Source organism: Paramisgurnus dabryanus, chromosome 13 (assembly GCF_030506205.2).
Source record: "Paramisgurnus dabryanus chromosome 13, PD_genome_1.1, whole genome shotgun sequence".
Lineage (NCBI taxonomy): Eukaryota > Metazoa > Chordata > Actinopteri > Cypriniformes > Cobitidae > Paramisgurnus > Paramisgurnus dabryanus.
This window is the reverse complement of record NC_133349.1, coordinates 24,820,198-25,108,555: the sequence shown is the minus strand read 5'-3', so window position 1 is coordinate 25,108,555 and position 288,358 is coordinate 24,820,198. Positions and strand designations below refer to the sequence as shown.

General features: G+C 39.3%; 9 protein-coding genes and 1 long non-coding RNA gene across 12 annotated transcripts; 2 read left to right on the top strand and 8 right to left on the bottom strand.

Moving 5' to 3' along the window:
• Nucleotides 1-99,781: 99,781 nt before the first annotated feature.
• LOC135751864 (zymogen granule membrane protein 16-like) lies at nt 99,782-102,019 on the bottom strand. Its single transcript, XM_065270150.1, has 3 exons — nt 101,927-102,019; nt 100,605-100,731; nt 99,782-100,124 (listed from the first exon to the last, which is right to left on the bottom strand). The coding sequence occupies exons 1-3, from the start codon at nt 101,979-101,981 to the stop codon at nt 99,782-99,784; spliced, it is 525 nt and encodes a 174-aa protein (XP_065126222.1). The 5' UTR covers nt 101,982-102,019.
• A 1,322-nt stretch (nt 102,020-103,341) lies between these two features.
• Nucleotides 103,342-107,168, bottom strand: LOC135751847 (zymogen granule membrane protein 16-like). Its single transcript, XM_073811723.1, has 4 exons — nt 107,023-107,168; nt 106,507-106,597; nt 104,395-104,521; nt 103,342-104,200 (listed from the first exon to the last, which is right to left on the bottom strand). Exons 2-4 carry the CDS (start codon nt 106,559-106,561, stop codon nt 103,858-103,860), a joined length of 525 nt encoding a protein of 174 aa, XP_073667824.1. The 5' UTR covers nt 106,562-106,597; nt 107,023-107,168; the 3' UTR covers nt 103,342-103,857.
• A 307-nt stretch (nt 107,169-107,475) lies between these two features.
• On the bottom strand, nt 107,476-108,509 carry LOC135728303 (zymogen granule membrane protein 16-like). The gene is made up of 3 exons (XM_065246483.2): nt 108,430-108,509; nt 108,021-108,147; nt 107,476-107,886 (listed from the first exon to the last, which is right to left on the bottom strand). Exons 1-3 carry the CDS (start codon nt 108,482-108,484, stop codon nt 107,562-107,564), a joined length of 507 nt encoding a protein of 168 aa, XP_065102555.2. The 5' UTR covers nt 108,485-108,509; the 3' UTR covers nt 107,476-107,561.
• A 4,173-nt stretch (nt 108,510-112,682) lies between these two features.
• LOC135751863 (zymogen granule membrane protein 16-like) lies at nt 112,683-113,812 on the bottom strand. Its single transcript, XM_065270149.2, has 4 exons — nt 113,746-113,812; nt 113,598-113,654; nt 113,187-113,313; nt 112,683-113,013 (listed from the first exon to the last, which is right to left on the bottom strand). Exons 1-4 carry the CDS (start codon nt 113,810-113,812, stop codon nt 112,797-112,799), a joined length of 468 nt encoding a protein of 155 aa, XP_065126221.1. The 3' UTR covers nt 112,683-112,796.
• A 2,714-nt stretch (nt 113,813-116,526) lies between these two features.
• Nucleotides 116,527-133,079, bottom strand: LOC135751861 (angiopoietin-1-like). Its single transcript, XM_065270147.2, has 9 exons — nt 132,568-133,079; nt 126,606-126,761; nt 126,368-126,489; nt 126,019-126,251; nt 125,126-125,253; nt 122,097-122,198; nt 120,809-120,975; nt 119,123-119,253; nt 116,527-118,865 (listed from the first exon to the last, which is right to left on the bottom strand). The coding sequence occupies exons 1-9, from the start codon at nt 132,853-132,855 to the stop codon at nt 118,705-118,707; spliced, it is 1,488 nt and encodes a 495-aa protein (XP_065126219.1). The 5' UTR covers nt 132,856-133,079; the 3' UTR covers nt 116,527-118,704.
• Nucleotides 133,080-152,054: 18,975 nt separating this feature from the next.
• On the bottom strand, nt 152,055-225,749 carry LOC135751826 (carboxypeptidase Q-like). 2 transcript variants are annotated; one of them, XM_065270095.1, is made up of 8 exons: nt 225,657-225,749; nt 224,379-224,832; nt 224,097-224,304; nt 221,219-221,426; nt 167,860-167,971; nt 164,526-164,617; nt 161,034-161,235; nt 152,055-154,479 (listed from the first exon to the last, which is right to left on the bottom strand). In XM_065270095.1, the coding sequence occupies exons 2-8, from the start codon at nt 224,830-224,832 to the stop codon at nt 154,319-154,321; spliced, it is 1,437 nt and encodes a 478-aa protein (XP_065126167.1). In that variant the 5' UTR covers nt 225,657-225,749; the 3' UTR covers nt 152,055-154,318. The 2 variants fall into 2 exon arrangements, with proteins under 2 accessions (XP_065126167.1, XP_065126166.2); XM_065270094.2 differs by lacking the exon at nt 225,657-225,749 and adding an exon at nt 224,916-224,973.
• A 1,874-nt stretch (nt 225,750-227,623) lies between these two features.
• LOC135728103 (syndecan-2-B-like) lies at nt 227,624-269,684 on the bottom strand. Its single transcript, XM_065246186.2, has 5 exons — nt 269,356-269,684; nt 234,117-234,228; nt 231,022-231,203; nt 230,588-230,720; nt 227,624-229,357 (listed from the first exon to the last, which is right to left on the bottom strand). The coding sequence occupies exons 1-5, from the start codon at nt 269,413-269,415 to the stop codon at nt 229,194-229,196; spliced, it is 651 nt and encodes a 216-aa protein (XP_065102258.2). The 5' UTR covers nt 269,416-269,684; the 3' UTR covers nt 227,624-229,193.
• A 65-nt stretch (nt 269,685-269,749) lies between these two features.
• On the top strand, nt 269,750-271,539 carry LOC135728104 (uncharacterized). The gene is made up of 3 exons (XR_010525402.2): nt 269,750-269,801; nt 271,306-271,351; nt 271,468-271,539. It is a non-coding gene; the product is annotated as an uncharacterized lncRNA (long non-coding RNA).
• mrs2 (magnesium transporter MRS2) lies at nt 270,762-277,261 on the bottom strand. Of its 2 annotated transcripts, XR_012334793.1 has the most exons (12): nt 276,674-277,261; nt 276,519-276,592; nt 276,353-276,389; nt 276,130-276,242; nt 275,591-275,764; nt 274,538-274,668; nt 273,109-273,225; nt 272,818-272,970; nt 272,549-272,666; nt 272,354-272,467; nt 272,050-272,222; nt 270,762-271,675 (listed from the first exon to the last, which is right to left on the bottom strand). XR_012334793.1 is itself a non-coding variant. In XM_065246185.2 (11 exons), the coding sequence occupies exons 1-11, from the start codon at nt 276,840-276,842 to the stop codon at nt 272,151-272,153; spliced, it is 1,272 nt and encodes a 423-aa protein (XP_065102257.2). In that variant the 5' UTR covers nt 276,843-277,261; the 3' UTR covers nt 271,725-272,150. The 2 variants fall into 2 exon arrangements, 1 of the variants encoding a protein (XP_065102257.2); XM_065246185.2 differs by lacking the exon at nt 270,762-271,675 and having other exon boundaries at nt 271,725-272,222.
• Nucleotides 277,262-277,902: 641 nt separating this feature from the next.
• On the top strand, nt 277,903-287,163 carry LOC135751823 (lipid scramblase CLPTM1L-like). The gene is made up of 17 exons (XM_065270090.2): nt 277,903-278,473; nt 278,572-278,666; nt 278,904-279,081; nt 281,985-282,106; nt 282,237-282,324; nt 282,407-282,524; nt 282,608-282,702; nt 282,792-282,876; nt 282,961-283,064; nt 283,190-283,234; nt 283,334-283,384; nt 283,678-283,760; nt 284,789-284,823; nt 284,942-284,997; nt 285,103-285,147; nt 285,378-285,493; nt 285,897-287,163. The coding sequence occupies exons 1-17, from the start codon at nt 278,273-278,275 to the stop codon at nt 285,979-285,981; spliced, it is 1,602 nt and encodes a 533-aa protein (XP_065126162.1). The 5' UTR covers nt 277,903-278,272; the 3' UTR covers nt 285,982-287,163.
• The last annotated feature ends 1,195 nt before the right edge of the window (nt 287,164-288,358 follow it).

Below are 288,358 nucleotides of genomic sequence, written 5' to 3'. Positions count from 1 at the left end.
AGAATCAAGCTATTTGACTTTTTGATTAAAATTTTGTATTATTATTATTAATAAATATTTACAGTTATTTAAGTTATAATTATAATAAAAAGCAAAAATGCATATAAAATGCCATTTTCGTGTAAAATGACAAACTTCCGGTTTAAGACCCGCCCACTTCCGATTCCATCCAAATACAAATACACATACAAATAATTTTGAGACTGTTACAGATACAAATACAGATACAAATACTGACTCCGCTGCACACCCCTAGTGATTACTAAAAGCCATCCTATTTGTTTATAATCATAGTGATAAAGTTAGGTGTATTATTACTTGTGATTCTGGCAAGATGTTACTACATGCACCGCAATCTTTCCTATCCACTTGTCTGAGGTAAATGCTTCTCCCAGCAGAGCCAGTCGGCATCGTGCGTTCGTGTTTTTGGGGGCGTGGCTTTAGAAGAAACACAGAATGGAGGGGTGGAGTGAATGGAAATCATTAGCTGTGTTTAAAACATGAGAAGTCGTGCAGAGGTCTACAGACACTCAAGTTTTATACTCTCTTTTTCAGAGTACTTACATTTTACTTATGTATTGGTTTATAAAGACAGTTTAAACAAATTTGGAAAAAAGTGTTTTAGACTTTTTTAGACTTAAAGCGACACCATGTAGTTTTAATAATTGAAATTATTTTTTATTAAAACTTTTAAAAATCGTTTTCTTTCATTCATAGAAGTAAAAATAGCAGTCTTTTAATTATTGTAAATGTATGGACAGCCTACATGATCAGTGTAATCTCAAAAAATAATTAACAAATATGCAAGAAAAGGTTTTGTAAAATACTTTATTTGTAACAAACAGGATATAAAGAATTTACAAACGTGTGGAGAGCCGAAACGTTTCAGCAATCAGACAGCGCCGTGAGGGTTTTAAAAAGCATTACTTAAAAAAATTTCTCATCTGAACATATCCACAGGTACAAAGCCATCCTATACAATAAATCTTTGATATAGATTTGCATTTGTATAAAACAAAACATTTAATTAATTACCAGGCTACAGGTGAAGCAGCTCTTTTAGTCTCTAACATCTCGTAATTGGTCCTCATTTATGTCCAAGAGTCTCAATAATAATCTTTTATATTTTAATCCTTAATTTTTTTATATTTAAAAAAAATTAACGTTTGTGTGCTGCTGCGCATCCATGTGTTTCATTAGCAAACGCCCGTTGTGGTCTCGTTTATAGGTGCATATTACTAACGTGCTCATTAAATAACAAAAACAATATTGCGCCATTGACTTTAGACCAGGTTTTAGTTGGTCAATGGTGAAGTCTATTTTAGTAACACGCTAACAATGCGCCTGAACACACCTCATTTTTAGACCAGAACGCCCATGTTCGCAAAATTGGGCCAGATGATAATAATAATAATAATAATAATAATAACTTTATTTTTATATAGCGCCTTTAAAGTAGCTTCTCAAGGCACTTTACATACAGGCAATTAATACAACACACACAAAATAAAGCAAGTAATACACACATACATATAAGTACACACAAAATAAAACAGTTAAAAAAGGCAACCCTAAAAAAAAGAGTTTTAAAAGGGATTTAAAAGTACTAAAGTTCTGTGCATCTCTGAAGTGAGGAGGGAGTGAATTCCAAAGTCTTGGTGCATACGATGAAAAAGCCCTATCCCCTACTGAAAGCAGACGTGTCTGTGGGACTACCAATAGACCTGCTTGTGAGGAGCGTAAGAGACGCTTGGGTGTGTATACAGATAAAAGACAGATACTGGGGGTAAGACCATGCAGTATGTAAGCATGAGGACATAATCTACTCGGAACCTGACTGGAAGCCAGTGCAAGGACTTGAGAATTAGTGTCATGTGTTCATTTTGCCTGGCTCCAGTCAGGATCCTAGCAGCTGAATTTTGTACACATTGCAGTTTATTAAGTGTAGTTTTAGGAACCGCAGCCAGAAGTGCATTGCAATAATCAATGAGGAAAACACAAAAGTATTAATAAGCCTTTCACTCACAGAATGTGATAACATATGGCGAAGTTTAGCAAAATTTCTGAGAGGAAAAAATGAGTTCATTACAGTATACCGAATGTGAGGGTCAAATGACAGATAAATCAAGGATGACTCCTGGATTTTTTAATGCAGATGCATTTGCTAATTAAACAACGTGGCATTTAACCTGAAAACTAAAATTGCGGCCAGCTGAAACTAGTAAAAGACACTTGTTGCATTGCGCCAGGTGTATGATAGGGCCCAGAGATGCATTTCACAGTTTTTCAAAACTTCATAGAGGACAGAAAAATGTCTGTCACTCTCTAAAATAAGACACTGACTTGAACTACACAGTGCACCTTAATTCCACACTTCATGCTAGGAATTTTTGCCGTATGGTTTCCCGCAACAGGTGTTTGTTTACTTGAATGTCATGTTTTTAATTGCACATGTACATTTCGGTAAAGATTTACAGAGAAGACAAACAAAACAAAACAACTAAAAAAATGTTGATGTGTTGACAAGTGACAGCAATAAAGTTAGCCTGAATGTTTGTGTTTGTTTTGATGTACGTGAATAAATAATGCCATCAGAGGGTGTGATGATTTTAGTTATCTATTGGTTTGGTATTAGAGGCAGCTTATAGAGTCTCAGTCATGCCTCACCCTGATCACATAGCACAAAAAAAGTTTCAAAGATTTTTAAAACAATTACTGCATTTAGCAACACAGCTGGATAACTTACAGATATGCATGTTATTATTGGGGTTTAACCCCAGCAAGCAATAGTTGACATTTCACTGTCTAGGTTAACTATAGATCCGATATAGTCTGTTTACAAGTATTCTAGCTAAAATAAATGTGAATTTTTACCGAAATAACTTGTGAAATGTGTGATATTGCATCAGGTAAGGAAAGTCAACAGTGATTACAATGTGTGTGTTTTTATTTATTTATTCATTTTATTTCATTTATCTTTTTGGCTATGGTTAGGTGTCTACCCTGCTGGAAAAAAACAGCATACCACAAGACCACCATATGTTGTGTTTTGGTGCTGGTTTGCTAGTGAACACCAGCTAAACCAGCACCAAACCAGCATTAGCACCAGCTAAACCAGCACCAAACCAGCATTAGCACCAGCATCCCATGCTGGTCATACCAGCAAGACCAGCATATGTTGTGTTTTGGTGCTGGTATGCTGGTGCCCACCAGCTAAACCAGCATAATTCCCATGCTGGTCCATGCTGGTTTGATGCTGTTTTTTTTCAGCAGGGTATTGAATTTTCACTGATAAAGTTTGCCTTGTTTTAAGCCAGGACTTTTTTTGCTGGGGCACCATCTTCACCACCTTGCAGTCTGAGTGCCTACTGAATGTTTTGTCAGTCAGACAGCTCTATTTATTTCCTTTGAGTTGGTCATGATTTGAGTTTTGTTTGTCGTAGTTGATTTACCCAGCTCGCGGTTACCTGTAGTTTTGTTTCTCACTGCCCAGGTTAAACTTGTCATAAGTCCACCAGCTCGCATCTAAGAGCGTACTGCTTCTGACTGGTTAACTTCTACACAAACTCGTTTCCCAGCCAGTGTTCCCCGGACAGACTTCCAAAGCCCTGAAATACACATTCACAAACACACACATTAAATGTTTTAAATAACAATACTGTATATGCACAGCCTGCAACACAGTTATAGGCACACATGCAGGAAGAAAGCTTTCACCCAGTCTTCAGATGCAAAACCCATTAAGTGCATCTGACATGCTTTCTTGTAAATTATATATATATATTTATCAGGCTCTTATGTTTAGGCTTGGTAATACCAATGAAAATGTTATTAGTTAGTAATTGAAATGCCTTATTTTCACAAATGTCACTTTAGTCATTTCGCTGGTATTTGATACAAGTCTTTCACTGCAAAAAGTCCTGGTACTGAAGGGCCTCTGTCCAGCAAAGTTTAGCTCCAACCCTAATCAAACACCTGAAATATCTAATCAAAGGCTGCAGGATAACTTGGAAATTACATTTAGGTGTACATGACCAGGAATGCCCACCTCTGCTCCAAGTTCATGCAAGCTTTTTTGGCAAAAACCTCTACTAAGAAACTGAACAACACATTAGGGGGCACTGTGATCCATGTGACTGCCATATACAGGTTGTATTCAGGTCCAAGTACTGACAAGAGACCCAAGTTTTAATGATCCACTGATCCATGGTTGTTCATCCAATTCATCTTATGTGCACTTAGTGGACTTTACTGAAAAATCAATGTGGCGTTTAGCACAATGTGATCACCACCAGAGGGAGCCATCCCCGAGTTCTAATGCTCATTTCGGACTTCATTTCCCATGATTCCACACACCGGGACTGATTACTTTCCACCTGCATCCAATCATGAACCCTTTGTATATTCCACTTGGACTTTGATTCACTGCGAAGTCTTGATTTGCCACAGCTGTCATCTCTGAGCCTTTTCCTGTCTGTTCATATTCCCGGTTTGTGACTTTGATCTGTTTATTGACTATTACGATTGTTTGCTGCCTGCCCTGATTTACTGCCTGTTATATGACTATGAGTTTGCCTGTCCCTTGCATTGTGTTTGTTAGTGTATGTCACGCCCAGGGGCTGGCTGCTAATGGCTAAACCCACGCCCCTTCTCAAACTCCACCTCGAGGAGGTCCCCAAAGCCAGCCCAATGACCAGACAACAACGAGGACAGGTAAGTATAAAATAATTCTTTATTTATTAAATATTTAAAATGTGCTAGGGATTGGGGAAAGGGGAATTAAAACTAAAGTCTAGCTCCGCCCTCCAGGTGGGGGCCACGGCCCAGTGAGCAACCGGGGGGGGACGTTGAAGAACAGGCTCCTGCCTGGTTCCTTCTACCCGTGGCGCCCTCCTCTTCACTACTGGAGGCAGAATAAAGTACAATGAGTGTTGGTATTGATTCCTCCTGTCTGCGTACCTGTATGGCGCTTCGCGGCACTTCACCGCTTGGACTCGCACAACTCTTTGTCGTTGGCTCACTCTCCTTTCCTCTCTCTCCACAGGCAGTGACTGGGACACAAAGGACACGATTAATCTGACTGGATGGCTCTCACCTCTTCGCTGGCTACAGCTCTTGGTAAGTGCAGTTTCTCTCACAGCTCGTTCTCTTAATGCTCCTCTTGTTCTCTCTCTCCACAGGCGGCGACTGGGACACAAGGACACAATTAATCTGACTTGGATAGCTCTCACCTCGTCGCTGGCTACAGCTCTTGGTAAGTGCAGGTTCTCTCACAGCTCGTGCTCTTAATGCTCACTCTTGTTCTCTCTCTCCACAGGCCGCGACTGGGACACAAGGACACAATTAATCTGACTTGGATAGCTCTCACCTCTTCGCTGGCTACAGCTCTTGGTAAGTGCAGGTTCTCTCACAGCTCGTGCTCTTAATGCTCACTCTTGTTCTCTCTCTCCACAGGCAGCGGCTGGGACACAAGGACACAATTAATCTGACTTGGATAGCTCTCACCTCTTTCCGGGCGTAACATACTGTAAGTACGTGGTTTCAACAGTGGCTCCACTCAGGTCAATGTACACAGCACACTCTTCGTCTCTGTTGACCAAACAGGCTTAACAGGTTAGTATACTTTTACAGGGTGGCGGACTTACGACAGCTGGTTTCCACAGTGTGTCAAATAAGCAATAGTTCCCGTTGGACGCTGGGGACAGACCCTGTCGGCGAGCTCGTTGGTCTGCAGAGGGGCGGGACCGTCACACCGTCTACCGGGTCGAGCGCTGCCCTTTCCTCGCTACCCGTCGGGCGATCGAACACTGGACGGGGCGCCCCTTTGTAGAGACCTCGGGGCGGTGGACCTCTTTCGCCTCTAGCTCTGCGACAATGGAAATCACACCGGTAAGGTAGCAATGTTATTGGCCCGAAGTCATACTCACACACTACTAACTCTGCAGTTCCCTTTCAGTCGGTCACTACGACGTCACGTCGTGACCGACGAATTGGGAACTCGCTTAGAGAGACCAATCTGCTTCGAATACTACTAAAACGCCAATGAACTTGGCATTGAGATATTTGCATAATGCTGGCGCCGCCCCGCCAGGTGCGTATATAAGCAGCAGGTGCAAATAGGGAAATTAGCTTTTATTCGCTTCGAAAGCCTGCAGTATCTGCTACTGAGAAGCTACTCTACTCTGTTGGGATCTGATTGCTGAAGTTGGTTGTACTAGCAGTACCACAGCGGACGCTTCGCTTATTCCACGGCTCTACATCTGTTTGTTGTTTTTGAGTTTAGTGTGTGCGTTGCCTTCCTGTGCGCTCATCAACTAAGCATCTGAGTGAATTTCCCTAAAAGAGTGATACGAGAGAGCTTTGTGCCTTGTTAAAGCCAGCCACTCTCTCGTATATCCGGACATCAGCGTCCTTTTCAGGATGGCTTTTCGTCCGTGCGATCTTGGGTGTGGCAAATACATGGGTCCGAAGGACGGTCACGAGCGTTGTCTTTCGTGTTTGGGCGTCGAGCACGCAGAGGCAGCGTTCGCTGGGGGTAAGTGTTCTCACTGCGAGAGCATGTCCCTTGTGGATTTGCGGAGACGGTTGTCTTTCCTCCGGGAAAAGCGCAACCCTCGTCATGCGAGTGCTGAACGCCGCCACGGTGCGGCTGTAAAGCTCTCTAAGGACGACCTCCGCATCACTGTGCTGAGCCGGTCGGGGGATTCGTCCTCATGCTCTCAGCCTCCTCATCCACAGCCGGTTGATGTGCCTATGGAGACTTCAGCGTCGTGTTCTACGATGTCTCTAGAATCCATTGTGCCTCCCTCCGGGTCCACCGACGCCGCAGCATCCGAGGGTGGGCCTCCTCCCCCTGACGTGGACCCCGACGCCCTTCCTCCCTCTGGTCGGGGTTGGGACGCCGGAGTTCGATCCAGAGATGGTGGCCGTGCTCGCTCGAGCGGCGGAGACCGTAGGGTTAGAGTGGGTTCCCCCCCCTCAGCCCGAGCCGTCCCGCCTGGATGATTGGTTCTTTGGAGCTGCCCGGGTGTCACAACCCTCTCCACCGGTGCCTTTCTTCCCCGAGGTGCACGAGGAGCTGACTAGAACCTGGAAGTCGCCGTTTTCCATGAGATTACGGCCGTTTCAGCCCTCCCCCCTCACCTCCCTCACCAGCGGAGCCGCTAAGGGTTACACGGGGATCCCTCCCGTGGAGCGTGCTGTCGCGATGCAACTGTGTCCGGCTCACGCTCCCTCTTGGAAGGACCGCCCAACCCTCCCCTCTCGTGCCTGCAGACAGTCCTCCGGTTTAACGGGCGCTGCCCACCAGGCATGTGGAGAGGCGGCTTCAGCCCTGCACGCAATGGCGTTGCTGCAGGTTCATCAAGCGAAGGCCTTGAGGGATCTGCACGAGGGAGGACACGACTCGCCTGTCCTTACGGAGCTCCGGGCTGCCACTGATCTGGCTCTTCGCGCTACGAAGGTGACAGCGCAGGCGATTGGTCGTGCCATGTCCACGATGGTGGTCCAGGAACGCCACTTATGGCTATGTCTGGCGGACATGTCAGATGCGGAGAAGAACAAGTTCTTAGACGCTCCCTTGTCCCAGGCTGGTCTCTTCGGTGAGTCGGTGGAGTCTTTTGCCCAGCAGTTCTCCGCCGCCCAGAAGCAGACGGAGGCGATCGCTCAGATCATGCCCGGCGCAAGCGACCTGCATCTCGCCCTCCAGCGCCGGCGGCCCCGTCTGCTCCTCGCCGAGGGCGCCCTGCGGCGGCTGCCTCCACCCCCCCCACTAGAACATCTTCCAGGCCACGGAGGGGGAACAGCCGTCGGCAGCCCGCCCCGCCCGCCCCACCCGCTTCCCGTGGTAAACGGAAATCGAAGCGGCCCTGAGACGGGCGACCTGGATTCGAATGGGATCACTCTACGGGAGACGGTGATGGCATCGCTCCCTCCACCGGTAGAGGGCCGGGTGGAGAATCTTTGGTTTCGTTTTGTTCTGTTCCGCCGGCTTCTCAGCCGGCACCCACAAAACCACAAAAGGAGTGCATTCCTATTCCTTCTCCAGGTCTCCAGAGGATCGAGAGAGATGTGAGCGGGCATTTACGTGCTCTTCCTCCCTCTCCTCTATCGCCAGCGGGTGTCCTGAGGAGTTCCAGCTCTCTGCTGAGGAGACGGGACCACCAGCACCCTCCTTGGAGTCTGTGCTCTCCGCTGAGGAGACCAGACGACCGTCACCCTCAGCGGGCTCAGGTCAGTGTCACACACACATACTGTAGATGCTTATGCTGTCACAGCAGACGCACCGGCAGTCCCACCTGTCTCGCTTCGCTGCCCCACCGCGGGTACTTCGGTAGTGTCGTTAATTCTCCTCGTACGGTGCCTGGGTGCTTGGCTTCAGTTCCCAGCCCGTTTCGTTGGGTTTTACGCACAATCCGCCTCGGTTACAAGATCCGGCACACCCCAAAATTCTCGGGCTTTGGTTTCACTGTGGTGAAAGCGCCCGATGCACATGTACTGCGTGCAAAGGTCGATGTCCTGTTGGCGAAGGATGTATCGAGCCGGTCCCTCTTACCGAGATGATATGATGATAGGGTTTTTCCAGCCTTTATCTCATAGTACCCAAAATACGCGGCGGGTTACGATCGATTTGATTTACGCACCGGCTCTACAAAGGTGTTCTTTTGGACGATAACGCCGAGGCTCGTATTTCAATATTCAGATCGTTTGCAGCCTTAGACCTGTAAGACGTGTACTTTATGTGTCCATCTCCCCTCGCTTTAGACCGTTTTTCGCTCTGCGTCGTGGGGTGGGCATATTAATACTAAGTACATCATTCGAGCTGTCTCTCTCTCTCCGTGTCTCCATGTGCTAGTCACGGCTTTAAAATATCAGAGAGAGGGTTGTTCGCATTCTGCTTTTATGTACGTCGACTTATAATAGCCCGTTCTTGGCAGACGTGCGCGAACACAGAGTTAATGCTTCGGCATCTCGCTCGTTTATGTCTTCAGGTCGACTGGGAAAGAGTACTTTGCCCCGTGCAGAGGATCCTTTTTCTCAGTATGGAAACTAGACTCGATCGACTAAATGGCGTGTTTTACAAGAGCGCGCAACCAGTCAGTTCTGACTTGCCTCGGTTTAATTCGAGGGAAGTACGCGGTCCCTCTGAAACAATTTCAGAAGCTCCTGGACTTATGACAGCATGCTGCGGCTGTGACACCGCCCGAGCTGCTTCATATGAGACCGCTTCAGCGTTGGCTTACGATCGAGTCTCGAGGAGAGCGTGGCGCACCGGCATACACCGTGTAAACATTACACCTGCGTGTCATTCCAACTTCCCCGTGGTAGACCCGGCATTTCCGATAGACAATGCGCCCCTGAAAGGTCTCCTGGCATTCTGTAGCATGTATGCCCTTAGCACGGGATGATCGCCACGTATGACGGGCTTGCAGTCTCAGGGGTGTGCATAGCACCCCAACTGCCGCGAGCGGTGCGCTGTATATCTGGGACTTGTACGCTCCGCTGTGCAGATGCGAGGGAAGGATGTATTAGCCGACACCGACAACATTGCGACTGTTGCGTTATTTACCGTTAAGGCGGTTTTGCGCTCTCGTCACCTGTCGCATCTCGCTCGTCATCTCCTCCTTTGGAGTCAGAAGCATCTGAGGTCCCTTCGTGCCATTCACATTCCGGGCTCGCTCAATACAGCAGCGGACGCGCTTCTCGAGCTGCGCGCCCCGGCGAATGGCGACTCCACCCCCAGACGGTCCAGCTAATTTGGAAGAAGTTCGGTCGTGCGCAGACAGACCTGTTTGCGTCGCCGGACGATACCCACTGTCGCCTATTTTATTCACTAACCGAGGGCAGCCTCGGCGTGGACGCATTGGCACACAGCTGGCCTCGGGGGATGCGCAAATACGCATTCCTTCCAGTGAGCTTAATCGCACAGACACTGTGCAAAGTCAGGCAGGACGAGGAGAGCCTTTTATTAATCGTCCGTACTGGACGACTGGGAATTGGTTTTTCATAGTTAATGCTCCTCGCGACAGCCCTCCCTGGCGGATTCCCCTGAGGAAGGACTTTCTTTCTTAGGAAGGGGCACATTGGCACTCGCGCCCCGACCCGTGGGATCTCCATGTATGGTCGTTGAGCGCGCGCAAGGTTTAGGTGATTTATCACAAACGGTATCTAACACCATCGACGCGGTTCGAGCACCGTCCACAAGACGGGCTTACGCGCTTAATGAAACCTTTTTCGTCACCTGGTGCTCTTTGCAACGCGAGGACCCCAGAGAATGCCCCATTAACATTGTGCTTTATATCTTCAACATAGGTTAGATGGTAGGCTGTCCCTTCGCCATTAAAGTTGATATCGCCGCTATTTCTGCTCGTCACTCACTCACTTATCAACGGCAGATCAGGTGGCCAGCATGATTTGGTTATTACACTATAAGAGGCGCTCGCAGGCTAAACCCCTCGCGCCCTCCTTCTATTCCTCCTTGGGACCTGTCCATGGTGCTGAAAGCCCTTCAGGCCCCCCCGTTCGAGCCTTTGCAGTCTGCGAGTCTGAAGCTTTTATCAATGAAAGCTCTGACCCTGCTAGCTTTGGCCTCAGTGAAGAGAGTAGGGGATTTATATGCATTCTCTGTTGACGATTCGTGCCTTCAGTTTGGTCCTGCTGCCTCGAGTGTAACATTGAGGCCCAGACCAGGCTACGTGCCCAAAGTTCCCACCACTCCTTTCAGAGATCAGGTGGTGAGCTTGCAAGCGCTGCCCCCGGAGGAGGCAGACCCAACCATGGCTTTGTTGTGCCCCGTACGCGCACTGCGATTCTACGTGGTCCGCACGCAAAGCCTCAGGACCTCAGACCAGCTCTTTGTTTGTTATGGTGGCCAGCAGAAAGGGAAAGCTGTCACTAAGCAGAGGATGTCTCATTGGATAGTTGATACTATCGCCCTGGCTTATAATCTTCAGGGTATTCCTTGCCCCTTTAATTTGAGAGCGCACTCCACACGGAGTGTTGCCTCATCTTGGGCTCTCGCTCGTGGTTCCTCGCTAACAGACATCTGCAGAGCTGCTGGTTGGGCGACACCTAATACGTTCATTAAATTCTACAGTGTTCGTATCGAGCCTGTATCCTCTCGTGTTCTTTCCTCACCAGGGGGAGCACGGAGAACAGTCTCGCAGGTCGGCTTGCAGCCTCCAACTGATGCTTCATAACTGTGTCAGTATAGAAGGCCTTCAGAACAAAAATGCGTAATGGTTTGAATTGTTCTTCCTCCGCTGCCTTGGCAGCCTTTGTTGCGGAGCATTGGCTGTCAGCCTTTCACTAGCTGTATCCTCGCGAACCTACGTGTCTGGCTCGGGCTCCACATTGTGTCCCACCGGGTTCCATTGTGAGTATTTTTCCGTGGGGTTAATCCTACTAGCCCACGTTTCCCTTAGCAGAGCACTGCTTTGCTTTCACAGCCACGGCTGTCTTATTTCCTCAACTACGGTTGACTTTCGCCCACCATTAGCCCTTAAGACGGGTGGTGGCTTCCGCAGCGTTCCTATCCCGCTCAGGTAGGGCGCTTCCCAGTCGCTGGCACTTCTGTGGGATTAAAGGAACATCTAGTGCCCGGCCTTCTGCCTTAAAACCTACCTCCTCCTCCTTAAGTGGAACCGGAGGGCTTTTACGCAGTCACTGGAAGAGGTCAGCCCCTAGTGGCGTTTTGATAGGGATTCCCAATTCGTCGGTCACGACGTGACGTCGTAGTGACCGACTGAAAGGGAACGTCTCGGTTACGGATGTAACCCTCGTTCCCTGAAGGAGGGAACGGAGACGTCACGTCCCGTCGCCACAGGTGCTGCCACCTGCTGTTACGGCCGGTCACACTTTTCGGCTTTCTCAGCGAATAAGAAGCTAATTTCCCTATTTGCACCTGCTGCTTATATACGCACCTGGCGGGGCGGCGCCAGCATTATGCAAATATCTCAATGCCAAGTTCATTGGCGTTTTAGTAGTATTCGAAGCAGATTGGTCTCTCTAAGCGAGTTCCCAATTCGTCGGTCACGACGTGACGTCTCCGTTCCCTCCTTCAGGGAACGAGGGTTACATCCGTAACCGAGACGTTCTTCACCACCACTCTATAAAGTCCACCAAATGTCCAGATGGAAAGTCACGCCAGGATACCACACCGTTGTTTGAAACTGAAACACACTCACAGCATTAATATCTACAGGTTTCTCTAGGGCTGCTTGCCTCTTCGTCTTTCCTCGACGAAGTGAGAGAAGGCGGGGGTACGTCTGACAAGACACACAGCAATTTCACTGCAGTACACGGCAATACACAGCACCACTTCAACGTGCAAGTTTCTACATCAAAAGACTCACCCACCACACTCGGTGCACACAAAGGACGCCCGTCTTCCTCTTCTTCGCTCTGGGCGACTACGGCGATGGATAACACGGCCTAGTGTTTGTTTCGTCACTGTAGCTGCTTCATAAAAAGAATCCTTCGGCTCACCCACCACGCTGTCTCAGGGGTAGGGCCGCCCTCCTTCTCCTGGAGGTACTCAGAAAATGCATAAGTCAAAGATACACAATTCGTTCCAATGGAATAGGTTTTTGTTACTCACGGCTGCTGCACTTCCTTCGTCCCACGTTTCTCTACGTTAATCCACGCTGCAAACACTCCAGATGCACTGGCAGGGCGGTTTTCAGTCGCCAACCGGTATGCCACACTTCCGGTAAAACACACTTTTCCACAGGTGTATACTCACAGCAATACGTTTTTTCCTCCTTTGTTTCTCTCTCTAGATGTTGGCATTCGTTCGTTCTTCAACCTATAAGGTTTTCGGTATCTCCATCAACATACATCAATAGCACAAGAGGAGAGAGAGAGCAAATATAGCGATCGATCAGCGTATCAGGCGAGCACAACTCAGCACTTCAATACACACCAACACCACCCCAAACTGTGATTTAAACTGCTCTTAAGTATTCCTCTGGGTGCTGCCGTCTTCCAATCACCCGGCACTCCTCTTAACAACGCACAGCTGTGCTTCGTTTGGCTGATTACAGCCCTCGCGATGCTACCGGATGTCCGGTGTTTCCTCTTCCCGGTCTGGGCGGAAACATCCGGGCAGAACCAAACTTTCCCAACTTTTGGTTCCGCCCAAAAAGATCGTCACCTTGTGACATCCTCCCCCGCCAATGCATTCTAGTCCCTGGAATGCCTCGGAGTCGTCCACTCACCGTAACGGGCAGGGGGACGGCCTCGGTTCTCCCGTTGGGAGCGTCTCACGGGCGAGTCGGGTTCGGCTGGCTCGGGTGCTAACTCTGGTTGCCTCTGGGCGGCCGGGGGTTCAGCTGGCTCGGGTGCTAACTCTGGTTGCCTCTGGGCGGCCGGGGGTTCAGCTGGCTCGGGTGCTAACTCTGGTTGCCTCTGGGCGGCCGGGGGTTCAGCTGGCTCGGGTGCTAACTCTGGTTGCCTCTGGGCGGCCGGGGGTAGCGCCACCACAGGTCGGCCCGGTACCACAGCCCATCCTTACATCCAGGGGGCCGCCGGCACTGGCTCCGTAAGCATCTCCTTTGTGGCCTCGGGACAGTTTGGACAGGGGCGAAGCATGTTCCGATGTACCACACGTTCGGGGCTTGTATAAAGAAAAACATTTAATTAATTACCAGGCTACAGGTGAAGCAGCTCTTTTAGTCTCTAACATCTCGTAATTGGTCCTCATTTATGTCCAAGACTCTCAATAATAATCTTTTATATTTTAATCCTTAATTTTTTATATTTAAAAAAAATTAACGTTTGTGTGCTGCTGCGCATCCATGTGTTTCATTAGCAAACGCCCGTTGTGGTCTCGTTTATAGGTGCATATTACTAACGTGCTCATTAAATAACAAAAACAATATTGCGCCATTGACTTTAGACCAGGTTTTAGTTGGTCAATGGTGAAGTCTATTTTAGTAACACGCTAACAATGCGCCTGAACACACCTCATTTTTAGACCAGAACGCCCATGTTCGCAAAATTGGGCCAGATGATAATAATAATAATAATAATAATAATAACTTTATTTTTATATAGCGCCTTTAAAGTAGCTTCTCAAGGCACTTTACATACAGGCAATTAATACAACACACACAAAATAAAGCAAGTAATACACACATACATATAAGTACACACAAAATAAAACAGTTAAAAAAGGCAACCCTAAAAAAAAGAGTTTTAAAAGGGATTTAAAAGTACTAAAGTTCTGTGCATCTCTGAAGTGAGGAGGGAGTGAATTCCAAAGTCTTGGTGCATACGATGAAAAAGCCCTATCCCCTACTGAAAGCAGACGTGTCTGTGGGACTACCAATAGACCTGCTTGTGAGGAGCGTAAGAGACGCTTGGGTGTGTATACAGATAAAAGACAGATACTGGGGGTAAGACCATGCAGTATGTAAGCATGAGGACATAATCTACTCGGAACCTGACTGGAAGCCAGTGCAAGGACTTGAGAATTAGTGTCATGTGTTCATTTTGCCTGGCTCCAGTCAGGATCCTAGCAGCTGAATTTTGTACACATTGCAGTTTATTAAGTGTAGTTTTAGGAACCGCAGCCAGAAGTGCATTGCAATAATCAATGAGGAAAACACAAAAGTATTAATAAGCCTTTCAGTCACAGAATGTGATAACATATGGCGAAGTTTAGCAAAATTTCTGAGAGGAAAAAATGAGTTCATTACAGTATACCGAATGTGAGGGTCAAATGACAGATAAATCAAGGATGACTCCTGGATTTTTTAATGCAGATGCATTTGCTAATTAAACAACGTGGCATTTAACGTGAAAACTAAAATTGCGGCCAGCTGAAACTAGTAAAAGACACTTGTTGCATTGCGCCGCAGGTGTATGATAGGGCCCAGAGATGCATTTCACAGTTTTTCAAAACTTCATAGAGGACAGAAAAATGTCTGTCACTCTCTAAAATAAGACACTGACTTGAACTACACAGTGCACCTTAATTCCACACTTCATGCTAGGAATTTTTGCCGTATGGTTTCCCGCAACAGGTGTTTGTTTACTTGAATGTCATGTTTTTAATTGCACATGTACATTTCGGTAAAGATTTACAGAGAAGACAAACAAAACAAAACAACTAAAAAAATGTTGATGTGTTGACAAGTGACAGCAATAAAGTTAGCCTGAATGTTTGTGTTTGTTTTGATGTACGTGAATAAATAATGCCATCAGAGGGTGTGATGATTTTAGTTATCTATTGGTTTGGTATTAGAGGCAGCTTATAGAGTCTCAGTCATGCCTCACCCTGATCACATAGCACAAAAAAAGTTTCAAAGATTTTTAAAACAATTACTGCATTTAGCAACACAGCTGGATAACTTACAGATATGCATGTTATTATTGGGGTTTAACCCCAGCAAGCAATAGTTGACATTTCACTGTCTAGGTTAACTATAGATCCGATATAGTCTGTTTACAAGTATTCTAGCTAAAATAAATGTGAATTTTTACCGAAATAACTTGTGAAATGTGTGATATTGCATCAGGTAAGGAAAGTCAACAGTGATTACAATGTGTGTGTTTTTATTTATTTATTCATTTTATTTCATTTATCTTTTTGGGTATGGTTAGGTGTCTACCCAGCTGAAAAAAACAGCATACCACAAGACCACCATATGTTGTGTTTTGGTGCTGGTTTGCTAGTGAACACCAGCTAAACCAGCACCAAACCAGCATTAGCACCAGCTAAACCAGCACCAAACCAGCATTAGCACCAGCATCCCATGCTGGTCATACCAGCAAGACCAGCATATGTTGTGTTTTGGTGCTGGTATGCTGGTGCCCACCAGCTAAACCAGCATCAAACAAGCATAATTCCCATGCTGGTCCATGCTGGTTTGATGCTGTTTTTTTTTCAGCAGGGTATTGAATTTTCACTGACAAAGTTTGCCTTGTTTTAAGCCAGGACTTTTTTTGCTGGGGCACCATCTTCACCACCTTGGAGTCTGAGTGCCTACTGAATGTTTTGTCAGTCAGACAGCTCTATTTATTTCCTTTGAGTTGGTCATGATTTGAGTTTTGTTTGTCGTAGTTGATTTACCCAGCTCGCGGTTACCTGTAGTTTTGTTTCTCACTGCCCAGGTTAAACTTGTCATAAGTCCACCAGCTCGCATCTAAGAGTGTACTGCTTCTGACTGGTTAACTTCTACACAAACTCGTTTCCCAGCCAGTGTTCCCCGGACAGACTTCCAAAGCCCTGAAATACACATTCACAAACACACACATTAAATGTTTTAAATAACAATACTGTATATGCACAGCCTGCAACACAGTTATAGGCACACATGCAGGAAGAAAGCTTTCACCCAGTCTTCAGATGCAAAACCCATTAAGTGCATCTGACATGCTTTCTTGTAAATTATATATATATATTTATCAGGCTCTTATGTTTAGGCTTGGTAATACCAATGAAAATGTTATTAGTTAGTAATTGAAATGCCTTATTTTCACAAATGTCACTTTAGTCATTTCGCTGGTATTTGATACAAGTCTTTCACTGCAAAAGGTCCTGGTACTGAAGGGGCTCTGTCCTGCAAAGTTTAGCTCCAACCCTAATCAAACACCTGAAATATCTAATCAAAGGCTGCAGGATAACTTGGAAATTACATTTAGGTGTACAGGACCAGGAATGCCCACCTCTGCTCCAAGTTCATGCAAGCTTTTTTGGCAAAAACCTCTACTAAGAAACTGAACAACACATTAGGGGGCACTGTGATCCATGTGACTGCCATATACAGGTTGTATTCAGGTCCAAGTACTGACAAGAGACCCAAGTTTTAATGATCCACTGATCCATGGTTGTTCATCCAATTCATCTTATGTGCACTTAGTGGACTTTACTGAAAAATCAATGTGGCGTTTAGCACAATGTGATCACCACCAGAGGGAGCCATCCCCCGAGTTCTAATGCTCATTTCGGACTTCATTTCCCATGATTCCACACACCGGGACTGATTACTTTCCACCTGCATCCAATCATGAACCCTTTGTATACTCCACTTGGACTTTGATTCACTGCGAAGTCTTGATTTGCCACAGCTGTCATCTCTGAGCCTTTTCCTGTCTGTTCATATTCCCGGTTTGTGACTTTGATCTGTTTATTGACTATTACGATTGTTTGCTGCCTGCCCTGATTTAATGCCCGTTATATGACTATGAGTTTGCCTGTCCCTTGCATTGTGTTTGTTAGTGTATGTCACGCCCAGGGGCTGGCTGCTAATGGCTAAACCCACGCCCCTTCTCAAACTCCACCTCGAGGAGGTCCCCAAAGCCAGCCCAATGACCAGACAACAACGAGGACAGGTAAGTATAAAATAATTCTTTATTTATTAAATATTTAAAATGTGCTAGGGATTGGGGAAAGGGGAATTAAAACTAAAGTCTAGCTCCGCCCTCCAGGGGGGGGCCACGGCCCAGTGAGCGACCGGGGGGGACATCGAAGAACAGGCTCCTGCCTGGTTCCTTCTACCCGTGGCGCCCTCCTCTTCACTCCTGGAGGCAGAATAAAGTACAATGAGTGTTGGTATTGATTCCTCCTGTCTGCGTACCTGTATGGCGCTTCGCGGCACTTCACCGCTTGGACTCGCACAACTCTTTGTCGTCGGCTCACTCTCCTTTCCTCTCTCTCCACAGGCAGTGACTGGGACACAAGGACACAATTAATCTGACTTGGATAGCTCTCACCTCTTCGCTGGCTACAGCTCTTGGTAAGTGCAGGTTCTCTCACAGCTCGTGCTCTTAATGCTCCTCTTGTTCTCTCTCTCCACAGGCGGCGACTGGGACACAAGGACACAATTATTCTGACTTGGATAGCTCTCACCTCTTCGCTGGCTACAGCTCTTGGTAAGTGCAGGTTCTCTTACAGCTCGTGCTCTTAATGCTCACTCTTGTTCTCTCTCTCCACCTGCGGCGACTGGGACACAAGGACACAATTAATCTGACTTGGATAGCTCTCACCTCTTCGCTGGCTACAGCTCTTGGTAAGTGCAGGTTCTCTCACAGCTCGTGCTCTTAATGCTCACTCTTGTTCTCTCTCTCCACAGGCAGCGGCTGGGACACAAGGACACAATTAATCTGACTTGGATAGCTCTCACCTCTTTCCGGGCGTAACGTACTGTAAGTACGTGGTTTCAACAGTGGCTCCTCTCAGGTCAATGTACACAGCACACTCTTCGTCTCTGTTGACCAAACAGGCTTAACAGGTTAGTATACTTTTACAGGGTGGCGGACTAACGACAGCTGGTTTCCACAGTGTGTCAAATAAGCAATAGTTCCCGTTGGACGCCGGGGACAGACCCTGTCGGCGAGCTCGTTGGTCTGCAGAGGGGCGGGACCGTCACACCGTCTACCGGGTCGAGCGCTGCCCTTTCCTCGCTACCCGTCGGGCGATCGAACACTGGACAGGGGTGCCCCTTTGTAAAGACCTCGGGGCGGTGGACCTCTTTCACCTCTAGCTCTGCGACAATGGAAATCACACCGGTAAGGTAGCAATGTTATTGGCCGAAGTCATACTCACACACTACTAACTCTGCAGTTCTTCACCACCACTCTATAAAGTCCACCAAATGTCCAGATGGAAAGTCACGCCAGGATACCACACCGTTGTTTGAAACTGAAACACACTCACAGCATTAATATCTACAGGTTTCTCTAGGGCCGCTTGCCTCTTCGTCTTTCCACGACGAAGTGAGAGAAGGCGGGGGTACGTCTGACAAGACACACAGCAATTTCACTGCAGTACACGGCAATACACAGCACCACTTCAACGTGCAAGTTTCTACATCAAAAGACTCACCCACCACACTCGGTGCACACAAAGGACGCCCGTCATCCTCTTCTTCGCTCTGGGCGAATACGGTGATGGATAACACGGCCTAGTGTTTGTTTCGTCGCTGTAGCTGCTTCATAAAAAGAATCCTTCGGCTCTCCCACCACGCTGTCTCAGGGGTAGGGCCGCCCTCCTTCTCCTGGAGGTACTCAGAAAATGCACAAGTCAAAGATACACAATTCGTTCCAATGGAATAGGTTTTTGTAACTCACGGCTGCTGCACTTCCTTCGTCCCACGTTTCTCTACGTTAATCCACGCTGCAAACACTCCAGATGCACTGGCAGGGCGGTTTTCAGTCGCCAACCGGTATGCCACACTTCCGGTAAAACACACTTTTCCACAGATGTATACTCACAGCAATACGTTTCTTCCTCCTTTGTTTCTCTCTCTAGATGTTGGCATTCGTTCGTTCTTCAGCCTATAAGGTTTTCGGTATCTCCATCAACATACATCAATAGCACAAGAGGAGAGAGAGAGCAAATATAGCGATCGATCAGCGTATCAGGCGAGCACAACTCAGCACTTCAATACACACCAACACCACCCCAAACTGTGATTTAAACTGCTCTTAAGTATTCCTCTGGGTGCTGCCGTCTTCCAATCACCCGGCGCTCCTCTTAACAACGCACAGCTGTGCTTCGTTTGGCTGATTACAGCCCTCGCGATGCTACCGGATGTCCGGTGTTTCCTATTCCCGGTCTGGGCGGAAACATCCGGGCGGAACCACACTTTCCCAACTTTTGGTTCCGCCCAAAAAGATTGTCACCTTGTGACATGTATAACCTGTTCTGTTTATATTGAGAGACAATAAAGACTACAAATGGGTCCTCAGCCTCACGGTACATCATTACACACAGACTCTGCCAACATTGTGGTATTTCTAAATGGCCTGAGGCCCGGATTTGACGCAAAAGTAGTTTGTGAATATATAGTTTAATATATGCCGAGAGCATTTGGTCAATATCATTATCACATTTTTGGCAGAGGTGTCGGTTTATTTATTACTTAACTTTATAATTTAGGGAATACTAATTTTGGTATAATCAGCCAAAACTCTTTGTAACAATTAAGACTTTGTAATAGGATTTGTTTTGCAACAACTGCACTTTATCATGGAGATATTGTCAATGAATAGTGAGAATAGGCCTGGCAATAAAACAGGAAAATCATGTCCTCTTTATAAGTCAGACTGAGATGGCAGCTATGTGATGCTTTCTCTGTGCCAGGACAATCTTCAACTCTGTAGTCACTTCTGGGAGCTATGCTAGACTTTGATCAGCACTGCTAAATCTGCCAATCATCTCTCTTCCCACTAGGGCTGTCGCGGTGAAGGAATTTCCTTTGCGGTGATATTGTGTGGCTCACCAGCGCAGTATGCGGTTTTACTGCCTTCATTTACTAAAATAAAAAATTTTTTTTAACCCAGAACAATGAGATCAACTAATGTAGAAGAAGGGTAGGCTACATGTATTTCCCCTTATGAATAAAAAGACTAACACAAGCTATACTACAGCTAAATATATTTTTGAGGAAACAAAAACAAATTGAAGAACATCATTTAGGCTTGTTAAGCGCAAATTAACAGAGCATCGGTCAATACAGAACACAGCAGCATTTTTATTTTATTTAAATTAGCCAGTATTTGTGCACCTGTAAATGTACAAAACGAATGCAAAACAGAAGGCAATGCATAATAATTTAGGGCATTATTAATAATTAGTAGATAAATTAACGTGTGTATATATAAAGTATGAACGTATCATTATTTTGGCTAAATTAAGCTGGAGAGGTCACACAGATTTGTCATACATTCAGAACAAGCTTATATGCTATCTATAATAACTTACATTATATGTGTCTTCCTTTGTCAAAAATATTTAGAAATATATGCGAGTAAAAAAGTAAAAAAGTGGAAACGTTTAGCTCACGCGGAGCAAAGGAAAAGACGTTAATAAAACAGACTCTCCATGTATGGAGGATGTGATTAAACAGTCAAGTCGGCAGATGATCATCAGTGTTTAAAATGTTTCACGTTGTACTGTTGATGAAAAACTTGCATATCTAAATGTCTAGGTGAAAGTCAAGTGTGCAGTCAATTCACAAAGCAACCGCAGCGTTATATTGGCTGCATCCACGGAGCGGACGCTGCAGATGCACAAAGAATAAACCTATGAAGGTATTTTTTTATGAGGTTTTAATGCTGGTAAGCAACCAGTTATATTTTGGCGTTATTTGGGTTGATCAGTTATATTAAAGTACTTTTAATCTTTAAAACTGCATCTAGAGGCAGACGACGCCACAGTTATTCTGTCATCTCAGTTTTACTTTTTCACACATTCACTGTATGATTTAATGAAATATGAAGTATTACATTTTAAGTGAAAAAAAATTGGCCTACTCTCTTAACTCTTGAGAATCTATTTGGCCTTTATTATACATGTACAGGTACTGTATGACGTGAAAAACAAGGCGGCATATAGTTTCATGAATGTAACATGAAAAGCGCGGTTGTTGCGGTTGTTTTTTTCCATGCGGTTTAGGGATGGGCGGATCGATCCTAAAGTATCGATATTTCCGATCCTGCCTTTGTATCAAAAGGATCGATTCTCAAGTACAAGTATCGATTCTATTTGTTTTTTAACAAGTGATTTGAGAATTTTTAGTAGGCTAATAGACGCTGTTTTGTATATAAATAGACTTAAATCGTTATGTCAGTGGGAACTTTCTTCTTCCTCTTACTGCATTTGCTCATTCTGCTGTATCACGCGTTCGTTCGTTCGCTCATACAGTCCCATCTCCTTTTGCTGTATTACAGCGTGTGTTCATTCACTCAGTCACTACCATCACACTCAGTCGGCGCAGGCAGGTTTAAAAAAGGGTTTAAGTGCATTGTTGCATTCAGTTAATAATGATGAAGCCTCGTGTGACATTTGTCAACAAAAATACGCCACTGTGGTAATGCCACAAATATGACAAAGCATCTAAAAGCAAAATAACTGTTACAGAGCACTTTTGCAATGCAGCCTCAGTCATCCCTGGTTTGATTTGTCAGTGCATTTTAGTAACTTTTATCAGGGTCTTGTTTTATTTTTAAAAGCAGTAGACTTTATCAGTCAAAGAAAAAACAGGCTCAAGAGGAAAATGTACAGTACCATAATTGTGGATATCTTTGGAGAGGATTCCCCGGCTTTTATTGGTTTGGTCGGTGCGGAAAGTGGCGGTTCCGACATGCAAGAAACCTTTGTCTCTCCAGAAATAGCTGTCAATCACTCAATCGATAGTGTGAATTGTGAAGGTGTGTAGCCCATATTAGAATGGCCTAAAATAAGGATTTTAGTAGTTGTCAGATAACAATAGGCCTTTGATAGATTATCTGATTATCCATTCACTCCACAAAGTTCTCACGAACACAGCAGCGGTGCACCACTGGTGAAACGGATGAGGAGGCTGGATAATCTGCAGCAGACACTTCTTGAGAAGGAAATTGTTAGAGTGGAGACTGAAACAAAAAAATTACAGACCGAGCAGGAAAAGTTAGAACTTGAAAAACAAAAAATATTGTTAGAAATACAGTTGCTTCAACAACAGATAAACAGTTCATCTTCACCTATTTCTGAAGAGGATGGGCGGTCTTTTGTATTTCTGTAAATAAGCCTTATGGCAAATTGTGTACAATGAATCAATGACAATTATATGTAAATAAAAGAAGTTTATTATAGCCCCCTAGTGGGCCTTCTTTGTGGCTTATTTTTATGGTTTACAACCTGCAGATTATTGCAGAATTATTTTTAACATTTATAAAGCATTAATTATAGGTGTACGGACTAGTCGTCCACCGACATCTTCCTGCCCTGCATGGTCCAAAGGGTCGACACCTTCCTCCGGCACCGGCTAATGGTGTTGCCTAGGGAGAGGGATCATCTTGGTGACACAGATGTTGTGGAGGACAGTGCACGCTGCTATTACGGTGCAGACTCGCTCAGGGTGCATCAGCATTTCTCCATGAAGACAATAAAACCTAGAAGAAATAGTCAATGATTACTGTAAAACCTAAATGTGTCATTTATTTTACTATTAATAAATTAGCAAAACTTGGCCACTAAATATTTAATATTCTTTTTTTTTTTCTTTTTTTTTTTGACGATCGGCATTGACGATCGGCATATTCATAGTGAACGCGCATATAGAGAAAAATTCACATAATCAGAGAATAGCCTTTGTCTTTTTGTTTGTAATTATTTAGTTTAAAAACATTTCAAGCTTTGTGTATTTGATGTATTTCTCATATCTGTGTGAGGCATACACTGATTTTCGTTAAGTTAGGATGAAATGCTCTCTTAACATCCATTGCAAGTGACAGCGTGGGCGCCTCCTATTGTCTGCTATATTTGCTTCTAATTTATTAAATACAGGCAATTGATTGATGAAAAATGTATTAAAATTAAGATATAACATTTTAACAAATATAAAGCAACTGCTAGCCCCACAGCAGGAGTGCTAGCCCCACTCCTGGAGACAATTAATGGGAATTGGCGACACAGATGTTTAAAAGTGAACTGAAATCAGATTGAAGAAAGTAAATATGACAAGTGCGATTATAAGTATTGATAACACACACACATTTAATTTTGCTCTTTATAACACGTTATATCTGTCACAGGTCGGGGCGGGCCACAGACTGTAACACGCCGCGCCCCTTCCTAGTTTCCACCTCGAGGAGGTCCCAAAGCCACCCCAATGACCAGACAGACAGAGTATACTTTTAATTTAAAATGAAACTTTATTAAATATTTAAAAGGATGGGGGAAAGGGGAAAGGGTAAATTAAAACGGGCTTCTTCTTCTAGCCTCCAGGAATTGTTTCGGTGTGGAGCGAGGGGACAGGACTCCTTTCCAAGGGCTTCCTTATATCCGTGGCGCCCTCCGCTTCTCCTGGAGGCAGAATAGGAAAAACACAATTAATGGTTTGGTCCAGTAATTTCGCTACCTGTCACTGGCGACTGTAGGGGTCGATGGGGGTATACCCAACCCTCCAATGTTCAATCTGTGTCTGATGCTTTCTTCTCTCTCTCGCCCCTTTAGAGTCTCTGTGATGGATTCCGCTGGACACTTCCCGGCCGGTAAGGACAAGTCAGTGGGGGAGGGTCCCCTTCAATACACGGAGGTAAGTATTTCACAAGTAACTGGTCATTAGCTTTTCTTCCCCAGGGTCCTTCCTTCCTCAAGGTTGTGCCGTAAGCAGAGGTAAGTAATTCACAAGACTGGGACTTCTCGTTCTTCCTCAGGGTCGTGCTGAAAGCGAGGGTAAGTTATACACCACAGAGGTAAGTTATACACAAGGGTTATCTCACCCAACGCTTGCTCTGGGCAGTGGACTTTCAAGGCGACAGCCTTACACAGCGTACCTTCAATATACGGCCTCTGGAAAACAAAGGTAGTTCACAGTCTACCTGGGGCTCCTTAGATATCAAGGGGACGTCGGGTCTAGCCGTGCGGAGCCGAACGCTTGCCTAGCTCCCCCCTCCTTTAAGGTTCCAGGGGAACTGAACTGGGGCGAACTCTTGAAGAGGCTCCGCACACACGATGACTATTACACACAGATGTTTATGACAATGACCCTCGGCCCGGACGATAAACACAAATAGTGTACTCACACTGATCCACAGGTACGTTTCACCACTGCCCTCTCTCGGAGTCAGAAAGGGTCTGTCACTGGCATAGAGGAAATCCTAGTTGCAACTGCCTTCCCTTATGTTCTTCTGGCCTCAACGTGTTGTTATCTCCTCACGATTTCGCTGGACTCAAAGCGGCTTCTGTCACCACAGGCACAGCACCACACTGCAAGTTTTAGTGTCACCCACAGCATTACGCACACACTTTACGTGAATTAAGGACTCGGCCAATTCGTCCCGGGTCTCTCGTGTGGCTGGTTGGGCGTTGTTTTCAGCAGAAGGGAAAACCACTTAGATTTAGACGTCGGACCCCCTGTTTACTCTTAGTTATGTTCTCAGCTCACCCACACTTCTCTCCCCAGTGGGGCCAAAATTCTGAGTGTTAGACTCACAACATAGGTAAGGTAATATACCCTCTTTAATGTTACTCAATACGGTGCATTCAAACTACTCACATGTGATGGTGACGCTTTACAGGGTTGGTTTCCCCGCTTGTGCTCTCAATGTTACTCCCCGGCTCGCCCACGCTTCTCTCTACAGTGGGGCCGTAGCTATTCAATAAACTCACAACACACGTCAGGTAACTCTTTCTTCTTAATACTTTGTATTGTAAACTGAACTGTTACTCACACTTCGCTGATAACACTCTGCCGGTCTTTCCTTCCTTTTACAGCTTCTCCTTCGCCATCGATTTCCGTAGATGCTAGCTCTGGTGAGTAATCCTCAAAGCACCCTCACATGACAACACATACGTATTTTTTTAATATTAGTATTACTCCTGTACTCAGCCCAGTAACGCAGATCATCGATATTCCTTTCACCCAGTCAACTTCAACCTCTGTTTCTTCTAATAGGACCGCAGCCAGGCTTCCGCTTTCTTTCCCCAAGGGATCGGTTCGACCAAACACACACAGTTCAACACAGGCAGAGAAAAGCACACTTCCGTGGTGCTCCTTTAATGTCCACAACTCCTCCCTTTCGCCTCTTTCGGCTACCGCACTCTTTCCATTCGCTTTAAGCAGTCCCCGGATCAACGGCGCCCTCCGGCTTCTCCAAGGAAGGAGCGTGTGGTTTGGTCCGCCCTAGGCGTGAAGGAGCTCACCCCCGAAATCAACTCTCTCTTCCTGTGTTTCTCTGGACCTTTTTATGTGGCTCATCTTCAATCCCTCCTCCAATCATGGGTTGCCACATTAATTCGCCACACCTGTTGCTCGTGCACCTGTAATTTGTGTTGTCAGGGAGACCAGGAAGTAAAAAGGTGTTTTAAAAATCGGCTCCGGCGGAAACCGGAGTGTCTACTCTTGAATCCCAAAAAAACTGTATGTTTAATGTTTTCGAAGCGACAGACTGAAATTACTCGTTCGAAAGTTTTTTTAAATCAAGAAGAACTACAGTTGGTAAATGAATTCAAATACCTTGGTATTGTTTTAGATTCTACACTGTCTTTTAAAAATCATATCAAAAGTCTCTCAAAAACTGTTAAATTTAATCTTTTTAACTTTAGATACATTAGACCGTCTTTGTCAAATGAAACAGCCAGAATGTTTCTCCATGCTATGATCCTGTCCCATATGGAATACGGCTTTACCAACTGGTCACTTACAAACGCCACAACGCTTAAACCAATGGAGTCATTATTTAATCGAGCTATAAAAATTTTAGACAGAAAACCATTGTCATATCATCACTGCTTGAGTTTGCAGAAACACAATTTTTTAAATTTTGCAAATTTTACAAAGTTCAAATATGCCTGTGTTATCTATAAGATCTTAAATGGACTTGCTCCACCCCCACTAAGCGAATATATTAAATTGAAAAAAATGGGTGGAGGAACATATGTAACCAGGGCTGCTATAAGAGGAGATTGTATTGTGCCTTATAGACGCACAACATTTGGACAATATGCACTATCAATCAAAGGATCAGAGATCTGGAACACGCTACCTGTTGATGTAAGAGAATGTCCGACCTATATTAGTTTTAAGAGCAATTTGAAGCTATGGCTAAATACAAATCAAATTTGTGAACACTGAGTGATTAGAGGAATATATTTATTTATTTATATAGAATAGCAATTCAATTCATGTGTATGTCTATGTATTCTATATCATGAGTCTGTCTATGAGGTTAGAGAGTATGTTTTGTTAATTGTGGTATTTCGTGGTATTTCGTGTTGTTAGTGTAAACAGGAGTTTGTGTTGTGTTCGTTCATTTTTGTGACGTCTGATTTATGTTAACTGATTCCCTCATTATTGTGATGTCTGACTTATGTTAATTCATAGTTAAATGTTTTGTTTTGTCTCATTAAGCATTGTTGGTGACCTGGTAAGGGACTACAGATGTAAAATAGCCTGGGGGCTAATTCTGGCATATTCATATGGCTGAAAAGCTATTATGTTTCTTAATATGTATTGTCCCTTTTAAATAAATAAAAAAAAAAAAAAAAAAAAAAAAAAAAAAACCATCTTCAGGCGGAACCTTTCTCCGCCACTTTTGGTTCCGCCCTACAATAGTCACCCTGTGACATCCCCCCCTGCCAGTGGTGGTGTCTACATTTTTGTAGTGAGTATACTGTGATTTTTCCCTCTCACCCTTATGCTCACTCATCCTAGCGTGACACCTCATAAGCACCGCCACACTCACAGATGCATACAGTAAAGATATTCATGTAACTTAGAGCATTCTGAAAGTGTACTCATAAACACATAAACTGAATGTGTTATCAACATGTCAGTTTATTATAAGAAAAAAAAGACTTTAACAGCCAATGGGTTTACAGCTGGGGAAACTGGACTGATTTTTAGACTGGTTTAGGGTTAATCAACATCTAACTCAGGAACAAAAGTTACTTAACTGTTAATTAAAATTAAATAAACTGTTTACAATCTTCAATCCGTGGCAAACACATGCATTGAAGGAGAAAAATTGACATGAATTTCCTCACAGAAGTTTAAGATCATATACATCTTGTCAAGATGATCTTGAACACATATATATAAATGAACACAGAGAAGGAAAGTTTAACACTGTCTTTGCTTCGAAGCACAAGCAAACATGCAGAGGAACTGAAGGCAGCTAAAAACCATCAGGATATTATCACGGGCTTATTTTATTGCATTTGGAGCCTTACCTCCAGATAAAGTAATAAACTGGACTGATGATTTAAATGTTGTACTCACATGTGCGTTGTAAGCTCTATGGATTTTATGTTGCAGCACTGCTTCACTCGTTCACTTCTACACATGGTTTTGTTTACAGTGTCGCGTGAGCAGCTACACTGCAGGTTCGACTTCATTTGGCACTAAGCAGACCTCTTGGTGATGTCAAAGTACCGCGAGAGCGATTCAAAGCAGATTTCTCCATGTGATATCTGGAGTCGCTCTCGCTGTGCTTTGCTGTCACTCGCCTGTGGCGCCACACCAGTCTGCTCCCCAGTCACTTTCGCGGCACTATAGTAATTTGATTTCATAGAAATTCATACGCCGATCGGATCGCGCAGTTCGGCAGGAAGTATATAGCCTAATATGTATTTCAACCCGCTAAAGTGCCAAGTGTAGCATGCTAATGGACAGTGCTTCACATCTATATTATGACTAAAAGTTTAAAAATGTCACAAAACCATGCTGTTACGCATCCTCGCGCTATTTTTAGTGCACTGTTAAAAAAATCTGTAGAAATTACAATGTTATTGCAGCTGGGTTGCCGGTAATTTACCGTAGATTTACATTTATGTTATTTACTGGCAAGAGTTTGTTCAAAGATAAATAAAATTTAAATATTAACAAGTCTTTATCTTTACAGAATAAAACTATACAATAACAGTCTCATGCAAAGCATTCTGGGAACCAGAAATCATCATCAACCTTTTTCTGTTTTTTGCTTCAGATTTTGTTTCCCAGAATGTTTTGCTTGATGCTGTTTTTTAGTTTTACTCTGTAAAGACAAAGACTTGTAATAGTTTAATGTTCATTTAACTTTGAACAAAATATTGCCAGTAAAAAACATAAATTTAAATCTACGGTAAATTACCGGCAACCCAGCTGCAATTTCTACAGAATTTTTTTACAGTGTGGGTATACGGAAATCCTTGACCATTTCTAGTGGGTATACGGCGTATACCTGCGTATCACGTAGACTACACCACTGCCCCCTGCCAAACCGTTCTAGTCCCGAGAACGGTCTTCGGGGCGACAGGTAAAAATAGGGTGGGGGCTTTTTTTTAAAAAACGTGGTAGGCCATTGGGGGACCTTGGTCGCTCAACTCGAGGTGGAATCCTGCCGACTACGCCAAAATCTGTCACAGGTCGGGGCGGGGCCACAGACTGTAACACGCCGCGCCCCTTCCTAGTTTCCACCTCGAGGAGGTCCCAAAGCCACCCCAATGACCAGACAGACAGAGTATACTTTTAATTTAAAATGAAACTTTATTAAATATTTAAAAGGATGGGGGAAAGGGGAAAGGGTAAATTAAAATGGGCTTCTTCTTCTAGCCTCCAGGAATGGTTTCAGTGTGGAGACGGGCGTGGCATCAAGAGGCCTTGGTGTGGAGATAGTGAAGTCGGTGGTGGACCCAGACCTTTGCGTGAGTAGAGATTCGAGTGCTGATGTATATGGAAGGAAAGCCCAGTGTGTGTAGAAGTGTAGCGTGTAGTAACCTGTCTGTCACGGAGCCTCTTCAAAGGTGCTCCCCTGTCCAGATCTCTGGAGCTACACGTACGGAGAGGAGAGGGCAGCGTTCGGCTCGACGGTGGCAGTATCCCACTCCCGCGTTGGTGACAGAGGCCTTGGAGGTAAAAACCATAAGTAACCATCTCACAACGGGAGGTCTGTGAGTAGATCCATCCACTGCACACACACCGTAGGCTACCAAAAGTTCCATATAAGTACGAGTTAGATACCTGAGAAATACCTACCGGGCCCGTTGCCAGCAGCCAACCTGTAAGAGAAAGACAGTTAAAGGTGCCGTGTGATCTTGTGTTACAGCCCGAGCCCTCCAAAGGAGGAAGACTACTAACCAGTCACCTGTAAAAGTACTCACTGTATCCACTGCTACCAGCCCACCTGTAAGAGAGAGAAAGTCACAGTTAAAGGTGCCATGTGATTTTGTGTTACAGCCCCGAGCCCTCTAAAGGAGGAAGACTACTAACCAGTTACCTGTAAAAGTACTCACCGTATCCACTGCTACCAGCCCACCTGTAAGAGAGAGAAAGTCACAGTTAAAGGTGCCATGTGATTTTGTGTTACAGCCCCGAGCCCTCTAAAGGAGGAAGACTGCGAACCAGTTACCTGTAAAAGTACTCATCGTATCCACTGCTACCAGCCCGCCTGTAAGAGAGAGAAAGTCACAGTTTAAGGTGCCGTGTGATCTTGTGTTACAGCCCCAAGCCCTCTAAAGGAGGAAGACTGCAAACCAGTTACCTGTAAAAGTACTCACCGTATCCACTGCTACTAGCCCACCTGCAAGTAAGAGAGAAAGTCACAGTTAAAGGTACCGTGTGATCTTGTGTTACAGCCCCAAGCCCTCGAAAGGAGGCAGCACGGCAATGGCGGCAGGTAAACGCAGCACGGCAGGTACTGCTGTCTTACCTCTCCTAAATCATACTGGGAAACCGCCAGGATATTATAAAATGCGACATGAAATCTGGGTGCCTCGGAGATTTAAAGATTTTGTTAAAATCAATACGCCTTTTCTTCATATTACTTTCGTGATGCAATTGTTTCTCTTGATGGGCACACACATATCGGGGAGTTTGTGTTCTGCTTCTAAACGTGCACAATTGGACTCACCTGGTGAATTTGCTGTTGGCATGCCGGTGGACTCGTGGAGCCAGTACATCCTATACTCAAGAGTTTTGGATGACGGTCGAGCGAGGCGCGTGCAAAGTGAGATGCATGGACACTCTACAACTGTGTCAACAAAGCCGGGACCAGCCATCGTGCTTTGCGCTATATTTCTTTTGTGCGGGGACTTACATTCAAATCCTGGACCGAGGGTTTCGGATATCTGTCAATCAGCTGACCCTGGCATCTCAAGATCGGCGAAGTGTGCGGCTTTAACCGGAGAAGAAACTCAAGGTAATATTCTTCCAACAAACATCAGGCCTGATAGTAATACTGCCCAAATGGCAATAACATCGTTCCTGCACAGATCTTCAACAATTACCACGCAAACTGTATCTTCCATCAAACAGCAGCAGATGAAACTGTTCCAGACTGTAAATCATGCGAGTGTGCTGTGGGACGCAAAAACGAAACCGAAAGGTATGTTTGGTGGACATCTGAACATCCGGAGCATTATTTCAAAGTCTGAACAACTTGAACATTTACTGACGGATTCAAATTTTGATTATTTATGCCTCACAGAGACTTGGTTAAACTCGACAACTCTGCTATCTATTTTTAATATTCCTGGATACAATGTATATAGACGAGATAGAAAAAAAGGGAAAGGGGGCGGAGTTCTGATATATGTGAAAGATAGTATTCAAAGTCAGCAAATAGTCCTCCCGGAAAATAATTTGGAATGTGTGGGGGTAAAACTAACACTATCACCCCAAATGAGCTTTGTTGTTTTTGCAGTTTATCGCCCTCCTACTGCCACAAATGAATTTTATGATTACTTAAATGTCATACTTAAACAATATGGGAAAATGGAAGTTATCCTTATGGGAGATTTTAACTTGAACTGGCAAGATAAAATGCGTAGGCAAAAGCTTAAAGATATTGCACAAACTTTTCAAATGACGCAGATTATTAACAAGCCCACCAGAGTAACAAAATCTTCCCAAACACTTTTAGACTTAATTTTTACAAACAAACCCGATAGAATTAAAAAGACCTATAACCTTATTACTGGGTTATCAGATCATAATCTCACGTTGGTCTCTAGAAAATTATCAAAAACACGTTTTAAAAATTTGAATTCTGTAAAGGGAAAATCAATGCCATTTATTGCTCCAAAGGACATCGCCTTTATTGAAAACGATATAAAGCAAATAAACTGGCATGACACCATTGGCAGTTTGCCTTGTGAGCCAGCTTGCGCTGAATTAATATCAACCATTAAAGGCATTATATTAAAGTATACCAAGGAAAGGGGCAAGAAAACAAAAAATATATATAACTTACCCTGGTTAAATACAAATCTTTGGGAATTAATGAAAAAAAGGGATGCTTCTCTGAAAAAGTTTTTAAAATCAAAATTAAATACTGATCATCTGATTTTTAAAAGCTTAAGAAATAAAGTTACACAACAACTTAGAAAGGCTAGGGCTAATTTTTTTCTTAATGTTATTAGTGAGGCAAAAGGAAATTCAAGAAATTTATGGAAGAGTATTGATAAATTACTGGGGAGGGAAAAATCAGCAAATAAACATTTAAAACTCAAGATGGATGGTTGTATCCAGGAAAATGATCAGATTATTGGGGAATGTTTTAATGATTATTTTATAAATTCGGTGCGAGAACTGAGTTTAAGTAAACCAATTACTCGATGTACACAACCCTTAACCTGTAATGATTCTTCTTTTTTAAAGTTTTTCTTAGTTAACACAGGAAAAGTTGAACATGCAATTTTATCACTATCAAATAGTAAAGCTAAAGATATATATGGTTGTGATACAGCTTTTTTAAAACAATACAAGACATCTATTATGATGCCTTTAACGATGATAATAAACAAGTCTTTCAGTGAAAATGTTTTTCCTAGTGTGCTTAAGCCTGCCATAGTCACCCCAGTGTATAAATCTGGGGATACTCAAGTAGTTTCTAATTACCGACCCATTAGTATTCTTCCAGCTGTATCAAAGGTTGTTGAAAAAATTGTTGTAGAACAATTAACAGCATATTTGGACTCTAAGTCCCTTCTCCATCTGATGCAATTTGGCTTCAGAAAAAAAACATTCTACTGAAACTGCATGTTGTTATTTCATCGAGGAGATTAAATCTAGCCTAGATCAAGGAGGAGTGGTGGGAGCAGTCTTCTTAGATTTACGCAAGGCCTTTCATACGGTTAATCACGATGTACTAATACATAAATTGGCCAAATATGATATCTCTTTTAATGTTCAAAAATTTATAAAATCTTATTTGTTAGATCGAGAACAAAGTGTTCAAATAAATAGCAAATTGTCTACGTCTCTTGTTTCTACTGTTGGCGTTCCACAGGGGTCGATTCTGGGGCCATTGTTGTTTTGCTTATATATCAATGATTTGCCTTTGGTTTGCAAGGGTGTAAGTATTGTTATGTATGCTGATGGCACGGTATTATATACCCATGGTAGAAATGCAACAGACATAGCGAAAAAGCTATCAAGCGTTATGAGCAAGGTCAGTAATTGGTTACAGGATTCATGTCTTGCGTTAAATATTGAAAAAAACTGTAACTATGTTTTTTACAAACCGGTCTACACTTAAGACTTATCCAGAAGTTTTAGTAAATGGCCAATGTATTAAAGATGTAGATAGATTTAAATATTTAGGGGTAACTCTGAATCCAACACTTAGTTTTAAAGGACATGTTAAAAAATTATGTAATAAATTAAAATTTAATTTAGTAAATTTTAGATACATTAGAAACTCTCTTACCACTGAAGCATCTTGTATTTATTTAAATGCAATGATTATTCATCACCTTACGTACTGTATTACATCATGGTCTCAGGCATGCAAATTAGTTTTAAAACCATTAGAATCTGTGTTTAAAAACTGTCTCAAGGTCCATGATAAGAAAACGCTTAGGTTACTCACGTAACCCCGGTTCCCTGAAATAACGGGAACGAAGCATTGTGCAGTTAGCTGACGCTATGGGGGAAACTCCTGTTTACTCCGTGACTGACACTGCATGAAAAGTGGGATTTTCGTCCCCGTAAGTGCCTGTAGGCTCCTGAAAATCTCCCGAATTTTCGGCAGCTTTCCTCAATTTACCAGCAGCGAGCTTCGCGTTTGTCTGTGTCACAAATTGTCATAAACGAACCATGACGTAGGTGGAGAGCCCCGCGCGGGTGCGATGCCTCTAATTAGCATATGAATAGCAGCGAAACCTCTGCCGGCCAGTTAGAGCGTCTCTGGCCTAATTAGCATGTGAATAGCAGCAAAACTAGAGTAATGGCCCACTTGAATGTAATCACTCAGTATTGGCTGAAGCCACAACTTTTAAACAAGTAAAATCCCCCGTGAATGGTTGGCAGATGACTTCAAGCCAATCACAAGGGATTTTTCTTGTTTAAAAGTAGTGGCTTCAGCCAATACCGAGTGAGTAAATTCAAGTCGGGCCGTTACTCTAAAGAGGGGGGTTATTGGGCACCCTGGCTCATTATAAATGTAAACCCCAATAATAATAATAATAATAAATAATTTATGTTATCATTTTTTATATATTAATGTCATTGTGCTATGTACTACATTATTCACAACATCAAGGAATATAAGAGAAAACAAAGAGGTTTATTTATAAACACACAGCTGTTTATTCAAAGAAAGAGCTTTATAAACACACAACTAGGTACAAAGCAGCATAATGTCTCTTATATTGTACTCCAAACACGTCAAAAAGTGCCTAAGATGTTCGGGAAAGATCCCTAAAAATCTTTTTCAAAGTGTTGAAAAAAAACCTCAAAAACGTTGTAAAAAAGTCACTTTTTCACGCGTATATGGTGAGTTGCCCGGTACTTTGGTATCGCCTCTAATCTGGATTGCAGCGTGGGCACAGAGCTCGGAGAGTTCCAGGCTGCGAGAGGGCGGTGGCCGCACAATCCATCCAGACACCCCGCCAACAATGCCGTATTCCTCATCAGATATGAGATCTATGGTGGCGCACTTCCAAATGTCCATCTCATCCTCAGCCAACACACTTCGTCTCGCTTCCAGCAACTGTAATACAATCAATAAGGACAATAAGTGACCTGAAAAATACTCACATTGACAAAAAACTGATCTAATATAATAAATCTTACCATTTTTCTTCTGGATCGACTCCGAGCTAAACTTTTCGCATTTTCCGCCTGCGATGCGAGTTCAGGTTGTTTGTATCTGAAACTCCGGCGTACCGACTCATAATACGTCTTACGGGCAGCTGGAAAACAATTAAATGAGACTGGTATTAATAAAAAGAGTCACGGTACAATTAAACAAGAAATGAGGAAAAACATTAGAAGTTATACTTACAAACAATGTCGTCATTCTCAGCAGTAAATCTGGACTTGCTGAAATAGCCCCAAGCAAATCGGAGGTCACGGCTTCGTTATGAGGCGACGTTAGTCTGTGAAAACAAAATGTGTGGGTTTAAGCTCGGATCTATTAACGTATCTATTTCCTTATACAAGAATAAAAACATTCTTTAAATTAGGGGTGGGCCGATACGATATTTGGTATCGATATTAGTCCGATATTTGCGAAAATGGCCGGATCGAATATCGAAGAGGGCGGGGAGTACAATCCGATCCAATACCAACACAAACCTTGTCATGGCAACTTGGGGTAAAGCGCGACTTGCTGAGCAACATGAATTTGCACAAAGTTGCACTTTAAATTGTCCAAAGTTACACCTTAACATTTTGAATTGTTTTGCTGACTAACTAAAAATGTTGCCTTTAGTCTGTTTGAAACAATTAAATAAAAATGAAGCAGCAGTATTGCACAATGTTTCATTGAGTCTTGAATTAATTTGTTGCACAGTAAAATGTTTGAGTTTTGTAGCACTGTTCAAGCTTTTTGTACGGCTAACAAATGTGTTATTTTGCTTAATTGATTAAAATGGCGATAGAGATGGTATTGGATCGGTATCGGTATCGACAGATACTCAAAGTTGTGGTATCGAGATCGGTATCAGACATGAAAAAGTGGTATCGGCCCAGCCCTACTTTAAATCGTAACGTTACCTTTGCTCTGGTTCATAGCGCCTGCAGTGTGCCTCAGAGACGCCGTACAGCCTCCTGTAAATTACAAGACAAAAAACACCTCTTAGTTATAAAACACACAGCTTGGGCTACTTCAAAAAATATGCTTATACATAAAATTATTCTTACCGCAATCTTGGGATTGTGCACCCGTCTGCTCTTCTTGGAGAGTTACAAACACCAAACCAAACGTCTGTTACGCTTGTCGACACTGCTGTGTGAGCCGTGACCATGACCTCGCACATGATTGGACGAAGGCGAGAAGCCTGTCGGGCTCCTCCAATCACATGCGAGGTTATTGATATAAGGAAAATCTTGTGAGACGTGTGCGCATGCGTATGATATAAACAACAAACGCGATGTGCCGGAAGCTCTGTGTGAAATCAACACAGTGTGCTGTCAGTTGAAAGATGTATGTCCCAAGACTGAAGAAACGACCTCGGCGCTTCTGTAAACATTGCAACACTGAAGTGTGTCATACACAGTATTTTGACCACAGAAAGCGCTATTTAAAAAATGGAGTTTGGGAGAAAAAAATCCAAAAGGGCTACGTCAGATAACGTACAGAGCCTGCTGCTACCCAGTCATGAATCCGCTGTGAGTGATGTCCCGTCATGTGTAAAGACCCGGAAGATAACTTTACTGGAGTTAGAGAGATTGGTGAAAGTGAAATGCACCCCGAGGACCCAGAAAAATAAGTATTTGAAGAAACGCACCCAGCGAATTTCAGTTCAGACAACGGTGAGCATAAATACATATTTTTTTTATATAAGCTTGGCTTGCTTTACGTATGTTATCATTTTAAACAATACTAAAACATATCAACAAGTAAAGTAAAATAAAATCAACAAGTTAAACAAAAACGTTGGAGTTAAATGTGGTTGATTATCACTGTTGTTGTTATTTTAATAGTAAATTATAATTGAATAGGAATATCGCGTTATAATGCATAACGTTATCTTCTGTTTGTTGTTTTTCAGACGAAACAGCAGATGACCAAAGCATTCGTCTTTTCCTGGACATCTCCTGTTGTGTGGTAAGCATGAAATTACATTTGGATATACTAGTATAAAGTTCAATACATGCTAATCCAGAGCTGAAATGGGAAAACCTAACAATTTTCACCCACATGATTGTTTTCCACTCTTAAATTTCTGTTAGTTAACTAATGAAAGCAACTAAAGTATAAACACACTTTATAAAGTATTAAAAAATCCTAAAATGAAGTTGAAGTGGATGAAGTTCCCACAAAGTACTTAACTGGTTCATTGCACTAAAGCTAGCTGTTTGAGATGCACATGATCTTTTTCAACTACAGTTTTCAAATCTTTTCATACTCAAATGGCCCTATTGATGAGAAATGAACATATTAATTATGTTCTTTTTAAATCTCAAATGACCATATTAATGATGGGCTTTTCAATCTCAAATGGCCACATTCATGATAGACTTTTCAATCTCAAATGGCCACATTTATGATGGACTTTTCAATCTCAAATGGCCACATTCATGATGGACTTTTCAATCTCAAATGGCCATATTAACGGTGGGCTTTTCCATCTCTAATGGTCTAATGGTGGTGCTGAGTATGTGCATTGCATGTGTTTTAAATATGTCCTTTAAAATTTCATAGGATGACTATGTGGATGAAGAGGGGGAAATCCTTGCTGAGGAGCAGAGTGAACCCTATCCTCACATACAAGATGGGGAGGAGCATGGAAGTGATCAGGCCAGAAGTGAAAAACCAGAACACTTGTTAATGAAACTTTTGGGCATGATGAAATTGACTGGTATCCTCCGTGACGACTTCTTACAGTATGTGGGTTGTCCAAAATGTATGACAGTGTACATGCTTACTGAAACCTATAAGCTCAGACGGGATGGTACAAAGGTTTGCAGGACTTGTGGTCACATCCCATTCTATAATCACCCACAGCAGAGGTCTGCATTAAGGAAGAAATGTGGCTCTGCCTTGCTAAGCAAGACTACATATTTGAGCAGTGAAGAGTATGTCCATCCAATAAGTTCTTACTGATACAAGAGTGTTGTGCAGTCTCTGGGAGGACTTGTTAAAAGACTTGGATTTGAAGAGAAATTAGATGAAAGGCGAAAGCGGGAAATGCCAAAGGGTGTGTTAGGAGATGTATATGATGGACAAGTATGGCAGGATTATTAGTATGTGAATTCAATAACTGTAGTCATGCCACTATGCACAGTATTTGAGCTGTGATGTAATTGCACAAGTTTCCTTGCTTCATTCCCTTCCAGACAGACATTTTGTTGTTTGACATGTTGTTTCCATAGAATGCACAAATTGAGCCTGATTAAAACTCTGTTAAAACAATTAAAATTGCTGAAATAAATTGTTTTGTGTATCTTTTTTTTTACCTAACATTGGTTATTGCTAATGACATACAGAGATATTAATATATACTGTTAGCCTGGACAAACTGAATCTACTTAAAGGGATAGTTAAAAAAAATTAGGGAAAAATATTTTGAAAGTATTGTGATAAATGATGAAGAAAATATTTTTATAAATGATTGTCATTAAACTTAAAGATGATTTTGAATTACTCTGTCCAACATCTCCACTTAGTTAACTGAGTTGAAAGATTTTCTATTTTTAATTCATTTATAATTATAATTCTCTTAGTGTTATAAATGGTATTATAACACAAAACTCATGACTAAGTCAGTCATTGAATAAACTTGATTCTCCACTGAACACACACAAAACTGCGAAAAATACAATACAATGTGCTGTTTATGTCAATAAACACTGATCACATGAACGGTGACTTTCATTAACAAAAAAGGTAATTTATCATTTAAAACTAAACAACATGAATAATATTAGAGCATAAACCTCTATGACATTTTAACAAATATTTAAGTAGTTAAAGTTCTTATTAGTTCTTAATTCTGTAAAAAAGCTTAAATAATCATAATATTCAGGGACAAAGGATTATGGGTATAATATATTTTTAAGTATATGTCCAAAACTCAAAATATTAAGTAATGTTTACATCATTAAGACAATATCTGGGTTAACAGTGTAGCATACTTTGAAAATAATCAATTCAAGCTACAATTTAAGAGTTTGTAATTTGGCTATACTGATACCAGAGATTTTATTAAAATCAAAGTTTAAAACCTCTCAGAATGTCACCTGAGTAAAACTCCCCCAGCTGCTACCCTGATTTGCATTTGTATAGCTCACACCATGTTCATTTACATGTTAAAGCCTCCCCTAGAATTAGGGGAAGGGGGGACAACTTCAGAGCAAGACCCACGGCAACTTCTGACAACTTACGGCAGTTTTCGGTGTTGGCTGCAAATTGTCATGCGCAGTCGTATACTTGGAGTTTCACAACAATCTACAGTGCCACATTCTGACGAAAATTCCACTTTTCATGCAGTGTGAAGCCTATTGGTTAACGTCTGTACAAAGTACAGACCAATGACGTTTGAACCCGCGCGCGGGAGGAACACGTCCTTATATAACGCGGTTCAATCGTCAGGAGCTCATTATTATTCGACTGAACCGCGCAGCCGAATAACACTCGCTGCGTAGACGTTTGTAGCACGGCAAGAGACGCAATGCTTCATTCCCGTTATTTCAGGGAACCGGAGTTACGTGAGTAACCTAAGCGTTCCCTTTCAATACGGTTCACTTCGCATTGCGTCAGTTAGCTGACACTATGGGGGAACGTAATCCCATCACGCCGTGCATACACAACGTACTGAAGTGCCTTACCGGAGAGACACTGCGTGTGGCCCTATACCCGGCATATTCACAGCTTTAAAAGCAAATGTGTAAGCACCATATAAATTGTTGACGCGCACACGGTGGGGTTTTAAATGCACCGGGGGAACATAACATAGCACAAGACGGCGAGGTACCGAGCGCGCCGCGGCTGTGCGAGATAAGTAAATTCAGAGTCACGTTGGTGAGCTCGCTGAGCGCACCGTGGTGTACACATAAAACCGAGAGAACCTGCGCTCGTAGGGCAGGGACGTCTAAGCTGTACAATCTGACAACGTAGATGGCGAAGACCAGCCGGCCGCGTAGCAGATATCAAATATAGATATAGATACCCCTGTAGACCAAGTTCATGAAGAAGCCAAACTCGCACAGAGTGGGCTCTATATAGGACATAGCTCATAGAGGGGCGTGAGCCAGTGCGATGGTTTCAACGATCCATCTAAATAACCACTGTTAGCAACAGACATACGTAGTGAGTGATCTGCGAAGCTCACGAACGGCCGATCTGACTATAATATGCGGCAGAACGGTTCGTAGCGTGGGATTATACAGATACCACAATAGTGTGAACCCAGGTGCACCCTCGAGCGCATCGGGATACATATAGGTAGTATTATAGTGCACAGATCGGTGAGCTTTCCAACCGCCGTAAATGTGTATTGACTATAAATTGCACGGGCACAGGTGAACACTTGAATACATCGTGAATGCATATAGATGAATCAGAGTGTTATAATGCACAGGCCGGCAAGATTCTCGAGCGCGCCGTCATGTGTTCTGATAATAAATTGTGCGCACACGGGTGAACTCTTCAGTGCACCGTGAATGCGTATAGATAAATCAGTGCACAGAACGCGCCGTGAATGTGTACAGATATGATTGATGAACGTACCCAACGCACCGTGAACGTACACAGATGAACAACAATGTTTGTGTCACAAAGCATAACACAGCTGTGTATACAGGTGAGCTTTTCCAAGCGCATCTTATTGTATACCAAAATGTTATAGCGTGTACATGTGAGCTTCTCTAAGCGCACAGTGGACGCATATAATTAAAAACCATATCGTGCATACAGGTGAGCTAATGGGCGCACCTTTAATGCAACAAACCTCAGTAGTGCGCGAAGCAGGGATGTCGAAGCTGTAAACTGACAACGTGGACGGCGGGGACCAGCCGGCCGTGTCACAATTGTCAAATGAGAAACCTCTAAGACCATGCCCATGCTCTAAGACAAGTGAGCATAATTGTCACGGGAGGTGATAACGTCAACGATCCATAAATAGCCTGTATTGACAGGTGCTCTAGTGAGTGATCTGTGACGCAGATGAACAGCTGATCGTCTGATGTACGTCAGACGTATGTGTCATACAGGACCTTGGACAGTTCCAGAGCGCTGTGCCTCGGGCACCGTCCGCATCTGAGAAATGACAGGCTTATGAATAAAGTGAATGGCCAGCCGTAAAAGCATGGTTCGCTGTTACCGCCGCTGTCCGCATCTGAGAGATGACAGGCTTGTGAATTAAATGAATGGTCGGTCGTAAAAGCGTGGTTCGCTGTTATCACGGCCACATAGATATAGGTAGGGGAGAGAGCCGCCGTGCCTCTGTAGTGAGGAGAAAAGTGTTCCACCCACGATTCGCGGGGGGTTTAGACTTTCAAATGTCACTAGACAGAATGGATCAGACTTTGCATAAGGACGCCTCGTGAAAGGGGTCCTAGCAGCTTGTGTCAATGTGTCATAAGGCACGTAATGTAGGTCGTGTCCCACGGATGCCATCTCCGCACGTCCATCGTAATGGGTTAATATTGGTAGTTTAAGCATGAGATGCGTATCACTCTGATTGAACATAGCTTATAAAGCGATGCAATGAGTTTATAAAGGAGATGACTCGTCAGCTTGTTCAGGGGGCGAGATCTCAGTCTGGTTCGGTAAATAATGAAACCACCGTAGATTGCCCGACCGCATTATCACAATAACACGGTCGAGAGTGCTGCAGTGCTAAATCATCCTCTTAATGTACCGTATTCACAGTACAAGGTGATTTATATGAGACAAACGGCGTTCCACGCGCCGAAGGCTGATTGCCGTCATAAAGCGTGTTCAACCCACAGCAGATGCTGGGCTAGCTCGTAATGACAGTACTTCATGCAGCCGTGTGTAACTTAAGCAAGCTTCCCGGCCGTCAGCTCGGGGCGGGACCTTTGCTTAGTCAAACTGAAGTGGACTTATGAACAGAATGCCACGATATTCAGCTTTCTGAGGCTCGTTAGAGGGGTACGTGTGCCCGTCTTAAACGAGATACCGCGCGCGTCTGACTGTGCGCGCGCTTTAAGCTTTGAAACTCATTGTGGCGGGTAGCAAGCTCACTTGAGGTTGATATTACCCTTAATATCTCCGAGTATTGGAGCGGAGGTGTGAGCGTCTTCGGATCCGCTAATATAAATCAGCTATATGGCCGAAAAACGTCATAAACCGCTTGGCTGTAAGCCTTTGAGTGGCCGTCCGGAGAGGGTGCGATTCAAACGCTTGGAGCCATGCAAAAGTCTGAGGCTGTCGTCTCTCTAGGAAGTGAGAATAACAGCCGTAAGACCGTGCTCGTTTGCGCTATCAGCATCGTAGCGGAGAAACTGAGGTGGGCTGCGAGCGAATTTGGCAGAAAGGTGTTAGAGACACTGTACAGTCGTGGGGTGTCAATACACAGTATATGGCCAAACCGGGGTTTTTTCGGCAAGCTTCGATAGAATTATGGACAGCAGGCCGTGTGTGTGTATTACTGATTGCTTGTCAGTAAGGCGATAAAGTGTTTAGAGACACCGTACAACCGTGGGTGTCAATACACAGTATAGTAAGCACGAAAATTACTCTTTTAGAGGAATTAAATACCGTTCGCCACTATAGTGAGGTCGCATAACCGACAGTATTACACAGTATGCTTGGATAAACAGCACACAGAAAACATTTCAGGGCAGTCCAGCCTAGGCGCGACATAACCCCTTTTCTCCCAGACAGTTTCGTTCTCTGTTGATGCAGCTGTGCTGCGGAGACCAGAGCTCAGCCGTTCAGGCGCACAAGCCTCAGTAGTGACGGTGACCGAACGGCTCACGGAGCAGAGCAGTATGTCTAGGTGGTTTAATGTCAGACTGAACCCATCGCAGAGAGGAAGTCTGCCGTGAGGCCCGCGGTTTTGCTGTTTATTAAAAGGGCAGAAAAACAGGGTATATAAGAATGTACCAATATTCAGCGCACTGATATAGGACGGGACTGAATAAAGGGAGGTATTCGGGCCTCAGTATATTATAAACAAATTCGTTCTGCCTCTGATTCCGTCTAAACCAGAGAGAAATGACCGGGCAGACGAACAGTAAGCTATCCGAAGTGAGACAGGCTCAGGCCAGTAAAGCTCTATAATAAGTGTTTTAGCGCTCCAATAGAGGCGTGTCCGCCTATCGAGCAGACGAATGAGATCGTGCCGCTCCAGGAGGGGAGGGGCATGAAGCTCTCTTATAATGAGTGTTCTTGGTGCTCCAATAGCGGCGAATCCGCCCTATCGAGCAGAAGAATGAGATCGCGCCACTCCAAGAGGGGAGGGGCATGAAGCTCTGTAATCGTTGAACACTAGACAGCTGCATTTAGAGGCAGCGAGCCGTAATACCGCGTGCTAACTAAGCCGATCAGAGACCTCACCACTGTGGGGAAAGGAGCGAGGGACTCCGCGAGCGTGGAGCACGAGTGGCTGTGCTATGACAGAGAACATGGGCAGACCGCCCGTGTTTGCTGGTCGTATGCATCCAGTTCTACGGTTCCCCGCTTGTTCATCTCAACAAGAGAGGAACGGCAGAGGGGAGCAGCAACACAAACAGAACAGCCATGCGTCGTATGAACGGTATCACCCGATGCACTCGGGGGATTAATATATGTGCCAGAGATCTCGCCACTGAATGTAAGAGGAGCGAAGGGACTCTGTAAGCATGAACGGTTGCGGTGTGACAGAACACAGGGGGGGGTTAGTCCGTGTGTGCTTGTCTATGCATCCATCTAGTCTCATGGCTCGCCGTGTGTTCATCCCGGCGAGAGAGGAACAGCAGGGGGAGCACAAAACATGGATAAGACAACCAAAGCATAAGCGCGGTCCCGGCGTGGGAGGTGCCAGACCGGTAACGCGCTCGGAGGAAATTCATAGCAGAGAGGCTCACCGAGCCGCGGGTTCAAACGTCATTGGTCTGTACTTTGTACAGACGTTAACCAATAGGCTTCAGTCACGGAGTAAACAGGAGTTTCCCCCATAGCGTCAGCTAACTGACGCAATGCGAAGTGAACCGTATTGAAAGGGAACTCGTTCTTATCATCATTGTCAAATACTTGCTAAATATGACATACTTAGCATGAATAATTTAATAAAACACTCAAATGTGACCTTGCTTCATAAAATCATATATGGTGGTACTGCTCCTCCTTGTAACACTTTGCTCTGAAAATTCAGTGCGAACAACTAGAAGTGTAACAAGAGGGGAGTGTAGCCTTCCAAAACGTAAAACCAAATTTGGGAGTTCCTCCTTCTCATGTGTGGCCACGAGACAGTGGAATACCTTTCCCACTGAATACATTTTATGTACAGATTCTCACACTTTTGAGAGTTGGCTGTTAAATGAACAAGTTTGTACACATCGATGATATGATTCATTTGTGTGGGAGTGTATGTATGTGTGTGTGTGTGTGGGGGGGGGGAGGGGGGTATGCGTGTGTAAGGAAATGAGTGTTTAAAGTTATATTGTATGTCATTATTACACGGCTCTCTGGAATGCTTGATTCTGATTGGTCAGTTGAGACATTTGCAGGTTCGTTCTTTTCAAATAATAACCGCTCCAAAATAATAACGCATAGCCGGACTACTTGCACGAGTAAAATCGCTCCGCGCCAATAAAGATCAATAAAGATTACTGTCTGTTTGGTGCCATCTTGTGACAAACACTCGACTTTATAAGGTATTACGATCATTTTATGCATCTGTGCAAAGTTTCGCGGAAGGATAAAAATGTTAATTTAAAACAAATATGCCAATAAAATGTTTAAAATTCATATTCATGTCCAGTTTTTTTTCTTATGTGGCAAGTAGCCGTGTAATAAGCGGGATAATGTAGAGGCAGCCGGTAGTTATTGGGAAATAAGCCCCTTCAGTGTGATACAAGACCCTCCGCTTCGCGTCGGGTCCTGATCACACTGTCGGGGCTTATTTCCCAATAACTACCGGCTGCCTCTACATTATCCCTTACTTATGCTTCAGATGTTACTAAACTGTGTTTTGTTGGAGGAGGAGATAGAAAGACAAAATTTTAGTAAATGGCTTCCATATTTCTGCTGTATTTTATTGTATTACAAAATTGTCTGTTTTAATAATAACTGTCATTATTTTATTTATTACTCTGTAAAAATATTATCCGTTATACCTGCCCAGGGACTACAGGTGAAAATTAGCAACTGTTGCTCCACCTGGCTTGAGACATGTTCTCTTGTTTTTTTAACAAGTTTAATGTTTCACGAGTTCACACTTACATATAATTAAAAGAGTAATTTTGAATGCGTGTTTGGCGTGCTGTCCGGGGAGGGCTTCGAGCTCGGACTTGGCCCGAACCCAGAGTACCCCCCAAAATGCTAGAGAGTATCGGACAGCCGCCTGGCTAAATACCCCCCAAGAAGTGCAGAGCTTGGCGGGCTGGCCTTCGAGGTGAGGCCTGGTTACTTGACCAGGAGGCCCCCTGAGAGCGGTCTGGGGACCATCGTACTGGGAGATCGCCTGAAAGAAAAAATAGGAAAGGTGAAACGTGGGAGAGACAATGACAATGAACATACTTTGTGGCTGCGTGGAACTTTCCACCCTTTCACAACTGCGTGGAGACTCTCCACCCTTTCACAACTGCGTGGAGACTCTTCACCCTTTCGCGAATGCGTGGAAACTTTCCACTCCTTCATGACTGCGTGGAGACTTTCCACTCCTTCACGACTGCGTGTAAACTTTCCACTCTTTCACGACTGCGTGTAAACTTTCCTCTCTTTCACGACTGCGTGGAGACTCTCCACTCTTTCACGACTGCGTGTAAACTTTCCACTCTTTCACAACTGCGTGTAAACTTTCCACTCTTTCACGACTGCGTGTAAACTTTCCACTCTTTCACAACTGCGTGGAGACTCTCCACTCTTTCACAACTGCGTGGAGACTCTCCACTCTTTCACAACTGCGTGGAGACTCTCCACTCTTTCACAACTGCGTGGAGACTCTCCACTCTTTCACAACTGCGTGGAAACTTTCCACTCTTTCACAACTGCGTGGAGACTCTCCACTCTTTCACGACTGCGTGGAAACTTTCCACTCTTTCACGACTGCGTGGAGACTCTCCACTCTTTCACGACTGCGTGGAAACTTTCCACTCTTTCACGACTGCGTGGAGACTCTCCACTCTTTCACAACTGCGTAGAGACTCTCCACTCTTTCACGACTGCGTGGAGACTCTCCACTCTTTCACGACTGCGTGGAGACTCTCCACTCTTTCACGACTGCGTGGAAACTTTCCACTCTTTCACGACTGCGTGGAGACTCTCCACTCTTTCACGACTGCGTGGAAACTTTCCACTCTTTCACAACTGCGTGGAAACTTTCCACTCTTTCACAACTGCGTGGAAACTTTCCACTCTTTCACAACTGCGTGGAAACTTTCCACTCTTTCACAACTGCGTGGAAACTTTCCACTCTTTCACAACTGCGTGGAAACTTTCCACTCTTTCACAACTGCGTGGAAACTTTCCACTCTTTCACAGCTGCGTGGAGACTCTCCACTCTTTCAGAGCTGCGTGGAGACTCTCCACTCTTTCAGAGCTGCATGGAGACTCTCCACTCTTTCACAACTGCGTGGAGACTCTCCACTTTCACGCTGCCCACTTTTTCACACTGCGTGGAGACTCTCCAACCCCTCACGACTGCGCAGAGACTCTCCGCTCCTTCACGACTGCGTGGAGACTCTCCACTCTTTCATGCTGCATGGAAACTCTCCACTTATTGCATGCTCACTGAGTGTAAACTTTCCCCTTCCTGGGGTGCTGAAAAACAGAAAAGAAAAAATTAGTGTTTGCCCAGGAGATTTCTCGCCGTGTCATCTGGGAGACCAATGCTCGCTAACCCTGCTAAAGCCCAGAGGGTTTTAGTCGATGAGGCTTTGGTGGGCTTTTTTGATATGAAAACGGTTGGTCCTGATGTAGCTTTGGAAAGCATCTGAGGACCATCTCCCGAGAGCTTGGATCTGCTGTTGGGAAAGGCCTTTTTTTGGGCTGCTGTAGTTGCAGCCCCTATGCGGAATGAGTGGCTTGAAAAGCGCTCTGTTGGGAAACCTGACTGCTGGAGGACAGATTTGAGGTGTTTCTGGAACCAAAAGAGTGTCACGGGTTTATTTGATTCGTCTATGAACAGAGGTTCTGCAGGAGATTTGGCTTGGGAGCTTCTCCATTGAAGATATGCCCGAACTGACTGGTATGGATGGATTGGCGACAGAAGGTTAAAAATATAGATAAAATGGCCTTTTTTGGTTTGGTCAGTTTTACTTTGTTTAATCAAAAAGGAGATTGCTTCTCCATCTAGTACTGATAAGTCTGAGATAGTGGGGTTGTTTCTTGGGTTGAATTTAGAAGTAATAGCAAGTTCTGAGCATCTAAGAAAGCCGAAAAAGGCTAGGATGAACATGGCGTCGAGTGTTCACGCGGTATTGAGAGGTTGGTAGCCTGTGCGGAGGGTACGAATGCATTTGTTGATGATGTCTAGTGTTATCGGTTGTCTGTTGTCGGGTCGGGTGGGCTGGGATCTTTGAATACCTTTAAGCAGGAGGGAGGTTTGAGAGTTATTTATCTCCTGCGAGGGAGCGCCGTAAATTAGTTTATGGAAAAACTGAATGCCGCTCAGGTAACCTTTAATGGATCCCACTTGGAGGCCTTTAATGGTATTAAGGTGGGAAATAAATGAGGTGATAGAAAGGAGAGAGAAATCGGGGAACGGCATGTTATAGGACAGGGGTCGGCAACAGGCGGCCCGCGGGCCAAAAGTGGCCCGCCAGGAATATTTTCTGGCCCGCTGGATTAATTTGAAGTCCGTTTTTTAATTTTTTTTTAATCAGACTTTTTTTATTTTACAATGCCAGTTTACAAAAATGCCCCGTGTATCATTCCTTCATTCGTTTTTTCAAATCAAAACCAAAAAGAAAATAAAGAAAAACGACTTGTTTTCTATTATTTATTTCCTGAACTAAAATCAAACGACTCGTTTTCTGAATGTGCGCTCAGATCAAAAATTTAAAAAAAGAATGAAAACGGGTTCGGACAAATTTTTATTGCACCTTAGCAGACATATACCAATGAAATAAATTTAAACAGATCAGGTAGCCTATTAACAGATTACATTTTAATAAGGGTTTTAATAAGGGTTTGAATAGCAACCATGCTTTCCTGTATGTCTCATTCGCTTAGTCCGACTTTTGAACTTTTTTCATTATTATTTATTCGCGTATAACACACTAATAAATAATAGCCTATGTCTGATAAAAAATATTTGCACTAAATGCTGCACAAAAATCTTCCTCTGGCCGTGGACAAGTTGCCACCGGCTGTCAGGAAATCGGACTCAGAGTCAAGTGCAAGTTAAATAGTTTATTTAGAAAAAGAGAACAGGAGAGCAAATCACTGGTAGATCCACACACGGCGTACACCCGTTGACTCACTCTGGTGGAAACACTACTGTGGGGATGGAGCACTCCCACAGTAGGAGAGAGTGAGTCGGTGCTGCACAATAATCCAGTACAGATCCAAGGAAAGAGAGAGAGCCACCCACGCGCACCGTCGAGAACGCCAGCACCGTCACCACAGGCAGAGATGGAAGATAGAAAGTCCAAGGTCTCAGACGGGTAATGCACTGTGTAATCCAGATGTAGAAGGACCACCCGGAACCCACTGGTCACCGCCTAAAAACGAAGCGAACCAGCGGTACCGAGAAACAACAGTCGTTAGAGTCAATATAATCCACAAAGGTGAAATGGGTGTACTCCACTCACGGGTGATGATGCAAACCGGAGAGAGAGGGAGACAGCTGGTATACCGCCTAGTAACGAAGCGAACCAGCTGTATCGAGAGACAAACAAGGTCAATATAATCCAACAAGCCACAAGCGAGCGGTCCGGGAGAAGACGAGTCCCCGAACGCCGATACCAAACCTGGGGTAACAGAGGAGAAGACAGAGAACGACTGACAAGACAAGGCAGGGCAGCAGGACTGTGATTAAACAATGAGCGCGCAACAAAGGACAGGACTAAGTGCAATATAAAGGAAAAGGTAAACGAGACACCACCGGTGAACAATTACCGAAACAAGGGGGAGGAGTTAGTGAACACACGAGGAACCGGCACCACAGGTAAACAACACACACACACACAGATCACACAGCCATCGATCACCCAGCAGTCATGACAGTAGCCCCCCCTCCACGACCGGCACCAGACGGACCGGGAGACTCACCCTGTCGCCGACGGAGGTCCTCGATCAGCCCAGGATCCAGCAAATCCCGACCCGGAACCCAGCTCCTCTCATCAGGACCGTATCCTTCCCAATCCACTAAATACTGAAATCCTCTGCCCCTGCGGCGGGAGTCTAGTAACCTCTTAACAGTATAGACAGGGGCACCATCCACTAGACGAGGGGCGGGGGGATTAGGGGCAGAGACAGGGGGGTTATAGTGAGCAAACATCACAGGTTTAACCTTGGATACATGAAAAACAGGGTGAACCCGACCAAGAGAAAGGGGTAACTTAAGCTTTATCGTCACCGGATTAATGACCTTAGAAATACTGTATGGCCCAATGAATCTCGGAGCCAGCTTACGAGAAGGCTCACGGAGAGACAGATCCTTGGTAGAAAGCCACACCTTTTGACCACAAACGTAACGGGGTGGAGGTCGCCGATGACTATCAGCTGCAGCTTTGGTTCGTCTGGAATTGGATAATAACAGTGTCTTAGCTCTCCTCCAGGTGCGTCTGCACCTGCGTACGAAAGCTAACGCAGACGGAACCGCTGCCTCGGGCTCCGTTGATGGAAACAGGGGAGGTTGATAACGATGGAAAGTTCAAACGGGGATAAATTGGTAGACGTAACAGGAAGAGAATTATGAGAATACTCAACCCACGGGAGCTGATCGCACCAGGAATTCGGATATTGTGACGACAGACAGCGGAGCGTTCTACCGAGATCCTGATTAGCCCGTTCGCATTGCCCATTGGTCTGCGGGTGATAACCAGAAGACAAGCTGGCCGTGGCGCCAATTTGTCTACAAAACTCCAGCCAAAAACGAGAGATGAACTGAGGACCCCTATCTGACACTACGTCTGTCGGAATACCATGTAACCGAAAGACGTGATTAATCAAAACCTGAGCCATCTCTTTTGCAGAAGGTAGCTTGGGCAGGGGAATGAAATGAACCGCCTTCGAAAAACGATCCACCACAGTTAGAACAACAGTGTTACCATTAGATGCCGGTAAGCCAGTGACAAAATCAAGGGCTATATGAGACCAGGGGCGGGAGGGCACGGGCAAAGATTTAAGCAGACCAGCGGGTGGTAAATTAGATGCTTTATTACGAGCACAAACCGAACAGGCTAGTACAAACTGTCTGACGTCAGTGGACATAGAAGGCCACCAAAAACGCTGACGGACGGCAGCCAACGTTCTCCGAATACCTGGATGGCCGACAAATTTGGACTCGTGACCCCACCGGATGACATCGGAACGTAACCGCTCAGGAACCCATAGGCGACCCGCTGGACACCCCTCCGGAACTTCCCCCTCCGGGCCGGCCTCTCTCACCCGCTGTTCGATTCCCCATACGAGGGCGCCGACCACCCTCCCCTCCGGGAGAATGTTCTCCGTCCTCTCCGAATCTGACTTTTCGAACAGACGGGAGAGAGCATCAGGTTTGGTATTTTTCGAGCCAGGCCGGTACGAGAGGGTGAAGTTGAAACGATCAAAGAAGAGTGCCCAACGAGCCTGCCTAGATGTTAGTCTTCTTGCCGAACGGATATATTCAAGATTTTTATGATCCGTCCAGACCAGAAAGGGCTCCGAGGTTCCCTCCAACCAGTGACGCCATTCACCCAAAGCGAGTCTAACCGCCAACAGCTCCCGATTCCCTATGTCGTAATTACGTTCTGCTGGGTTTAACCGGTGAGAGAAAAAAGCACACGGATGTACTTTCCCATCAATAGACGATCGCTGTGATAAAACAGCGCCTACCCCGACATCAGATGCATCCACTTCCACTATAAATTGTTTAGCCGGATCGAGAATAGAGAGGACAGGCGCAGAGATGAACCGGGATTTTAACACATCAAAGGCCTCCTGAGCCTCTCTATTCCAGCGGAAACATACATTAGGTGAAGTGAGAGCAGTAAGAGGCTTAGCGATCTGACCAAAATTTCTGATGAAACGCCGATTAAAATTGGCGAACCCCAGAAATCGCTGAAGCTCCTTCCGAGTGTCGGGTACTGGCCAATCGGCAACCGTCTTAACCTTAGCGGGATCGGGTCGAATCTCTCCCTCGGCAATGATAAAACCCAGAAACGAAACCGACTTCCTGTGGAACTCGCACTTCTCCGCCTTAACGAATAGCTGATTCTCTAATAGCCGTTGTAAAACCATGCGAACGTGCTGGGTGTGTATCTGCATGGAGGGAGAAAAGATGAGAATGTCATCGAGATACACAAAGACAAATCTGTTAATCATGTCACCCAGAACTTCATTGACCATGGTCTGGAAGACAGCTGGAGCGTTACAAAGACCGAACGGCAGAACGGAATATTCCCAGTGTCCTGAGGGTGTGTTAAAGGCTGTCTTCCACTCATCGCCCTCTCTAATACGTACCAAGTGATAAGCATTGCGCAGATCTAGCTTGGTAAATACGCGCGCTCCCTGTAATAACTCGAATGCTGATGACATTAATGGCAAGGGGTACTTATTCTTAACAGTAATGTCATTCAGCCCTCGATAATCAATGCACGGACGAAGAGACCCGTCATTCTTCTTTACAAAGAAAAATCCAGCACCAGCTGGAGACGAGGAGCGGCGAATGAGACCGGCTTTAAGAGCGTCATTAATGTATTTATCCATAGCCTCTCTTTCTGGTTTAGCTAGGGAAAATATACGACCCTTAGGCGGAGAAGTGTTGGGAAGTAGTTTGATCTCGCAATCATACGACCGATGAGGAGGCAGAGAAGTAGCCCGGGACTTACTGAAAACCTGATACAGATCCGAGTACTCCGCCGGGACTCCTGAGACATTGATAGCCGGAACCTGCGAGACAGAACAAGAGACAAGAGAAGGAGCAGGACCAAGACAAGAAACATAACACGAAGACTTCCAAGATAACATAACATTGTTCTGCCAATCAACGTGAGGATTATGTTTGGATAGCCAATCATGACCTAAAATTACTGGTGACTGTGAATCCTCTAAGATGTAAAATTCAATCTCCTCACGATGATTGCCAGAAACAAACAAACTCACAGGGGGTGTGCGGTGCGTGATCACAGCCATATGCTGACCCTTCAATGTCCAGGCAGACAAAGGAGAGGAGAGAGGAATGAGTGGAATACCCCAGGACTTGGCCAACCCAGCATCCAAAAGACACGCCTCCGCACCGGAATCCAGCAACGCCTGTGACGGGAAAGAGTTAATAATGACAGGTAGAGTGGTGCTGCTTACGGGAGATTTAAATGACGATGCGCCCACCGAGACTCCCAGGTTCATCGGCGGGCGTGAGCTTTTACCGGACAGGTGGCCGCCAGATGCCCCGGCTTGCCACAATACAAACAGAGGCCATTAGATAGCCGACGATTTCTCTCCCCAGCAGAGATCCGGAACTTGCCCAGCTGCATAGGCTCCTCGGAGGGCGTCTCTGAAGCGATCTCCCCTGGTTCCGACATCAGCTGGCGAAAGGAGCGACGCAGATCTCTCTGCCGATGGCGAGACTCGACCCTCAGAGCCAGATTGATGGCAGCTTCCAGGGACGTGGGTGGCTCCCTCAGTGCAATCTCGTCTTGAATACCCGGCGTGAGACCCTCGAGGAACTGTGCTCTTAATGCCGCGTCGTTCCAGTTGCAGCAAATAGCGAGCGTCTTAAATCGTATGGCAAAATCTGTCACAGAGTCATTACGTTGCCATAACCTCACCAACTCAGCCGCTGCCATGTCTCCCTTGAGTGAGCGGTCAAACAACTTTAACATCTCCTCCTCGAGAGCCTCAAATGAAAAAGTAAAAGGAGCTTTAGCCCCCCAGGCTGCCATACCCCAGTCTCTCGCCCTTCCAGTGAGTAATGTCAAAACATAGGCCACCTTGGAAGTGGATGAAGAAAATCGACGGGGCTGGAGCGCGAAGACGAGAGAGCACTGCTGTAGGAAGGATCTGCAGGTGTTGGGATCGCCGTTGTAGGTGGGGGGTGTAGCCGTGTGTGGCTCCCGTTCAAATGAAGCGGCTCCTCCGGATGAGGTTGGGGCTTCATGGTGAGGAGTCACTTGGTCCAAACGATTGCTGAGCTCTTTCAGTTGTTCAGACAGGATGCTGAAATCTCTGGCAGCAGCAGACAATAACGACGAATGTTGGTCGATGGCCGCCCCCTGCTGGTGAAGGGCGGTCTGCACCTCCAGACTTTCCAAACTTGCTGACTCCATTCTTGGCGCGCTCATCTGTCAGGAAATCGGACTCAGAGTCAAGTGCAAGTTAAATAGTTTATTTAGAAAAAGAGAACAGGAGAGCAAATCACTGGTAGATCCACACACGGCGTACACCCGTTGACTCACTCTGGTGGAAACACTACTGTGGGGATGGAGCACTCCCACAGTAGGAGAGAGTGAGTCGGTGCTGCACAATAATCCAGTACAGATCCAAGGAAAGAGAGAGAGCCACCCACGCGCACCGTCGAGAACGCCAGCACCGTCACCACAGGCAGAGATGGAAGATAGAAAGTCCAAGGTCTCAGACGGGTAATGCACTGTGTAATCCAGATGTAGAAGGACCACCCGGAACCCACTGGTCACCGCCTAAAAACGAAGCGAACCAGCGGTACCGAGAAACAACAGTCGTTAGAGTCAATATAATCCACAAAGGTGAAATGGGTGTACTCCACTCACGGGTGATGATGCAAACCGGAGAGAGAGGGAGACAGCTGGTATACCGCCTAGTAACGAAGCGAACCAGCTGTATCGAGAGACAAACAAGGTCAATATAATCCAACAAGCCACAAGCGAGCGGTCCGGGAGAAGACGAGTCCCCGAACGCCGATACCAAACCTGGGGTAACAGAGGAGAAGACAGAGAACGACTGACAAGACAAGGCAGGGCAGCAGGACTGTGATTAAACAATGAGCGCGCAACAAAGGACAGGACTAAGTGCAATATAAAGGAAAAGGTAAACGAGACACCACCGGTGAACAATTACCGAAACAAGGGGGCGGAGTTAGTGAACACACATGGAACCGGCACCACAGGTAAACAACACACACACACACACAGATCACACAGCCATCGATCACCCAGCAGTCATGACACCGGCTTGCAAGAATGTCCTGAAAAAAATGCGTATATGGGCCGCTCTTTCTCGTTCTCTTTCTCTACCAGCGCATCCGTGATCATAGCTGTCATTAGAGTTTGAGCATACTTCTAAAACACAATCGATCAAATAATTGCAGAGGTATAACTTCATGAATCATTTGCAAATTTACCTCGTAAATCATGTCACTGCGTCACGCATGAAGACGTTAAACTCCGTGACATCGCAAATTACTGAAAAGTAATTGCAGGCTTTTAGAAATACTCTTTTACTGCAGTAATATTTTAACTAATACTTTAACGTAAATGTCAAAGGAATCTACTGTTCTGTTCTGTTACTTGAACTTGGGTCTCGAGCCCGACCTAATTGGTTCGACCTGCCTTCGAGAACAGCAAGTCAAGTTCGTTTACCGTTAATTATTAAGACTAAATGGGCAGATAAATTCGTTAAAAAAATGAAAGTAATCCGCCAAAATATGGTTTTACATGTCTATTAAAATAAAGCCATTATTATTTTTTCCTAACGCATAGTTCTTTGATCTTTGCCTCCTTTCAAAACGTTATAAATTTGGCAAAGGAGGATTTTCGGCAATTAGTTTGAACAGCAATTCCGCAACAAACTATGGTTTCGGTTTATGTTGGTTAGAAATTTGAGTGAGAGGCTTTGTCCTATTTAATTTATTATTTATTAGGGATGTCCCGATCCGATCACGTGATCGGAAATCGGCCCCGATCACGTGGTTTCAGACTCGATCGGGATCGGACGTTACCTCCCGATCAGGACTCGGATACATATGCAGGGTTTAAAATCCATTAAGTTCTCGCTCTGCTCCGCGCCAGTGTACGCGCTGCGCTGGTGCGTGTGAACTGAAGAGAATAGGCTTGTTCGACTTCATCCGGCTGCCGGTTCTTGTGGTGCTGCATGACGTCAAAGTTCCGCGAGAACGATGTAAAAGGAAACTCCTCCGTATGATTTCGCGGATCACTCTCGCGGTAGTTTGACGTCACCAGGGTGTCGAGTGTTGCGGCGCCGCATGAAGTCGAACAAGCCTATTGACGTGCTTTCATTCATAGGCTTCACACACTCGTGCGTGCAAGGAACCCACGACAAAACCGCGTTTTTACCGCTCATATAAACGACGCGTTGATCGTTATTGTCAACATGTGCTCAGACGCAGCTCCGCGTCTCACTCAGAACCTCAAGAACGCGCATTCGCGCAGGATCATTTGACATTACTGTAGAGATGAGCGAGAGAGAGAGAAAGAGAGGTAAGAATGGTGCCCATGTCGAAAAAACTTAATAGAAGTCTAGAAACAAAGTATTAAAGTATGTATAGCCATGTCACTCATCTCATTACAAAATGTTAACTAGATAACTGGATACAACTGATTGTATAGTTTAATAAAATAATGTATTTTGATTATACAAATCAATTACGACCTAACTATAGTGATTGTTTAACTAACAGCTGACCAGCTTAGGGAATCTCTATGGCTAATTTATAAGATATATTGCTGAATCAGTATGTTGTTTTTCTTGTTAATTGAGTCTTTTTGGGTAGCCTATCTTATGCCTAGAATGAGTCAAGGAGGTTAAGTCTTATAACTTCATTCAAAGTTTGATCAATTGTGCATAATGACATGTGCACCAAATGCATATAGGGTGTCAGACTCATAGATTTGCATAATTTAAAGTTCAGGTTTTAGAGTTTGGGTCAACATGTGGCACAGCTTTAAAACTGAAACTTATAAAATCCTATCAGAGATACAAAATGTCATTGAAACACACCCAGTTGCTTTGCTGTCATCAGGATTAAACATGTTACCCCTCGAACCCTCCCTCCTAACAGAGCATCCCCACAAAACAAACCCCAATTTAACCCCTGAACATATATAGTATATATTCATTATTTTTTAACACATCTGTAGTTATGCGCTGGCACAGAGTTAGACTCTTTTGACTCCACACAGAAACAGCAATGTGTGCGGCATGACATAAGGAACATCCTGGACTGGTTCTGTTTTTTTGCTCTTCTTTATTCTTTTTTTTTAATGTATTATAGAAGTATCGGATCGGGACTCGGTATCGGCAGATACTCAAAATCAAATGACTCGGACTCGGACTCGAGGGCAAAAAAACCTGATCGGGACATCCCTATTATTTATATTTCATTATTTTTTCTGACATTTTTTCTCTGCTGACAATACAATGTTAAAATAATATTTATATTGGCACGAACACAATTTTTGTATAACATTTATAATTGTTATAGGCTACTTCATCTCTCTCTTTTCGTTAGAGACATTTGAATGTGAGATTCTGGAAACGAGATCTAACATTAAGTTTTGCGGACCCGTCAGGTCGGGAAATAAAGCGGGTGAACACAGAGTGTATTTTAAGCGGTTTACTGAATAGAACCTTGTCGGAGCTGGACAAAAAAACAGTCCAGCGGAGACCTCCTTAAATTTTAGGTGTGTATGTGTGTGTCTCGGATAAATATTAATAAAAAAGGAATACAGTTCAAAAGTCGGACTGTAAGTCTTTCATGAGAGCATAAATGCCTGTAATATGTTACCACTATAGTACTATTTAAAATTATTTCATTGATATATTATGCCTATAAAGGTGTAGCGATTCAGCGGGAGGAGGGGAATAAAGTTATTTGAAACACTATAAACCTCCGACTGTAATACTACGGGGATTCCCAAGGGGATTTTAGCTCAAAAGGGAATATTATGTATAACTAACTGTAATTATGTTGGCTTGAGAAAGCCAACATACTGTTGTTGCACTTAAACTTATTATTAGTGGTGCTTGCATTTATGCAAGGCATCACTATTACTATTCCTCAGGGATATTATTATTAGTGGTGCTTGCATTTATGCAAAGCATCACTATTATTATTGTCCCTGGATATTCTTCTTCTTCTTCTTCTTATATCTGGACAAAACTTCGGCGCGTAACTCGTCCCACACGGTTTGCCGTAGTCCCATGAAAGACGGCTCAAATCGACCGGATTATTGAGGAATGGTGTGCTATGACTTTTATAAGCGATCGGGTGCAGGATTTTCGAAAGGGGGGCGAAAAACCACCCGAAAATTCCCATTGACTTAACATTGGGCCCAACTTTGATGGGTCATAGCTCCGCTCGAGGATTTTGTAGAAACATGTGGGTTACAACATTTGAAGAGGGTGGTAGACTCTGTAAGAACATGCATCACAATGGGGTGTAAGTTGTACCCCTGGGGTGTAAGAGGCACCCGAAATTTCCCATTGACTTATAATGGGGCAGGGAACACGCCCATATAAGGGAATAACATCGTTCCAGATGGGATATCTTTGCTTTACAGTGTCGTAGAGATAAGTGGGTGGGCTCATTTTACTCAGGCATCCAATCAGTCTCTCAGGATCATCTCAGAGCTATTAAGCCACGCCCCTAGCAACCACTTTTGAGCACCCTAGCAACATCTCCCATAGACTGCCATTATAAAATGCCCAGATGGATATCTTTGCAGCACAGTGTCAAAGAGACATGGGGGTGGGCTCATTTTACTCAGGCATCCAATCAGTCTCTCAGGATCCTTACATAGGTATTAAGCCACGCCCCTAGCAACCACTTTTGAGCACCCTAGCAACATAAAATTCAAACAGTTATATCTCGGCATCAGAACATCGTAGAGAAACGGGGATTGGACCGTTTTACTTGTGACTGGGAGTGTAATAACTAGCCACATCATTGGCCACTCCCAGGCCACGCCCCTAGCAACCAAATATGAGCACCCTAGCAACGGAATAAACAAATCGATATATCTCCGCATCAGGAAATCGTAGAGACAAGGGGGTTGGACCGGTTTACTCGTGACTTGGAGGGTAATCACTAGTGGTTGCCAAGTGGTATTAAGGCACGCCCCTAGCAACCAAATATGAGCACCCTAGCAACGGAATAAACAAATCGCTATATCTCCGCATCAGAACATCGTAGAGACATGGGGTTTGGACCGTTTGACTCGTTTCTCGGAGGGTAATCACTAGTGGATGCCATTTTTCCCCTAGCAACCAAATACAGTACCCTAGCAACAGAGTAAACAAAGCCTTATATCTCCGCATCAGAACATCGTAGAGACACGGGGGTTGGACCGTTTGACTCATGACTCGGAGGGTAATCACTAGTGGATGCAATTTTTTTCCCTAGCAACCAAATACAGTACCCTAGCAACAGAGTAAACAAAGCCTTATATCTCCACATCAGAACATCGTAGAGACACGGGGGTTGGACCGTTTGACTCGTGACTCGGAGGGTAATCACTAGTGGATGCCATTTTTTTCCCTAGCAACCAAATACAGTACCCTAGCAACAGAGTAAACAAAGCCTTATATCTCCGCATCAGAACATCGTAGAGACACGGGGGTTGGACCGTTTGACTCATGACTCGGAGGGTAATCATTATGGGATGCCAAATTTTTCCCTAGCAACCAAATACAGTACCCTAGCAACCGGATAAACACAGCCTTATATCTCCACATCAGAACATCGTACAGACACGGGAGTTGGATCGTTTAACTGTTGGCTTGGAGTATAATCATATATGGTCCCCAGAATTTTGCCACGGCAAGCACCACTCACATTTTCTTCAGGAAATGTACCTATCTAGTTATATTTTATTCTTATGTCTGCACGTTTTTTCGGCGCGTAACTCGTCCCGCACGGTTTGCCGTAGTCCCATGAAAGCGGGCTCAAATCGACCGATTTATTGAGGAGAGGTGTGCTATGACTTTTATAAGGGATCGGGTTCAGGATTTCCGAAAGGGGGGCAAAAAATCACCCAAAAAATCCCATTGACTTAACATTGCGCCGAACTTTGACGGGTCATAGCTCCGCTCGAGGATTTTGTAGAAACATGTGGGTTATAACATTTGAAGAGGGTGGTAGACTCTGTAAGAACATGGATCACAATGGGGTGTAAGTTGTACCCCTGGGGTGTAAGAGGCGCCCGAAAATTCCCATTGACTTATAATGGGGCAGGAATCATGCCCATATAAGGGAATAAAACAGTTCCATATGGGATATCTTTGCTTTACAGTGTCGTAGAGATAAGTGGGTGGGCTCATTTCACTCGGGCATCCAATCAGTCTGTCAGGATCCTTACATAGGTATTAAGCCACGCCCCTAGCAACCACTTTTGAGCACCCTAGCAACATAAAATTCAAACAGTTATATCTCGCGATCCGAACATCGTAGAGACACGGGGGTTGGACCGTTTGACTCGTGACTCAGAGTGTAATCATTATGGGATGTCAATTTTTCCCTAGCAACCAAATACAGTACCCTAGCAACTGAGTAAACAAAGCCTTATATCTCCGCATCAGAACATCGTAGAGACACGGGGCTTGGACCGTTTGACTCGTGACTCAGAGTGTAATCATTATGGGATGCCAATTTTTTCCCTAGCAACCAAATACAGTACCCTAGCAACAGAGTAAACAAAACCTTATATCTCCGCATCAGAAAATCGTAGAGACACGGGGGTTGGACCGTTTGACTCGTGACTCGGAGTGTAATCATTATGGGATGCCAATTTTTTCCCTAGCAACCAAATACAGTACCCTAGCAACAGAGTAAACAAAGCCTTATATCTCCGCATCAGAACATCGTAGAGACACGGGGGTTGGACCGTTTGACTCGTGACTCGGAGTGTAATCATTATGGGATGCCAATTTTTTCCCTAGCAACCAAATACAGTACCCTAGCAACCGAATAAACAAAGCCTTATATCTCCGCATCAGAACAACGTAGAGACACGGGGGTTGGACCATTTTACTTGTGGCTTGGAGTATGATCATTATGGGATGCCAATTTTCTCCCTAGCAACGAAATACAGTACCCTAGCAACCAAATAAACAAAGCCTTATATCTCCGCATCAAAACAACGTAGAGACACGGGGGTTGGACCGTTTGACTCGTGACTCGGAGGGTAATCACTACTGGATGTCGTTTTTTCCCCTAGCAACCAAATACAGTACCCTAGCAACAGAATAAATAAAGCCTTATATCTCCGCATCAGAACATCGTAGAGACACGGGGGTTGGACCGTTTGACTCTTAACACGGAGGGTAATCACTAGTGGATGTCGTTTTTTCCCCTAGCAACCAAATACAGTACCCTAGCAACAGAGTAAACAAAGCCTTATATCTCTGCATCAGAACATCGTAGAGACAAGGGGGTTGGACCGTTTGACTCGTGACTCGGAGGCTAATCACTAGTGGATGCCGGTTTTTTCCCTAGCAACCAAATACAGTACCCTAGCAACAGAGTAAACAAAGCCTTATATCTCAGCATCAGAACATCGTAGAGATACGGGGTTTGGAACGTTTGACTCGTGACTCGGAGGGTAATCACTAGTGGATGCCAATTTTTTCCCCTAGCAACCAAATACAGTACCCTAGCAACAGAGTAAACAAAGCCTTATATCTCCGCATCAGAACATCGTAGAGACACGGGGGTTGGACCGTTTGACTTGTGACTTCCGACACTAACTCGTCCTAGGGTAATCACTAGTGGATGCCAAATTTTTCCCTAGCAACCAAATCAGTACCCATTCAACAGAGTAAACAAAGCCTTATATCTCTGCATCAGAACATTGTACAGACACGGGGGTTGGACCGTTTGACTCGTGACTCGGAGGGTAATCACTAGTGGATGGAAATTTTTTCCCTAGCAACCAAATACAGTACCCTAGCAACCGGATAAACACAGCCATATATCTCCGCATCAGAAAATCGTAGAGACACGGGAGTTGGATCGTTTTACTTTTGACTTGGAGTATAATCATATATGGTCCCCAGAATTTTGCCACGGCAAGCACCACTCACATTTTCTTCAGGAAATGTACCTATCTAGTTATTATTATTATTCTTTTTCTTCTGAGACTAAAATTTCTAACTCTAACTCGTCCTAGAGCTTTCAAGCTACAGCCATCAAACTTTGGACAGACTTTCGGTCTGATCTGACGAGGTGTGCTATATCTTTTCTAACTGATGGGACCTTCCAAATTCCTAAACGGGGCGCTGAAACACCCCAAAATTTCCATTGACTTAACATTGCGACAAACTTTGACGGGTCAAAGCTGCGAGTGAGAAACTTGTAGAAACTTGTGGCTTACCACATTTAAGGAGGCTGACAGGCTGTGTAAGAACATACTTCACAATGGGGTGTAAGCTGTACCCCTGGGGTGTAAGAGGCCCCCAAATTTTCCCATTGACTTATAATGGGGCAGGAAACATGCCCATAAAAGGGAAAAAAAGCGTCCCAGATGGAATATCTTCACTTTAGAGTGTCTTAGAGACATGGGGGTGGGCTCGTTTTACTCAAGCATCCAATCAGTCTCTTAGGATCACCCCAGAGATATTAAGCCACGCCCCTAGCAACAATTTTGGGTACCCTAGCAACATCTCCCATAGACTACCATTATAAAAAGCCCAGATGGATATCTTTGCACCAGAGTGTCATAGAGACATAGGGGTGGGCTCATTTTACTCAGGCATCCAATCAGTCTCTTAGGATTCTTATTGAGGTATTAAGCCACGCCCCTAGCAACAAAATATGAAGACCCTAGCAACATAATAAACAAAGCCTTATATCTCTGGATCTGAACATCGTAGAGACACCGGGGTTGGACCGTTTTTCTTGTGGCTTGAAGTGTAATCATTATGGGATGCCAATTTTTTCCCTAGTAACCAAACTTAGTACCCTAGCAACGGAATAAACAAAGCCTTATATCTCCGCTTCAGAACATCATAGAGACACGGGGGTTGGACCGTTTTACTTGTGGCTTGAAGTGTGATCATTATGGGATGCCAATTTTCTCCCTAGCAACCAAACTTAGTACCCTAGCAACGGAATAAACAAAGCCTTATATCTCCGCATCAGAACATTGTAGAGACACGGGGGTTGGACCGTTTAACTTGTGGCTTGAAGGGTGATCATTATGGGATGCCAATTTTCTCCCTAGCAACCAAACTTAGTACCCTAGCAACGCAATAAATGTTAGCTTCATGCTAGCTTCTTGCTAATCATGCTAGCTTCATGCTAGCTTCATGCTAATCATGCTAACATCATGCTAGCTTCATGCTAATCATGCTAACTTCATGCTAGCTTCATGCTAATCATGCTAACTTCATGCTAGCTTCATGCTAATCATTCTAACATCATGCTAGCTTCATGCTAATCATGCTAGCATCATGCTAGCTTCATGCTAATCATACTAGCATCATGCTAGCTTCATGCTAACTTCATGCTAATCATGCTAGCTTCATGCTAGCTTCATGCTAATCATGCTAGCTTCATGCTAGCTTCATGCTAATCATGCTAGCATCATGCTAGCTTCATGCTAATCATGCTAGCATCATGCTAGCTTCATGCTAATCATGCTAGCATCATGCTAGCTTCATGCTAATCATGCTAGCATCATGCTAGCTTCATGCTAATCATGCTAGCATCATGCTAGCTTCATGCAAATCATGCTAGCATCATGCTAGCTTCATGCTAATCATGCTAGCATCATGCTAGCTTCATGCTAATCATGCTAGCATCATGCTAGCTTCATGCTAATCATGCTATTATCATGCTAGCTTCATGCTAATCATGCTAGCATCATGCTAGCTTCATGCTAATCATGCTAACATCATGTTAGCATCATACTAGCTTCATGCTAATCATGCTAGCTTCATGTTAATCATGCTAGCATCATGCTAGCTTCATGCTAATCATGCTAGCATCATGCTAGCTTCATGCTTATCATGCTAGCTTCATGCTAGCTTCATGCTTATCATGCTAGCTTCATGCTAATCATGCTAGCATCAAGCTAGCTTCATTCTAATCATGCTAGCATCATGCTAGCTTCATGCTAATCATGCTAGCATCATGCTAGCTTCATGGTAAATCATGCTACCTTCATACTTAAACATACTAACAGCCAGATAGCCTACTAAACTAAACTTATGTCAAACCGTTTTAAACGTTCAGGCTACGCTTTCTCAAGCCAACATAAAGTTTGTCTTCAAACTTTACTATCTAGTTAATTATACAAGTTTATCAGGTTTTACCTGGCGTAGCAGAATTAATAATAACAATTAATTAATATGTTCGTCCACCGAAGACATATATCCATAATCGTATATTAACGTCTAAGAAATGTTAATTTCATGGCCTTTAAAATTAACCTTCTTACTGATATACAGTGCTACTCGCAGCGTGTAGCTGGATCAAAAGGCAGAAATAGTGACTTTAATTTCGTGAGCATTGAACACAGAAACAATTCAATTGTGAAAATGCAAATCCGGTTTTTTAACTACAAAACGAAGTACACACAACGACTAACTAAACATACACATATACAATAACATAAAACATAGATGAGAAAGAAAAGACTGAAAAGATAGAGAGAGAGTAAAAGATTGGCAAAAACACTATTGCTTAACATCTGCACAAACCATCGGAAAATCTCTAAGGATCGCCTTAATTTTCATAAGGGGTAAAGCTTAAACATCAGCGAGTAGAACAAGGTTAATACTTGCATTTGGCTCTTTGTGATGTAATACGAAGTTTCTGGTGCGCGCGGGTGTGAGCAGAGAGAGAGAGAGAGAGAGAGAGAATCCAGGTGTGCTCGTAAGTCCGTTTGGTTGTTCCGTATGGCGGAGTGTTCCGCGTAAATTGTCCGAACTCGAAGTGCAAAGTGCAAGCCAGGAAATTACTGTCCCGAAGAGTAGGACAGGGCTCAGAGAAAAGATGAGGAATCCGAGGGACTCTGGGTGAGTCTCAGCGAGTTTCCAAACTGCGCTGATGGGTTACCTGAGTAACCGAGCGACTGAGCGCTCCTGGGTGATTGAGCGATTGAGCGCTGAGCAACTGAGCAACGATGGCTTGGACGATAGGCCGTTTTGACCTTTCACGCGCCCAGCCCATTTTAGGTCAATGACCAATGTGCGAAGTGTTCGATCGCGCGGGAAACAAGCCTTTGTTCTTTCAGACATCACATTTGCGTAAATGCCAAATGATAAAAGTTTGTTTCCATAACTCTTCAAATCGATATTAAATGACATTGATGCGGCTTATGGTAAATTGATACATAGAAATGATTAGGAAATAAAGAGTGGATTAATTTGATACTAGACAAGACATGGGTTTAAGATCACGTTGAATAATAATTTCATACCTAAGATATGAATCATGCTACAGTGAACAAAATCTAACTAAAGTGTTAACACACAGTTACATCACACATACACGATCATGCAGTAAAGGGATATAAAATATATATACATTTAAACAGCTCATTGTGATCTTTAAATGTGGTTTCATCACAGACATATAGTCTGTGCCCCCTGCTGTGTCTCTGGCGGTCGTCATTCGATCGGCTCTGATGGAACTCCTTTGAACCTCCTTTTACGACGGCATTTGTTTTAATTGTCGCCCACTTTACAGCCTTGATAGGTGATAGAGGAGACAGGGTTATCTAATTATCACAATTTTAGGGCTGTTGAAATCCAGATGCCAAATGGCCTCAAAATGACTCCGAGCCATTTGCTACATATCCCCCCTTCATGGCCACCAGGGTCTTGAGAGACTTTGGTGGGCGATGGTTCAATAGGCTAAGGTTGGACAGGTCATTTGGTCTGGATGGCAGGTGTATCTTAATTTTCTGCAGCGCTTCTGCGTGCCTGCAGAGGGGTGATTTCGATGAGGTTGGGCTCTTGCTCGGCTTGTGTGTCTTGCTTCCCACGGTTCCGCTTGAAGGCTCGAGGGAGGGCAGCTGTGCACTTGTTCACTGTTTCCTGCATCCCGCTGACTCTTCGGTACAGGATGAAAGCGAGGCCAAGAGTAAGGGCATATCCTACTCCTGTGGAGAGGCACAGTACCGTGTCAGCGGCGTTCCAGGCTCGGACAACAGGGAGGCTGTGCATAGCTGGCATCCGAGCAAGTGCCTGGAGGGCAGTGTCGATGGGCGTGACATCAATTAGTTGGGTCCCCCCTTCTGCAATCCTCATCTCCAGTTCAGGGTCTAAAGTGAAGTTGTGGTCCCTGAAGAAAGTTGAAATTTCCAGTTCGGTGTGGTACTCCTCACTGGGAAGGTGATAGAGTGCGAGTTCATCGATGTGAAGAATCGCATCCTTTGGAACTTGAATCCACATCGTCTGGTTTGGTAGACTGATGCGGGTGGCTGTGTCGTGTTGGTCGTAGGTCAAAATGGCTGTGCTGGCTGGGGTAATGACCAGCCATCGGTCACCTACGATTTCTGCTTGGGTGTTAGTGACCTCGGCTCGTGGTTTAGCTGAGGCAGGACAACGAGAGTCAATCTTCATGGGCCGCAGCCCACAGATGCCGTCAGTGTTGTCCCGAAGGAAAGGTTTGCTGGGGCAGAGATAATGAATGTCTTTAGTGAGGCTGCACATGCGCAGGTTTGGTGCAAGGTACAGCTGTTCATTGCTGTCATGGTAAGCCACAACGTCGAGGGTGCGTATTCTGATGTGGGTGTTTCCCTGCCAGAAGCCAACATTGACAATGTCTTTGAGTCTGTAGATGTTGTGTGACTCAATGATTGGCAGGTTTATCAGAAAAGCAAGTTCGCCTTGTTCAGGGGCTATGCTTAAGGGAATTGCGCTACCTAGGGAGTAGGCCAGATGCGCCTGCAGAGTGTTTGTTGGCCCTGCAGTGGCAGAGGATAAAATGGTCTGTACCAGGCTTAGGGGTACCAGGTAGGGTGGAATTCTACCCATGGCTAGACTGTCCACAGAGGAGCTCACCTCGCGCAGCATGTCTGACATCAGAGCTGTGACCAGTTGAGAATAGGCATGATCCACCTGCAGTACTGAGAAAATCTGTTTTCAAAAGAGTTCACGGTTTGTTTCAGTGCGACACTGTGTGTGTTGAGAATTACGACAGTATCTTTTAAGGATTTTCCCATGGTTTGCAGTGATTTGCTCTGAGCTGTCAGTTGTTCTCTCAGTTGAGGTATTTCCTCCTGGATCTCATTCACATGTCGTCTCACCGTGGCTATGCTGACTGCATTGACACTGGTGACTCCAATGTTGAACAAAGTTCCGACTGCTGCGGTGGCTCCGAGTAGGGCCCCCAGGAACCGCTTGGGGCGCTTAGTTTGTCCGCTGAGATCTGCTTGTGTGACAGTCATCTTCTGAAGTTGGTACAGCATGTGTTTGATGTCGGCCTCTGCGTGAAACATAGCGTTCTGCGCCCATCGTTCTCCTGCCCAACTGGTTTCTGGTGCTGATGCTGTGTAGTGTGCTCTGTAGACATCACGGGGGTTGAGTCGGACATACACTTTTTGGCTATGTGTTCTGCAGTTCGTGATCAGGAGTCCAGGTTGCTCTTTTAGGACGATGCCTGAGGCTGGACCCGGCGACACGATTTCAGGTTGCGACCACCCCCCTTGTAGGCTGATGTACAGGACAGTGATCCACAGCAGCATCCTGGTGACAGAGAGAGAGAGAGAGAAAGAACAATAGGTGAGCGCTACAGGTCCTTGTTTGGTCAGGACAGCTCTCTTTCTTTTCATTAGCGGCTGTTCCCTAGGTGGCAGAGTTTTAGTGATGAGGCAGTGTGGAGGGAGTTTGGCCTGGTTAGTGTTAGTCCCCCCTTTATTGTCATGCCACAATGTTGAGTGTCTCTTGACTTGGTTCCGGTGGACCCCTCTGAAAATTGGTTCCTTCTGACTCCTGCCCATCTTGATCCGGTATGCAACGGGAGAGAGTTTGTCCACAATCTCATGAGGTCCTGTCCAGTGTGGCAGAAATTTCTTTGACAGCTGCTGGTGAGCTGTCTGAATTGGCGGGGCGAAACTGTAGTACCAGATCTTGGTCGTTTGAAAAGCGAAGGTCGTTCCCAGATGAAGTTCATCCAGATACTGGTGAGTGGTGTATGCTGTGGTCTGGGTGGTGTCATTGGGTGTTGGAAAGCATTCTACCAACTTTGTGAATTGGCAGATGACCGTGAGAAAGTGTTCGTTGCCCCTCGTTGACCTGGGTAATGGTCCAACCCAGTCTATCTGGAGGGCTGACAATGGGAAGTTGACACCTCTTTTTTGCAGTGGTGCCCATTGGTTTGGGTTAGCCGGATGGAACTGGCAGAAAACCAGACATCCCTTGATGTATTGTGCTACATCCTGCTGCATTTCAGGCCAGTATGCCACCTGTTTCAGTGTTTCATACATGGCTTTTGTGCGGTGGTGTCCAGCACATGCTGCGTCATGCGCATACATCAGTATGACCCCCCTATGGGCCTGAGGAACCATAAGCGCAGGTGTCGTGCGGTCATCAGGGACATACCCGAGGATGTTGTGTTTTATGCGCAGCAGGTGCCTGACATCGCCAAGGCGTTTGCGGGTTGGAGCAGCAGACAGGTCATAGTTTGTGATAGGGTAGGTGGAGGGGTCTGAGAGGTGGTTTAACATAGCTTGGGTAGCGATGTTAAAGGCTTGTAGTTTCTGATGATCTGCATCATCCTGCATGGCATCTGCATCTTTTAAATTCTGTTGAACTTGTGCGTCAAGTCCTGGGTATGGCTCTGAGTCTTTGGCTGGATGCAGAGTGCAGAGCAGTGAACTTTTGGAGTTTAGGTCTGAGACGAAGTTCCCGCGGCTGGCTGGGGGGTCGTCCATGACCTGTGTGACCTGGCAGTTTACCTCAGATGATCTGGCTGATTGAAAGGGTAAAGGTTCTCGCACTTGAGCCCAAATTTTTAACTGTTTAAAGTCCATTAAGGGTTCAAAGCGGTCTAGCAGGTCTTTGCCAATGAGGAGTGGGTATGAGTCCATTGGTGAGATGTACACAGGGTGTATGATGCTCATAGGACCGATTGTCAGGTGGATGGGAATCACCTGTTGCAGTTGAACTTCAGTCTGGCTGTAAGACTGCACATTCAGCATACACCTTTGGGGTTTAAGGGTCAAATTTTGGGCCTTAGCTCTGTTCTGGAGTCTGGTGAAAAGCTGGGATGACATCAGCGTTAGGTCAGCTCCGGTGTCGACGAGGGCTTCTAGTTCGACCTCATTTTCCAAGGTGATGGATAGATATAGCTTTTTGGCTTCTCCTCTTTCGATCAGGTTTCCCAGGAGGCTTGGTACTGGGGCTGTTGTATTAATAGGCAGGCAGTTAAGGCTGGTTTCCTGTGACTCTGTAGGGAAGGAGACAGTTAACACAGCACTCTCTGGTACTTGCAGGCTTTGGTTGGTTGGTGTCTGAGATATTGTTTGTACGCCAAAGTCTTTGGTTTGTGAAATGAATAAGGAGTCGGGTTTGTCTTCGTGGTCCTGCTTGTGGGGCCTCTTTTGGATTAACTCCTTCAATATTCTCAGAATCTCTGCTGATTCAGACGTGTCTGTGTCACTCTGTTTCTGGGGTAGTTCAGGCTTAACCTTGCTCTGTGTGTATCGATGTTGACTGTTACCAGTTTTTGATCTGCCAGGTGCAGGACGGTTACCTCTAGGTCGTCGGCCAGGTTCCCACGAGCCGCCACCCTTCTGGTTGTCTGATGAGTTTGGCCGGCTCCATGACCTCTCGGCGCGTCCCATTTGGTGCTTGGGACGAGCCCCTTCATGGCCGTACCATTCCTGGCTGGCTGTAAAGTCTCTTGACCCTCTGTTGAAAGGTCTTTCACTGTGGCGCGGTCGTGCACCCTCCAGTGGTAGTTCAGGGTACAGTTCAGAGACAGGGAGAATGACAGGGTTTTTAACAGTCTTTTCAGAGGCCGCTCTTTGTTTACCATAAGCTTTATGGGCCAAGTCCCGCAACTGCCTGGTTGTCATCGTGCGAGGGCAGGCCATAACCCCTAAGTGTTGGCTTACTGTGAAATGAAGATTTCGCAGGAAAAGGGTCCTGAAGTTAAAGTCCTCCTCCATTCCTGGCTCATTCCGTGAGCCAAAGTAAGCTCGCCTGAGTCTGTTGTAGTAGGCCTGTGGAGTTTCGTTTCTGCTCTGTTTGAGGTCCATTGCTGTAACTAGTCCTTGTTCTGACTCTGGATCCGAAAACTCTTCTATTAAAGCCTTTTGCAGCTGCTTGTAATCCATCTTGACGTTTTCTGGCTGCCGGTCAAGGAAACTCCTCACCTCACGACTGGAAGTAACCCGTAGCAGATACAGTTTGTCTCTTGTGGTTACATTTGGCAGTGTTTGCACATAAAAGTCAATGTCCTGCAGGTAAGAGTGGATATCATGGCCACCTGCAGGCTCTGGGGTAAATGTTGGGATATTTCTAGCCAGCTTGTCAAGGTCTTTGGGTGCCACGCCGGGCATGTCTGCAGGCGACCTCTGGAAATTTGTTTGTTCCCACCCCTCTGTGGTAGTGAGAGGTTCTGGGATGCTGGCTGATGTCTTTAACAGTGGGCTCCCGCCCCCCTTTTCAACAGAAAAGCTTTGGTGGGAGGGTTCAGGCTCACTGGTTGAATGAAAGGGAAAGGTTGCTATTTCCCTTACTTGTTCAGCTTGCAGTTTATACGCATAAATGAGTTCTCTTTGGGCAGAGTCAAGGTCGTCCCTTGCCTGGTCTCGTTGCTGAGCCAGAGCTCGACCTTCATCTCGAGCCGCTCGCAGGTGATTCTCACAGGCCTTCAGCTTGGCATCACGTTCCTTCAGTTCTACCTTTGCTCTGACCAGAAGATGTTCAGCCTGCTGGAGCTTTCCAGACAGCTCTTCTCTGGCTGTCTTTTCCTGTTGCTCCTTGTGCTCTGTGTCTGTGCGGAGTTTTGACAAGGCCTCTTGGAGTTGTCCAATCTCGTCCTTTAGCCTCCAGTGTTCCTCCTCCGTCGATGGGTGTTGATCCTCTAATCCCTGTGTCAGCTGATCTAGACGATTCTGCGCGTCCTCCTGATTCCTCCGTGCCTCTGCCGCTTGGAGCTGTAGAGCTGCTGCATCCTGTTCCAGTTGGGCGACGTTCCTTTCGCCCATTTTTAGCTGGATGATGAGGTTGTGAGCGATGGCACCTGTGATCTTGGCTATATCCTTGTGACTGCAGCTCCTCGTTGGGTCGTGGGCTATGAATTTGTCCAGGGTGCCGTCGAGTTGCTCTCTTTCCAAGTGTTGCAGTTCATTGGCGAGGTTGGGCAGGAGTTCAGATGTCACAGCGCTGAGCCGGGCCTCTAGCTGGTCCCAGTGGTTGACAGGGCTTGGTGATCTGGACATGTTGACACACTGATAGAAGAGAAAACACAAAGAGCCAATGCGAGTCCGCACAGTTCAACGAGCTACGGCAATAAAATATATATATATATACATATATGTGGGCTATGAGCTTATTATCAGGGCCTTTCTCCAGCGGCACAGATAATCAGTGTGGGGAAATAAGGGAAAAATTCTAGTAATTTGTCACTTTGTTAAAAACTACAGGTCGCCTTGGACATTTGGTTAATCGAGCGTATTACTAATGAATTCTCCTAATGGTTTGTGCAGTTTTGCTCTTTCAGCCCAAAATAAAGTGAATCAAAATAATTAAAATTAATTCATTATAATGATTAAAATAAAATAAAACAAAATAAAATAAAGAATGAGGAGGATAGGTTGCTGGAAATGAAATAGGAACGGAAAAGAGAGGAAAAATAAACAAATAAATAAAAAAAACAAATAAAATAATAATAATAAAAATAAAAATAAACTGAAAATGGGAATTGAGACAGCCAACAGACGAAGTCCTAAGGCTGGGAAAATGAAGCGGAAAGGAGGTGGAAAAAGGGGTTTCCTGTTTCAGCTTAGCAGGTTCTCTACCCTAGATTTAATGACAGGGCCTTACAGGGAGAGGGCACTATGGAGTCATGCGAGCTAGGGGAGTGGCTTAGCTAGATTGGTTGGGCTAGACCCAACCTGATAGGGATCTGGTGCCTCTAGTGGCTACAGAGGGGAGAAAAGTGCATCTCTTTTACACCAACACTCGTTGACTATTTAAGACAACCCAGGGTGGAACACAGAGACAAGGCGCTTCCCTGAGCACGCAGCCAAGAGTGCCGGGCCTTCTGCCCTCCCCACCTCGACCGCTCAACAGTCACGCCATTCACACCGCCGGGCCGCACTCAAAGGTGTCACCCACCAACTGGCACTGCCGCTAGGGCTTTTGTGTGTCAGCTGGCAAGGTTAGCGATTGGAGTGCCCGGTGGCAGAGGTTGCACTGTGTCTTGCTGCCTAAGGTGCTAAAAGGAGGGAGCTACCGCAGCACCCCGACTGTACACACTCGAGTCAGTTCAGCGGGACCGGTCTCTTGTAGAACTCACCGCTGGCGAAGTCCTGATTCATCTATCAAGTGTTAGCTTTAAAGAGATGCACAGGGGCTTATCCTATTGCACCAGTTAAAACATAAATGAATTCACTGAGAATGGGACTTAAGGGGCTGAATTCTATTCACAGTAAAGAATTGATTCAATTAAAATTTAAAATAAATCAAACTGCATTAAATTTAAATTTAAACTTAATTAAAATACAATCGCTACAATAGAAAAGAGAACAGGAAAGTAAGGAGCGAGAGAGAACAGCAAAAAATGAAATAAATTAAAAATTAAATAAAGAAATAACAAATTAATAAAGCCACAGCAATATTAATTATTATTTATCATTTAAGACCATAACCTTCAATATGTAGGAAATAAAACTACAAAGTAGTAGAATAACCTAGTTATTGAAGTAAGGTCAAAATTCCAAGTTTGACTCCTGTCATACACTTCCCAAAAGAGTTTATGAGAGGGCCAAACGAACTTTCCCCACCAGATGGCGATATTTCGCCCAACAAACAAAGAAAGCGGAAGTCAGGCGTAAAGTAAAGGAGAAGGAGAAGTGTTAGACACTCAAGACTGACATCTAGTGTTAGAACTAGGTAGTACGCTTTAAACTGACAAAGATTCGCTTCTATTCAACAATTACATCGGCGGCCGCTCCGTTGCTAAGACGACGGATGTAATTTGCTCATGTTTGCGCTGCCTATTTTAATTTTGGCTTAGTTACCGGGACACGCAATAAACAAAGAGTCCAACGTGCTTTATCGTACGTTGTGACTATAAATACTTGATCAAGTTTTCATCTCCTTAAAAAATTGAAGTCTTACCCTCGGTGCTTTCAATTTAAAAAAATCCATGTACGTGAATAAAATGGAAAAACAATAGACAGCTTCTCTAATTGCAAATCATTTCCTGGAGATTTAACAAAAAGGCCTTATCAGATGGGAGTACTCACTCGACCACCGCTTCGCTCTACATAAAGGAATTCTACTCTTTATTAGGCGGAATCAGACAGTAATGCAGCGTATCAAAGTGTTTTTAATACGGTTACCTTAAAGACTGCAGTTAGCTATACATAACAGGGGCGCGAGTCTGTTACGTCCTGAAAATGATACAGGAAAATACATTTTCATTCATACAAATAAAGAACGAAATCAGTTATAGCTGATAGTTCTTTTTCATTCACACAATGCAAAAACACATTTGATTTGTAACTGGTTTGCTCAGAAAATAATGTTTAAATCTGCCCGCATTCTCCACCATTAATATGTAGCGATTCAGCGGGAGGAGGGGAATAAAGTTATTTGAAACACTATAAACCTCCGACTGTAATACTACGGGGATTCCCAAGGGAATCTTAGATTTTAGCTCAAAAGGGAATATTATGTATAACTAACTGTAATTAATTATACAAGTTTATCAGGTTTTACCTGGCGTAGCAGAATTAATAATAACAATTAATTAATATGTTCGTCCACCGAAGACATATATCCATAATCGTATATTAACGTCTAAGAAATGTTAATTTCATGGCCTTTAAAATTAACCTTCTTACTGATATACAGTGCTACTCGCAGCGTGTAGCTGGATCAAAAGGCAGAAATAGTGACTTTAATTTCGTGAGCATTGAACACAGAAACAATTCAATTGTGAAAATGCAAAACTGATTTATTAACTACAAAACGAAGTACACACAACGACTAACTAAACATACACATATACAATAACATAAAACATAGATGAGAAAGAAAAGACTGAAAAGCTAGAGAGAGAGTAAAAGATTGGCAAAAACACTATTGCTTAACATCTGCACAAACCATCGGAAAATCTCTAAGGATCGCCTTAATTTTCATAAGGGGTAAAGCTTAAACATCAGCGAGTAGAACAAGGTTAATACTTGCATTTGGCTCTTTGTGATGTAATACGAAGTTTCTGGTGCGCGCGGGTGCGAGCAGAGAGAGAGAGAGAGAGAATCCAGGTGTGCTCGTAAGTCCGTTTGGTTCTTCCGTATGGCGGAGTGTTCCGCGTAAATTGTCCGAACTCGAAGTGCAAAGTGCAAGCCAGGAAATTACTGTCCCGAAGAGTAGGACAGGGCTCAGAGAAAAGATGAGGAATCCGAGGGACTCTGGGTGAGTCTCAGCGAGTTTCCAAACTGTGCTGACGGGTTACCTGAGTAACCGAGCGACTGAGCGCTCCTGGGTGATTGAGCGATTGAGCGCTGAGCAACTGAGCAACGATGGCTTGGACGATAGGCCGTTTTGACCTTTCACGCGCCCAGCCCATTTTAGGTCAATGACCAATGTGCGAAGTGTTCGATCGCGCGGGAAACAAGCCTTTGTTCTTTCAGACATCACATTTGCGTAAATGCCAAATGATAAAAGTTTGTTTCCATAACTCTTCAAATCGATATTAAATGACATTGATGCGGCTTATGGTAAATTGATACATAGAAATGATTAGGAAATAAAGAGTGGATTAATTTGATACTAGACAAGACATGGGTTTAAGATCACGTTGAATAATAATTTCATACCTAAGATATGAACCATGCTACAGTGAACAAAATCTAACTAAAGTGTTAACACACAGTTACATCACACATACACGATCATGCAGTAAAGGGATATAAAATATATATACACATTTAAACAGCTCATTGTGATCTTTAAATGTGGTTTCATCACAGACATATAGTCTGTGCCCCCTGCTGTGTCTCTGGCGGTCGTCATTCGATCGGCTCTGATGGAACTCCTTTGAACCTCCTTTTACGACGGCATTTGTTTTAATTGTCGCCCACTTTACAGCCTTGATAGGTGATAGAGGAGACAGGGTTATCTAATTATCACAATTTTAGGGCTGTTGAAATCCAGATGCCAAATGGCCTCAAAATGACTCCGAGCCATTTGCTACAAAGGTGTTAAATAAAAAAATTGTCTAATCCAGTAATTAATTTTTTGATCTGAGCACACAATCAGAAAACCGTGGTGGTTAATTTTTTCATTTTTGTTTTTAATTTGAAAAAACGATTGAACAAATGATTCACAGACTCATAACCATGCTTTTACATTTTTTTTATGCCGTCTTTTAAATAGGAAATAAAGACAATGTTTCTTGACAAAAGATCAGATAAATAAAAATAAGACGCAAGTGTGCCAACAGCAGTTGGCCCGCCATCTACTGGCTAAAAAAAATATTGGCCCGCGGCCAAAGTTACTTGCCGACCCCTGTTATAAGAGATGTGGAATGCTCTAAAGTTTCCTCCAAGCGGTCACGTAAGATTGGAGAGTCCTAGGAGACACTGCTCGGAGGATGGTGTCGAGCGATGCATCGAGGAGGGGTTTTAGCGGGTGGGTTATGGGAATATCGGTTGCGAATAATGAGGTACTTAAGTTGGGGATTTGTACGCCTCTGGAGCCAGCATCCTGAATTTCTGAGAGGATCAGAGCATGGATGTTTTTAGATACCGGTGGGGGTTCCATGGCAACTGCGTTGGACGCCACGGGCAACGGAGTAGCTGTGAAGAGAGAGTATGGTGATTTAGTTTGTGCAGAAGAGCTGGGAAGGGTATAATCCGGGGCTGCGAATGTCATCGGCAGCATCGTGCTTGAGTGACCTGTTGTGGTTTGAAAATGAAAGTTAGTTGGAAGGTGTGAAGGATAAAAGGATGAAGTGTGGGCTTGAGCTGCAAACGGAGGCAGGCCCGTGCCTGTTTGAGATGGTAAAGCTGCATGCCGCTGTATGTGAGCGGGGTTGTAACCTAATGGGTAGAGAGACTGTTGACATGGATTAGCCTGTGCTGCTAGCTGCAATAGCTTTGCGCTAGTGTCTGTAGTGACAGGAGCTGAAGGCCACTGAAAAAGAAAAGGGTTATGAGGGTTATGAAACTGAGCTGCTAAAGTGAGGACACTGGGCCCGACCATTTGCGGCGCTGCGGCGGCAGAGGCAATAGCGGAGGGCTGGGTCTTGTCAAGAGGTGGAAAAGGACCTGTCATGGTGAAAACTGTGGTGTGGCCTAGACTCGCTGGAGCCCTGTTGCTGTGACTCGATTGGCGAAGTGAGCCGTGTTCTGAATGGGCAGACAACGGAGGTGGCTGGACAGGTAAATCTTGGGCCCTGTGGGCTTTGCTCTGTCTGTGGGTCATCTTGGGAGTAACCTGTAGAGAGACATACAGATCATACAACTCAGCTTTATTCATTTTTCCAGAAGCCTGTATATCCGAGTTACCCAGCGCTTGTCTCAGGCCGGCTACGGTCCACTTCCCGATGGGTGGGATAGTCGGGGTGGCCGAGTGGAATGAGGAAGCCTTGGAAGAAAATGGAGGTCTTGTCGGGGGCGGCGAAGGCTGGCCTCGGCATCTTGGAGAACGCCGGGATGATCGGGTCGGTGTGCGGCCACGAGAAGAAGCCTTGGGTTCAGGTGTGACGTTTGAAGTAGCAGGAATGGTAGTAGGACTGGCGACATGCGAAAATGCATCCCTGGGGATGTTTACGTCTTTGTCTGATGAAGAGCTAGATTGAGACATGGTAGCTGATCCAAAGAGTCTACTAATGCTACAAACTGTCAATAGCTGCTACAAATTGTCAATGGATCGAGGTAAGACTGCTGAGTCTATTTGTACCCTCTCATGGTTGATTGCTGAGTGTTTCCACCTGTGTATAATTGCTGAGTGCTTCCACCTGTGTATAATGGCTGAGTGCTTCCACCTGTGATTAATTATCTGAACGTGCTCCTCCCGAACTTTGTTAATAAAACATCATTTAATTGTGCGTTGTCCCTGTTTCAAATAAATACTTTCCATTCCATTCCATTCCACTACGAACCAGTTACCCGAAGAGTATTTACCGTATCCACTGTTACTAGTTACCTGCAATTCTGCCTGCAGGATAGTGGTGGGCAGAGCGAGGCTTCGTGAAACACTGAAACAGTTGAATCAATTGTGCCGTATGTTTCGAGGCTTCGAAACATCATTCCGAAACCGCCTCCACAGTGACACCTAGCGGTCGTTTGCATGTCTTTACATGAAGCAGCCTTGACAAGATTTTAGACGAGCGCTAACAAATTGTATCCCACATGTTGTTTGATTGATACACAAGTGATAGAATGGGAGAGTGGATAGTGCTCTCGACTCTCATGCGTAGATCTTAGGATCGGACCTGGGAAATGCATGCGCTACGTCATCATAATTAAATGGTTTTTGTTGTTGTTTTAACATCTGTTTGACAACTACATGAGCTTTTAGGCTCACAATTGTCGATAACTATAGGCTATTCGGGTCTATTTAATGAAAAAAAATAGAATAGAGATATACCAAATAAATAATAAGAGATTCATAAAATATATCAAGCCATAATATGCCACATTGTTTACATATAAAGATCTTTATTCAAATATATAAATTGTTCTGTGTTGATAAACTCAACCAGCTACTTTTTTACATATAATTTCTCCAGCCTTTGAAAACATTCTCACACAAGGGACACTTATTGCTGGCATGCATTTTTTGTAAGTAGCCTAAGTGTTACATACCTATGAGGAAAAATTACTTCTTTTCAGTAATTTATAGTATTTGATCTTGCCAAAAACGCATCTATGAGGTATTGTCAGTTTTGTTTCCTACCCTGTCAGTTTAAGATTCGAAGCAGATTCGACAGGTACGCCACCTTTCGAAATACTTGTGAAATGCACCGCTTGGTGTTTCGAATCACTTCATCACGTGACATGGGTGTTTCGAATCACATTTCGGAGCAGTGTTTCGAAACATTTACGCTTCGGGATCTCGACACAGTGTCGAAACGTCAGTTTCGCGGGAGCCATCCCTACTGCAGGATAACGGAGGGCTCCACGAATAGAAGAAACCTCAAAAGGCCCATCCCCTCCCCTTTCTTTTAAATTTTTTTTAAACTGACACAGGGAGAGCATGCAGAAACTCCACACAGAAAGGCCACCTGCCCTAATAGTGCTACCCACTGATGCCGATTACATCTGTCTGCGAGAACAGGGTGAAGGTAGGCTGCTCCATAGGGAGGGACTCAAGCTATTAAATGCATGTTGCTTCATACAACACTCACGGATTGCGAGTAGCACATACGGCTGCTGATAGATTGAGTCATTTGGTTGTGGACACAATTTTGGACAAATGTGACATTCTGGTGATTTTAATGCTGACATGTCAGATAGTAAATCCTTATTTGCAGCACATTTGCAGAACTTTTGCAATGAGTCTTAATTGCCCTGTCCTTATAGTGTTGGGCTGCAGCAAATGCTGAAGGTGTGGTCTCAGTATGGCCTTGATTACAACATAAAGTATAATGCTAAGAACGGCCATGTAATGATTGTTATGATAGCCCTCTTGATGTGTGTAAGGAGGTTAAATACCTAGGTAAGACCTCTACCGACAGTGTTGTAAAATTTATTCTCAATCTAACATGCTTATAAGGAAGTTTTCCATGTGCTCTGACTCTGTGAAGTGTTTTCTTTTTAGAACCTATATAAACCCACTATATACTGCTCAATTGTGGTCTAACTATAGGAAAAATAGTATGCAGAGGCTTAAGGTAGCATACAATGATGCAATGAGGTTGCTGCTTCGTGTCCCTAGATGGCAAAGTGCTAGTCAGTTGTTTGCGTCTAATAGAGTGCCTACTTGTGAGGCACTCTTAAGGCAATTGATGTTCAGCTTTATGTACCGCCTGGACAAGTCGGAGAACCAACTAATTGTAACTTTAGTCAGCCCTTTGAAAAGCTGCTATAGATTTACTTTAAGGTTAAGAAGGCATTGGTCTAATTGCCTGTATGTTTTATAGGTTAATATGTGTTTTGTGTTTCTTTTTTATACTGTGTATTATGTATGAGTATGATATGGACCTGTGTCTGTAATAAAGTTTATATTGGCTTGGGGCATTTATATGGAAGAAAAATAATGACAAAAGTTTTTGAATTAAAATAGCCTGTTGAATTGTACTACCTGAAAAAAATGCATTGTATTAACCGTACTTGAATTTTAATGCATTGTATTTTTATGTTTTTGAATTAAAACAGCCTGTTGAATTGTACTACCTGAAAAAAAATGCATTGTATTAACCATGCTTGAATTTTAATGCATTGTATTTTTAGGTTTTGCATTTTTAAGGGCTGAAATTCAGCATGCGTGTATATTTTCTGTATTAAATATTCAATAGTCCACATTCACCTTTTAGATTTCACTTTAAAATATTCGGTCTGTTTAAAAATACAACGTAAAATATTCAGCAGGCAATTTTCAGTCCATTTAAATTCGCGTCCAAAAATTCAAGTCCAAAAATTCAGTCGTACAGATTTCAACATTTAACATCCGGGAACCGCAGGAAAAGCAGTAGAGTATCGAGTATAAACTCATCTGCTGTTAATCGATCTGGCCAGCAGGTGGTGCACGTGTTCGCCAAGACTTTGTACATGCAAAATTATTTATCCACTGCAGCAGTGATGAATGTTGGCTTTTATGTTCAGTTTTAGTAAAACAACTGTAATACACTCATACAGAGAGTGTGTTGTTTGGTTATGTTATTGACAGGATACTAAACGGGTTTTAAATGCCATATAAATTAAATAGGGCCTTTCTGCCTGCTATTGGCTTCGTTTCTCAAAAGCTAAGTTGATTGTAGATTTTATTGGTGGCAATCTACCTTCTTCTTATGCCTACGAGAAACGAACACGGTTTTCTAATTCGTCACCTCAGTTTATAAACCATACTCAGATTATTAAACTGTTCAATTTACAAATCGTGCGCGCGGATTAATAAACCATACGCACAATTAAACAATCAGTGCTCTCATTTGCAATCCGTATCCACAAATTCATAAACAATTAATAAACCGTGCACACGCTTTCGCAATGGTTTTGCAAACTGAGTCCACTAATCCAGAGGTCCCCAACCACCGGGTCGTGGACAAGTTGCCACATATCAATCCACTTCAATACAGGGTCGCGCTCCCTCTTTTTCTTTGTCTCTCTCTCTCTCTCTCTCTCTCTCTTTCTCTCTCTCTTTCTCTCTCTACCAGCGCATCGGCGATCACATTGCTGTCATTAGAGTTCAAGCATACAGTACTTCTAAAACACAATCGATCAAAGAATTGCAAAGGTATGACTTAATGAATAAATGAAGACGTTCATTTGATATCGCAAATGAAACTAATTGCAGGCTTTTGAAAAACTTAAAAATTACCCTTAAACTCTTAATTAATTATACTTAAACTCTTTTACTGCCGTAATAAAATTTTAACAGATACACTTTTAATGTAGGTTTGAGAGGAACCTAAACAGTCATGTGTCAAACATCAAAAAGCATAAACGCGAGTCCCGTGCCTCCGCGCCCAACCGCAATTTTTCTGGCATCTCTCCTCCTCATCTTCTCCTTCACTGCACATTGTTTTCCTTCTGTTCTGTTACTTGAACTTGGGGCTCGAGCCAGACCAAGATTCGAGCTGCCTTCAAGAACAGCAAGCCAAGTTCATTTACCGTTATTTATTAAGACTAAATGGGCAGGCAAACTCGTGAAAAAATGAAAGTAAAGAACAGTGGCGGATGCAGAACGGGACATATGGGTGGGCATGGATTAAGTCCGAGTGGGGCTGAATCTATGGGTGGCACTTTTGAATAAGAAACTATAACAAGTCTATAAAATTTGTCAAAACTTCAGGAATCACAAGCGTATTGGTGAGAACACTAATTTAAACAGCATACACACACACCCGAACTGCACATCACATTTTTGACATTATTGATATACTTTAAATTGTAATGCAACATGACATTAATTAAGCCTTTTTTGTAAAAAAAAAAATATTGGACTGTCATAGCCTACAAAAAAAGAACCTGCACACAGTGACAAGAAATATAAATGAACAAAAAAAAAACTAATACTTTTTAAAATAGCATATTAAAACTGTTTAAATAAATTAAGCTACTAAATGCTTAAAATGGAGCTTCTAACATCATATTCTCTTCATGCAAATCACTAAAAATATATTTTCGTTCTCACATATTTAATTTAACTTACTAAATTGCTAGAATAATGTTAGACTCTGAAGTTAAACGAAATGACATATACTTTTTGATGAGCATAAGAGCAAGCGGGTAACCTACTCGTGAAGAGCGGAGCCGAGGAGCGCGCATATCAGACGTGAACACGAAAGGAGTAATGGGTTGATGGGCGCGGAGGCACGGGACTCGCGTTTATGCCTTTGATGTTTGACACATGACTGTTTAGGTTCCTCTCAAACCTACATTAAAAGTAAAAATATTATTACTGCAGTAAAAGAGTTTAAGTATAATTAATTAAGAGTTTAAGGGTAATTTTTAAGTTTTTCAGAAGACTGCAATTAGTTTCATTTGCGATATCAAATGAACGTCTTCATTTATTCATAAAGTCATACCTTTGCAATTCTTTGATCGATTGTGTCTCTAATGACAGCAATGTGATCGCCGATGCGCTGGTAGAGAGAGAGAGAGAGAGAGAGAGAGAGAGAGCGAGAGAGAAAGAAAAAGAGGGAGCGCGACCCTGTATTGAAGTGGATTGATATGTTATTTGAAGTTGGCTCGTAAAGGACAAAACACCTGATTAAACTATAACGTAGCTATTATACATTTTTTCAGGATGTTCTTGCGACCGGTGGCAACTTGTCCACGACCCGGTGGTTGGGGACCTCTGGGTTAGTGGACTCAGTTTGCAAAACCATTGCGAAAGCGTGTGCACTGTTTATTAATTGTTTATGAATTTGTGGATACGGATTGCAAATGAGAGCACTGATTGTTTAATTGTGCGTATGGTTTATTAATCCGCGCGCACGATTTGTAAATTGAACAGTTTAATAATCTGAGTATGGTTTATAAACTGAGGTGACGAATTAGAAAACCGTGTTCGTTTCTCGTAGGCATAAGAAGAAGGTAGATTGCCACCAATAAAATCTACAATCAACTTAGCTTTTGAGAAACGAAGCCAATAGCAGGCAGAAAGGCCCTATTTAATTTATATGGCATTTAAAACCCGTTTAGTATCCTGTCAATAACATAACCAAACAACACACTCTCTGTATGAGTGTATTACAGTTGTTTTACTAAAACTGAACATAAAAGCCAACTTTCATCACTGCTGCAGTGGATAAATCATCTTACATGTACAAAGTTTTGGCGAACACGTGCACCACCTGCTGGCCAGATCGATTAACAGCAGATGAGATTATACTCTGTACTCTACTGCTTTTCCTGCGGTTCCCGGATGTTAAATGTTGAAATCTGTACGACTGAATTTTTGGACTTGAATTTTTGGACGCGAATTTAAATGGACTGAAAATTGCCTGCTGAATATTTTACGTTGTATTTTTAAACAGACCGAATATTTTAAAGTGAAATCTAAAAGGTGAATGTGGACTATTGAATATTTAATACAGAAAATATACACGCATGCTGAATTTCAGCCCTTAAAAATGCAAAACCTAAAAATACAATGCATTAAAATTCAAGCATGGTTAATACAATGCATTTTTTTCAGGTAGTACAATTCAACAGGCTGTTTTAATTCAAAAACATAAAAATACAATGCATTAAAATTCAAGTACGGTTAATACAATGCATTTTTTTCAGGTAGTACAATTCAACAGGCTATTTTAATTCAAAAAACTTTTGTCATTATTTTTCTTCCATACATTTAGCTTACGAACTAACAATTGGATGCCAGTCTCAATAATATGAGGATCAGCATTCAGGAGGTGATTTGCATTGACTATTTATGGTTAAAAATGGCAGTGTATAGGGCGGGATATGAGGCAAATTCACATATGCACACTTTAAGGTGATCTGTGATTTTTTAAAGGAACATTGCTTGCTGGTGTGATTTTTTGCGTACGCTATTTTTGGCTTTTGTGCGTACGTAGACTTCTAGTAAGGATCTACACACAGTTTTATAAATGAGTGAATATGCTAAATGCCCAATCATTAGAGACAATGCTCATGACCCTCCTTAGGACCCATGCACAAAATTACATCTTTAAAAAGACGCAGTCCGCAGTGACACGAGAGAATGGCTGTCTTTAAAAAGACACAAATTCAGCTTGTGCTTACTCTTTAGGAAAATCGCTCTTTGCAGTGCTGAATTGATGAAGCACGCCCACACTCAAACTCAAGTTCAAAACTGAAAGTAAAGAGGTGGAAATCCAGGTGCCTCCACTGTGGTGCTGTCTCGAAACCCAACCAAGTAGATAGAGAGCTTATCAATAGTAGTTGACTGCCGGCTTTCCAAGCAAAAAGGCTGATTTGGTATTGTACCTGCCACTCGTTTTCTCCTCACACGGCGGACGGCACCAGCAGATGAAAATACCTGCATGCCAAGTTCAGTGGCGTTTTAGAACGTTCTTGAAGATAAGTGGTCCCGCGAAGCACATTCCCAATATGTCAGTCACGACGTGATGTCATAGTGACCTGGGAACTGCATGCTATCACACTACTCAAATCTAGTCACATATTCATTTAGAAACTACAAATCAATGTATAAAATCTTGAGTAAATCTTACAGTAGATCAGTTGTGTTATGCTCTGTTTACAGATATTTTTAGACTAAAGATAAGGGCCGTTCACATACACTGCTTCACGAGTTCGCCCTTACATCTAATCTGATTGCGAAAGTAAGCATATTTTGGCGTGCTGTCCTGGGGGAGGGCTCAGGATCCGGAGTGAAGCTCGAACTCCGAATCCAGGGTATGGCCCGAACCCAGAGAACTCCCCCATCCCAAACTGGGATAGAACAGATTAGAGTGGCGAGTTGGGGTGGTGGAGGGATATCCGAAAACAATCACAATAGACTGAGGTAGGTAGGATGTCTAGGATGCCAAATTAGATGCACCTGTGCTTGATTAGTTAATTATCTGATCGTGCTCCTCCCGAACCTTGTTAATAAAACATCATTTCACGAGTTCGCCCTTACATCTAATCTGATTGCGAAAGTAAGCATATTTTGGCGTGCTGTCCTGGGGGAGGGCTCAGGATCCGGAGTGAAGCTCGAACTCCGAATCCAGGGTATGGCCCGAACCCAGAGAACTCCCCAAAGGAAGCTTGATGCATAGGACAGCAGCCAGAGAGTAAAGATATTTCTGCATTCCCCCCCAAAATATGCGAGTTGAGAAATATGCCGGCCGACGGGGAGAGCTTAGTGGTTCTTAATAGGAACTGAGGCTTGCAGCGTCGGCCTAACAAGCCCTGTGAGGGCTAGAAAAGGAGCACGAATATGATGCGCTTAAATGCTGTGGGCGAATTAGCGTGTCGGACGGAGGGCTCCAGCTGCGCCCGGAGGGAGCCAGCGGCTCTGCTGCACCGGCCAGGGGGATCCCCATCCATCGCAGAACATGGTATAGCTCAGGCGACAGACGGGGGGTTCGCCCTGCGACCGAAGGGAGCCGTGGGTCTGCTGCACCGGAAGGGGAGCCCTGTCCGACGATGAATAGGCATGTAATTAAAGCGGGGTTGACGCGTCAGACGGAGGGCTCCTGCTGCGCCCGAAGGGAGCCAGCGGCTCTGCTGCACCGGGCAGGGGGATCCCTATCCATCGCAGAACATGGTATAGCTCAGGCGACAGACGGGGGGTTCGCCCTGCGACCGAAGGGAGCCGTGGGTCTGCTGCACCGGAAGGGGAGCCCTGTCCGACGCTGAATAGGCATGTAATTAAAGCGGGGTTGACGCGTCAGATGGAGGGCTCCTGCTGCGCCCGAAGGGAGCCAGCGGCTCTGCTGCACCGGGCAGGGGGATCCCCATCCATCGCAGAACATGGTATAGTTCAGGCAACAGACGGGGTGTTCGCCCTGCGACCGAAGGGAGCCGTGGGTCTGCTGCACCGGGAGGGGAGCCCTGTCTGATGCTGACTAGGCATGTTATTAAGCGGGGTTGACGTGTCAGACGTAGGGCTCCTGCTGCGCCCGAAGGGAGCCAGCGGCTCTGCTGCACCGGGCAGGGGGATCCCCATCCATCGCAGAACATGGCATAGCTCAGACGACAGACGGGGGGTTCGCCCTGCGACCGAAGGGAGCCGTGGGTCTGCTGCACCAGGAGGGGAGCCCTGTCCAATGCTGAAAGATTTACAAAAAAATAATGGAATGATAATGAGATGAGTTGTGACTTATGTATATGAATTTATGGGCTGTTGATCTGAATAAATGTTTAACCGATCATGGCTGCATGTGCTTCTTTAATGTGAAGATGATTATACCTGATGTAGCTTTTGAAAGCGTCTGATGACCATCGACCGAGGGCTTGTATCTGATTTTGTGATAGGCCTTTTTGAGCTGCAGTAGTTGCTGCTCCGATGCGAAATGAGTGGCTGGAAAAATTCTCCACGGGTAAACCTGACAGAGCTATGATTCGTTTTAAGTGTTTTTGGAACCAAAAACGTGTAACGGGATGGTTGGAGTCGTCGACGAAGAGAGGGTCCAGTGCGGATTTAGACTGGGCATTTCTGTGTTTAAAATAAGACAAGAGAGCCTGATACGTTTGAATTGGGGATGGGAGATTAAAAATGTATATATAATGGCCTTTCTTTTCTTGGTCCGTCTTACTTTGTTTGATGAAGTAAGCGATTGTTTCGCTATCGATAATGGACAAGTCGGAGATTATCGGGTGGACTTTCGGGTTGAATTTGGAGTTTATTGCAATTTCGGAGCATCTCAGGAAACCGAAAAAAGACAATAAGAACATGGCATCGAGGGTATGAGCTGTATGTATCGAATGATAACCTGTGCGGAGAATTTGGATACATTTTGTGAGGATGTCCAGGGTTATAGGTTGTCTTGGATCTATTTTTGAAGGACGAGAGCGCTGGATTCCTTTAATTAGAAGAGAAGTTTGAGAATTATTTATTTCGGGGGAGGGGAAACCGTGGATTAATTTATGAAAGAATTGGATGCCGCTTAAATATCCTTTAATGGACCCTACTTGGAGGTTCTTAACGGAATTGAGGTAGGATATAAATGAAGTAATTGTGAGGAGAGAAAAATCGGGAAATTGCAGGTTAAAAGAAAGATGAAATGTTTTGAAACATCTCCATGCTGTTAGATATGAATTAATGGTTCTGGGTGAAACTGCTTGGAGAATAGAATCGAGTGACGCTTCGAGGAGCGCTTTTAAAGGATGCGTTATGGGAATATGAGTTGTGAATAATGAGGTACTGGGGTTGGTGATGGGTCTGCCTCCGGAGCCAGCATTCTGAATTTCTGGAACATAAAACGAGAGAGAGAATCAGCTATTTGATTTTTGGATCCGGGAATATGTTTAGCTGTTATGATAAATTGATCACAAGCTGAAATCCATATTAGACGCCTTAGTAGTGGCATCAGAGCTAGGGAATGAGAGCGGCCTTTATTTATGCAATGTACGGTTGCTTCGTTATCGCAGTACACCAAGATATTGCTTGTCGACCAGTTTTTTCCCCATAGAGAAGCAGCGACGATTATGGGGTAGAGTTCAAACAGCGCGGATGATTGGGGAGAGCTGAGCATTTGAGGGGGCCATGTAGACGCGAACCAGTGCCCTTGAAAAAATCCGCCGAAACCGACCGATGGGGCTGCGTCTGTAAATAGTTGAATGTCTTCGGGAAGAGAAAGCAGATCGCTGTAGAAAAAGGATAAACCGTTCCATTGTTTCAGGAAGGTAATCCATAAATCTATTTCGTTCCGAATTGCTTGATTAATGTCAATTTGGTCATCTAATGCATGCACGGAAGATGCCAGTGCGAGGAGGTGAGAGATGAAAGAGCGGCCTTGGGGAATTATGCGCATTGCGAAATTAAGATGACCGAGCACGGATAGGAGATCGCGTTTGGAGCAGTTTTGGCTTTCTGCCAGAGAGGTGGCTATTAGGATTATCCTATCAACTTTTTCCTTTGGCAGAGAAGCTTGGAATTTGACTGAATCTAAATTGATGCCCAAGAATTCGAGAGATTGGGTTGGTCCTAAGGACTTCTCTTGCGCGATGGGAATTCCCAATTCGGAAAAAACCCTGTGAACTATAGTAATGTTTTCGGCTGGGATGGCATCGGGAGGGGATATGAAAAGAAAGTCATCGAGCAGGATTATAATGTGAGTAATTGAGTAGTTGTTGGACAGGATCCAGCAGATTGCTTCTGATAACATGTCGAAAATTTTTGGACTACTTTTACACCCGAAGGTAAGGCGTACTGAGAAATAAAACTTTCCGTGCCAACGTATCCCGAATAAGTGCCAGGAGTCTGGATGAATAGGCATCACTTTGAATGCAGAAGTGATGTCTACTTTAGCCAGCCACGCGCCACGACCTACGTTTTTTATCATGGTGATTGCTTGGTCTATGTCGTGGTAGAGCAGAGAATATTCCTCGCGGGGTATGAGGCTATTTATGCTGGAGACCGGGCAGCTATGTGGAGCTGAAAGATCGATTATTAATCGTTTTTTTCCCGAAAATTTTCTGGTAGCTACTCCGATAGGGCTAATGCGAAAAATTTTGAAGGGGGGATTCTCAAAAGGGCCGATCATAAAGCCCGACTCGACTTCTTTTTTGATTAAATCGTCTACTGTATCTGGCTCTGCGAGTGCGGATTGGAGATTGTTGCATATGAAACTATGGGAGAGCGGGCATTTATTACCAGGATTAAAGCCTTGTTCAAGGCCGGATAGTAGATAGTTAGTAAATGTAGTGTCTGGGTGATGTGTAAGTTCAGATGAAAGACGAGAATAATTGACTGGAGTCGATAAGTAGTTTCTAGATTTTTTATTAGAATTCCTCATGACAGGGCATATGGTACAGGCATGAGCCCCGCCACAATAATTGCAGACATGTAAGTATTTGCAATGCTGTCTCACGCATTTCCCCCTGTTGAAATTTCCGCACACCTGGCTGTTGGAGAAATGGTGATTTTCTCTGCTGCTGTATTCCGGTGCTGGATTAGAGGGTGCTGGGCGAGGGACGTAGCTGGTGGATTTTATTGCAGTTGGTTCTGGGCAGGGAGCTATGGTGGGATTGATTTGGGGGCATGAGGTGGTAGAGTGTGCTACTGATCGGCAAACTGCGCATGAGATGTTTTTGCAGCTGAAAAAAACTCTGTTGTGAAGATCGGAATCTAGGGCGCCCCAATATGGACACTGGTTCCACTGGGCAATGCGTACTGCACATTTTGCCGAAAATAATTTATGGTAGGTGTAAAAATGTGTTCCGCCATAAGACAACGCGAGATCTGCTATAATTGACAGGTAATCGTTAAGTTCGCGCCGTCTATGGGGAAAAACGGAACAGATTATTTCTGTGTAGCGACTGAAAGCAATTGTGAATTCGGAAAAAGAAAGGGGGCGGGATGAATTGTGAGGTGTGTTTTTTAGAGTGACTTCGAAATCCCCGCAATCTATTTGGCGGTGAGATTCGAGGGGAGGTATGAGAGAGAGGAGAGATGGAAGATCTATGTCTGCACCTGTTAGAATTTGGTTCTTGATGGTGATTGGCACCGGAGGTGGTTCCAGAGCGGCAGCATTCGGTGGGGTAGGTAGAGGGGTTGCTGTAAATAGAGTGTATAGAGGTTTTTGTGCAGATAGATTAGAATTGAGATGAGGCGCTGAAGCCGTTTGCGGAGGCAGCCTCACGCACGGATCAGCGCCTGGGTCTTGGGGTAGCCCGTAGGAAGATGTAGAATGGAAAGGAGGACATACGGGGAGCATCGCCGTTTGCGGAGGCAGCCTCACGCACGGATTAGCCCCTGGTGCTTGGAGAAGCCCGTATGATGCGGAAGGTGGAAAAGTGGTAAGAGGCCAGTGCGTTGAAGCTGACTGATGGTGCCCTGCTTGGGCACCCGCAGCAGGAGCTGCTGGCCATTGGTAGGAATAGGTAGCAGGAGGAAAAGGGAGAAGAGGCTGAGTTTGAGCAGCTGGCGGAGGCATCCTCACGCCGGCATTTTCAGCCAGAGAAAAAGCAGAGGTTTGTGAAACCATGCCTGTAGCTGATTGGTTTGCTGGAATTGAAACTGTTGCAGTGATTGGTTGAAAGGAAGGAGGTCGTGTAATTAGAGGGATTACCGAGCCTGGGGCGTGGCCTAGACTTGCTGACGGTCTGCTGCGTCTTGAGGCTTGAGAGGAACCGGAGCTTGAACTGGAAGGAGATGTTAGAAAGACATGTTGGTTTTTTGATTTGTGAGATTTTGTTACCTTCTTTGATGGTGAATTATTTCCCACGGAAATGTAAAGGCTGTAAAGTTGAGCTTTGCTCATTTTACGAGAAAACTTGACTTCGGAGTTGGTGAGAGCTTGTCTAAGACCCGCGACGGTCCATTTTCCAATGGGAGGGATGGATGGTGAAGCCGAGCCGTATGATGATGTAGGGGATTGTGAAGGCTGTCTTGAAGGTGGAGGTGAACGGGTATTGCGTGGTTTAGGAGTGCGGGCAACGGGCCTTGTGAGCTTCCGCCCCCGCACTGAGGCGTGGGGCTCTGCAGAAGGTCCTGGTTGGCTCGGGATTCCCTTAGAGCCGGTAGAGGGAAACGCTTTGGAGCCTGTTGCCTGCTTTGAACCGGAGGTTTTCTTTACGCTGGTGGCTTGCGTTGGAGCATCTAGCTCGTTGTCGGATGGATAAAGCTCGATCTCGGACATAGCTGTAAGATGCCGTTTATCCGAAAACAATCACAATAGACTGAGGTAGGTAGGATGTCTGTATATGTAGTGTTTGGCTGATTACCAAATTAGATGCACCTGTGCTTGATTAGTTAATTATCTGATCGTGCTCCTCCCGAACCTTGTTAATAAAACATCATAAAAAATGACTTTCTTACTTAGTATTTTTGTCTTGTTTTCAGTAGAAATATCAAAAAATTCTTAAATCAAGATGTATTTTCGTGATGAGCAAAATGACCTTAGAAAATAATACTAGTTTTTATACAAAAAATATACAATTTAAGTGAATTTATGCTTAAAACATGCAAAAATAACTGCCAATGGGGTGAGAAAATTTTACTTGAATTAAGTGTTTAAGAAAAAAGAAATCTTATTTCACAATTATTTTTCTCACCCCATTGGCAGATAATTTTGCTTGTTTTAAGGACAATTTCACTTAAATTGTATATTATTTGTCTTAAAACTAGCCTTATTTACTTAGATCATTTTGCTCATCAAGAAAAAGCATCTTAATTTAAGAATTTTTAGATATTTCTACTGAAAACAAGACAAAAATACTTAGTGAGAAAGTCATTTTTTGCAGTGTAATGGACATGTCTACAAAAAAAGAGAACTATTAGCATCCGCACGGCATATTCCTGTGGTCAGAGGTTAGTCAAAACTCTTATAGTGACGTCATATATTCGGTAATATATTCGGCTGTAGTCCAAACCAGCCTATCTTTGAAGTCGTTAAAAACTGAATTCTGTTAAAGAAAATATATCGCTTGGCATTGAACTTTGAGCTTTACCTTAACAGCAACATTACACACAAACTAAAGTTTGAAAAATGGGATCACAAAAATCGGCTGCTTTAAATGCACGAGCCCCTAAAATTCTAATGGATTTTAAATTGACTTTCAATGTTTCATTGTTTATCAGGTGGAAATCGCTCAGAAAGTGATCATGACATTCGTTCCTCTGTTTGGTTATTGTTGTGAACTTAACTATTCTCTTAAATTAGGAATGATTGTCTTTATAGTTATTGTTTTCGTTATCAACCGTAAACAGTGTTGCCAATTTAGGGATTTTGTCTCTAGTTTTAACGACATCCACACCCATTTTGAGACTTTTTTCAGTCATCTAAGGAAAACATGGAAGACAACCATGCGCAGTGGCATTATATATATATTGGCTCTTGCCACTTGAAATTCACCTTGAAATCAGGCCCAACATTTTTAATCAAAAATAATTGTAACTCATTTATATACCTGTTTTATTCAACCAAAGGAGCCCCTATGTTGCTATACACTGTAAAAAGTGAAAGCTGCTCTACTAAAAAAATATGAAAAATAAAGAAAATTAAGTTTGAATAAGCTTAGAAATTTAAGGTGAAATAAAAACTTTTAGAAATTACTTTTATTGGTAAAAGTTAAAATATTTAAACATTTTCAAAAATGTTTTACCTAATGTAAGAATGTTTAAGTTAAAAAAACTTTTGCCAGTTGAAGTAATTTTTTAAAGTTGATCCAACTTTTACTTTTTAAGGGGCAATTACAGTGCTGGGGCCTCATGTATAAAACTTTGCGTAGATTCCATCCTTAAAGTGTGCGTACGCACATAAGGCAGACTTTGCGTACGCACAAAAGTTTTCAGATTTATAAAACCATGCGTACTCCAGAAACTGCGCAAAATTCCATTCATAAATCCCAGTGAGCGGAAGATTGTGCGTACGTGCGTCCCGCCCCATCTCCTCCCCGAAACAACCATATATGGAGCGTACAACCCTTAGTTTTACTGGGCATAATGTGGTCTGCATATCATTTAAACATGGATTGGCATTACAAAATGCAAGGAAAATATCGTTGCTGTCCGATTGAACCCTGCATTTTCAAAAACCGCTACTTACCCATACGGCAAAAAGTATATATAATTTATAGTAATTGACTGATATATCGGCCGGCCGATACATCGGGCCGATTTTAGCAGGTTTTAGGTGTATCGGCATTGGCCGATTCGCGGCTTGCGTTCGCCGATAGCTTTTCCCCGGCATTAATTACAGACAGGCGCCCACAGGCAGCTCTGTGTTCCTGGAGGCTGCCTGCAGCCCGTGCATTGCCCCTCCCCCCACTAGCAGAGCGGAGCGCTCCAAGCCTGCTCTGGTAAGTTTTAAACTTCAAAGCATCTTTTAACTGTTTGACTGAAATATTGCCATATACTTTGAAAGTGTAAGCACGTTGCTCTATATGTGCGTGCAATCATAGCTAAGAAAGTTTGGTGGTCATAATGGAAAACGCGAATGCCTATAAAACTGCTTGCCATTGTATTTAGGGAGCTTCAAATAGCCTTTAGGCTAACCGTATGCATACGGCAGCTGTTACGAACACTGGTCATAGGATTAAATAATGCTGACGTTGTTCCGTGATTTCGTGGTATTTATAGGAGTTTTATTCAGCGAACACCAGTCTGACATTTGGACGCGACGTGGCTCATAATGCCGCAAGCGAACGCAGGTCATCAGCCGAACAGCTGATCATAGCTGGACATGCTGGGTTTTTAATTTTCATCTCCATAAATATATGTAGTAGTAAAAGGCTAAAAATGAATATCCATTGCTGATAGTTTCTCGTCATTGTGGAGAGCGCAGTTCATGGTTGCATACGTTTATGGTTGTTAACACGGAGTTTCGCGGAATTTTCGTAAGCGAAAAAAAATAAGAAATTCGACCCAAAGCACTTAGTTCCAAACAGTTCCCACATTACTTTTATGTGACCGGAGAAGTGTTTTTTTGTAAGTTTTGTCAACATTTCCGTTCACTGGGAGCGCAAAGATACATGCACTCTCTCATCCATGTCTCACTGCACCTCTCCCACGTGCACGCGCTCTACTATCTGACCGAAGTCCGTACACAAATCCTCATGTATTTGTTCAGTTTTAACTAACTATCAAACTAACTATCCCTCGCATTTATTATAGGGCAAGAGGGTGTGTGAGGTACAGAAGTGGGGCAATTGGTATGTTATTCAGAATTCTTTTTAAGTTGTTTTTTGATCAGTATTGCTGTTTACATTTTCCTTGTCTTCTTATTAAAGAAATTTGCTCTACAAGAGATTAAGTTAAGTGCACTAAAACTTAGACCTAAGCATTAAATAGGTTGTAAATAGTTGGTTACTTTCATGGATAAAGTAAAGTGTTCCCCTTGTTATGCTGCTTGGTTGCTGCCACTGTGTGCAATGGTGTAATTATTATTTTATTTATGTATTTTAAGCAGCACTGAATTTTCTTACTTGTTCTACCTCACCTGTTTTTACTCTTTGTTAAATATAGTTCAATAAATGTTCCTTTTTTAAATTAAGAGCTGTAACATTTGGTTTTATCATTGTGTCATTTTTATGATATAAACTGAATGAGAATATCGGCTAAAGAAAATCGGCAGCCTGTATCGGTCATCGGCTAAAGCTGATGGAAAAAAATTGGTATCGGCATCGGCACAAAAAAATCCATATCGGTCGATCCCTAATAATTTATATATATTTAAATATATAAAATGCATTTTAAGGCATTAAAAAATATATTTAGCCCTTCATATATTTGAATTCAAGGAAATATATTCACGTCGCATTGGAAGAAAAACTTTATGTTATGTTTTAAAAAGGTTAAAATTAGTTTCAACTTAAAAAATATACTTTATAAAATTTACTTTTTTAAAATATACTTTTGGCCAGAGAAATAAATTTTTTGCCTAATGGGTTTTTATAAAATTATTAAAACACTTTAAATACACTGCCATTGTCAAAGTTGATACTGGTTTCACATATGGCCAGACAGGTGTCATTATATTCATAACATTTTTAATGGAAAACAAACTGTTTGAAATGTTTTTGACCAGCGGATGGTGGAGATCGTTTCGGGTCATGTTCGTCTTCATCTCAGGCGGCAAGTGCATCAATTATAGGCTACAATTGAACGCTACTTAATGCATTAAGACTGCAATATTACATAGAGAATAGGCTGCTATAGGCAAGTAGACGAGCCCAGCATATAAAAGTTTCGCGTTAAGTGTTTCCCATAAAAAAAAAAACATAAAGACAATGATGTATTACGCAGCGCAGCCATAAGGCATTAAGATATAAAAAAACAAAAGTTCAGTACAAACCTTAAAAAACATATTTACAGGTAAACAGATGAAACCAGACTATAAAAACCAATGATTTTAAATACTTGTTAGTGTTTTTCTTATATAAACCCGCATTGTAAGAACGTCTCTTTATATTAGGCTAAACTTTAAATGGGCTACGTTATTAAATGTCCTAGTACATCACATTATTTTTCATCATCTTACAGGTTATAAAGTTTATTGTAGCAGGCACTCGGGTTTATTTCTGTCATTTGGCCTAATAAAATTAAAACTATTATATTTTTTTTACAGTTTTGTCTATGATTAGATGATAAAGACTAACAAACTTCTTACTATTCCTCAAATACACGAAACATTAGCCTTTAGTGTTTGACTAGTGAAGAAAATACTTATTCATATAGTTTTTTTGCGTTTCAAACACGCAGACGCGCTCGTGACAGATGTGTGTGGCACTATTCACCGTAGAGGCTTCGTCTTTTCAATAATTTTCATCTGTTAAATATTTGCCACTCATAGGCAGGTGCGACTCCTAGATGCAATTGAATGCTGATCTTCATGAATGAAACAGGTAAATATCAACCAAATGTGTATAGAAACAAGAACAGAGTTTGTGTTCTTTCACTTCGCTCAAAAAGAGTGCGTACGCACAGTGGAGAGCATCCGTACGGTGCGCACTAATTTACGCCAAGTTTATTTTTTATATCCGGATATGTGCGTGAAAAATGTTGTACGCATATTTCTATGCCCATTTTGTGCGTACGCAACGTTTATACATCAGGCCCCTGGTCCTTCCTATAAGCAAAGTATAGGGCACCCTAGTGGTGTGGTTGATCTAAAAATAATTTAAATACTATTATACCAAATCAAAATGATTATGTTTAATGTAAACAAGACGCTATGACTTTAATATTTTGCAACATGCAGATTTAGGCAGGGTTTTTTTATTCTTAATGATTTCTTAATCACTGATATGTACTCGGACAACATGCAGGCCGTTTCCCAATCCGAAGGCTGCACACTTCAGAGGTCGCATTTGTAGGCTGCATACATCATAAAGACGTATTTCAGAATATTATCAATTATAAAGTTGACTATTATTCTTATTTAATGGTAAATGTTGTAATATGTTTATGACTTGTGAATGTAAAGCTCAGTTAACTTAAATAAACCAAGCTTGATGACGAATGCAACCTGCACACGCGACCTACGGCGGCTGCAGCCTTCGGATTAAGAAGCGGTCGCAGTGCATGACGCAGGAGAGTGATGTGCTAACAGTGCGCATATCATATGCCCACCATGGCTTCAAAACGGAACAGTCCATCTGAAGCAGAAAAAAACTTAAAGCAAGGGAACAAGAGGAAGGTGTGTGTTTTTAAAATTTTAGTATTGCCGGACAAAGCAGTGTAATATTTTCTAAATAATACTCCAATACAGATTTCCAAATTAAATTTTCCAAATTATTTCGTTTTCCCTTAATGATAAGTCATTTTCAGTAATTAAGTAATAATTTATGTCATTAAATATAGTAAACCACATTTACTGTATGAACTTTAATGTGTTTGTCTTTCAGTATGTTTGGTAAATGGATACATTTTTAAAGTGGTAATTTTTTAATTCTTACTGTATTAACATTATCTATTTATATGTTATAATATGTAATTTTAATTTAAATCAGATCAATTTTTGTGCTTCTCACAACACAAATTAAAACAGCTTTACAGCAAATGTATGTTTCAAGTTTATCAGTCAGAGGTGGATGTCAAAGTAATGTTCATATACTGTAGGAATATATACTGTAAGATAATACAAAATATGCGGTTAGTTAACAACTAACTAAGCAAAAACAATGAATGTTTTTTATGAATGCACTGACAGGGGGCCCCTTACAAAGGTTTGCTAAGGGCCCCCCAGCATCTAGGACCGGCACTGGGCATGTATTTTTATGATGCTGCTCATGGTATTATTGCAAATTTCGTAATGTAATGACAAAGTCCTGCTCTAACATAATTTTATTGTATATCATTTTTAAGGGTCATTTCCAAGATGAAAAGCTTACATGAAAGGCTTTACTAGATTTGATTTGAGTTAAAGGACAAGTTCGGTATTTTACACTTAAAGCCCTTTTTCAGATTTTTTTATGATGAAATAGAACGGTTTTGACTGAAATTTGGACATATGATGCTAGCCCGAGAATTTTCACGTGTTTGTTGTATCACCCCCCCCCCCCCCACACACACACACACACACACACACACATACACACACCTCTATAATGGCTGCAGGTACACTGGAACAATCCTTCCTAAGACGCATTAAACTTTTGTTTACAAAGACGTGAAACTCACCAAGTAGTCAGGGGTTTTCACTGATATGCTCACACAAAAATCGCTGCAAAAGATGCTTTCCAACAGGTGTTTATCCTTTGTTTAAACAGGTGTTTAAACTTTATCCTCTACTCCTATTTGGACATTGAATTGAAATGTTTGCATGCATGTTGTTCTCATAGAAAGGTGAGACGATTTGCATGTGTCTCTGAGTGGTTTGGTAAATCTAGACCGGTCCTAGGCATCAAAATAATTAATCCCCTAGGTGTTGGCTCCTCGTTCACCCTTTCAATGATTCTCCAAGCGGTTTACTCTCAGATTAAATGACATTACAATAAAACAAGGAGATAACAGTGGCCTATAAGAAAGCTACAAAATGTCTACAAGTGTCATAATTTCAACAATTTCATATCCCACTAGTTATCAGCTTAAAGGTGCAATTTGTAAGATATTTGCAGTAAAATCTCCAAAAACCACTAGGCCAGTGTTATATATTTTGTCCAACTGATTTCTATCAATATCTGTAATGTTTTCAACTACTTGTAAATCATGAGAAAATTGCCATTCAAAACATTGACACGGGGCAGTGCAGTCTCCTTTCAATGACGTTAATATCCATGTGACCCTTGTTACTGCCTTTACTGACGTAAAAAGCACATGACAACAGTGTTGTGGACAAATGCGGAAGTATGCGTTATCGCCTGTCGGGCTACGCGCTTGTTTATTGACTACCCTACTGAAAAATCCAGCTAAGACCAGCATAAGCTGGTGACCTGGTTTTAGCTGGTCCCCAGCTTGGTTTACGCTGGTGTAGGAAGCTGGTTTTGCTGGTGTAGCAGCTGGTCTAGGTGTGTTTTGGTCACATTTTAAGCTGGTCTAGCTGGACTTAGCTGGTCATGCTGGAATACCAGCTGGCCCACCAGCATGACCAGCTTTGTCAGGCTGGGAGGACCAGCGTAAACCACCTTAAACCAGCTAAAACCAGCTAAATCCAGCTACCAGCTTATGCTGGTTTTAGCTGGATTTTTCAGTAGGGTAAGATAACGCTTTACCGTCTGTCGCTGGTTGTGTCAGCAAAGACAGATCCCTTAAGCTTACGGGCCAACCAAATGACCCAAGAAGAGTTTGAAACAAGACGAGAGAAAGAATGAGGATCAATATCGGTGTTGCATTATCTGGATGGAGAGAGCTTCGCGACAACATTTAACTAGACAGAGATTCTGATCTTGCTTGCGTTTTACACGACAGGTGAGTTGTTTTGATTCGTAACTCTTCAAAAACCGTATGCTATTATATCGATCACAACATAAGTGTGTAGATTGTAATCAGTGCATCTTCCTGCGGACCATATAATGCACATCAAGAGGTATTGTACAGCAATAAGACACTTACTAATAGAGTTTGGTCTATCAGTCTATCATAATGTTACATCATAACCTCACAATAAGATCTGTACTGTCAATACATTGTGAAAAATAATTTTAGATTGTAAGTTTGAACACTTAATTCTGTGCTGGGTTAACACACCATCGAATTTGGATTTACTGTAACATCTATGACTAACAATTTCGTTTTGAACATCAAATATAGCCTTACATAATCCAGCGCAACATTTATAAGACTTGATTACCTTATCCATCAACTTGATTTCTCATTCGCGTGAATCGCGTCTGATTAATGGCCATCAGCGGTTGAGTTAAAGACTACAAATCCCATAATTCCACGCTGCTTCAGAGCGTCATTAATCTACTTCATTTGTTGTTATTGCCGATTTGGCGCCATCGAGTGGCGAATTATACGTATTCCACCTTTAAACAGCATGAAAATAAAGATATTACACAGTTTGATAGTTTCTTATTTAAATTTTAAATGTTTCTATTATTGATTGTATTGAAGTGTTTTGTATAGAATTTTCTTTTCAAATACTGGACATTATAGCACTTACAAAAAAAATTCAAATGAATTTAAATCAGTGCAATGAAAAAAGGCCTTTCAGGGCCAAAGTTTGAGAAATCACTGGTGTGGATTTGCTGCCCTCTTGTGACGTATGGGAATAATTTTAGGGGAGATACAGGTCATTGTACATTGCTCTATATAAGTACAAAATAGGCTCATATGATCATGTGATGTCAGGTCATACGTAATTTCTGGAAGTGTTCTCTTACTATGGCCAGTGGCCGCATTCATTTATTTTATTTATTACATTATTTTATTTTATATTATTATTAGAGCTGGGCATAGATTAATCTAGATTAATCTCATACAAAATAAAAGTATTTTTTGCATAACATATGAGTTTGTGCTGTGTGTAATTAATATGTATATATATAAATACACACACATTCATGAATGTATTAGGAAACATTTACATTTGTATACATATTTATTTATATTTTTATATATTCTGAATTATATATAAATAAAAAAACTGTATTTAAATAAAACAAATTCTTAAATGTATATAGACTTTCAGAACCAGGAAAGTGAACATATGGTTCTTTTGTATGCATCTCTCGACTAATTATGGGAACTCTTTTTCTATGTTTTTTCCATTAACCTTTCACAGCATTTACCCTTAACTGTTTTACTGCAAGAAACTTAACTAATGTAGTTAACTAATGAACCTTATTGTAAAGTGTTACCCATTTAAATATATTTTTTTACACATAAACGTAATATTTGTGTCTTAAACGTTTTGTTTCAGTTTGCCATGCCTCCTGCACGGCAGTGTAAAAAAAGAGATTTTTCGACCTTAAAATTCAAAGATTGTATCGTCAACATGATCTCACAAAGTTCCGTGGGATAGTCACAGAATTTTTTGCTCATTTTTCCGTGGCATTCTCACGGCTCTCCGCATATTTCCATGGCCCTGCCACGGACTTTCTTTTCCATGGCATTCTCACGGATTGGTTACTCAAATGCTTTTTCCTATTTCCAAACCATTGTCGCTTCGGTTTAGGGTTAGATTTGGTGTTTGCGTTAGTATGTCACTTTAAGTATTGGTTTATAAAAAAAAATTCTGATGTATTCTTTAATATTTTCTAAACTTTAATCAATTGTCGCCTGGCGTTGGGGTTAGAGTTGGGTTTGGGTAGGGATGTCATTTTATGTATATCTAACCCTAAACCGAAGCGACAATGGTAAGAAAATAGGACAAAACAGTTGAGTAACCAATCCGTGAGAATGCCACGGAAAAGAAAGTCCATGGCAGGGCCACGGAAATATGCGGAGATCTGTGAGAATGCCACGGAAAAATGAGCAAAAAATTCCGTGACTATGCCACGGACATTTTTTTGTTTTACATTTTTTGAACAGATGACGAACTAGAAAATCGTTTCCTGAACCTATGAACACATTTTTGCATCGGAATTGCCATACATTTTAAAATATAAAAATAGGCCAACATATTTTGTTTAAAATATATTCTAAAACCTTGTTAAATTATTTTGGAGTATGCCTTTCCTTCTTGTTCATTTTCTGTGTGCATCATTGTTGCATGTTTTTACTATGTTCCTATTCTGGATAAACCAACAGCGCAGTTTACATGCTTCGTCCTTGTTGAATTAGTTCATTAAGATAATTCTGGACAGATTTCTGTAGTTCAAACAACTCTGATTTGTAGCTGAGAACGTCATGGTGCACTATTAAAACATTGTCGGGTTTAAATTGGTATCGGGATTTTAATTCAGTTAAATTGTCGGTCGGGTCGGATTCGGACACAACGTGTAGGGGGCTTCGTTTATGTTTTTTTGGGCCCAATAATAATAAGCTCAAATACAGATGATGCTGACACTTTAAAAGTTTTGAATATACCTACCTGCAATACTGCCAGAAGGAAACGTGCGTACGTCAAGTCGGAACCTGACGTGGAGGTAAGTACTTTTCCACGTCAAAGACGAGTTTTATAAATCAGAGCTTTGGAGTGGATTTAAGCGTACGCACGGTCTAAGATCAAATCTGTGCACATGGATGTTAAAATTAAAACGATCATGTCATACTTCAGCATTGGTCCACTAAGTAATTCTGTAAACTCATCAATGAAGTTCTTGTAGGTTTTTGGTGGCCGATACACCACAACACACAGCACAGGGGTATGTACCTCAATTAACATCAACAGAACCTCGAAACTAGTAAATGTATAAGCTTTCACATTTTTGCAGTCAAATTTCCTTGCAAAAACAGGAGTCTGTAAATATGGGTACCGCACTATAAATGTACCTTTACATTATGCATTTGGTAAACATGTTTATTCAAAATCACTGTGAACATAAACATTTTCATCACATCCAATGAAAATCAAAAACCATTTTACTCTATTGAAATCATTTAATATCTCATTTACCTTAGTTCTTTTTCCTTTAACGGTTATCAAAATAAAATAACTAAAATGCTGTTTGTATAAGTTTTAGATAAAAGAAATCATGAGATTATATAAAACACATACATCATGTCATGTGCTAAAATAAACACAACAAACAGTTTTGCTATGTACTGTTGTTAAAAGAAAAGCTCAGTAACTCACTACTGCATAAATGTGTAGACAGGACAAGAAGTGTCTGTAGCTGTTTGCTTAGTTTGCGGTTGGACCAGAGCAAGGTAAAGCACACTTTCAAGGCTAAACTGCAACAGTGGTCCCAGTAGTGGTTGTTTGACTGGGGTAATACATAGCCCAATGAGCACCAATGGAGGTGATGCCATAGCCATTCTGTCGACCACTTAGGAAACGCAGCTCAGCTCCATCATGAGCGGGGTAGAAGTTAAACGAGGTGCCTGAAGGCTGCCCAATTTTAAATATGCGCCCTTTATTAGTGACGAACATAAGCTGATAGATATAACCATAGTCATGCTTTCCAGAGACCTGAATGATGAATTCATTGTCATTTAGCGTCCACTCCATTAGATTGACATAGGTCCCACCAACCACGTCTGTCCAGTCGTTGTCGTATTTTAGCTGAATCCTGCACAGATAAACATATTAGATCTTGATAGATGCGTTATTATTATTTTATTATGAAATTATAATTAATTGGATCTATGACACTAATTATAGCAATTTTGAGAAGAGCAGTAACACTTTACAATAAGCATTGGATAATATGAACTAACAATGATCAATATAGCTTATTATCATTTACTTCATATGTGTGCATTTACTGAAAAATTATGCACACCCTTAGATCGTTTGCCAACCAATCAGAATGAAGCATTCAACAGCCCTTTGGAATAGTCGAAGTAATGTTAACAAATACAACCCTGTTGTAAAGTGTTACAGTACCATTCTATAATATCTAGCTTCTTTAATACATTTCTTTAAAGTAAACTAAGTGTTATTTGTTGTGCAATTTATAATAGACACTTTCACAATTATACATTTTGTAACAGTATAGTCATTAGGGATGATGAATGTCATAGTTTTAGTGTTGCATGAGTCAGTTTACCCAGTAATGTAATTGCTTGGATACTCCCAGATTCGAATGCCTGTAATGCGACTTTCATGGGCAGTGGAAAATGAATATCCAGATCCATCCCCAGCAGCAGGTGAGTAAGAGTAAAAATCAGGTAACGCTGAAAAGGGAAAAGATCATAAGTCTGTCTGGGCAACAAATCGGTCAATATCTCTCCATAGCAGGGGTATTTTATGTATGGTTTTATTTTTTTAATCACATTTAACAGTTATTAAATTTTTATTTATTTAATCTGGGGCATTTAATCTGGGGCGTGAATACTACACTGAATGATTCATTCAATTGCCTAAATTTTTTAAGGTAAGTGGTTGCAATCAATTTATTTAAGCTACATTTAAACAAAAAGATTTGTAAAGTAAAATAAAATAAAAAATATTTTGTTTAAATGTAGCTTAAAAAACTGATTGCAACCACTTACCTTAAAAAATTTAGTAAATTGAATGAATCATTTTTTTCAGTGTATGGTCCCTGAAATCTTTATCGTTTATATTTAAAAATGCAGCATCTTTTCTTTCTTTCTTACTTTCTTTCTTTCTTTCTTTCTTTCTTTCTTTCTTTCTTTCTTTCTTTCTTTTGTTGGATTAACTTGGATTACTTCAATTGGTTATCTAAAAATTCAACTTAATTTTTTCACTTAGAGTGTTTTTCACTTAAGCATACAGATAAGTTGAAACAACTTAAATTTTTAGGTGTTACCAGTTGAAGTATTTTTTTTTTTAAGTTGATCCAACTTTTCACTTTTTACAGTGGATTTGGGTGGTTTTTTTTATCAAAGACATATAAACAAAACTGTTAAAAACACATCAATACTTTTTCAGCGCCCAGTTTATTATGCAGTAGGACAGCTGAGTCTATAATAAAAGTCTACACTAGAGAGCAGAAGTGCACTACAGACAAGGACACTTCACTCTTTCACCCAACTGCAGTCTGCAGATATGTTTGCATTATATAGTCAATTTAAACTTTCTCCCTAAATTTGTTTAAATTATTTTAATCATTAAAAGCAGGTGTCAAATATTTAAGAAAAATTTAAAGAAATATTATTTAAAGTTTCAAGATAATCCTATACCGGAGTATCTGAGTTAACAGTCAGGTCACACTATACTGTATGCATTTATGTTGTGGACAATTAAATGAACAATAGACTCATATTAGCATAGTCTAGTTGTATTTTATAATTATCTAAAAAAGGCAGAATGGTTAGAATAGTGTCTTAATTATCCAGCAAAATCTATTTACTAGATCCTGATTTAAACTTTTTGATCTTATTAGTGTATAAGCTAAGAGATACTCACGCATTGCCATGCTCACTGCACAAACTCCAGCGAGAACTAGAATAAGATTCAGCATTTTTTACTGAATTGCTGTCCAGTGCACTCTGAGAATCTAAACAGGGGTTAGAAATGATGATGAGGTGGTTAATCGACTTATGCCAGTCACGTTAAAACATAAATAAATAAATCATATCTTTTGAATATCTTATATCTTAAATAAGAAACCCTGCTGTGCTTTGATCAAGAGGATTTTTTCTGCAAGTTGCTTTGCATTACTTTGAATGAAAAGTACTGAAATAATCAATCAATAATCTTATTTTCAAAAAGACATTTATCTAATGGCAGAAACAAAGACACTGCAAAAGAGAGAGACATTAAAATACAGTATTTGGTTACATTGTAACAGAAATGTGAAGCTTTATTTTATACCTGGTGTTGAGCCTGTTTGCTTGCTGGCGTGTGTGCTGACTTACCTGTATTTATACTCTCCTGTCAGTCAGACCTCTTCTTTTTTGTTAAAGTGCTTTCGTGTTTTATATGACACACCTCAGATGGAATGTTGTGGAATTTGGCACATGTACAAAAAATCTTTAGAAAAATATTCCCTTATATTCCCTTATTCCCTTTTTTTTTAGTTTTTTCTAAGTTATAAAGCTGATTTGTCCGTCTAGAATTGGGTTAGTCTAAATGTAATCACCTTAAATGAAATATTAAAAGTAAATGTAAAAAAAAAATGACCACAAAAGTTTCTTGAGCTTTTTTTAAAAGTTCTTTTGGTATTTTGCTTATATAGTATTAATCAGTTAATATTAAAAAGTAACATACATTGCACACATTTTTATTGGTATATTTTACAATAAGGTCATATGGTAACACTTTACAATTGGTGTTTACACTTTACATGGTTGTATTTGTTAACAATTAGTTAATGCATTACTGAACTATTAATGAACAGTACTTTTACAGCATTTATTAATCTTAATTCATGTTAAATTTGGCATTTACTAATACATTTATTAAATCAAGTGTTGTAACTGTTAACATTAATAAATGCATTAGGAACTAACATGAATAACTCTATTGACATTAACTAACAATAACAAAAATTAATACTGTACATATTGAAAAATTATATTGTATTTAATAATGCATTTAGTAAAATCAATAATGCATTTATTAATGTTTACTAATACAACCTTATTGTAAAGTGTTACCGATCATATTTGTAAATGCATTAGTTAAAATATCCTTACAATGAGGATATAGTTGCTCAGCATTTATTAATCAGCATTTATTCATTAAGTTCAATAAAGTTAATGTTAGTTATTGCCAGTACAATTGTTCATGCTAGTCCACTGTGCATTAACTAATTTTAACAGTTGTGAAACAAATGCAAAATATCAGCTAACAAATGAACAAAAAGGGAATAAAACGTGTAGTGTTCATGCGTGTGGAATGCTTTTATTGTTTGACAAGCTCCAGACCGACAGTAAATATTTTCAAGCTGTCTAGGAATACAAAATAAAATGATAACCATCAAAGTCGGCATAACAGTCACCACACATGATGTGACAATGATGAGAAATGGCTGGCCTTTGAAAAAATCCTGAAATGCCAGTAAATTGTACTGTTTCCTCATAGGAGACATTACATTCTCATAAAAGATTAGACTACCTTTACCTTACATAATGACAACTGTATATTAGACCGTGACTTCTGATGGAATTTAGGAATTTTTGTTCACATGTTTGTTGCTTAAGTTGTTTATTCATACTAAATTAAATGAATGCTGTTATTAGACTTTGCATAAAAGAGTTTACAGAATTACACCAACTGCCAGAAGTTAAATAAGAATCATTAAGATACAATAAACCACAAAAGAAAACAAATATAGCTACAAGTATGACAAATAAGAGTAAATAGAATTAACTATTCATTTCCATGCTAAAAAATTAGACTTTTTTTATAGCTGTGTTCACAGACATGTCGCAGTTACGTATCACGGACCAATGAGCCCCAATAGACGTGATGGCCCATCCATTGGTTCGAATGCTGAGAAAGCGCAAATCACTCCCTCTTTGGGCTGGGTAAATGTTAAATGAGTTACCACTAGACTGCCCCACTTTTAAAAATCGCCCCAGATTGGTGACAAAGATGAGCTCATAGATGTAACTCGCGTCGTACTTTCCAGAGATCTGAGTGATGTATTCTTTCTCATAGAATTCCATCACCTGTGGATTACCATTCTCTGAACCAATAGTTGTCGTCCAGTTTGTGTCATATTTCAGCTGGAGCCTAAACAAATAGTATATGTGTTTAAAATGTTCAGAAGATAACAGTGCAACTAGAACTACTATGATAAATGAAAATCCAAAATTGTGCAGATTTAGTAAAACTATCTGTAGAATCACTGATATTTGTTGAAGCGAAAATACATTTTATCCACCTAACCTACATAAAAGATGATATCTATATCTAAGCAAACTTACCCATATATATAGTTGCTAGGGTATTCCCAAATTTTAATTCCAGTAATACATCCCTCATTTGCAGTGGTAAATTCAGTTCCACTTCCACCCCCGACAGCAGGTGAGTATGAGAATAGATCAGGTAAAGCTGAAAGAAGGAAAAAACAAAACCTACTGTATTCACATTTTTATTGCGACTGTTTAAACATGGACTTTTATTATTACGGTTTTTCATTATGTAATTATTTATCATGCTATAATCTGTATATTGTCTTACAGCATCCATGCAACCCCGTATCACAAAATAATCTACCTATAGTCATGTAAATTTGTGAGCCTTTTCTGCGACACTGACACGTTTTTCTGCCTTTTTGCATGGACATGTCACGTATTTGTTACTCAACTTGTTTGTCCTATTTACCATTTACACTTCGGTTCAGGGTTAGATTTGGTGTTTGCATTGGGATGTCACTTTAGGTATTGGTTTATACCTTTATTTTATGATTTATTTTTTGATATTTTATGATTTTTAAACCATTGTCGCCTGGAATTAGGGTTAGAGTTGGGTTTGGGTAAGGATGTCATTTTATGTAAATCTAACCCTAAACCAAAGTGACAATGCTAAGAAAATAGGACAAAACAGTTGAGTAACACGTGACAATGACACGTAAACAGAAATACGTGACATGTTCACACAAAAAGGCGAAAAAACGTGTCGGTGTCACAGAAAAGACTATACAGTGTAAAAAAATTGCTTAAAAAAATACATACAAAGTCAATGCAAGACGCAATCAGATGCGTCCTCGAGTGGGGCGATGCAAATGACGCAATATGGGCGGCGCGTTTGCTGCGAAAACATGCGCTATTTGCCTCAAATGCGTCTTCGTCCAAGTTGAAAATATTCAACTTAAGGCGAAAAATTCGCATGACACGAAGTTAAATCCCACAAGTAATCTAGAACAAGTAACGCATTGCCCCGCGTTTGGTGTGTACATGCCATTATGTTCATTTAACTTTAAACAAACTGTTGCCAGTAAATAACATAAATGTAAAATTACAGTAAGTTACTGGCAGCTTGATGCCAGTAATACTCAGTAATTCTGTGTGGTGACAGAATTTCGTGATACTGGGTTGATCCATGAGAACATTAATTTCTTTTTTAATAAACAATTAATGCGCCTTTATAGGATTAGTAAAGGATTTTTCAAGCAAAATCAGCTCAGACAGCTGACTGCTCCAGGCTGGATCGTCTGACTGGAGTGTCTGCTGTCTGCGAGCTGTTGTTATGTTAGATTTAAAATACATGACCATTGGCAAATACCCTTATTTTTTCATTTATAAGTAATATTTTGAAAATCAACTTCTTAAATGCAAAAAAATCAGTGCATAAGCCGCACCACATTAAAGATACAGTGTCCTCCATAAAGGCAACATTGCTCTGTTTGCTGTGAAGTCAAGAAATGTGTAAACATGAAAAGGTGAATATAAGACAAAAGTAAAGAATGTCACATTTTATTTTTCACTTGGTTTAAAGGAACAGTATGAAGGATTGTGGTCAAAACTGGTATTGCAATCACAAAACTTGTGGCTAAAACTGGTACTGCAATCACACAACTGGTGGCCAATACACAACATGACAACATAAACATCAGTTGAGGGCTGCAACTCCACTTTTTAAATGACAATATCCTGGACAGACCACTGTTGTCAGTGATATAAATATTTGAAATGAAAATGATTTCTTAATGTCTAGTGACATATCAGGGCCATTTTATGATTCATTGATATACATTTCTTACATACTGTTCCTTTAACATATACAATTTACCAACTCGACCGTCTGAAAATGTAGTGAGAGTTTTGCATTTGGTGACAACACCCACACAGTACGTCAGGATGAAAGGTTGTTGTTCTTTGTATGTGTTGAAACATAATCAAATGTAACATTCTTTACATTTGCTTCATATTCATCTCACAATTGTTGTTGTCCAACAGAGCAAACAAAGCAAATGTCTTTGCTGTCCCAATATGGAGGGCACTGTATTTAGTATTTAACACATCTGCATTTTTTTGACAGTATCACGTTATGGAATCTTGTGTGATCTAAACAGTGTTAAGGTGAATGATACTCACGCATTGTAGTGCCTGTAGCACAAACTACAGAGATAATCAGGCAGATACGCAGCATTGTGATAGAAGTCAACGTTCAGCACACTCACAGAATCTGAAGACTTCATAATAAATAACAGAAGCTGTTTGATTGTGAAACTGTACATATTGGACTGATAGTAAATCTTTTTTCAAAAAGATCTAAATCTGTGTAAACGATTTTATGACACAAAGTGTTTGTGTTGAGCTACTGAATGTGTTGAGCTGTTAAATAGCAAAAGTTGTCCTATAAGCGCCTTACAGTCCATTCAAGCCATACATTCACAAGTAGCTATTCCTCTGTTAATCAAACCAATGACCTTTGTGCTGTTAATGCAAAGGTCTACCAATTAAGCTATAGGAACGAATTAAAAATAATATCACCTTGTTAAGTCTTCATTGCTTTCAAATGTGTACTGGATGTATATATCATTCACACAAATTCAACAAAGGTTCATTTTGAGACATTTACCTGAATAAATAAATAAATCCTGTTATTACCTGTACAGTAGTTAAGTCTGCTGTGGTTGATATAGATCAGACCAGAGGATACTGCCAATGTGAACCTGTACTGTATTTATACTCTACTGATACTATGTTTGTTTGCCATACATTGTGTCTTTGTTTTCAAGTCGGGCACTCCTCAGCTTTAGAATGCAAAACCATTGTTAGCATTTGAGGTGCAGTTTTTACCTTCAGTATCATTTGTTTAAAAATGAAAGTATTATAACTTATTTCAAATATGCTTATATGCAAATCCAAGTTGTTTTAACTTCATGCTTTTTTTTTACAATGCTTGACATTCCACATTGTTGTGCATAACAGTTGGCTATCCAAAATATAATAAGTATAAAACAGGCAAGACAAATAAAATAATGTCATTCATGTTTATTCAAGCTGATGACAAAGTTTATTTGAGAAGACCCGATGTACCTATCACAGCTTAAAGTTACATTGACTGAGTAACAACAATCATGTTGGGAAAGAAACGAATAATGCAAAAATGTAAACAAAATCAACAGGCTGAACTGAAGTGAGTTTTAAGGTGTTACACTGCTGTCAGTGTTGTAAACAGCCCAGTGAGCTCCGATGGAGGTGATGCCGTATCCGTTATGCCGCCCACTTAATAAACGTAGTTCACTTCCATCATGGGTTGGGAAGAAGTTAAATGAGGTGCCATAAGGTTGCCCCACTTTTAATGATCTCCCACGGCTAGTGACAAACACGATCTCATAGACGTAACCTGGGCCATACTTTCCAGCAACCTCCATGATGTATTCATTGTCAGATAGTGTCATCTCCATTGGAGTGCCATAAATTGCACAAATCAGGTCTGTCCAGTTGCCATTATATTGCAGCTGGATCCTAAAAGGATAAAAGGATCATCATTTTTTAAAAACAGTCTGTACGTCAAAGAATGCATATGGTCTTCATAAAGCTATATCAGCCAGAGCACTTTTATAATATATTATAAACCAGTGGTGCATAGGTTAACCTACCCAGCAATGTATTCACTGGGGTACTCCCAGACTCTGATTCCAGTGATACGACCTTCATGTGCAGAAGAGTACATCACTCCAGTGCCTTCACCCGCTTCAGGTGAGTAGGAGTAAAAATCTGGTAAAGCTGAAAGAAAAGGAGCGATAACACAAAGTTACACTGACTGTCAGGTTCTGCTTAAACTTCTTTTATAAAGTCACAGGTCACTTTTTATGAACAGCATATGATTAATAATTAATGCAGATTTATTTATCATTTAAAAATCTAATTTGTCTTTTATGAAAATCTATTTAGGATTTCTGGTAAAACTATTATGAATACATGTTTGTTAAAAAAAATGCTAAAATTTATTTCTCATTATCTGCCATTTCTGCTGAATGGTTTTGCATGTTGTATAGTAATACTCACGCATAGCAATGCCGACTGTACAAACTCCAGCGAGGACCAGAATCACGTGCAGCATTTTGAAATCAATCAACGCACACAAGAAATCTAAAAGCAATAACATAGATTGTGTGTTTGCTCAGTGTATTGTCTATTTGTCTACGCATCACTTTGAATGAAACAAATATTGCTACTGCATCAGCCTACATATTAACAAAAACTGATGCAAAAATATTATCTGTGATATGATGAATGATAAATGAATTGACAAATTGCTTCACATGAAAAACATAAAGATGAAAAAAGATGAAAAACACTTGTTTATGTTGCTATAGAAATGTAATTACCTGCAGTTATACAATTGATGTGGTTGGAGGAGATTGTCTGCTCTCTAAACTTACCTGTATTTATACATTCTTGCATATAGTCAGACGTTTTCTATTGGTTGAAGTGCTTGTGTGATTTAGACTCTTATGACACACCTCAGAAAAAACTTAAGGAACTCACAATAAGTCTTACGTAAAATATTTTTCCTCAACTTGTGTTTAATATGATGTAATATACTGTATCAGCTTCAATGGTTTTTAAATCTGGTATTTATGCATGTAAAAAGGCACGCAATATAAAATAAAAAGTCATTTGATAAAATAATACTAAAATATATGCATATGTGTTTTTATGCAATAATGAAAATTAAAATACTACTGGGATTTTTATGGCGTTCATGTAGTTCAACTGGTTGACTCTGAAAAAAGATATACAAGGTAAAAAAGTTGTCACTGGGGCCGTACGTCTACAAAAAGTACACTTTTGTACCTAAAAAGCGTATTTGGGTATCCCAAATGGCTATAAAATGGTACATACAGTATTAGGTACCATCTTAGTGACAACTTTTGTATCATTTGTCTGAGGGCACAAAGGATTGTGGGTTTAATCCCCCGGGATCACTGATAAAAATGTTTAGCTTGAATGCCCTTGTAAGTAGCTTTGGAATAAAGTGTCGGTCAAATGCATAAATATAATGCGAATGTCTATGACTAAGCAAATATAAAATCTATCTGTTTTCTTTCTGCTCACATAAATTAAAGATTAACTTTGATTTTTCACAACGATATTATAACAAATCCAGTAAAAAGCCATTCAGAAAGTCAATCTTATCTTATGTGAGTAGGTTCATTGTGCCATTTATATACAGTATGCTTTCAAAACGTGTAAATACCATTGACTGTAATAATCCGGTGCCACAATCATCTTACAATATTTCTCAAGTTTTATTAAGAAATTTTGAGTTTTTAGTTTGAGCTTAGTTAGCTTTTTAGCTATTTTGTATGTGCATGCATTACATGAAAATTACATTAAAATATACATCATTTAAATCATGACAAGCTTAGTGTTAAATAGTTTTGGGGGACAAAAAGAGATTAAACATCTGCAAAAATAGCAACAGATAAAATAAAAAAGTAACGAAGAACAAATACCTGCAGGAAGAAAACAATGATGAGAAATTACTGTGCTTTAAAAAAAAATCTAGACAAACCCGTAAATTACAGGAATATTTCCTTGTTATGGTCATTCCATTTTCTGTAACAAGTTACACTAGCTTTATCAACCTATTTTTATCACATGTATGTTTTTTTTTGGAGAAGTGCACGTACAGTAAACTGTGGTGTATGATGTGCATTGTAGCTGTAGTCATGCAAATATTTGCACGTACACAAAACTGAAAATCATTCTTCGCTTGGAGGCAGGGGTGCAAAAAAAGAAAGGCACCATAAGCAATAAAAGCCATAGAAGAAAGGGATGTCAAAATCATAGACAGTGGTCACCTATCACAAAAAACTATTCTTGCTTTTATATGAACTGTCCTTAAAGGTCACGTTCTTCCTGATACCATTTTTTAAACCCTAGTTAGTGTGTAATGTTGCTATAATAGCATAAATAATACCTGTAAAATGATAAAGCTCAAAGTTCACTGCCAGGGGATATATTTTCTTCAATAGAATTCCTCTTTAAAAGCCTACAACGAACGGCCGGTTTGGACTACAGCCCTCTATTTCCTGCTTTAATGACGTCAGTAAAACAGTTCGTTGACTAAACTCCGCCCACAGGAATACGTCAGTCGCCAGCTTTGGCTCAAACGGCTCTGCTAAGCTAAGCTGCTATCGAATCACAGCACACTAAACAAACAACACAATCAGAACTCGATACGTATTTCTGAAGGAGGGACTTCACATAACAAGGAAGACATCAGACGTTTTGAGGACAGTGAAAACAGCGCTATACAGATAAGTAAATTGTGTGAAAAATACCGCTTTTTTTACACATGAAACATGAACACATGTTATATTGCCCACTATAAACACAATCAAAGCTTCAAAATCACAGACAGAATGGGAGCTTTAAGACCATTGCAGGCTAATGAAATACATATATTAAAATATATAACATAAAAGTCATATACACCTATACTCTCAAGAAAAAAAGTACAAAGTACACTATTCCTAAAAAGGTGCATACTGTACCTCAATGGTACATATTAGGCCCTTTTTAAAAGGTATTGTCCAAGTGACAACTTTGTACTTTTTCTGAGAGTGTGTGATGGCTTAAAGGTTCTTTTTCATTTTGGATGAACTATTTCTATACAGTTTTTAGAAGTAAATAAACATTTTCTTTTATATTTTGATATCAGTGTACAGACCACTAATGTAAAGTATGTGTTTTATTACATGCATTTCATGTCTTGTTAGATTTGTGATGCTTTGTGATGCCATGGCATGTGGATTAAATAACTGTCTATCTCTGATCTATGACAAAAGGAATTATGCTTTTTTCCCATCGCATACTTGTAGTGACAGACAGGTTCTGCTGGTTATACAGTGAATAACCTACATAATCAGCATCTTTATCTTGTGCTGAAATGACACATGTCATCACTGTTCTGATTCTGTTTTTTTTCCTCATATTTTGTTTTATGAATGTGTCACAACAGAGATATTTGACAGACAATGATAAGTTACTGATGGTAAATCAGTACAATTAAATACCAGGATGCCAGTCATTGAGTATAAACTACTTGTTTCAAATCACATATACATTTTTAATTCACTGTGCTTAAAAATTGTAATTTATGCATAATATATTGTTTAAACATAAAAACAAATGAGTGATATTTTTATCAATCTGGTTTGGTACCATTTCTTGTTCAACTTGTTACATAATGATAATTATGGACAAATACAAACTCATTACATAAGGAATATCAAGTACGCGGGAAGTCCACCAAAATGGAAACGTGATGCGTAAACATTAGAACTCATACGATAAATGAGAAGGACTGGCTTGTATGTGAATAAAGAAGGATGAGGAAAAATAGGGTGCAAAAAAGGGACTATAAAGTATTAAATATGTGTAGTTAGTGCAGATGTAGTTTCATAGCCATTGGCAGGTGTGCCAAAAAGTTAGTTTTAGCCTGTGCCAACTAAAAAGTTTTTTTTAATTATTTAGTTATTTTTTACAAAATATTTTACTATATAATCTACTATATATCATCTTAGACTATACTTTGACTTACACTCACTGTTAAAAATTTCTGCAGAAATGACAGTATGACTTGCAGCTGTTTCCGATAACTTACTGTAGATTTAAATGTATGTTATTTATTGGCAACAGTTTATTCAACGTCAAATGAACATTAAACATTAACAAGTCTTTATCTTCACAGAATAAAACTAAAATAACATTCTGGGAACCAAAATCTAAAGGAAACAAACAAAAAGATTGATGAGGATTTCTGTTTACCAATGCTTTGTATGAAGCTGTAATTTAATAGTTTAATTTTGTAAAAACAAAGACTTGTTAATGTTTACTGTACTTTGAACAAACTGTTGCCAGTAAATAACATTAATTCAAATCTACAGTAAGTTACTGGCAACCAGCTGCATAAAAACAGCAAAATGCTGTAAAAAGTGAAAGTTTGATTAACTTTAAAAAGCTGATATTGTGGTCAAGCTGATATTTTTAGGTGTCACAAACTAAATTCACTTTTAGTGGCCAATAAAGACATCTAAAATGATTTTGTTTATACATATTTTATTAGATTTATGATGATATCTAAAATTAGGAAAAAGAATCAATGACCATGACCATATGACTAATTACTATAAAGAATCAAAACTTTTCAATTCAAAAAGATTTTCAATGCAAAATATTTGCTGCTAATCAATCTGAAAAAAAATTACAGTACATTAACAGATGAAAAAAAAATTATGTTTGTTTTATTTGATTTAATGTTTATATTTCTCAGCTCTATTTCACTATGGCCCAATGAGCCCCAATGGAAGTGATGGCCCATGCATCTGTTCGACCGCTGAGAAAACGCAGTTGACTTCCTCTCACGGTTGGATAGAAGTTGAATGAGTTTCCAGCAGGCGGCCCACTTTAAAAGATCTCCCCGTATTAATGACAAACATCAGCTCATAGATGTAACCGCCGTAATACTTTCCCGAGATCTGACTGATGAATTCTTTATCATAGATCTCCAGCTCCTGCTGATTGCCATAACCTGAACCAATCAGATCGGTCCAGTTACTGTCATATTTCATCTGGATCCTAAAACAGATCAAAGAATGATGAACTCGTTTGATGATAAAAAGAAAAGAGAGAGATCTGTTTAATGTTTTCTTTATTGTCTGAACATGTTTCATCTAGAACATGGTTAACATACAGTAGTGGTTATATTATAAATAATATACAGACCATCAGTTTTGCTTAAGCAAACATACCCGGTAATATAGTTGCCGGGATATTCCCAGATTCTGAGTCCTGTGATTAGACCCTCATGTGCCGTGGAGAATTCAGTGCCGCCGCCGTCCCCAACACCAACCGAGTATGAGAAAGTATCAGGTAAAGCTGAAAAGGTGAACAACACAATAAATGAGATCCACACAATAAATCAACAGATAAATGAGAGACTTTCCATGAAGTTAACAGGTACATTGCAATTACATTTAATAGTTAGTACAGTGAAAGTTTTGATTTACAAAACAATTTACTTTAAATTTCAATGATTTATGTGTGAAAAATTAACAGTAAAGAAATCTTACTTATGTAATCAGAACTTAAGGACAAATGTATTTATTCATTTAGGCTTTTGTCTTTATATGTTTATATGTCTGAGTATGTCTGATACTCACGTTTTGTTTTGCCTATAGCACAAATTGCAGAGAGGATCAGGCACAGGTGCAACATTTCTGTTCAATACAAACAGCAGAAATAAACACAAATAAATACATATTAGTACAACATTAGCTTATTTGTTTAAAGAAAGTATGATACTATTACCTGTACTGTAGTTAAGTCTGCGAGTGGTTGATAGCTGAGGTGTCTTGGTCTTTTGTTCTGCTTTCATATTTGTCACACCTCTCCAATTTTTTTTTTTTTTTTTTTAGATGGAATTTTTAGAACTCACAACCAGTGTGTTTCGCTCAAAACCTGAAATACATTGTTAGACTTAACTGCAATTGCCCAGTAAAATACCATCATTTTCTTTTCCAGTTCATTACTGTAATATGCATTGCATTATTAACATTTAATTTACAGTGATTTACTGTATGTTTTGAATTTGCGGTAGACTGCTGTAAAACAACAGCAGTAGTGCTACTGTAGTTGAATAAAACAGTGTTTTAAAAGCATATAAAATGGAAAAATTAAATATATCTATGAAATGAAATACATTTAATTTGTTATGCTTTTAGCAGTGAAGCAAGTTTCAAAATGTGAATTGTTTTTCAGCAGTGTAAATAATTTATTGAAAATTGTAGATAGAAAAAAGAAAGGGATTATGGATAAATGCTTGACCGTCAGTGAGTTACCGCATATATACAATAAAAAGTCTAGAGTGTAGTTCACCCAGGTTATTCTAAACCCCAGGTTAAGAGAATCCTGGATTATCTGTTTCAGATTTCACACTTTTCATACCGACCTGATCTCACGAATTTCCGTGGCATAGTCACAGAATTTTGTGCTCATTTTTCCGTGGCATTCTCACGGATCTCCGCATTTTTCCGTGGCCCTGCTACGGACTGTCTTTTTCCGTGGCTTTCTCACGGATTGGTTACTCAACTGTTTTGTCCTATTTTCTTACCATTTTCGCTTCGGTTTAGGGTTAGATTTACATGAATTGACATCCCTACCCAAACCCAACTCTAACCCCAGTGCCAGGCACCAATTGTTTAAAGTTTAGAAAATATAAAAGAATAAATCAGAAAATTTTTTATAAACCATGCTTAAAAAGACATACTAACGCAAACACCAAATCTAACCCTAAACCGAAGCAAAAATGGTTTGAAAATAGGAAAAAGCAGTTGAGTAACCAATCTGTGAGAATGCCACGGAAAAAGACAGTCCGTAGCAGAGCCACGGAAAAATGCGGAGATCCGTGAGAATGGCACGGAAAAATGAGCACAAAATTCCGTGACTATCCCACGGAACTTTGTGAGATCATGTTGTTCATACTTAAGGGTTAAGAGATAACCTTGGTTTTTCATAATCTGACATTTTACGCTGAGTTAAAGTTTTTATTTGCATATTTGTGGTGTCAACAGTTGCAATGTCAAAGTGACTGAATTCAAATTAAGCTTTATATAAACTCACACTTCCTCTAAAGAAGGGCTTTTCACACTGCGCTTAACCACGAGTTACCTCCTCCAAAGCTGGGTTAGCACCAATCGTATGCAGAGTGAAACGAAGCAGGTTGTGATGCAAATGTTATGATTCGATGCTTAGCAACAGACAGCCAGTCAGAAACTGAAGAGCAGATACCTCATAGCATTATTTGTAAAAATGACATCCCAGGAGACTTAAGACAGCCAAAAGAGAGTTACGTTGTGACCTGTTCTGTCACTGATGCCAAAGCACGAGATAAACGTTTTTTTTTTAAAACAACGGCGCGCTATTTTAATTTAGTCAGTTAGACATCACTTTTTACCAATTATGACTGTTGACATTGCAAATATGTAAATGAAAAGTTAACCCAGGGTTTAGGAATGCACAGTGTGAAGCGTGAAACAGATAACCCAGGATTCCGTTAACCTGGGGTTTAGATAACCCTCGGTTACCTATTTCAATTGTGAAAAGCGCTAATGCTACACTGTTAGACTTTTAATTGTATATATGCGGTAATTTGTATATTTGTGGTTAGTAACTGTAAAGATTACAGTTAAGTCTAACAGGGTATGACTCTAAGCAACGGACAGCCAATCAAAAACTGAAGAGCACATACCCGTGTCCTGAAAACACCTGAATTGGAGTAAAAAGGCCAAGTCAGATTATGAATACCCAAGGTTGCCTCTTAACACCTGGTAAACAATAAAAAGTGAAACAGATAACCCAAGATTCTGTTAACCCAGGGTTTATAATAACTATTTCAAGTGTGAAATGCCCTTTTGTAGTGTACATAGAGTAGTAGTAGTAGTAGTAGTAGTAGTAGTAGTAGTAGTAGTAGTAGTAGTAGTAGTTTATTGATAGTAAATTGTTATGGACAATGAACTTTATACAAGTTTCTGCATGACCTACAATAGAAAAGTAAAAGATAAAAATCAAATGGTGTAAGTAATATATTAATATAATAAAACCTATTAAGATAAACATTTAGTAAACAAACGCACAGATACTGGTACAAAGGAGTTCTTGTGTCAATTTAGCTTACACATCGGGACACTGCATCTTCTGCCAGAGGTAAGCAGTTCATACTGTGAGTGCAAAAAATGACTCTGATCACCAAGGATTCTCTCCACCTGGGTAAGAATACATTCCTATAAATCTTGGAGGTTACAATCTATTTCATGCCAGACAATTTTTGATGCTGTCAGTATCAGGTGCATCAATTAAGATTTAAGCTTATTGTCAAGTACTGTTGTTAACATCTGTTCGGATTTTGATGAATCTTGATATATTGTTTTGATGAAGCTTGATGTTACTCTAGTTTCATGCTGCTTTTCATGTATAAAGCACAGAATATGGCCTGAAACTCAACAAATGGTCTGTGAAAGATGCTTTACGCTTCAGAAAATGTTTATTGTTAATTTACATTTAGATTACATTTCTGCATTTGGGAGACACTTTTACAGTAAGCTAATACATTTTCAGCAATTATCTCAGATATCTTTCATACTTTCATTAACCTTTGCTGTGTTTTGAGGATACAGTTTCATTTTTGTAGGGCGACATGCTTGCACAAACAAAGAGTCGTTTCTTCTAAAGCCTATAAATCAAGTCAGGCCAGACCAAACATGGAAAATAACTTTGCTTGGTTGGTTTGTCAACAGTTTATTCAAATTACATTTGAAAACATTTCAGTTTCACTAGATTACAACCACTAACAGTTACTGCACACATCATTCTGTAATATTCAGCGTTTATTGATGACATGTTCTCTCAGCTTGGTACAGTTAAATGCTTTAAAATGTATAAAAATATACCTTGCATGATACAAAATCCACTAATAGTTCACAATTAATGCACATTTATTATTCTATGAAGAATCTTTGCCAAAACGTAACTCCAAAAAGCCAAATATTAAATTCACACAGTACAAAGACATCGGAACATTTAAGTATACAAGTTGAGTCATAATAAATAAAGTGAAATGACATAGGGAATAAGTATTGAACATATGAAGAGAACAAGGTTCAAAATGGCATAGAAAGCCAGGAGATCACCTGAAATCTGTCAGTATTGAGAGAGAAACCCTGCCCCCTATCAGTACTAATTGATATCAGCTGCTTTAGTCCTAATTGATGGCCAATAAAGGCTTCTCATTACCCAGGAGGCACACTTAATAATGGGTAAAAACAAAGAACTCTCTCAAGATCTTCATAATCTTATCGTTGAAAAGCATTTTGATTGGAATGATTATAGGCGCATTTCCAGAATGCTGAATGATCCTGTGAGTACTGTGGGAGCCATTTTTCGGAAATGGAAAGAGCATCACTTCACTATAAACCGGCCACGATCAGGTGCTCCACGTAAGATCCCTGTCTGAGGAGTCCAAAGAATAATCAAGAGAGTTCCTCCAAGAGCAGAAGAACCACTCGGGCAGAACTTCAGGAAGACCTTGGATCAGCAGGTATTGTTGTTTCAAAGAAAACTTTAAGCAATGCACTGAACCGCCATGGCAACTAAGCACGCTCACCACGCAAGACTCCATTGCTGAACAAAAAGCATGTTGAGGCTCAGTTAAATTTTGCGAAAGCGCATTTGTAGAAGCCTGTGGATTATTGGGAGACTATAGTATGGTCAGATGAAAGCAAAATTTAACTTTTTGGCAGTCACCATGTTTGCAGAAGACATGGCACTGCCCACCACCCCAAGAACACAATACCAACAGTTAAGTTTTGGGGTGGAAGCATCATGGTTCGGAGCTGCTTTTCAGCTGGCAAACTTCATATTATTGAAGGCAGGATGAATGGAGAAATGTACCGGGACATTCTGGATAAAATCTGCTGCCATCTACCAGAAAGCTGGAAATGAAAAGAGGGTGGACATTTCAGCAAGACAATGATCCCAAACACAAAGCCAAGGAAAAAATGAAGTGGTTTCAAAGAAAGAATATCAAGTTGCTTGAATGGCCCAGTCAATCACCTAACCTAAATCCCATAGAAAATCTATAGAGAGAACTGAAGATCAAAGTTCATAAAAGAGGCCCAAGGAACCTTCAAGATATAAAGACCATTGTGTGGAAGAATGGGCCAGAATCACTCCTGAGCAATGCAGACGAGCAAAAGTCTCTCCAAACAAGAGGCGTTTAGAAGCTGTAATCACCAACAAAGGCTTTTCTACAAAGTATTTATTATGACTCAACTTGTATACTTAAATGTTCTGATTTATTTGTGTGAATTCAATATTTGGTTTGATGGCTTCATCTGGTGGACATTTTGTGTCAATAGCCCACTTAGAAATCCCCTTACTGATGCTGATGTGTCAAATACTAATTTTCCCTGCTGTATATACTGTAACTAGTGTCTCATTTTCCTTGTGTAAATTACACAAGATGCTTGAGCATACATTATATTTCAGTACCATTTTTTCTGGCCAAATAGAAATTCCAGTAAATTTTAAATGAACTTAAGAAAGCATTACAAACAACAGAAAATAAAATGAGTTATGACAATAATGTGTAAAGAAAACAACGAAAGAAATGTAACATATGTCATACATTCCCACACAGGCTTAATGCCACAAAAATAAACTGGTTATACAGTACAACCTAAGGTGTAACCTTGGGAATTTTCAGTGTGTATTTCAAAAGTCTAATGGACGGATCATCATGGTGGTGGCACGTAAAGAATAGCTGGGACCTCTGAAGTAATGCCACTTGATGCCATTAAGTTTCCCTGAATTTTGCCCAGTGGTGTAGTACATCCCATTGAGGTTAGATGGACCACAGGCATCAAACCACCAGCCTATAGAAAGACAGAGAGAGAGATAAGATGTAATTTTTGTGTCATCTTTAGGTCATATGTCTCTTTTTTGATAAACCTGCTTGCGAGTACCAGGCAAGACAAATTGTGCTTTCCTTTTAGTGTCTTTGGGTGTGTATCTCACAAAAACAGCAGATGTCTGGTGGATGTCGGCCATTGTTCCCAATGTTAACAGGATTTTTACAGCTCTAAGTTTTGTGCCAACTTTGCCCTGCATCACATTCTGTCAGGTTGCTTACCGCCTGTGAGCAGGACTGCACACTTGCACATGCAGTTGTCATTATCCACGTCTTTTGTACTAAAATCAGCCCCATTTATCACCAAACTGCTCTGCCTGCCAGCAGTCCCACTGTAGCTTTTCAGGAACAACCTGACAGAGAAAGATGGAGTGAATGTGACAAAAAGTTAAGGGTTAATCACATACAGTAATATTGTGCTACACTCTAAAAAAACAAACGGTGCTATATAGCACCAAAACTATTGATTTGAATCGTAACCAGAGAAGAACCGTTTTTAGTGCCATATAGCACCGGTGAAGCACCGGTGAAGCACCTGTGTAGAACCATATAGGGGCCATATAGCACCACTATAGCACCACATTTGGTTCTACATAGCACTATATGGTTCTACACAGGTGCTTCACCGGTGCTTCACCGGTGCTATATGGCACTAAAAACGGTTCTTCTATGATTACAAGCAAAGAACCACTTTTGGTGTTATATAGCACCGTTTGTTTTTGTGCATTTTAAATGTGCTACAGTAGAAGGACAAGGTGAGAGGGTGTGTAGTGACACTGCACTGAATTTTTACTCATGCTTTACTGAATACTGAATTATTTAATGAAATTGTAAACATAAAACATACACTGTAAAAAGATATTTCATCTGATACATCCACACCGTATATAAAAATATAAAAAAAACACGCAGACAAAATGTGTTTTGGGACACCTGTTTCATACCATTGTGTGTCTACATGCAAGAACGCAGCCTGTGAGAACGGTTCATAGAGAGACAAAGAGACATTTCACAGTTTTTCAAAACTTCGGAGAGGACAGAAAAATGTCTGGCACGCTCTAAAAAAAGACACTGACTGAGACTACACAGTGTACATTAATTCCATACTTTATCTTGGGAATTTTAGCTGTATGGTTTCCCGCAACAGGTGTTTGTTCACTTAAAGAATGTCATGGGGTGCACATTACAGTAAAGATTAACAGAGAAAACAAACAAACAGAACAAATATGTTGATGTGTTGATAAGTGACAGCAATAAAGTCAGCTTGAATGCCTGAGTGTTTGTTTTAATGTACGTGAATAAATAATGTCATTAGAGGGTATGAAGATGTTAATTATCTTATTACACACTATTTGGTTTGGTATGAGAGGCAGCTTATAGAGTCTCAGTCATGTCTTACCCTGATCACGTAGCACAAAAAACTAAACGTTTTAAAGATTTTACAAGAAGTACTGCATTCAGCAACAGATAAGCATAGCCGACATTTCACTGTCTAGGTTAACTATAGATTCGATATAGTCTGTTTACGAATATTCTATAGATTAAACAAAATAGAATTTTTACCAAAATAACTTTTGAAATGTGTAATATTGCATCATGTAAGTAAAGTCAACATTGATTACAATGTGTGTTTTTTATTAATTCATTTTATTTCAGTTATTTTTTGGTTATCGTCTATTAGACATTTATTACATTTTCATAGACAAATGTTGCCTTGTTTAAGCCTACACATGTGTACTGTGTTTGGATGGCTACTGTATTAGATGTCTTTTAAATGCAAACTTTTTTGCTACGGCACCATCTGGCCTATTGAATGTTTTGTCAGTCAGAAAGCTCTATTTATTTCCTTCGAGTTTGTTATGATTTGAATTTTGTTTGTCATAGTTGATTTACCCAGCTCACGGTTACCTGTAGTTTTGTTTCTCGCTGCCCAGGTTAAACTTGTCATACTGTGAGAAAACCATCTTGCCCTCCCAGTCCACCAGCTCGACTCTAAGAGCGTACTGCTTCTGACTGGTTAACTTATAAACAAATTCGTTTCCCAGCCAGTGTTCTCCGGACAGACTCCCAAAGCCCTGAAATACACATTCACAAACACACACATTTGTTTTAAATAACAATACTTTATATGCATTTATCGTGTAATCAAATATTTTAGTTGTTCATATGAAAAACCCTCTAAGTGAATCTGACATTTTTTTTGTAAATTATAATTTTTTATCAGGCTCTTATATTTAGGTTTGGAAATTTACTTTAATGCCAATGAAATGCATTCTTTTTCACAAATGTCACTTTAGTCATTTCATTGGTAAACTGAAAAAACTCTCTAAACCTGGGGTGTGCATTCTTGGTACTGGAGGGGCCTCTTTCCTGCAAAGTTCAGCTTCAAGTCTAATCAAACACCTGAAATATCTAATCAAAGGCTGCAGGATAACTTGGAAATGACATTCAGGTGTGTTTAACAGGATTGGAGCTAAACTTTGCAGGATAGTGGCCCTTCTGGACCAGGAATGCCAACCCCTGCTCCAAGTGCATGCAAGCTTTTTTGGCAAAAACCTCTACTAAGAAACTAAACCACACATTAGTATTCTTGGTTGTATTCATGTCTAAGTTCTTAAAAGAGACCCAAGTTTTAATGTGAATGATCCGCAGTCATTTCGTACACTGTTGTTCAACCAATTTTTCTTTTGTGAAAAAATCAACGTGGTGTTTGATGCTGTCATCAAAGTGGTATTTCTGAATGGCCTGAGACCGGAATTAAGCGAATTTGAAGCAAAAGTATTTGATGAACATCCAGTATAATACATGCCGAGAGCATTCGGTCAATATCATCACATTTTTGACAGATGCGTGTCGATTTATTACTTAGCTTTATAATTTAGGGAATATTAATTTGGTATAATCAGCCAAAAATCTCAGTAACATGGGAGACTTTGTAATAGGATTTGTTTTGCAACAGCTGCACTTTGTCATGGAGATATTGTCAATGAATAGTGAGAATCGGCCTGTGCATAAAAAAGGAAAATCATGTCCTCTTTATGAGCCAGACTGAGATGGCATCTATGTGATTCTTTCTTTGTGCCAGGACAATCTTCAACTCTGTAGTAACTTCTGGGAACTATGCCAGACCTCGATCAGCACTGCTAAATCTGCCTATCATCTCTCTGCCCACCCATTAGGACACAGATCGAAGTACCATTTTATACTCTTTCCAGGTTCTGTGGAAGTCCAGCGTTCCATCTTTTCGGAGTTGGATAACGGTCCAGCCCCCACCAGCACTCTCCATGTTGCAATAGACCTGGAAGCGGCAAAAAAGACACGGGCATCTGACATTCACACTTCCAAAATCTGATTCTATCACTATAAATTAAAAATGTGCATAACAAGCTTAGTACAAAAATATGGTATATGCAATTTTGGGAATAATGGAAAATGTCTTATTTTGTGAGTATTTAACTGAACCAAACTATGATCCAACAATGCACCATTTTGCACTGACCAGGTCAAGTGTACAGTAATAATGGGTATCCAACTAACAGTAACTTTTCTAATTTACGAGCCCTGGCAGAGTACAGAATCAACCAGCTGTTATCCAGAGAGTTCAGCCAGGAGTTTTTCCAACTCTTTCTTTTCCTGTGCCAGTCAACCCGATACTGAGTGGTAAAACACTTTGGCATAAAGATCTATTGTACTGTAAGCTGAGTGCTCAAAAGTATAAAAGAAACAAATACATAGTCAACAAACAAACAGTCGCTTTCACAATCTCAGTCTTTCTCTGTAAAATATGAAAAAGTTCTGTACTGATATACTGTATGTGTGAACAAAGAAGATTAATGGTTTGAGCAACTGTCAGGTCAGGATAAAAGACATCTGATGTCAAACAGTTTCAGCCAATCACAAGTGCACTCTGTTTAGCAGTTTGCTTTTGACAAGAAAGTGAAATAATATAAAGAAATATAAGAATAAAATAAAGAAAAAAAAATTGTATTAGAATTTAAATTGCCAATGTGTGCATGCTTGCAATAGTTACTACAGAAAGGTGCTGTGTTCATACAGTTAGCAGTAGTTAAAGAGTAACTAAACCCTAAACCAACTTTTTTTAGTTAATGATCTTTAAGAATGGGGTTTTATTCGTGCTGTTCATTGATTTTAGTAACTTTTTTGACATTTGGATATAAAGTGTTTCAATACTACAATATATGGTGTAAAAACGTCTGAGTGCTGCCCTCTTCAGGTTGAACGGTGGCTACTGCAGTTGAATTTTCCCATTGGATGTTGGGTCCAAAAAATGACTCGTGACGTAAGCAGGTTCAAGCTCACCACACACTTGGTACGAGCTTAGTTCTTCCCCTAAATCTCCGTTGGGATCTTCCCACTTTTCTTGCATTTTTCAAATATTGCCAGTGGGCGGAGTCAGGCTCTGACCAGGGGTTTAGTTACTCTTTAAAGGGATAGTTCACAAAAAAAAAATTTGTAAAAACAAATGAAGATATTTAAAAAAAAATTGTATCAGTTTTGGAACACCATTGGCTTCCATACTATTGAAGTCAGAGTAAAGGATGAAAGAATTTTCAGTTTGGGGTGAACTATCCCTTCAATTCAGCATAAAAATTATTTTCAAAATTTTACTGAAATGTATTTGGTTTTATTCCAGCCCATCCTCACCCCATGGCGTCAATATTTGAAGCCACTTGACCATGCGTCAATATGTTACGCGGAGGGTATACCCTTCGCGTCATTTTTTGACGAACTGGGGACTTCAATACTATTGAGTCCGTTGCATTCTCTTTCCTATTTTCGTACCATTTTCTTACCATTTTCGCGTCGGTTTAGGGTTAGATTTACATAATGACATCCCTACCCAAACCTATCCCTAACCCCAATGTCAGGCGACAACTGTTTAATTTCGCGTACCTAATAGTATTGAAGTCCTCAGTTCGTCAAAAAATGACGCGAAGGGTATACCCTCCGCGTAACATATTGACGCATGGTCAAGTGGCGTCAAATATTGACGCCATGGGATGAGGATGTGTTGTTTTATTCGCAAAATTTTTATTGCAACTATTAAAGGTAGGGTTTCACATTTTGAAAAATGCTAACGGTAGCTGCCTAGCAATGAAATCATGATCCCACCCTCAAGTCAAATCACCATCCAAAGTCACGCCTCTTACAAAACACATAAACACGCACAGATCAGATGGTCATGTCTCATGTCTCATTCACCAGTGAGAAAACTTTGCAGTACAAAGTGAATAACATTTCCAAAATAACCAACAGAAACAACTGGTTTACATCAGAAATAGTTAAAGCACACTTTCGGTTGTGTAGACGTAGTAATATTGTTACGCTAATCCATAAACGAACACAAATTTAATAAGCAACACAATGTTTCATCAAAGTAGAACATCTGAATCCATCTCAATACAAACATATCGCGTACCTACCTTACCAAAATAAACAGTGCAACGACCCTTTCAGACCCTTTGCCTCCTGCAGCTGTTTCATCTCGTGGTAAAGCAGTAAAGTTACCGATGTTAATTTGGGTTTTTGTTCGTTGCTGATCCAGGCAGTTTTTGCTGTTGTTGTTATAAAAGATATCTTTCGTTTTGTGGCTCCTGTGCAGGTTGTCAATTCAGCAGAAAAGTTTGCCATTCTCGCTGTTTACAGACAGGAGGTGAGCACACGTGAACACGCCAATGATGTATGGTGTCAGCGTGGACTCGCTGCGCGGTGGGCATTCAAACTACGCTTACGTATGAGGGACAAAAAAGGAAACGTCCGTTCGGACCGAAATCTATGATTTGTTGAACATTTTTTGGTCCTACGCCTTTCACAGATGACATACATTTCTACAAATACATTTAAACAACTTAACACAGTGATTGCTATCAGGATGTGAGGAGACTTTTAACCAGCATAACTAAAAATGTTTCAGGATCAAATCTGTTACCCTACCTTTAAAGGTTTAGTACAGTATGTGATGCTTTGCAGATTAAAATAAACTCAGCAATAAAAATATGTATATTTGGTTCTCCTTTATAGTCATCGCTCATGTCACAGAGAAATATTCATGTTAAATTAAGAAAATACAGCAAACCAAACTTTATAAAAACAGTTTTGATGTCTTGATTTGAGTTGAAACATAAACACCCCATGCTTTATTAAAATACATGAGACATGTGTAACTGTGGGCCTGGTCACTGTACTGTTATTAGACTCACTGACCTTATGGGTGTCATGCATGTTAATGTAGATGGTGTAGATTCCACTCTCTGTAAATCCAGCCCTGAAGAGTTCGCCACAGTCTTTGTATTTTCTCTGTTCATCCGTTTCTTTGAAAACATTTAGACGCACTGCTTTCAAACAAAGAGATAAACAAAAATTAAAGATGGGGTGTGTAAATTATCTGTAACAAGAGTCACCAAGACAAAGTTTTATATTGATCACTTTCAAAAAAAACATGAACATTCCTTTAGTTTGTATTTTTGCATATTTAGGAACAGGAGAATAGGAATGAATTTATTGATTTTAATATAGTATTTAATGACCAAATACCCATTTTTAACCATGATACTTCTGTCATTATATGTTAATGTAGATCCTAAAAACTTTTACTAAAGTAAGAGTAAACGAATGTGTCTCCAAATATAAAATTAGCTTTCAGTTTCTTGCAGTATGTGGATGTTGGAGTGGTCATGGGAAGTGTATATCTGTGGCTTCTCACACACTGTTTCTAATCCAAGGAAAACTTGGCATCAAAAGAGATGATTAACAGTCCACATGATTGTGATGTACACTAGGCCGGCCAGATATGAAGTCTACATGATGTTAAGCAGTTCAACAGAAAGAAATTATTTTGATTTGATGTGACAAAATTGTCAGTGCAACCAGAGCGTATCTCTTGGCCCATAAAGTTCGGCCAAAGCTAGCCTATGAATGAACTGATATGGGCTTTTCAACAGCTGATGCTGACAGGGCAGCATCAATACATTTAATGCTTATAAATGATAATAGAAAGTGAATTGCAAATAGAAAATTAAAGTGATTGCAAATAAGACATGAACTGATACGTTTTCAACAGTGATATATACAGAAATGTATTGACTCAGTTTGAACACCTATGTTCTTGGAGCAGATTTGAAGCAGATCATTGATGGTACTGCGTAGTTGCATTTGCTCCTGATAGAGGGCGCTGTTGTTGGTGATGATCAGATTTAGATTGAGCTCAAGGTTCTGTATGGAGGAGCTCTGGGAAGCCAGGTGTCTCTGGAGCTCAGTCTGCTCGCTTTTAACCAAGCTCAGTTCTGCGCTTTGATGCATCTCCATGTCACGCATGCGCTGCTGTAGGGTGCTAGTCACAGAATAAGAAAACAAGAAACCTTATAAACCTGGTCAGTTGCCGACGCATTACCCAAAAGGTGGACATTTTTCTTTATTTCAGTATTGTGTCAGTGTGTAATACTTTACTCTGTCGTGTCCTGGAGTTGATGAATCTCATTGGTTTGCCGGTGAAGTTTGTTCTCAAGTTTGCCAGAGGACAAGGAGCTTTCCAATGATTGGATCTCAAGTCTAGATGTCTGATTTAAAACCTGTTTTACATAATAAATCTTCCATCATATGCAATTATTTAAAAGGTTAGATATTATTAGCTAAATTGCTAGTCAATATTGGAATGCATTGGGTGTTCATGGATGTGCGGTCACACCTGTGTCTCCATTTCTGTTAGTGTCCTCATGTATTGGGTTGACTGGGAAAGCAATCTGGTGCCAAGATCCAGCATGGCTATCATATCACTATGTACAGCGCTATTCCACAGGTGCATTGTGTTGTCTGTCAGGCTGTCCTTTACATAGACCTCAATCTACATGCAAACACGTACAGTACAGTACAGTACAGTACAGGCAGAAAGAGAAGAGAGAGAGAGAGAGAGAGAGAGAGAGAGAGAGAGAGAGAGAGAGAGAGTCAAGAAAACATTCAGTTTACATTCTCAAGAGGTCTTCATTCACAGTGGTCTTCATATTTAATGTCACACACAGTATGTCTGAATACTTGGAGCTGTACTTTTGGGGCAACTAGCTACAGTACTTACACCCTGCAGGAGACCACATTCATCACATTATCCTGTCAATGTTCTCATGTCAAACTGTGGGAACCAAACCGAGAAAAACAATAAGGGATCTCCAGCGTAATACCGCAAACGCCCAGAGTGTCATTATTAAAATCGTCTTGTGAAATGCTTTTTAATTTGAGGCCCAGAATCCAAATCTATTATAATTCATTTCTGAGAGGGCATGGGGATAAAAAGAGTGAACAAAGGTTTTTTATCTATAAACACTAGTTAAAATAACAAAACAGCCAAGAGAGAAAAATACATTTATAATCCCAGAAGGCGATAAAATAAAGATTTTTGTGTTACCACTGGCAACCTCAATTTCATGCATAAATGCTAAACTGTAGTTTACTGACAAGCCAGACAATTTCGCATTCATTATTATGGACGTATAATGAATGCAATATTGTCCAGCTTGTCAGTAGCTTATGGGCAGTGTTGGGTAGGTTATTAAAAAAAAAGTAATTAATTACTAGTTACTAATTACATCTTCAATCATGTAATTAAATTACCGTACAGATTACTCTCTCCAAAAAAGCATTTAATTACTAATTACTTTTTAAATGATAAATTATTCTTTTCACACTTTTTAAGGTCCAATTCTCACTTTTTTGGGGGGTCCAGCCAGTTTAACTATTAACTACTTTTGCCTGAATTTACTACTTTAGTACGGCTTATTAATACTTCATAAAGTAGTTGAAAAGCTTGAGTATTAGTAGGAATTGGGTAGGGTTAAGGATGTAGACTAAGGTTTTGCAGAGTCAGGCATTAATATGAGCTTTTCAAATATTAAAGAGCACCTATTTCATTGTTAAAAAACAACATTATTGTGTGTATTTGGTATAATAAAATGTGTTCGCATGGTTTATGGTTTAAAAACACATTATCTTCCACATACCGTACATATGTGTAGCTCCAGATTTCACTCTCTTCCTGAAACGCATGGATTTAAAAAGCTCTGTGTCCTTGATTGGCCAGCTAATCTGTACGTTGTGATTGGCCTGAATACCTCTGACGTCAGCCGGAAATTTAACGCTCCTTAACATGTTTGAAAGATTCAGTTGCTAACAGGAGTTAACTTACAGGCTGTGAGTCCGAAGCGGGAGGAATTATGAAAATGTCGGTCTTGTCTTCATCACCAATCCCAGGAAGTAAACTGTTGCCTACAATCTGTGTGTTTGTTGTAGTTCAAGAAAAGAGATTTACGTTGGAGCAGTGTTGTTTTCATCAACGATGACGATAACGAAATGATTTCGTTGACGCACCAATTTTTTATGATGCTAACGCGACGATGACCAGCTAAAAATGTCTCTAAGGTGACGAAAACATGACGAGACACTTTAGAGTTTTCGTTGACGAGACGAGACAGAACGAAAATGATTATAACGTTCATAATGCATGTCAATGCATGTACTTTTAGTATAATCCATCAGAGAGAAAAATAGCAAAAAAAATAGGGAAGAATAGCACCAACCTCAAGCGGCACCTGAAGGCTCATCACGCTGATATTTTTAAAATTAACTAACAAGTCACGCTGTTAACATATCATATATACATTCAATTTTACTTGACATTCGGCTTGTGACACATTTCATGGTAAGCTTAAGGTTTTACATGTATCTACTTGTCAAACCTAAGCCCATTTCCAATACTTTTTCTGGTGTATTTAAATAAGGCAAGGCACGCATTTCTCAACTTTATAAGTGAGGTCTCAGCATAACACACAGGGCCCTATCTTACACCCGGCGCAATGCAGCGCAATGCACGACGCAAGTGTCTTTTGCTAGTTTCCACCCTGCGCAATGATCATTTTAAGTTTAGCGCCACGTTGTTTAAATAGCAAATGCATTTGCGCCCATTTTTGCGCCCATGGGCGTTCTGATGTAAAAACGAGGTGTGTTCAGGGCATTGTTGGCGCGTTGCTATTTTGAGGCAACTAAAATAGACTACGCCATTGACCAACAAAAACCAATATGGCGCAATATGTTTTTTTTGTTATTTAAAGAGTGCATTAGTAATATGCGCCTTTAAATGGAACAACAACGCGGGTTTGCTTATCACATACATAAATGTGCAGCAGCACAAAAATGCTTTTAAATATGAAAGATTAAAGGATTGAATGTAAAAAATTATTATTGAGTCTCTTGGACATAAATGAGGACCAATTATGAGACGTTAAAAGGCACAAAGAGCTGCTTCACCTGCAGCCTGGTAAGTAAATAAATGCTTTGCTTTACACAAATGCACCTGTTTTTAAATGTTTTTTTTTTTTAATGCTACCTCACGGATTTATTGTATATGATGACTCTGTACCTGAGGATATGGTGAGATGAGAAACATTTTTTTTTTTTTTTTTTTTTTAAAGTTATGTTTTTGGGCCATTTTATGCCTTTATTAGATATAGTAGTGTAGGAGAGGACAGGAAAGTATAGGGTGGAGAGAGAGGGGTACGGGATCGGCAAAGGACCTCGAGCCGGGATTCGAACTCGGGTCGCCGAAAGTGCGACTGCACCATATGTCGGAGCACTTGCCCACTACACCATCGGCTCCGACGAGATGAGAAACATTTTTAAGTAATGTTTTAAAAAAAACTCATGACGCTGTCCAAGTGCTGAAACGTGCGGAGAGCCGTTTGTAAATTCTTTATCTCCTGTTTGCTACAAATAAAGTATTTTTACAGTACAAACCTTTTCTTACATACTAGTAAATATTTTTTTAATGATATTGGGATAGCCATACATTTAAAGCAATTAAATGTCTGCTTTTTTACTTCCATGACTAAAAGAAAACGGGTTTTAAAGGTTTTAATAAAAATATAACAATTTCAATACAAGTGAAAAACAACACAATTATTAACATTAATCTTAAACTGGGGATCTTCTTCCTCCGCTTAGTTTTTCAGTTTACAAAGTCCGTCATCTAAATAGGGATTAGACACAGCGCCAGCGCAACTAGCTTTTAAAGGAGATGAGAGATGAGACTCTCATTGGTTTATTGCACATTATGACCAAAATACTCCCATTACTCATTAAAAAAAGACCAAGACCGTTTCTCAATATGCGTTCTTGTCTGTACTTGTGTTCTTGTGGACTTGTGAAACGTCATCAGTCAACGTCATCAGAATTGACTTAAACTTGATTAAATCCACTATTGTATTATATATACTTGATCTCCAGTCCATATACAGTATTCAGTTCAAATATATCAGAAAAATAAGAGTAATTCCTTACTATAAGTTTTCAAGGACAATGTAATTAAATTACAGTAACTAATTACTTAGTAACTAGTTAACCCAACACTGCTTACAGGTCTGTGTAGTAAAGGCACTCCTTCTGAAAGCAGGTGATAGGGATGTACTACTAATCAAGGAACCAGCTTTGTTTACTCAATTTACTTTTTAATATAGGTGGGAGTTCAAATATTGGGACACTTGTGACATTCAAGGAATACTCAATAAGAGTAAAGAATTAAATGAATTCGCACAAAGTGAATCCTACAAATTATCATAAAAAACAATAACGAAACACCACCTCTCTACAGAACCCCAACGTCACAGGGGCAAAACAAATCGTACAACAATTGTTCGAATGTGGCCATATGAATTAATACAAATTAGCCACCTCATAAAATACGTAAGAACGCAATGAGATAGCGTTGAAAAGGCACAAAAATTCAGTCAATATCATAATATATTCAGTAAACCTCAAAAAACTTGCACAGTGACGTACAGACGCCATAAAATTGTCAACGAACCGGGCATCACACCCTTACCAAGATATATTTTTATAAAGTAGCGTTTATTTTCATGACAGTCGAGATGCGACATGTTGTCTTTCGTAGCCCTTTACTGTATCCGTAAGAATCATAGACAGTAAAAGATAAGAAATCCGTAAATCGTAGCAAGGTAGCCAATGCTTGTCTAATAGCCTACTGGTACTTGGTAGGTCCTAAAGATGGCGGCATAATGTAAAAGGTCACGTGACTGAAATCCATCTATACTGTTAAAAAAATCCATTAAAAAAAAATTCAAATTCCGGCAGTTGGGGTGGCGGAAAAATTCCGTAAAATAACAAAAACAATAAATTACAGAAATTTTCTGTGATACAAAATACAATTTTTTTTTTGTAATTTTGCATAACTAGCATCTTTCCAACACACAATCTAGCTACATTTTATAGTGATATTTGAAATCTCCAAGCAAAGCACTTATCGTAAAAGTGAACAGCATTAATAAAAGCATGTGATTAGGCTTGTACTTACATTTACAGTCTGTAATCACCAAGATAACCCAAACATAACCCTCAGAGAACTGATTCAGACACCACGCTGGCACATTCTTATCAGTACTTTATTCAGTGTTTACAGGAAGGCTGCTCACACTGAGATGCAGTCCAAGATGTATAAATACTCATTACATTGATGTGATAGCTGTATGCCCTCTTAGCCTGCGTATAACACTCAGCTAAAGTGTTGTAACAGCATGGGTTTATCAAGTGTCATGCGTCCCAGTTAGGATGTGCTAGCCGGACCAAATAGCTTCAGGCAGAGATTAAACAAGTCACGATCTGTTTTAGTGCATGCTGGGATGTCTGAGCTTAGAGACCTGAGGCTGTGAAGAAAAGGAAAGGGTCAAGACATTACAGACCCCAGATGAAAAGCATAAGTGCACTTTCAGAGATAAATGTAAGCTAGAGACACAAACGACGGCACATGAAATCGCTGTATATAAAGGTTGAAGAGCTATATAAAGTAAACTACAATTGACACATCAGAGCCTAGGATTAGTAACTAATTTCAATTGTTTTACTTTTTTTATTAAAGCTTAAAGGGAGAAGGATTGTACATTTATTTTCACAGCTTTCTTTGCTTATGTTTACCAAGGGTACCAATATTTCTGTCCACAACCGTACCTTGTAATGCACTGTAAGTTGCTTTGGAAAAAAGCGTCAAGAGCATAGATGTGAATGCATTATCAAAGGTTTTTAGAGAGCCCCCTGTCCATGTTGAAATGTCCAAAAACAAACATAAACACACCTCCATATTATGTGCCTGCCTTTATGTGGAAGAAGGGCCAAAACGTGGAAAAAGATGCATTTTCAAAATGATTAAGATGTAACGTATGCATCCTAAAGGATGACTGAAAGTTCATATCAACCTTGCTGCTGGCCGGTTTGGTTCACTGGCATTTGAAATGGGGGCAAAAAAAAATCATAAGGGCAGAGAATATTTTTCCTGCCCAGAAACAATCCCAACATTCAGGCATTTGGCACCTAAAACTCTGAAGACGCTTTTGATGAGAAAGCAGAACAGTATGACATTTTGTGTAGTAATATGTGTTAATATAGTAATGTTACAAAGACACTTTATAGTAAACATGCAAATAATGAATGCAAATTATAGTGAAAATGCAAACAACAAAAGTAATGTACATTTATTAACTTGTCATTTATTGATTAAAATTTTACATACAATGTTTCTTTAAACATTTAATTGAGTTTCTTGATCCATTCAATTACGCTTAGGTCAAGAAAAACACAAAAAATACTTGTTGACTCACCCTTTGGAGACGACGAGTATAACTATCCAAAGTAAGCTCCAGGTGTTTGATTCGCTGGTTTAAGCGCCTTTGCCTCCCGCATGCATGTTCTTTCTTAACACTGTTACCTTCATCATCATGTTCTTCTGTTGTGTCCTTCACAGGTTCTGGCAGTATGAAGATAAAGCTGCATTCTCTGGGATAAACAGAGTTCATATCTTGTAATATATCCACAGGTGAATCTTCAATGCTTGCTGTCCTCGCCAACACCGCAGTCAGGTGTAGAAGAATAGTGATCATCTTCTTCATAGCAAACCAGAAATATATTCCCAATATCTCCTTTTATAGAATAATATAGATTTATCATCTCTAAATAAATGCATTCATGGAGAATGCCTGTCCATGTGAACACACAAAGACTTATTTTTGGCTAAGACTTTAACGTGTAGACATCACTCGTCTCAATAAAAATCTGACCTGCTTTAGGTCCACAGATCATCAGTGTAGACCAGTGGTCTGGTAAAGCAGTGGTGCACCCCTCTCTCCACAGCAGACGCGTAAGTGAACTCAAGCATGTGAGTAAACAGTGAGCTTTGTGCACTGTATGTATCAGCCGTGACTGCACAGACGGATGGTCTGCATGTGTGTGTGTTTCTAAAGGGGTCTGGGGGTTGCAAGAGTAAACTGCAGGCAGTCTGTGTGACTGTACAAGAATGTGAGTGAGACCGCGTGTAACACTGTGTGTGCGTGCGTGCGTGCATGTACCTGGTTATCCTTTGTGTGTGGACCAAATATCCTCACAAATATAATAATAGCAGTAATTGTTGGTCCTTCTGAGGAAATTTTTTGATCCACATAAGGAAATAAGTGCATGAATCAAACAGAATGATGTTTTTTAAAAATTGAACAACACAATAAATGACTGGGTAACTTTTAGAAGTGCATAAGGAGATGATTACGCATTATAATAATAATTTGTTACATTTATATAAGGCTTTTATATAAAAGGGGGATTCTTTTCAAGCACCACCAATTTGCAGCATCCACCTGGATGATGCGACGGCAGCCATATTGCACCAGAATGCCCACCACACACCAGCTTATTAAAGCAACACCAAAGAGTTTTTTTTACCTTAAAATAACGTTTCCAGAAAAGTTTCAGTCGTTCATCCACTCGAAACAGGGTGAACGGCACTTTCACATTCGCTTTGCAGCCCTCTATCGGCCAAAACCGCACTAAAGAAGTTTCCAACCGTCGGTTCGTGGTCCTTTAGTTCGAGTGAAAACTACAAAAACTTGCTTTACGGCAGACCTACAATCCAATCAGAGCCAGCTATGCTGCAGTATTTACGACAGTGGTAATGGACAATTACGCTTCTAACCTGTAGGGGGAGCAAAGAGCAAAAACTATTTAGTGTTGCTTTAATGGAGAGAAGACAGAGTGATGTAGCCATTTAGTATATGAGGGGATGATTAGTAGGCCAATGGTCAAGTTTGACCAGGATGCCGGGACACACCCCGACTCTTTTTTGAAAAACATTCTGGGTTTTTTACGACCACAGAGAGTCAGGACCTCGGTTTAATGTCTCATCCGAAGGACGGTGCTTTTTGACAGTGTTGTGTCCCCATCACTATACTGGGGTGTTAGGACCCATACAGACCACAGGGTGAGCACCCTCTGCTGGTCTTACTTACACCTCTACAGCAGCAACCATACCAGGTGATCTTCCGTCCAAGTGCTGACCAGACTCAACCCCACATGATTCAGTCTTGGGCTACAGGGTGATATGGCTGCTGGTTAGGTGTCATGATCATAGAAATTCAAATCGCTTACTCATTGTATGGAAGAAAATTATGTTTGCCATTTCAAAAACGCTGGTTATTATGGTTACAGGATGCTTGTAATGTTTTCATGTAATATAATATGGAACTTTACTACATTTTTTTTCAGTTACGTAACAAAGTTTATTTGGCAAAGCATAACAATAAGTATTTTAAGTATGTGTGATATGAAAATTCATTTATAGGTTTCGTTTCATGCCCAAATCAACTCTATAAAATACAAAAGAGTTTTCAGCTTTGAAAATTGCACAATTTCAGCGGAAAGCTTCTGGATTGTTAGAGTAAGAGTTAGACTCAATATACCCTTAAAAATATTAGGATCATAAAAGTTTCTTTGTTAGGCTATGTGGTTCCATGAAGAACCTTAAACGTCTACAGAACCTTTGTGTACAAAATATTCTTTCAAGTGAAATAAGATTCTGTGTACTTAAAGATAGGAAAGAAAGGAACCAAAAAAATGTGTTGTTTTGTGGTATCAACCTTGTACCATTTAATAATTGTAAGTGGACAATCAACAATAAATACATAAATTGATTTAACATATGATAAGCATGGGACAAAACTTTTAGGGGTGGTTTTCTGGACAGGGCTTATCCTAGTCCCAGACTAAAATGCATGATTGAGCTGCATTAATTAAAAAATATCTTGAATTGACATTTCTTATATCAGTGCCTTTGTTTGGTCTCAAGAAGCAAACCAGTATTGTTGTTTTTTTTTAGGTATGTTTGTAAAAGCTACTTAAATGTCCTAATATAACTAAGGTCTATAGTCCTGGATTAATCTTAACCCTGTCCAGGAAACTGCCCCTTAGTGTTTGACTTAAAATAATGACTAAATGTCTCTTCAAAACATTGTGAGGTTCCTTTAGTAAACATTTATTTATGTGTTTTGATAGCTATTAGTTTTAAATGCCACTCGAGAAACCTGTTTGCTCTAAATCATAAATCTTAAGATTGGTATATAACAAGACATCACATTTCTCTAAAATGAAAGATGGTAATTATCAAGATAATCTCAGATAACAACTCATGCAATCATCATACTAAATCTGAGTTTAAGCAAGTAGAAGTGAGTTGAATGCCAAATAGCTATTGAACATCACATATTCAGATTGAATACAATAGTCAGACTATAGGCCTATAGAAAAATGTCTGGACCTAGTTTAGATAGCGCAAATATTTCTTTACATTAAATACTTTGAACAATGAAAGACAGAGAGATATCATTGGAAACAATGAACAGCTTTAGACAAGCACATGTCCAAAGTCACACAGTGCTCTCTTCAGGAGAGATAGATAAACACTGCAGCTTCATTATTATATTTTTTATTTTATTTGTTTATGTATGTATTTATGTATTTATATTTTATTGTTTTTGTTTTTTTGTTTGTTTTTTTATTTATTTTATTATTTGTTTGTTTCTTTTATTTGTTTGTTTATGTATGTATTTATATTTTATTTTATTGTTTTTTATTTTATTTTATTTTATTTTTTGGTATTTAATTTTATTAGTTGGTATTTTATTTTATTTTATTTTATTTATGTAAGTATTTATTTATGTATTTATATTTTATTTTATTGTTTTTTGTTTGTTTGTTTGTTTGTGTGTTTGTTTGTTATTTTATTTTATCATTTGGTATTTTTGTTAATTTTTATTTGATTTTATTTTATTTATGTAAGTATTTATGTATTTATATTTTATTGTTTTTTGTTTGTTTGTTTGTTTGTTTGTTTGTTATTTTATTTTATTATTTGTTATTTTTTTAATTTTTATTTTATTTTATTTATGTAAGTATTTATGTATTTATATTTTATTGTTTTTTTTGTTTATTTTATTTTATTTATTATTTGGTATTTTTGTTAATTTTTATTTTATTTTATTAATGTAAGTATTTATGTATTTATGTATTTATATTTTATTTATTTATTTATTTATTTTTGTTTGTTTGTTTGTTATTTTGTTATTTGGTATTTTTGTTTATTTTATTTTATTTATGTAAGTATTTATGTATTTATATATTATTGTTTTTTTTTTTTGATTGTTTGTTATTTTATTTTATTATTTTGTGTGTTATACTTTATTTTATTGTTTTTTTGTTTGTTTGTTTTTGTTTGTTTGTTTGTTTGTTTGTTTGTTTGTTTGTTTGTTTGTTTGTTTGTTTGTTTGTTTGTTTGTTTTATTAAATATCTGCAAACATTTTCACTTTCCTAAGGGTGGTAAATAGGATTTGCCTCACAGATCTTAGCATTTAATTCACGTATTTATATTTTTAATTTAAACTACAATGTAAATTCTGTTGCACAATGAAATAAAAAATATTTGAATAAAAGTCTGTAAGAAATTACCTTAAGGTACAGGCACACGTTTCATTCAGTGAGAGTGAATTTACAGACACGTTCACTAGATGTCGCTGTCAGCTACCTAAACATTTAATGTCCTCACTGTCACAGCATCATTTCCAAACGAATCAATAAAATTAACCACAGGACACACTTCTTTACACTTCTGTATAATGAGACGATTCAATACAGGCATCTTTACAAACTGATGGACCAACAAATGAAACATGTTTACAAAGAAGAGATGAGATGATTCAGAGTAGATTTACATATAAAAAGCTTCTCGTGAACGGTTTGAGAGATCATTTGCATGAAACTGACAGGATGGAGGAAAACAGATGAGAGGAAAGTAAATGAATATTTGTGACAGGACCATAATTCATCTGCCTCCAGCTTGATTTGACAACAGTGCTTTATGCATAAGCCTTTTACATTGAAGGAAACATTCAGGTCAGATGTTATAGATTGAAGTAAATCAAACGCAACCTGCGTCTCATGCATGAAATGCTTTTAAATGCAAACAGACTGCCTTTTGCTCTCAGATGAAATGGGGTTGAGGAGAAGAACGGTTATGTGGATGGTGCACAGTTCATAGCGCATACACACTGTCGCACATTCATATCAAGGACTGACTATTCATTAAACTTCAAAGGAAAAAAATTTTATCAGTACACTGTCATTTGTTTGGTTCAACTTAAAAATAAAAAGTTGTGTAAAAATATTTTTATGTTGAATTAACTCAAAATTCTAAGGCAACCAAGCAACATACTTTTTAAAGTTGAACCAACAAATCTTTTTTACAGTGTACATTATGTGTGCTTTGTCCTTTGCAGTGTTGAAACAATGGTCTACTTCAAAGTTCTTGGGGTAACAAAAATGGCCCTTGTTTAATATTATTTAAAATTTAACCCTTTAACTGTTACTGTCCCATAGGTGGGACATTTGGCATTAAATATTTTAAACTATAATTTCTTAGTCTAAACCTACACTCATCTTGACAAAATATATATGTTTGGAAAGCTTGAAGAATGTAATTTTCATATTTTAACATTTTGCTTAAAGAATGACGTAGTAAGATTCATTTTCTAAAATGTCACCGGCCATCAGGTGGGCCCGAGGTGTTATTACATGTTTATTTGACCTAGGCTATAAACCTAAATTAATCTTGAAAATGATATATTGGAAATCTTTAAGAATGTAGTTTTTGTTTGTTAAATGTCACTGATCCCACAGGAATACATATGAATGATTATATAATTATAACACTAATATTGTCTAAACTTGAAATAATCTTAATCTTAAACTTTATTTTAAAAATGTAGTTTTCATATTTTAAAGCCATCTGGTGAAAGAAATTGGATAGTGACATTAATTTTATTAAATGTCACGGACCCCATAGGAATACATATGAATTCTTATATAGTCAAAATTCGAATATTCTTCAAATAAATGAATCTTTGAAAATCTTGTCAACTTATTGGAAAGCTATAAGAATGTAGTTTTCGTGTTATTTTAAAACCTTAATACATAAACCTAAACCATTAATAATAATACAGTGACAGTATTTTTTATTTGTGACAAGATTTTGTGCTTTTAATTTGAAATTTTGTTCAGAACTAGTTGTGATTTGTGACTTTATGTTTTTACTATTTTGTTGTAAACCATTTTCATTTTTATGTTTTTTAAATATAAAATACATACTTATTACATATACATATATTTCATTATTATTATTTTTTATAAATTAAAACTGTTATAACTATTTTTTATTTTAATATTTACAATTACAAACACTTCAGTGAATACATTAGTTTTTCAATCACACAGAAGTGAGTATGCGATACGAAACTATAATAAATACATGACTTCCCATATTTGGATATTAGGGGATTTTTAAGAAAAGCACTGTATTTTCGGGACTATACCTCACTCTGGAGTATAATTCGCAGTCAAAATGCGAGGAAAAAACATATATAAGTTGCACTGGACTATGTTGGTTTATTTAGAAAATGATTTCACAAAATCTAAGCCCAAGAACAGACATTTAATCTGGAATGGCAAGTAATTCAACAAAACAATGGCACACAGAACAGCAGGCTGGAAAGGTGTGCGTACATGTTAACGTAACATTACCATTTATTCAGCTAACACAATAGCATACACAACATGGGAGGCTGAATAGGCTAAATTAACATAACATCAAGTTCACCAAGCTCTCGAATTCATTCCACATCACTGAATCCATTAAATTACATAAATACAGGAGCAGCATATAGCGGACTCTTGCAGTTGTAGACAGTAATGGTTTCTCTTGGTTCATATGAATTCATTTTGACATATAAGTCGAACCTGAGTCGCAAGACCAGTCAAACTATGAAAAAGTGTGACTTATAATCCGGATAATACGGTACTATAAATAGTTATATATTTCACATATACTTTTTTTATTGAAACATTTTGAATAAAAACACACACTGTGATGTTTCATACTTGCAGATGCTCTCTTTAACTCTGTGCCGAGAAAAGAAAATAATTGCAGACAAAAAAGATGTTTGTTCGACGAAGTGACTGGAGCAGATAGACTGAATGTAGTATAATGTGAATCATTCACCCCTGAAGATGTTTTGGAATATAAATACTAAAAATATCTGTATTCAGAAAATCCAGCTTGTCTCAGCAAAGTCAGGCTGGGAGGTAAACATCATATATTCATAAAAGTATAGCATACTGTATATTTTCATCCTTGCAAAATAAAACGTCTAAGGTGCCTGGGCCGTGCATGTTTCTGCCTGGCATGGAAATTATGCATTACTGTAATGTAATCATCAAAACCCCGGACGTACAGAGCTATCCATCACTTACGGTCATCTCTAAAGCGTTCATTTGTATTCATTGTTTGCTGCATTGCTCTTTTTTTGCCCTTTTTCCTCAAATTGTTGTTCACACAGAGCGCTGATCTCGCAGCTTCTGGCGTAGCTCAATTGTAACAGATCCATCAAAGGTTTTTTATGCCAGTATTAAATAATGAACCATTATAGCCTTAACAATAGGACTTTTTACATCTTCCCCACTGGTCATTATTCAGTATTTTCAAAACAGCAGTGTATACAATAAACACACACACATTACATAGATGCAGTGCTGATAGATGCTATAGCTGATTTGACTTTTGATGGGACATTTTCTTTAACATTTCACTAAAATGTTAATTGCATAAATTAGTTTAGCATCAAATAAAGATAAAGTGATGAAATGATTTGTTTTTAGCTAAACTAGTACAATGTAATAGTTGGACCTATTTAAACAAATTACTTCAATTGGTAACACTTCAAAAATTAAGTTTTGTCAACTTACATTTTCTGTCTTTAAAGTCTCCCTGTAGTCAATAATTTTACCACTTAAAACTACTCACTGAGCATCATAACAGGTAAAAGTTTTTCCTGTATCAGTGATTTTAACATGCTTTAAAACTGCTTGAAAATAATTCCCTCATTAAGTATACACACATTTATGAATATGTAAATTATTCTCCGTCCAATCGTAGTGAACGTTATACTGTAATTTTTTGCACATGTGCGTCAGGTTGAACTAAGTTAAAAGAACGGGAGTGGGAACAGCATAGACCTGTCACTGTCTAAAACGCAGTGTGTCACCACAAGCGATCATTTCACATGCTTTCAGGTATTGCCAATTTAAATATTCAAAGGGGACAGAAAATGAAGAAATCGTTTTACATTGTCTAAGTTGAATTCAGAAGTCTACCCGCATTCATGAACAAATACGAAAAGTGCTAGACATTCTGAACATCTCCGTTTCATAGAAATTCCTCCTTTAGAAATGTCCGCCAAAAAATGGCCTAATCTGAACAACGGATACATGTTACGTAAAATGCATCTCACTCCCCCCCACTCTCATTCAATTCCCTCCCCTTCAAAATAATTAGCATACATCCGCCTATCGCCTCCAATGGAAGTAAATTGCAGCAGTGTTCACGAAGGTGTGCTCTTCTATCTGTAAAATTTTGGTCTGTTTTTGTTCTGAAGACAGTGAAGTTTACATTCTTTGGTCCCGTAGACCCTGCATATTAATTCGGTTGTCAGTTCACCTTTTAATGCTTAATCCTGTTCTGTACACACACAGTTCAGTAATTTACGGGACTCACAATCGCATTCTACAATCGAATTAACTCCCGCAAAATGCAGGTAGTGACAACCGCATTTACAGAAACTCTGCACAGTGTGTACATAACCGAACTGAACAACTAGTAGTTAATCAAGTGTTTAAACATTCATCATAAACAGGACAGGTCTCTCTTCTGAAAAAATAAATACATAGAAGGGGAAAAAGTCTTCTGTACGCGCGGTTCAGAAAATGACAGAGGCACAAGCATTTGCTGACTAGTGTTGCCAGATCTTGCACTAAAAAAACAGCAAACAAGAAAAATCCAATAATAAATGGAAAAAAATCTAAATTCTTTACCTCAAAGATCAAAATATTGGGAACGGCACTCTAACACTTTATTAACACCAAAAACTTGATCGCTTCATGAGCCAAAAGCCATAAACAGTTAAACGTCAAAACGGGATTTACGTACAAAAAAGACAGCGCGGCCTATCAGCATCAAGTGCTTGCATCATAATGATGTTGCCAGTTAAGCCCGAAGGGATGCCAAATAGGTAAAAAACAACGCAACCAAAATCCCCCACCTTGAAACTGTATAGCTATCTGAGAGAGGTTTTTAGGAAGCTTCTAAGGCATTACAGACCCAACCAAAATTTTGTTTTCTACATGTCACAGAACAAGGATAAATACACCATTCAATCATTCAATGTCACCTTTAAGCACAAGAAGACCCACGCTGTTTGAAGATTATATGTGTGCCCATTTGACCCACATGGCCATAATGCTGCATCTCAAGCCTTTCGGAATGCTAACTGAGTTCTTGTTTTCCTGCATGTTTCTGACATATTTACTCAAAACTAAAAATGCAGTGATTTTCCTCGTAAACATACTCTGTTGCTCTGATGTTAACAGGTTAGACTATTACACACTGTACGTGAGACCAGCTCGTGTGAGTTTAAAATGTTGATGTGATTGGTTGTGTGTGTGTGTGTGTGTGTGTGTGTGCGTGCGTGCGTGCGTGCGTGCGTGCGTGCGTGCGTGCGTGTGTGTGTACCTGGTAATTATCACGTTGTGGGGACCAATTGTCCCCACAAAGATAGGAATACCGGTACCAGTGTTTTTGTGTGTGATGTAGCAAATCAATGTGATTTCAAATCACGGGATTGAGATGTCTTTGGCAAACTCAAATATTATGAATAAAATACTGTTGAATGATGAATTTGCACATGGGTTGTTATAAAGGGGGCATATTATTAAAATCTGACTTTTTTCATAAGTGCTATAATTGGGTCCCCACTGCTTCTATCAACCTATGTGAATAAGATCAACCCAGTAATTTAGTTTTGATAAACCATTCTCTGCAAGCATGTAAAAACATTGTTTATTGAAATTTGGCTCCCCTTGCACTATCCAACCACAGCACTGCCATTTAGTGCAGAGATCAGCTCATTTGCATATACAAGGACATACCAAAGCGGCACATTTTTGCTCACACCTAAAAGTGGCAATTTTAACATGTTATAATAAATTATCCATATGATATTTTGAGCTTAAACTTCACAAATGCACTCTGAGAACTCCAAACATTTATTTGACATCTAAAAAAAGTCCTGGAAATGCCCCCTTTAACCCTTAAACAGGCAAAGTTCACCACGTGATACACTGTCTTCAGTGTCTTGTTTGGGGCATATAAAAGACTTTTCAATCAAATCCTTATATCACTTTTCAAACCTTGGTCTGTCTTGCATATGTGGGTAACATTATTTGCTTCAAGTTTTTTTATTGATTGGTCAGCCTGACCTAAATCCAACATGGCCACCGGTGGTGCAGGACAGTCAGAATTTGTGGTAAGTAAATGAATATTAATCTTACTTTCTTCTTAAAAAAAAATATGAATACTGCTAATATTAATTGTAAACATTATCTTAAGGTGCTGAAGAAGAAAATTTGGTTATATGTTGTTTATATTGATATTTAGCACATATTGAAATATTCTTTAAGTGATTTTTTTTGTGTGGAAAAAATATAAAAAATTACTTCAATTGGTAACACCTAAAAAAATAAGCTTTTTCAAAATTATTTTATTCACTTTTTAAGTGTTCCCAATTGAAGTAAATTTTTAAGTTAATCCAACTTTCACTTTTTGCAGTGTTTAATTTATATATAATACAGAATGTGTTCCATTTGGCCAGTGAAAAACCATTCCAGTTGAGTCACTTACCACGATGTCCCGGACCCGCAGCCAAAAGAGCATCATATACCCCACCACAAAGAGTCAATTAAGACAAGAAATCTGTGGCAGTTAACCAAAAAGTGCAGGGAGACTCCAACTGTAACCACATCTCCACAACCACTTTGTTGACATTGCACATATACTTACTGTATTGTACTGTAGGTAAATAGGCATCTAAGATACTTTTCCTCCATGGTTAACAGGGAAACTGATTTCATTGGAATGGCATGTAGAAGACCAAAACTCTCAGTGCAAAAGGAATGGAAAAAGGGGGTTCATTTTAGTGGGTGGAAATTAAAAAACCCGATGGGAAATTAGTTCAGTAAGGTCAAGGCTGAGAGACCGCAGTGTGTGTGGGAGAGGGAACAGAAAGAGATCCTCTTCATATTCTCATCACCATTGACTCACCATTACACGTGTAAAACTCTCAAATTACACAAACACACAAACCTCTAACCATGTGCACACTCAGCATGAGAACGGTGAAGGTTTTAATGTTCATTTTAGGTAAGCGCATGCAACATGATCACATATGAGTTAGTCAGAATAGTTCACAGCTGTGCTGGATCTACTCGATTAGATTTGTAACATCAGATATTCAGCTCAACATCGTAGTGTATGTTGCCAGCTGTGAGAGAATGATGTAACTGCATGAAGCCGTGAGCTCTTAATGAAACCCAGATATCAACTTTCTCCAAGATTGTAGGCTCGCTAAAATGACACCAACAGATCTGGGTGCAATTTTACGATGATAAATAGACTCCACAGATTTGCACAATTTGGATGACTGACTTGTTTAAGTGAAACAGAAAAAAACGAAAGAGAGAATCATTATAGACCAGCAGGCTTTCTTTACTATTATACAGCTCGATTGCAGTAAATTGCATCAGCACTGACTCCGTTTCAATAGTCTGGCCGCTTCTTCCTGTATCTCAGGAATAATCCGCTCTCGAAATCAATTTCAATAAGAAGAAAGTGACATGTGTCTCATAAAAGCCATCATATAAGTTTAAGTGGATGTACACTTCAACCTGTCTGAGCAAAGTCGATGTAAACCGAGTCGGGACAAATGAAGTTTCTGAAGGCTGATGAAACAGACGCTGTGTTTCCACCAGCCTACAATTCAATATGAACACACACTGTTTAATAAATGTCTCATAATCACAAATGCTTAATCTTAGCTGAGATGTCTTGTACATAACACACCATGTACACCCCTGAGGGCTTGAGTTTCATTTAAACTAGCACATCTCATTTTTTAAATCTTTGTTTAAAATTGATTTATAGACGTTTTGACACGCATCATTTTTTTATCACAACCAGCCTTGTATTTTTTAGTATCAAGAAGAGTTGTGATGAAAGAATGAAGAAAATAAATGTTTGATAATAATAATAAACTTTATTTTGTATAGCGCCTTTAAAAGTAGCATCTCAAAAAGATAGATAGAGAGAAAGAGAGAGACTGCATCATTTCCAATCTCCTTATAATTGTATCAAATCAGGGTTTAAATTTGTATTTAATAATACATAAAATGTTATCTAAGAATCCAAAATGTTTGCCATTAGACCAGGGTTAAACTTGAGTACTCATACAGTATTATATCCTTCAAATATCCAAAGTTTTTAGTTCTATAAGATTTATAAAAGACAGACCATCTTTACCGATTCAACACACAAAAAACATTATCCCACTATCTCTGGATAACTTATGATTCACTACATGTTCATGTCGTTTACAAAACTTACGAGCAGATTGCCAACAAAACACAGCCATTGGACGCAGTTTTCATTGATGCCTGTGACTCATAACACTGCCTTAAACAAACACGCACAACTCCACTGCTACCCCGGATAAATAAACTACATCCTTTGTTCCCATAATGCTTGGTTCATTGGGAAGCAGAACAAGATAAAATTTCCCTCAAAAACAGCAATACTTCTCTGGTGATGTTGAATTCCTGTCAGCTCTTGATTGGTGTGTGCGTGTGCTTCTGGTGCCCATATAAGGACTTCCACTGTACTTCCTGCACTACACACTGCATGAAAATAGTCCCATGCTATTGAAAGTTACCAATGGGACCAAGGGGACTATTTTCGAGCAGGGCATGCTAAAAGTATGCTAAGCTACGCTAAAGCTATACTAAGCTATGCTAAAAGTGCTAGCACCAGACCCGGAGATCAGCTGAATGGATTCCAAAACAGTAAGAATCAAATGTTTAACTCTAGGGGAGCTGGAAAAATGAGCATATTTTCAAAAAAGGTGGAGTGTCCCTTTAAGCATGAGGAATCCAACTCTTAAACAGTGTTAATAAGTCTGAATGCATGAATAAGCTTTAACCCCCTACCTCTTTAAATGAGAAAGATCATTGTTAATTTTTATTGTTTTAGTGAAAAAAATAATATTTGTAGTGTTAGAGATACTTTGATGACATTTATAAGGCTCAAGTAAATGAAACAAGAGAAGATAATTTAGTCCCTTTTATCAGGGATGCTCTTTCAGGCATTTACTTTGCTCTGAATAGACAACAACCCTGCCTGTGTTCCTGTGAAAGCTTCAAAGAAATCTAGGCATTTACAGATTTTTATCTGTGGCATCTGTTGCATGTTGTACTGGATTTCTCTTCCTTTATCTTTTATTATAGCATGCATGTGAAAACACACAGCTGTGGAGTATTTATCTAAAAAGCAGAGGCAGAAATCCAGCAGTAAGAGAGACAGCATTATTAATCCACTCAATGGATTGTCAAGTACAGTAGCTCTTTTGACAAGTTTATTTTATTGTAGCTTGTTTTTTTATGGTTTTAAAAATAAAGTTTAATTAAAAGTTGTTAAGTTAATACATGACTAATGTCTGTAAAGCACCTAAGCGTGATAAAAATGCTTGTGAAAAAAACTATTGCATGCCAAAAAAGTCAAAGTCCGGCTATGAGTAATTCACTTCTACCCTGAATAACCTTGAATTTTGTTACATGCCATTTTTGCCAAAATAACTTGCAATATGTATTCTATCATAAGCAAAGTCAACAGATGTTTATGGTGTTAGTTTTCTTTTCATGTTATAAGCATCTATTCTTGGGATATAGATGTCTATTAGACAAAAATTTGTCTTGATTTAATGAAATTTGGTTAGCTTGGCAATTTATTCATGCCACTGTAAAAAAATTTGCTGTAGTTTTGCAGCTGTTTGCCAGTAACTTCCTGTAGATTAAATTGATGTTATTTACTGGAAAAAGTTTGTTCAAAGTTTAATGAACATTAAACATTAACAAGTTTTTGGCTTTACAAAATAAAACTATACAATAACAGCCTCATGCAAAGCATTCTGGGAATCAGAAATCCTCATCAACATTTTTCTGCTTTTCCCTTCAGATTTTGGTTCCCAGAATGCTTTGCATGAGGCTGATATTTTAGTTTTAGACTTGTTAAGGTTTAATGGTCATTTAACTTTGAACAAACTGTTGCAAGTAAATAACATCAATTCTACAGAATTATTTTGATATGATCTGAGTCCAGTTCTACAGCATATACAAAACAGACGTCCCAGTTTTGAAACGAATGGGACCCAGAAGCGTCATGCACATTTTGGGAACACTTCACAATAAGGTTGCATTTGTTAACCTGAGGAAATGTATTAGCTAACATGAACTGACAATGAATAATCCTTCTACGTGATTTTGTTAAATGTAGTTTATGTTCATTTCAGCATAGTTCATTTTTAAAGGAAAATATATCAAGATTTGTTAATGCACAATGAGCTTACATAAATAGAAGTAAGAAAAACTATACTGAGCATTGTTACAGTAGTTCATGTTATCTGATGCATCAATTAATGGTAACAAATACCATCTTTTTGTAATTAAGGGGGCATCAATTGGACTATAGTTTAGACATTTTTATACCTACTGTAGGTATCATCCAAATTTTAATATCTCCTGTAGAATATACCTCAGGTTATTCTGCATGAGACTCAGTAAATCATTTCTATATATGGATCATGCTGCATGCACAGGGGAGCTGTCGTGCTGGAATAAAAAGGGACCCTTTCCAAACTGTTGAAAGTGGAACGCATACACTACAATTTTCTAGAATATCATTGTATAATGTTGTACAAGCATTTAAAAAAATCTGAATCAGTGTTTTATTTCATTTATTGATTTAAAACGCAATTGCCTCAAAATATTAAGAGGGCAGTTTACAGTACATTGCCAGGTGAACTTCACCTCCGGCAATAACAAATACCTCAGGGAACAGAAATAACAAATCGGACTGGTTTCAGTTTCCCTGACAACACACAAACTTTTGTGTGATACTATTCTGTATATGTAGTGCCTAAATTTCATTGCCCATTTCATGTCTATCCAAATAGCTTTACTGTAGCTAAAGGGATAGTTCACCAAAAATTAAAATTCTGTCATCATTTACATCATTACTTATGTTGTTACAAGCCTGTTTAAATTTCTTTGCTCTGTTGGAGCCGATGGTGTAGTGGGCAGCACTCAGACATATGGTGCAAACGCACTTCCGGTGACCAGAGTTCAAATCCCGGCTCCCGTATCCCATAACTCTCTCTCCACCCTCTACTTTCCTGTCATCACTCAAAACTACTGTCTATCAATAAAGGCAAAAATGGCCCAAAAAAATAAAATTCTTTGCTCTACCTAACCTACCTTAAACATTCTACTTATGAATGAGTATATAGAAAATTAATGGTAGTTATTAATTTGGTCTGGAGTTGGTAAAAGGTGTTTGGAAAAAACTGTGATCAAAATTTCGATATCTTCCTAATGATTCTGCACACACTGTATTTTATTGCAGTTTTATCATCATCATTTTGCAAACAGCTATTGGTCTATCACTTATCACTTGGCCTGCAAGGTTTTTTAAAGATGTATTTGGGCTAGTCAATTTTAAAATAAAAAATAACCAAAGGACTGCTGATAAGGTGTCTCATATGCCGGTCTGTCCAGAAAAAAACATCTCACGCTAACTTTTTGAAAAATGCATTACACCGCCACCGCGGCTTGTACCATCATCAATAAATCAAGCCAAAAAGAAAGAAATGGGCAGCGATACGCAATGAACGAGGGCTGGTCAGACAAAAATAGTTATGAGATGTATCGGCTAAAAAAGTACGTCGGCCCACCGGGAAATTGCCCGGTCTGCCAGATGGCCAGTCCGCCCCCGGTTACAAACATTCCTCAAAATATCTTTCTTTGTGTTTATTAGAGCAAAGACATTTTTACAGGTTTGTAACAACATGAGGGTGAGTTAATAATGACAGAATTTCATTTTTGGTTGAACTATCCCTTTAACCGCAAGGAAAATAGCCATAATTGATAAAATGGATATTGGAGATGATGGATTTAATTTTGGCCTGTCTGAGATCCATAAAATATTAATTCCCTTTTTTTAGTTAAAATGTATTGCACTTTAAATGTGTATGAGAATCACTATGAGGCTTTGCATGAGGTCTGTTACACCTGTAATAACTTGTATCCTCATTCAGTCGACAACATGATCGTAGCCTGCCAACTTTAGACGATCTGTCCTATTTCACCCCAAAGGAGAAGAACATTTGGCCTTGAGGCGTCTACCTCAGATATGCTACATTCCCAAAACCATCCATCAACCTGCTGAATTAATGGCAGTAATGCAGACTCGTGGTGACTTCACTGCCTGTAAGGAAACAAAATAAAAGCTATATAACAGATAAGTCATCACCAAATTTTGTGAATGAGTTTTTATCCAAAAGGTTTTTGAGTCATATAGGACAGTCATTAGCATAAACTATATCCTATATTTTGTTGTTGATATCAAACTCTATACACTTCGTTAAAGCTACAATAAAGCCTGCAGCAACACTTGAATCCCTAATAGTAAACATTTGGTTGCACCCTTAGTCCAATGGGAAAACGAGTTGTGAAACATTGATTTGATATACACACCACCTTCATCATCCTCTTCTGTAGCACCTTGCCTTTATTTTAGGTCTCCTCTCTGACACACATATTTTGGTGTGCCTGAATAAAAATGTCCTAAACACATAGCTTGGTGGAAAGGGACAAGGAGTTGATTCTATAAATAAAGCATGATGGATGGGCGTCCATAACCCAATGTGAAAACGGTGACTCTCGGTTTGTGTATGTTTACTGGAAGGTTGAAATCTGTGTTCACTGTAGGTAAATGGAGAAAACAGAGGCCTTTCCAACTGACTCACATCATTTTCCATCTCATTACACTTAACAATCTCTGTTTAAACTCATTAAACCTCAATGGCCCTGTTTGGAAATCTTCTAGTAAGCAAAAGCATTTTAGAAAACATATGAAATGGTTTTAGATCAACTGCATTCTTGTCACACTGCTTGCTTTTGGTTCCCGCCTACGATCTGCTTCCATGACCTGTAATTAAATTACTGACCGCTTCCATATGCATCCGTACAAGCCAGGCAAGATTTTAAGACCAAAGCCAAGTCTAGCATTCACTTCCACACACTTCTGCATCTGCAGTCTCTGGGAACATCAGCTGAGCGCAGCTCTCGCGTCTCGGGCCACCGAGTAGTTGATCCAGCACTTCTTTTTGTTTTTGTAGGCTAAGCAGTGCCCTCGCAAATCCTGACATCATTTGCACTAACATATAGAAACGGAGTTAAAAGCTTCCAGATGTTTTACTCAGCAGATTAACTGTAGTTGTTTTCTCCAAAATAACCGCAAAGGTATTGCACTTTTGGTTGCTTATTACCACCACACCCCATGATTTGGCTGCACCTTTTAAATAAACTCAGGAATGTCTATAAAAACTACAAAAAAACCCAATACAAATCAAATTACGACTCACAAAAAATATAAAAACTGAGAATGTTTGTCTTTAAAATCCAGACTAACATCTCCATAATCTAATTATGAGATATTGGGAGTATCAAAATTGTATTTCATTCTTTGATTTCACATTGATTTCAATCTTTGACATGACCTTTATCAGTCAATATTAAAGATATCAACGTTATATTTTTAAATTTTTCATTTTAAATAGGATGATTTTATGTAGAAAACAGTAAATCACAAAAAAATGACTTCAGCTGGGTTGAGTCAAATTACCAAAGGAAAGTGGAAATGAAGGTAACAACATTTCAAAACATTCATTTATGAGTCAACTTACGCTTTAAGTCTTCAAAAGCCTAGAGACATTTTTTTTACGATGCAGTCTTTATTCTAAGGCCCATGAGGATGCGAAGGCAGTTGATGCCTACACCGTTTTGTTACCCGATCAAAGCTTACCAAAATCTCTTGCGTCGTCATTTTTCTTGCGGATTCTGGAGAAAATGATTATGCCTATGAGTCGGTGAAGGTCAAAAATAGAGCAGGGACCGTTTAAGTACAACCAGGGGCCTCATTATTTATAAAGCATACATAGGCTATGCACAGATTTGATCGTTAAGTGTGCGTACGCAAAAATCCATGCAAAGTCCATCTTTATAAAAACTGTCTTTGATGCGGAAAGTGCTTAGCGCCATGTCAGGGCATGAACAGACTGAGCAGACGTTGTTAAAAAATAAGCCATTCTTGTTGCTCAAAAAGGGTTTAAACATTGACAGACGCTCTTATATATGTCAATGACATTAATTAGCCAGTGTTAAAAGGCAGAGATCTTAAACTGCTCAGTTCAAGGTCATTTGAGATTTTTCACATCTGAAAGAAAGAGGTACGTGTGTTTTTTGTGCGTACGTTCGTTCTATAAATCACACGTACGTTTTTTTGATGATCGTAATGGAGCATACAGACCAAACGTGAGTTCAACGCGAATGAAGCGATATGGGAGGTGCATTTGTGGCGAAAACACTCGCTATCTTTGCCCAAGTTTAAAATATTTAACTCAAGCGAAAAATAACGAAGTTACATCCCGCAAGTAATCTAATGCTACGTACACACCAAACACGGGGCATCGCGTTACTCTCTGAAGATTTCTCGCGGGATTTAACTTTGTGTCATGCAAATTTTTCACTTGAGTTGAATATTTTCAACTTGGGCGAAGACAAGTTTGAGGCAAATAGCACGTTTTTGCTGCAAACATGCCGCCCATATTACATCATTCGCAGTGCCTCACATTGACTTTGTATGTAATCTATTTGCGCAAATCATTGAACTTGCGTTTGGTGTGAACCTACAGTAAAGTGAGTAACGCGATGCCCCGCGTTTGATGTGTACATAGCATAAGATCATATGTAGGATGATTTCTGCGCAGCATTTTATAAATAAGCAAAATTGACCAATTTTTGTACAATACTTGGTTTAACCAGTAACCAGATGTATCTAAATATCACTCTTAAGTCTAAAAAATATATATCAGCAATAATAATAATATGTGAAAAATTTATACCCCAATCATTTTTTTATTTCCACAGATCATGACATTTGTTTCAGTGACACATGTGTATTCAAGATGTTTGTATGATTCAGGTGTCATTTAGGATATGATGAGTAGTAAATATTGGGTAAGATTATCTTGCAAGCTTAAATGTCATCTAAATCTAAGTTGTCATAGAAACAAGAACTTCCTTCTTTGATGTAACTGAAAACCAGCCATTAAGTGCAGACAGACATGGTCACAGGCACATACAGTTAACATAATGGACTTGCAGGATTACTACTGCATTTCCATTGCCTGATAAACACAACACTATGGCATACGTGACCATGGCCCACAAAACCAGCAATAAGATTGATTTTTTGTGCTACAAATCATTAAGATATTAAGTAAATATCATGTTTCTATATATTTTGATAAGATAAATAGATATTTTGTAACTTTACTGTAAATACCTGTATATGCTAAATGTATTTATCATTAATAATAGGAGTTGCTAAGGACTTCATTAAGACAACTGTAAAAGGCAATTTTCTCTTTATTTGCACGTTTTTTACATTTGAAAATGCAACAAACCAGAAAGTTGGGAATACAATATACAGTTTTTACAGTATAAAAGCCCAAAGTTATTTCCATGTTTTAAGTCCCCATTAAACATGTAAACCAGTATATAATACAATTACATTGAATAAGCTTGTATTTTTCATTATAAGAAGACTAAAATTAGCATTACTATATCTAACTTCAATATGATGGAACTCTATTACATTAATGTAAATGCATAACATTATACAGTGAGAAAAAAAGTATTTGAACACCCTGCTATTTTGCAAGTTCTCCCACTTAGAAATCATGGAGGGGTCTGAAATTGTCATCGTAGGTGCATGTCCACTGTGAGAGACAATCTAAAAAAAATCAGAAATCACAAAGTATGATTTTTTTAACTATTTATTTGTATGATACAGCTGCTAATAAGTATTTGAACACCTCTATATCAGCTAGAATTCTGACATTCAAAGACCTGTTAGTCTTCCTTTAAAATGTCCACCTCCACTCCATTTATTATCCTAAATTAAATGCAGTGTTTGATATCATTAGCTGCATAAAGACACCTGTCCACCCCATACAATCAGTAAGAATCCAACTACTGGCCAAGACCAAAAAGCTGTCCAAAGACACTAGAGACAAAATTGTACACCTCCACAAGGCTGGAAAGGGCTATGGGGAAATTGCCAAGCAGCTTGGTGAAAAAAGGTCCACTGTTGGAGCAATTATCATTAGAAAATGGAAGAAGCTAAACATGACTGTCAATCTCCCTTGGACTGGGGCTCCATGCAAGATCTCACCTCGTGGGATCTCAATGATCCTAAGAAAGGTGAGAAATCAGCTCAGAACTACACGGGAGGAGCTGGTCAATGACCTGAAAAGATCTGGCACCACCGTTTCCAAGGTTACTGTTGGTAATACACTAAAACGTCATGGTTTGAAATCATGCATGGCACGGAAGGTTCCCCTGCTTAAACCAGCACATGTCCAGGCCCGTCTTAAGTTTCCCAATGACCATTTGGATGATCCAGAGGAGTCATGGGAGAAAGTCATGTGGCCAGATGAGACCAAAATAGAACTTTCTGGTCATACTTCCACTAAACGTGTTTGGAGGAAGAAGGGTGATGAGTACCATCCCAAGAACACCATCCCTACTGTGAAGCATGGGGGTGGTAGCATCATGCTTTGGGGTGTTTTTCTGCACATGGGACAGGGTGACTGCACTGTATTAAGGAGAGGATGTATTGCCAGAGTTTGGGGAACAACCTCACAGTTAGAGCATTGAAGATGGGTCGAGGCTGGGTCTTCCAACATGACAATAACTCGAAGCACACAGCCAGGATAACCAAGGAGTGGCTCTGTAAGAAGCATATCAAGGTTCTGGCTTGGCCTATCCAGTCTCCAGACCTAAACCCAATAAAGAATCTTTGGAGGGAGCTCAAACCCCGTGTTTCTCAGTGACAGGCCAGAAACTTGACTGATCTAGAGAAGATCTGTGTGGAGGATTGGACCAAAATCCCTCCTGCAGTGTGTCCTGCAAACCTGGTGAAAAACTACAGGAAACGTCTGACCTCTGTAATTGCAAACAAAGGCTACTGTACCAAATATTAACATTGATTTTCTCAGGTGTTCAAATACTTATTTGCAGCTGCATCATACAAATAAATAGTTAAAAAATCATACATTGTGATTTCTGGATTTTTTTTAGATTATGTCTCTCACAGTGGACATGCACCTACGATGACAATTTCAGACCCCTCCGCGATTTCTAAGAGGGAGAACCAGCAAAATAGCAAGGTGTTGAAATACTTATTTTCCTAACAGTATGTCATATCCCTACTTCTCCATCTGAAAACTTGCTTAATAGATATATAGAGGAAGGATGACTGCCTAAAAGCGTATTCATTACGTCATGACCACATGTTTGTTTTTAGAAATGAGAACTGCTGGGATCATGAGATCTGATGATTCAGGCTACTATATGACATCATATCAGCATCACTGTGTTTTGTGGTTTATGTTAAAGTGTGCAACCAAGGCTCTGCAACCTAAATTTACAGGATACTTTAAGCGGTATGCTTTTATTCAAAGCATTTTATGTACACCATCACATTATGGTTTGCTTAAATCTTACAAATTATCAGACTGGAACGATATCTTAATTTACAGTATAAAAAGAAACTACCCACTAGAAATAAAAGAAAATTACACAAGACAGAGAACAGTGGCAAACACTGCAGTGATCATAGTTGTAGCTCAAGTTAAATCACAGGGTTGTTGCTGTGTTCTGACAGAGAAAGGTTTGATTTGTAGTTTCAGAGTGATTTGTTATCTAGGGAGCATTTCCTCCAGGTCAGCCACCACATAAGCCACTACGGCCCACACAGCTGAACACAGGTTCATCTCCTCTGGATCCTGAACGCTCATCGTGTCCCCATCGCTGTGATGAAACCAGAAATACCTTTGATCTGCAGTATGCAGACTGGCACCTGAAACAAAGAGACAGCAGATATAATATAGTGTACAGTAGTTATGTGTTTTGCATGATTTAAAGGTGCCAAAGAATGCATTGAAATAATATGTTACATTTTATATATGATATCTACATTGAAGGTATGTGGCTTTATTAAGTGCAAAAATAATTTTTCATGTCCATTTACAACCCTAGGATTTGCCTTTAGATTAAAATGGTCTATTATTACCTTATTTGAAAGGCTCAGGAATAATAATGTTGAGCTCTGCTCTGATTGGCTGTTTATCAGAGCAGCTCAGTTCAGTAGCTCTGTGTGTGTGTGTAAACAGACCTTATGTTTGAGCCTGTATCAGATGAAGATACTGATTGAAAGGACTAATCAATTGTTTGGAGATTGTTAATGGACGTTTCTGAGTGGTAAGTTTGCGTTTTTTAAGTATGGACCTGCAAAACGTAACTGTAACGTCAATAGCAGAACTTCAGCCTTAACACTAGCATCTAGCGCTAACTTAGCCGTCACAACTTTGTTTTTAGCATACATCTCAGGCGTACACCATGATTGTAACGTCACAGTTGGTGTTATGTTGAGATTGGCCTGTTTAAGCAGTCTTTTGCATGCGCGAGGTTTAAATCAGAAGGAGGAAACAATCATGTTTGAGGCTCAGGATATGTCTTTACCATGTAAAAAACTCTTATTATTCATCTATGCCTATATAAATACAGTTGTACATTCTACGGCACCTTTAATATTATTCTTGTCCATTATATATTAGATAAAATACAAACCGTGTTCCAAATTAATATGCACATGCCATTATATGACAGTGTGGATGTTTTTTTATTTAACTCTTTCAACGCCAGCGTTTTTTTAAAAAGTTGCCAGCCAGCGCCAGCGTTTTTCATGATTTTCACCAAAGTTTAATGCCTTCCAGAAAATGTTCTTCTTGAAATATATAAACATACAATATACCAAATGAAAGAACAGACCCTCTGCTTTCAAAAAAAAAACAAAAAAAACGTTTCATCCTACCATCAGTGGTTCTTTTGTAATCAGCTTTTGAATATGGGTAGGTTTCTGCAAAAACACCGCATTTTGAGCAAAAAGCAGAGATAATTCCATTTTTGTGACGGACATTCATAGAGATCCCATTCAGAGCGATCTTTAAAACAGACACAGACATGCAGCCGCTTGCCATATAAGGGCAATACTTCCAGGTTTAAAAATTTGCAGAAGGGCACCACCTGGTGGATAATAGCGGTATTGCAGAAAGACGGAAAATCTCGTCATTGGCGGGGAAGCGTTTTCTCTTAATTGACGAGATATCTCGTCAATGGCGGTGAAAGAGTTAAATGAAATAAAAATGTCAACAAATACTTTAATACTTATGCAAAATATGCTGTTCCATATTATTAAGCAAGTTGTAGTTTTCATACAATATGGGTATGTAAAAAGATCTTTCTAAAGACAAAAAACTGTGCATTATCTTAAAAAGCAATGTATTTCCTATAACATTTTATATTTGGTGAACCTAAACAGAAATCATTGAACTATTACACGTTTCATGAGTGATTCACAGTACAGTTTTTAAATATTTTTTAAATATATTAGGAGGAGGCATTTAGCGGCTTTTGGATTTGAGCTTTTTATTTCTTTCCATTCAATCATCCATCAGATAGGCTTTCATATTTCCACTAATATTTCCTCTGTGGTAAATCTTGGTAAGATTTAGGCATAAATAAGTGCTGCTGATGAAAAGCGTCTTATGATGATGACTAGACGACAGCATGCAATTTTCAAAATCGTTTCAATATACAGTAAGTGTGACACAAAAGTGTTTACTTTCTCCACCGTACCCTTTCTTTTCTTTGTTTAGAGAAGCAATGGAGAAAAGAATCCAGCGTGCATGTGGTTGCAGTTAAAACCTGTTTGCCTGCCATCTATGTCTGTACCGATTCCATATGTGAACAAACGCCATCCATCCAAGATTCATTATTCCCCTGGAAATTCAGTGAGAGAGACAGAGAGTCTTGTTCGACCTTCGAAGGGTGTTTGGTGAAGCATTGCTTATTCTTTGGCCTAGAATCAATAGTGTGAGGTGTATGGGGTATAGCGCATACTACAGGGACCGTCCTGAGGAGCAATGAACTGAAAAAAACGCAGCGTTGAGGCTTTATTCATATAGACCGAGAGCTCCAATATAAACAGAACTGTCAGTGATGGTTTTAAACATCCACTTGATTACATATTTACCAAAAATATAAATTGGGATTTTGGACCCATCCTATAAATACCCAACAGCAAGAGCAGATTAAGTTTGGTAAGCTGCCACGACTGTGGCAGAAATCATTTCTTTATCCTCGGGAGAGGTTGGCCTTTCGCAATGAATTGACTTTAAAGACGGCACCAAGATTTCATGTTTGAGTTTGCAGCCTGGTCAAGGGGAAAAACTGCCGAGCGACTCGTGATTACACACCAAATGCGGCACAAAATCTTCCGATAATGGAAAAGGCCAACCTCAGCTCGGTCGCTCCGCATTGCCGCGTGTTTGGACAGCTGGGGCCGTGATTCATTTGTTTAATGTATTGGATTTAAACTACAGCAGAGTTTCACCGTCTGTTTCTACACGCCTCCTGATGCGCTCATTTTTCTTTAGATACTGCAGCGATGCCACAGTCGATCCATCTGATAACCGATTCTTTAGTGTGACACAGTTCACTGCTGGTTAAAGCAATCAGACCGGTGACTACAGACATTAATGGGATTTATTCGGCCCAGTGCTTGAGTAATTTAATATGATGATGGGTAATGGCATATGCATGATCGCTTGTTAGCCTAGAACACTGCGGAAAAGACACATCCGCCGTATAAACCCTCCAAACATACATTTCCTGCCAGATCAAAGGCATCGGCCATAGTTTTATGATAATGGTGACTGAAAAGATCAATAGTCATAATACAAGGGAGAGTATTTGCCTGTTAGAAGATCCACTACACCGCACCTGTCCAAATCTGCCTCTCGGGGTTAACTATGTGAGCTGTCTTCATTTCTGCCAAGTGTTTCAGAGAGCTCATTTCACAGACCATTGACTGAACTCAAACAATTAATGCGCTTTCATTCGGTCATTAGAATCCTGAAGTCCCTGAGAGTTTGTATAAGCACGGTACAAAACTTTAGGAGTGTAAATGAAACACATTACACGTGTTAAAAACAAACCATGCATGAATAGTGAATGGCTTTTAAATAAAGAGGCTTTTTACCTTTGATAATACTAGGACTAGCCTAAAAGCCAGCATAAAATAGATGCAAATGAATATATGGGAAACCTCTGTATCCACTCTCATAGAGTTATCCATTCATCTTCTATTTCAGATAGAGTTTATTTATGAGATTGGGGATGTTGTAAAAACATTTATTTTGCTCAGTAAAAGCTTATATTTTGAGTTATTGCCTACTTATCATGCAAACATCTAGTGTGGATCTTTTTTTTTTATTGCTGGAGCATATGAGTAAAACAAATAAAATGCAGTGAGTGGTTATGACTAAACTAATATCTGATTTTATTTTCACTGAGTGCTTGTATATTATATTTTACAGTATTTCATTATAGCATGGGGCTGATGAATGCATAATCCTGATTGGTTGAGAAATGTTGGGTTTGCATTATTTTTCAATAAACATCTCCTGTTAAATGTCTCTGCTTTGCATTGTGCCGCATTACCACCTTGGGTGTGCATTTTTTTTTTTTTTTTTGAATAATTCAATGGCCCTTTGTCAATTATGTAAGGAATAATTGATGACAGGCCGATAAATTATTTGAAAATAATGCACACAGGTAATGCAGCTGCTGTTACACCGCAGGTGTGCATTATTTTCAAATATTTCAAAGGACCGCAGCCAATTATTCCACTTATACCAGGGTTACCACAAACATTGCTCTGGTGGTTATTATAATTTAGCTTTTGCACACTCTCACACATCCACAGTCGCATTTTCTCATTCAACAGTATGTATATTGCTGTTGCAGTAAAACGCATTGCCACATCAAATCTGTAATAATAAGCACCTAGTATATACAACTAACACAGGTTGGTTAACGTAACTGTTGTCATAATAATCAACACACTTAATTAAATAATTGTTGGTTTAACTTTAATAAGTAAGTTACCTAGTTGCCTTAAAATTTTTATTTAATTTTAACACAAAGTTTTCAGGCAACCAAATACAGTAACTCACTTTTTTAAGTTGAACCAACATTTTTTTACAGGGCATGCATCTTGTTTTCTATACACTGTGCATGGACTTAATTGATAAAGTCCATTTATGTTATTTATTTGCATTATTTCAACACTTTTGGATGCTTAGGTCACACTGTAAAAAGTAAACAGTTGGATTAACTTAAACATAAAAAACATCATTTTTGGGTGAAAAATACTCTAAAAAGCACCTATTTTGTTGCTAAAAAAACATTTTTGTGCATTTGGTATGATACAATGTGTGAGCGTGGTTTATGGTTCAAAATAGAGCTGTCCCGATCCCACTTTTTCATTTCCGATCCAATACCAGAATTCCTTATATCAGCCGATACCGATACCTGTCCGATACTACTGTAATTAAATGTGTATAGTGCTTTCTGATACATCTAGTATAATTTTAAATGTAAAAATCAATCATTTAAAATGATTTACAAGTTACAGGAAACGTTAGTAAATATTAGTGATGCACCGATGTATCGGCAGCCGATATTTATCGGCCGATTTTTGATGAATTTGAAAACATTGGCATATCGGCAATAGCACGAGAAAGGCTGATACCGATTGTTTATTAATTAACTGCACAAAGAACTCCATTATATGTAATAAAAAATGAGTTAATGTTGTTAATAAAATATATGCTGAATAGCAAAAACCACCTTTGAAGATTGTCATGCTGTCATATAATATTTGTTTTAGCTTAATTTGTGTCTCTCTTATTATGTTGGTCAGTTGAATGTTAATTAGATCCAGAAATAAACTAGCTAATAGACCAACTGTATTGTATACAAGTTTTTAATATTGGTATCGGCATCGGTATCGACCAGAAGTTGTCTGTTTAAATCGGTATCGGCCCAAAAAAATCCTATCGGTGCATCCCTAGTAAATATTAATCATGGCAGTGTTTGATAAATTAAGTATGCTAAATATTTTTTTTTAACTGCGTAGAACTGTCATAGTAAAACAGCTTTAGAGTGCAGATGGTTTCTTTTGGGAATTATGCGTTTGAACAGACTTTTTATGCACATTCCGGGTGCAGAATTGATGCGCCTAAGCATAACACGCTACGTTCATGAGGTTTCTGGGTACAGAATTAATGCCCTTGAAGCATTCTCTCATGGGAATCCTTGCACCGCAATGGAAAGTTTATAATTGTTAAAACACAAAGAGAAGAGATGCATCGTGTGCTTAGCACAAAGTGAACTGCATCCATCCAACGGCTTACTGAGACTTTAATAAAGCCTACAGTTATCTTAGTGTATTAAAAGACTTTGAATATAGTGCAGAAAACATTTATGGCGCTTTTATAATACGTTTTAATAGCTTGTCAATAACAACCACGGCTAACGCACATATCGGAATTGGATCGGTCATGTTGTCGGTCCTCGATCCGATCCAGCCAAAAAGCCCAGATCGGCCCCAATACAGCATATCGGACCGGGACATCCCTAGTTCAAAAACACATTATGATCCACATACCATACATTTTTGTTGCTCCAGATAGCCACTGCCTTCCTCAAACGCTCTGATTTTGTACAAAGCTCACAGATCTGAAAAGGTCCCTGATTGGCCAGCTTACCAGTACATTGTGATTGGCCTGAATACCTCTGATGTCAAAGGAAATGTAAAATTGTGAATTCGAATAATATGTGCTTTTTAAGTAAAAAATGTAAGTTGAGAAAACTGTGTAAGAATCGGTGCTTAAAGTGGGTCGGTACTCACGGTACACTCCTCACATGTTGCCAGTACCGTGCCTCTCCGAGTCAAAGCGTCAGTGAATGTGTGATTAATACTAATGACATCACACTACAGGGCGGGGGCACTAAATGAATTATCTGATTTATCTATCATCTCGACAAATCATGCAGATAATAGCCATTACATGAAGTTTTCTTTCACAATTTGAATAGGACCAAGGATGTGTGAGTCATAACTTCACCAGGATAAAGCAAAAACTGTCCGTGAGCAAACATGTCCCTGCGGTTCGAACAGGCAGACTGCTACAGCAACACAAGCAACATTACCGCTGTTATTACATCAGACAGTGATGTGAACAATAACGACCATTAGTGGCCAGTACCAGCTGACCCTAATTCTTTTACGAGCCTGTTTCATGAGGTAAACATTTAACAGAATTTAGCTTTTATCCTCTATCTTTTAATAATGGGTATATATTCAGTGTCATAGATTAGAAGTGAAATAATTTACCATTAAATGTGACCCACACACACACACGTTGTATTACCAATAACTTTACCCAGCACTGCTAAAAATATCTAATTTAACAAAATATCAATTCAGCCCTAAATCAAACTGACCTGGAACTCCAGCCTGCATCCACATGTTAATGTCTGTGCCTTCTCCTTCCCGCTCAAGAGACGTGACATTGATGGGAGCCAACAGTTTCATCACCTCCTGCATGATCGCCCGAGCTTTGTCACTGCCTGTGAACTGCAGTCCCACGGGCCTGAAGGTGCCCAAGTCAGACTCCATTACCAAGTCAAAGTTCGAGATGTTTGTCTAAGAAGAAACAGAGGAGAAGTCAGCCGAATCTCCATAAAGTCGAGATGAATTGTGCATGAATGTATGAATCAATGTATGTAACGCTGAATTACTTTTGTGTAACTTATGTCCTGAAAAAAAAGATGATTAGTGTCATTCTCAACAGTATGCATTACCAGTCCAACTGGGACAAAGTTCTACCCACAATCTACATAACTGGACGTAATACAGTAAAAAGCCAGATCGGTGGCCAAAACGCAGCATATGAATCCTGCTTGGCCAGAAACCACTGCTCTCTGATCAGAATCCAACCTCATAAAAGAAAAAAAAACAAATCCCGCGGTAGTATGCAGATACAATAGAGGTACAAATCCAACTGCTGGCTAAATTGTTCCATACTATAAAGTATCACGTTACAGCACACAGACCTGACAAATACAGTTAACTGCACAATTCGATCCAAAACCATCGTCCAAGTAAAACATTACTAACAGAAACAAAACTAGATGGACGGGCACTGCAAGTCCTAGGGCTTGCGTGGGAAATTTCAGCCAATTTGCTTGTCCTGCTATGCTAGGATCAACTAATATTTTTCACTGGCAAGACAAAAACACATGAAGTAGATTTATTTCATACTGCAAATCTCAAGACAGTAAAATAAGCGATTTAACTGATTTAGATGAGGTACATTGTACTTTGTACGTGATACGCTAAGCTTAGAGGATAAGGGTAAATTTGTTTCAAATAGTACATTACATTAAATTCACATTAGATCTTGTTAGCCTTGATGGAGGATCTCAGAATTGCTCAAGGGCAAAAGAGCAGTTACACAACACACGGAGCAAAACCCACTCGCTTGTGAAACCTTTTAAATTAACATTTACAGCTAATGAAAAGTCTGAATTACTCTGAGCTTAATATCATTTACAAAATGGGCGGGTGGGATCAGAGCGAACCAAGCCCACTAGCACATGAAGTTTATTTGCAGTGGCATTTAAACGCCTAGTTTACTAAACGAATTATGCAAATGAAGTAACAACGCAAACGTGGGCAGAAAATCTGTGTTGAGCGCAATTTGCACGCTGCAGTTTCCGATCATGCGGGTCGGTCCTGGGTGCTATGCAGACTATTACCATCTGGCATTATGGCAGGTGGTGGCACTGAGTGCCGTGGTTCACCTGTTTTGTGAATCTACCCTGTGATAATACACATAAAACACGACAGATGAGTTCAGATGAGTTGCCACATTATAAAAGTTTATGGGCCGGTTTCCTGGACAGTCCCAGACTAAAATGCATCTTTGAGCTGCTTTAATTTAAAAACATATTGTATTGACATATCTTAACGTATACCAGTGCCACTAGCTGCGCAGTTCAAAACTTTAGCGTTATATTTTAAATGTCGACAAATGACTGACGGTGTTTCCATTAATCGATGATAGGCGACTGAAACTTAGTTTGGATTTCCTCTCACAATAAGTCATTCCAAACATCAAGGTGACTGATGTTGCTAGGATGACTAATATCACGTCCACCGCACTACGCATGATTTTTAACCGAAGGAGACGTAAAGGGGGTTGCACACCAAGTGAGAAACACCGCGTCGCGCCATGTATTAAACGCTGCTCAAATCCCTGCTGCGCCACTCATACAGCTTAACATTAAATAACTTCATATTAGTCCCAAATTGTTAATGATTTACATAGGCTGCTAACGCATATTTTGCAGTAGACTCTGCCTGACTAAGCTTGCGCTATTTAATTTGCACATCCAGTGTGCGATACCTGCGAGTTGCCCAACATACGCGACGCAATGCAATGCTTCTTGCGCAGTGTACGACCCGCCTTTAAGAGTATTATCCAAACATACATACCAAGGAAATCCCCTCATACTAAGAGGTAGGAGTGTTATCCAAACATTATTGGCAATGAAAGCCTCTTATACTAGGAAGCAGACATAAATTGAGGTGTTTCTGGGAGGTTTTAGTCTTCAAATAATGATTATGTGACTTACTTGTATCACGTGACCTGAAAATGAGAATAAAGATTTCCATTGCAAAATACACCTTTTCCGAATGGCCTGAAAAACCACCTCATGCGAGCATAAAAACTTTTTTGCGATATGTGGAAGTTTTTTCGAAACTAACATGTTTCCATTAGCTGTATTTTCAATGTCAATTTGCGCAATTTTAAAGGGACACTGCACTTTTTTGAAAATATGCTCATTTTCCAGCTCCCCTAGAGTTAAACATTTGATTTTCACCATTTTGGAATCCATTCAGCCGATCTCCAGGTCTGGACGTATCATTTTTAGAATAGCTTAGCATAATCCATTGAATCTGATTAGACCATTAGCATTGCGCTAAAAAAAATAACGAAAGAGTTTCGATATTTTTCCTATTTAAAACTTTACTCTTCGGTAGTTACATTGTGCACTAAGACCGACAGAAAATTCAAAGTTGTGATTTTCTAGGCTGATATACCTAGGAACTATACTCTACTAGGAACTATAGATTATGCTAAGCTATGCTAAAAGTGGTACCGCCAGACCCGGAGATCAGCTGAATGGATTCCAAAACGGTAGAAATCAAATGTTTAACTCTATGGGAGCTGGAAAATAAGCATATTTTCAAAAAAGTAGTGTGTCCCTTTAACTCTTTCCCCGCCATTGACGAGATATCTCGTCAATTAAGAGAAAACGCTTCCCCGCCAATGACGAGATTTTCCGTCTTTCCGCAATACCGCTATTATTCACCAGGTGGCGCCCTTCCGCAACTTTTTAAAACCGGAAGTATTGCCCTATGGCAAGCTGCTGCATGTCCGTGTCTGTTTTAAAGATCGCTCTGCATCTGATCTCTATCAAAATTCCATCATAAAAATGGAATTATCTCTGCTTTTTGCTCAAAATATGGTGTTTTTGCAAAAACCTACCCATATTCAAAAGCTGATTGCAAAAGAACCACTAAAGGTAGGATGAAACGTTTTTTTTGTTTGAAAGCAGAGGGTCTGTTCTTTCATTTGGTATATTGTATGTTTATATATTTAAAGAAGAACATTTTCTGGAAGGCATTAAACTTTGGTGAAAATCATGAAAAACGCTGGCGCTGGCTGGCAACTTTTTTTAAAAACGCTGGCGGTGAAAGAGTTAAGGATAATGGAATTGCAGCTACTGTTTTGTCTCGATATGCACACTTGTATTGTTTTTTGTAAGGTTTGTTTGGAAAACTACTTAAAATTACTTAGATTAATCTAAACCCTGGATGAATAACCATCCCTAAAAGTTTTAGCACAGTAGAGAGGTGTGACGTACCTTGTGACGTTCAAAGTACTGAGCAGCTCCAACTCCTCCTGGCTCCTCTGCAGACCACATAACCGCCCTCAGTGTCCTTTTGGGACGCAGCCCTGGGGACCCAAGCAATCAACAGTATGAGGCAACCAAATCATATTTCAGAATACATTTTCATAATACAGCCACTGTAATACTGTCTCACAGGCTATCATCAAGTTTAAAAAGATTGATCAATCTGATCTTTAATAGAAAAGACAGAGAAAATGAAATTTACATTTGAAATAAAACTAGATTTGTAAGGTCAGCTTGACACATCGCAGACCACATGCTGACGTTTCTAGGTACCGGATGATCTTGGCCCTTCAGACAGTTGCATACTGGGCGCTTCATAACTGTCTGTACCTCCAGTGGAGAAGAGATATTTCGGGCTTAATTGTGCGAGGAATTCTCAATGAACTGTCTGTACGGCTCCTAAACTACACAGTCCGCATAGGAAACCTGGTCACTGTGTCCAAATCGGATGGCACAGCAGGAGTCGGGGTAGAGAAAATGTGATTCTATTACAAAACAGAGTCAAAGTCCAAACTTTATATGGGAAATAACTCTCAGTATCGCAATAATGAATCACTCGCATACTAAAATCAGAGCTAAAGACTGGTTGAAATAAATGTTGTTGATAATAATTTAAATTGCTTACTCTAGCAGCACTGAAATGAATCATGTTGTTTGTGGTTATTGTGAGCTGTTATAGTTTTACTTTGCCAATGTATTTGGCAAGAGGAACATCTTAAATACAAATGAACACAACTCTCAGTGTTTCCTGTGCAATAAAGCAACAATAGAGTACAAGGGGCCAGGAGACTTAGACTCCATTACATATTGACACTCGGCAGGAATTTTAATAATCCATATAATAATGGAATATATTCCCCATACACTTCACTTCTACACTTACAGCACATTTCCGTAAAACCATGTGCTGTAAGTGAAGGTCACACTTTCCAAACATGAACCAGTTAATCCTTGAAATATATTTTTATGATATGGAAATCTGCAATACCTCATTCTGATTGGTTAATCACAGCATTCTAAGCTGTATAATTACCTGTTGTCATGGGCAACCAAATTTTTTTATAGCTTTACAGGTTTCATTTTTCCTGTACCACCCAGGAGCCTCTTACTTTTCACATAATGAAATATTTCCAACTTAAATCAATATTTAATATCCTTGTATTTATTTACTTGGTAAGAAGCTTTATTATAAGTTATTGTTAAGATGGAAAATACCTTCAGGGTGATACTAGACTCGTTTTATGATATATATTCTACCCCATCTTCCTAACCTAACACTGAAACCTAACTCACACCAGAACACGCACACACACACATGTGTACTGTAGGTCATTTGAAGATATTACTGACTATTGATAGTTTTCAGTCATGTGACCCACCAAGGGGGTTGGCAGGCAAGAAAGCAACAGTTTACATTGGACTCTCCATAGAGAGGCAGCACAAGCAGGTCAATTTTCCATCTGTTTTAAGCAACGATTATTTAAATAACCTCTTCACAGAAGGAAATTTAAACAAAAACTATAAGTTTTGGCCAGTAACGATTATACACAGCACACGATTGCATATTTAATAGTGAATAAAAAATGTGAGATTAATGGCAGACCTTCACTTTGACTATGTTTATATATGTTTATATTTCGTGAAAAATGTCTCGCCTTATACTGCCATCAGGATTATATTAATATTAGAGGTGCGCAGGGCAAAAACTAACTTGGGGTTATTTGAAACACGAACTGTTTACATTGTTGCACAAGGTTGATCGTTTTGAAATATGTCTGCAGCTCTTAGCAACTTTTTTGGTGGGCTTGAAAATATTTTGAACCAGCGGGGTTCATTGTAACACTGTAACCCCTCAGCACTTACAATATGAAAACCGCTAATGTTAGCATAATTCTTGTCATTGTTTTAAATAGTCTACACACAAATGATTGCTGGCTGCCAACAAAATAAATGTGCCTGTCTTGTCTAAAATCGTGTGTCAAATTTATTTTTGTTCATATCTTTAATATTGACTGAATAAGGGAACATCAAAGATTGAAATAATAATGAAATGAATGACTAAAATCAGACTTTGATGCTCATTATCTCAGAATTAGATTTTGAAACTGTAGTATGGTTATTACAGACTGGGTCACATATAAAAAATGTTTTGTCATAATTGTGCTGCTTTTTCTAACATATTTAGACATTTGTATTGTTATAAAAGGACTGGATGAATGAATACAGTGTGGATACCTCTCTATTATAGACAGATATATAAACAATATCCACTTCAAGTATATATACAAAATAGTATTGAAATATTTGCCAGCAAATTTAATTCTTAGCAAGTGTTACAACTAACCCCCTGCCTGTTACAATGAACCCCACCTATGGGGTAAAATGTAACGTTTGCACTTCTGTCACGTTCGGTGTAATTGTCCAAGAATGTTAAGTACTAGAAACAAACTTCAAATGTTCATTGTTAGCAGAGATGTGTGTGTTGCTTGTGTAAAAATATAATTAATCAAACTCAAATATTTTTTCAATGATTGAGCCAAAACCAAAAAGCGTTAGGTTGTCCCGCTCTCCCCTATATTATCATATTGTATTGTATTATAATATATTAAATCATGTTAATAAAAAACATAAAACTTCAGTCTAAGCACAAGTTTATTACTATAAGTACTACAAATTATATCAAATATAATTTTCGGGCGGCACAGTGGCCCTCCAGGACCAGAGTTCCCCACCCCTGCCGTAGATGCTGAAATGGCGTGAAGAAGGGAAATATAATTTTCACTCTTTCATATCACTTTTGCATTTTCACATGCCAACTCTTTGGCCAACTTTAGCAGTAACTAATTACTGTACTTGGTTTTTTAGTACACAACCACAATCCAGCTAAGAAAACAATGTCGATAATGATTTATGGCTGATGAATGATGCAATGATGAATATATCCAGTGTTAATGTGAGGTTACCTTTGATGAAGTGGTCACTGTTAATGCGAGTGTATATATTGATGGCTGCCATTGGCTAACCTTCACTGGGGACAGAGGCACATAGGTTTGTCACAAAATTCCTCTTTTTTGGGTTCCAGGATTTTCTCTAGTTGGTTAATGCATGTTATTGCACAACAACTATTCAGTGTTTAGGCTAAACTAAAATAATCACTCACTTCTTAACCTGCCGTCAATGGCAGATAGTGCTCTCTTTCCCGCCAGAGGGTTCCTCTTAGTGCCTGACGACGACACATGAAACTATCAATAGTACAGTGTATGCTGCTGTATAAGGATCTCACCTAAGTCTCTGATCAGAGAAAGTGCCTCCCACGAAATGATGGCCCCACCTCCATCATCCATAGCCCCCTGCCCCACATCCCAGCTGTCCAGGTGTCCACTGATCAACACCACCTAGAGGACACAATGCAGAAAAGTGAATACTAATATAAACACTAAGAAACGGCATTTCTTTCAAAAATTAGATATTGATACTAACTGAATGCTCTCAGCATACTGTATATATGTTTTTATCAAATACTTTTGCTTCATCTCCACTTAACCCCACCTCAAGCCATTCAGAAATACCGCTTTATTGGCAGTCAGATGCCATAAAGATAAAAAATACTAATTTGTAAGAAACCAAGTCAGACGCACTTAGAGGTATTTGCATCTGAGCTCTTCAAATGTATATGCACACATTTCCACACACATTTCAGCATTACTGTTACACAATTGATTTTTCATTTCAAATAATGGTTTACATTGTTCCTTAAAAAAGACCTCCTGGCGAACTTCATCAGGTTTTGGCTGTCATTGCAAATGGATGTTGTCCGACACGGGTCAGAGTTGTAGATTAGATTTAAACTCTGAACATCCTCCTCTCACCTTCCATCGTCCTAACGCTGGCTAAAAATATCTTCCTGCACCCCACTGAGAGCATCTTTCTCCACTTTGCATTCACTTTAAGCAGAGCTGCATAAACATAAAGAACAATGCCTACAAATATTGCCGTTGTGTTTATCTGCTGTCAGACAGCAGCGTACACGATATCCCCTACAGACTGCACAACAAGCTTGGCTTTTATGGCATTAAACAGCAAGATTTTCCAGAGTCGCTTTGGATATGTGAGGGTTTCCAGATGCTTTGTCAACTATCTGCCCACAGCATCCTGTCGGCAAATGTACAAATAACGTCTGGACATCAGCCAATCAGCTACAAGCTCAGTTACACCCATTGCCTAAAATGTTTTTTTTGAATACCAATTCAAACACGATTTTCTCAATATCATGTTCATGTTAAGTCAACACTGTGACTGTAAAAAAGAAAAGTTTGTTCAACTTAAAAAGTAAGTTATTTGGTTGCCTTAAAATGTTGAGTTAATTCAACTTAAATATATATATTGCTGGGTTATTATACCCCATGGTATAATATAACTGCTAATATATAACTGCTGGGTTATTATACCCCATGTTTGCATAAAAACAACCCAACATTGGGTCATTTTTAATCCAGCATGTATTCTGTCCAATATTTTCCAATTATGGGTAAAAAATTAATAATAACCCGGCAATTTATAGAGTGTAGGCAACCAGATAAATTACTTTAAGTTGAACCAACAAATTATTTTACATTGTACTATTCATTTATGTCAAGCATCTGTAATAGATAACAGTCATATGTGGTAAACTTCAAAGCAATGTCCATTGTAGTGCTCTAGCAGCACCGTAACCAAAATTAGCTGTAACAAGCCACTTTCTATTGCAATCGCCCTTTTATGTTCACTAGAGTACTAAGGTTTTTTGATCTTATTCTTTGTAAGATTGCTGCTTTCATGATCTTGACGTACAGAAACCACAGAGATATCTATATAAATCTAAAGTTCAGATAAGTATTCAGTTCAGTATTGTCGGATCAGTAAACAGGAGACATTGTGGTCCTTAAATTTGCTTGATAAACAACACTTATCATCATTTTGTTGAACCTGTATGATGTTTGAAGTACAGAATTTTCACACAGTTCCTTATGGTAACCACAGGTGTTAAGATAAAAAAGTCCATACCATAACCTGTGCACTTTATGTCAAGTTTTATAAAGCGATACAATACACTGTAAAAAGATTCCGTATAAATTACAGTATTACTGGCAGCTGGATGCCAGTAACTTACTGTAAATTTAAATTAATGTTATTTACTGACAACAGTTTGTTCAAAGTTAAATGAACATTAAACATTAACAAGTCTTTGTCTTACAGAATAAAAATATAAAATAACAGCCTCATGCAAAGCATTCTGGGAACCAAAAATCCTCATAAACCTTTTTCTGGGTTTTTCTTTCAGATTTTGTTTCCCAGAATGCTTTGCTTGAGGCTGTTATTTTAATTTTATTCTGTAAAGATACAGACTTGCTAATGTTTAATTTTCATTTAACTTTGAACAACCTGTTGCAGGTAATTAACATAAATTTAAATCTACAGTAAGTTACTGGCATCCAGCTGCCAGTAATACTGTAAATTCTACGGAATCTTTTTACAGTGTAGAAAAGGACTGAAATTCCCCTTCCCAAACTTCTGCTTCTTATTTGCTTTCATGCTCAGAATCAAACGTATCATGCAAAAAAGAGCTCTTCAGTTGATTTCACATCTCATTTTATGCTTCCTTATTTGTTGTTTGGCTTATGAACAAAAGCTTCAAGAAGATACTTCAAAAGATTTTCTTTTATGTTCCACAAAAAGGGTTTGGAATGATATGAGAGTGAGCTGGGTGATTTTTTATTTAAATACCATTATGAATAAAGTGGTAAAGCATAAACAATGTGAAGTAAGTAATCCTTGGAGAAAACACTCAATTGTACACAAAACATTAATACAAATTAAATGTGCATATAAACACCCAACTCGCAGTATAAAGTCATTACTTATATAGAACATCTAAAACTATCTGAAAGCTTTACATCAACACATACTGTACATCACCATAAAACTAAATTTCTGTAACCCACTTCAAAGCTAACTCACAAACAGAATCTATTTTTACACTTCTTTCAAGTACAAAATGCAAACAAACATGTAAAACAGATTTCTTTTGGTATTGCACTTTAAATACACTGCAGGGCTCAACAATAATGATAGCCAGATGGCCCGGGGCCAGCGTGAGCGATCCTCGAGCCAGTTGACAAAACTGTCACTTATCAGTGAAAATCTTGGCAGGACCAGTAAAAATCTGAACCATGGGCCAGTAGAAAGAAATCCTTATGTGGCGTACATACCAGACACAATTTCAACTATTGGCATGAGAATATTACATTCAAAGTCAATGCAAAAATGTGAATAGACACAAACTCTCGCGGGGCGATGTGATTGCTGCGAACACGCGCTTTGCTTCAAACGCGTCTACCACGTAAGTTGAAAATATTCAACTCATGTGGAAAATTTCCATGCACAAAGAAAAATCCTGCTAAGAATCTAGAGCAGGGGCTTTTTGGGGGTCCCTGGTGGTATTATCAGGGGTCCCCCATATAGTCTTTCAATTTTTATTTTATTTGGGTTTTGCTTTTGAAAAATGAAATTAGGCATACAACAAAATATATTAATAGACTAATAAAAACATCAAAACTTGATAAAAATGGGGTTTCACATCAAAATCTATTCAGTAAATAAATTTTTTTTTATGTATTATGTTAACAGTATGAGACTTTGTATTCCAAAATTATTATTTTTGTAATGTAACCATCATAACAAAGTATGTAAATCCAGTCCTAATTTGATACATGTACTAAGGGTGTCCTGCCAGATCCTTGTTTGGTATTAAGATCTAGTTCAGCATGGCAGCGTTCTGACAGTACAATGTTTCATGTGGGAGATGCGTGGCTTTTGTATTGGATTATTCTGACCACGCATTACCCGGGTCTTGTCACTTTTACCCGATCCCTTACTTGTGATTCTTTTCAGCTGTGTCTCATTAATTTCTCCCTATTTAAAGTCCTTTTGTTTGGTGTCTGTAAGGGTTAGTTTTGTGCTGTTTCCTTGTGAGTATTGAGTCGAGTATATGTCAAGTTAAAGCCTAGCCTAGCCTAGCCTAGCCTAGCATTATTTGTTTTAAAACAGACACAGTTGGATGCAGGGACTGAAAATAAAAGATGATCCAGTGCCGACTATATTGGATCTGACAGTAATGTCACAACAAACAACTAAACAACTGTGGGTGCTTTTGTTTGGTAGAAATATCAGGCACAGAAATCAAACAGGTACACTAACCATGCTACCCATCTCAGCACATGAAAAATGCAGATAGGCCGAAAAATCATGACATTTAGCAACTTTGACAATAAGAGAACAGACTACAGATTAAAGTTAACTTCCTAATAACTATGTGACAGGGTGGAATTCAACAGCTGACTGAGCTCATAATTAAACACTATCATATCCCTGTTAATGAGCTTTGAAAGCAGCGGCCTATTCATTACCAAACACTGAAATATGAATGAGTGCCAGAAATGCAGAGAGTGCATGGGGAGAGGATCAGCACTCACTGTCTGAGGGGAGTAATATTGAAATGCTGAACCATCAAGAAGACGTGTAAATGAAAATCGAAACATGAGCTGATCAAATTAAAGTTACCTTATATCTGTATATGCAAATGTATTTTGTGAGAGGAATGCATACTGTAGGTTATTATAAGGGGTTGTAATTACTTTCATTCAATGACATTAGGTGTATTTACAGAGAAATGACATAACAGATTTATAAACAGTAGAGTGAGGTCTGCTGATACTTAAAATAGGCGAGTGGTTATGGATTTAACCGTTTAAAAGTGAATGAGAGAGAGAGAAAGAGAAATGCAGGTAACGGACAGTGTGTTTTTTTGTTTGGGTCTGTAATGCCTTTTAAAACCTCTCTCAGATAGCTCTATTTAGTGATGGGCAGAGCGAGGCTTCGTGAAACACTGAAACAGTTGAATCAATTGTGTCGAGGCTTCGAAACATGGATCGAAACCGCCTCCACAGTGACACCTAGTGGTCATTTGCACGTATTGCCATAGAGCAGCCTTGACAAGGTTTTAGACGAGCACTGACAAATTGTATCCCACATGTTGTGTAATTGATATAAGTGATCAGGTGGGAGAGTGGATAGTGTCCTAGACTCTCATGCAAAAGCCCTTTGGATCGAACCCCGGGAAACGCATTGTTATTACCGTCGTCACAATTAAGTTACATATTTTTTGTTGTTGTTTTAACATCTGTTTGACAACTACATGAGCTTTTAGGCTCATCATTGTCAATAACTATAAGCTGGTCTATTTAATAAATAAATTGAATAGAGATAAATACCACATAAACAATAAGAAATTAATAAAATATATCAAGCCACCATGTCACATATAAATATCTGCTGTGTGTGGAAGGACTTAGCCTACTTCTTTTTTACAGATAATTTCTCCAGCCTTTGAAAAACTCCTCTCACAAAAACCCACAAGGTCAATATGCGTTTATTTCACTTTTATACAGATGTGCGATTGTGTTGTCTGTTCCCGACCGTGCCAATCAAACGCTGATTCGGCAGACCACACCTGATGAAACATTTAATGAAACACTTCGAGGCTTCGTTTGGTCATAGTCACGTGACATGGGTGTTTTGAATCACGCTTCGGATCAGTGTTTCGACACATCTGCGCTTCGGGATCTCGCAAAGCTTCGGAACGACTGTTTCGCGTCAGCCATCCCTAGCTCTATTAGGGTGGGGGATTTTAAACAAGTGGTTTTGCACCTATTTGGCTCCCCCTACTGGCTTAACTTGCAAATCCCATTACTGATTGGCTGACTTTGCTGCCACTCAAAAAATGTAGCCAATTATTTTAAAGTGGAGGGGCAGTTAGATGCCTGTGATGTCATAAGCATCAGTTTTTCAGATTGGGCCGTTTTCTGGCTGACATTTCTAAAAGAGGAATTTCTATGAGACTGAGATGTTAAGCATGTCTAGCACTTTTTGTATGTTCGTGAATGCGGGTAGACTACCATTATTCAACAAAGACAAGGTAAAAATGGTTTTTCATTCTCTGTCCCCTTTAAATGTCTAGAGTGTTTTCACATCTAGTTCGTTCGAGGCCTCCAAACGCTCTCAGAGCAGTTCAGTGTGTATATGTGAACAAACCAAGTGATCTCAGACCCCCCTAAAAGGACCCAAAAGCTAACCGAACTCAGACCACGTCTGGAGGTGGTCTGAGTACGGTTCGCTTTCTGGTTCTTTTGTGGTTCGATTTCTTTTTGATATGTGAAATCAATGAGGTCCCGGTTCGTTTCGCGTGTGGTTATGACATTGTATCAAAATAAACTGCTGCACAGAAAGCTGGGGTCTGAGTTCTTATGAAGTTGTGATGTGAACAAGAAAGGGTCTGAGATCACTTCAGTTCTGTATAGGACCAAAGAAAGAACTGGGTCCTCTTTTGAGTCCACTATATTGTGAACAACAAACGAACTGAGGTCACATTCAGCTAGTTCCTTTTCTGGTTCACTTTAAGTGAACTGGGTTTGGTTCTTTTAAAATGAACTATATGTGAAAACACCCTTACGGTAAGGGAACCGAGATAATGCTGACTTTTTTGCTTTTTAGTAAAATTCATTAGTAAGAGTATGACTACGACTCCAAGCTTCAGGATATGGTCGAAACTGAACAACTGCATCAAATAAATGAACATCTCATTTAAAAAATGATAAACTCGAAGGGTCCACATCAACAAATATGCAAACTCTCTCTCTCTCTCTCTCTCTCTCTCTCTCTCTCTCTCTCTCTCTCTCTCTCTCTCTCTCTCTCTCTCTCTCTCTCTCTCTCTCTCTCTCTCTCTCTCTCTCTCTCTCTCTCTCTCTCTCCAACCCTGACACTTCCAGGAACTCCATCATTGTGTGTGCTAAATAAGTACAGGTCAAAACCAGAGCGTGGTTTAAAGAACGAGTATTAGAGGACAAACAGACCAAACTCAATGTATAAAGAACAGACTGTATGTTCTTTCCAACTCAGTAAATCATTCACAGGCTGACTTTTTTGGCGTAATTCAAACGATCATAAAACTAAAGAGGGCAAAAAGAACAGAGACAGTCAGACAGTGAAGAAATGTCTGAGAATGTTTTTGCCATCAAACTTTCAGTAAATGAAATCCTTTGGAATTGATCCTGAAGCACGCTGTGATTCTACGAAAACACAACAGATCGGTTTCACAATCTCTTTGTCGAAGATCTAAGGAATGTTTCAGATTCAAAACAAGTTAGGTTGTTAAAGTAGCATATGTGGTATGCTGTCGATTACCACAGACCAAAATTTGGATTTTCCCACAGATTGTACGAGCAAGCGTAAATAGGAAACCAAAGGCCAATCGAAAACTTTCATTTTAAGTACATCACTGTAAATGCAATGTACTCTTGTTATTACACTTAAGTGCAAGTAGGAATTATACATTTTATGTGGCTATTGGCTGCATGTCAAAGGTTGTCAATTAAGATTGACTTGTTTTAAGATTCCAATATTTTTTTTCCTTTTGCTGAGTTCATGAACAAAGCTTTAAAGAGTTTGAATCAAAGTCCCTTTAGGGAAGTCGCACTAGGCGGCCATATATGCAACGTCTCCAGGGAGTTATTTTAGTCATTCAAGACTAAAGTGTTATAAACCATGATGGAGAAAGACAGATATCCATAAAATCACGTGGTAAAATCACAATTAAACAACATATTTCTGACGAATAATTAAATCTGACATCAAATGTACCATAACTTTTAATTTTTTATGCTCAAATTGTAAACATTTTCATGGTTGTTTCAGGTACTGCGCATGCAAACAGGTTGGCAAACGCCTCACGTGACAGTACAGAGTCTTTATCGATTAATGATTGGTTCTTTTAACTGGAAGGCGGGATTTCCGTTGTCGCCGTATTGAGCATTGCATTGTCCCACATGATGGGCTAAACACATCTTTGTTTAAATGTACTGTATTAGAGCCTTCAAAACAAATATCTTGGTTTATTAACTTTGTTTATTAAGTCCAATCAAAGTATGTTTGTTATTAAGTATTGTGCAGGAAAGTTTAAAGGTCCAGTGTGTAGATTTTTAGCGGCATCTAGCATTGAGACTGTGAATTGCAACCAACTGCTCAGTCCACAGCTCACCCCTTACTTTCGAAATGCATAGTGAAGCTACGGTAGCCACCAAAGTCTGTAATCATCTGAGACAACATAGTGATAAAATGTCAGTTTGTTCGTTAAGGGCTACTGTAGAAACAACACAGTCTCACACCCTATTCGTCACATACTGCCGTTTGGTCATGACCCCCTCACGTCCATAGCGGACGTTGAGGGTACCCCCTATTCGTCGCTTGAAAACGTAGAGGGTCGTCCTATAGATTTGAATGCAAACCCCTCATCTTTGAATTTTGACGAAATGGGTTTATCGGTTTGCCTGCGCAATATGGTTTTAGACGATTGATTTTATGCTGCAAATGTGCATTTTGCACAAGCGTGCGGCGCATAAACGGTTACTATTGATGCGGTGACCAAACATTTTCGTGGAGCGGAAACCCTTGTCTGAATCGGTGTATCACGACTTTTCTCTCTCTCTTTTTTATATAGATATATTTGGTATACAATAAAATGACATATTTACAGGGCTGTATTTGCTGTGTGTTTAAAACATGCCTTAATTAACGTAGGATATTTTATTATTTTCGATCACGCACAGTTGGTCATTCCCCCTCACGTCCATAAGCTGACGTTGAGGGTACTCCCCAATTCGTCGCATGACAACGTAGAAGGGTCGTCCGCGATATTTGAATCCAAATCCCTCATCTTTGGATTTTGGCGAAATGGGGGTATTCATGCCTGCGCTGCAAAGTATGTTTTAGGCGATTGATTTTATGGTTCAAATGTGTGTTTTGCAGTAGCGTGCGGCTGTTACATTCATTGGTGCGGTGACTACATTTTCGTGGGGCAGAATCCCTTGTCTAAAGCGGTATCACGACTTTCTCTCTCTTTAAGTTATATGCTCTACATTAAAATGACTGTATATTTGCTGTATGTTTAATTAAGATAGGACCCAGTCTCAAGGCAGTTCGTGTAATTTAATCTATTGATTCGTGTCCATGGACACGATTTTCCCCTTTCGTGCTAGTCAGAACGACTTTCAATCTAATGTATTTCAATAGGAAGTATTTTTCGTGCCTGCATCACGTTTTTTTTCCTATAATTTTTTTCGTGTTTATAAGCACGAATTTAATCTAATGTATTGCAATAGTATATACCAGGGAGCTGTGTTGTTTTACTTTATTTGTCATTAATTGATTACACTTTAAGCGCTACTTTACTCAACATTTAATCAGGAGATGTTTATCCTTTTTTATTTGTTTAATATTCTGCATGATTGTTGTAAACCATTGTAAACCATCGTCAGCGGTACAAAATTGTTAATTTACGAGAATGCAGAGTTTTTCTACTGCCATCGTTTACAAATGTTGCCGTTTTTTCTGAGAAATATTGATTTTTCGATCGGTTTCGTGTGTCAAATACAAGAGTAAATACTACAGTACCCATGAGCCTTATCGACATCTACTATGGTGAAGGCACCAGCTAAAACTACATGTGGGCCCGCTTCAGATCACAATATTTTCTCAACACATGAACACTAACGTGTGCTTGATAATTCAACAATACGATGTTATGGCCATCAATTTTGATTGTTTCTACTTTGATTGTAAAAAAAAATAAGTCAGTTTCGGACGCCTGCATTTCCCAGAATCCTCTCTGCCTCCGTTGCTATGGAATCTGAGCCAGTCCTCTTTGCTATTGGGTGATTTCTTCTTCGGTACTCGTGACAGGGATTCTCTCATTACGCGAAAATCACTGCCAGGTGAGTCACGATGCTTTCGTTTAAAGTTCACTATTTGTTTAAATGTTATAATTCACGCCTTTCTTTTGGCATTAGGCTGACATTGCCATACCCGTACGAAAATGAACCATGTTTTTTGTGGTAAAAGTGTAGTAACTACGGTTTGTGTATCGATTATTTGCAAAATGGTTTTAGTAAACCAAACATGGTTTAACTTTTTTTTTTTCAAATTCATGGTTCTTTCTTAACTGTAGTAAAACAATGGTTAATTTTTGCAAGGGAAGTCTAATTAAAGTCCCATTAATAAGCTAACGTTAACCTAGTTTAAGTTATCAACCTTTAGGTTTAACTTAACGTGGTCATTGCTTTATTGTGTGAGCTTAATATAGTCTAAAGTTTTAATATTTGTCTTATAATATTTGAAAGAAAATAGGAATCCCCACTATTGGGGTACACTATTTAAGCCTTATATTAGAGCTAATTTACACTACATAATAAACATTTTCTGTTCTCCCTACAGATCCTGTCATTCGAATCACCTGTTACAACTTAGATTTATCGTTGCTTATTTTATAAACCCAAAGGCACTTTAAGAGCCATCCATCCTCTCTTTCTTTATCATTTTCTGTCTATTTCTTGCAACCTATCTCTATATACTGCATTTGTTGTACCTGTCTGTCCAGCTGTGTGTTTGTCCTTCTGTCTTTGTCTGCTTTGCAATGGCCACCAGATATACCCCTCACAAACAGGATCCCCGCTACCAAGAGGGGAGGCTCATGGCTCTTGAGCTGAACCATGACCACATTCTAGCTGAAGCCAAGGTTAGAGTTTTTATTTACCTGTTAGTTTATACTTAAACATAATGGATGTGGGACAACTGAAAATAAAAATGATAAATATGGAAAAGAGATGAGTGTTGAAGATTTCATACGGTATATTGTAATAGCAACTTATTTAGCAACTAACATCCTATAATGCTCTGTGGCATGTTTTAATAAGGTAATATATTTTGGAAAAGAGAGGTTTCATCCCCTGAGTTTCAGAGACTTGGAGAATCTATGCAAAGGCTCATTTAGGTGTTTCAATACTTACACTATGCTGTGTTTCCTTTTAGTTGTTGCATGTCTTTCACGTCCCGTACCTTTATTAGTCTTACAAGAAATATTCACTTCAACACACAGAGAGCAGCTGTGGAGACGAAACGTTTATGCCCTAGAAGAGACCCTTCACAGACCTCTAAAAGGATCTTTGTTGGCTGGGGCATGCCGAGTCCTTGGGAGGCAAGGAGGGGTGACGCCAAGCCTCAGCTACAGGTTATATCTGAATTATTTCAAAATTGTAGGAATTGAAATGTAAATGGTGGACCAAATCAAATTACGGAATAACATTGTAATTGTATTTGAGTATTAACAGTTTAAAACATTTCAATATGATAAAACACATAAAAAAATAGAGTATAACACTTAAGTATACTATCATGTCAAGTACTTGGTAATGTCTTTACCAAATGCTTAACAGAAATACATCTGATTTCATAAACAGTTCTGTATATAAGTTGAAAAAGATCATGTATGTAGTGATAGCCTAACCTGTTCTGTGTACTGTTACAGTCAGTTTTACAGGTTGAGTGCTTCCTGTCATCCAGTGTGGAGTTTCCACTTAACTGTACCCTCAGCAAAACTAAATCCTCATGAGGAATTTGGTAAATCGCATTGATTAATTTGAGTTTAATATTATTTAGTCAATAATATTAAACTTTAATTACTTAAAGTATGCTTGCTAAGAATTAATGCACAGTGCCCTGCTATATGGTTTAAGATGCATGTTTTTGGGGGGATTTGAGAAACTTGGATAACCAGATAAAAACACATTTAAGAGAAAAGTAAATCTAGGACCTTCTTGCTGTGAGGAGATAGTGCTAAACATTGAGCCACTATGCAATCCTATACAAAAAAAAATCAAACCTAGAATCCAACTAAATCTTGAATAGTCTGGGTTAGTGTATTATTTTTATATGAGTTATTCACCTAGAATAATGTTATTTTATTTTTCTCCCTAGGTGCAGAGAGTGGTTCTGTGGGGACCGTGGTGTATTACGTCACAAAAAACAGCCACTCCACAATAGGGAATGTGTAATTTAATAGGTTTTTTGAATCCATCCGTCCAACCAAATGCATCATTAAAGGGGAAGATGGATATTGCACTCAACACAAGGTATGTTCTCACAAAAGCCCTAATTTTGATGTTTTTATTTGTCTTCAGCCAGTAACAGGTAATCTAAACTAGTGGTTTTCTTTCTTTTTGGCAGTCGGCAAGATGACATACTGCTGTTGTAAACGCACAAACGTAATAATGCTTTCAGGCAAACCAATCATTTTAATTACCATCAATGGTAAAACCAATTCACAGTTTAGATTTCCATTTTAGATTTGATGTTTTTCACACTATGTTTTGATGTTTTCAATGCTGTGGCATTGTGCAGTAGAGTCAAAGTGCATTGTATAGCACATTACAATCCAAGTAAGGCATCGTGAGCAAGGCCTGTTGTGGGAGTCTAAACGGGGGTCAACTGCACACAATTTATGTTTAGTTATTATTTATTTATTTTGTGATTTTAGATATGTTCATCATTCACCAGTTCTCACTTCCCTGGACTTCAACCTTGCTACACACATGGTATCGTTATTAATCGAAACAAAGACAGATATCTTTATGTTTTTGTTCTCTGCAGACAAACAAAAAATATTAGCTGTTGCAAAGCAATTTGGTGAGTTAGCAAATGGTACTACTCGAGAAGTTAGGCAGAAGGAGTGCTATACTGGGATTATAGAAACTTATAAGATGTCTCTTAAACATTCACAATGTGCAGAATGAACTAACTGTTATAAAATATAGTACGTGATAAATGTTTTTTTTTTCCAAGGGCGTTTTGACTTGCATCAGCCACTGTATGTCTGTTAAACATGCAAACAGCAAAGGACCCCAGACCTGAAAGACCTTCTGAGGAGTGGATATTGACCAGCTTCAATAAACACCACCACACTTTACACACTGGACCTCCTGATCTCCTTTCAAGAACTCAAGGTCATCTCTCCAAGATTCTCCAGACAAGCCTTCGCAAAGCTGCTGGAGCATCGCACGAAGTGTGGAGGAAGAGTAAGTGTAAATGTTATCATTTTATTCAAAACTCAATAAGCAGACAATATCACAATTACTATTTCATTCTATATATCTTCCAGTCTGGATATATCAACGGCGATGCACTGCAACGCAGCTTCTTGGAGTTTTCATACGCTTCATTTGAAGCAGACCAGCTCTGGTGTGGTGCTCCTTTCACCTGCCCAGCCTGAACGCTAGAATTGTTGGCTGCATCAGCAGATCGAAACAGAAAGCTATATCACTTTTGCCCAAACAGAAGGTGGTCTTTATTCCAGTATTTTTATTGGTTTATTTATTTACTTGAATTGATGGATATTCTATTTTTCTTTCTTAGCTCTGGTGATCCTGTTTTTTGTTTTCTTTTTTGAGGGGCTTTTTGTGGCTGAAGACAGTGCGGTGTCTAGATTTGTCAACACCATACAAAAAGCACTGAAAATGCAATTTGAATCATAACTTGACAAAATAGTTGTTACACAAAAAAATCTTGTTCGGAGTTGATTTCTACTTTTGCCTACCAAATACTCCTAAATCAAATTAGGAATAAATGCCATATACTGTATTGTATGACACCATCACTTTAATTTGATTTGTTGTGTTTGTTGTGTGTTTCATAGACTGTGGCTTGCAAATATTGGCCATACTTGAAGAAGGTTGCTAGTGTCCTTCCTGATCTTCAGGAGCTGACCTCAATGAAACCTTTTCTTAATGTTATGCATGCTTGAGCCACGCTACAAAGTGTGAGGTATGTATAATATTTTTGCTTCATATGTACATGTGTAATATACATTCATAAGAAATAGAAGTTAATGGCTTGACTACATTATTTAGATTCTGTTTGGCATAACCATTTCTTGTACAGGTTGTAAAAGCCCTTTGAGGACAAATGTGATATTGGGCTATATAAATAAAATTTATTTGAATTGAATTAGTCTTGAATTCTTAAATTAGTCTTCCACCATTTATTCACAGATTAAATGAAGTGGTAGGAACAGGGACAACCACCGGTGTGTGGAACAAGTGAACAGCTGCCTATCACGTTGTGTCCGTACAACCAAATGTATGTCCACAGCAGGTGATCAGAGTGTTTGTAAGATTTTTGCATACTTTTTTATATTGAGCATCATACCCTCATTATTTTCTTTCAACGGCAGGGGTGGATGCTTACATGCTTACATTGCATGCAATGGGCTGGAACCATAAAAAGTATCTCTCTACATCAGGCACTTTCCACAATATATGTGAAAGTAAGTTTTTATTTTTTTATTTTTTATAAATGTTTTGTGTGTCTTTTAGTTGTTGTGTGCATTTTGCCTGTTGTTAATTGTACAATGTACAACAATCCTGATTATTGAATAACACTGTTCATCAGACATCCAGCACGAGACTGCAAGGCTAGCAGAACTAAAAACAAAGCTACATCGCACAGATAAAGGGGCGTCACAATGGCTTTCTGATGTGAAAGAATGGGTAGCTCATGGTAAGTGAGACCAATATTCTTCCCACTACTATGTGAATTTTTTAGTTTGATATTAAACAAGTGCCAAAGATGGTAGGCTTATCATCTATTTCTTAACCTCCTAAGACCTGGTGTGTCCATATACATGGACATCACGTTTTTTGTTGTTTGCATCATAATACTTTATTCTGTGTAACTGGAACCTGGTACACAAACATGAACAATTACACTGCTTCATTTTCAGAAAAAAATATTTGGTTAATATATTTATAGATTTTTCCTGACCCCAAATAGCTGGAAGAAATCTAAAATGCAAGCCAAACCAAAGCTCGGGTCTTAGGAGGTTAAACAGTTGGTGACATCTCCTGCCACCAAAAACAAGCCAACTTCATCTCACCATCAGATGTTATTGCACATTTATGTTGTGTTTATGTTTATTATAGTTTCTTTGCAGGAACTATACATATCAAGTAAAGTTGTTTAAACCATTAAAATGGCTTTTATATACAAATGTATCCTCTGAAATGTTTGTGTGTTGTTTAAACAGTGAATTTGCTTTCATTATCACTTCTACAGAGACATCAGAAACATCTCATGCCAGTAAAGGCACCACACACAGAGAACTTCAGCAGTCAATTGAGGGGCTTTATCTTGGTGTGATGCTCTGCAAGCAAACTCTCTACCGTCAGAATGGTATAACTATTATAATTTAATAGCTTGATAAATTCAAGCTAATGTATGCATCCTACTTTCCAACAACAATTACATGGAATTAGCATTTAATTCTGAACTCTGTTCTTGAAAAGTCTAGTCTGTAGGATTTATGTAGCTGTAACATTTTAGCTTCCTCCCCTAAATGGATCTTTCAGTTACCTCTTTGTCAATCTAAATTGTAATTTTCACATAAAATTCAATTGCTGCTTTCCCTTTTGCTTGTAAAATTTTTTCTTGGTGAACAGTTCACAAACCCCTGTACTTGTCTTTCTAGACAGCAGCAAGCTTCCCTAACTGGAGAGAGCAGTGTGTCTCAGATATGGCCGCGGGACCTTCATGGCAGTGGTATGTCACTATTCAGGTACTTCACAAGAATTTATTTACAGTTTTGTTTTATAGAGTATTCTGAACAAAAGCATGCTACATAGTCAGTGTTAAAATATTCATTTAATTTTTTGGTGTTTGCTTATTATGTATCATTTTGTAAAAAGTATGCATAATGCTATTATGCAATATTGTCTCAAAGTAACATCTAACTGTTATTGATTCTTAGCAAACATTTCAGTCAAGAAACGATTGCATGGCCAAGTGATGTTGACAATGCGACTGCAAGAGGAAAGGGGCATTGTGGTGTTGGAGATGGCACAACACTGCACATGGTTGCAGAGGCTGGCAGTGGCTCTCAAGAACAAGATGGCTGAGGAGGGTAAGTTAAATAAAAATCCTGTCAATTCAAAGTATGAATAAAGAAGTCACCCTCAGTCTCCGAACTTGGATGGAGTAGAACGGTTATTGCTCTGTTTACCATGGTCATTTGGCTTGTACATAATAAAATAGGCATTATAGTTGTTCACAACAAATACAGCTTTGCTAGACTGTGATTTAGGTAGTACTAGTTTAACACAGGACAGAGTTAAATATTTAACACAATGCCAGTTTCTTTAACTCACAAAAGTGTTAAAGGGGTCATATTATGACATGTTTTATTGTGTGAAATAAATGTTTGGTGTCCCCAGAATGCATATGTGAAGTTTTAGCTTAAAATACCCCACAGATAATTTATTATAGCATGTTAAAATTGCCACTTTGTAAGTGCGAGCAAAAACGTGCCGTTTTGGAGTGTGTGCTTTAAAGGAAACAGCCAACATCTAAACCTGAGCTAAGAAAAAAACACATAGCACAGAGATGGTGATGGAGAGAATAAAGTAAAAGATTGCAGATCTTCATCAGTGTTACTTTTTAACACACTTTAAGATTGGGACTCTATATATATATATATATAACCCACCAGTGTTCGTTTAACTAGAGTTCAAGGACAACGAACACAAAAAGTTTATAAAAGTTCATTACAGTTAAAATCGGAGCATTAAAAATTAGTTTAAATAATTTAGTTTCACTAAATGACAGGCGACCAGCCCAAACGGAAGACTGAAATGTGTGGGTGGACTGTAATTGCATCTCTAACTGTATGTTCACAACGCTGATGGAGACTGCTTAAAAAAATGCTCTGGCTGCCCTGCAAACGACGCTATAGAAAAAGAGTAGCAGACACTCGAATACATTCTCTGGAATCCTTTTCCACCTTGTGATTGGTTGCCGCCGAATGTTTTCTCTGACTTCCGGCCACATTAACGCTCTCGTCGGTGGCGGTGTGAACGCATAGTAAGGAAACTGGCATTATTTACTCTGTCAATGAACTCCAACTCTGAACAACAATTTACTCTGAATATGTTAAATTTACTCTTTAGGTGTTCAATTCAAGTCAGAAATGTTTAACACTGAAATTTTTACTTTCCAATTTTGCTGTGTACTTAAGCACAACTATATTAAAGAAGAAAACGGTTAACCAAAAGGACCTATCAGACATTGGCTGAAACACAAAATGCTTTTTTCTGCTTTTGGTCTTTCTGCATTAAATTACCTCAGTGAGCCATCATGTTGCCTCGGTTTATACAGAGTCATCTAGCCGGGTACCATTGCAACAATGCACAGAAAAATGACAGCCATTCTTGTATGTAGATTTGAATGGGTGAAATTTGTTACTCTATTGAAGTTCTTTGGCCTCAAAAAGCAAAATTAATATCAAGTTAGTTTGTCTTTAATGTAATCTCTTTTGTATTTTAGACAAGGGAAATGAAGGACTTTGCTGTCTCTTAAGAAGAAGATCGTCAGTGGTGACAGAAGGATTACAAGTCGTCCTTCAACAATACAAGACTCCATTAGGTCTTGAGGTCTCTGTCCTTCTACATGTTGAAGAAGAAGATCAAAGTGACCTCAGCAGTCCAGATACCAGTGAGGATGAAGAGGAAAACATAATTTAGGTATTTTATTTATTTATTTGTATGTTTGTTCTCAAAAATTGACCAGATGCTGTTCCATCAAAGTGGATAAAGGAAAAGATTTTTGATAAGTCTCACTAATTTAAGTGGGAGTTCTGTTCCATTACTGTGAATTAAGCCCAGTTCAGATCAAAGATTCACAACAAGACAAAGCTGTTTTAAAAGTTAACAGGGGGAAGTTGCAGCAACATGAACTGGCTCGTCTCAGCTCTACTCAAGCCAGCCTTCGGGGTTGCTGCAACACAGCTTTTCAATTTGCCAGCTGCTGGTTTTAGAAGGTTTCAACACATAGTCAGCTTGTAACAGAGTCAACTGGTCAAGTCACTATTCAACTAAGTCAACTATTGGCTGGTTCAAGTTTTGGACGAAAGAAAGTGGGGAACAATTAGTTTATTTGTTTGAGGAACAGCTGTGTCTGTTTGCCTAAAAACGTAAAATGTACATAACTCTTCAGGGCACCTTATGTGCACTGTGCACGAGCACACTATATACCTATTCTGGCTCGGTTAAAGTCAACATGGACTTGTAATTGCTATATTACACTGACTTTCACTGTAGGCTCAAGCCATTTCACTGACAATGTTAATTTAAGCAAGGCGTTTTCAAGTGAGCACAGCTTTCCTTAGCTGCATTGATGGAATATCCCCATTACTGTTACATTAAATCACATTTTTGTGTAATTAATAATGCTTTACACACTTAAAACAGCTGAACTTAACCTTCTTTTCCTACCTCTTCCTTTCCCAGATAGAAACTGCACAAAGGACTGCGTTTAAGGAAATGGACTTGGCATATATCTGTGTAGTGTTAGTATGCTAACTACATTATTATCTGTATGCATCCTATATTGTTGAAATGTTCAACCTGTGTCTAGATTATCAAGCATGTTATTTAGCACGTTGATGCTCCTTAAATATGCACAAACATCTCAATATAGGTGCAACCATTGTATGATATTATCAGATGTAATAATTGAACTGATGTTATATTTGGCTAGTGTATTCATAATTTGTGTATTTAAAGTTGCTAATGGGCATTGTTAGCCACATCACAAACTCACTGTTAAAACACTGCTTATTGTGCCTTATTGTGTTTATGTACTTGCATTGGTGCAGTAATATCGATGTTATGCAGTAAGGTCATTGGTGTGTTTTACAATGGCTTTGAACAGAGCTCAACCAATCAGAATAATCATTGATAATAAAGTAAGTTTTATAATGGGTAAGTTGATATGAAATATTGTAAGCACATTCATCAGGATGACTTTGCTGACCTTGTGACCTTTATTACCACATTTAGGCCAAAATGTGAAAACTCTACTTGATTGAGTGTATTATAGGATTGTGCACCATTGAAGATAAACATCATAAATTCTTTCTTAAAGATGGATAATTTGTTGGCAATGTGTCTGTCACTATCAGTTCTGTTCTTATAAGCACATTGTACATTAAAGACTATAGTATGCAAAAGAAAAATACACTACATTTATATTTTATGATTATACTTATATTGTGTATTACTACATTTGATAGATAACTTTATTCCCTGTTCTGCTGGTGGTTTTCAAGTGAACTTCACAGTCTAGTGTTATTAAATTCAGCCTTATGGCTTGATTGACAAATTTGCATTTCATGTATTTTCACTGCTTTTATTGTGAAAGACAAAAAATAAAGTGTTTCTAAACATGAGCATATTATGTTTTTACTTGTTCATACATTTTTAGTTAAAAACAAAATGTGATTATGCATATTTATATGGGGGATCTTGGTTAATTTGACAACAGACTGCATTATATAATAAATGCATTACTTTAAAGCAGGGGTGGGCATTCCTGGTCCTGGAGGGCTACTGTCCTGCAATGTTTAGCGCCAACCTTAATCAAACCTTTGATTGCAGCCTTTGATAAGGGTTTTCAGGTGTGTTTGATTAAGGTTGGCGCTAAACTTTGCAGGACAGTAGCCCTCCAGAACCAGGAATGCCCACCCCTGCTTTAAAGCATTGGTCTCCAACAAGGTTGCCCAGTGAATTGTCTGCCAAAGCACACTCTGGACTATTTATTTATTACGTATTTTTATATTAGCTTGGCTTCTTTTATGTATGTTTACATTTTAAACAATTATAAAACATCAAGTAAAATAAAATAAAAATCACCAAGTAAAACAAAAAAGTTTTAGTAGACTATTTAAAAAACGTGGCCCTGCAGAATTGTTTTATCCATTGTGGTAGCCCTTGCTCACAAAAAGGTTGGAGACCCATGCTTTAAGGCAGGGGTCAACAATCCTGCTCCCGATGGGTCGGTGTCTCTGCAGAGTTTAGCCCCAAACCTAATCAAACTCACCTGAAGGGCTGGAGCTAAACTCTGCAGAGACACCAGCCCTCCAGGAGCAAGATTGGTGACCCTTCCTTTAATGCATATATTTTACTTAACTTCAAACCGCTTGTTTTTGCTAATATTTGATGATGTAATGATTTTGTTTTAGTATTTATACATTAACTTTTAGGGAAATGAGTGATGTGGTGGGTAGTGGTTAGACATTGGAGTGTTCTAGCAGTGGCAGAGCTCAAACTAGATCAGTAGGACCCACAGCTCTGCATATTTTGTATGTTTTCCTTAACTGATGCACCCAGAACCCAGATCTGTTCATGGATCTCTCCCTTAATGAGCTGATGATCTAAATCAGATAAGGGAGACATACAAAATGTGCAGAGCAGTGGATCACCTGGGAACAGTTTCAGATCATCAGCTCATTAAGGGAGATCCATAAACAGAAATTGGTTTGTCAGTTAAGGTAGACCTAGAAATTATGCAGAGCTGTGGGTCCCCTGGGACAAGATTGAAAACCACTGGTTAAGGCAGACAACAGATCTTGGATGTCATCATCCAAATAAGGTAATAATTCAGGCCATGTCAAACAATTTCTTTTCAAAGGGTTCTGTGAAGCTATGGATGCAAAGTCATGTCCAAGAAAGTATGAGAATTAAAACTTTGTCACATGACTAAACATATTAAAGAACTCAAACTAATTTGGGCACTATTTCTACATAAAATATCAAAATAAAAATGAAGCTTTGTGTTTATTTGTGTAAGTGCTCTCTAGGCCAGGGACAGCTTGAATCAGTGAAATGAGGGAAAAAAAACATTTTATCATAGAGCTATACCAAATGCATCCTTGGAAAGGTCTTGACCTGGGAAGTAACATATGTGAGTATAAAGATTCTACATGGCTCATGCTTTCTAAATTCTGACTTTTGAACCTTAACATTTTACCATTTTTGAAAGCTTATAATCCAGCAACAAGAATGTCTACAGATGTGAGACCAATAGTTATACACAGCTCTGGACCTCACTTATCACATGAGTATAGTCACTACTGGGCACCATCTGAAAGTGCAGTACAAATAGCCCATAAGCAATTTTCACCCATTTAACAATTAGACTTTTAAAATCTGACAACACTAATATTTTCCCCACCCCTTAAAACCCCTAGAGTACCATCAGTTTTATATTACCAAGTTCTAATTATGGTGAATATACCAATGTATTTAAAGACTACAATTCCCAGCAGAGATACGCCCTGAACTTTTTACTAAGCATGCAAATCGGTGTCCATATTTGAAGTTCTTCAGACTTGAATTAGGGTTAGGGTTATAAAATGTATTTATACTATGTGTTTCAATAATCTACTACAGCTAAAACATACATTATACTATATAGCGAGGACGTCAGTTTATTGGTGATATTGTAGAGCGTTCAGCCGTCTCCAATATGTTTATAAACTACAACATCCAGAGTAACGCGCCATAGAGCTTCGTACAAATCAGCCATAATAGTTGTAGTTCTTCCGGTTTTCAGAGCGTGAATATGGTTATACAGATTTACTATTTATATATCAACCATATTTTAGTTTAAACAGCCGAAACATAAATTATTATTTTGCATTTACATGTTCAGGTTGAAAAACACGGCAGTATGTCAGTTCATTCGGGGTAGTTTAGCTAGTAGCCTACTGTAGGAATTCAAGGTCAGTGTCGGCAGGTGTTACTGTACATTTCAAATAGCGATCTTATATTAAACAGTACCACAACAATAAATACTTTCAAAAGGTGCAATGTCTACTCTCCAGACAAAGACTTTCAGTTCACAATAGTTGTTAACTAGTGACAAAAAACGGTTTGCTAGTATATAATAGTGATCCAGATAGCCTATTTATAATTAAGTATTATAATTGGCATTTCAAAACCATCCACTTAAAACAACCTAAGGCAAAGATATTTCTTTGGTCTACTTTTTCATATGTCACCGTCATATTGTGTTTGGAATTATGATGTATGGAATAGTGAAAACAAAAAGGATTATCTTTTGCAATATTTGTGGTTCTTCACAAAGATACAGGTAAAAGAGACCATACGCTTATTTATTGCTGAATTATTCACTAGAAGCTTAAAGAGTGATCAAACAAATGCATTATCGAGATGCACAACAAATTTAAATGATGCAGCCTTTGGCAAATTGACCACATGTAGGTGCAGAGAAATGCATGATATATAAAGGAATCCTCAATTGGAGTCTAAACACTGGTGGTGGTGGTGATGAAGAGGTGAATAGCAATGCTCAAGCTCCTGGTGAACACGCACTGGAAGGATACCTAGGAGCTTAAAGCAATGAGGACTGTCTGCAGATGGAAATGGGGTGAAAGAGAGTTGCATCATTTTACCCTGAAATGACAACTGACTACAGCAGAGAGTAACATAAGATGAGAGTAAGATATGATTGGTTTAGGAAGTAACAACATAGAATAGCATAGTGCAGGGCCATTCAAATCTTACGCTGGAGGGATGGAGCACTACTCAGGTGTGTTTGATCAGGGTTGGAGCTAAACTATGCAGTGCTCCGGCCCTCCAGGGTAAGATTTGAATAGCCCTGGCATAGTGCAATGTATAATCATGAAATAAAACATGTTTCTGAAGATCTTCTTTTGAGCATTTTGAGATTAAACTCCATTCGTAGTGGGTAGCACTGGTGCCTCACAGCAAGAAGGTCCCCGGGTTTGAGCCCACACTAGGTCAGGTGGCCTTCCTGTGTGGAGTTTACATGTTCTCCCTGTGTCAGCATGAATTTACTCCGGTTTCCTCCCATAGGCCAAAAACATGCTAGTTATTCAATTTGGAAATGTCAAATTGTCCCTCTCACCATGAAAATAGCCATAGATGCTGGAATGGCGTAAAGAATAATAAAGAAACTCCATGCGTCACATTTCTTGAAGATTTCCACCTTTTTACCACTACAGAAGGAAAATACGACTTCAAATGCAGCACAGAAAAATTTAATAAATAGTCAGAAACCAAAATGGAATTTTAGTGTAATACAATTTTTATTTAATTAATTTGGAGAGAATCCTTTGGCTGCCAGGGATGGGTCCAAATCTCATCACTAAAACAGAAGAGAAAGTGTGGAGCACAAATTATAACATGTCTTTTATAAATATAAGTTTCTTTTTTGTCATTTGTGAAACAGTTCAGATAAGAAAATTATTGTAGCCAAATAAAAAAACAAACAAAGTTAAAGTGAATAAATAAATAAATAAATAAATAATGCATGCATTAATTGATAAAGCAAGCAAACAGAAGATTACATACCAAACTGGACAGGGATCCCAGTCCACCAAAATGTCTGCTTTTTTTCCTATCAAGGAAACAACAAAACAAAAAAGCAAACACATGAATTTCATTTTTAGCATGATGTTTAGATTATGTTTGGCTATAGGCATTAAGTTTAACTAACACAGTGGGTCACTGTTGATATTTACAGCATCTGATCATGGATTTTTCTGTTCCTTCTTAGCCTGTAATTCAAAAAGACTAAACACAGAAAGTATCCATCTAACAATTATGATATCAATGTTATTTATTACCCACAAGGAAGTATTTGAATCCTATATTAGACTCTGCAAATGGTCTACACTATACATTTCTTTTATGACTGTCTAACCTTTGTGACTGTTGTAAGTAGTTAGAGAAATAGACAATAGAACTATAACAAATAACCAGGGGAAAAAATAGCAATGTCAACACACTGATAAAAGCATCAATCAATGTTTATGTACACTTACTCCTTTGAAGCTTTTTCTTATCAGGCATAAGCTTTGGTCCACCTGTAGGATAGAAGATTACAGTCCAGTCATATATCCATTTAAAAACTCATTAATAAAAAATGACAAAATGCTTAGTTGTAATTTGTGCCTAGTACTAAACATGGGCATCAGAAACAAAAATGTGGGTGGGTCTAAAATATTTACTGGGGTAGATACCATTTTCTTGTATTCTAGTGCATTTTAATAAAAATAAAAAAAATCCTTTTATAACCTAAAAGCTTTGTTTAGCGTGTTGTGTTGTGGAAGTGCATCATGCAAAGTAGTAAACACAAAAACAAAATGGAGTTTAATTTATAGGGACTCTAAATTAGACAAGGGAAACGTATTTGAAGAAGCAGCAACTAAAACGTGGAACGCAGTTGAATTTATTAAGGCATTACTCTAGTGCAGTGTTCTTCAACCCTGGTCCTGGAGGACCTCCTTCCAGAATGTTTTAGATGTCTACTTAATCAACACACCTGTTTTAACTTATCAGCTTGTTAGGGAGACATTCTGGAAGGAGGCTGATGAGTTGGTTCAGGTGTTTTAAATAAGGAGACATCAAAAACTTAGGCCCTGTCCCAAATGGCACACTCCGGACTTGTGGTCCTCCTCAAAGTCCACAATTTGATGACATCATGTAGTCCAGACTTTAGGGACCCTTGATGCGAGTCCACGTGGGTGCACAGGAGTTGTATTTTGGGACAGACTCGAGCATCACACCGGAAATAGGTAGAGAAGTTGCTTGTCAGTGTGAACTCCCTTCCGTCGTCTGATTGGTCTGATTACTCTTTCGCTAGGACTTCAGGGTTGGTAAAGTGCGCAAAGCCTGCTGCAGTGCGGGCTTCAATGAAGACCGCATCAAGGGGGGAAAGGATGAGCACACTTCAAAGCGTAAAAATGACATATGGGACACACTACGGCCTCGTAGACTAAGCGAGCACGCGCAATTTAAGGCCACAAGACCGAAGGTCCACATGCAGTGCGCCATTTGGGACAGGGTCTTTCTGGAAGGGGGTCCTCCAGGACCAGGGTTGAAGAACACTGATATAGTGATATAGACTTGATCGACGGTGCTCTGACAAGTGAAAAGACTAAAGGTACATTCACATAAGCTATTTTGTCGCTGTGTGTCGCTCGTCTCTTCAAGAGGTCGTTTGGGGGTGTTTCTAAATCTGGTTGTCATAAACAAATGAGTAACATCCACTCCAGTAACTGATAAGAGACGGATGACATGAACTCCACTGCTTTGCTCTCACTGGTAGTTGCTCCAGAAAATCGCTCATCATTTGCACAAAGTTAAGCTGCATTCAGACTAGCAGTAGCAGTGCGACGCGATTTCATTGATTTCAATGGAAGCTTGCTGACTTCTGGCGACACGACCAACAATGACTGTTGGCTTCTGAATGGGTGTGTCAAAGTTGAGACAAAGTTGAGAAAAGTTTAACTTTATACAAATGATGAGCTACTTTCTGGAGTGACTACCAATGAGAGCAAAGCAGTTGAGTTCCTGTCATCCATCTGTAGTCAGTTACTGGAGTGGACGTTAATGACAACTAGATTTAGACACTCCCCTAACGACCTATTTGAAAGAGACAAGCGGCACATAGTAACAAAGTCACACGTACTATGTATGAGGCTTTAAACTTTTCTTAAATTTGTCGTCCGCTGGACATGCCCAATCTGGTCGCCAAAGGTCACTGTTGCTCGTGTCATCGAGCTGGCATTGAAATGAATGAGATCGCGTCGCTCTGCGCTAGTCACTGCTAGTCTGAATGCAGCTATATGCACTAAGTTTAAGATTTAAGATGCATTCTGGTCGATCGGATTACAAGTGGACTACACTAAACACAGGTTTAAACAGTGTTCAAAACGTTTTGGGCTCATCCACTTTCGACCACATTCAGAGGTAGGCTTTCATTTTGTGAGCATGTAAAAGTTGTGCAAACTTATTTCATCAATGTCTCTGAAATATCAGAGAAAGCTCTTACATAAACATGTACAAAACACTGTGCAGCATGTTTACTAAAACCAAAAGCAGTGACTTTGACATAATATTAGTTTGCGTCAATTTAAACCCGCCAATTCTCCCGCTCACTTTTAAACGAAAGCAGAGGGACTCGCTCAGTTTCTCACAGTAATTAGGATGAAGTGGTCGAAAGTGGACAAAACAGATCAAGTCAAGTCAGATTTAACACAACTGTAGTGTGTTAATCCATCTGTAAAACAGATCAATTTAAATACCAACAATAATAACTCTACAAACATTATTTACATACCTGGCTTTTTCTTTTTGCGACAGAGTGCAAGATTTGTGACTGTGGCCGACCATGTGTAGACACCTGTGGGTTTGAAGAAAGAAAATTACTCATTAACCAAATAAACCTTTAACTTCTTATTTCAAATACTGGACAATCACAACATCACTGTGCAGCAGTACATGTATAAGTGAGAAGTACATGTATAGTTATTGTGATTTAAAGTTTTAAGTTAAGTGTTTATAAATAAGGACATTAAGGATCTACTGTATATATGATACTTAATATCTTCTGTTACTGGATTTAAAAAAAAATAGCCTTTTGTTATGGGTGATCTATAAGCAATATAACTGTGTTTCAGCTGGTGCCAAGAGTTTGCTTTACTTTTAAAAATGTCTATAGTGTATTGCATGCACAAAAAATGAAGCTTGACCAAAATCAAATCTACTTTATGGTTGATCTGAGTGGCAAAATATTCTGGTGCGGCTGAACAGATTTATACAACGTTACATGTCATCTTGTAAATACAGATTAGTGCTGTCAATCTTCCTCTGTTATCCCATTCAAAGTACATTTCATAGTATTTTTAATATTCAAATTATCCCAATATATTGAAATCTTAAAATGTAGCCTAGTCACAGGCCTGTAATAAGCACATCTAATCATTCAATTGTGTCTTTATGAAACAAGAAAAAGAAGACTATGACCATATTTAACACCTACAGCTACAAGTATAATTGTAATAATTGACTCCGGTCTTTGAATTATTTGAAAATAATGTACACCTGCGGTGTGATACTTCACTTTGCATCATGCCACATTACCACCTTGAATGTGCATTATTTTTTAATATTCAACTGCCCGTCATCAATTATTTTTAACGTAAAACGCATAGGAATAGTAATTGTGCACTTAAGATTTTTTGCACTTACAAATGACAAACCACATTGTGTGTTTTTTGATGTCTTGATGACACATGACAAAGACACCTATTTTAATGTCAGAAAACCCTATAACATGACATGTTTGAGTTCATTTTTGCAACTTGATTTCATGTGTCCTGCAATGTGACCATTTCACATGCACACAATGCAATGTTGGTGCTGAAAATATATCAGCCTTAACCTGAATAAAGCTCTATGGGAAAAACACTGGACAACAGGTAGCGTTAAGGTAACCCATAGGTTAAATACTTGAAACCCAGATATAAATGGCAACTCTTAATATCTTAATTACTTAATTACCTTGGCCCTTTGTAGTGGTTGCCTGCTCCAGCTGCCCTTCCATAGTGTTCGCTGCCTCCACCTGTCCCTCTGTAGTGGTCGCCTGCTCCACCATGTTTGTCATCTCTTCCAGTTGTTTGCATTCTCCAGTGGGTCACAGGGTGTGAGGTGCAGTGTAACCAGCTGATCATAATGCCACTGGAATCCTGGGTCCAACCTGTGCAGGTTAAATCATATGGATGTTTTAAAACATAAGACTTTAAAGGGATAGTTGACCAAAAAATTAAAATTCTGTTATAATTTTTGATCCTCATGTTGTTCTAAACCTGTATGAATTTGATTTCTTCTGTTAAACACAAACAGATATTTTGACAAAATATTTTCTTTGTGTTCATTAGAAAAAAAAGAATCCTTTAACCATGGGATTGGGCTGTAACTCTTAAGTGTTTGAATCATATAGTCTAATTTTTCCAAACCAGATTTATTGGCACTTTAGATTAGAGCTGAGGTAATGATAGACTACTGGATGTATTAGATATGTGCAAATCTATATTTGATTGATTCCATAGGACTATAACAAATACAATATATCTTTTGATCAGGAAAAAACAGAGTGCTTATATTATCAATTCTAAGAATAACACCAAGTGTGATGTTTGTTTAAAGAAAAATGTATACTTTACGCTTTCAAGTTAGCAGCAGCGCAAGTGTATGATGTCTCCAGCCAACATTTGATGGTTTCCTTTTTTGTGTTATTTCTGCTAATGGTCCATCTGCATTGTAAGCTCTACATTTCATATACAAGAGTATAATGATATTCATTTTCATTTGATTCAGTAACTGAGTGACCTAAAAAAGGACTTTACAAATTTCATGGGTCTAATTGATGTGTGTCCCTACAAAAAAGTGTTTAAGTCAGTGTGCCTAAACATTAAAAATAGTGTTGTATGTGGGCAGAAAACAAATAAAATATGGCTTCTACAAAAAATAAAACATTCCAAACATAATAATTCCAAAGTTAACATAGTATGAATTCAGGTATATGCTTGAACCAAGTTAACTATGGGTACCAAATCCCATCCGCTTGTTTGTCTGACATCACATAGCACCGCTTCCGGGTCCAAAAGCTCATCAGATGCTGAGGAAACAACAAAAATACTGATATACAATCACAATTCTAACCTCTCTCTCTATGTGGACATCCCAGATGATCATTCAGTCATTGCAATGGTAGTGCTGCTAGCCTGGAGAATGTAGTGCACACACAGTGTGATTTTATAAAAGCTTAGCTTAAATGCGTGAAATCAATAAACTACTTTGTTGTAAATGTCTGTTTAGATTTCACTCAAAATAAGTTTTTTACATTTTCTAGGTTGATAGAAGCACGGGGGACCCAATTATAGCACTTATACATGGAAAAAGTCAGATTTTCATGATATGTCCCCTTTAAGATTTTAATATTGATCAAATCTTTTGCCTACTCAACACAAGCTGTGAACTGTGACTTTAAAAATACAGTGCATGCATCTCACCTTCACAAAGGTATTCATAAAAAGAACCAATCTTCTGAAGGTAGTCCTGGGCATAGGCGACAATCTCTCACACTTAATATTTTGCTTCTTGGTCTCCTTTTTACGAAGAAGAACTGGCTTGTATCCAGTAGCATGGAGTTTTTCAAGCTGCAATGACAACATTGTGTATTTACTGAATGGAATATTGGTTAATGTCATTCAGGATATTTTTTACTTCATGGTGAGTTTAGCTTTTGCATAACCAAGTATGTGAAAACAGGAAAGAGTCATACATTAAAAGAAAACAGCAAAAACATAAATATCATCATAAGGTTATAATAGAACTTTCTGTAACATTAGTAGGTTTGGCTGGTACTATGGTAACTATTGTGCAATTGGACAGTGACAATCTACTGTATAGATTTATTCAAAATAAAGGCCAAACGTTAATCATTAAAGGCTCTCTAAGCGAATCGCTGTGTTGATTTTTGAAATGTGTTTTCAAACAAACTGAGCGTAGTTAACTCCTCCCCCTTCCCCTCCCTTCTGTGCTTTCATGAACGCGCCCAAACTCAACCCCCAAATCCTTCTTGGTGTTTATTGGCTGGAACACTTTTTGTTTTGTGGTGCAGGTTTGGCCACTGTGCTTACATTGAAGTTTGTAGAGGGGCTGTCTACAGAGATCGCTTTTTTACAGTTTGATCAGCGGACAGGCAGCAAGCAGATAGTGAGGAGATGTTTGCTATATGTAACAAAAAATGTTTTATGGTCTAAAACGCGTGAATTCGCTTAGAGAGCCTTTAAATGGGTTGCTTTGGATGAACTACAGAATCTACAATAGTAGTATGAATGCAGTCTATTTGTTAATTGTCATTCACAGAATTCCCGAGTGTCACTTATATTTTGTTGTGGTAGATAATTTAGGACTGTGATGTGTTAAAGTGAAAATGTGGTTACTGAAGAGAATTGCCACTAAAAAAAAAACAATATATTAAAAGAGATATATAAGAATATGTAAGAAATTCTACTTACTAGGGCTGCACGATAAATCACATGTGATTTTCATGCGCATCTCGTCAGTAAAGCCGGTTCTTTGATTAGTAGTACACCAACATCACCTGCTTTCAGATGGATCAGCATTTACTACACAAAGCCAAAGTTCACTGACAACCAGGGCAATTTCGCATTAATTATCGCCTGCGATATGGCCCAGCTTGTCAGTGAACTATGGCTTTGTGTAGTAAGTAAATGATAGCTCTTAAAAGTGCCTTTGGGTTTATAAAATAAGCAACGTTAAATCTAAGTTGTAACAGGTGATTCGAATGACAGGATCTGCAGGGAGAACAGAAAATGTTTATTATGTAGTGTAAATTAGCTCTAATATAAGGCTTAAATAGTGTACCCCAATAGTGGGGATTCCTATTTTCTTACAAATATTATAAGACAAATATTTAAACTTTAGACTATATTAAGCTCACACAATAAAGCAATGACCACTTTAAGTTACCCTAAAGGTTGATAACTTAAACTAGGTTAACGTTAGCCTATTAATGGGACTTTAATTAGACTTCCCTTGCAAAAATTAACCATTGTTTTACTACAGTTAAGAAAGAACCATGAATTTGAAAAAAAAAAAGTTAAACCATGTTTGGTTTACTAAAACCATTTTGCAAATAATCGATACACAAACCGTAGTTACTACACTTTTACCACAAAAAACATGGTTCATTTTCGTACGGGTATGGCAATGTCAGCCTAATGCCAAAAGAAAGGCGTGAATTATAACATTTAAACAAATAGTGAACTTTAAACGAAAGCATCGTGACTCACCTGGCAGTGGTTTTCGCGTAATGAGAGAATCCCTGTCACGAGTACCGAAGAAGAAATCACCCAATAGCAAAGAGGACTGGCTCAGATTCCATAGCAACGGAGGCAGAGAGGATTCTGGGAAATGCAGGCGTCCGAAACTGACTTATTTTTTTTTACAATCAAAGTAGAAACAATCAAAATTGATGGCCATAACATCGTATTGTTGAATTATCAAGCACACGTTAGTGTTCATGTGTTGAGAAAATATTGTGATCTGCAGCGGGCCCACATGTAGTTTTAGCTGGTGCCTTCACCATAGTAGATGTCGATAAGGCTCATGGGTACTGTAGTATTTACTCTTGTATTTGACACACGAAACCGATCGAAAAATCAATATTTCTCAGAAAAAACGGCAACATTTGTAAACGATGGCAGTAGAAAAACTCTGCATTCTCGTAAATTAACAATTTTGTACCGCTGACGATGGTTTACAATGGTTTACAACAATCATGCAGAATATTAAACAAATAAAAAAGGATAAACATCTCCTGATTAAATGTTGAGTAAAGTAGCGCTTAAAGTGTAATCAATTAATGACAAATAAAGTAAAACAACACAGCTCCCTGGTATATACTATTGCAATACATTAGATTAAATTCGTGCTTATAAACACGAAAAAAATAATAGGAAAAAAAACGTGATGCAGGCACGAAAAATACTTCCTATTGAAATACATTAGATTGAAAGTCGTTCTGACTGGCACGAAATGGGAAAATCGTGTCCATGGACACGAATCAATAGATTAAATTACACGAACTGCCTTGAGACTGGGTCCTATCTTAATTAAACATACAGCAAATATACAGTCATTTTAATGTAGAGCATATAACTTAAAGAGAGAGAAAGTCGTGATACCGCTTTAGACAAGGGATTCTGCCCCACGAAAATGTAGTCACCGCACCAATGAATGTAACAGCCGCACGCTACTGCAAAACACACATTTGAACCATAAAATCAATCGCCTAAAACATACTTTGCAGCGCAGGCATGAATACCCCCATTTCGCCAAAATCCAAAGATGAGGGATTTGGATTCAAATATCGCGGACGACCCTTCTACGTTGTCATGCGACGAATTGGGGAGTACCCTCAACGTCAGCTTATGGACGTGAGGGGGAATGACCAACTGTGCGTGATCGAAAATAATAAAATATCCTACGTTAATTAAGGCATGTTTTAAACACACAGCAAATACAGCCCTGTAAATATGTCATTTTATTGTATACCAAATATATCTATATAAAAAAGAGAGAGAGAAAAGTCGTGATACACCGATTCAGACAAGGGTTTCCGCTCCACGAAAATGTTTGGTCACCGCATCAATAGTAACCGTTTATGCGCCGCACGCTTGTGCAAAATGCACATTTGCAGCATAAAATCAATCGTCTAAAACCATATTGCGCAGGCAAACCGATAAACCCATTTCGTCAAAATTCAAAGATGAGGGGTTTGCATTCAAATCTATAGGACGACCCTCTACGTTTTCAAGCGACGAATAGGGGGTACCCTCAACGTCCGCTATGGACGTGAGGGGGTCATGACCAAACGGCAGTATGTGACGAATAGGGTGTGAGACTGTGTTGGTAGAAACATGGCTGCGCAAAATGGTGACTTCCATGTACAGTAAGGGAACCCGCAATGTAAATAGATAAAAACAGCTTATTCTGAGGTAATAAAAACAATACGTCACTGATTCTTGAAACTTTTGCAAAAACATGTCCCACTAAGAAAAGTGCTAATTCTGTTGGAAATGAATAACATTTTCATGGAGAAAAAGAATCAATGTTTTAATCAGGGGGTCCTTTGCACATATGTAAAGTTCTTTTATAGGTTTATTTTTATTTTTTATTAATTTAATGATTATATGCTGGCCCATTGCCTACAAAATCAGCTGTCCTCGGTTAAGAGAAAATCATTTCAACTTGATTAAAAAAGCCAAAAGTAATAATTGAATTGAATAATATATTTACCACATGAAAGGGTACATTGTAATATGTATTAAAAACTACAAACAGTGAGTTTTGAAAAATATTTACTATTATCTTGTGATTGCTCAAAATGTGTCCTACATATTCGTCACCACCGTCAGATATTTATAAAAAGCAATAAAATCAGACAACTACAGGGTCAACTGCATTCCTGAGGACCCCATTATCAAACCTTCAGCTCTACTGCATGCTTCAATATCACTCAAGCTCCTGTAGGTTTCCTTTTTTATCTTAAACTTCTTCATATTTTTGGACACTGCTACTGTGACAACCATAACATGTCAACACCGTCATCTTTGTAAAAAAATATTAGATTAGATTATGAAATAAATGTATAATTTTTAAGAAGAGGTCGGAAGTAGCTAGCAACAGAGGGGAAACAAGATGGCTACTGTGAACAACTCATCTATTTTTTTTATCTATATTAGGTTTTTGTCACCACCGTCAGATGTCACCACCGTCAGGTTTTCTGTCTTTTCTGTCAGGTTTTCTGTATTTTAAGAAGTTATGATTTGATATTTGTTCATCACAGTGCTCAGGATTGTTATTTTTTGGACCAAATATTTACATAAAGTTTAAGCAAGAAGCCATTGACTTGAGTGGTATACATTTTGGAATAATGAGGCCAATGTCACCACCGTCATATTAGTGTCACCACCGTCAGACGGAGTTTTATTTGTTTTAAATGAATATGCTTACAATATGTTTCTTCAGTGCTGTTGAGATATTAAATTAATAGTCTCACTTAATACAAAATATGTATATTAAATAAAAAATCATTACTTTTTCTATTTAGGCTTAAAGTAAATGTTGTATGAGTAATAACTGGAAAAAAGCCATTTTGTGAAAAAAAAATACAAACAGGGGAGGTTGCACCAGTAAATTGCTTAACAGCCAAGGTGTCTATAATGATATACCTTCAGATTTTGTAATTTAACTAACTTTTTTTCTTCAGAATTTAAACCTGTTTTATCCAAATTCCCAAGAATCACTGCTAGTTCATTTTGTAAGGTTTTTCCTTCTCAGAGATCCTACTAACAGTTATACAATGCACCTTTAACCAATTACACTGCCAAATAAACAAATAGACACACAACTAACATTTAAAGAACAGACAATATAAGCCATGACTCTGAAATGACCAGATGAGCCAGTCAACAATGAAAGAATTGCTTTTATTGTTCCAGGCGTCTCTGTCGAAAAATACTGTGACTGTTTGAGGTCATGCAGTCGCTCTGCGAATTTACAAAATGAGAACAGACTGATCAAATACACAGATGTGCATAATGAGGCAGACAGCGCACACTGAAACTGTCAAATTTAGCCCGAAAAGCCCCAAAACCACCAACCATCCAACACGTGCAGACCTCATTCACTCGCATCCGATTGCAGGAGAGAAACTAGAGTTTCCATGATGTCTGCGTTATGCCAAATGACTTCATACGTTACACAGAGCCCTTTCTTTAAACTTCAGACTGGCGCTTCTCAATGCTTCATTTTGCCTTGGAAAATGTATTAACGATGGTGGTTTTTCTGTATTTGATCTCAGTTCTACTAAACTGAGCACTTGGAGGAATTTTCCTTTTGAGGCCAAACCATTAAGAAACTGAGAAGAAATGTTATTTTTAGTGGCAGGATATGAGGTCATCAGCACACTGGTTTCATTTCCTTAACCCACCTCAAAATATGGTTCTAGCAATTGCGGTCGAATAAATTTGTGTCGTGTTATTGGTGTTATATATGAAAATCAAACATTTCTTAAGCATTAAATGAGAGAACCTAGCGTCTTGAATATTTGCACACCTCAAGGCAGAATGAATTTTAAGTAATTACATGTTTTGTTGCTTAAAAACACACTACAGCCAACATAATGAAGAAATTAAAATACTAGTTATCTACTTTTAAACAGAATGGGGGTCCAAAGTCAAAAACACTGAAAATATGAGCTTTGAAATAGAACTAATATAAAGGGATAGCTCACCCAAAAAGGAAAAATTTGTCATCATTTAGGGCGCACTCACACTATCCAGTGTTAAGAGAGTACTTTACTTCCTGCTTTTTTCAAAACAATCGTATCTTAATGACGAAAGCGTGCCCGGACCCGTACAGTGTGAGTGCGTGCACCTGGGGGAGTAGGGAGGGGTGACAATCGCGCTGGGGCATGGTTTGGTTTGGATAATGTGAGTGCGCCCTTATTCACCCCTAAGTTGTCCCTTACCTGTTTAAATTTCTTTGATCTGCTGAACACAACGCAATAAGCAATATTTGTAACCAAACCGTTTTAAAAACCATTGAATTCCAAAGTATTTTCAGTCAATTCAAAGTCAATTGTGCTTCTTTTTTCTGCTTGATTAATTGATTCTGAATTTGAATGATACAAAAAAAATATACAAAATATTAAACTCTGGACTATTTCAAGGTCGCTAACAGAATAAGCAATTTATTGTGGTAGGCTACTGACCGTGTTAACTTTGTACAAAAGTTCAGATTTCCTTGCTGCCAGTAAAGCACAAAATATGCTAATTGGAACATTCTCAAATCATGCTGGGAAAACATGGACCATCAGGTTTCCCACAAACTTGTGGCCAGCTTGAATGCAAGAAGTCATTATAGCTAAAGGAAGGAACTCTTCCCTTAAAATGTCAGGCTATAAATGCAATACAATAAGACCGAATGAGAAAAAATGTGAAACACATAAGCATTTTTATACAGTCTCTGAATTTTGAAGCAAATTAATGTCTTCACTTTCTCGAATCAGTCATTCCTATATGTCTGCCATCCGAAACTGTCAGTAAAACCTTTATTTCACAGATAACATGCTGTATGTTAAGAACATCTGAGTCACTGGCTGTCACTGAGTCTGTGCAGCACCATCATTAACACTGATGTACAATACTGAGGGTTCCCACTAACATCCATCAGTATTTTTGGTATGTCTTTGGCTGTGACCGACGTGTCACTGCTCACTAAATGAAACTGTGAGGAAACACCAGGGCTCAAGGTTCTGTTTGTTCGCTGAATAAAGCCTCCAGCTTGCACAAGCCTCAGTACTAACTAGGCCAAAGGTGATAAGTGACAAGTTTCGCCCAAAAAAAACAAGATATTGGCAACAATTTCTTGCAAAGTCTAAACCAAGAGTTGAAATAGCATTACTGTATGTTTCATGTCTTATACTAAAAAAAAGGGGGGCCGTGAGAAGGTGCCAGGTGGGCCCCAGTTTTATGAAATACATGAATTTATTGTGAATTCTGTGTAATTAAATCTAAAAAACAATAAGTCTACTAACCAAAAGCACAATTTTTTGTATAATTTAATGTTTTTTTATTAAAATGTTGAGTTTTAGAACAGTTTTTTGTCACAAATTTTCTTTGGGGGGCCGCGAAGGAATGCACCGTACACAAGGGGGCTGAAAAAGTTTGGGAACCACTGATCTACAGTATTAGAGGCAGTTCACATATCTCTTCTTTTGCGCACACGCAAGTGCACACATTGAAAAAAGATAGGTATTAATTCAGTCAGTGTTTCTCAAACTTTTTCTGCCATTCCCGAATTTCGAGGTAGGGAAGGGTTTCGAGCCCCACCTGTACCCAATCCGCCCAAAAAATGGTAAATAAGTAGGTTTTAAGTTTTATTGTTGAAATTTATTTAATCACTTCATATTTTAAAACATAACAGCATTAAACACTTTCGGTAGAGAAAATAAACATGCAAATGTATTATCACTTTGCATGAAATAAGACTTAAATAATAATAATGCAACTGTGTTTGCATTTTGGTTGATTAGGTTCACTGTCTGTCTTGGTTTTCTCTGCTGGTGCCGAATCTCCAGTTTTCTTTTTATTTAGTGTCACAAACTTATCCATTGTTAACTTTTATACCTGCTATCGCCTCTACCGCCTCTCCACATTAAAGTTTTTGTTCCGCTTCAATTAACGCTCTGACGTTAATTCATTCCGCTATGGTTCTGCATGACATTTTCTTTACAGTCTGATGTTGTTTTAAGTTATATTTAAATGTATCGTTTTGAGTGTATGGTCAATAAATAAAGGAAATTAAAAGAAACCCTCGTAGTATTTTACCACTGCGGTACAAACATTCTATAACCACCGTGGCGAATTGGTGCACTACCACCGCAGTGGTAAAATACTGCCAGGGTTTCTTTTAATATATATATATTTTTTTTTTTAAATCTAAAAGTTATTTCAATTTTATTTTTATACATTATAGCAACTGCTCACTACACTAGAAAATTAATTGTAATTTTAAGTTGATTAAACTTAAAAATTAAGTGCATCAAGGAATTTTACAGTGTATTTTGAATTTCAATATAAAAGATCATGACACTTTAATGAGTACCTCTAAAAAAATGTGAGTTTGTGTGTGTGTATGGTTGTGGGGTTAATAACTATACAACTATACCAGACAAAGGGAAATGGAAACTTTCAGCCATGCAAGTCTAAAGTAAACCTATCGGTAATTAGAGCGTCCCTCGCATTTAAAATCTGCCAAGCTTAAAAAGCCAAAGCCGCCTTCTCTAATACCCAAAATCCCGAGTGTTGTGGCCTCCTGTCATCCCGGTACTGATGGACTGTGGACAGCAGTATAAACTCTGGTTTCCCCCTGTGGAATTCCCCACATACATCACAGGCCAGAAACAACAAACAGCCGACCCTGAGGTGGTTAAATCCACTCCAGTGTTATCAGAGGATATAAACATCCCAACCTCATTCTGGGACTGAAGGTTTAGTTGATGAGTCCAAATCGGAAAAGAGCGGAGGGAGATGATGGACGGAGTGAATAAGGGGACAAAACCAACAGGCCAAGGAACTGGAAAACCAAACAATGAAGAGGAAATGACAACTGTTTTTCTTAATGCTTTGTAAGTTCTGTAAATGAAAAACTTTGACGTAAGACAGAAATGGACAGATTTACTTTAAGGTTCGGGGAAATACAGAGGTCTGGACCCTATTTAAATGATCCGTTGTGTATTACTTGATGCCTGACTGACTACAAAATCACTTTCACAACTTTCATACTGTAAAACTGTTTGTGATGGCTTTTTCGCATCATTACCTTCTGCCCTTTCTTTTAAATAATGGACCTTTTTTAACTGAACCGAGTCTGCAGCAATCAGACCAATATGTGACTTAAATATACCTTTTTTTTCTCAAACTTTGGACGATCAGAACCCTACTGCAAACTTTCACTAATCTTCTTCCTCACATGACCAAAACTTGCATTTCTGACCTCACGTTTTTAAATAACAGGAGGACACAATCAAGGTTAAAAAGTCTGCTGGATAAAGGCAGTGTAGATGTGAGCTGTTGCTCTTCCAGCTATCTGCCCTCTCCTTGGCGATACCCAAGCAGCTATTCTGGGTGTCGCAAGGTTTTATCACAGCTCAATGCATTATTTATAAGACAGAAGCCAGGCCCCTGGAGCAGGAGAAATAAATGGTTATGACAGGGTAAACCCCACAAGATGCCTGACACAGTGCACTGCAGTCATTGAATGAATCTACGCTTTCCAAAGTTGCTTATGACTGCTGCTCTTTCCAAGAAAACAATATGATAATAATGCCCCACATCCTTTGACATTTAATATAATTGTATGCCACTCAGTTATTTATTTGTCGATAAAAAAATGATAAAATGACAAACATTGGCTTCCTGGTGTAATATCTGTGTTTATCTTGTATTTTAGATACACTGCGTAAAATTACTTTACCAGTACTCATTCCATGCGCAAGTATATGAAGAGTTTGGTTTCAAATCTTTTTTCCCAAAAAGCAATAAACGCCAGTCATCCTTCTCTGCAGAACCCAATAAATCTGCTTAACAAATCACAGCGCACCATTCCACGAATTGTAAACAACAACGGTGGTGCGTTGAATAGGCTACATAGTTTTCCTTATCTACTTTGTACCTCATGATCAACAAACAAACAAAAACAAAATAATACTTTTCATGGCATTGATAAACCTGTGGTGGTTTTCTGTGACAGGAAAGAAACGCAAGCCACTCAGGCGACAGAAAAGCGACAGCTGTTCTCACACGACAGCTCCTGTCATGCTAACAAAGTGAGCCCAGAGGATCTTACGAAAAAGCTGTCGGCTTTTTGAACGATTATTATGTACTATAGGCGGTGACGTCACTGCTTGCGAAAAATCTGAGAAATCTCCAAGTCCCCTGTAAACGCAGTTGTCTGCATAGCCGGCTTATTGCATGTAAACGCATGAAAACAGTTTTCTATAGACCATTTCAAAAGATGTAAACAACACTGGTCCAGAAGCACTTCCTGTTTCCGTTTTTTAACACTAGATAAACGTTGGGATAAAATAAACCAACAGAACATATAAACCTGAATTAACTGAAGTTAAACAAACATCTTAAAGATAATGATATATGTGAAATAAAAAATAACTGTCACAAACTGTAACAGGAAGTGTTTCTGGACCAGTAGTGTTTACATCTTTTGAACTGGTCTATAATAAGCAGATTTTTGCTAGTTATGCGCTAATTCTGTGCACGTAAACGCACTCCCTGTTCTTAATATGACAAAGTAAGTGTTTTGATGAATGCCATTAATATTTTTTTATATATATACCACTAGTTAACTAAATTAATATAACATTGCAAAGATGAATGCACATTTATATATTGAAAAAAACGGATTTATAGCATTTTGAGAAAAAACTTGTGGATTTATTGCATTTTGCGGGGGAAAAAAATCAGTTTTTGTAATAAATCACTGAAAATCTAATTATGGATTTGAATGGATTTAAAATGGATTATTAATGATTTTATAACCTAAAGATGCTATGTGAAATTTTGTAACAGAAAATAGTGGTTTTCATCTTGTCACTTTCTTGGTATATAAAACACGTTTTTACTGAAATTAGTCACAATGGATGTATTGCGTTTTGGAACAAAACTCTTCATATTCTTTGCATTGCTTTCATATTAAAGAGCACCTCTTATGGCCTTTTTCAAAGTCTTGATATTTTTTGTGGTGTACTAAAAGAGGTTTTCATGGCTGGCCCTGCTAGAAAAACCAGCATTCTAGCAAGACCAGCAAATGTTGTGTTTTGGTGCTGGTTTGCTAGTGAACACCAACTAACTTTTGACAAACCAGCACTAGCACTAGAATCGCATGCTGGTCATAACAGCAAGACCAGCATAATTATGTTGTGTTTTGGTGCTGGTAAGCTAAACCAGCATCAAACCAGCATAGACCAACATAATTCCCATGCTGGTCCATGCTGGTTTGATGCTGTTTTTAGCAGGGGGTTGTTCAAAAAGCACATTATTTTCACTTATACTATGGGACTGTTGAATGCTTTATTCTGATTGGTTGAGAAATGCATTATTTTTTGACAAACGCACACCTGACCTGTTAGATGTCTTAAAGGGATAGTTCACCCAAAAATAATTCTGTCATCATTTACTCACTCTCTTGTTACAAACCTGTATAAACAGTTTTGTTCTGATGAACACAAAGGAAGATATTTTGAGAAATGTTTGTAACCAAACTGTTCATGGACCCCATTTACTTCCACAGTATTTTTTTCCTACTATAGAAGTGAATGTAGTCCACGAAAGGTTTGGTGACAAACTTTCCTCAAACTATATTCCTTTGTGTTCATCAGAACAAAGAAATGTATGCGGGTTTGTAACAACATAAGAGTGAGTAAATGATGACAGAATTTTCAGGCTCATATGCGTTTTCTTCATATTTGTCGTCATCCTGAAAATCCGTCACACACAGAAACCTTACACAAAGAGTCTGATGCATACAGTATTGACTGTTTAGTTGGCAATAAATAATAAATAAATAAAAATCGCAAAACAATACAAAATGTCTTCATTACATTAGTACTACAGTATTCACTATGGATGAATGAGATTAGCAACAAGCTTTTGTGGATCAACTTGTCAGATGCCATTCTGGATTTAGTTGTTTGCTTGTTAGGCAGCTCTGAATTGTCAAAACACCTCTTAAAATGCTTGCTGCAGATAAGAAAAACAGAAAATTTAACCCGATATTAATATTTTCAAGGCGGACAAAAGTTTCTGAGGCAGCATGTAAACGTGATTGACGTAAATGTGAGGTCTTATTTATTTTTTACGTTACAGAGCCATTTGTTGTAGTCCAAGAAAAGTAATTTCTTTTAGTTACGATAAGTTGCTTTAGCATGGGCTTTGAAATGAGTAACTTTAAAGATCTTTTACATGTACAAACACACTTACATACTGAAGGAAAGTAATATCAGGAAAAGCATAATTAATATCAAATTTATTTGGTATACAGCTTTAACCGCATAAAGGCAACAGCTCAATTTATCCTTTAATATAAAATTCATCTCTTTAAAATTGCTGACGACAGTTATGATGAACAGATGTTAAACATTCACTGGGGATAATAAATGCGAATTAGATTCAATCTGAAAAAGATTCTTACAAATGGCCTGATATCATTTAAAGCCTTGACTTTAATTCTGTTCACTAAATCTAATCTCCATGCCAATCTCCGGTCTTTTGTTTAAACTGAGAAAATAAATTAACTGAACATTGAAGTAACAGATTTCACGATTTTTAATGAACGCTTCTTTAATTTCAGAACTACATTTAAATCTGTTTTTCATGAGAATCAATGGAGCTGATCTAATGTAGATCTTCATGTTTTTTAGACAACTGTGTTTTTCTACTACAGATGATGCTGATGACGATGATCAGAAAGATTTTCCAAGGTTATTTCTGGGAAAATATAACAGCCATAAGAATATACGCCATCTGTTATATTACAAAGAGATCAAAAGGAAAAAATCAAACGAAAGAAAAAAATAAAAATAGAGAAAACAGACTCAGAAGTACATTGCTGGGATTATTAGGATACTGAAAGTAGAGCAAACAGGGTTGGTGTTTTATGATTCTTCACCAGTGGTCTTTTCTTTGTTCTGGAGGGGTTGAATGCTCTACTTTTAATATATTTAATTTCTTCTTAAGCATCTATACCAGATAGCCTAGCAAGACCGGATGCTGTATATGTCAAGTTTTAATTCACACTGCAGTTTTACAGGGCAAAGACCCGCCCACTCAGAGTGAAAGAGAGCCAGCCAATCAGATTAGAGCTTGTCAAATCAAGAAAGTAATTTCCACTCATTTCAGTGCAGTCAGAGAAGATTGTGGGTGTCTTGTATGAGGTTACTTGAGGTTCTCATGAACAGAATGTGAAAGTATTTTTTTCCCAACTTTAGGGAGTCATGGGCATTATTTAATAAACTAGCTCTCTTCTCATGCCTGTTCCTAACTTTGTCACTGTGGGGGTGGATGACAGTGGATGTGCAATTACCGCAGACAGGACAAGCTACACCCCGTCCAGCAAAACACAGCAGAGGACAACACTGTCTGTGACACAGCGCGGTGCAATACAACACATAGAAATGCTGTGTAATACATCAAAGCTAATTAATACAGAATGGGCCGTGACACACTGAATAAGCCTAGGAAACATACTACACAATAAAATAACAACATGACTGCGGGACTTCTTGAAGATGCAAACAGGAATAAATACATTTACAAAAAGGTACTACTGCAAAAAAAAATAAGACATAATGTGTGTAAAATGTGTGATCATGAAAATGTTGGTTTAGGAGCTACGCGTTTTTAAAAGAAACTTTTCAAGAAAATGTAAGTGGTGTTTGCTCATGCAAAATCTCCTATCACAATGCTAGGGTTGCTAGTGGTTACCGCCTGTGACGGTGTATAAGAAGTTTCAAATGTAAGGGTTTGTTCACATGTATGATACAAGCACTGTTAATGAAAATAGTACTCTTATGAAGATTAACCATGATTTTACTACAAATAAAACCTTGTTGTTGTAGTAAAACCATGAGTACAACAAATTAACTGTGGTTCAGTAATCAAAGTTTAACCATGGTTTAGTAAAACCTGTGTTTTTTACAATGAGACTTTTATTATATTATAATAAAACTATGGTTAATTTTTGTAAGGGTAACAGCACATATGCTATTAAAACATATTGGGTCATTTTTTTGGATAATTTTTATTTTTCAGTTTAGGTTATGAACGCTTATTTTGATATAAATAAACAGAAACAATGCATGCTTTGAATCCCGAAGACTTATAACTAGTGGTCGACCAATATGGGACGATGTCAATTTGGCTTATTGGCCAATATGAGACCGATATAACACAAATGTAATTACTATAAATGAGAAAAACTGTAAATTGGTGAACCTAAATATACAATTATTATACAGAAAATACCCTTTTAAGATTTTTTGGTTCTGTAATTATATGTTGGATATGTAAAGTGTGAATGAATGTGTGTTGATTTATATGTGCTGTAGTTTTGAAAAAAATCTAATAAATACCGTAAAGTATTAAAAAAAGAAAATACCCTTTTAAGTACTTTTTATTATATACATATAAAAGATATGTAGTACGGCAGATCTGACTGATCATTTTGTAATCTGTCAGACGATGGCTTTACATCTGTCTTTGTATAAGGAACAGCTAATTTAAGGATATGGGACGATATGACATATACTGTAGGACCTATATGGGACAATGTCAATACGAGACCAATATAACACAGATTTAACGGTCAATATATCGACCACTATATATATCACTATTCATAACATAGATCTTTACTGAATAATTCAATCACTAGTTGTCACCTAATATATGCTATTCTTTTCAAAGGTCACGCACAATGTGATACTGCTTGTGTTTGTCTATACTGCCAAAATTTTCCCTTTTAGCAATTCATTTCTTAAATGAGAAATCACCATAGGTTGGCGATAGAGTGGGCAGCAGCGAGTAGAAATGTTTCCCCTGCAGCCAGGCATTAGGCAGACATGTGGACACACAACCTGTCACACTATCTTTATGCCTGTCTTCAATCTATGCAACCCACACACACACACAAAACTGTCACTCGTGGCTCTCTGTCCTCTCCCTGTCAAACCACACGTACACAAAAACACACAAACTCAAGGGGGCTCCAGTCAACGTCATCAGCGCTCGTCTTTGCTGCAGATGGTTGAATGTGAAACTCAACAGGCTGAGCTGGAACACAACAGGAAGATACAAACACCTACACCATCTAACATTCACCTCAAAAGACCCGCTACAGTTATAAATAGTCATGAATATTTATTTATTTTATTTAAAGATATCAAGATAAGAATACATTTCTTAGTGGTTAAAAGCCTGCTTTTTAAGATGTTGACGTTTCATAAGCATTGAATACAGATTTAGATATTTCCTATTATAGTTTTAAAAGATAGGTTAGTTTTAAATAAATCCAGGGCTCAACAAGTTTATACTGTAGTTCTGTTAAAATATAACCTTGATATCTTTAATATTGACTGAGTAAAGTCAGGTCAAAGAATGCAATCAATGACTGAAATTAAACTTTGATCCAACTCTACCTTAAAGCATTTCGTTGTATAGTCAGGAAATATTTAATTTATTTCTGTTCTTGGACAAGATTATACATTTTTTGTGTCTATTCCTATAATACTTTTTCGTAGCACAACTTTCTTTTCGTGTCTTTTTTTCTATTTTTAAAGCGATGCTTGGGGTTAGATTTGGTTTATTCGTTTTTTTTGGTTTTTTTTCGAACTATTAAAATAGGGGGAAAATTATAAAACAATACATAATATGACACAAAAAAGTCGGGCTACAGACATGAAAAACTATTTATAGAAATTCATGCTGAGTGACACGAAAAAGACATTTGTGCTCGATGACATGAAAAAAGCAGAAAATTGTATCAATAAACACGAATAAATAAATAAAAATATTTTGTGACTATACCACGACTTGCAGATTGGGACAACCCAGATTGGGTTGTTTGATCACATAGTTACATGATGAGACTTTAGACTAATTTCACGGACATCTTCACATATGGTCCCTCCTTACATAAGGTATCTAACTACAAATGTATATTTGCTCTAATCTGCATATAAATACACTCTTGACCTTATTTCCACCCCCTAAACCCACTACTAACCCTTAACCTACCCTGAACAACACATAAACACACAATAAATACAATGTATTAAATGTTTTTCCTATTCAAGTACACCATAATAAAAGACACATAGGTCTCGTACACACTGCAAACTTTCGGGAGTGACAACCGCATTTAAATGCGGGAGTGAATCCCCTAAATATTCGTTTTATGTCTGTACGGAACAAGACTCACTCCCGAAAATGCGATGATTGACACAGAGAAAACCATAGCAACGTTCTGCCTTTGGCCAAAATAATTTACCAGCGTTATGTTTTGCAATAAACCTCCGTCTTGTGTTGTGCATTGTACACATTTTTGAGGCTGCTCCACAGCTGGCTGTCATGCAGTGTTGCCAGGTCCTCATCTTTTTGTACGTAGATACCGTTTTGATGCATAACCGTTAAGGCTTTTGGCTTAGAAGAGATCAAGTTTTTGGTGTTATTAATGTGTGAAGGTGCCGGTCCCAATATTTTGATCTTTTAGGTAAAGCATTTCGATTTATTTCAGTTTATTATTGGAGTTTTCTTGTTCGCTGTTTTTTCATGCAAGATCTGGCAACACTAGTCAGGAAACGATTGTGCCTCTGTAATTTTCTGCACTGCGCATACAGAAGACTTTTTCCCCTTCTAGTTATTTTTTTGTTCAGAAGAGAGACCTGTCATGTCCATGATGCACGTTAAAACACTTTATTAACTACTAGTTGTTCAGTTCGGTTATGTACACACTATGCAAAGTTTTTGTAAATTCGGTTGCCACCTGCATTTTGTGGAAGTTAATACGGTTGTAGAATGCGGTTGTCAGTCCTGTAAATTACTGAACAGTGTGTGTACAGAACAGGATTAAGCATTAAAAGGTGAACTGACAACCGAATTAATATGCAGTGTGTACAGGACCATAATAAAGTGAGACTAAATATTTAAAGCAAAATAAAAATAAAAAAACTACTACAGTATAAACACAGCAAAACCACCATATATAATTATAACTAAGTCTCTTTATTAGAATACAACCAGAAAATACAGGAAATGTATATGTAGTATTAAAAACAGTATAAAAGTATAAGCTGAAGTGTCAAGTATTTAGGGTAAACTTCCCTTCCACTTGAGCAATAATAGGAAACTACAGGATCTCTTCAACCTAAATGAAATTAAATCCTAATTTGTATATTTAATCAAATGACTTCAGGACTTCAGTCTCCTCAAAAAAGCTCAAGATGTGTTTCGTGCCAAAAGAGGTCACACTAAATACTGACTGATGCCTGAAGAAGACATTTAGTTTTGAAAATTGTTTTGTTTTTCATTTGTACATATTTCCTGTATTTTTGTGTGTATCTTAAAAAAGAGTGAAAAATAAATATGGATGGACTTGTGGAGCTGGTGATGGTGGCCTTTTGACTTTTGCACAGTACTGTATGTGTACCACCAGACCTGGTGATACCCATATATACACCAGCAGTGTAAATTTATGATGTCTTTAAAATATCAAAATGACTATTTACCTAACAAAAATGTTGAATGTTTTTATAAAAAAAAATATAGATTATATTTCAGGATGGGATCCCCGCATACAGTAAGGTTCATCATATGGGGGTCCTTGCCATCATACATTTTTAAAACCCCTGACCTAGGTGAGTCAATAGAATCAAAGCTATGGCCTTGGCTTTCTTAGCTTAACTGGAAGAGCAAAGCTCACACCAAGCCAAATGTTTAAGCAAACACATCGACACAATCAACAAATTAAAATCACAGTAGAGGCCTTTGAAATGACCTGAAAATCTCTCAAACTGCTCCCGGGCCACTGGGTTGTTCTTATCGCTAAGACCTGAAATCTATATGACGACATATAATCATGAATACCTAACACGAAGTTCCTGAATAAACAGAGGCAATTTTATGAATTTTATCAGAAAATCACTGCTGACAGAGATATAACCAGCGAGGATGCTTACACTGAATTTCCTGCCATTATTTCTCAATTCTCTTAAAATGAACTGACACAACTGTTTCTAGTTTTTACAAAGGCAGGAAATTCTTCAGTAAAATGGCAAATGAAAGGCTATATGACACATAATGAATCACAGAGAGATTGCGATGCTGCTGTGTGTGTGTGTCACAAGACATTATCCCTCATTCTTGCTGTTCAGTTTCACAACCTGATGAGTTGACAGACAGGAAATAAGCTCTCAGCGCTAACACCATTACTGCTAATGATTCTCAGGTTATTCGAATGGCAATCCTAAATATAGAAATGAGGTAGAAATGAGCTGAAAAACACTGACCATCGAGATTTTACCTAAGCAACCATCAAGTCCAACAAGAAAATGGCAAATTTCCAACTTCCCAACATCATATCCTGTTATACATAAACCCTAAATATAATTTAAGGATGTGTGCGAGATCCACTTTCGCCACTTTGCAAAATTAAAGATCTGTTTCCTCTTATTGGGTTATAATATAATTAAAATCTAAATGGTGCCGCAGACAGAGCTTGTTTAGTCAGCAAACCTCAAAAATGCCATTCTGCTGAGATTATGAGGATGAAAGAGGAACAAATGAGCTACTTGTGTATACGTGTGTGTCCTCTTCTGGATCTGTCCTTCCCTTCGTTGGTGAAGTTTAAGGCTCATTACAGTGAATGTATTGTGAAGGCATTCACAAAATATTTTTATAACAGTTATATTTAGTATAATGCAGGGCTGTAATAATAGCTGTTATGGTCACGTCTGTCATAATCAAGGATGTTAGCGTATGTCAGTTTAAGCCTTTTACTTATAATCTTTTTTTGGGTGGGCTCTCCATTGCTCATGATGAACCAATGAGCTGCATACTCTGCACTTTCATAAACTCTTTTTTATGACAACTAGTGCATTTTTCTCAATATTGCCATTATTGTAATGATTGTAAATGGTTTAACTTTTGAGTTTTTAAAGGGGGAGGGCACGATTTCTGAAAAACGCTTTGGAAAAAGGAGTCGGGCCGACTACCAAAACACACTTGTAGCCAATCAGCAGTAAGGGGGGTGTCTAAACGACCACATTGCCTGGGTTGTGTCCTGTATGTGTGGGGCGGGTCTATCAAAAGAAGGTCCATTTTCTATTGGGGTAGGGGCCCTGTTTGTTTAGGTGATTTCAAATGTCAACATTGGCTTTCAGAGATCATGGACCCTTAATTTAAGTACAATTGTAAGTGTTGTTGTCTAACATAACTAAGATAAGTTAGTTACATAATTTGTTAAATAATTCATTGATAATTTATTGTATTTAATCTAAAGGGGGCTGCGAGATGGTGATGGGGGACCCCAGACTTGACTTTTTATAGTTCCCTTTCAGTCGGTCACTACGACGTCACGTCGTGACCGACGAATTGGGAACTCGCTTAGAGAGACCAATCTGCTTCGTATACTACTAAAACGCCAATGAACTTGGCATTGAGATATTTGCATAATGCTGGCGCCGCCCCGCCAGGTGCCTTTATAAGCAGCAGGTGCAAATAGGGAAATTAGCTTTTTCGCTTCGAAAGCCGGCTTTATCTGCTACTGAGAAGCTACTTTACTCTGTTGGGATTTGATTGCTGAAGTTGGTTGAACTAGCAGTATCACAGCGGACGCTTCGCTTATTCCACGGCTCTACATCTGTTTATTGTTTTGAGTTTAGTGTGTGCGTTGCCTTCCTGTGCGCTCATCAACTAAGCATCTGAGTGAATTTCCCTAAAAGAGTGATACGAGAGAGCTTTGTGCCTTGTTAAAGGCAGCCACTCTCTCGTATATGCGGAGATCAGCGTCCTTTTCAGGATAGCTTTTCGCCCGTGCGATCTTGGATGCGAGAAGTATAAGGGTTCCAGTGACGGTCACGAGCGCTGTCTTCGTGCTCAGGCATCGAGCACTCCGGGGCTGCGTTCGTGGAGAGTTTCTGTTCTCTCTGTGAGAGCATAACCCTCTTGGATTGCGGAGACGACTGTCGTTTCTACGGGAACGCTGTCCGCGCCTTTGCAGTGCTGACGCCGCCATGGTGCGGCTGTCAAGCGCTCGCAGGGCGCCCTTCGCGTCACTACGCTGAGTAGGACGGAGGATGCGTCCTCCACCTACCGGCCTTCTCATCCTCAGCCGGTTGAGGCTCCGGTGGAGACTGCAGAGTCGTGTTCTATGATGTCTGCCGAATCCATTGGACCTCCTTCTGGTCCCGTCACTTCTGCAGCATCAGAGGGGTGTCCATTTTTCCTCCGAGGCAGAGTCGTTCCGGAGATGGCGGCCGTGCCCGCGAGCGGCGGAGACGGTAGAGTTGGAAAGGTTAACCCCTCTCCGCCCGAACCGTCCCGCCCACATGATTGGTACTTCGGAGCTGCTCGGGCCTCTCGGTCCTCTCCTCCTGTGCCTTTCTTTCCCGACGGCACGAAGAGCTGACGTGATTTGCGGCCGTCCGGCCGTTCAGCTTCACCCCTCACCTCCCTCACCAACGGAGCCGCTAAGGGCGGGGACCCCTTCAGTGGAGCGGGATGCGTTCCTGGAGGGACCACCCAACCCTTCCCTCCCGTGTTTGTTGACAGTCGTCCGGTTACGGACGCTGCCCATCAGGCATGCCGGAGAGGCGGCTTCGGCCCTGCACGCAATAACGTTGCTGCAGGCTCACAAGGATTTACGAGGGAGCCCGCGACCTTCAGTCGTGCGATGTCCACCACAGTGGTTCAAGATCGCCACCTTTGGCTGTGTCTGGCTGACGGACGCAGACGAGAACAACTTGAATGCTCCTGTCTCACAGACCGGCCTCTTCGGCGAGCCAGGGGAGTCGTACAGCTCCGCTGCGCAGACTGAGGCGATCTCCTAGGTCATGCCCCGGCGGAAGAGAGCTGCCCTTGGTCCACCACGCCGGCTCCTCAGTCTGCCTCTCGTCGTCGGCGTCCTGCGGCGACCACCTCCGTTCCCCTCCTCGGACCCCATCTCGGCAGCGCAGGGGAACCGGTCGTCAGCAGCTCGCCCCGCCCGCTTAGCCGCTTCCCGTGAAATTCGGGAGTTTAAGTGGCCAGTGAAGGGCGACCCGGATTGGCAGAGGATCACTCTTCAGGAGATGGAGCTCCTTCCCCCGATAGAGGGTCGGGTGGAAAATCCTTGGTTTGCATATGTTCCACCGGCTGTTCGGCCGGTACCCACTTAACCACACATAAGAGTGCATTCCTCTTCCCTCTCTAGGTCTCCGGAGGATCGAGAGAGCCGTGAGCGGGTACACACCAGCCCTCCTACCTCTCCTCTATCGCCAGCGGGTGACCTGAGGAGTCCGAGCTCTCCGCTGAGGAGACCGGACCACCAGCACCCTCATCGGAGTCTGCGCTCTCCGTAGAGGAGACCAGACGACCGTTACCCTCAGCGGGCTCAGGTCAGTGTCACACACACATACTGTAGATGTTTATGCTGTCACAGCAGATGCAACGGCAGTCCCACCTGTCTCGCTTCGCTGCCCCACCGCGGGTACTTCGGTAGTGTCGTTATTTCTCCTCGTACGGTGCCTGGGTGCTTGGCTTCAGTTCCCAGCCCGTTTCGTTGGGTTTTACGCACGATCCGCCTCGGTTACGAATCCGGCACACCCCAAAATTCGGGCTTTCGTTTCACTGTAGTGAAAGCGTCCGATGCACATGTACTGCGTGCAAAAATCGATATCCTGTTGGCGAAGGATGTTCGAGCCGGTCCCTCTTACCGAGATGATGATGATAGGGTTTTTCCAGCCTTTATCTCATAGTACCCAAAATACGCGGCGGGTTACGATCGATTTGATTTACGCACCGGCTCTACGAAGGTGTTCTTTTTGGATGATAACGCCGAGGCTCGTATTTCAATGTTCAGATCGGTTTGCAGCCTTAGACCTGTAAGACATGTACTTATGTGTCCATCTCCCCTCGCTTTAGACCGTTTTTTCGCTCTGCGTCGTGGGGTGGGCATATTAATACTAAGTACACCATTCGAGCTGTCTCTCTCTCTCTCTCCGTGTCTCATGTGTAGTCACGGCATTGAAATGTCAGAGAGAGAGCGTTGTTCGCATTCTGCTTTTTTCTACGTCGACTTATAATAGCCCGTTCTTGGCAGACGTGCGCGAACACAGAGAGTTAATGCTTCGGCATCTCGCTCGTTTAAGTCTTCAGGTCGACTGGGAAAGAGCAACTTTGCCCCGTGCAGAGGATCCTTTTTCTCAGTATGGAAATAGACTCGATCGACTAATTGGCGTGTTTAACAAGAGCGCGCAACCAGTCAGTTCTGACTTGCCTCGGTTTAATTCGAGGGAAGTACGCGGTCCCTCTGAAACAATTTCAGAAGCTCCTGGACATATGACAGCATGCTGCGGCTGTGACGCCGCCCGAGCTGCTTCATATGAGACCGCTTCAGCGTTGGCTTACGATCGAGTCTCGAGGAGAGCGTGGCACCCGACATACACTGTGTAAACATTGCACCTGCGTGTCATTCAAATTTTTCCCTGTGGTAGACCCGGCATTTCCGATAGAAGATATGCCCCTGAGGGGTCTCCTGGCATTCTGTATATTGCAATGCCCTCAGCACGGGATGATCAGCCACGTATGACGGGCTTGCAGTCTCAGGGGTGTGCATAGCACCCCAACTGCCGCGAGCGGTGCGCTGTATATCTGGGACTTGTACGCTCCGCTATGGAGATGCGAGGGAAGGATGTATTAGCCGACACCAATAACATTGCGACTGTTGCGTTATTTACCGTTAAGGCGGTTTTGCGCTCTCGTCACCTGTCGCATCTCGCTCGTCATCTCCTCCTTTGGAGTCAGAAGCATCTGAGGTCCCTTCGTGCCATTTACATCCCGGGTTCGCTTAATACAGCGGCAGACGCGCTTCCCGAGCTGCGCCCCCGGCGAATGGCGACTCCACCTCCAGACGGTCCAGCTAATTTGGAAGAAGTTCGGTTGTGCGTAGATAGATCTGTTTGCGTCGCCGGACGATACCCACTGTCGCCTATTTTATTCACTAACCGAGGGCAGCCTCGGCGTGGATGCGTTGGCACACAGCTGGCCGCGGGGGGTGCGTAAATACGCATTCCTTCCAGTGAGCTTTATTGCGCAGACACTGTGCAAAGTCAGGCAGGACGAGGAGAGCCTTTTATTAGTCGCCCCGTACTGGATTGGTTTTCAGAGTTAATGCTCCTCGCGAGAGCCCCTCCCTGACGATTTCCCCTGAGGAAAGCCCTAAGTGGCGTTTTGGTAGGGATTCCCAATTCGTCGGTCACGACGTGACGTCGTAGTGACCGACTGAAAGGGAACGTCTCGGTTACGGATGTAACCCTCGTTCCCTGAAGGAGGGAACGGAGACGTCACGTCCCGTCGCCACAGGGCTGCTCCCTGCTGTTTATCGACCGGTCACTTTCTCCCGGCTTTCTCAGCGAAAAGAAGCTAATTTCCCTATTTGCACCTGCTGCTTATAAAGGCACCTGGCGGGGCGGCACCAGCATTATGCAAATATCTCAATGCCAAGTTCATTGGCGTTTTAGTAGTATACGAAGCAGATTGGTCTCTCTAAGCGAGTTCCCAATTCGTCGGTCACGACGTGACGTCTCCGTTCCCTCCTTCAGGGAACGAGGGTTACATCCGTAACCGAGACGTTCACCCAAAAAATTTAAATTCTGTCATCATTTACTCACTCTCATATTGTTATACACCTGTATGAGTTTTATAGATATTTTGATAAATGCTGTTGGAACCGTTGAATTCAATAGTAGTAAAACAAATATTATGGAAGTAGTGGGATAAATGATGAAGAAGATATTTTGATAAATGATGGCAAGCACACAGTTGATGGTACCAATTGAATTCCATAGTATTTGTTTTTCCTATATTTCTTTAAATTGATAATTTAGTAAGACCTTTTTAACAAGAAGCTACCGTCTCTCTCAGAGTTGTGTAGTAATTAAGTATTTTTACTTTTTAAATAAAAGTAAATTTTCAATTATTCGTATTTTATTAGTGTTTTTTCTTTGGAAAACATACATTCCAAAACATATTATCATAATTTTTACTCCACTACATTTCATAATTTCAAGTTTTTGGTTTATATTTTATATTTAAGTACATTAAACATGTAGTAATTTTTTGTACTTTTACTTAAGTAAAAATTATTTTCGTACTTTTACTCAAGAAAGTAAAAGTACACAATTTTATGTAATTAGGCTTAAATTAATTTTAATATGCAATATATAATGAATACACAGTATGATTATATGCTTTAGAATGTAGTGAACATTTTTTAGTAAAGAAAAGTAAATTTTTTCCCAAGACAAACACTCTGATAAAGCACAGATGCTTGGAAAAAACTAAAATACTTCAGTATTATACACCTCTGGTCTCTCTCCACGAACCAACTTAACATCTACAGTATGAGGCAATGTAACATCGATTTCTAAGTTTAAAAAGTGGCCATGAATCTGTAGTGTAAGGGATAACAGACCGCTCAATCCGAACGCATCTGTTAAAATTTAAGACTGCACTGCAGTATGGTTCTTACTCCCTTCACATTAAATCAAACTTTTTACAACCTCCCACAGAAAACATTAATATGGTAAAATATCACATACATCATATCTTCAGGACTGATGGACAGACGGGAGCAGAAGACTAGATATATATCCAATTAGATGTCAGTTGGCAGTTAATACTGGACAGATGTTTGATGATCAGTCATAGGGGCCAAAGTGTCACTGACCAACTCAGAAATCCTTTTCACTGGATATAATTGGGGCTGAGGCAGAAGATATCAGAAAGCTGATTGCTTCCCATAAACATCCGCATTTAGCACTACAAGAGCAACAACAACCAGATGTAAGGAATTGTTTCCCTGGTGTCATGCCGGGAGACATACAATAAAATGACCACCACACTGCTCGAGATCAGCGTCAGGCATCTGCATGGGATGGACCTATTAGATTTCTAACGAACAAAATCGAGCCTCATACTACCTTTTATCTCATTGCATCTATTTAATTTGGACATGCAACATGTTACTGAAATAAAATGAGTTGCAAATGTTTTATGCAGCCTTAAAATAGGCCCTTAGATGACAAAGGTCTGGTGTTTAGGTGAATATGCTGTTTTCAGAGGCACCTACCTGTTCAGGATGCGTACTGCCTGTGATTTCAGCCACAGTGTTGAATGAGTCAACATCTGGGTGCATCTGAGCCCCCATAGTCAGACGCACTACAATCCTCTGGCCTCTGCGGGCTATCCTGGCCATCATCTGGGCATCCTCAACTGTGATGCAGGCAGTGGGGATCTGAGCCACTCCAGGCTGATACCACTGCCAGCCAGTGTGAGGGCTGAAACAACACAATAACACTCATTAAAACCCATTGAAATAAACAGTAAAAATAGACATGTCATCATAACTAACAGCTAAATTCGCGAAATAAATATGCTTTCAATGTGTTCGGCTTAAGAAAGAAAGGACGATATTAAGGTAATCATAACAAAATATAGAAAACCTAAAATAAAGAGCATTTTAATCGACAAAAAGGCAAAGTAGATGGGTGAACAATATTACTTCAATTAATTATAAATTATTAATAAACAATTATTTATTAACTCTTTCCCCGCCATTGACGAGATATCTCGTCAATCAAGAGAAAACGCTTCCCCGCCAATGACGAGATTTTCCGTCTTTCCACAATACCGCTATTATCCACTAGGTGGCGCCCTTCAGCAACTTTTTAAACCTGGAAGTATTGCCATATGGCAAGCTGCTGCATGTCCGTGTCTGTTTTAAAGATCGCTCTGAATGGGATCTCTATGAAAAGTCTGTCACAAAAATTGAATTATCTCTGCTTTTTGCTCAAAATGTGGTGTTTTTGCAGAAACCTACCCATATTCAAAAGCTGATAACAAAATAACTACTGAAGGTAGGATGAAACGGTTTTTTTTTTTTGAAAGCAGAGGGTCTGTTCTTTCATTTGGTATATTGTATGTTTATATATTTGAAAAAGAACATTTTCTGGAAGACATTAAACTTTTGTGAAAATCATGAAAAATGCTGGCGCTGGCTGGCAACTTTTTTTTTTTAAAATGCTGGCGGTGAAAGAGTAAAAGGGAGGTAGGGTTTAAAGGTATTTCATGCATTCTGACTTATTAACACTGATTAAGAGTTGGATTCCTCATGCTAAACATAGGCAAAAAAGCATTTGGACGTATGACAGAGTATTTCTGTGCTAAATGCGTTTCGCCAAGTTTCAGAAAGTTTTTTTCAAACATTATAAATACATATGTAACAATCTTGCTTTATTTCTTTTAATGGGCAATCCAAAGATAGTGGGATAATGTGTGTGTGTGTGTGTGTGTGTGTGTGTGTGTGTGTGTGTGTGTGTGTGTGTGTGTGTGTGTGTGTGTGTGTGTGTGTGTGTGTGTGTGTGTGTGTGTGTGTGTGTGTGTGTGTGTGTGTGTGTGTGTGTGTGTGTGTGTGTGTGTGTGTGTGTGTGTGTGTTGCTTGCTTGTGACTCACTCTGCCAGCGGTACCCCTCCAGGGGCTTGTGTTTATTCGGAAAGAATGGGCAGGGGTGCGCGGGGCAAAACGTGGGATTAGTTGTAACACGGACTGTTTACATTGTTGCACAAGTTTGAGCGTTTTGTTTTTCCGGTATTTTTTTCACGCTGCCCAAAGACGATCTCCCGCAAATTATTAGAAATGTATAATGTTTTTCCACAGAATTATTGATGAACGAGTGTTTTGGTGGCATGTAAGTACATTTTTTCATCATATGTTTTTTTCAGTTTCTAAGTTGAATGTGTAAGATACCAAATCCAATGCTATGACATATTAATCAGTGTCTTGTTGACTAAAACATAGCATCATTTTGAAATATGTCTGAAGCTCTTAGCAACTTTTATGGTGGGCTTGAAAATATTTTGACCCAGCGGGTTAATTTTAATGCTGTGTTACAACTAACCCCTCAGCACTTACAATATGAAAACAGCTAATGTTTGTGTAATTCTTGCCATTGTTTTAAATAGACTACACATGAATGATTGCTGGCTGCCAAAAAAATAAATGTGCCTGTCTTATCGCAAATCGTGTGTCAAATGTACTTTTGTTTATATCTTTAATATTGATTGAATAAGGTCACATCAAAGATTGAAATCATAATGAAATTAATGGTTAAAATCAGACTTTGATGCTCATTATCTCAGAATTTGATTTTGAAACTGTAGTATGGTTATTATAGACTGGGTCACATATAAAAAAGTTTTGTCATAATTGTGCTGCTTTTTCTCACATATTTAGACATTTGTATCCATTTATAATTGAACTATTGTTAGAAAAGGTCTGGATGAATGAATACAGTGTGGATACCTGTCTATTATAGACAGATATATAAACAATATCCACTTCAAGTATATAGACAAACTAGTATTGAAATATTTGCCTGCAAACTTAATTTTTAGCAAGTGTTACAACAAACCCCCTTCCTGTTACAATGAACCCCACCTATGGGGTAAGTTGTAATGTTTGCACTTCTGTCACGTTTGGTGTAATTGTCCAAGAATGGTAAGTAATAGAAACAAACTTCAAATGTTGATTTGTAGCAGAGATGTGTGTGTTGCTTGTGTAAAAATATAATTAATCAAACTCAAATATTTTTTGAATGATTGAGCCAAAACCAAAAAGAGTTAGGTTGTGCCCCACTCTCCCCTACAGCTGATCTGTCTTTTATGAATCTGATAAAACTAAAGACTCTTTGGATATATGAAGGATGTAATACTAACCTATAGGTACTCAAGATTAACATCAGATAAGCAGAAACAGTGTGTGTTATGTAAGCTTTTTATGTATACTGTATGTGCTAAAGGTTTGTTTATCAACAGTAGACTAGCAGAATTTAAACAGTACCCTGAATTTAAAAAAAAGTATAGACTGAATGCACTGCAGGCTGCCCTGGACAAAAGCGCCTGCCAAGTGCAGAAATGTAAATGTAATGTACAAGATCAGCGTTTCTCACCTGTTGATGGAGAATGGAGTTACAGAACGAATGAGGGATGCCACGGCTCCAACTTTCGCTGCCTCTGAAGCCCCTGACGCCCGGTAAGCTACAGTCTCCCCATAGCTGACAAACGGCTGGTTATACACTACGATTTTTCCTTTAGCCTCACTCGCTCTCTTCTTGAGCTCATCAAAAGACTCCACCACCAAAACTTCTGCCTCTATACCTGTCAGAAGAACATACCCTGTCTAGATATGCAGGTATTTCAAAGCTTTCAGACATATCACAACAACTACTAACCTTCTACGGGTGTTCCTACGCTACTACCCAGTCCAAGTATAGCTAGCGTGTGGTTTCTCGGTAAAAGCATTACAGCGCTCTCCTTCCCCCGCACCCAGTGAGGGATCTTCACCGGTTCTAGATTAACGTTCTCCAGGCCGTCCTTCGTCAGAGCATTGTACATGTATTTGATGGCCAGGTCCAGGTTCTCAGATCCACTGACTCGGTTTCCTATGGTGTCTGTGAACATTGCCAGTTTCTCATAGGAACGATTCTGGGCTTTGCCATAGACTGCTAGATCTATAATTTGTTGAGCTATGTCAGAGTACTTTAAAATCTCTCTGGATGTATTTAAAAGGAGTTTGCTGTTGTGACGGTTAGGACTGGATTGACACTGTGGAAAACAGATGAGAAAGAGAAAACCCAGTACTGCTTTGCTGATGGAGTTATGGCCTCCACTTTTATTGCCAGTCATCTACAAAACATGTGAGAGATAGGATTAAACACCTGTCCATTCATAAAGAGGCAAATAATCATTGAGACAAAGTAACACATTACTTTTTTCAGAGGTAGATCCTCTGTTTTTAGGATAAGTAGGTATGTGTGTGGCTCTATAGTAAAGAATATTAAAAAACAAACTGTACTGTACAGCATATTATGCCTTCACTGCTGCAATTGACCACGTTATACAGTGCTAAACAGTTGCAATATGAATGTTAATGCAAATATAAACATGCTATACCACATTAATCATAGCCATGGTAATTCATTATTGTGTTTTTAAATGATGAAAGCCCCTTATAAAATTAAAACTAGAAAGTTTAATGTTTCATTCATTTTTTTTATAAATACACTTGACTGGCCATTAAAATGTCAAATGATGAATTACTTTGTTATTTTGAACCTTTTTATTTTTAGATTCATTGATGAATTTGTAAACAAATGTATTAATGCAAGTTTATTTATATTAACAATGTCGTCAATAATTACTGAAATATATCCAGGACACCTTTGGTCTACAGGCAATATTGTTACAAAAAAACTTTTAGTTGATGTACAGTAAATGTCATTTAGTGATGCGTTACATTTACATGTCAATAATAATCGCATATAATCGATACTCATCTAAACAACCGGTGTAACTGACTTATCTTGAATAAAAATAAGATACCGCGTTATATTCGCAGTTCTGACTGAATAATATTTCATTCTCTGAAACGTTATGATAACAACTACCGGTGAAAAATAATAATTCATATTTACAGATATGTTTCAGAAATGGAAATAACTGTACTTTACCTTGACAACATTTGACACTCACGTGCCTACGGCAGGCGCACTGGGTCATCCAACGAAACGCGTTTGGAATTAAGATTAGATTGAGAAAGCTTCAACAACAAATTTGTGGCTCAGGTTTCAGTGAAAGAAACACTATAACATTAATAGTATCATGTACTGTATACCATCCTTTCTGAACATTGATATTTGAAGGTTAAATTCGCTAGTTTTGTTATTGTGAAACCTAACTGAAGTAAATTAAATAATAAACACAAACAATAAATAAAACATAGTCTATCCATGCTCAGTGTGCTCTGTATTTGACTAATATGCTGCTTATAAAGTCTTAAACATCCTAAATGAAATAATTATAAATTAATTTGAAAATGTATTATGTATCATGAGTTTTACTTTTTTCGATTTTTAAGTGTATGTTTTATAGGCAATGGTCATGAAAAGTAAAGTTTTACCCAAAGCTTTTAATCATACTAATATTTCAATACTATATTTACATACTGGTGTAAATATTTAGTTGTTTAAATACCATGCAAAGTCTCTAATAAAGAATAAAGAAAATCTTGTTTTCCATGTTTAAGTGCTATAATTGTGTCCCCCAGTGCTTCTATCAACCTATAAAATGTGAAAAATGTCAACACACTATTTTGGTAAATTTTGGTAAACTATTCTCTGCAAGCATGTGAAAAAAAATGGTCATTGAAATTTGGCTCCCTATGTGATGTCAGAAGGGGATCTTATTATAATAATGCCTCACCTTAATCTGCACTATCCAATCACGGCAGTGCCATTTAGTGCAGAGATCAACTCATTTGCATTTAAACTGACACACACAAGACAGCACATTTTGCTTACACGTACAAAGTGGCAATTTTAACATGCTATAATAAATTATCCAAATGGTATTGAGCTAAAACTTTACATATGTACTCTGGAGACATCAAAGATTTATATTACATCTTAAAAAAGTCTTGTGAAATGTCCCCTTTTAACCATTTTTTATTATCAGAATTTCAGAATTGTCAGGTCCATAACAGATCGAGAAAGTTCACATCTATTACGTTGTTTCTTCCTCATAAATACACATACAAAACTTTAAATAAAATAAATCTTAAATGTTCTTTGAAGAGCCGTCTATTCATTGGGTTTTATTGCCTCTGGTTTGTGATTTTTAATTTACATAATTCTAAGAAAGTCTCCTAAAAACTTTTTTGTCATATTCATAACACATGCATATTTCTCTAATCTAAAATAGAAACACAAGCAAAGACTGATATTTTCTGATGTCTGGACTATATCATCAGGGGTTTATGAAAATATAAACAGCTGGGTTTATATATTTGTAATACATACAAATGTTATTAAGATTTTTTTTTTTTACCAAAACTTTTCATTATACCAAGGATGTATACATCATACAGGAAATGTAAAAGAGGATAATATTTAAATTTTCATTTAAAATAATCCACCTCATCAAAAGTTCAGAAAATCTCAACATTTTAATGTAATTTTGTAAGCAGTTTTTTAGTCTAAAGACATTTTTATCTGATAAAATAGATTAAATCTTACAGAAACGTCTTTCTGAAATGTAAAATGCACTTGTTTGTCAAGCTTGTGCAGCTCATAATTATGTAAATATTAGTGCATAATATATTTTCCAGGCTGTCTGGTGTTGTGACAACTAAGTGTGAGATCCAGAAAGAGTTTGTGTGGCATCTTGCACGTTCAATACACCTTCCTGTCACAGCTCTAACATCTAAGAACAAATCCCAGTGCGATCTTCTTCAGAGGTGTTACATTTCCAGCACAGACTATGTTTGATGGTCTGGAGAGAGAGTCAAGAGACAATTGGCATGCATGTAGTGACTCATCATGCACGCACGCATCCATACACAGAAAGATAGAAGACTTCAAGTACAATCTCCAAAGAGAGGCGCTTAGGGTGTATTCAGGTAGACATGCAAGAAACATAATTAAAATACCATGAGAAAATGTTTATTCAGTAGTGTTTTGAAATACAATACTGTTTCTGTAATTCTGCGACATTAGCATACATCAAATTTCTCCAGTTCCAACTTTTAACATCGTTCTGATGCACAAATGTCCTTAAATCCCTGTATATCTGTTTTAGAACAGTAGGCACTTCAAGGGCTTCTAAAACATTTGTGAATATACATTTTCGTAGATTTGAACTAACATATTACATATAATATGTACTATATAAATAATTATATTCTATAAATTATCATATATTAACATATACAGAGAGGTCATTGACTAAATGGTCAAGTCTCGAAAGGAAATGTAATGGAAATGCACATAAGAAGAGAGAGTAAAAATGAGCAAATGTGATACACACTATTAATCACCATCAATGTTAACAATGTTAAGTCTTTGGAAGGTCAGAGACATTCAGCAGAATATAAGCAAATTCATTTTAAAATCTGTTTAAACATCAAGGTTAATATTATGAAAGAAAAACGGCCTTCATTAGGGATTCAATCAGACGGAGCGTTGAAAATGTGTCGTTTGGGAAGAGTGTGGGTGTAGAAATACTACAGTAATACTGCTGTCTTTTACTGAGTAAATGACATAAACCTCTCATGAATTTTCGTTCTCACCAAACTTGTTCATATTCAAAACTGACTTCCTCTGAAAGTTACCATATTTCATAAGAAAATATGTTTTATGGAAGTAACTAACTCATCTAAATCAAAATTAAAGTTGTGTGCAATTCAAACTTACTTAAGTAATTTAAGTAAAAAAAGAAGTCAATTGTCAGAGTATTTAGAAAGCAATAAATGTAATACAGCTAAGTGTTCTTAATGACCCGGCATGAATGCTTGATATAAAGATAGAGAGAGATGAGGAACTGAAAGAGTACAAGCATGTTGGAATGTGTTCTTGGCTTTATAGGCTAAAATTTTTTACTTTCAGGGACTTTAACACTGTATCCATTACAATAGAAAAATAAAATACATGAAATGATAAAACATGTCTAAACATTCTGTTTTTTTGGAATGCTTTGATTATTGGCCAGACAAAATGCAAACATTCATATTGACAGAAAAGAACAAAAGAAAACGGCACAGAAGCCACAGGAGAAACAATGCAAAACAAAAAGCTGAGATGAAAACAAAATTATTAATAAAGTCAACACTGAGATCATAAGTTACTGACATCTAATCAGTGAAAAATTAAAGGTATCAGATATAGCACATATAAACCATCATTTCCATCTCTGAATTGTCTTGTTCTTTAACATAACATACGTCTACTGTTACATTGACTAAAACCTGTGATTTCATATAGTTGTTTTCCAACAGTTTTCAAAAACCATAGAAAAAAATGTTTGCCATTTTTTATCCCAAAACAGAAAATACAAGCCTTGGTTGGCTTCGTGAAGCAAATAATTCTTTGTTACATTTTCAAATGAGTACAGAGCTCCAATACAAAACTCTCTTCGAGGTGCAACCGACCCAGGTTATTCTTGAAGAGGAGATGGTTGTCGTAAAGATGTTACTGTTGGCAACGATTGGTCATTCAGGCATAAAACTCTTTACTTGGAGCTTTCTGATAGGCTAAGCTGGGTGGTTTACGCTCTCCAAGGTCATAGCTGCCTTCATCCTTCTTTCTCATACGGTACACAAGAAGGAGGATGAGGAAGATGGCAAACAGGAAGCCAATTACTCCACCGGCTATAACCGCTGCAAGAACGACACAAATACATTTATTATATTTAACTCATAATCATATTGAAATTTGTGACCCTGTCTACATGGCTGTTGAACGCTTTATTCAGTTTGGTAGAAAAATGTCCCACATGTATCCCTTTTTTTTTAGATAAACGCACACTTGACCTGTCAATTGTCTTAAAGGGGACATGGCATGAAAGTCTGACTTTTTCCATGTTTAAGTGCTATGATTGGGTCCCAGTGCTTCTAGCAACCTAGAAAATGTGAAAAAAATCAACCCAGTAACTTAGTTTTGGTAAACCATTCTTTACAAGCACGTGAAAAAATAGGTCATTATAATTTGGCTCTCCTTATGATGTCATAAGGAGATCTTATTATAATAGTACCGCCCCTTATTCTGCACTATTTAACCACGGCACAGCCATTTAGTGCATAGAGAAAGTGAAAGAGAAAAAATAATTCACCATCATTGTGATCAGTGTTTGAATTTCATCAGCTCATTTGCATTTTAAAGGACACACCCAAAACGCCACATTAGGTGCACACACCTAAAAATTGTCAATTTTAACGTGTTATAATAAATAATCTATATGGTATTTTGAGCTAAAACTTCACATATGTGCTCTGGGGACACCAAAGATTTATTTGACATCTTAAAAATGTATCTTGACATGTCCCCTTTAAAATAACCACCAGAGCAATGTCTGTGGTAATCCTGGTATAAGTGGAATAATTTACTCCACGCCTAAGTTATGTAAGGCATAATTGACAACGGGCCGTTGAATAATTTGAAAATAATGCACATTTGCGGTGTAATGGCACTCCGTTTCGCGTCGTGCCGCATTACCACCTTGGATGTGCATTATTTTTAAATAATTCAAAGAACCCGAGTCAATTATTATGCTTATACCACGGTTTCCACAAGCATTGCTCTTGTGCCTATTTTTAAGACATTTGACAAGTTATCGAAAAATAATGCATACCCGTTGACCATTTCTCACCCAATCAGAATACAGCATTCAACAGACATATGGTATAAACTTAAAAAATGCACACACGCTTCATGTTGTGCCACATTACCACCTTGGGTTGCATTATTTTTTTTATAATTAAACGGCCCGTCATCAGTTAATCCTTACATATATATATATTTATGATATACTTAAATACAAATAAATGTTATAAATATATGAATAAAGGTGGACACACAAGCAGTGGTTTCTGCTACATTTATAAACGTACCTGCCAGCACTTCCGTCCTATGAAAGAGGTTTTCTGTGGGAACTTTATGCTGTGTATCAGCACCGTTCGCAACATTTGGTGAGCTAGTGGCTTCAACGGTGACCTGGGGCTTTTCTGTCTGATTTTCTGAAAACTATAGAGAGAACGAAAAGGTTACCATTGAAACTGCTGACAGAGAAAAAAACATTCAACTTGTAGATATTGTCAGAAAAAGTGATGGGATCCCATAACAAGACTGAAGGATCTAACATAACTGTGATATACAGTAAAACTGTTAGAGACAGCATATTAGTGGATGAGTCAAAGAGGTGCAATATCACAGGCTGTCAATGTTTTGCAGACTGTGCAGGTATAGGTTGCATTGGGAGTTGGTGCAAGGCTTTGGGAGTGTCAGAGGCAGCTGCACTACAGCAGAAACGGACGAGCAATCGTACCTCTGTTTTCGGGTCTGTATCAATGAACGTCTCTATGTTGACTCTGTCCGTCTCTCTGGAGGTGGAGGACTCTAAGCTGGGGCTGCTGGTGTAGATGGGCTCCTCAGTGGAACCTCCGTTAAAGTCTGTGTAATGCACACTTACTGTGGATGTATCCTCATCATCATCTGTATCACTGAAACCTACAAGGCCAGAAGAAATATTGAGTAAATAAAGAGAGAATAGACTGCTATTAGTATATAATCCTGCTCTTGGAGATCTACTGATGTACTTTCCTCATGGTTTGGTTACAATCAACTCTAACACAGATGCCAATACATTTCAAATGATTTGTTTATTAGAGCTGGATTGAGCATCGCTGACCTGAGGTAACCTCAGTAAAAGTACTGAGTCTTTATAGTCCAAGAGTTTTACTTCATATATATCCAACTTGTCTCGCTCGGACTTTCAGTTCTATATAAATGTGATGATACAAAAGCTGATTCTTGCGCTGCACTCTGAAGGCGTTTCCAAAAGAGACAGATGAATTACATAAAATGTATATAAATATTGCAGGGGTTCTCTCCATTTTGAGCTGTACTTGTGCCAGGTACAAGACACGGCTGTAGTGCAGTAAAAGGCAGAGAAATGACTACTTAATAATGCAGGGAGTCAGTGCCGAGCAGACATCTGCTGGGTGACCACGGTGGTTTTGGCTCACCGCATTCGACCGCAGGTGAAACATCTGCCTGCTCACAGAATGGGTGGCTTTGTCTAGCATCCACCTAGAAGCCTTTCCATTACCACCATGTTACATAACATAACAGGCACTTTTAAATACTTTATTCATCTCAGGATTTTTCTTGTCTTTTTTGTGAGTGGCAGGTCAAACAGCAGATGCTACACTACACTAATTTATTTAGATTTCTAGAAAAAAAATGTATTCATGAATTTGTCTCGTTTCTGTAGCTTAACTGGTAGAGCATTACAATAGAAAGTGCGTGGGCTCGAATCTCAGGGAATACTAACTAGAGCCAAAGATATTAGGCGTTTTCCAAACTATCGGTATCGGCATTCATAATGGCCGATAAATTAATATAAAAAAAATGGACGAAACAGCGTTCATTAGATTTCCTCACTGTTGTTGTTTTTGACAGAGCGCTCTGAACCAGTAGCTGCTGGTGGGGTCCAGATTTAGGCGTCTAGCCACTGCCTGAGTCAAGTGATCAGCAATTTATATTTTGCTGTTGTTGTTATTTATCAGAACTTAACAGAATTTTCTCCAGTCCTGTTCAAAGTTATATTTATGAACCAAGTCTTTTAAAACTGGTAACTTTGATTTGGTTGTTGTTGTTTTTGTGTTTTTGTTCAAAGGCCTTTACGTTTCATATGTTAAGTTTGTATTTTTATACAGTTTATTTATATATCAGAACTTTAATATATTTTGATGTTCCTCTGTTCTGTTGTGACAATAAAAGAAACAAGTTTCTTTTTAAAATGTATTATCATATTATTTTAGTTTAAACTCATAAATAACTACAAATAACTAATGTTAGGGAATCTGTTAATGTTTTGTTGCGTGTTTCTGAAATAAAAAAAATATATCGGTCGATATATCGGAATATCGGATTTTAAAACCAACAAACATTTGTATCGGTTTTGGCCTTCAAAATCCTTTATCGGTCAGGCTCTAATACTAACATTAACTGCGTTACCATTACTCTTCAAAATGTGCACATTGAAATAGCGAATAAAAAAAAATTGACCGCAATTAAAATGGGTCAATTTCGCATTAACTTCAATGTATCGCAAAAATGTTTTTATGCTTGGGTGAGGTGTTTTTTCAGGCAATTCGAAAAAGAAAATATATTGCAAAACTGCAATAGAAGAAAAATTTTGGGGGGACAAGTCAAGAGGTTGTTCGACTTCATGTGGTGTATCAACCGCATAACATTAAAATACAGCAAGAGCAAGTCGGGAGTTGACTGCTCTGTAGGATTTTGAGTCGCTGTTATGCTGCGTTTACACCAACTGCGCTTGAGGCGTCAAAATCGCGTCTACCGCACCTAGTTTGCCGCTTGAACAGTTTGAATGCATTTGCGCGTCTACTTCGCTCTAGGAAAAAGCAAGCATTTGACGCGCATCAGAGGCAAAATCAGCTTCTTGTGGGAGGGGCAAGTGCTATGCGTTTGTCTGTTTGCAAGATGGCTGATGTTGGTTGTGCATTTATCGAGACAGTTACTGGTTTATATTTGGTCACCTTACTATAGGGGGAAAATAAAAGGAGCGGGTCGGTAAGCATCACATGACTCAAAAGTGAAATGTGTATTTACAACTTGGTTGCCCAATGTCCTCACTGACACTCTTCCAAGTGAGGTCCTTTTATTTCCTGTCTCTATAGAAATAAGAACTTGTGTCGTATAGCTCCGGGTGACTGCTTACGGACAATATCAAGCGCATGAAAATATATGTGCATTATAAGTAATACTGTATAAATGCATTTAAAAAATGTTGGGTTATTTTCAACCCAGCATTGGGTCGAAAAGGGACAAACCCAACCAGTTGGGTTATACAGTAATTTAACCTATCCAGGGTTGTTTTAACTCATTGTTGAGTCAAATATAAAAAATTTCTGGGTTAGTTTAACCCAAAAGCTGGGTTTGTCCCTTTCTGACCCAATGGTGGGTTGAAAATAATGTAGTCATAATAATAAAAGTTGAGCTATTTTGAAATTAGACAGTGATTTGAGATAGGGATGCACCGATACCACTTTTTTGGAATACGAGTACGAGTACTTGCATTTCAGTACTTGCCGATACCGAGTACTTAATAAAAAACATGATTTAAATTTACAGGTAACAGCTTTAGTCATATAATTTAACAAAAAAACAAGGGACTAGTTTTCTAGTTTGTTCTAAACTCTGCCTCTTTGGACAACACAAGAGGCATTAACCCCTTACACGCCTCCCAAACATAGACATTTCTCAGACCGTGGTATCGATCCCTGGTATCGGGGGACTTTTAACGAGTACGAGTACTTTAGAAAATGTGGTATCGAGGCCGATACCCGATACCAGTATCGGTATCGGTGCATCCCTAATTTGAGACATCCTTACCAGATCCTGAACCAGAAGTGAAGTCATCATCATCTAAAGGGTAATCACCAGACTGCTGCCCAACCAGATAGAGATCATCAGTTAACGAAGGGGACTGACCCGAGACCAGCACCTGCACAGATTATTAGAAAGAAAAGTACATGCTTAAAAAAACAACCTTTCTAAGTCACCACAACACATGACTTTTAAGCTTTTCTTATAAACAACATTTAGTCGTTCCTCTTTGGAACATACATAATGTTTATCTACTAAAAAGATATGTGCTTTGTTGTTTGAGAGTGCAGGGAGCTGGTGGTACAAAATTTGTAGGTCACGACATCAAATATAAACAAAAATTCCAGATTTTTGCCATGAGAATATCAATACAGTGTTGTTTGTTTTCCCAACCCCAACCATTTGTCCTACTTGTACTATTTACATATCATACAATACCCTGTAATCCATTTCAAAACAACACAGATCCTGGATGATTTTGTGTTACGCTTAAGAGATAAACAACAAAAACGCCTTCCCAAGGTTCCTCCCACCTCAGTTTCCCTGGAAACTACCTCGAAGGAAAGTAATGTTTGATTTTCTCCCTCAGGAACAAACTCTCTTAAAGCTCTCTGACCCACTAAAACGGTGCTAAAACAACAATCTCAAAGTGAACATCTGCCATTTCTCCGCACACTGCACGACTAACAAAGGGTTTATCGCTCTAAAGTAATGCTTCAAGGTTGGAGACACGCTCCAGCACACAAATGCAGAAGGCTATCATTGTTGTCAGGACAGAGAGGCCGATGGAGCCGTATGTCGATTTCCAAAAACCGGTGACCTTTTGTGTTTTCAGCATGATGACCGTCACACCCTCTGATAATGTCGTTCTCTCCCATAGACTTCTCTATTCGGGTTCACTCAGGCTCAGCCATCTCTGATCTCTTCTGACCATGAACCCTTATACAAAGCACAAAGCGCAGCCAAGAGAGCAGGTCAAGCCTCCTGCACTTTCAATACAAATTCAAAATGTATTTATATAGCGCTTTTTCACAATTCATTGTTACAAAGCAGCTTTACGTGGAATTGAAATAACACAGTTTCCTCACGTATTTCTTATATTGCAGGAGGTCGAACAATCATATATTGTATAAAAGCACACATACAATGTGTGTATGTGTGTGTTTAATTAAAGTCATGGAATTGGATATTACTTCATGCACCTTTGTGTGCATTCCGAATCCTCCTGTTCACTCAACTGATAAATAATGACACCCGGGTGATAAGGTTCGTTTTATGGCGGTCATTCACTCATGCAGAATATAAACACCCAATAGATCAGAGAATGAGAGAGAGAGAGAGATGAAAAGGGGGTGGCTTCAAAGACTACACAATAACAGGAGGCTGAGCGGGTGCCGTTTTCAGAGCCACTGAGGGGGAGAGATTAAACGGGGCTTGAAAGCCAATGGGAGCCTAAATAAAGCCTCAGAAGAGGCAGAGCCTGTGATCAGCCATAGGTTCTGCTCAGGACATCTTAAACATACATCAACATCTGTTTGACTCCACATACTCTTCATGGCCTCTTTACAAAACCAAAGCCTTTCATGAGCCACCGTCGCTTAGAGAATACAGAGGAGGACGGCAAACCTTCAAAGCTTAGAATAACAAAACTTGAATTACATTAGGAAATATAAAAATGCTTTTTACCTCTTTTTCATCCATTTAAGGAACACACTTATAATCCTACATTGCTGTCATCATAAAGCCTGGGGTACGGTCAAAAGCACAGCCTTGCAAATTATAGTTTTTTTATTCGTATGTGTGCACAGACGTTCAACGCATGTGCATTGCCACAAAAAGCAATGCATCTCCTGGGCTACATACTACGCAGGTATTCAGAAATCTGCACTTTTCTGATGATAAAAATAGCGTCACATGCACTGTACCCGGACCCTCGCTTACACGTAAGTCAACTATACTTCGGCCTAAAGGTTACATTGTTATTTATACACTCAAAGAAACGATTCAAGCCTTTCTTAGAAATGACACATTAAAATTGTGTTCAATAAATGTAAAATACCTCATTAAGAGCAATAAGTATATATATATTGAATTAGTATAACACAAAATAAATATGTATTATAATTTATTGATTTCTTTTTAATTGCGTTAACACAATTAGTGTGAGTTTGGGTTCTGGAAAAAGAATTTCCCAGCATGCTTTGCATGCAACTGCTTTTGGAGAGTAATTTTTTAATTAAGTGTTATTTTATGCATTTTTAGGTATGAGAAAGACTCTCTTTGTTTAATGTCCGTTTATCTTATTGATTTAGAAGCGTTTGTGTTATATTTTTTTCAAATTGTTTTGTTACCATCGTGCAGAAGAGTTTCGCTTGTGGTTAGGTTGTGGATGTGACGTATTTCTATCAATGAGCACTGACTGTGTTAATGCCTGTTTGGAGATCAGTCTCTTCTCACATGCTCATCCAAAGTATCATATGTTATTATTATTAGCATGCTAACATGTGTTTATGCTAATTACTATGATATAAATTTTTTTATATAAAATAACAGAACTGAGTTCTTCAGACTACACCACATTGAGTTATTCAAACTACGCTAAATCGAGTTATTCAGACTACACTACATGGAGTTGAGGCAACTAATTGAGTATTGCCATTTACTTTAAATTGAGTTGGACCAACTCAATATATTTTTATTGTGTAAAGCAGTTTTTTATGAGTTAGGGGTACACATTCATATTGGATGGAAATCCTGCCCACAATTTTATTGAGTTATTCAAAATTTAAACAATGCCGTTCTGCTTCGAGTTTTTTGAGTGTGCAAGAACTGACAAGCAGATGACATCAGAGTGTACCGCGAGAAATCTTGTGGACGAGGCTGATTTCAAATCGCTCGCGTTACTTTGATGTCATCCACTTGTCGTTCCTTGCAGTGCCTCATGAATGCATCCTACCAGGCAATAAGAAATGAGAAGTTGTTTTTGGTTAAATTATATTATCCCGCTGCAAGCACGTGCATTATTAACGGAGTGAAAGTTGGATGAGCAAGATCCGATGAATGCGGTAGATATAACCCATTTTTAAGCATTTTGATTTTACGATTCCTGGACGAAATCATTGCCAACATGCTAACCAAATATTCACATTTCTACTAAGTAATACACTGTATTAATAATAAATACTTTGATGATAGATGCAGAAAGTACAATGTGCTGTTTCCAATTTACTGGTCGCACAGTGCGACTAGATGTAAAATTCAGTGGCACACTCTCAAATTTTGGTGGCAAAATGCCACCATTTGGTGGTAGTCTGGAGCCCTGAAATGTACCTTATACTGTACATTTGAATAGAGCTGACACCTATCCATCTTCTTTGTTGGGTGATTCTCTCCCGGGATAGAAAAGTGTCCATAGAATGCAAGAAAATCTAGCAAGAAGTAGTAGATCATCAGGTACTTTTCGCCTACTGTTTTTTAAATACTTTGAATTTCGGACATGCCACTTGTCACGCCTACTGATTTTCGCCTTATATATAGTATGAAAGAGGCAATTTCGGCTACATCGCATGACATTTTTGTGTCGCGGAGAAAACAGAACCATAAAGAGACTAAAAGGAAATGCCGAAACACGTCAAAGTCAATCTGAAGATACCAGTATTAAACCTTAAAATAATTTCTTCACACATACTGTGCATCACTGTTACCTAATTTGTTTTTCAGTGTGAAAGATTTTAATCCCTAAGGCTCCCTGAGATTTTCACACCTATGTGTTTCCTGAAAACTGACTTTAATGAATGGCTAAAATGATTTAGAAAGCACCCTAGAAATTCCTAAGGTTTAATTGAATGCGAATTCTCGGAAAGAGGCTTTAGCGTTTCTTACCTCCAGTCCTCACGACCCACCTCTCAAAATGTTTTAGATCCTTCCTACAGTATATAAAACTCCTGATTCAACTCATCAGCTTCTTAGCGTGTTAATTAGGGAAACAGGATTGTTCGACTTCAGTGGCTCTGCGCAGAACAATCGGCGTGTGACATCACAGTCGCACAAGAGTGATTCAAGGGTAGTATGCTGTTTAATCATTCTTAGTCACACGCTGAACGTTTTGCGTGGTGCCACATGAGGGCTGATTAGTTGAATTTGGCGCAAAGGACCTAGTCAATCTATTAAAGGGACGAATACTATGTACAACGTACCAATATTATGAAACTGCTAAAGGTGGGAAAGTCAGATTTTAAGCAGAAGTCCTTTTCTTTGAGGACAGCCATGGAAAGGGAAAAGGAGTGAGAGAGGGAGGTACAAGTGTGTTGGATAAAATCTCTCATTCCAAAACAAACTCTCGTCAGCCATATGAAGGTGAGAGCCACATTCCTGAGTTCCCGGACTGTAGCACAAGTGCTGTATTGTGTAAGGCTCTAAGTCGCTCTCTTTCAGCCTCTGCCAATGAAACCACGGCACAGGAAACTCTAAAACTCACAACCAGCTCACTCTTCTCACTCAAACAGACCTGCCAAGCGGCTCAGCGCACCACATGTCTCTCTCTCTCTCTCTCTCTCTCTCTTTCTCTCTCTCTCTCTCTCTTTCTCTCTCCATACACCATCACCAACTTGTGTTACACATGGTGTCCAGCCAGCAAGTTAAACTGGTGAGCTAAAGAACTAACACACATGCTGGATTTGGCAGGCGGATGTTTGAAGTACACAGAAGAAAAACATTTACTGATGACTGAATGGAGACAGGAAATAACATGGCCAAATTCAAATCCCGCCCATGGCAGCAAATCGCTTTAATTTAACATGATTTCACATTTACACATATTGCAGACACTTTTATCCTATAAAATTCTCTACACCAGTATGTGTGTTCGCAGGGAATTTTCTGCTCTCCCAATTAAGCTACGGAAATTATTTCACCATGATTCACCTTCACGTAATGAAGGATGGTTACGACAGTAAGTGCTAGTGGCATGTGTCCAGGTGGCACCGTCTGTGTAAACACCAGGAGAAAACCAGCTTCATTAAAACTGACTGCTCAGATTTGTGGTACATGTCCATCACAGTGGCTTCTGTTATACCACATGGTGGAAAAACAACCCTTTTCCAAAAGCCAATTCACTGACGTCAACCTCTGGATGGTAAAATTCATAGATCTCAGCAGTCTGTCATCTTGATTGAAAGTAGTCCTTGTGTGTAGTTTTTGTGTTAGTCTTACTAGGTTTTATCTACGCGCTACGTACCTGAACTTAACTTCTGGTCTGTATTTATTTATTGGTCTGGCTAGTGGTTAAACTGATCTCTGAAACAAATACATTCTCGAAAATCAATTTTGGTTTGCTTAAGATGAGGAAAGATGACGAACATGCATCACGTGCAGCGTGCGGAGAGGTTTGGCAGACTATGTTGTTATTGATTCTATGTGAAAGTCTACAGGAAGTTCCATTTATTTGTTTATGTTGTTGCTGGAGAAACCGTATATAGTAAAGATATTATGTGTGAGATCAAAAGAAATGGGTATTGTCTACAATAGTTTATTGGACTGTTATGACTGCCATCGTATATCATAGACAAAATTAATTATTTTACTTAAGTGGGGTTTCCATCAAACGTGAAGTGAATCTTTTCAAAATCGTCCAAAAAGAAAAACAAAGAAATGTGAATTGGGTGCATTTCCATCAAGTTGTTCAAGCGAATTATGGTGGTATTAGTAATCTAGTAACCAACAGTAAATAAAACAAGGCACGTTAGAAAATGGAGACAAGATTGCATTTACATTTAGTCATTTTCACATTTAGGCATTTAGTTAGGATTTGCGAAGTTATAAATTTAGCAGTGCAGCTTGTTGTCAAACTGAATTCTGTGCACAGAAGAAGGAATGTAGCATTTTTGATGCAGGCACTAGCAGCAAGGGCATAACAACGACGTCAAGCCCGACGGGAAAGACAAAGGCTGCATCCGAAAGCTTAGGCAGCTGATTTGTCATGAGGCAATAACTTTGAAGGCAGCTCCCGAAAAACAATTCGGACAGACTTTATAGTCAGCGTAATGGAATTCTGTTTGAAATATAAACAGAGAGCACCTTTGTGATAACTAATCGCATATATAAATACTAATTTCTCACTAGGAATGCAATTAAAAGGTGTAAAAAGTGAAATAAAACTTTTTAACACCAAATTTGTGCTGCAGCTGCTTTCCTGGCCACCATTTTATTTTGTGGGACAAGACGATGAAGGTATCGCACAGGAAGTAAACCAATCATTGGATTCGGACGTGCCTTGATGCCTTCCTGCCTTGGAATGCTGCCTCTGAAGCAGATATAAGGTAAGTTAGCTCGTCACTTACTGCGTTGAAACGGAGATCATTCAGCAGCATAAAAGAATATCGCGTCACATGCTCATTTGAGCTATAACAAACGAAAATTCCCGCGCGTCATCCCAACAAGATATATCGTTCAGCCTCTCAAAATGCGGGTTTTAAATGCATATAAACAATCACGATGAGAAATGTCTGAAAACTGTATTAAAGCAGAGATCAGGGAGCTCGTCAAATGTCCATTCTGAACCTGAGATCATTCACCAGCATAGAACTGTGCGTTCACGCACTCCTTTATAGTCTTATCATAAACAAAAATGCACGCGAGTGGTTTCTGGAGAGAGAAATAATAAATAATATGCAAACTTCGGACGCTGCGTAGAAGAGAGGGCGGGACTTTCAACAGGTCACGTGTCTTTCCGGGACCATCAATCATGTCAGTGTGAATTAATAAAAAATCAAACGGTCCCGGAAAATTCCAGGATGCCTTACCTGTGTATCTTACGGAATGTCTGTGTGAAAAGGGCTCTAGACAGTCAGTCCCGTTGGTTAAAAGGCAGAGTGCATGATCTCTGAAAGCCAATGTTGACATTTGAAATCACCTAAACAAAAACGCCCCTACCCATAAATCTGGACCTTCTTTTGATAGACCCGCCCCACACATATGCAACCCAGGCAACGATGTTGATTAGTAGACTCGCCCCCTACTGCTGATTTGCTACAAGTGTGTTTTGGTACTTGCTACCCTTTTCCAAAGTGTTTTTCAAAAATCATGCACCTCGCCTTTAATGTCACTACATCAGAATTTATTCTGCAAATGAGATTCCACATCCCATTATTTATATTTACTCTTTATAAGTCAAAAACCACCTCAAGCAAGCAAAAAAACTTTTCCAAATAAAGCGATTTTTATTCAAAATTAGCTGTTTCCGTCATTCTTATGCGATACTTCAAAATGCGCATAAAATCAAATGGAAACCAAGATGCCCACTGAAAGTTATTTTACTTTAATCATGACTATAACCACACGAATGGTTATATACACAGGTGACAGTGTATATTGAGGTGTTTTATGACAAATCGCTTTATTGAGGTGATTTGTAACCACCACACACACTTTTAAAAACAAAGGTGATTCACGATGCCATAAACGAACGATTTTTGGCTAAATGGATCCATTTAAAGAACATCCGAAGAACTGTTTCAAAAGAAGTGAAAACTGTTCTTCAGTTATAAAAAGGTAGAAAAGAGATGACTCTTAAGAAACCTTGGACAATTATAGAGTCGAACAGAGTTGAAAGGATGTGAGACAGAAAACGGAAATGAAAAGAAGACAGAAAACTGCCAGTGAATTCAAGATGCAGAATGCAGGAGACAAAGCAGGTTATTTTGGCAGCCGAGGGATGCTGAGGTTCACACAGGCAGACTAATATGATTATTACACTCCGAAAGGCCCCTTTACACATTCCAGACTGCTTTCGCTTCCCTTAATATAATCTCAATATGAAGCAGACTGCCGTGCTTCCTTTGAAATTCCTTTTCATGCCCCTGAGGCCTGGATGTGTAATTTCACATAGTCTGCTGCTCGACCCCAGCTGCAGGAAAACACTGTGCGTCTCCCTAGTTCACACTTACACCTTTTATACAATGATGCTGTAAAGCCACAATCTCTCCTCTTGAAAGAAAAACATCTGCTGTGTTCTTCTGTGAACTTCTATGAACATAGTCAACTAACTGTACATATGTAATATGTACTGTACCGCAGCTGTTGCAGGGGCAGTACCCTTTGAAAAGGTACTATGAACCATTAGGTACAGATGTGTATACATGTGGTACCAATATGTATCTTTGAGGTACTAAAAGGCTCTCTTTGGTACCCTCTGATGTACTAATATGAACTTTCAAGGCGCGTAGCTGTACTTTCGAAAAGGTTACTGCCCCAGTGACAAATGGGATGCATATTTTGAGCACTTTTTCTGATAGCATAGACACAAATGTTGACTTTAGGTATCTCTACATCACTTACTTAAAGATATAGGGACAGTCCCAGACTAAAACTAATGCACGCCTTAATTTAAAACACTTTGTACTGACATATCTTAACATATATCAGTGCCATTGTTTTGTCTTAAGATGCACACCAGTATTGTTTTTTGTAAGGTATGTTTGTAAAAACGACTTAAATGTCCAAATATTACTAAGGCCTAGTCTTGGCTTAACCTTAACTTTGTCCGGGAAAATGCCCCATAGTGTATGTTTTTCAAACATTGACCTAGCACACAACCCTTATACATGTAACACGTTGACACATTAACCCAATGCAGTCTTAAAAAGCCATTTGGGCACTACATTTTATGTCTTTTAAAATCATGGGCCATTTTGAAGTCAGGGTAACCTTGAGTCTTTCCAAAGTGGTCTGCTTCGCAACAGCAATGATATATAGTGCAAGCATGCGACAATTCTAGTGTTACAGCAAGTTGTTTAGCAACTTCTTTCAGCCTCAAACGACGTGTCCACCCACAGTCCGTTTACTGACCGTCTAATGCATTCTGCACACAAAAACAGCTTAAACAGTTCTTGGTCAAACAGTTCCTTTCAGTCTAAATAAGCAATTCACAGTCAGAGGACTACAAAGTAAACCAGACACTATGTTGACACTCAAATGTCTGGCTATGCAAGACTATTAAGCAACAAACAATTAATCCTAACACAAAAATGCTCGCTGTGTGAATTCTACAAACATTTTGTACATTTACAGAAATGTAAAATGCTGTGTTCAGAATCAGTATCTTAAAAAGTTGTTAAAACTTTCAGTGATGGAAAATGCACATCTATATAAAACTGGGGGCCGTCAGATTGTCCCGGGGGGCCCGGTTTTATGACATTTTATGATATATATTAACTTTTTCAATTCTGTGTAATCAAACTCTGGTGAATGTGTATTGGCCGCTAACTGAAGCTTATTATTATACACTGTAAAACCTGAAAAGTTTCTCAAACCATTTGAGGTAAACAAATTCCTCAAACCATTTAAGTTTTAAAACACATACATATGAGTACTGTGAATTTAAATATAAAATGACTCAATATATTTAAGTTCACAGTACTCATATGTATGTGTTTTAAAACTTAAATGGTTAAAGGCAATCGGTTTCCGTATATGGTTTAAATTAACTTATCAGGTTTTACAGTTTTTAAAGTTTGAAATATGGATATTTTTTGCATCGATTACCCTCAGGAAGGCCTTTATTTACCTATGGATGTGGATTACTTCTGTGAGGAATGGATGCACTTTTTTTGGCTTGAAAGCCATTCCCTACAAAAAAATCCAGCTTAGACCAGCATAAGCTGGTGAGCTGGTTTTAGCTGGTCTCCAGCTTGGTTTTAGCTGGTTTTGCTGGTGTAGCAAGCTGGTCTAGCTGTGTTTTGGTCACTTTTTATGCTGGTCTAGCTGGACTTAGTTGGTCAGGCTGGAAGACCAGCTGGCCCACCAGCATGACCAGCTTTGTCAGGCTGGGAGGACCAGCATAAAGCACCTTAAACCAGCTAAAACCAGCTACCAGCTTATGCTGGTCTTAGCTGGATTTTTCAGTAGGGTAGACCCTGTTTTCTACCATTATAAAGCTTGGAAGAGCCAGGACATTTACTAGAATAACTCAAATTGTGTTTGTCTGAAAGATGATGGACATAAGTATCTTGGATGGCTTGAGGCTGACTAAATCATGGGTAATTTTTATTTTTCACTGAACTATAACTTTAAACTAGAATGTGTCAAATAAATGTATAGACGGTTTCAGCAGTAACAACATAAACAAGCGTCTGTCGTGGTCCGCACGTAACTTCCGGTAAACTCCGCTAAGAATACATAACAACAAAGTTCTTTGAACGTAGTTTATTTATATAACAAGCAAAACAACAACACATAGATTACCTAGGAAACCAAAACATTTGTTATTTTCGACGAGGCATTTGTTCAAGGGATCAGTTTAGCAACTAGTCAGACCATAAAAAAAATGAAACCAGAAGTAAAGTTCGGATCCAGACATGTATCGTGTCAGCGCACGTATGTCCGATGAAACCGTCTATATGTGGATACCCATCATTCTCAAGTGCGTATAAAAAGTTGTGCAATACATACGCCAAAATCCAATTTTGCGCGCATATGATACGCTAGTAATTCCCGTTCATTTAATACGAAAATCTATTTGTGTAGTTTTATGTATTGGTTTCTTAATTTTAAACCATTGTCGCTTGGGTTTGGGTTTAGATTTGGTATTTGCTTTAGGATTTCATTTATTATATAGGTTTTACAATTTTTTGTCCATTTTTAAACTATGGTCGCTTAGAGTTGGGGTTAGAATTGGGGTTTGAAATTTCATTTGATGTAGTTCTAACTCCAAATACAAGCGACAATGGTAAAAGAAAAACGAATACAAAAAATGATACATAAAGATGCGCCGTATTAATGGAACAAGAAGGACTGAAATATTCACTCATATTCAGGCAAAATTGAAATTTGGCGTATGTATTGCACGACTATGTATTTCCCACTGCGTGCCATTTATACGCAAATCATGAGAATGGGCTGGTTTTTACACTTGTTATCATACAAAGAAGTGTTGATTATGTCATTCATGACGCTCACATTTTCTACTACGTCTTATGTCTTTTAAAGCTTCTTTACTGAACATTGCATTTAATCTGCAGCACAAAAGCAAAAGAAATTCACTCACAGAGTCGTTGACTCGTGTATGGAGCTTTGAAACAAATATGCATCAATTTTATATAACCCGAAGTAAACAAGAAATAAAGAGCAGAAGAAAAACCAAACAGTGGGGCAGCTATGTAATGACTATTGGGTAATGAGTTGGATGAGCTGCAGATGTTCCTCTGTGTGCTCGTGTGTGCAGAGACACAAACTTTACAAAAGATAGCAAATGAAACAGAAAACACCTTGAAATGTAAAAAAAAAGGCTTTTTAATCTTTCTCTGTTTGAACTGTGACTAATGAATAAAAGCCGGCAAAGGAAAGGCTTCGGCTAAAGAACGGAATAAAGACAAAGAATCCATTAGTTTTAGAGCTCATTATATACAAATGCATAAAACAAGTTGTTATATACAAAAAAGTGCGCCATAATTGAGCGTAACCTTATTTGCTATTGAATTATGCTTGTTAAATTAATCTTAGCCTAAACCACACATACTCTGGAAAGACTTTCAGCATGCGTTGCCTGCGCATACAGCATCCAAAGTCTATTGACTGTGCTATTAAAAGCCATTCTTTATTCACGGTCAATGGAAGATACTCTAAAAAGGCTTGAATGCTCGACTATGAGCAAGAAGTGACACCAAGTCATCATCCTACATAATGTAAAAAAAAACATTCTGTCAAATATAACCTTCATATCTTTAATATTAACTGAGTAAGGTTATTTTTGAGTCATTTTAGAGTGTCTTGGGTTTTGTAGACTTCAGCTTTTGTGCTTCTGTAGCTGTCAACTTTTAAGTCAGAGCGCATGATTTGTGTCCAGCGTATATGTTTTAGGCTCCTATAATAAAGAGGACTATTGGACACTGTGAGAACACAGCTGTGGCCTGATATTAACCCCAACCGGCTGAGTGAGCTCTCAATGCACATGATATAACGCCGGACCAGATGCAGATACTCAAAACACACAGACACACAACTTACGAGAGTGCGCACAGACAAAAACACCCACTTCACAACACAACATTCATCACGTTGCCATAACCGCCCGGAAAATACTGGATGGAAAGTGGGAAGAGGGATGAATATGTCCATTCAGTCCACAGGTATGTCTGGTATTTTTAAAATGCCTTCTCAAATACAGGTGCTGCAGAGAGTGGACGGAGAAAACAGAGATGGAGGGATGAAGAGTGAGCTTGCATGATGAAAAGGAAGAGAAGAAAGAAACAGATAAAAGCCGAGAGGGAGAAGTTCAAGTGTGTAAGTCTATAAGGTATTTTCTACAAATAAGGCAAAAAACACGGCCTAAAATCTTGCTTTTTCTTTTTAAATAAATAATCAGTGAGGGAAGATGTTTAACCTTCACAAATGTTGTGTTTATATTTCTTAAGAGGTCACACTGAATTTTAAATGAAATGTTTCAGTTTATACATGGTTTGCTATTTTTGCAACACTTCTTTAACCAAAATTTATATAAAGTCTAAAAATGTGTTTTGAGTGTTTGAGGGGTTTCTTTCTTTGCAAATAAACACATTTACATTTTTCAAAATAAAAAAATATTGAAGAAATTTTTAAGAATTCTGAATGGGTTGCAGGCGTAATTTAAAGCTAAATAACTTGAAGGAAAATGGCTTGTAATTGCCTTGTAGTTACTGATAAACATATATACCACCAGTGGCAGCCTTGACTTATCTTCCGAGCGACGCAAATTCAAAACGTGTGTTCGAAGTGTCATGTGTGATGCTCGTCATTTCAAAATATGTGCCTGTTGCCAGTGATGGGAATAACGGCGTTATAAGTAATTGGCGTTAGTAACTGCGTTATTTTTTTCAGTAACGAGTAATCAAATAAATTACTGTTTCCCCCGTTATAACGCCGTTATCGTTACTGACATTAAAATGCTGCGCGTTACTAAAATTGATCTCACTGAAGTGATTTTCAGCCGCGTATGCTCACTCTCTCAGCCAAACACTGTTGTTCTCTTGTGTGTGTGTTGGGAGAAACATAACTAATGATGATTGGTGTGTCTCTGTGTTAGAGGGGATGGGAGAACCACATAGCTGATGGTGATTGGCTTAGTTTCCAACGTTAGCCAACCAGAGGCAGAGTTCACAAACAGGCACGCCCACTCGCACAGTCCGACTCCGAGTCTGAGCGAGCGAGCAGTGTAAAAAAGTCTGAGCAACTGAGTCACTTTGTCGCTAGATTTAGCAACTTTCTATCACTTTAGCGACTTTATAGGACTAATCTAGCGATCTTTTCTGACGTGGTTGGAGACTTTTGTAGACTGACATGAAAATACGCGTCGTTTTCTCTTCTCAAGGAGCAGCGGTGCGTGCTGCTGATCTGTTTCGACCTCACTCTGACCGTCACTACGGTCCAATAGGATGATAACCTTCGTTCCGCCTTCTCTCGAGACCTTATGTAAACAAAGTCATGCCCATGACCCCGGAAGCGGAACGTCACGCGCTATAAAAGGCGCATTAAACTTCCGGCTCGTTCTCTTTACCTTTCTCGCCTTAGAGACCTGGTACAGGTAGGAAACGAATTAATATTTCATCATTCAATTCATCACCCAAGTGGTGCAGGTGCCTTGTGCCCCTGTGAATTGTGATGTCTATTTGTATATTTGCATTATCTGTACCAATCACTTAATTCATGCTGTTTGTACTTGAATTGTGATGTTTATTATTTGATATTTGAGGCTAGTTTTACATACTAGCCATGCAATATTTTTAATACAAACACTCAATTTCTGCTATAGGTGTTTGAGTTGAGATAGTTGCATTGTATTATTCAGATATGCTGAGGCTACTTTATAACATATTAGCCCTTCAATATCATGGATTATTTCTGTTTTTTTCTCAGAGTATACATCATTAAAGTAGTATATATACTGCATTAAAAGTTGGTGAGTATTATTTCCCTTTTGAGCCCTATATCACTGTTCGCAGTTGTTGGGGTATAATAAGGGCCTCTTAAGTACGTTCGCATATAGGCCTTTTTTGACTTTCGTGGGCTAGATACAACCTTTGCTGCTGTTCGCAGTCAGTGGGATTGTGTGTGGCCTTACCTGGTGTGAGCTTATCATGGCCTCTCATGGCTGCCGACATTGCCAATCAGCAATGGACCCTCGAGATGGGCATAGGGAATGCCCTTCATGCCTGGGGATGGCACATTTAAGAGAGGATGTGGATAATCCCTGCAGTGCGGCTTGTGACCTACCCAGAGAGGAACGAATTCACCGTGCTAAGGGAGCAGGCAGTTATGTACCTGAGCACAGTAAGGAGAGGGAACGCTCATCAGACAGGCATAGTCGTAAGCGTCCTCATAAGCACTCACATGATCGCCATGAACCGCATAAATCAAGACATGAGAAAGTGGTGGATATGGCTAAACGCCCAACTCCTGCTCCACCAGCAGAGAGTGGCAACAAAGACACTCAACTGGAGATCCTGGCTGCTATTCAGAGTTTAGTGCAGAGGATGGACCGAATTGAAGCTCGTCACTCAGCTTCACCATCACTACCTCCTGGTCAGGAATACGTTCCTCCACCTGCACAGCAGGGTAATCCTGAAACTGATGCAGAGGAGGCTGATGTATTATCTCTTCTGGCTCCCTACTCACTGGTTGATGATGCACAGCAGGCAGAAAGAGAGAGCCAAGGAGAAGGACCCCATTCAGATTCTGCCGAAGTGGATGGCGAATCAACGGGAAGAGACGATTTTCCAGCAAATACTCTTGTTGCTAGAGTAATAAGTGCAGCAAAAATTCTTTGTTTGCAGCCTTCTGTGCCTGACCCATCTCCTGTCGGGGGTATCTGGGAAGGCATACCTCAGACTAATTTTCCATCTTGCATTCCAGTAGCAGATGATTATACTTCAATGTTGAGGACAGCATGGAAGAAACCATCTCAAAAGCCCCAATTTAATGCAGGCTGCAGACGTTTGGCCAATGCCAGTTACCCAAAAGAAACGGGACTGGGGGACATGCCACCAGTAGAACAGGAACTAGCATCCTGGACAACTTTGGGACCAGCCTATACATCTGCTAACCCTCGCTGTCCCAAAAAGGAGTGTGCGAAAACTGACCGTCTGATCTCACGATCCTTTAATGCCACTGCACGTGCAGCTCGTACAGGCAATGCTTTGGCTATCCTCTTGGCAGCCTTACGGAAAACAGTAAGTGCAGATGACCAGGATTCTAGGAACCTTGTTGATTCTGCTCTGGCGGCTCACTCACAATTGACACGAGATGTGGGGGAGGCGATGTCTTCGGCTGTTTTATGTCGTAGGCAGGTATGGCTGGCACAAACTTCTTTGCCAGAGACCATAAGAAGCGAACTAATGAATTTGCCAGTAATTCCCGGTCACGTTTTTAATTCAGATTCCCAGGAGGTGCTGGATAGGGCTGAGCGCTCCATCACAACAAGAGAAGCGGTCCAGCGAGCTTGTCGTAAACCAGCTCCAGTCTTCAGACCGAGGTCAAGAGAAACACAAAGGCCACAGCAACCTGCTTGGTCTAGACACACAAGTGACAATCCTGTTAGTGTTCCGGGGCAGAGCTTTCATGGCCAAAGACAAAATCCTGCCCCGTATCCCCAGAGGAGATTTCAGTCCCGCGGGGGAGCTCATCAGAGAGGTCCACGAAGGGGTGCAGGACGTAATGGTGGACCTGCATAGGGGTCAGGGGCCGACCGTCGACTGTTCTTCTCAACTTTCACGGGCCAGTTGGGAGAGAGTGGTCTCAGACCAGTGGGTTTTATCCACAATAACTCACGGGTATCGGCTACAGTTTCGACGGCGCCCCCCCCCCCATTTTCAAGGGTCAGAATGACCACTGTCAAGGACCCACTATTGGAGCCCGTATTGAGGGAAGAGGTACAAGCTCTTTTGCAAAAAGGAGCAATCGCAAAAGTGCCCTTCAACGCACAACAGACTGGGTTTTATTCCACCTATTTCATAATTCCAAAAAAAGACGGGGGTCATCGCCCCATTCTGGATCTCAGGCACCTCAACCAGTACTTAAAAATTCTTCCATTCAAGATGATTCATACAAAGATGGTAATGCAGTCCATAGGTGCAGGAGAATGGTTCACATCTCTGGATTTAAAGGACGCATATTTCCATATTCCAATTTGTCCAGAGCACAGGCCTTTTCTCCGCTTTGCTTTTCAAAACCAGGCATTTCAGTTCCAGGTTCTACCATTCGGCCTGTCTTTGGCACCAAGAGTCTTTAGTCGGGTGATCTCAGCCGCCCTAGCCCCCCTTCAGCTGCGCGGTATCAAAATCCTGCCATATCTGGACGATTGGTTAATTTGTGCTCCTTCTCGAGAGCAGGGGATCAGGAACACAGAGGAGGTACTAGCTCACATTCAGTTCCTGGGGTTCACAGTGAACTGGGAAAAGAGCAGTCTCCAGCCTCAGCAGCAGGTGAAATTCCTAGGGCTATATTTCAACTCCATAACAATGAAAGCATGTCTCACTCCCCAGAGAATAGACAGCCTACAGAAAGCGTTACGTCACTTCCAGAAAGGGAAGCTTGTAACAGCTCACAGAGTTCAGAAGCTTGTAGGACTGTTGGCGGCAGCATCAGTGGTGATTCCCTTAGGCCTACTAAGGACACGCCTGATACAGAGATGGTTGAATTCTTTTCATCTTCATCCAAAGAAGGACAGAAGAAGGAGGCTGCGGGTGACAAAGGCCTGCATGCGGGCCTTACTTCATTGGAGGGACAAGGACTTTCTCTGCAGGGGAACCCCACTGGGCAATCTTCCTCACAGAAGATCAGTGGTGACAACAGATGCATCACTTACAGGTTGGGGAGCTGTTTGGGAAGGCAGGTCAGTAAGGGGCAAATGGGATCACCCTTGGTCATCAGAACACATAAATGTGCTCGAACTGAGAGCTGTTCACCTCGCTCTTCAGGGTCTGTTACCATTTCTACGCTACAAGCATGTGCTAGTGAGAACGGACAGCACCTCAGTAGTTTACCACATAAATCACCAAGGAGGGACAAGGTCACTACGTTGTCTCCAGGTAGCAACGAACCTACTGACATGGTCATGGCCGCAGCTGTCCTCACTGAGAGCAATACACATCCCGGGTGTGACAAACAGAGCAGCCGACATTCTGTCCAGAACAGGGCCTCTCCCAGGAGAGTGGCGGTTGAACACGGAGGTAATAGCCCAAATTTGGACCCGATATGGGACAGCTCACATAGATCTCTTTGCCTCCAGGGAGACAACCCATTGCCAGGGATGGTACTCCCTCACGGTACAAGAGGGCAGTTTAGGCCTGGATGCACTATCACAAGAGTGGCCGACAGGCTTATTATATGCTTTTCCCCCCTTTCCTCTGATTTGCCAAGTCCTCCAGAGGATCAGGGAGAGTCATTGCACAGTTTTACTAGTTGCTCCACGGTGGCCGGGAAGACCATGGTTCCCAGACCTAGTTCAGCTGATTCAGGGTTCCCCGTGGCAACTCCCATCACGGGCGGATCTCCTATCCCAAATAGACGGGCAGATTTGGCATCCAAACCCGATGGCACTACAATTATGGGTATGGCCTCTGCAGAGTCCATCACTCAACCACTAGATGAAACGGTACGCGAGACACTGAATAATGCCAGAGCTCCATCTACTCGGGCTAATTACTCCATAAGGTGGAGAATTTTTTCTGAATGGTGTGTAGGCATAAATGTTGACCCAGTAACTTGCTCTGTGCCACTTGTCCTTAGATTCCTACAGGCTCAACTGGATCAAGGCAAAGCAGCCAATACAATCAGGGTTTATGCTTCATCTATTTCAGCATCTCATGGGGGAGTGGATGGCCAACCAATAGGCCGACATCCCTTGGTAGGTCAGTTCCTGAAGGGAGCTCGTCGCTTATGTCCAAACCGCTCTTTGCGGGTACCCAATTGGGATTTGCCTTTTGTACTAGACTCTCTCACTAGGCCCCCATACGAGCCTATGACTGATACAGATTTAGAAGCTTTGTCTCTCAAGACCGCTTTTCTTTTGGCTATATGCTCCGCTAAAAGGGTAGGAGAATTGTGTGCGCTATCTATTAGTGATGACTGTTTACGCTGGCGGCCGGATGGCTCAGGGGTGACGCTCTGGCCCAACCCGGCCTTTTTACCTAAAGTACTTAATCCTCAGTTCAGGAATCAGGTTCTGGAGGTAGTTCAATTTCAACCCCCTTCACAGGCAGATCAGCAGAATTTGCTCACCCTGTGTCCAGTAAGGGCATTGCGCTCTTATGTAAAATTTACTCAGACCCTGAGGAAGTCTCATTCTCAACTTTTTGTTTGCTATGGAAAGGCTAGATTGGGGTTGCCACTTTCTAAGCAACGTTTGTCACATTGGTTGGTTAAGGTTATTTCCCAGGCTTATAAGGGAAAGGGGTTACCAGTCCCTATGGGAACACGAGCCCACTCAACCAGAAGTGTAGCTACCTCATGGGCTGCACTTAAAGGAGTTCCGGTGGGGGAGATTTGTGCTGCAGCATCATGGTCTACACCATGTACATTTGCAAAATTTTACAGAGTTGACGTAACTGCCAATACGCCTGTCAGCACTGCAGTTTTGATGTCTGTTGCCCAGCGAGGTTTGAATAATTCGGAGTCTGTAGTTCCTCGCGACCCTGTTGACATGAGTCATCCTATTGGACCGTAGTGACGGTCAGAGTGAGGTCGAAACAGATCGTAAGTTATGAATATAACTATGGATCTGTGAGACCGAAGGATGACCGTCACTATCCCTGTCGCTCGGAATACTGGGTACTACCTTTTATAGCGCGTGACGTTCCGCTTCCGGGGTCATGGGCATGACTTTGTTTACATAAGGTCTCGAGAGAAGGCGGAACGAAGGTTATCATCCTATTGGACCGTAGTGACGGTCATCCTTCGGTCTCACAGATCCATAGTTATATTCATAACTTACGCTGTGCCCCATCTCAAAGCACTGACATGCAGCCCGGTCATCGCGCATCAATCACTCGGAAAACACAGGCGACAGGGTGATGGCAAGTACAACAAGCTCAAAGGTAGCGATCGCAAACACGAAGTATAAAGCACTACTTTTCCATTTTTGATGTGAAACGCAAGAATGTTTGTGTAATGTGCAACTTATGCCCATGAAGAAAAAGTCTCTCCACGTCTGTGGCAAGTAATTCTGATCTAATAAAGCACCTCAAATCGTCACATGCTGCCAAAAAATTTAAAAGATTTCTCTTTAGTATTCATTTTAGTCATTTAACATATTTCATTTGTAAGGGGTATTCAAGTTATTTGAAATATTAGATTTTTTTAAGTAACGCAATAATTACTTTTCCTGGTAATTAATTACTTTTATAATAATGTAACGCAGTTACTAACTCAGTTACTATTTTTGAGAAGTAATTAGTAACTATAACTAATTACTTTTTTAAAGTAACGTTCCCAACACTGCCTGTTGCACATGCATTGAAAAGGTTTATGATAAAAGAGATGCTCATGTTCACAAAATACTCGCAAGACACTAATTTTCCATCTCCCCTAGAGTTAAACATTTGATTTTTACCGTTTTGGAAGCTGATCTCCGGGTCTGGCGGTACCACTTTTAGCATAGCTTAGCATAATACATTAAATCTGTTTAGACCATTAGCATCGCGCTCAAAAATAAAGAGTTTCGGTATTTTTCTTATTTAAAACTTGACTCTTCTGTAGTTACATCATGTACTCTCATTATGGCATAATAATCAAGGACTTTGCTGCTGTAACATGGCTGAAGCAGGCGCAATGATATTACGCATCAGCCAAAAATAGTCCTCTTGGTAGAAGCAAAGTCCTTGATTATTATGCCAGAATGAGAGTATAGTTCCTAGCCATATCTGTCTAGAAAATCGCAACTTTTACATTTCTGTCGGTCTTAGTACACGATGTAACTACAGATGAGTCAAGTTAGGAAAAATATCGAAACTCTTTGGTTATTTTTTTCAGTGCGATGCTAATGATCTAATCAGATTCAATGGATTGTGCTAAGCTATGCTAAAAGGGGTACCGCCAGACCCGGAGATCAGCTGAATGAATTCCAAAACAGTAAAAATCTAATATTTAATTCTAGAGGAGCTAGAAAATGAGCATATTTTAAAAAAAGTGGAATGTCCCTTTAACACTAAACTCTGATTACACATGCGATTAAGCAAGTATCTGGCAAACGCGAGCATCACTTTTATCATAAACCCCTTCGACGCGTGTGCAATAGGCACGTATTTTGACATGACGCATGATGCACAAAAGTTTACGTGACGCGCCGAACACATATTTTGAAATGACGAATCACACACATGATGGGCTAAATACATGTTATGACGAGCTTTGCATCGTGCGCCCTCGTAAAAGAAGTCATGGGCCGCCATTGTATGTGACCCTGGACCACATAAACCATAATTCGCACAGGTATATCCAATATGAAGCAATAGACTGTATTTTGACATAATAGACAATGATACAGATTGTGCTCAAATAATGTCTCATCATGATATTTTGCATGTTTAAGCAGCTTAACTCCTCCTAACAAGAAAATATTTTGTAGTTTAAAAAAAAAGTGTACCTCTGAAGCTTTAACCCTTTCACCGCCATTGACGAGATATCTCGTCAATTAAGAGAAAACGCTTCCCCGCCAATGAGGAGATTTTCCGTCTTTCCGCAATACAGCTATTATCCACCAGGTGGCGCACTTGCCCAACTTATACAACCCGGAAGTAGCGCCTCACGTGAAGGAGAAAGAACTCCGTGTATGTTTTAAAAATCGCTCTGCATCTGATCTCTATCAAAAGTCCTTTGCAAAAATAGAATTATCTCAGCCTTTTGGTCAAAATTGGGTGTTTTTGAAGAAACCTCCCCATGTTTGAGATGTGATTACAAGAGAACTAATGAAGGTAGGATGAAACTTTTTTTTTTTTTGAAAGCAGAGGGTCTGTTCTTTCATCTGATATATTGTTTGTTTATATATTTAAAGAAGAACATTTTCTGGAAGGCATTAAACTTTTGTGAAAATCATGAAAAATGCTGGCGCTGGCTGGCAACTTTTTAAAAAAAATCCTGGCGGGGAAAGAGTTAAATACACCAGCATATAAAAAAGGTGCTAAAAAAATGTTCTTTAAAGCAATGCCATAGAGCAGTGTTTCCCAATCCTGGTCCATGAGTACCCCCTCCTAGAAAGTTTTAGATGTCTCCTCATTTAAAACACCTGATTCAACTAATAAGTCTCCTTCCAAAATGGATAACATGGCTCCCTAACAAGCGGTTGAGTAAAATCAGGTGTGTTAGGTAAGGAGATATCTATAACTTCTGGAAGGGGGTACTAGAGGACCAGGATTGGGAAACACTGAAATAGAGGAACCATTTTTGGTTCCTCAGAACCATTCAGTACAAGGTTCTTCAGATGTTAACGGTTCTTTATTGAACCATGCAGCAAAAAAAAAAAACATGGTTCTTCTATGGCATCGTGAAGCACCTTTATTTCCAAGAGTGCAGTATTCATGGATGTGTCTTTATGTTTAAAAGCTGTTATTGGGGCAGTACTCTTTCAAAAGGTACACATTTGTACCCAAAATATGGATATTAATACCTCACATGTACATATCTGTACCTAAATGTGCTACATATTAGGACCTTTTTTAAAGGGGTATGCCTACTGTCTCAGTGTGACAGCTTTTGTACTTTTTAGGTACATGGGTTAAGGGGGAAATAAATTATGTCCAAGCAGCATAAATCCCTTGCATCTGGACATAATAAAACCCAAATATCTACTATGGACACAGATATATGGATATGAGACATATATCCTATGAGATATGAAATACCAGAGGGGCTTTGTAACAGTGCCTGGAAGTTCATGACCTGGTCACATACAGTTTTTTCAGATGACGTTATAGCTCAACTTCTCACAGCACATAAACACTAAAGTTAGGGTTTATAAGGCATCTCAGATTTCAAAGATGACTTTTTTTGTTTTCTTGTTTTATGAAACCAAAAGTCAATTCATGTGATTTTTAATTGAATGCTGTCCAAACCTCTGATCCATCTACTGTATTTAGCTATCAAGCATGTTACTATTGTTGCACCAAAACAACACTAGGACAACAGTCCTAGCTTAAGAGTATCTTTGAAAACCCGGGAGCTCATGACAAAGTGTCTTTCTGTAACTCAAAACCTGCGTTTTCTCATTTCGCACAGTATGTGCCATTGTGTCAGCATACACCTGGGGCTCATATGGGCTCTGATTTGAGAGGTCCTTTGGGGGAGCTCAAGTAACTCGGTGGGTTATGAAGTGCACACCTGGTTATTCAGACCATTGATCTACTGCACATAACACCTGAGCTCTCACATACAGTAAATCTGTACACACGATCGGACAATGAAACCTGAGAACCCGTACGGCTACACTTTAAGCAGACAGATGTGTAAACCATCGAGGTCTAATGCACCTAAATCACAGTCACAAAAACAAAACACGAGTCCTACAGCTGGTATAACATATTATATTGAGAGGAAATAAAGTATTTACTTTTTTAAATTATTTATGGTGGTTCTTGACTTGACCCTGTCTGTGAAATCCAGGCTAAAAGTCTCATAATGTTAGATTTCACATTTATTTTAAAGTCAATATTAAAGTTTTAAAGGTTATATTTTCACAATAAGTGAAAACAGTAAATCACAAAACAATGACTTTAGCTGGGTTTTCACAGGTAGGGTCACATATCTAGAACATGGCAGCTATCGTCCCTATTCGTTTTAATTGCATGAGCAGCTGGACATACATACGGGTCTGATGGTAATGAGTAAGTTAATAAAGTTTTCTTTTTAAAATGATCTTATTCTTTAACAGATATGACAAGGTGTAACTTTTTAATGTAAAACCGTACTTGGTGAAACAACACAGCGTGACATCACGCAGTTAATCAGCACCTTTGAAATAGAGACTAATCTGAGCGCTGTGCCTCTTTAATTCTGAGCTGCGTCTCACTCCCTGACTTTCTCTCCGTCTGTGCTGCTGGAGGGAGGCCAAACCAGATCCCTCTGGATGGATAACCAGGCTCAAATTTAACCAGGCTCATTTTAGTGGAGATTTTCATGGACTTTTCACAGTGTATTTCAAAAAAGGGCCAGTCATGCGGTCAAGACAAATCTTGGGGAAAATTCCAGGCTATAAATTTTTCCTGCATTCTTACGTTTATATGGGAAAAATGAAAAGGGGGGAAGTCAGGGATATAGGAACACAGGAAATTACAGTATAAACGTTTTCTGTAGTACGTAAACAAACTAGCTAATAGTCTGATCATGCGATTTTCTCCAGTCCCAAGCAGACACTTAATCGCCTGCATGTATTTATATTTCAATGGGGTTTTTTTTTCAAATAATGCTGTTTGTACGTCAGTCTGCTGGTTATTGGGTAAAATGAGGTGAATCATTTTGTTCTGGTTTTTAGTTTATACTGGGATCACATTAGGAGTGCACTTTTTTCGAGACAAACGTTTAATGAAATTACAGGAGCATTATTTTCTCAATCGGAGGCAAAAATATTGTGCATTTGCGCAGAAGAATTGTGCTTAAGTTCACGTCTTATATTAACTTATCACTTATATTATCTTATTTACGTATCACATGATTCTCTAGTTTTGAATGTCCACTGAGCTGGTTTTAATCGAGGGGCAACTTTCCAGTTTCTCTGATGAAGCCAATACGGAAGTGACTTAAACTGCAATTCATCGACTGGCCGTTTGAGGCATGCTCCAAAAGGGAGTGAATTCCCATATACCCCCATGTAAAAAATGCCCAACTTTACAATACAAAATAATATGTTTACAGCCTGGTACAAAAATAGTTTATGTATGTATAGCTAAGTCTGCCCTTCATGACAACTTTTAGGAGGGGGGTGAATTTTTTTGTAACTCCTCGGTTTAAATTATATTAAGCTTTAAAGTTCTGCATAATTAAGGGCGTGGCCTCTTGAGTGAGGGGTGAACAGCCACTGCGGTCACTAGAATGGAGCTAGGCGGGCGTGGTTTCAGCAACCAGACACCTCAGCTTTACCCACGTCCCGCCTCTTTACCCATTTTCGGATATCCGCGAGTGATGCGCGATGACGCACGGCCAAGATGGCGACGGCAGGCAACTCCTACTTAAAGCTTCAAAAACGATCTTTAAAAACCAATGGGTGACGTCATGGACACTACGTCCATATTTTTTTACAGTCTATGGTGAATCTGGCAACCCTATGTGCTTGCACAGACATTTAGTTTAGTGACAAAACGGTTTGGCAAGATGAGAAATTCAAAAATATATCTTTTGCTTCAGGTTGATTTTATGCAATAAAAAATTACATTTGCACCATTTTTATGAAAGTTGACTGAATAGACCTGAAAATGTCAAATGGTGTAACAGCCAGTTGCATCAAAGAATGAGAAATATTCAATATTTTATACACCTTGATGGCATGTAAGCATAATCATCATAAAAAAATCTTTTTAAAATATCACACAAAAATACATTTTATTAGTTGTTTTTAAATGTAAATTTGAATGCGTTTTTGTAATATTTATCCTGACATATGCTGAATATGCTACATATGCTAAATAATCTTTGACAAATGATGTAAAAACGTATGTAAAAAAAATCATATTACACTAAACTAGATGATTATATTTTATTCCACATTTTTTATGAATATATTAATATATATTTTTTTCTAAAAGTTAGTTACACCAAATGACACAGACCAGTTACACCACATTGACATTTTTGCAATTATCCCCAAAATATTCTTTCAAAATTAAATAAAATCTGAAATTTTAGACTTGGTCCTCAAACAAGAGAATGTGCAAGTAATCTGCAAATTTATTTTGAAATTTTAGCCTTTTTTAATTTAACCATACAGACAAAATTAACGTCACGTCATTGACCCATAAACGAAAATTTGAATCAGATTACAATGTTAGGGTACATGTAAACTGTATTGTCGTAAACTGCAATCGGATTAAATTTAGTTGGATTGACTCATATTTGTGCATGTAAACATAGCCACTGTCTCTTTTTGTAAGGGAGTGAGGAGCAGTAGCTCATTTGCATTTAAATGTATACACATGAAAACAGCACGTTTTTGATCCCACCCAAATACGGTAATTTTGGACATGCTATGATCTGTGGGGTATTTTGAGCTGAAACTTCACAGGCACAGGTACACCTGAGACTTATATTACATCTTGTAAAAACGGGAATGATTTAAAACATGGAGTTCTGAGTTCCATCACAATAAAAACTCACCCTAAACTTTAAGATACCAAATGTTTGACCCTGCAAAGAAAGCTTGTTGCTGAAAATATGCTTCCAATTCAAAGCTTTTCTGCTTTTTTTTTCAGATAAAAGAGGAGGAAAGTAGAAAGTGATAACGCAAAAAAAACTGAGAAGAAACTAAAAGCAGAGATTAAGCATTCTGATATAACAGTATGACCTCCGATCAAATATACAGACCACCTAAAATCTTCACAGCATCTTTGTGTGGTCATGCCCCTGTTTGCAGGCTGATCTTTGACTACAGCTATAAATGTTTCCCAAAACAAATTCACAGCCAACAAAAAGATGGAACGCAACAGAGAGGACGATACCCCAATACAATTTCAGACGTACAGATGTGTTCACACATGATATACAGATGTTTAATGAAGTGTATGTGCGATGAGATTCCTAAGAAATTTTTAGGAAAATTGGTTTTACACCAAAAGTTTGGTCACATAATGAAATTTCACAAGGGATATCTTGGAAAGACGACAGATCAAAACTGGAATTTACTTAAAGGGATAGTTCACCCAAAAAAAATTCTTACCCTCATATTGTTACAAACCTGTATAATTTTCTTTATTCTGTTGAACACAAAAGAAGATATTTTGCTAAATGATCGACTTCTAGTAAGAAAAACAAATACTATGGAAGTAAATGGGTACCATCAACTGTGTGCCTACCATCATTTATCTCCTTTTGTGTTCAACAAAATAAAGAAACTCATACAGGATTACAACAAGATGAGGGTGAATAAAGGATGACAGAATTTTGGGGTGAACTAACCCCTAAAGCATGTTCCTAGTCTTATTGTGCATTATGTCTTTGTAATCCTTTATGGAAATGATGTGGAAACGTAACAGCTGTCTCTGAAATGAAATCTTTGCTGACATCACCATGTGGGCTATGTTAACCAAAAGCCAAATAGCTATGCGGTTATGTTTCAAACTCACATTCAGGTCACCTACATCTTTTAAAATTTCGAAAACGAAATGGGTTACGAGTGGCGTTTTACGACGTTGATTTTAAGGATTTTGCAAAGTGACGCTCATTACCCATTTTGCGTGGCATTTAGAGAAAATCGACTTTTGATGAATCCTCTGCACAGATGAAAGATTTGCAAATAGCTTGAAACATATAACATGAAAAATAGTTATTAACAGCTGTTACTATGCAATCTGTGTCATTGAATCTTTCTAATATAAACAATAAAAATCCTCTGTCTATTAAGATATTTTAGATCTTATGTCTTTATAACATTAAAACAGTTGGATTCATGAGTTAATAGCACAACGAACAGCATAACCCAGCTGTTCTCACACTTCCTCTGTTTACGACCATCGCCGCCAGTATTCAGCAACGCAAGCTACTCCCACAGAGAGATCGCAGAAACATCTGCATCTCGTCCGTAAAACATCTGGCATTGATGTTTCTCCATTCTGGACAAAAGAAGCACATCCATCTATGGGCTTCACGGAGGGCCGAAGACCCGTCTGCGCATTCCACCCGGAGCACTGCAGACAGCCGGCTAATCTGTCTGCGGTATGCAGGCTTTGCTATGTCAACACACTGGCATGTCATGGAAAGACGCACCTACGGAACCATGAATCACTTCGGAGGGAGACTGCTTCAATTGGATGAGCTATAACAAACACGTACATAAAACGTTCACCTTTCTCCAAATCTACTGACAGACAGTTTTATTGCATTTTTCCTGCTTGTACAAGCGTTATTCAAAACTCTGTCTGGGTTTGGCTAACAACGGAACCATATGGCCCTTAAAGAATAACACTTTTAATAGAACGCAAAAGTAAACCCACCTACACAACACTGATTGAGGGCATTCCCGAATTAGAGCTGTTTTTAAACCCACGTGGACAGACAGTTAGCAAGTTTACCCAGTGTTAACGTTCTGTTTTGCAAAGTCTGTACATAGATAGTAAATACAGATGTGTTTTCGAAAGCACACCCACAACAGATGAGAATACCACATGCCACAGGCAGTAGGGCTGGACCAGAAAATTCGAATATTCGAATATTCGTTCCGTGGGTTGACATTCGATTTTCAGTTTTGAGATTCGGTTATATTTATAAATATTTTTCAGCGTTAATGCAGAGCTTTTGCCAAGCAGGAAGTGCGCTTCACGCTCCCGCTCTGTAGGTGGCGCAGAGAGACCAACATCCATAGCCAACAACCACCAAACGCCACCATAGTGATGGGAGAAACGAAGCTTTTCGAAGCTTCGAATCAAATGAACCAATTGCTTCGAAAATTGATTCAGTTTTTCGAAGCAGTTCGAAACAGCACACACGCTGGCGACCCCTGCTGGTCAAAATAGTGTAAAGCAGATATGGCCAAACATTTTAGACTTTTTTACAAAAAAATAGCAAGATTTTTATTAAAATATGTTTAAAAAAATTATTTAACTTAATTAAGACATAGTTAAAAGTGTATTATGTGTTTTTTGTTTTATTTAGGGCAAACAAATCATTAAAACTAACTACCCTTTTAATTATGGACATTTTTGTCATTAAATCTGTCTATAAACAATAAATAGACAAAATGGCAGTGTAATTAGTCAGAAGGATAAATGTTTTATGAACTTTTATAATAAAACTGACCCGAGTTCACCGAAACATATTAGACACTGGTCATGTGATCAACTCCCCCTAGTGGTGAATCGTCGGATTTTCGAAACGTTTCGAAACAGTTATGACGTAATGAAGCCTCGTTTGCTAAAATCACGTGACTTGGGCCAGTTTGAAACACGCTCCGAACCACTGATTCGAAACAAAAGATTCGTAAATGTTTCGAAGCCTCATGAAGCAGTGCTTCGAAAACGACCATCACTACGCCACCAGTGGAAGAGATCGCCTCAAACGGAAAGCGCGCTTCCTGCTTTGGCATTCCATCTAATAGTGTTGTAAATAACGTTCAGTTTCATGCAAAAACTGATTGATTTGCTTCACAAGACGTCAATATGTCACACAGAGTTATGGGGGATTACTTTTGTATTGGATATATATGCTTTAGCTCTTAAAGTGTGCGGATCGGTTGACTTGCATGACGGAGCTCTGGGGTTTCTGCAAAATATCTTTTTTATTGTTCTGCTGATGAAAAAAGCATATTGGATGGTGTAAGTGTTAGTAAATAAACTTGATTTTGAAAGTATGCTACCGTTTTATTACAGTTTGTTGAACTTCGTTCATTTATTTTCGTTGTTTTATTTAAATAGCCTACCCTTTACGTTGTCAGTAATTACTGTGCTGCTAATTTCTGATACGGGAATGTTTGTTTGTTAGAAAAATGTTAGGCTTCCTTATTAAAAGTATTGCTTGTGTTTTGTTTCACTAATGTTGTTCTCGCTTGCGCTGTTCTGTAGTATTTTTAAAGTTTATTAATTCTAAACGTGTCACATGTCCATATTGCACGAAAAAAAGGCACTACACTCCCTTGGGTCCGCAGCAACACATCCGCCATATAATAAAACTGTAGACAGACAGACACACACATACACACACACACACACACAGAGATTCCTGCCTTTATTAAAGAGGAAAATATGTTCAGCCCCTCCTTCCGAAGCTTCGAATATTCGATTTTATTTCTACTAGAGCTTCGAAGCTCAAAAAATGGTTATCGGAACAGCCCTAACAGGCAGGCACACAGCCTATTTCGGATGCTAAATTGGTCTTTGGTGAAGAATATAAACAGTACTCTAACATATCACAACATTGTGGGTGTACAATATTGCATAAAGTGTAATTACCAAGCATCAGCCTCATTATATTTATATAGATATATTTTCACCATAATTACACTAAAAGTGCAATATAAGCAAGGGATAATGTATAGGCAGCAGGTTGTCAGTGTGATCAGGACCCGAGGTGAAGGGGCTTATTGCGTGATAACAACCGGCTACCTGTTCATTATCCCACTTATTACACTGCTATTTACCTCATGCACGAATAAAGAGGAAAACCCATTATGCTCGGGTTTAAGATAAGACAAAATAACACAATATGTGGTTAAAGGTACTTAAAGGCAGGGTCCATGATCTCTGAAAGCCAATGTTGACATTTGAAATCCCCTAAACCAACACGCCCCTACCCCAATAGAATCTGGACCTTCTTTTGATAGACCCGCCCCACAGATAAACAACCCAGACAACGATGTCTGTTAGTAGACACGCCCCTTATTGCTGATTGGCTACAAGTGTGTTTTGGTACTCGGCCCGACTTCCTTTTCCAAAGTGTTTTTCAGAAATCGTGCCCTCCGTCTTTAATCATTTGTAAATATAATGTCAACAATGTTATTAAAAGACATATTTATATTTAATTTTATTGTAATATAAAACTCTACCTGTCAAAATGATTTGCAGCATCCTGGTTACCGAGTGTTATCAGTTTCAGGCGGAATAACATACCTTGGAATGCCACGACTGGCCAATCAAAATCAAGCGTTTTAGAGCGCCATGTAATAAATTACTATAAATAAGGGTTTCTCAAACTGGGGTTCGCAAACACCTGGTGGTTCATGAAGGAATTGACCCTTCTCTAAGCCCCGCCCTCCTTAGTTACTGTTGCTACGCCTGACAAGCTTTCGCACCTGGCAAGTATGTTTGCACCAGTGTCAAGACATTTCCAAAGAGATAATTAGTCATTTTTGACGAATAGGTGAAATATCTGAGAGAGAAAGTCAAAAGGGACTGCAAAAAAAAAAAAAATGCAGCACGAAGTTAATATAACTTGGTCAATTTAACCTACTATTTTAAGTTTTTGCTTAAAAAAGTTGACATAACTTATGAATTCAAATTGAAATTGTTAAACTTATTTTTTTAAGTTAAAGTAACATGGAAATATTTGTTGATTTTACAAAAGTGTTGTGTATTTTTTACAGTGTATGCATTCGAGGGATATATCCACAACATAATATGCAACCTATTAGAATTTAATCAAAATTGAAGCTAAAGCCTATTGGTCCCAGCGCAAGCAGCAGCCGTCTCATACGTTGACCTTTCAAATGGAAAAACACACACATTTAGGAACTGCTTTGTTCATGCACAGCAGGCTAAGTGAAATTTGTGAAAATAATCTAATCATTATAAATCAAACCACTTATCCATTTATAAGTCTTGTGGAATAAGCCACGATCGGATTGGGGTACTCAAGGGTAGGCCGTCTATTTACAAAATGGTAAAATATTTTTTAAATTTTGTCAGTCAGCCTCCGTCTTGCCTTTAATCATCTTTTACGTTCAGATATGCATTATTTCCAAGCAATGATGTGCTGAGTTAGCTAATGTTAGCTAACATTAGCGTGCTCTTACATTGGACCAAACGTATATGTTTTTGTGGATTCTGACGATATTTAGTTGTGAATGAAGCCTCCACACTGCTTGACCCATGTCCGGCATTTCACCCCTTGGGCTTTAAGTTTGGGGAAGGGAAAAATCCACCACACCGTCTGAACTTTTAGGATACCGGGAATCAAATTTACACAATTTATACACCCAACGCTTCAACATGTTTCTCTCACTCCAGGGTTTCCCGCAGCATTTTGCAGTTCGGGCGGCACGCCTAAGCTGGGAAACCCTACCGCCTTAACTAGGTCGTCCAAAAAAAAAAAAAACGGCTGCACAAAAGGCTGTCAAGTGCATTTCGAAGAATAGCGCAGGTGCGCTTCACACCGCGAGCGGACGCACGCCACACGGCCGAAATGAGAAAGACGTGGTCCGGATCGTCACTGTCTGGAGGATAATACTGTTGATTAGATATAATTGTTGAGCGCCCTTGCTCACTTTATTTATGTGCATTATTTACATGCTACAGTAGTTACACTCCTTTAAAATAATTTCATTTATAGTGGGAAAAAATCAGTTTTTACAATTTTTGCGCTATCTATCATCGTTCGCCAGACGTTCTACAACATCTGCTTTACATTGTGTTTATTAACCCTTTAGTTCTACTTCATCATGCAGCTATTCCCGTTAGAGGTAAAAACATTAAAATTCATTAATAATCTAGTATTTGTTCATTTTTGTCATAGTTTCTTCAAAACTAGGTTTTATTTGAGTGTTTTAAATAAAAATATTACAATTTTCATAATGATGCGTATGCCCCACCCCTTTTATTGCCACGCCCTCGGCCCCAATCCTACCACCTTGCACTCGAAAGCCGGCCAGACCACCCACGCCTAGTTACGGTTGCTAAACCACAGTTGACCTGTGGCGGTTTTCGGGCATGGTTTGCGAAGGGTCAATTATAGGGGGTTTGTGGATTGATGAAAAACTATTTATTACAATTTGAATCATAAAATTTAAATAAATAATAAATAATTTTAAAGTAAAAAACGTACTTACATAAAAAATATATGAAGTGTTCAGATGCAAAAATCGCTAAACCTCACCCCTGTCAAAAATTTGATAATATTAAGTGCTCTTGGCAAGCTTCAAATCCACTTAATCCCGGCATCAGGGCATTCAGAAATACCCTTTTGTTGGTAGTAATTCACTAAACGGAACGATTTTTCTTCAGCAAAGTCCTATAAGTGCACAGAAGATGAATTGGCAGTGGATCACAATCAAACTTGTGTCCCTTGTGAACACAACCCGAATTTGGCAGTCACATGGTTCACAGCGCCCCCTAATGTGTGGTTCAGTTTCATTTGCGATGTTTCAAGTTGCATCTTTAGTGATTTTGCAATTGTTTACTGTGTCTTGTCCAATTAAGTAGATTTTTTGCCTAAAAAGCTTGCATGCACTTAGAGGGTTTTGCAGCGAAATACTTTGTTCAAATTTGTTAAATACCAATGAATTGACTAAAGTACATTTGTGTAAATAAGACATTAAAAAGAAATTACTGAAACTATATATAAGAGCCTGATAAAAAAGTTAATTAACAAGAAAACATGCCAGATTCAATTTTGCATCTCCTCTTTTACTTGTTTTATTTGAATGTCATGTGACGATTACACAACACTACAATACAGTATATCCAAAACTGAAAACTTTTGAAAAATGTACAGATATGTTTTAATAAAAGAAAATTAAATGAAGATCAATTAAATTAAATGAAAGAAATGTTTCTAAGTTAAACATGCAAATTGATTTATTGAAATATTAACTGAAAATCTTCAGAAAATAATTTACATCAAGGGGGTTTCAGCAGACGAAAACCTTCAAAGCCCCTGCTATAAATAAAACAAGCTTATATCTAAGATGTGAGCTGCGGTTTAAGATCTAAATGTGTTTAAGCAGTTTACAAAGTGTGGTTTTACTGCTACAAGCTTTTCACACTGTCACTGCTATCAGCCCACCACCTCTGCTCGCAGTCTTCCCCTCTCTCTCTCTCTCTCTCTCTGTCTTTATCTCAATCTCTCTCGCCCCTCCCTCAGCTGTGTATTCTGTTTACTGTAATTAATGACCAGTGCAGGATTCACCTCTAGGAAAGCAAAGAAACCAGGGTGGCCACAGACTCACAGAAATGCAGAAAACATACAGCCAGATGGGAAGACAGAACGATGCATAGATGAATGAATAGAGGGATAAACTGACAGAGATGGGAATTTAGGGTTTCTGCTTTTCTCCACATTTCCTCGCCTCCAGCTTAATATACACACAGCTGTCTCCTTCCAGCAAGCACAAAAAAATAAAATGTTTCCTAAAAACGTCCCATTTGTTGGACTAATGAGAGAATCAGATACAGAGTGACATATATTCTTCCACACACACAAACAAACAATTTGACAGCATCACTGTTTCATGACTTCCTCTGTTAGGGGTTGTGTACCGTACTGTATTTGTTCATCACGCAAACACTGTTTAGATACTGGGCTTACTGGAAAGGCACACAGGTGTGTAAGTGGGTGTGTGTTTACATCCATGAATGAGTCGACAGGACAGCAGAGTCATACATCTGTCATAACATGTTGTCTTTGGCATGCGGTATGGTTTACGTGTGCTATGATGATGACATCATTTTTAAGGGCCCACAAACACTTAAAGCTAGGTTAACACCGGCTGCTTTGTGAAAGGAACCTGGTAACATCTGCTCACATAATGGCTTGCTTCCAAGTTAGTCATTTTGTGGATTTGGATGGAGCTATGATGACTTTGCGGCTTCGCATTATAAGACTATTCCCTTTAGAGGAAGTGAAATTTTAAATTGAATGAAATGAATCACGGGATGAAAAGCCCATAGGGAGCCACTTGATACTATTTTATATCCTTTTAATTACCTCTGAGATTCATGAAATTAACTTTCAGTTTTTTGGCTTTGATGGGAACACGAAGGTTAAAACGTAATCCTATTTTAGAGATACTGTCTCGAAAGATGATGTCTTTAGAAAAAAATACTAATAAATAATAGGCTACTTTAAATATGGATCGCCTTACAAAATGGTGCACAGATTAAACTCTAGATATGATGCAACTTGATTGAACTTATGGTCAGACAAACTGTGTGTCAAAACACTGCTAAGGTTAAAGAGGGGAGAGAGAGAGAGAAAGAGAGAGCCCAATTCAGTTTGTCCTGAAAACATCTACAGTAAGCGATTGCTTAACTTATACAATGATATCAATAAACAAAGACCATATGCAAAAGTTTTTAACATCTTCCTTTAAAATGACACAGATTGGCTTGATTATATAGCTTCTGTGTGATGCACTGTGAAAAATGATATCAAATCAACATATATTTATGTTACTTTAACATAACAAATTAAGTAAACAATTTCAACTTGTTTTTATAAGTTATGCCAACTCTTCACAAGTCCGAACTTAAAATAGTAGGTTGAATGTTTTAATTTCATGCTGCATTTTTTTTTTACAGTGTGAGTTTTATTGCATTTGAAAGCTAAAGGTAATTAACACATACAGATCTGTGTCCTGAGGAAACCTGTAAATTGCTCAACGGCACTTTTAAAGCATTGCAATTGGGAATCAATGTGCTGAGCTGTTTTGCAGTCGAGTTCACACAGAAGAATAGAGTCCTGCAGACAGAAATAATCTCTCTGATAAGGAGAATTGAGTTTATTTGTGGTAACAAGACCTCTCATAGTTCTCTTTAACAGCGCACAGCTCTGAGACTCTTAATCTGAATTTGATTTGTGACACCACAGTGGTTTTCAATTTCAGTAATAAAAAGTCTGATTCAGCTCATCTGGGTTTTTAGAGAGTGGGGACCAAAAGTTTCAAACTTGCTGAGAGTCCTTTAAGATCTCTCATGGGGATATCAGGTTACTTGTGAAGACTGATTTGTAGTCTCAAGTGGATATATGAATATGTGCTCAACAACCAATACAGTTTTAAGCATATAACGTGACATGAAACTTGAAATGAATACACTAATGTTTTAAAGTAGATGAAAATGCTGTATGGTATAATTTTAATAGAGTTACTGTAGTTTAATATATTTTGTAACTTTGTATCACAGCTCACAAAAAAAAACCCTATACAAACAAATGTTTCAATTTTTGCCCAAATCTGGTAACCTGCCATCCGATAGAGGTTTTTGACCGGATTTTCAACTTTTAGTGTAGCTACAAAGCACTTAAGTGCTGTCTAGGCGGGCTTTATCCATGTTTAAGATTTTTCCAGAGGTTTGGACATCCCTTTGAAATAAAAACATTATCACCAGAATCCTTTACACATTACTGCCATCAGAAACGTTCATACAATTACAGTGACAGGACCTAGATTTACAAATCTTTTCAGGACTACTAGGTTGTCACCCTTGGTGACCCAAAAAATAACATAAAATAAAAAAACTTTTTAGAAGTGATTTAAGTCTAACTCAATTCAATTCTGGATTACAGCAGATTATATGTTATAATAGGCTACACATTATGTTAAAGTAGCCTAAATAAAATGTATAAGGTTTAAACAAAGAAGCATTTTCATCAAACTCACCCTCTCACTGGAAAAGAAGAAAACTGCAAAAAATGTCAGGAAAATCCCAAAGTTCCTCATTATTCCTCTTAAAGAAGTCTTTAGTAAAGAAATCGCACTCGTCTGTATTCCTGAAGCCCGAACTGCGCTCTCCGCGCTCCTCTTATTTAACTGATTTACCTCAAACCCGCGCGCAAGATCCTTTAATAGAGATGCTTCACACAGTCCTGATCAAATTAGTGTTGTGTTTTCACAATGAACTATTGAAAGAGTCCTGGTGCGATGTTAAAGTCTTCAGTCCATGTGAGGCTGTTTTGCTTCGATAGAGGATGAGAACTAGAATGAGCGAGAGAGAGAGAGAGAGAGAGAGAGAGAGAGAGAGAGAGAGAGAGAGAGAGAGAGAGAGAGAGAGAGACCGGGGGTAGGATGATTGCGTCACAGCTGAGCTGACAAACGACCACTGAAAGGTAACAAAGGTTTATTATTATTTTATTTTATTTTTTTGACTGAAAACTGAAAACCTAACGAACACCTAGATCTGAATTTCCTACTCTTGAATGTGGGCCAAAATGTTGACTGGGTAAGCAGCTCACTAGGTTTTCAGACATCCTAAAACTTCAGCCACAATAAAAAGAGCGTAAGTTAGATGAATGAAAATGTTGTTAATGGGTAACTTAAACGTTTAACATAATTTACTTAAAACATACAGAAAATAGTGTGATGAAAACGATAAACTTAGTTAAAGTTTAATTTGTAACGTGTAATATCGCGTTTATTAAGAGTGTAGGTTACTCTATCTGCCCAAGTAATGACGTCACACAGAGCGTTTTGTGAATGAGGCACCTGTTAAATTTTGAACAGGCACATCTATAATGATCTAAACATCACGTGAACCTTATCGGTAAACCAGATATTTTATATCTAGGCAAATATTAAGTGTATAATGCTGATAATACTGAGTAACTTACATTTGAAACACGGTATTGATAGGTTATTTAACTTGCTGAAAAGGTTTGAGCAGCTCTGAGCATCACAGTATTGGTGTTTTGCCCCAAAATGGATAAATTTTTGAACAAATTTTGGAGTGATTGATTTTTTGACTCATAATATGCAAAAGTACATACAAAATGTGATATAAAACATTGAATAAAAATGTGACCCTGTCTGTGATGTCCAAGCTAAAGTCTCGTGATGAGATTATAAGAGCAAGTTGGGTTTCACATTGTTTTTTTAATCTTTGTCATGACCTCAGTCCATATTAAAGAAATCAAAGTTATATATTTTACAGAATGATCTTTAAATTATGTAGGATGTTTATGTAGAAAATAATAAATGTTAACGATTTACTTTTTATACCGAGTCTTTGTGGATTTTGACACAACAGACAAGTGAGTGATGCAAAACACTGAAACCTCCCAGGGAAATCATATTATCATTACAGTATTTACAATAACTAGTGTAGCTGTATTTTCTTGATATTCTCATTCATCTTTTTACTTAATCACAGTAGACTTGCATGCTCATAATGTATTTTTATGATATATATTTGCTGGACAAAGTATACATAATAAATATGTAAATAAAGTTCAATAGCCAATACTTGAGTAAGGGAATGAATAGAGTGATGTTTGTCTCCCCCATGTGTTCTAACATGACATAACCACACAATATTCACAGCACATATTTAATGTGACCCTGGACCACAAAACAAGTCATAAGGGTCAATGTTTTAAAACAACTATAATGTGTTGGTGCAAATAACATATTGAGAAAACTGCCTTTAGAAACACACATTACTAATAATAACAATACATTTTTACTAAATATCTTCATGAAAAAAAGATCTTTACTTAATAACCTAATGATTTTTGGCATACATTTTTTACCCAGTATTGTTGGCTATTGCTACAAATACTTTTACAAGTATATACAGGGTCACAAATCATGATTATATTTTTTTTATTTATCCAGCATGTTTCATGCAAATGGCTGAGAGAATTGAAACAACAATGATAAGGTAAAAATCCATTCTCTATAATCATCAAATGTAGTATTAAATTCCAGTCCAAAATAATAGATTTTTATGTAAATGTTTTATTAAAATCATATATTGATAACGATCTGTCTCTTTAGTATGAACAGGGAAAAAGAACAAATGGATGACAATTTTGCTCTTTAAAAGATGCCACACATGGTCAATAAAAGGTACATACTTCATAATATCATAATATTCACAACAATAAATACAGAAATTACCACAGAACATACCCGAAGACCATTTTCAGATAGCAATCTGTCTACATGACATCATGCATTACCTAGTATGTTAGATAAATGTTAAAGGAATAGTCTCCCCTTTTGCCATATTAAACTATGTTATTACCTCAACCTGCAATGTACAGCGTGTTGTGAATGTGTTAGCATTTAGCCTAGACCCATTCATTCCTATGGTACCAAAAAAAAAGTTTTATTTTGTGGCACCATACTTACTGGTATAACTCCTCATGTAACAGTCTTTAAATAGGGAAAACACAGAGGTGTTTGGTGGCTTCCTTGTTTGGTACCATAGGAATGAATGGGGCTAGGCTAAATGCTAACACATTCACGACGCGCTGTTACAGTGCACGCATTGAAAAAAGATAGATTTGTATTAATTCGTCTAAGTTGAGGTAATAACATAGTTTAATATGGCAAAAGGGTAGACTATTCCTTTAACAGTAGATGACCCGGTTAAGTGCCACGTAATACTGAGAAATGCAGTAACTGAGAAAAAGACACAGAAATAAAAACGCATAGAAAAAGCAACCGTCGCAATATCATCTTATACCCGGTTTAATGTCTGTTGCTTTTAATGTGCTAATTTGGTTTTTCCTCCAAACAGGGGGAATCTGTAAAACAAAAAAATATATATAAATTTAACACCATTTACCACCAAAAAACATGGATTAAAGAATGACATATATAGTGTAAGAGATGCTGTGATGTATTGCAATATAAAAACACTGTAAGCTCCACATACTGGAGGCGGAGAGCTGGGCTCTAAATGTCTGCCTAGGAAAGAGAGAAGTCTTCTCCAGATAAGTCCACTGCCCAAAAACATTAACCCCGTCACCAACCAAAACACACGTGGGTCCTGCACACACAAACACAAATTTAATCACTGATGATCGTTGTGTTAGGTATGACACTACAGAAGATGTAATGGTGCACCAACCTCTTCGAAAGAAGACTCCAAATTCATGCCAAAGGCCACACCCATCAGGCCAAATAAAGAGAGGGAGAAGGTTCCCATAGTGAGCTGGAGATTCAGTCTCATCATGACGTTCCGATGGCTAAAAGCAGTTTTAAAATAAAAGTTAATATACATGTAAATGAGGTCAAAGGCAAATACTCCTTTTTCTAGTGCACGACTTAGTGTGGTAGTGTGCAATTGAAGGATGCATCAATTAAATCTATTTAAAAGGACAAGGTTACTTCTGGTACCTATCCAGATTAATAAAGATGACACTTTCAGAGTCATCAATGAGTCCCTTTAGCTCCCGTGCTTTGTTGCCGAGCTCCTCGGCCTGCATGTAGTAATTTTCCAGTAGCAGCTCCATCTCTTCTGCATGATCTATACCCAGACTGCTCTCCTCACTGGCTCCATTTAAACATGCACACAAATAAGACCGATAACGGATAAGACAACATCAAAGATCAGATATGTACAATTACATTCTGAAACATGATGGGTGTGCCCATAGTTAAAACAGCAACAAAGCAAGTTTCACCTACAACACTCGTGGGTCGGTCCACTTGGTTAGACAGAGTTCATCTATCAGTTCATCCTCATCCAGGATCTTGAGCAGACTTTCCTTAAACACCTTAATATCCGTCTCTAGCTCTGACAGGCTGCAAGGGAGATTTTGAAGATTATATACAGCTTCAAATACCATCAACTAGGGGTGGGCAATAAAACGCTAGGTATGTCAAATCGGCAGAAATTTGTCAACCGGTAGAGGATTTTGAACTTTTTCTCTATCGAGGTTACGGGCTATATGCGCGTGGTCACAAAAACTTAACATTTGCACACGTTTTAAGCACCATAGCTTTAAAACAAATGCGCGCTGTTTCTGAGTAAGAGGAGCGCGCAAGCAGGGTTCAGGCTAGAGCGGATACAGCTACGTCCAAATCTCCAGAGATGTTGGGTTTAGAGTTAGGTTTGGGGGTAGGGCTGTCACAATGATAAAATAATCGTCTCATTGCGATTGTTTGACCTCATCGCAATGATTTCAGATCACCACAATGATTGCACATCTCTCTAAAAACACAAGAGATCGGATGGCACTTCTTAACTAACAGTGTAACATGATGCATTGCAAAGCCATTCAATACAGTGGAAAAACAGGTAAAACATACATTTCCAAAACACCAATTCCAAATTTAGGGAAGTGAAGGATGCTATTCTTAAGGATCTGTAATTTCATTGTTTTGCAGCCACTACAGACATGGTCCGGTACTAATTGGGTTTATTATTAAATAGTTACTTAAATATGTGCTATGTGTATTAATATTTACTGCCAGGTAAACCTTATTTCATGAATAAACCAAAAAATTATGAGAATTAAATATCAAAGCAATAAAACAGACAATTAATCATCATAACCGTCACAATTTATTAGACAATTAACCTTCAGCCAAATTTCATAACCGTGACAGCCCTAGGTAGGATTAGTATGAACAAAGCGGTTCTGGCAAGATATGATACAGTTACGGCCTAAATCCCATAAAACACTGGGTTTAGAGTTAGGTTTGGGGATAGGATTAGAATGAAAACAGTGCTCATCCAGCGAGAGTTTGGCCGTAGCTGTATCCCTTCACAACCTCCAAGCCATGCATCCGCTTCTCATTGAGCTTGTAAGCAATTTTGCCCCTTTTATTGGCCTTAAATGCACACATGCATCAAAATCTCTGTCTTTGCAAGTATCTCATAAACACATGCATTTAGGTCTTGTAATAAAGTTGTATTACCAGTAAGAGTGAGCAAAACTACATATTTACCATTAAGCTGGTTATGAGAATAGACCTTTCAAATGAGGTTGGTTCAGGGTTATATTCACTAGACGCACGTGATTCTCATTATCCAGTCATTCAAGTTTGGAATATGGGGGTAAATAAATGATGACAAAACATTTTGGGTGAACTATTCCTTTAATGCACTAACCTTTTGCTATTAATCAGAAGCATATGCAGTTTGCTGCGGTCAGCAGAGAGGAGCTTCGGGTCCACCAATGACTCCAGGCAATCCAGAATTTGTGGCTGAACTTCATTCAGCCGAGCCTGCAGTACATTTACCTGTGCCAAAACACATGCTTACCCATATAAACAGGCCACGACACATGATTACACATACATGACATATCATGTTATAATAAATGTGAGAATTTAATACATTTATATTTATTAATAAACAACATATTTATTACTAGGGGTGTGACAGGACACTTACTCCACTAGACGGGACACGAGAACTGGGTCCACAAGAATGAGACCAGACGAGATTTTTACACTTTTTAAGAAATTCTCAAAGATAAAATTTATGAATGGGAAACTGAAATCACATAAATTTGAAATGTTTTAAATAATCTAGGACTGTCCCTAACAATTAATTTGGGGTAATTTTATATTTTTGGTAATAAAAATAGACCCAAGTAAGTGATAAATATAATAATGATGCAATAATAATTGGTTAAAAATAAAAGTATCAAAACCAAGTAAGCACATGTTTTAAAAAACAGTATCATGTATTATAAAAAAATGCCTGCAGAGGGCGCCAGGGTACTCGCGATTGATGTTTTTACTTTCAATTTAGATTGAGAAAACGTTTACTTTTGGCCAAACAACGTTAAAATCCTTATTGAAAACTTTAATATTGCTACAATTCTTTACAACAGAAATGATATCAATGTAATTCTTGAGCAAGAACATGCAGACATTAAATCATGTCAACTCAGAGTGGGGTTTAAACTGCTGAGACGCTTCACATGTGAGGATCAACAGACGCATTTCAGACTTTATATGAGTTCCCAAACAACATTATTGAAAACCCAAACATAAAAGCTAATGCAATAAAAGACAAATTACAAAATATAATGCATGCACAGTAAAACTGCCACAAACTTAATTTTATGCTGATATCATGAGACAAAATTTCACATTTTAATCTCGGGAGATTTCGTCACACCCCTATTTACTACTCTCATCCTTTTTTTCTCACCCTGTGTTGCAGAATGGCTTCCAAAGCTCTGAATTCAAAGGGCAAAGAGTAAGTGGCCAAATTTCCATCTCCTGCCAACTGTGGTCCAAGTTCCAACACCAGCCACTTCTCCAGACCCAGTCCACGAAAATCCAGCACGAGCAAAGAGTCAGGAGTAACCACTGCCTTGAGAGACTTTACAAAAAAAGAGAAATTGCATTTACAAATGTTTCTGTCAGAAAATCATGTCATTTAATGTTCAAGGCCTTATTTGTTGAATATTTCAGAAAGAATGTGAAGTAATGATGTATTTCCTGTTGAAACAGTAAGTCCAGTATAGCATTGCATTAGCAGGGCAAAATGTCATGGGTTTGATCCCAGGGAAAACACATACTGATAAAATAAATAATAAGCATAAGCATACATTTGCTTCCTATTACTATTCAGAGGTAGACTGTGAGGGATGTAAATTCTCACTCAAAAGAGCATTTTATTGAACAAACATCTAATGAATATAGATAAACTCTTGAATCTTACAGTATAGTATTGTGTGGCCATACCTCCATACGCATGATAATGGCATTGTTTCGTGCAGTAATGCTTGTTATATGCTGGAACCGAAGATCTCTCGCATGCAAACCAAGCTCCTGATGCAACTCAGTCTTCTTCTTTTCTAGAGTACAGAATGGCACACTCTTAACAGCCCTGCTAGACACACTTATAATACAAGCAAGCACACTACATAACCATACTGTAAGTATGCATGAACCGCATCCAACTCACCAAATGAGGTCACGTTCCCATCTGGCTCAAACTTCATCTGTTGAATAGAAATGTTAACTAACAAGTTAGTAAATGACCTTGTACCGACCTAGTCACGGTGTGTACTTAAATCGAATTGATGCAATACATAGGGGCGTTCTATATGTACAGTAAATGTTTGTCTTACCACTACAAATACAGGTGCAACACTAGACAGGGCTGCCTGGGATGCATCTGTAACTCTTTGGCGACAGGAGAGGTCTAGAGACAGAAACAAATGTGTCATTCCAGTCATTTAACACCGGTGTTATAAAACAACAGATGCGTATGATGAGCACGTACGTTGTATGTGAGCTCTCAGCTGCAGTGTGCTGTGTTGTGAGCGGGCACGTGTTGAAATAAGAGGGTGTCTGAAGGCTGATCTCGTGCACATCGCAGATCTCTGTGTCCAGCAGTTCGCGGACACTTTCCTGAGACTCTCTCGACACACAAACCTCAAACATGACTCCATGATTTAAAACTCGTAGTTAAAAGTCCATATCCTCTCCAGGACACCTCGATGAGGTTACCGTACGAGAACAAACTCCATCAAGACTAGTCTTAAACTGTGTTGAGATGACTTTGGTCTTACTTAAACCGCATGAAACGCCGATAATGCTACTATTTTCTAGTCACTGTTAAATGAAAGTTTATGAAACAGCTCCGAAAGTTTCGTCCGGGTTTGGTGGGTTCCAGCTATCCTGCTTACTTACACCTGACTGTAACAAGACATTGGTAGTGTGTGAAAATATACGTTTAGTATATGTTTTTCATTAAAGAGCCGTACACGTTGCTGACTTTCATCACTTCTACTTAATCGGCGAATGTTTTCGGAAGCAGGTGATGACGTGAGCGTCCAGCACGCGCTCTGCTGTTCTTTCCGCTGGTTGGCATGCGCTCGCGTGACGTCACCGGACTGTCGTTAAAGGCGCAGCGCAGGTATTTGGCTAGAAGGGATACAGCTACTGCCAAATCTCGCGAGATGTTCGGTTCTAGGATTAGCATGAAAACAGCGCTCAACCGGCGAGATTTTGGTGGTAGCTGTATCCCTTTTAGCCACAACCCGGCTTGCGATGTAAAGTTTTGTTGCCTTCAAAGTTTAACAGAATAAAAAATAAACAATTATTTTTTAGCATAATACGTACTAAATGTACACTAAATTTACTTAACAACATACTTCTTTATACGTTTATAATTTAATTTCGATATCAATAAAAAAGGTAAACTTTTTTATTTAGATTTTTATTTGTAGTTTGCAGCTTTATTGTTTTACGGTAATGTTTTAGTGTTTTACTAAATTGGTTCACCAAGCTTTGATCTCAAACCAGAATCTTAGCCAAACAATGAACCGGCCTAAAATGAAAATGCTGTTTTTGGCACCACTTTAATATCTGTAATTAATAAAAATAACAAAACATCGACCATCAATTTAAAAGCTATATGTCTCATACAAATGCATATGTAATTTTACATTATATAAAAGTTATATGCGTCTATACGTACCTTCTGCACTAAATTCACGAGAGCCATACACATTTCATAAAAGCCACAAGTGCAGATTGTAACAGCGACCACGAGGTGGCGTTTTCCGCCTACATTCCACTCGAATCCTCCCACAGCTATTGAATTTGTGATGCTAAAAATACTCGCAGCAGGTCTTCACGCTGGTCTTGGAATGCAGTAGGCTATTGGCGAAAAGATTGGTAAATGAACATCGTTGATCCAGTTTTAATGCTCAATGCTACACTGAAGCTTTTACAGCGCCTGGAATTAAAGCAGCGCATCATTTAACCCTCTGCTGAAGATGAATGAATGAACTAACTAACGAGGAGGCAAGTGATGCTGGTGCTGTGCAGTCGGTGATATTCCTAAAAGCTTTTGTTACAACGATCTGGCGTTAAGATGTTTCCGTCGTGCTATTCAAAGCCCAAGAATGGGTCTCAGTTTAAGATGTCTTACACCAAAGTGATTTTTGGTGTGCTGGTGGTGTACGTTCTCCATACATGCTGGGCCATATACGGCTTCATTCAAACCAAACCCTGTGACAGTTCCAAAGGAGACAGCTGCGTTTCATCTTATCTCACCCTTAAACCTCGACTGCAGGTGAGCCACACTCCTATATAACTGCTATATAACTGTAAAATACATGAGATGAAATGATAGTTATGACTGTTTGTAATGTGAGAATGTGTTATCTAAAGCTGAGCGTCTATTACACCCTGGACCCCAGTGATGAGTCTGGACACAACCTTCTGTTCAAAGTTGACAGATTTGACATCAACCACAAGTTTGAAAGGCAAGCTGATATTTATTTGTGGTTTGGATTTGTCATGGGTCATTTGAATAATCATTTTGTATGAATGATCTGTACAATGCAGCACTATACTGCATTACACAGCAAGATTTTAAACCATTTTAAAGTTAGTACAATAACACTTTTCATAAAGTTTGACTTAGTTTAATTTTGTTACACACGTTTTTTTTTATTGAGACAGCTGTTCAAGTTTAATGATTTGTTTTGTTGTGATTAAAGGAAGGTGAGTGTCACCCTTCCTGAGATAACCCATAAAAATGGGACAGTCCATGCGGTAGTGTTTGTACACAAGAGCGGAGTGTCACCATGGAAAGACAACAGACACGTGCGGCTTGTGACCCGTCTCACGTCTCAGATGACCCCTCTTCAGTCTGCAACCACCACGAGCACACAGGAGGTACTGTGACTGAGCATTACTGTCTGTACTCCATCACCAATCACTTATCCTTACCTTGTCCAAAACATCTGAATCCATCCAGACTTAAAACTCACCTTTTGTAGAGAAGAATTTTAGGTTATCTCGCAAGAATTTGTACATATTTTGGCTAATTCGTATGAAATCATATGACGTGAATGGTACAAAAATTTTCTAGTTAAAAAATCAATCATAAAACCCCAACATCACAGGGACGAAAGCAAATCGTACATATGTGGTCGTACGAATTAGCACCTCGTAAAATAAGTAGAAACTGCCATGAGATTGTGTCTGATTTTTATGTGTAAACACTCTTAAAGGGTCATATGATGAGATTTTTTTAAAGATGTAAAATAAGTCTTTGGTGTCCCCAGAGTGCATATGTGAAGTTTTAGCTGAAAATACCCCACAGATAATTTATTATAGCATATTGCCATTTTGTAGACATGAGCAAAAAGTGTGCCGTTTTTGGGTGTGTCTTTTAAAATGCAAATGAGCTAATGAAATGCAAACACTGATCACAATGTTGGTGGTTTGTTGCAATTGAAACTCAATTGTGCTGTCAATTATTTTCTCTCTCTCTCTCTGCTCTAAATGGCAGTGCCGTGGTTGGATAGTGCAGATTAACTCTTTCGCCGCCATTGACGAGATATCTCGTCAATTAAGAGAAAACGCTTCCCCGCCAATGACGAGATTTTCCGTCTTTCCGCAATACCGCTATTATCCACCAGGTGGCTTATCCACCGCAACTTATACAACCCGGAAGTAGCGCCTCACGTGAAAGAGAAAGAACTCCGTGTATGTTTTAAAGATCGCTCTGCATCTGATCTCTATCAAAAGTCCTTCACAAAAATTCAGTTATCTCAGCTTTTTGCTCAAAATTGGGTGTTTTTGAAGAAACCTACCCATGTTTGAGAGGTAATTAATTACAAGAGAACTAATGAAGGTAGGATGAAACTTTTATTTTGTTTGAAAGCAGAGGGCCTGTTCTTTCATCTGATATATTGTTTGTTTATATATTTAAAGAAGAACATTTTCTGGAAGGCATTAAACTTTTGTGAAAATCATGAAAAATGCTGGTGCTGGCTGCCAACTTTTTTTTTAAACGCTGGCGGGGAAAGAGTTAAGGGGCGGTATTATTGTAATCGGCCTTGCTACCTACCTCACAAAACAGGCAAAATCTGAAAGACCATATTTTTGCACAGTTTACCAAAACAAATTTACTGGGTTGATCTTTTTCTAGTTTTCAAGGTTGCTAGAAGTATTGGGGACCCAATTACAGCACTTAAACATGGAAAAAGTCAGATTTTCACTCTATGACCCCTTTCAACATAAAGGTGCTTAAAAGGTTCTTCACAGCGATGCCATAGAAAAAACATTTTTGGTTCCTCAGAGATCCATTCAGTAGAAAATCATTCATACTATTTTATAATCTAAAGAAGCTTTTTCCACTACAGATAAGCTTTTGTGAAATAGAAATCTTCAGATGTTAAAAGGTTCTTCATGGAACCATTTAGCGAAAAAAAAATGGTTCTTCTATGTCATCATGAAGCACCTTTATTTTTAAGAATATATGCAGTGCTTCTCCTGGCAGTTGCATTTCTGAATTGAATACTTGCCATCGGTTGTCAGTGGCAGTTTTATTTGTTTAGTGTTTATGTATGTAACTCTAAATAAAAGTGTTTGCTAATTTACTTACTAGACATTGTGCATAGATTTATTTACATTATGACAATTAAGCTGTGTTTATAGGGTTTTGGCATGATTTGTTTAGATGATTTTGCTTTATATGTATTGTAAGCATTAGATGTATTGTTAAGGTTAGCTTATACTGTACCTATTAGCTTAAAAAAGTTAATGCTATTCTGCACTTCTGTCTGTGAGAACAGGACCACAAAACCAGTCAAAAGGGACAATTTATTTAAATTGAGATGTATGCAGCACATATTACTAATGATAAATATTTTTTTGTATATTCACAGTAGACAATATCTACATGAAACATCTTCTTTACTTAATATCCTTATGATTTTTGGCATAAAAAATATTGAACATTTTTACCCATATAATGTATTGTTAGCTATTGCTACAAATATACCCATGCGACTTAAAGGGACACTCCACTTTAAAGAATGCCCCTAGAGTTAAACATTTGATTTTTACAGTTTTTGAATCCATTCAGCTGATCTCCGCATCTGGCGATACCACTTTTAGCATAGCTTAGCACAATCCATTGAATCTGATTAGACCATTAGCATCGTGCTAAAAAAGAATAACCAAAGAGTTTAGATATTTTTCCTATTTCAAACTTGACTCTTCTGTAGTTACATCGTGTGCTAAGACCGACAGAAAATTAAAAGTTGTGATTTGGCCAATATGTGACTAGGAACTACACTCTCATTCTGGCGTAATAATCTAAGACTTTGCTGCCGTAACATGGCTGTAGGAGGCGAAAAGATATTATGTAGCGCATGAAAATAGTAATTTTCTGTCGGTCTTTTCATTTTCTGTCGGTCTTAGTACACGATGTAGCTACAGAAGAGTCAAGTTTTAAATAGGAAAAATATCGAAAGTCTTTGGTTATTTTTTAGCGCGATGCTAATGGTCTAATCAGATTCAATAGATTATGCTAAGCTATGCTAAAAGTGGTACCGCCAGACCCGGAGATCGGCTGAATGGATTCCAAAACGGGAAAAATCAAATGTTTAACTCTAGGGGAGCTGGAAAATGAGCATATTTTCAAAAAAGTGGAGTGACCCTTTAAGTAGTCCACGTTTACATATGGACTAATACTGTATGTACTAGGCTATATTACAAGCCTACAAATCAGCATATGTTGTAGACTGTGATCAATGTATATTTCTGGTTGTGTATTTTATGTAAAGACACCAAAGGATCGGCGGATTGCTTCATATTGGAGATCATGTCTTACCTTGAACCTAATGAATGAGGACTTTATCTTCAGCAACTCTGGGGTTCCCAGTGACCTGCGGCGGTATATGAAAATGTAAGTTTTTAAACCGTTCAAATGTAATCAACTACTTCAATAACAATAAAGTTTACTTGGTTTAAAATACGTTTTTGTATGTAGATAATGTGTCTAATGTCTTATTTTTATTTTATTATTTCTTCCTCAGAGTTGAAGATGGAAAACGGGAAAAGAAGAAATTGTATCTGCCCCTATTACTGGTCGATGAATTGAGGAGCCGATTGAAAGACTTGATTGTATGTAAAGCATTTGTGTGGTAGAGATGCTGAAATACTAATATGCATTTAATTTCTGAATTATTCTGTTATAAAAACACAGCCGATCAACAGGACCACAAAAGCAGTGCCACTGACAGTATCATATGATGCCATCACCTTACGCAAATTCAGACTATGGATTCACATACATGCTGTCATATATTCCCTCAAACATTTTGGTGAGCAACAAATATTTGTACCTTTTTTTTTAAGTTTAATATTTAATTCAGTTTAAAGCACATGCGTGTTTTAAACTTTGCAGGATTTTCCGAGCAGAGCCTTGATGAAATCAAAGCCATGTTTGTGGAGAGCGGTCTGCATGTGTTGGCTTTGTCGGTCCTCCTCCCTGCCTTCCACGTAAAATGCTTTAGATGCTAAGACGTATGTACTTAATCTCCTTAATGTGTGTATGTATCTTATCACACGTGAATGACTTTATTTTGCAGCTTTCATTTGAAGTCTTTGCCTTTAAGAATGACATAAAGTTCTGGAGAGAAAAGAAAACTTTAGCAGGCATTTCCAGGAGATCAGGTACTGCACAAATAACTAATGTACAAAGAATAGAAAAAACTAAATATAAAAATATCATCTGTTTCTTTCTCCGTGTGTCTGCAGTGTTTTGGAGATGTTTTAGCACCATTGTAATTTTCCTCCATCTGCTAGAAGAACAATCTAGCTGGTTAATTCTGCTTCCCACTGGAATAGCAGCTCTGATTGAGGTACTAAAATAGATGAGATGTACTCTATTTAAACCGCTTCCAGTTCCTTTCATTTTCAACTTAACCATTTTTGTTCTTTATTATATGTTCGTGTGACAATCATTTAATATATCTTACATTTGTAGTTATGGAAGGTGAATAAGGTCATAGCACTTTCACCCCAATTTCATGTAAGTTACTGTACATTACTTATTACATAGCCTAATATAATTTTTTATATATATATATATATACTACATGATTTACTTGTTCTACATATTTATTTAAAGGATGAAAAATTGGATGATTATGAGCGAGCAACAGAAGAATTTGATTCTAAGGTATGCACAATTGTAAATAATATACTCAGCGTTGGGTCAAAAAGGGACAAACCCAGCAGTTGGGTTAAATGAACCCAGAAAATTATATTTGACCGAACAATGGGTTAAAACAACCAGCATAGGTTAAATTACAACCAAATACGTTGGGTTCATCCCCTTTTGACCCATCGTTGGGTTGAAAATAACCCAGCATTTTTAATTAGTGTTTTTAGGGCATTGTTATTGGATACAATATAATCTCTGTTTTTCATTAAATGATACTATTTAAACTTTTACCTTGTCATTCTCTTCAGGCTATGAAATTCTTGTCATACCTGATGTATCCGTTGTGTATCAGTGGAGCTATATATTCATACTTATACCTCCAAAACAAAAGGTAAGATTTTTTATTGATCAACTTAAAGGTGACCTATTATGCCCATTTATACAAAATTTAATATAAGTCTCAGGTGTGTCCAGAATGGGAGCATGAACACACTGTTTTTGAGTCTGTACCTTTAAATTAGGGCTGTGGCATTAATTTTTTATTACATTTTTTTTATTTTATTTTACACATTTCAACTGTAATAACAAGATAATCGAGGTAAATCGATTAATGTGCTGCATTTCATTTCTGTCATTTCGTTTTTTGTTATAAACCCAGGGTGTCATAAGCAGCTGCACTGCTGCGCCTCTCTCTCATTCTTTCTGTCTCTCTCTCTCTCTCTCTCTCTCTCTCTCTCTCTCTCTCTCTCTCTCTCTCTCTCTCTCTCTCACGCACACAAACTTGCTCTCGCATCTGTCCAAAATCCGAACACAAGGTAGTAATTCGTAGGGATGCACCGATACCACTTTTTTTGGAATACGAGTACGAGTACTTGCATTTCAGTACTTGCTGATACCGATACCGAGTACTTAATAAAAAACATGATTTAAATTTACAGATAACAGCTTTAGTCATATAATTTACCAAAAATACAAAGGACTAGTTTTCCAGTTTGTTGTAAACCCCTTACATGCCGCTCAAACATAGACATTTCTCAGACCGTGGTATCGATTCCAGGTATTGGGGGACTTTTAACGAGTACGAGTACTTTAGAAAATGTGGTATCGAGGCCGATACCTGATACAAGTATCGGTATCGGTGCATCCCTAGTAATTCGTTATGTATTTGTTAAGTTTAATGAAGTTAGGACAGAAATCAAAACGAAATCAAATCAAAACGGCATGCTTTGGTTTAATGGGGATTAAAAAAGGAGTGGTTGGTTTTTTGTTTTGTTTACACACTACAAACACACAAGTATGTCCACACACCTTGTAAAATTGAATAGGTTAATCTTTATTTGATTTGCCTTCTCTTTTGTATATGATTCTCATTTCATATCATTATGTAACGATTCGTCTTTTGTTCTGTATACTCAATAGTTGGTATTCCTGGATAACTAATGGCCTTATTAGTGGTAAGAGCTTAAATATAATGATATAATATAATAATAATAATAATGTATAGCCTATTTACTGCTCACTTAGATACTTAGAAAGGAAGTCAATATAATAATTTTTCCTTTAAACATCAAGGTGTTTATGCATTTGGATTTCTGTCGATGGTTCCTCAGCTCTTCATTAACTATAAGGTTTGTCTTTAGACCAGCACCTAAAAATACAGCTCAACTACTTTTGTCTTTATCCTGTGTTGTTTTATGTGATGGATCGCCTGTGTGTATTTTGCTTCTTTACAGTTAAAATCAGTGGGTCACCTGCAGATGTCCACCTTAATGTATAAGGTATATGTTAAAGGGCTCATTGAATGAGAAATCAGTGTTCTTGCGTATTTTGTGAATAAAATATTTTATAGTACTACATACTGTATTGTATTACTGTACTTTTAAATGTTGTATAGTTAACCTGTTAGCATATTTTATATACAAAACACGTACTGTAACTGTTTTCTGTGTGACCATTAATTGTGACCATCAGAGGAAAGTAAAAAAAATTGTTTGCTTTTAATCATCAGGGCTTGAACACATTCATCAGTGATGTGTTCAGTGGTATAATAACAACCCCTGGACCACATCAGCTGGCCTGTTTCAGAGATGATGTGGTCTTCCTCATCTACCTCTATCAGCGCAGGTGGGAACAGACCTTTTTTACAGGGTGGTCATGATGTAAGAGCTGGTTGGTTCATCTCTCTGACTGTGCAAACTATACAATTATTCAATCATGACTCTTTTCACCTCAATAGAAAAAAAATGCACCTTTATTAACTTGTGGTTAATGAAAGATTTGGAGCCCCCACTAAAACCATGAACCATCAATTTGAATATTCGTGACTCTGCTTGTGATTTACTTTTAAAATGATCCTACATAAAGAACATTTAGTGAAAATATAACCTTGATAGATTTAATACTGGCCATGTCAAAGAGTTATGTGAATCATTAATCAGACAATGAGACATGAGTCTGTATTACGCAGCGTCACATTTTTTCGGATACAGTGTTCATGCACTAAAACTGTTTATTTGACCGTCCTCAGGATTTATCCAATGAGCAAGTCCAGGTCACGTGATTACGGGACGTCACACAGGAAGAAATCAAAAGGAAAGGCACACGAGGACTAGGCGCCTGCAGCATTCTTCGAGAGCTTGTGCCATTCATGCATGTAATACAGAAGAAATGCTAAGGACACAGAAGAGGGGCGTTACAGTTGCCCAAAGACATTTACTGTATTTTTGCAACAAGCCTGCTTTCTGCTGTACAGTTGTACGACTCAGTATTTTATACAGTACGGCTGAAGTGAATAATTTGAGCACGAATGCTTTATATAAAATTGTGTAAATGTATTTCACACTGACTCAGGCCTGCAAACCACTTACAGTAATGTAAGCTCCAAAGGAAATTACAGCTTCATCCTCCAATGCTATTCAGGAAGAATGAATGAAATGACAATACCAGTAATTTTCTACTTAAAAGACTCAGTGTTCGAAAATATGTGAACCCAGGGACAAACATGTTGGGTAAGTTTGGTCACCAAGACTTGATCCACTAGTCAAATGTACCATCTGCATTTGCTGTTTTGCATCGAATACACAAATATATATGCAAAGGCTTCTCAGACATAAACTGTAAAATCCTTACATTTTTAAGTTTGATCAACTTAAAATTACAATTCAACTTTCTTGACTACACTGTAAAACATAAAAGTTGTATCAACTTAAAAAAATTACTTCAATTGATAAGGCCTAAAAATCTTAAAGAAGTGAAAAGGTTTAAATATTTTAGATGTTACCAATTGAAGTAATTTTAAAGTTTTTTTTTACTTGATCCAATTTTGACTTTTTACAGTGTAGTGAGGAGTTGCTATGAATTTTAAAAAATAAAGTTAAAATAACTTTCTTTATAATTTATAGCAAATCCTTAGTCAAGAAAGTTTAAATTAATTGTAAATGCAAGTTGATTTAACTAAAAAATGTATGTGGAAGAATTTTTTAACAAGGAATTTTTACAGTGTACACCGGTCATAAATGGAACTTAACGGTCACCTTGGGCGATACCCTGTCAAAACGTACACATTTGCATCTAAAGTTAGCCAATGTTTACATAACCGTACCTGAATGGTACATACTAGGACATTTTAAAGGGTTCGGCCCGGGTGACCATTATTTCTGACGGTGTGTAACGTATTCAACCGCAGTATGAGCTGTCAGGTAACTCTTGGATGCTGATCTATCCTAACATTCCCTTTTACTAATATGCCCACAGTATGATGTTTATTGCTAATGTTTACCAGTATAATTTTGTCTTGTGCATTATTCAGTCTTGTTTATTAGGAAAGTATTGAATTATAAACAATAGGGATTTGCAAAATGCCAAATAAATGATTTTGTACAAAAAAGACCTCTGTTTTGTACTTCTGGATATCTTGTTACAATTTCTTAGAAAACCGAAGAGCAAATAAACAGGAACTGATAATATCAGGTTTCACCAGAGGAAGCAGACAGACCTGTTGGTTTGGAGGGAGGGAATGTGAAAAATTATTAAAGCCTATGGCAACATCAAAGAAACAAACACATAATTTACATACTATAGAGAGTGTGTGTCACCTAACAATACAACCAAGGTGCCACTGGTGAACATTTTAGTGGGAAAGATCTGCACTGTATGTGTCAGGACAGAAGAGTACGTCATCATCATCCGTACACACATCGCTCAGTGTTTGAAGGTTGATTGTTTGAATGTGGGTAGGGACAGTGTGACACCCGGCCAATAGTGCGAGGGAACACAACAGTATTTGTTTGTGTCTAGCAGGAAAGTGAAAGAATGTCTGCTGGGTGGTTCTTTGAAGACACAGTGAGTTTCAGTTAGAGACAGAAACACCCAGTCAATCCTCCTGTCACACATTTACTCGCCGCTTAAACAACATGAAGACGCTTTTCACTCTGCTCGTTATACTTCTCACATTACACTCAGGTATGTGGTTTTAATTTGAAGTTCATGGGGGATTGCTTGATTGTTTGTTTGTCAACTCATTTGTCTCATGTGTGGTAGAAATTGGGAATAATTTTAAGTTGAGCTGATATTTCAGTGCGAATTAGGATGGTTAAATAGAGTGGCTTTGTTGTGTAACTTAAGTCACCGTAAATAATTAACCCAGATGTAATGTGTGTCGTGTAAACAGTTTCAAGGACAGTAAAGCGTTCACCTCTATTTAAATCTTGATAAGTGATGAATTGCCATAACTTACAACAAAAGTTTAAATTGCTTAATTATTTTTATGAGTTAAATTCATGTAAATATATATGTTGCTGTGACTTATGATCACATCAATTATTTACGGCATGTTGACGTTATTCATTGTAAATATATATATATATATATATGTACTGTTCTTAAAAAATCATGTTTTGGTCTTTGGCAGTAAATACACTGCAGTGTTATGTATGCAGCTCCTCAACATCTAATGACGACTGCAACAAGAACTCTCAGGAGTGCCAGGCT

What these genes read in the sequence shown, in the direction of transcription:
- mrs2 (XM_065246185.2), bottom strand. Translation starts at nt 276,842, where the DNA reads ATGGAGTCATGTTTGAGGTTTGTGTGTCGAGAGAGTCTCAGGAAAGTG. An exon ending in TGGAGTCTTCTTTCGAAGAG is followed by an intron (nt 272,468 to 272,548) that starts GTTGGTGCACCA and finishes TTGTGTGTGCAG; the next exon opens with GACCCACGTGTGTTTTGGTT. An exon ending in AGCCCAGCTCTCCGCCTCCA is followed by an intron (nt 272,223 to 272,353) that starts GTATGTGGAGCT and finishes TTTGTTTTACAG; the next exon opens with ATTCCCCCTGTTTGGAGGAA.
- LOC135751863 (XM_065270149.2), bottom strand. Translation starts at nt 113,812, where the DNA reads ATGAAAGCAGAACAAAAGACCAAGACACCTCAGCTATCAACCACTCGC. An exon ending in TGCTATAGGCAAAACAAAAC is followed by an intron (nt 113,314 to 113,597) that starts GTGAGTATCAGA and finishes TCACCTTTTCAG; the next exon opens with CTTTACCTGATACTTTCTCA. An exon ending in CCCGGCAACTATATTACCGG is followed by an intron (nt 113,014 to 113,186) that starts GTATGTTTGCTT and finishes GATCTGTTTTAG; the next exon opens with GATCCAGATGAAATATGACA.
- LOC135751826 (XM_065270095.1), bottom strand. Translation starts at nt 224,832, where the DNA reads ATGACTGGCAATAAAAGTGGAGGCCATAACTCCATCAGCAAAGCAGTA. An exon ending in ACTCCATTCTCCATCAACAG is followed by an intron (nt 221,427 to 224,096) that starts GTGAGAAACGCT and finishes GTGTTGTTTCAG; the next exon opens with CCCTCACACTGGCTGGCAGT. An exon ending in GCAGTACGCATCCTGAACAG is followed by an intron (nt 167,972 to 221,218) that starts GTAGGTGCCTCT and finishes TGTGTCCTCTAG; the next exon opens with GTGGTGTTGATCAGTGGACA.
- LOC135728103 (XM_065246186.2), bottom strand. Translation starts at nt 269,415, where the DNA reads ATGAGGAACTTTGGGATTTTCCTGACATTTTTTGCAGTTTTCTTCTTT. An exon ending in TCTTCTTTTCCAGTGAGAGG is followed by an intron (nt 234,229 to 269,355) that starts GTGAGTTTGATG and finishes TAATCTGTGCAG; the next exon opens with GTGCTGGTCTCGGGTCAGTC. An exon ending in CACTTCTGGTTCAGGATCTG is followed by an intron (nt 231,204 to 234,116) that starts GTAAGGATGTCT and finishes CTGGCCTTGTAG; the next exon opens with GTTTCAGTGATACAGATGAT.
- LOC135728303 (XM_065246483.2), bottom strand. Translation starts at nt 108,484, where the DNA reads ATGCTGCACGTGATTCTGGTCCTCGCTGGAGTTTGTACAGTCGGCATT. An exon ending in TACAGTCGGCATTGCTATGC is followed by an intron (nt 108,148 to 108,429) that starts GTGAGTATTACT and finishes CTTTTCTTTCAG; the next exon opens with CTTTACCAGATTTTTACTCC. An exon ending in CCCAGTGAATACATTGCTGG is followed by an intron (nt 107,887 to 108,020) that starts GTAGGTTAACCT and finishes TTATCCTTTTAG; the next exon opens with GATCCAGCTGCAATATAATG.
- LOC135751847 (XM_073811723.1), bottom strand. Translation starts at nt 106,561, where the DNA reads ATGCTGCGTATCTGCCTGATTATCTCTGTAGTTTGTGCTACAGGCACT. An exon ending in TGCTACAGGCACTACAATGC is followed by an intron (nt 104,522 to 106,506) that starts GTGAGTATCATT and finishes TCCTTCTTTCAG; the next exon opens with CTTTACCTGATCTATTCTCA. An exon ending in CCTAGCAACTATATATATGG is followed by an intron (nt 104,201 to 104,394) that starts GTAAGTTTGCTT and finishes CTATTTGTTTAG; the next exon opens with GCTCCAGCTGAAATATGACA.
- LOC135751823 (XM_065270090.2), top strand. Translation starts at nt 278,273, where the DNA reads ATGTTTCCGTCGTGCTATTCAAAGCCCAAGAATGGGTCTCAGTTTAAG. An exon ending in CACTTTCACCCCAATTTCAT is followed by an intron (nt 283,235 to 283,333) that starts GTAAGTTACTGT and finishes ATTTATTTAAAG; the next exon opens with GATGAAAAATTGGATGATTA. An exon ending in TTATACCTCCAAAACAAAAG is followed by an intron (nt 283,761 to 284,788) that starts GTAAGATTTTTT and finishes TATACTCAATAG; the next exon opens with TTGGTATTCCTGGATAACTA.
- LOC135751861 (XM_065270147.2), bottom strand. Translation starts at nt 132,855, where the DNA reads ATGAAGAAGATGATCACTATTCTTCTACACCTGACTGCGGTGTTGGCG. An exon ending in CCTGGAAAGAGTATAAAATG is followed by an intron (nt 120,976 to 122,096) that starts GTACTTCGATCT and finishes TGTGTATTTCAG; the next exon opens with GGCTTTGGGAGTCTGTCCGG. An exon ending in AGCGAGAAACAAAACTACAG is followed by an intron (nt 119,254 to 120,808) that starts GTAACCGTGAGC and finishes TTTCTCTGTCAG; the next exon opens with GTTGTTCCTGAAAAGCTACA.
- LOC135751864 (XM_065270150.1), bottom strand. Translation starts at nt 101,981, where the DNA reads ATGCTGAATCTTATTCTAGTTCTCGCTGGAGTTTGTGCAGTGAGCATG. An exon ending in TGCAGTGAGCATGGCAATGC is followed by an intron (nt 100,732 to 101,926) that starts GTGAGTATCTCT and finishes TTCCCTTTTCAG; the next exon opens with CGTTACCTGATTTTTACTCT. An exon ending in CCAAGCAATTACATTACTGG is followed by an intron (nt 100,125 to 100,604) that starts GTAAACTGACTC and finishes TTATCTGTGCAG; the next exon opens with GATTCAGCTAAAATACGACA.